The sequence below is a fragment of the Rhineura floridana genome, chromosome 5 (genome assembly GCF_030035675.1).
Source record: "Rhineura floridana isolate rRhiFlo1 chromosome 5, rRhiFlo1.hap2, whole genome shotgun sequence".
NCBI classification, from domain to species: Eukaryota; Metazoa; Chordata; class Lepidosauria; order Squamata; family Rhineuridae; genus Rhineura; species Rhineura floridana.
In genome coordinates, this window is record NC_084484.1 from 11,616,677 (window position 1) to 11,905,034 (window position 288,358).

Here is a 288,358-nt window from a genome sequence, read left to right on the forward strand (position 1 = left end):
CATTCTGTTTTCGTCATCATCGTCATCGGAGGCGGAGCGGGTCGTCGTTTGTCTTGGGGGCGTGAATGCTGCATTTGCTGCTCTGGGATGTTGTTGCGACTTCTGTCCCTTTTGTTTCATCGTTGTCTGGCCATCATTGTTGCTGTTGCTGCTGCCTCTTTAAGTGCAGCTTTGTTGCCAATATAGTTGCGGCCTTTGAGATTGCAACATCTTGTCTCATTGCTGCCACCTGGATGCAACTAATATGGTTGAATGTGTATTATGTGTGAGTGATTGAGTTGGTGGTGCATGTGAGTTTTTATTTGGAAGTTTTGTAGTTATTTTAATAATTTTTGGTTGTATTATATGTATGTTTATTGTAGTGTGTGATTGATTAAGTGCATGTGTGTGTGAATTTTAGTGTGTATTGGTGGGAATGTGCATTGTGTGGGTGAATGTGACTTGGTGTGTGTGTATATGTGAGTTTTATTTGTTTTAATATGTGCCTGGGAGAGAGTACTATACATCGACTGGGGAGACTTTCAGGGGCCCCAATCAGCGTAGTGACGGGTAATGGGAGGTACGGTGTTGTGAGGAGAACGTGCCAGGTAAGGGGAACTCGTCCCAGACAAGTAGTGTCTGTGACTTGTTCCGGTTCTCCTCACATCCCCAAGACTGCTGGTTGTTCCATCAGTCAGCCTTCGGATCTCCATGTGCTGTTGTTAAACGCCAGGTCGGTTCACCATAAGATCTCCCTTGTTCATGATTTAATTGTGGAGGAGACTGCCGACCTGGCGTGTATAACTGAGACCTGGGTGGGTGATATGGGAGGAGTTGCTCTTTCCCAGCTCTGCCCACCTGCGTATACGGTTCAGCATCATGGTAGAACCGAAGGACGGGGAGGTGGGGTTGCTGTGGTCTATAGGAGTTCTTTCTCACTCACCAAGCACCCTGTCCAGGTGACGACTGGTCTGGAGTGTCTTCACCTTGTGCTGGGCCAGAGAGACAGACTGGGAATCTTGTTGGTGTACCGCCTGCCCTGCTGCCAAACAAATTCCCTAACTGAGCTGACAGAGGTAGTCTCGGAGGTATTGTTGCAGTCCCCTAGACTATTGGTACTGGGAGACTTCAACGTCCATGCTGAGACTGCTTTATCTGGGGCGGCTCAGGACTTCATGGCCTCCATGACAACCATGGGGCTGTCTCAGGTTGTTACTGGCCCAACGCATGTGTCGGGACATACTCTTGATTTGATCTTCGCCACTGGGCATGGAGATGGTGATCTGGTGGTTGGGGGTTTTTCATCTACCCCATTGTCATGGACAGATCACCGCTTGCTGAAGTTTAGGCTCACAGCGACCCTTTCCCTCTGCAATGGTGGGGGACCTATTAAATTGGTCCGCCCCCGGAGACTAATGGATCCTGAGGGTTTCCAAAGGGCTCTGGGGGATTTTCTGACTGAGAAGACTGGCGCTCCTGTCGAAGCCCTGGTTGAACTGTGGAATACGGAGATGACCCGGGCGGTTGACACGATCGCTCCCATGCGCCCCCTCCTATGTAGAGCTCATACAGCTCCATGGTATACCTCGGAGCTGAGAGTGATGAAGCAAGAGAGGAGGAGGCTTGAGTGCAGATGGAGGTGAACTCCCGATGAATGCAATTATGCCTTGGTAAGTGCCTGTTCTGAGCAGTATATAGTAGCGGTGAGGGCAGCAAAAAAGAGATATTTTGCTGCCACAATTAAGGCATCTCTCTCCCGCCCAGCAGAGCTCTTTAAAATTGTACGAGGGCTTTTACATTCTGGCCCTCGGGATATTATAGATTCATCTGTAGCCCGCTGTGATGAGTTCGCGAGGCACTTCCAGGATAAGATCGCATGCATTCGCCGGGACTTAGACTCCAATATTATGGCAGTGGGATCTAATGAAGCATCCAGAACATGGTCTTGTCCTTATTTATTGGATGAGTTTCAGTCTGTGCAGCTTGAGGATGTTGACAAGATCCTTGGACTGGTGCGGGCGACCACATCTGTGCTGGACCCTTGCCCCTCTTGGCTGGTGAAAGCTGGCAGGACTGGAACCGCCGGCTGGGCCAAGGAGATAATAAACGCCTCTTTGAGAGAGGGAGTGGTCCCTGACTGCCTAAAAGAGGCGGTAGTGAGACCGCTCCTGAAGAAACCCTCTTTGGACCCAGATAACCTGAACAACTATAGACCTGTGGTGAATGTTCCGTTCTTGGGCAAGGTGCTGGAACGGGTGGTTGCCGGCCAGCTCCAGGGGCTCTTGGATGACACTGATTATCTTGATCCATTTCAATCCGGTTTTAGGCCCGGTTTTGGCACTGAAACAACCTTGGTCGCCCTGTATGATGACCTTTGTCGGGAGAGGGACGGGGGGAGTGTGACTCTGTTGATTCTCCTTGATCTCTCACCTGCTTTTGATACCATCGACCATGGTATCCTTCTGGGAAGACTCACGGAGTTGGGAGTTGGGGGTACTGCTTGGCAGTGGCTCCGCTCCTACTTGGTGGGTCGCCACCAGAAGGTAATGCTTGGGGAACATTGCTCGATACCCTGGACCCTCCATTGTGGAGTCCCGCAGGGATCGGTACTGTCCCCCATGCTTTTTAACATCTACATGAAGCCGCTGGGTGCGGTCATCAGGAGTTTTGGGGTGCGTTGTCATCAGTACGCTGATGACACAGCTCTATTTCTCCTTTTCATCTTCTTCAGGTGAGGCTGTTAATGTGCTAAACCGTTGCCTGGCCGCGATAATGGACTGGATGGGAGCTAACAGACTGAAGATCAATCCAGACAAGACTGAGACGCTGTTGGTGAGTGCCTTCTCTGCCCAGATGGTGGATGTTCATCCTGTTCTTGATGGGGTTACACTCCCCTTGAAAGAACAGGTTCGTAGCTTGGGAGTTCTTTTCGATCCTTCCTTGTCTCTTGAGGCCCAGGTGGCCTCGGTGGCACGGAATGCTTTTTACCATCTGCGATTGGTAGCCCAGCTACGTCCCTATCTGGACAGTGACGACCTTGCCTCAGTTGTTCATGCTCTGGTAACTTCTAGATTGGACTACTGGAATGCGCTCTACGTTGGGCTGCCCTTGAAGACTGTTCGGAAACTACAGCTAGTCCAGAATGCAGCGGCCAGATTGCTGACGCGGACCAGAAGGTCCGCTCATATAACACCTGTTCTGGCCCGTCTGCACTGGCTTCCTATTTGTTTCCGGGCTAGATTCAAAGTGCTGGTTTTGACCTATAAAGCCCTACATGGCATGGGACCGCAATACCTGGTGGAACGCCTCTCCCAATATGAACCTACCCGTACACTGCGCTCAACATCTAAGGCCCTCCTCCGAGTGCCATCCCATCGAGAAACTCGGAGGGTGGTGACTAGAACTAGGGCCTTTTCAGTGGTGGCCCCCGAACTGTGGAACAGTCTTAGCGATGAGGTGCGCCTGGCGCCGACGCTACTGTCTTTTTGGCGCCAGGTGAAAACCTTTTTATACTCCCAGGCATTTTAAAGTATTTCACTATTATCTTGTATTTTGGACGTTGTTTGGTTCTTTTATTGTTTGTTTGTTTTTGGTTCTTGATTTATTGTATTTATTGTACTTATACACTGTGCTTATTTTATCTTTTATGTACACCGCCCAGAGAGCCTTCGGGGTTAGGGCGGTATATAAATTAAATTAAATAAATAAATAAAATAAATAAATCTTGAGTTACAAGCATGTATGCAGAGGGTTTATTTGGGAGGGTGGAGGGGTCAGAGGAAAGTGGCATATAGAAAAGTACAGACAATAACAATGGTAACTCACACACAAAAAGTTATTGATAACACAGAGGTCCTGGCATTGTTAAGAATATTAACACATACTATGTAAATCCTTTGGCTTGGTTCAAATCAACAAGTGATAGCAATGAAAATCTTGATGTATTTTAATTCAGCAGTTTCACATTGCAGTTTCTCTTTGACGTTCCTTTGCTCCACGATGGCTGCTCTAAAGTCACAGAGAACATTGGGAAGGTTGAAATGTTTCTCTACTGACTTTTAAATGTTTTGATGTAAGATTTTATTCTTTCACAAAGAAAGTGGCCTGTTTGTCCTATGTAGAATGCTGGTGCTGGCAAATGCAGGCATATATCACACTGGAAGATGGGCATAAATCTGACATCTGATGAAGCGTACTGTGATCCACAAAAGCACATGCCATTTTAAAAAATTATTTAAGATAGCACAGGATTCTTTTTTGTTGTAACATCCAATGTGCTTTACCCAATCTGTACAGGCACATTGCTATACATATTCTCACAATTTGACTGGCATCTTCTTGTTATAAATTAATATTATTACTGGGTTGCTCTCTCTCAGTATCATTCTATCACTCCAGAAAGGAAAACACATCTCTCTCTCTGTCTCTTTTTTTTTCTCCTTCAAATTGCTAAACAACACTCTGTGTTGTGAGTGATACTACTATGCTCACAACTCCTATCTTCATACCTATCCCATTCTGTGATTTTTCCCAGGTTTCCCAGGTTTTTCCCAGAACAAGGCAAAAGTTTCCTCTGTTCCTTGCACTGTACAAATCCAGTGTGAGATCACTTACCACTTTTTTAGTAGTAAACATCAGCAAGTGTGTTCCCACCCAGCAATGTACCACTATATCATGTCCTTCTTGCTTCTAATGTGTTTGATTTAGTTCTCTGAACTCTCTTTCGCCAGCATAGAAACACATATTCACCTTGATTGTTAAAAGGGTGTATAGCTGTATAGCTGTCTTGCATACCCAGTGAAACTGCTGCCCTCCGTCAAGTATGTTTGCACTGGATAGTGCGTCAGTGCTCAACTATAAACGGGGAATATTTTTCTACCTGTCTCATAATACTAGGACACAGATCACCTAATGAACTTAATTTGCAGTAAACTAGAACTAACAAAAGGAAGTACTTTTCACACCACATATGATTAGTTTATGGGTTAATTTACTCCACAAGATGTGATGGTGATCACTAGATTTGATGGGTTTTTTTTAAAGGATTATACAAATCCACAGAGGATAAACCCATTGTTACCAAGCCTACATGTGTCCCTGATCACACGTTACAAGCAAACACACATCTAAACATATGCCATTACAAAGGCATGATTTTTCAAGACCTTGGGCCTTGCACTTCAGTCACACGGTGAATCAATTAATCACCGAGTCCCAATTTGAGTAAAAGCAGAGGTTTCATTTCTTACCAAAATAAAATGCACTTATAGAAAATAAAAATGGCCAGAATTCATGCATTGTCACATCACTCTGCCAGGACCAACTGCTTGCACTCACTTATTTCTGTGGATAGAGATAGTGATGGACCAACGCAGGAATATTACTATGGCTGTATAATGGGGTGGTGTGGGGTGGTGGGTGGTGAGCATTTGACAGGCATGAGCGGCCACTCACCTGTCAATCACCTGATGCAACCATGATATTAGTTGCCCCACTTCAAAGGAAAAAAATGGGGAAGCACTGGAAGTGCCCTTCTGATTCTTTCCTTTCTTCCTTTGCAGACTGGCTTGAACTAAGCTGGGCTGCAAAAGAAGAGCCTTGCCAAAAGCAGGGTTTGTACTTGCTCACTGCAATTTCTGCTTTCAGTTGGCATTGGCTGCAACCATACTCAGTGGAGGTTGCTGTCAGCAATGATCAGCTGATTGGCACTGACAGCAAGCCCCACTTTGGGTAGGGTTTGACTAAACTAGCAAGCCCTGTTTGCCAAGGAGCAATGAAGAGCACATTTTAAGGCTCCCAATATGACATCAGGTGTGAGGGCAGGTGGGCGTGGCTTCAGCACTATTGTTGTTGTCATTTTATTGTTATTATTATATTTTTAGTCACTCTATACAAAAGAAAAAGCCTCAAAGCAACTGAACACATAAAATGCCACACTTAAAAGTTAAAACCAGAAAATGTAACGCAATGAACAATACAAAAATACTGATGGTGCTTGTGATGTTCCTATATATTAGTGTATATATGGTAAGTGCTGGTTGTTTAGAGTATACATGGTAAGTAGTGAAAGAGGAGGGGGAGTGAATGGGCAATAGAATGCTTGATGATTGGCTGAATGTTTAAAATGGCTGACAGTATAAATGAAAGGATGACAGGTAAATCTGGGGGAATGTGAGATGGTGAATTGTGGAATCTGGGGGGAGAAGAGAAAGAGGTGGATGTTGATAGGTGGATGTGGTGTGAATTTGAGAGAGTTGTTTGCCAGGAGAGAGTGAAGAAGGAGGGAGGTGGAGTTCAGATTAGTATTGAGTAAAACCATATGCTTATGTGCCTTAAGAAGAAATCTTGTTAATCTTGTTAGCTTTGTTATCTTTAATAAATACTTAATTTGGTTTACCAAAGGCCTGATCCTTGGCTGGGGTTTCACAGACCAGAAGGGAGGGTAAGGTAATGACCAAGGCTGAAGGGGAACTGTAACAAATGGTGGCAGCGGTGAAGAGAATTACAATACCAGTATTCAGAGTCTCTGGGAATACTAGTATTGGGACGTTACTGGTGGTTGCCTAGCAGGGGGAATCTGTTGAGATCTGTGCTAGAGCGGGGAGAGAAATCATAAGAGAGAGCGGTCCGGACTGGTGGAGTCCCTGGTGGTGCCTAGAGACAGGCAGTAACCACAAGCAGGTAGGAACCTGACAGGGAGAGCCAGGGAAGGACGCACCACAGTGCTCTACTCAGCAGCATGAAAGGACTACTCAGGGTGAGTAGACAATCTCATCACCATGGTTTGAATGTTAGAAATACTTTTTCTAGTGCTGAAAGTTCCATGCCTAGGGCAGAATCCCATTTTGATGTGCTCTGTTTGTGGAAATCAGCACCAGAACAATTCAGGAAGGGCTGGAAACCCTTAAAGGCACTGCTACTGAAATCCCAAGTTCTTGCTGGTCTTGGACCACTCATAGAAAAGAATAGCCCAGCCACTAGGCTGTCCTTCCCTGTAAGCTGTGGCTGGAAACCCTCCCCCCCCACACACACATTTTGTTTCTCTGTCAGGAGGGAGCCTTCAGACCTGATGTATCATGTAGTAGAATGAGACATACAATCCTGAGGTGGTCGAGTGGACTGAGCCATTTCAGAATGAGCAGGGAGGGGGGATTTCAAATGTTCCTTCTCTTGAAAACATACCCACAACAACAACAAAACAAAATAGCATACTGTTGTGCTAGTTTTCTACTTGCAAGGTGTTTTGTTTCATTTTAGGAAACGTACCTTTAGTGTGGCAGCACCTACCCTGTGGAATTCCATCCCTTTGAATATTAGGCAGGCGCCATCTCTGCTATCTCTTCAGCGCCTTTTGAAGACTTTCCTCTTTCAACAGCCTTTTAGGTTGAGACCTCTCCCAGTCTGCGTCTGTGTTAGAATTGCTTAATTTTTTAAAATAATATTTTAACCCTTTTTTAAAGTTTTTTAAAAAAATGTTTTTAACACTGTTTTGTTTTAATGTATTTTAAGATCTGTCTTTATGATGTTTTAAAGTGTTTTTAGCGCTTTGTTTGCCGCCCTGGGCTCCTGCTGGGAGGAAGGGCAGGATACAAATTAAATAATAAATAAATAAATACATTTTAGGTAGGACAGAGTTCATGAATCCCACACGTGCAGTTTGAAGTGGTGCCTGTTAATTTGGTGGTCTAATTTGGGTTTGAATTTGCATATTAGTGATAAAGACCACAGATTCAAGATTGTAACAGAAATTACTCAATCAATGTATTTATGTACAATTCTTCATTCAAAATATATTCTTGTTATCTTTATATAGATAATGATACTATGAACTTTGAATCAAAACATAGCAACAGAAAGCAGTGTAAGACAGCAATATAGTACATAGCAAAAATATGGATTAAGGACTTTTAAGACAAGCATTTTTTTCCAAGAAAAGCATTATAACAGCATGGGCAAAGCAATCGGTCAGTCATTTGAATTGCTGTTTCCTACTCTAACTGAAGACTTGATCTCCTCTCCCCCCTCCAGTTTACCTAATTATCAGGGTTTCCTAGCATACACAGCATTTTGGGATAAATGCATAGTTACTCAGCTAGAGCTGGGACAAAACATGTGAACAACAGCTGGACAGGCAACATCCAGAAAAGAAGGGGAAATGTTATTTGTTGTTAATAATAATCATTTTTATTGTCTGCACCTCACCTAGATTCCTGCATTGAGCAGGGGGTTGGACTTGATGGCCTTATAGGCCCCTTCCAACTCTATGATTCTATGATATGTATATTTTGTATTCAGTTAAAAATACAAAATATACATAAAAACATAATACATATACGTAACATACAATAATATACAATATACATATACATAATATACAAAATATACACAAAAACCAAACAGAAATTTAACAGTGCCAAACATACTTAAAAACCATACAATCTTTAAAAACATCAGAACACAGGGTTAGAAATTTAGCCAAATACTTGAATAAAAAGATGGGTCTTCAGCAGCTGTCTAAGAAAGAGGGGTGATCTTATCTCAAAGGGAAGGGCATTACATAGTCTAGGGGCCATGACAGAGAAGGCTCTGTTGCAAGTATTTGCCAATTGGGTATCAGATATAGTAGGTACTTGCAACAAGCCCTCTTCCCTGGCTCTTGTGTGATAGACATGAGTAAGGAGGGGAAGGCGGACAGACAGATACCTAGGTCCAAAACCGTTTTAGGGCTTTAAAGGTTAAAAACAGCACCTTGAATTGTACTTGGAAGCAAACTGGGAGCCAGCATAACTTTTTAAGCACAGGTACAATGTGCTCAAAGCAGCTGTTTCTAGTTAACATCCTGGCAGCCACATTTTGAACCAGCTGAAGCTTCTGACTAGTCTTCAAAGGCAGTCCCATGCAGACTGCATTACAGTAAACCAAACATGAGGTGACTAGGACATGGGTGAGGGTGGTCAGATCTGAGCATTCAAGGATAAGGCCACAGCTGGTGCAACAGCTAAAGCTAAGCAACCCCCCCCCCCGGCCATTGCCACCACCTGACAGCAGCAAGGAAGCAAGGAAGGATCCAGGAGGATTCCCAGACTGGGGAGCCTCTCCTTCATGGGGAGTGCAACCCCATCCAGAGTGGGCCAACAATCCCAATCCTGGCTAGTGTTTCTGCTCACCAACAACACCTCTGTCTTGTCTGGATTTAATTTCAGCTTGTTCATCGCTCCATTACAGCCTGGAGCCCCCAATCCAGCACTTGCACTGCATCCTTGGGATCTGCTGTGACCGATAGCTTCACCTCATTGTGGTGCCTTCGCAGATAAGGCTGGTATCATCACAGTGCAGGCAACCCAGCCCACATCCTCAGACAACCGTTCCCAATGGTTTCATGAAGATATTATATAGCATGGAGTCCAAAATGCAGCCTTGCAAAAGGCCAAAGACCAAACAGTCAAATTACAGTCCCCCAGCACCACCCTCTGGACATGACCCTCAAGGTAGGACCGGAACCAGCAAAGACAGTTCCTCCCAGCCCCAATCCGATAAGGCGACTAGAACAGAATATTTGCATCTTTTACCCCAATTTAATTACTTATCTAGGCAAACACACATAAAATGTAGGCTATGGGTGTCCATAATCAAACTTGGGGAGAGTACATCTGGGACCCCTGATTTCTCAGCATGTTGTTGTTATTAAATATTTATATATGTAAAATATAATAACATTTAACAATATAATATATAAATATTTAATATTTATATTATTAATAATTGAGGTCATGGATACTCAGACACATTCCAGCATTTCTAATTATCTTATGATTTCATAATTTTTAGCATCTTATAAATAATTTCTTTAACCTTACCACCCCATGATGCCAAGGTTTCACATGACTGTCGGTGTGATTCAGCAAAAGTTCAAAGCAGCTTGTCCAAAACAACAGAGTTGTACTTTTCCATCCTTGTCATCCAGTTGGGCCAACATAGATGCTTTGCTGTTTCCTGAACCTGATGGTTCTTCAGGCCTGGGAGGGCCCAGAGTAACAGTGCTATCCACTCTACTCTTCACCTCATTGTGGTACCTTTGCAGATAAGGCCTTTTTAGAGGCTGCTCCAAACAGATCCAGGCCGATTTAGGGATAGTAAGTACAACATGCTGTGCAGCTCTGAGGGAGCAAATGGGTAGGGGCCTCCACAGTCTATGTGGTTATGGGACTTGAGGATGCTCATCGTCAGACTGAAGCCTGTGATTCCTTCAAACACATCTACTACGTGTCATCCATTTATTGACTTGTGATGGAATAGGCATGCTCCAGAGCTTGGTTTTTTATTTGTACTACTATCATTTGAAGATCATCTAGCAGTTTTCCCCAACCTTTGGGTCCTCAGATGTTACTGGACTACAACTCCCATCAACCAGCATGCCCAATGGTCAGGAATGATGGGAATTGTAGTCCAGCAACATCTGGGGAACCAAGGTTGGGAAAGGCTGATCTATAGTTTGTACTGGTGTCATTTCTTGCAAGAAGCCTCATTGATCTACACTTTTTACATAAAAGACTGGTTCAGGGCCAGCTCAGATTGAATGGAAAGCTAAGCTTAAATGAACCCTTTTTTGTCTTTAGTGTTTTGCTTTTAAATACATAAACGGCCCTGCTACCTCCTATCCCCTTTTGTTAGTCTTTCAAACGTCACGCTATTGCCGCTGGTACAGGGCATCACTCTCTTCCCTTGTTCCTTCCCATGAAACATGCCCCAAAGGCAGTAATACTAGCTCTGTACACTAGAGGGAGCCATAACCTAATTGCAATATGCCTGTTTCCCCCTTCATCGAGAAGAGAAGGCATGATGGAAACGTGCAAGAAGTGTGTAAGGACAACAGCAAAGCAACAGGCGCATCTTACTATGGCTCACAGTTTCATCTGACCAGATGTTATTTGTGTAAACTTTGCCTGACTGGCTGGGTGCATGGAGGGAGACTCCCACCGCGAAGCCAACGATATGATTATGATAATCAGGTATACTTTCTCCGCCAATCGAGTCCCGAGTTTCAGTCTTATTTCCCGATGCTGTCCAGTTTGATGTTTTCCAACCTGCAGCTGTTATATACATGCTGGACATAATATACTTCTCTGTGTATGCGTCAACCCCCCTCTCCCAGCCCCCGCTTTTTACACAGCATTGGCTTGATCACTGTGAGCAGCAGAACCGTTCTGCATGGCTAACTCTCCATTTCAAGGCTACAAAACAGGTTTTCGATTGGGGGCGCGGGGGGGGGGGCCCAACGGGGATTGAATGCACAGAGTCCGAAGACGGCTCCCTTTCAGTTCAGTGGTATTTAGGAACGCCGTAGCTTCAGAAAAGGCTAAAGGTTATCCTAAAAGACACCTGCCCTCTCCTCTCCTTCTCAAACCCGACACTTCACATAATTTCCAGGGGCTTTTGCAATTGCCCTCACGATCTGGTTTTCTTTTTCTCTCATCTTAAATGATTCATGTCCGTCACTTACACGGCTGTCATTCACAATTTATAAATGGCAGTCTGACTTTAGCATTTGTGAATCGAGATCAATGCTTTACGCAATCAAGACCTTCACCTTTACCTAGTTCAAACGCATCCTTAGAGGGGGTTGGGTTATTATCGCTTTCTTGTTTTTTTTTTTTAATTTTTAAAGCCCTCCTAAAGCTTGAAACAGGTCTCCACCATCAGCTTCAGGAGAGGAGAGGAGAGGAGAGGAGAGGAGGGGAGGGGAGGGGAAGGGAGAAGGGAGGGGAGGGGAGGAGAAAGGACTGGACTGGTGCAATAAGGCGGAGGGGGCAACTGCGGAACAGCAGAACGGATGGAAAGGTGCCGATTCTGCATACACCTCCACCGAAACAGAGCGGGACTTAAGTTTGGAGTGAACATGCATAGGATCGGGCTGCGTCTGTCGCTCTTCCCGCCGATTTAAGGCTTTGATTGATTCAGTCTCTGCTGCCTCATTAGTTTCTCCAGACGTCGTAAAGGAGGCTAAGCGAGGCGTTCTCCTTTCGAGCCTGAGGGAAAGGGGCCATGATGCTCCTGTCTGCTTGACGTGGTCAGAAGCAACTGGGACAAGAATATACCGTGCAACCGATGTCCTTTGCTTATATCGTATTCTGAGTCCTCCCGCCAAGGCACGGTGAGACAGAGAGGCACTGAGGTGGGGATACCCAGAGGCAGGGCTTGATCCCAGAAAAAGCCTTCTTTCCATGCCAGGGCTTAGCCGTAGAAATTTTGGATAATGAACAGAGCGCCCTTGGCCATGTCTAGAATGCCTTTCCTCCGCAACCAGTCTTCACATGTGTTGAACTAAGATTTCCAGAGCAAGCGAGAATATGACATCTAGGTTGCCTTGAACGCCGATGCCTATTATTATTACAATGCCATATTCATTTATTAAATTCATATCCCACCCTTTCCCCCCAAAAGAGCCTCATGTTTGCATCTCCAGTACCCCAAAGAGACTAAATAACAGTTAAGGGCAAGGAGGCAGGGCTCGGCTGGGCGCTGAGCATTCACCTTCGGATAAACAGAAGTTCTGGTTTCTCAGCCTTAACTGAGCAAAGTCTAAGACTGCAATCCAGTCTACTCAGAAGTAAGCTCCGCTGGGTTCAATGGGACATGCTCCTAGGTGTGTACTGGATCGCAGCCTAAAGCAGCGTTCGATCACCACATGCCCTGCAGATGCCTATATCAACCCCGCAGGATTTCATACTTCCGGCTCCCCTCCCCAACAATGTGGACCAGAAACTTGCAAGTATGTTTTCATTACTTTCATAGAATACCGAATACCTGCATGCCTCAGGAACCACCCCATGTTCATGCACCCTTGTCCCCACCCCTGCGTCACTTTTTTGAAATATTTTTAGTCGTAACCTCAGAAAGGTCAGAGCAAATTTACCGGGAAACTCCCGAGCCTTCATTCTGCGATCATTTAGTAGTGACAAAAGGCACTTTGGATGTGCTTATTACCGCTACTTTATGTTGGGGCTGAATCAGATTATGTCCACCTTGTTGCCCTTTTCGATACACTTGCACCGAAACCCAGGAGTTACTAGTGAAAGTATGTATTCAATATCCCTTACAAAGGGTTGGTGCTTCCCGTACACATGCTCTCCAGTCCTAAATACTTTCACACGGAAGTAAGTTCCAAGGGTTTTGAATGATGCCCATTCCCAAATTAAGTGAGAGTGTTTAGGATCAAGCTCTTCACACAATACCTGCCCATCGCATTCACGTTTCTTCCCCGCCCCGCCCCACCCCACCCAGGATCTTCAGCGAGGATCATTTCTTTCCTCTAGGCTAGGTACGGAAGAAGCGATAGCGCCTTCGAAAATACGCGTTTGGTCTTCAAACTTCCCCACCCCTTAGTTTGCAATAACAATGATAATCAGGCCCTCCTTTATGCTTCCCTTGAAAAATTCTAATTTAAGAGACTGAGAGAGAATTATCGCAAACCGGTTGTGGCAAACGGGCAACAGGTCTTTTCTTTTCTTTCTTTCGGCTATTGTTTTTTACTTAATCAGCTTTTGCTTGGAAATGGTAAATCAGGATTAAATGGGTAAATAATACTGTCTGGCATTTTGATGCTAATAACTTCGCGTGTCCCTGCGAAAAAAAGTTGCAGACGTGAGGCGAGGACCCATCCGACAATAAATACCAGCCTAGAAGCGCCGGAAGGAAGCAAGACTCAATTGCTAAGGAGACGCCGCAGTACCACGAGCCGAAAAAGAGACGCTGCTACACGTTGGAAGCAACAAGCCAGTTTTTTCTCCCGCGGTTGGTTCTCCAATCTGAACTGATCTAATCAATGACACTAAAGCATTGGGGATTCTAACTCCGCCCCACGGCCGCCTGGCGCCCGATCCTCATTGGAGGCCGGCCTTGGAGGCCGGTCCCGTGTCCTCAGCCGCGATTGGCTGGCAGGGAATCAGTATCTATGTTTAAGCAGCGGCGTGAGGTGAATAGTCAGTCGGTAAGAGGCATCGCGAGTGAGAAAGGCGGAGGGAGGCTCAGACGAGGCTGTAGCTGAAGCCCGGTGAATGCTGCAGAAAGGGAGGAGGGGGAGGCGCTGCTGATCCTCTTCCTCCTCCTATACGGCTCTTGCTCCATCCAACTGTTGAATCTGCCTTCGGTTTTCCAGTCGTTACCTGCGGACACGAACCGAAATGGATTTGCTTGCTGAGAGATCCTGTGGGCTGACAGTGACCCGTCCGTGAGAAACAGGGCGAGAATATTAATTAAAAAAAGGGAAACGACTAAACCTTTCAACAGATTGCAGGATTCACTCTTGGCACGTTGAGCTCCGGACTTAAATACACACAAATTAACAAGAGAGTGTAACCGCTACATACGATCGTCCAACCAGGGCCGAAACTTATTAGAGCTGTGATGATTTAGATGTGTGTATTAGGCGCGCGCGTGTTGTGTTTATTCCCACTCCGTCTGAACTCTGGATGTTTCACACGTAATGCTCAGGAAAGGGGGGCACAAAAATACTCCGGCCAAACCGCGCTTGGGGATTCCAGGCTGCTCCCCCCCCCATCCCGGATCATCAACCTCCTGGAACAATCGGGAAAGACGATCCGAGGCCAACTCCCCTCTCTCTGTTCTCCCCCACCCTCTTTGCGTGGATTTTTTTTAAAGAGTGTTTTGAAAACAACCATCACCTTCGTGCCTCCCCCACTCGATGCTCCTGATATTTTAAAACCACATATTCCAATCTGGACTCCACCGAGCTGCAACTCGCGTCTGTACAGGGAACAACAGGCGCTAGTGACTGTGTGCTTTTGATGATGATGATGATTTTTTTGCTCAGCCAGCTCTGACTCACCCAGACGGCTTGAAACACCTGCAATTGTGGCTGTGGCTTCCATTGACGATGGCCCCGGTAAAGACTGTACTCTGAATCCCAATCGGTCATCAATATATAAAGGGAGGGATTTTTCCTCCTCCAGAGCCTCCGACAAGCAAGAAGCTCCCCGCCAACCTAGACTGCCTCTTTTAAAAAAATAAATAAATAAATCCCCATTTTGCTGCCACTGTACACTATACGTATAAAAGCTTGCAAAATGCACCGAGGAACCGTATTGGCTGCAGCCTCATAATCCCCCCCACCCGTTTTGGGAAGCAAATAAAATATTTTTTTTTAAAGCCTGGGCTAAGCTGTGAGCTCTCCCTGAAGAGGACAAAAGTGGCATTTGCGGTGGGGAGGCGAAAAAGGCGCGAGGAAGAAAAGAGGAGCGATTGACGGCGATGTCTTGTGAATGCAAAGGCTGTTTTCCCTTTTAGAGGGAGAGACTCTGTGCGTGTGTGTCTCTCTCGGTCTCTCTGCCCCCCCCACCCCGCTCGCTTTTTTTTTTTTAATCTATGCGCCCAGCCATGAGTTGCCTGTTGATTTCCTCTTGACGGGCAAGACAGAGAGAGGGAGCCGAGCAAACTGAAATTAAACTGCAGCAAGCCAAAAGTGCAAAGCTCTCCCAGACACGCACAGAGGCAGCAGCGAGAGGCGGGCGGGCGAGCGAGCGATGTGGTCGTGGTGGTGGCGGCGCCGGCGCCAGCAGCAGCAGCGGTGGAGGCGGCGGCTCCTGATCTCCCTTGCAGAACGTGCTTTTGACCGGGCTGGCTTTTTAAAATTTTGATTTCCCCCTCCCGCCTCGTTTTGCCAAGAGATCCGCTGCAGATCCGGCGGAGGATCGGCTCTGAAGGGCTCTTAATTCTCTTTTTTCTGCCTCCTAAAGAAAATTAAAAAAAAAAAACAGGAGGCGAATCTGGCGCGTAGGAACTACAAATCCGGAGGGACTCTTCATATTTTGGCTTTTGGACACAGCAGCTTCCCTCCCCCATGATTAATATTATTTTTGGCGTCGTAGGGGGCGGCAAAACATGTCTGTGCGTGTCTGTGTGTGAGAAGCGGAGCGACTTCCCGGTGGTAGGCAGCGAGATGCGGCTCTCCGCAGCAGCCGGGCGGGCGAGATTAGATCTCTAAATGCAGCAAAAGGCTCGCTGAAAAAAACCCCAACAAGCCTGCGGAGCCGTCAGACGTCGCTTTCCACCTCCTTCCTCTCTCTCTCTCTCGCCGCCTCCCCCCCCCCCGCCTTTCAGCCGGCAAGACCTGACTGTGTCCCCGTCCCCACCTCCGCTCCTTCTTGCTCCAGCAAGCCTTAGCTTTTACAAGTCGCCTTGGATCAAGAAGCCACTTGCTTTAAAGACACGCACATTCGCTCTCTTAACGCCCCCCCCCCCAATGTTTTGGTAGGATTCATCGCCGTCTTTTCTTTTTTTTTAGTCAGTATATTTGTGGATTTTTTTTTCGGTCTAGAAAAGAAGCTGGCTTTTTGTTGCTCATCCCATTCCCCCCTCCTCTCTGAAGTTGGACAGAGCAAGGGGAAACTGCGGCAGGAAGGAGGAGAACGGGGCGAATAAAAGAGAGAAGAGCCCCTCTTGAGGGTCGACTGGCTGCCTTTTTCCTCCCCGCGCCGGCTGCCTCCATGGTGGGGCCGGGGCTTTGCGGATCTGGTAGAGCAACAGGTTCTGGAACTTGAAAAGGGGGAGGGGGAGGGAAAGAAAGGAGAAAGGAGTGGAAGGCCGGGAGGAGAGGCGGAAGCCGAGGGGGCTCGACTCCGGGCAGAAGGGAGCGAAGGTGGAGAAGGAAGTCAGCCTCGCTGGGTGGGCTTCAGAGCCGTCCGTTGGGGATGTACCTTTCCGCCTGGTGTTTCTTCCTCTGCTGGGCTCCTGCCCTGACGCTGAAGAACCTGAACTATTCGGTGCCCGAGGAGCAAGGGGCCGGCACGGTGATCGGCAACATCGGCCGCGATGCCCGGCTGCAGTCCGGGGCTAGCGGCGGGTTGCCGTCTCTGGAGCGCGCCCGCGGCGGCTCCAGCAAGTCCACCTTCCGCGTCTTGGAGAACTCGGCGCCCCACTTGCTGGACGTGGACGGCGAGAGCGGCTTGCTCTACACCAAGCAGCGCATCGACCGCGAGGCGCTGTGCCGCCGGAGCGCCAAGTGCCAGCTCTCGCTGGAGGTCTTCGCCAACGACCAGGAGATCTGCATGATCAAGGTGGAGATCCAGGACCTCAACGACAACGCGCCCGCCTTCCCCTCCGACCAGGTGGACTTGGACATCTCCGAGAACGCCGCGCCGGGCACCCGCTTTCCCCTCGCCAGCGCGCACGATCCGGACGCCAGCGAGAATGGGCTGCGCACTTACTTGCTGACCCGCGACGACTACGGCCTTTTCTCCCTCGACGTCAAAGCCCGCGGCGACGGCACCAAGTTCCCGGAGCTGGTGGTGCAGAAGCCTCTCGACCGCGAAGAGCAGAGCCACCACACGCTCGTCCTCACGGCGCTCGACGGCGGCGACCCGCCTCGCTCGGGCACCGTCCAGCTCAACGTGCGCCTCATCGACTCCAACGACAACAGCCCCGTCTTCGAGGCCGCTTCCTACGTCGTGGAGCTGCCGGAGAACGCCCCCCTGGGCACCGCGGTCATCGACCTCAACGCCACCGATGCCGACGAGGGCACCAACGGGGAGGTGCTCTACTCCTTCAGCGGCTACACGCCGGAGCGGGTGCGTGAGCTCTTCAGCATCGACCCTCAGACAGGCCTGATCCGGGTCAAGGGGAACCTGGACTACGAGGAGGGGGGCCTCATCGAAATCGATGTGCAGGCCCGGGACCTGGGGCCCAACCCCATCCCTGCCCACTGCAAAGTCACCGTGCGCCTCCTGGATCGCAATGACAATGCTCCCATGATTGGCTTTGTCTCTGTTCGTCAAGGGGCTCTGAGTGAGGCAGCTCCTCCAGGCACTGTAATTGCCCTGGTGAGGGTGACTGACCGAGACTCTGGTAAGAACGGGCAGCTACAGTGCCGGGTGCAAGGGGATGGCAGTGGCGGGGAAGGAGCTGTGCCGCCCTTTACTTTGGAGGAGAACTATGATAATTTGTACACTGTGGTGACAGATCGACCCTTGGACAGAGAGGTGCAGGATGAGTACAATGTCACCATCCTGGCTAGAGATGGTGGCAACCCCCCACTCAACTCCACTAAATCCTTCTCTGTCAGGATCCTTGATGAGAATGACAACCCGCCCCGCTTCAGCAAGAGCCTCTATGTGCTGCAGGTGCCCGAGAACAACATCCCAGGGGAATACCTGGGCTCTGTATTGGCCAAGGATCCAGACTTGGGCCAGAACGGCACTGTGTCCTATTCCATTTTGCCTGGACACGTGGGAGATGTCTCCATTTACACCTACGTCTCCGTCAACCCCACCAATGGTGCTATCTATGCCTTGCGCAGCTTCAACTACGAGCAGACCAAACATTTTGAATTCCACGTGCTGGCCAAAGACTCTGGCACCCCCCACCGTGAGAGCAATGCCACGGTCCGTGTCACAGTTCTTGATGTGAATGACAATGCTCCCTTGATAGTCTTGCCAGCCCTTATCAATGACACTGCTGAACTCCAGGTCCCACGTAATGCCGGCGTGGGGTATCCTGTAGGCACTGTCCGTGCCTTGGATAGTGATTTTGGGGAAAGTGGACGCCTCACGTATGAGATTGTGGAAGGCAATGAGGAACACCTCTTCGAGATGGACCCGACAAGTGGGGAGATACGCACGCTGCATCCTTATTGGGAAGAGCTGAGCCCCGTGGCTGAACTCGTGGTTAAGGTCAGTGACCACGGAAAGCCCAGTCTTTCAGCAGTGGCTAAGCTGATAGTCCGGGCCTTGGCTGGCCCTCTGCCTGAAGCAGGTGAGCCCCAGGTGAATGGCGAACAACACCGAAGACCACACTGGGACCTCTCCCTTCCCTTGATTGTCACCCTGAGTACCGTTTCCATAATCCTGCTGGCTGCCATGATCACGATTGCCGTGAAGTGCAAGCGCGAGAACAAGGAGATCCGCACCTATAACTGTCGTATTGCTGAATATAGCCACCCCCAGCTGGGTGGAGGGGGTGGTGGTGGAGGGGGGGGAGGAGGCAGCAGTGGGAGCAAGGGCAAGAAAAAGAAGATTAGCAAGAATGATATCATGCTTGTGCCCAGTGAAGGGGAGGACAGCCGGGGTCCCCTCAATGTTATGAACGTGGTGAGCAGTCCCTCCTTGGCCACATCGCCCATGTATTTTGACTACCAGACACGGCTGCCCCTGAGCTCGCCCAGGTCAGAGGTGATGTACCTGAAACCTGCCTCCAACAACCTGACTGTGCCACAGGGACATGTGGGGTGCCACACCAGCTTCACAGGGCAAGGGACTAACGTCAGTGAGGCTCCCCCGAGCCGGATGTCCATAATTCAGGTAGGAGACTTTTAGAAATAACATGAAACTCCCTCACTGCTAAGTTTTATTTTGTGTCTGCAGTGAAACCTGCTGAGAGGTATCTCTCCAGGCATCCCCAAACATGAGTTGGTTCAGGGTTCAAAGCCTGCCCACATTTGGGGCCAATTCTTGGTTTAATTTATTGGTCACAGGCTCATTAGATCAGTAAAATAAAACTCTTAAATACCACCAAAGCATGACAGTACTGTGAAACTGGTGCATGTTGAGACACAGAGCCATTAGGTCGATTGAGTATCTCAGCATTGAAAACTGACCAGCAGAGGTGCTTTATCTGAGGTTTCACTGTAATGTTTCTTGGGGAAGCTGGGGGAGGCCCATCCCTTGCTGCTAAGTGGAAACGGTCGATGTTGCTCACCTTCATACAAATCATATCTACGTACGTGGGGTTTAAGCTGAGGAAATTTGCAGATGCAGTGTATGTAGCTCTCCATTTGTATATGTCAGAATGAATTGTTTGCAAAATGCATGCCTTCAATGTTTAGAATGGCCTATAAAGTACATGTAGAGAGATGCATTCATAACATTTATTTTTATATAAGAGTAGTATGTGCCCCTGCCCCTTTCTCTTTGTGACCAACAAGAGTGAGCAATTAATGATGAAATGAATCTGTGGTGAGATTTGCAGTATTGCTATAATCCCACCAAAATCCCACAGAAAGGGTTTTAACACATGCCTTAGCCTTCCATTGGCTTACAATGTGCTTATCTTGGACTGGATTGAGCCATATATGTTTAGCTCTACTTCAGGGTATTCAAATGTATACATAAACAAATAAATTAAAAGAAGAGAATGCACATTATGCTATGAGTTAGCAATGCCATATTTTTTCTTACCCTGAACCAACATTTTTATTTATTTTTTGTAGTATATTTTAATATCGTAGTAAAGGACTTCAGGTTGGTTCTGCAGGCATGCATGGTCATCATTTGATGATTGCAGATGACTTGCATGTGTGAATGGACCATCAGAATTTGAACAGATAACATTTTAATATTGCACACTATCTCAGATACAATGCTTTTCACTGGAGTCAGTTCAGCCATTCAGCTACCAGGTAGCAAGGATTACAGTGTCTAGCTGTAGAAAAGTCTTGGGAGGTACATGCCTGGGTAAGTCTGCCCTTTAACAGTTTAAATTTTTATACTGAAAATACATGTGGACCACATTGTGCCTTTCCTTGCAACTGATGGTAGATGTTTGTAGAATGGTCATGATCCAGCCAAAACTAAGTACTTTTTAAAGTCTTGTAGAGACTTAAGCATATGCTCAACTCTCCAGTTGAAACAAATTGAATATAAACATGGTCAACATTGGCTGGATTGTGTCCTGTACACCACAGATCTCTTTACTTGCAGTTGAAGGTGAAATGTTTTACATTGGTTTTTCAGTTTATTTCAAGGAAATAATCTTCTTAAGGGAGGGGAATCATTGGTCTGAAATAAAGAAGCTGTTGATGTTACCTCCCAGGGTTTGTGTATTTCAAAGTTGTGTCCCTGCTTTTTATAGGGCAGATGTAGGGCTTAAAAGATTGTATCTTATCCGCCTGGTCTCCAACCCACAATAAAAGACAGAGCAGAAGGGTTATGCGTGTTAATTTCACTGAAACCAGTGGATTTAACTGGGGTGTGTCTCAGGCTGTTAAGAGTTGATCTACCCTTAATACAGCATGAGGAGACTGCATTCTAGATTGTATTACTTCAGAATGCAGGTGGAGATCACAGTTTTTGAATGGTGCTTTATGTTTAAAACAACCTTTCTGCAGGGTAATAAACTAGTATGTACATCAGAATTAGCATTCAGCTCTTTTTCATGTGCTGGTTTACTACTTGCAGGGACCATAAAAACATGATTCACCCTCTCCTGAAATTTGAAGTGGTGTAGTTAAGAGTTGTACCCCTTCATTCATTTTGCACTCTGTGCAGATTGTATTAAAGTCTTATAGAATAGGCCTTGACCTATGCTTGTTTGCTTCTTTTTACGAACGAAAAGAAGTTGAGGAATAATGTTCATCTATACCAAAACAATCCAGTGCAGGCTTTGCATAATGGCTGTTAAGCACACTACCAATGTCATGTATTTTGTCCTGTGTTTCTTCTAATATGCTGTACTGAGTCACAGGGGAATGATCTGAATGTATCAAAAGTGACAGAGACCCATTTTATGTTACAAGCTTAATGGGGAAAGTTGCTCTTGTTCTTGATGCACTGAAAAAAAATCATAATGGATTTGAGATTTTCATCTCTGCATGGTTCCATGTACATCCAGGTTACTGTTTCTTCCTATCTTTCTGACCATCAGTGCATACCTATGCACACATACTTGGGAATAAGATCCATTGACAGAGGGATTTATTTTTGAATAAATATGATGAAAGTGGGCTGCAGAATCCCAACATTCTGTCCTGTAAGTAACATTCTGTGACACTGTAGCATGATCAAGAAGCAGAACACAAAATCTGGTTTTTCAGATTGGAGCAGGCTTAACTTCCACGTCAGTGGTGTTGCTGAACGGCTGATGTCCCATTCCTTTCTCCTGTGTAGGTGAATGGCTGTTGTTCATTCCTATGGAGAAAGGTAACGTGTGGCTCTTGGGAACAACGTTGAGGTGAAAGCAGAACCTGCCCACTACTTCGGCCTTCACCAAAAGAAATCTCGTGGGTCTCCAGCACCCCCTGCAAGATAATAACTTTCCATTGGCACTCACCTTGTCTGTCATTATGGTGGGCAAATACAGAATTGCTCAACTGAGGACAAAGGCTGAGGTAGGGTGTGGACATGGAAACTGATATCTGGCAAGCCTTAGGCCCAACATTGCAATTATTGATACAGTAGAGTTATGTCTTTTAATAACTGCACACCCCTTTACAAGGTCACTGTGAATTGTTCTTCAACCCACTATTGAGTTGTGTTGCAGAAACAATTTCATTTTATGCTTATGAATGTGTGTTGCTATCAATTAGGTGAGCTGAGCGATACTCAAAATCTGAAATTGATTTTAACAAAAAGTGACACTTGGAAGAAGAATATTAGGTTAGGGGAGAATGGAAGGTAATTTGATTTATAATTCATGCATTTAAAATTGATATTTTTTTCTAGTGACATTTGTTTAAGTCATGTTTTTCTTAAAAATGTAAAATGGAGTAGTCACAATACCAAACGATCCAAAACCATCCTATCCAAAAACCTTTATATAGTGTAATAACTACTTAGAAATTATATTTTGCTAAACAATGTAATATCTTTATAGAACAAATAATACATGTATTGATGATGCTGAATCATTAAACATTTTAATGTAGTGTAAAATCCCAATTGGTAAAAATACAACTTGTTTTACTTTCTACAGTGTATACTGTATAATATCATTTTTTGTCCTGAAAGTTATATAAAACTGAAAGAGGAATTTCCTCCCTTGAAAAGGTGTTCTGTGGTTTCTGTAAAAACTTCAAGATGGAAAGTAACTGCAAAGTATGTAACATAGCATGGTACAGGTGATTATGGAGCAAGAGAATTCAGTCAACAGACTGAATTCTTCCTCTTTTCCTGTTGCAAAATCAGGGTCACCAAAGTTTAAGCTGTAGTGACTCTAGCATTACACGTTCTAGAAAAAGTTAGGATATTGCCATCAGGTGGTAGATGACTAATTTTTGAAGTTTGAGGTTCATTGGGTGCAAATTGAGTAGCTACTAACAATCTGTCTAGCTAGTAATGGAAACCTCAGTCCTGGAGTTAAGGACAGAATCACAGACTTTAGCATTAGAAGGGATCTTAAGAGGCCATCTATTTCAGCCTCTTGTTCAGTGCAGGAGTCTTGCAGTTCTAGTACCCCTGGCGGTTGGCCATCCAGCCTCTACTTAAATACCTCCTGCAAAGCTTGGCATGTTGTTGTTGTTTTTTCTGGTAGAGGGTGGACAGAAATTTGGCTTCCCTCCATTTTTGACAGAAATGCTGTGATAGGGAAAGGCTCACCTATTGAATATTTTCCCCTCATACAGCTGTTAATGGTGCAGAAACAGTGCTGGATAAATGCTAGCAACCCCAGTGAAGGTAGTCAAAAGGAGTTGGATGCAGTGTCAGTCAAATAAAAAATACTTCTGTAGAATTGGGTATGACTCTTGACCACATCATCTCAGCAAGCCTGTATGCCTTAAGATGTCGTTTATAGAGTAAAAATAATAATTTACTATTTCCAGGTTCTTTTCCTCAAGCAATGAGGCTTTTAAAAAGCACGAGGCTGCATTATTAGGTGGCTCTGTACCTTTTCTAAGACCTGAGCTATCCATGCATCAGAATCATGTGGTACAGCTTTTCCTGGACTATACCACTTAAGATGGTAGGCAGAGTAATTTCATATTGGAAAGCTTTCCCATGGTGAAAAAGAAAAATCTTCCAGCACAAGGAAAACCGGTTAATGTGCTGGCTTTCTTTGTGCAGAATGTTTTTTTTTATTTTCACCATTGCAGAGTATCCGAGAGTTAGGGTGTTCTCAGTGCATCTGATGTAGATATCCTGAAGTCAAGTTTTAGTATGTACCACAACACTGACAACAGCTAACATGCTTCAAGTGTCTTTTGGGTGTGTTTTAAAGAATCCCCAAGCCCCGGGCTCACCCCCACCTCCATACATATGTAACTGAACTCTTTAAATGGTTTATAGTCTTGAGACCAAAATATTTTTTTAAAATTTTCAGCAACTAGTACAAGTGATTTCATGTTTTTGCATAATTACAGAACATACAGCACTTTATAATACTATACATCTGCGGGAGTGATTACGCTATAAGTAATAAAGCATGGCAAGTGCAGCAGTGAGGAGTTCTGATCCATTCCCTTCACTTTTAGAATGAACTCCCACAGAAATTTAAATGCTAGCAAGCGTGTGATAGGCTTATTAGCTTGTGTACCTTCCCTGGTTAGGGAACTTGCCTGATGTACTAAGAGGCAATGATCCATGGTAGCCAGTTTATGTATTCAGGCAATCAAGGGAAACTGCATGGTTGAAAAGGTAGAATTTTGACTCACCCTTACTTATGTAAAAGTATGTAAATATGTAAAATATTATTATTGTGCAGTTACTCTGGGATGTGAAGGCTGGTAAGAGCTCCTTATGGAGAGTGGCTGCACGTATGCTACTTGCCAAGTTCAAGGTTCTTATATTAATCTACAAAGAAATCCCTTTAGGACTTCAGTCCAGGATACCTTAAGGACTGCTCAATCACTGAAGTTTTGTGGGTGGGGAGTCGCTGTCAGTGATCTACTGTGGCTCAGATATATGGCTTCTATCCACCAGAAGCTGTGCATTCAGTATTGTGGGCCCAATTCTCTCCCAAGTGAGATCAGACAAGCCCCTCCCTGTTGAACGTTTGGTGCTTCATGAATATTTTTTACATTTTATTTCAGAAGGCATTTAGGTAAGTTTTTCTGATTATGTGGTGAATTTTGACTGATTTTTTTATTCCTATGGTAATCCCTTTTGTAACTTCTTTGTACACTGCTTAGAGACTATGGTGTCAAGCAGTATACAAAATATTGCAAAGAATAATGATAAACAGAGTTGACTGTAGGATGCTGTTGAGTATATCTCCAGTGTACTCCTTGTATACTGAACTGATTAGCACAGAAACTAATTTTGATGGGTGGCTAGCATAAACAGTAGATTTATAGCCTAATCCTGTGTATATTTACTCAATGTGATATACATGCATGGAAGTGATTAAGGTTGTAGCTCTAGTAATTCCCATCTATAAAATGGTTTTCAGTCCTTTGTCCTGCATGAGAAGCTATCTCTGGTCTTTGTCTCTGTCTGACTGGGTTCAGACATAATGCTAAAATATGGTTTAGCATTATATGCACAAATTTCACACTCATGCACTAATCTCCTCCTCTTTCCACTCTTCCCTTCTGGCAAAGCTATAAGGAGGAAAGTTTCAATTTTCTACAAACTGTGGTTTGTTATGCCCAACCCCAGAACTATGGTTACTCTCAACTGTGGTTTAAGGAAAGAAGCCAGCATCATAAACTATTGTTTGAGGTTGGCTTGTTTCACTAAACCAGGGGTGGGGGAAACCTTTCTCAGCCTAAGGTCTGTATTTCCCTCTGAGCAATAAATCAAGAAGCAAAATCTTCCATTCTCATGGCTATGCTTAGGGTGGGTGGGTCATGAGCCAGATGCTTGTTCATGTCACAATTAGCCATAGTTTAGTGTTATGCCTGAAGGCAGCCTATCTCACTGTGTTAAATAGATAAAAACTGACATTTTGGGATTTAAGCCAATATATTTGGAGTTAGTGATGCTCATTATGGACCTAATATTCATCTCATTGCTGCATCTTAAAAGGCCCAACATAACAACTGAACAAGAACACTGACTGAGGGTTGCCATCTTTTCCCTGATCCCCTGTATTTAACAAAAGCCCAGTATGGAAAATCAAGCAAGTCCTGGTTTGAAGATTAAGAATGGGAAAAGCATCACCCGCTAAATGTCTATGTTAAGCAGTTTAAAAGCACAAGAACAGGGTGACTAGAAAAGAGAGCACCTGACCCTAGAGAAAGCCTGTACAACTTGTGGCCCACCAAGCCAGAGGTATGCATGGCATGCCTCCATGGCCTTGATAAACCTAAGAGACTATAAAAACAGACCATACATAGTGCACGATTAGTGGATTACATTTGGCTTAGTGGGTCATAACTTTTGCAACCTGATGTAATTAACTGAGTTATGTCAATTCTATACAAATTATGGCCTACCAACTCATACACTCAATTGCTTGCTCACTCACTCACTTTTGTAATTCCAGGGAAGCAGGAAAACCAGGAGTTTTATTATATGCCTAGAGGACTGTATTTAGTGTAGTACATTGTTTCCTAGTCTAATGCCCTCTAGATGGTTTGGACTGCAACTCCAGTCAGCTGGGGGAACCCTGGTCTAGGGGTAAAGTAACTGAAGCTTTTGCCACTACTTGAATTCCATGTAAGGAAAAGCTTCACCTGCTTTATTTCTGCGAAAGCATGAGAATAGGTCCAGAAAATAAAATAGGAAAACCTGGTGTAGTGGTAACCCTATTTATTCTATATCAGAATGCAAACCTGAAGTGCCGGGAGAGTTTTAGTTTAGGGGAAGCATAAATGGTAGAGGTGTATAGTGGAGCTGAGTGGAGTTGAGAGAGGTAGACTTTTATCCCTCATAACACTTGAACTCAATTGCCCAGTGAAATTGACTGATGCTAGATTCAGGACAGAGAAAAGAAAACTTACATAAGGCACAGTTATCTTATGGAATTCCTGTCCACAAGATGCAGTGATGGCCAGTGCATTAAAGGTTTAGATAAATGCATGGAGGAATGATCTATTTGTGTTTATTCGGTGTGGTAGCTAGATGGAGCCTCTATATTCAGAGGCAACATACCTCTGAATGCCAGGCACTGGAGACAAACAACAGGGGAAGGCTCTTAGAAGCTACTTTTGGAAACAGAATGCTGGTTTGCATGGAATAGTTAATCTGTATATGCTGAGGTTCTGGACAGGTCTTAGGTTCTTATACAGACTCAGGTAACGCAAAGGGATTTGTTCTGCTTATTTCAACTATAAGCACTTCTGTATGTAAAATCAGAAGAAGAACCTTGTGTGTTTAACTGCAGTCATTTCATGCTAACAGTAAAAGAAGACAAAAGGCTTATTTTTGGTGGGTGGGTGTTTTACTTCTGGTAAGCAAGCTGGCCTTGCCTCTCTCTCCCTTTTCAAAAAAGATGAAAGAGTTGATGGATAAAGGGAAGGCAGCAGATACAGGTTCTTGTGACACGACAACAGCAGCGTGGAAAACTATCTACACATGCAAGTTGCGTTGATCATAGAGAATGTTTGTGATTGTACCTGTGATGCAGTACAGAGAGATTTGTAAATATCGCAATAGCGAAGGCAGAATAAGAGAAGCAGAGCTACCGCTTCTTATTGAGCAGCAGCAACCAAAAAGGCCATTTTGCAAGAAACTCTCAAGCTGAGAATCGCCACGGTTTGCTGTGGTAGGCAGTCCTGTAACATTTTAAGACAAAGTACAGATCGTTCGTAATACTTCCAGGCCCCTGATGTTTACGATGTGCTGAGAGATTACTGTCAAATCCCAATGCAACTTCATCACCAGGTGTCTCTAGTAGCATCTGAGAAGAGATTTCGGAGGCAGGAAGAGAAAAACGCCGTAAGCTGTATTCATGCTATTCATCTATATATGCTATTGTTGGATTGCTTGCTTGTTAGAAACTTCAGTGTGTCTGTTTTGAGAAACCTTCGTAGAATGTGAGGACTCTGCAAGAGCAAGAGTGTACAATATTTTAAGATGCTGTGTTTATTAAACACTGAAAAATCTGGTACTAAAAAGAGCCATGTACTTCTTAATTTTGTTCTTTTATTCATATGTGTGGCAATTTTCAATTAGCAGGCGTTGGGGGAATTTTATTAATCCACTGGGTTCTTGATCCCCACTTTTGAAAAATAACAGGTGAGGCTGTGTTTCCTAGACCTCATCCAGCATGTTCTGAAGCAAGATTTCTCAGAAGGGAGGCTCACATAGTTCAATATGTTTTAGTACAGGGATTGTACTATGCTGGCTTGGGCTGATGGCATTTGGAGTCCCAACAACAGTTGGAGGACCACAGACTCCCCATCCCTGCTTAGTAAGTGTGCCTAGGAGGGTTTTAGGGGTACTGTGGAATAGTACGGTCAATTGTGTTGTAAATCGTGTGAAGATAGTTATCTTCATGGGACCCAATAAAAATATAGAAGGCACTAAATCTCATGATGGCAAAATTTCACCCAGATAAGATAGTCAGACATTCTCAGAAGCCAATTACGTAAAGAACATTCAAAACGACCTTATATATTTGTAATTGAATATATACGCATCTCTTTGTCATTGACTATAACAACAATACTTCGCATTGGCAGAGCACATCGAAGTATTCATGGAATTTCACTTACATTATACCTCTGTTCTGGCGTTCATTTCCTTTGCCTGATGACAGCCATGTGAGGACAGCAGGGGCTTGCTGGGAAGCTCTACCTCTTCTGGTGAACAACAGCCCCCATTTTAAAAGAATTGAAGGGCTTTCTTCTGAAGTAGGGAGCATCCTCACTTGTGGAGGTTCCCACCACAATTCTGAATCCTGATTATTATGAAACTTTCCACAGTTCTTCATTATGTCTAAAATAAGGGAACTGTGATTTGTTCTAACCAAAGTCAGTTAACAAACCAGGATCTAATATTATGCTTGTGATTTGTTTAAGCTAACTTGGAAAGGGCAAACTATAGTTCCCTGAGTTTGGATTGCAATGTGGAGCTGTGGTTTGCTCTTCAAGTGAAAGCAGAAGATTCTTACCACAGTTCATTCCCAATCACCTTAAGTGTGGTTTGTGTGATTGTCTAAACAAGGCCAGGGGTTTGCAGATAGGCTACTCAGTGATTTTATGTCAAAGGCAAGATTTGAACTTGAGCTTTCCTGACTTCTAGCTAACTCTCTTAGTCACTGTGCTATATTACTACAGTAGGGCCCCATTCATACGGCGGGTTACGTTCCAGTCCCCCGCCTAAAAGCGAAACCCACTGAAAAGCAGAACTCCATCAATAAAATGGCGCCCGATGCCCGAAAAATACTGTAAAAGCAGAACAAGCACTGTATGAGTGGGGCCTTACTCTAATTGAAAACTGCCGTATTAGCAGAAAGCTGAAAGGCAGGTCACCGAAAAGCGGGGCCCTACTGTACTCAGAAATAGTACTGAGAAACCTCACATCTGAAAGAGATGTCTTACAAAGAACACTCCTGCTATATCAGTATATTCTAAGTGGGCAACTATATATTATATCAAATGTGTTTTCATGTTAATGTATTGCTTAAAAAAGCCATCACACATGGACATGTAGCATATAGGCATATAGACAGTGGCATACAGGAAGCTGCTGCTTTCGCTGGGAGGGAAGCTTTGCTGCTTCTTTCCAGTGGAAATAGCACCTTCCAGGGAGTGACTTGTGATGGAACTAAGGCATGACGGGGTTATAGAATAGTAGAGTTGGAAAGGGCCTATAAGGCCATCGAGTCCAACCCCCTACTCAATGTGGGAATCCAGCTTAAAGCACAGCCGACAGGTGGTTTTCCAGCTGCCTCTTGAATTCTTCCAGAGAGCCCACCACTTCCCTAGGTAATTGGTTCCTTTGTTGTACCACTCTAAAAGTTAGGAAGGTTTTCCTGATGTTCAGTTGAAATCTAGATTCCTGCAACTTGAGCCCATTATCTGTGTCCTGCACTCTGGGTTGATCAAGAAGTGATCCTGGCCTTCCTCTGTGTGGCAAACTTTCAGATGCATGAAGAGTGCTACCATATATCTCCTCAGTCTTCTCTTCTCAAGGCTAAACATGCCCATCTCTTTCAGTCTCTCTTCATAGGGCTATGTTTCCAGGCCCCTGATCATCCTTGTTGCCTGCTCTGAACCTGTTCCAGTTTGTCTGAATCCTTCTTAAAGTGAGGTGTCCAGAACTGGACACTGTACTCAAGATGGGATCTAACCAGTGCCGAATGGAGGGGAACTAATACTTAATGCAATTTGGAAAGTATGCTTCTGTTAATGTAGAGTAAAATAGCATTTGCCTTTTGTGCATTCACACCACACTGCTGGCTCATATTCAGCTTGTGATCAACAGCAATTCCAAGATCCTTCTCGCATGTAGTATTGATGAGCCAAATGTCCCCCATTTTATAACTGTGCATTTGGTTTCTTTTTTCCTAGATGCAGAACTTTGCACTTGTCCCTGTTAAATTCCATTCTGTTGTTTTCTGCCTAGAAAACAGCCTATCAAGATCCCTTTCAATTACCTGTTTCTCCCAGTTTTATATCCTCTTCAGATTTGATAAGCATTCCCTGCATCTCCTCATCCAAGTCATTAATAAAAATGTTGAAGAGCCCTGAGTCCAGGACCGACCCATGTGGTACCCCACTCATTACCTCCCCCCCTTTGAGAAGGAACCATTGATAATCACTCCTTGAGTATGATTCTGTAGCCAACCATGGATTCACCTGATAGTTGTTCCATCCAGCCCACATTTAGCTAGCTTGCTAATAAGAATGTCATGGGGCACTTTATCAAAAGTTTTGTTGAAGTCGAGATATATTTTGTCCACAGCATTCCCACAGATTACCAGGGGGGTTATCCAATCAAAAAATAAGATACGATTAGTCTGGCAGGATTTGTTCTTGACAAATTCATGTTGGCTTCTAGTAATCACTGCATTGCTTTCAAGGTGCTTTCTGATTAACTGCTTTATAATCTGCCCCAGAATTTTCGCAGGGATTGATATCAGGCTGACAGATCTGTAGTTCACAGGTTCCTCCTTTTTGAAGATAGGGAAATTAGCCCTCCTCTAGCCATCTGGCACTTCACCCATCCGCTACAATTTCATAAAGATAAGAGACAGTGGTTCTGAGAGTTCTTCAGCCATTTCGTTCAATACTCTAGGATGCAGTTCATTGGACCCTGCAGATTTCAACTCATTCACAATGATTGGGTATTTCTTGACCATTTGTCTATCAATCCTGCCCCTTCAGCTGGTACTTCACATTTCCCAGGAGTGTCATAGACCCTCTTTTGGTGGAAGACTGAGCCAAAGTAGGAATTGAGCACTTCTGCCTTTCTTTGTCATCTGTTATCATTTTGCCATCCTCATTGTGTAGCTGAACCACCATCCTTTTCTCTGTCTTTTAGTATGGATGTACCTGAAGACAGTTTGTTTTGTCGCTTTTAGCATCAGTAACCTCAGCTCATTCTCAGCTTTAGCCTTCCTGACACCATCTCTGCAATTCTGTGCTACCTGTCTGTACTCTTCCTTTGTTGACTGACTTTCCTTCCACTTTCTGTATGTGTCCTTTTTTGTTTTCAGGTCATCTCTAAGGTTTTTTTTGAAGCCACATTGGCTTCTTCTGCTGTCTTCTGCCTTTTTTCCTTGTTGGAATTATTTGCAGTTGTGCCTTTCGAATTTCCTTTGTTAGAAACTCCCACCTATCTTCGACTCATTTTCTCAGTAGGGTTGCTTGCTATGGAAGCTTACCTTCCATTGTTCTGAGTTTATTAAAATCGGCTTTCCTGAGGTCCAGGGTACATGTATGGCTGTGCTCAGCTTTTGCTTCGTTTAAAATCAAAGAAGTCAAGTGTAGTCTGATCACTTTCTCCCAGAGTTCCCGTAACTGCCACTTCATCCACCAAGTCATCTCTATTAGTTAGAATCAAGTCAAAGATAGCTGATCCTCTAGTTGCTTCTCCCACTTTCTGTATGAGAAAGTTATCTCCAACACTAGTCTTTGGCAGAATTTTCTCCCAACAGATATCAGAGTAATTAAAGTCGCCCATTACTACATGTCTCCTCAAAACATTGGCACATTGCTTTTCAAAAGTTTCATTCTAATCTTCTCCTTGATTAGGTGGTCAGTAGTAGACTCCAACCACAGTGTTCCTTTTATCCCTTACCCCATTTATATTAATCCAGATGCTCTTGATGGAGCTACCCAGCTCATCCTCCTGTATTTCTGTGCAGGGATATGTATTTTTAACATATAACATACCTATCAAGTCATATTTACCTTCCTGTATTAAGAGTTCAAGTTTGTCCTGTTTGTTTCCCATGCTCTGGCTCTTAGTATACTTACATTGAAGACCATGTGATTTACAACCTGGCTTCCTTCTTACATTTTGTATACTGTTACTGGCCCCATTAGAGCCATTCTCTCAGTGGCTTTTACTGTGCACAAATCTTCATCAGTCGTTACTGCTAAGTTTACATCTCCTTCCCCCTTAGGATTCAGTTTAAAGCTCTCCTGATGAAGTTTTCCATGCTGTGGCCAAACACATTCTTCCCAGTTCTAAGGAATAAGTATCTTTCTGTAGTCCCAATCCTGCAAGAAGCTCTCCATGGTCATTGCTTAACCCTCCCTCAAGCAAAATATATACATTAAATGTCATCTTGCATTTAACTTTACAACTTGTTTTGCCGTAAATCAAGCCTGCACAACTGTGAACCACCAAGCTAAACACCACTGAGCCAAGCCCAACTGCTTCCCCTGTTTTTTTTTTAAATGTTGGCAAGCAGGCAACAAAACCAGGAGGTTTATCAGGCAGTGGTGGGATGGCATATACTGTACAGGGCCTTGCAAAAGTACGCAGATCCCTGACCAATACTCTCATATTACTGAATTACAAACGGTACATTGTATTTTTGTTCTGTATGATATTTTATTTTGAAACACTGAAACTCGAAATCATTTATTGTAAGGTGACATTGGTTTTATGTTGGGAAATGTTTGTAAGAAACATAAAAAACTGAAACATGTTGCTTGCATAACTATTCAACCCCTGTGCTGTGGAAGCTCCCAGTTTACACAGATGAAAGAAATTGCCCTGTCAAGGACGTAATTACCTTACCATTGGCCTCCACCTGGGAACCACTAAAGTTGCTGTCACATTGTCAGGATAAAAAACCCACTGTTGAAGGATCATTGGTCAGACTGTGGATCTGAAGGAAAATGATAACCAAAGAGCATTCTACAGAACTGAGAGATAATGTAACACAAATGCGTAGATTAGGAAAAGGGCACAAAATAATATCCAAGTGTTTGGATATCCCAGTGAGCACATTTGGATCAATAATTAGGAAGTGGAAGCTGCATCACCCCACCCATACACTGCCAAGAAAAGGCCGTCCCTCAAAACTCGACGCTCGAACCAGAAGGAGACTTGTGAGAGAAGCCACAGAGAGGCCAACAATTTATTTATTTTATTTATTTGTTTCATTTTTAAACCGCCCATAGCGAGTAGCTCTCTGGGCGGTGAACAAAACAGGATTAAAATACAATATACAATACAATCAATAACGAACAACAGCAAATTAAACAAAAACATTAAATGGAACATATTGACATTAAAATTGAACATTAAAATGCCTGGGAGTATAGCCAGGTCTTAACCTGGCGCCTAAAAGAAAGTACCGTAGGCGCCAGGCGTATCTCCTCAGGTAGGCTGTTCCACAGTTCGGGGGCCACCACAGAAAAGGCCCTAGATCTAATAACAATCCTCCGGGCATCCTGGTGAGTTGGTACCCGGAGGAGGGCCTTGGATACTGAACGAAGTGAACGGGTAGGTTCATAGCAGGAGAGGCATCCCACAAGGTATTGCGGTCCCACACGTAATCACTTTGGAGGAGCTACAGAGTTCAGTGCTGGAGTGAAGTAATGGTGCACCAGTTCACCATATCAAGAGCTCTGCATAACACTGGCCTGTATGGGAGGGTGGCAAGAAAGAAGCCGTTACTCTAAAAGTATAATCTGAAAGCACATCTGGAGTTTGCCAATTAGCATGAGAGTGCCCCAGCTGCAATGTGGGAAAAGGTCAGATGAGACCAAGATAGAGTTTTTTGGCCAAAACTCAAAGCACTGTGTGTGGTGCAACCCTAAGAGTGCCCTTGCCTCAGGACACACCATCCCTACAGTGAAGTATGGTGGTGGCGGCATCATGCTGTGGGAATGCTTCTCATCAGCAGGGACTGGGCATTTTGTTAAAATAGAAGGAAGAATGGATGGAGTGAAATGCTGCAAGAGAACCTGCTTCGGTCCACTAAAAAACTGAAGCTTGGGAGGAAATTTACTTTTCAGTAGGATAATGATCCCAAGCACAAGGCCAAAGCAACATTGGAGTGTCTCAAGAACCAAAAAGTGAACGTTCTACAGTGGCCCAGTCAAAGTCCTGATCCTCATTCCCATGGTTTATAGTTCTTAGCTGCCTTACCAGTCCATACAGGTTCCCCTGTCCCTATTCCTATATGAGGGTTTTTCCCTCCTCACCTAAACTCAGCAATTTCCCCTCAGTAGTTAGACCATCACAGCAGCTCAACCAGCTGCTAGGGAAGGCTTCGTTTCTATCACGTTTTGCCAGCGGTTGTTATGATACTGATAGTTATGCTACAAGGTAAGCCAAGAAGGGACATATTGCTTTTGTGAGAATTATGTGTAAGATTAATGGTGCATTTGAAATGCAAGCCCCCCTAATTGTATCACCAGTGTCCCGATTGGCTTTCTGCAGATAAAGAGCAGCTCTGTGTGTTGAAGACATTGCCCATTAAAAGTATTTTCAAAGACCTACAGCCTGTTTGAGAGATATTCAAGCACAATAATGTGTGGGTGACCAGTTACGTGTGAAGAAGATGAGTATGGTAGCCTTAGAAAGGATATGAGTGCGTGCATTCCTACTCTATCTAGGTACAAATGTGAAGTGCGCATTTCCATCTGTATTATACAGAATCTGTGGGGAAAACGCATAAGACAGTGCACATCCAGGTGTAGTGAGCATCTCATTCCTGCTAGTTTGCAGCCACAGTTGTACGTGTAAGTTGGTTTCCCCACGTACAGCACCAGAGTGCAGACCTACACCTCTGGGAGCCAGATATTTGGATCTGCCTCGTCTTGTGTTTCATTAACATCGGGCTCATTTTTGTGGACGCATCTGTTCCATGTGCACTGCCCTTGCCCCCAATTGTTTGATCTTAGTGTAATTAGCTGATAGACGCTGAGAGCCATCCCCTTTAACGTCCACTCACCTGTAGTCAATGGAGGTGGTAAAAAAATACGACCAAAAACAGTAAAAAAACCTCTCCAAGTGAATTAGATGCATTATCTCACATTAGTCATTGGCCCCATTTGGAAACCGCTATATTCCTGGCTGCTAGCCAACTAAATACATTGATTAGAATTCTCTGGACTGCGATCAACATTCCCTCTTTTTGTCACACTTTGAATTGTCACACTCAGATGGTATCAGAAAGAGAAGACAGGAAACTAATTGGTGGGGGAGAGGCGATGCATTGCCTCCCTCTCTATCCTTAGATCCAGCTTGAGGAAAGGGCAAATGAAATGGATTTCTATTCCCTTTCCCACTCCCCTATCCCAAAAGCTTTCAGGATGCCAGTAGGGGAATACAGAAAGGTTGGTTTAGGAGAATAGAAGTAATATAATAAGTAATAAGGAGTCTTCAAAGTCATCAGTATTCCAAGACTTTGTGGCAAATTGGTGATGTGCAACAAATTTCATTTCATGATGCTGAAGAACTCACAAGTGTTGATAAAAGTCCCACCTACACAGCAGAAATTAGGCATCTGCGTTTTCTAAAAATTATTTTCATTTTACTCTTTGAGTGATGGACATACAGAATTAGTTTCAGACGATGTTTCAGACAGTCTGTTGAGATTCATATGTCAGCCTTCCATTTGCCCATTCTAGTCCTACTGACACTATGATTACTGGTATTTGCAGGCCCTGCCCTGGAACACATCCAGGCAGTTTTATTGTACTGAAATGGCTCTTCCAGTTCATTGAGCATCTAGTATAATACGACTGAATATGATTGGCGCGTTTACATATATTTATTCAGAAAAAAAATCCGGCAGTTAAACTGCATAATTATGGGAAAACGAATCATAACAATAAAAGACCATTTACGTTAACAAGCTTTGTGATCAAAGGATAAATACAGGTTGGATAAATGAGACTGTAGATGTAACTAATCTACATAAATAAGCTTTGGTCTGATTAGAAGAATGGAATAAATTAAAATAATTTAGATGCTTCTTTAAAAAATCATTTTCAGTATTTTTTTAAATAACGAGTTATTTCTATTGTTTGATGCATTTCTATTAAAAATAACTGCTTCCAGTGATAACATGCAGCAATGCACATTAAAAAAAAACTAGCAAGAGAACAGAATAAACAAGTGAAAAGTTTCAGGTTTTAAAGTTTTCGCTTCAGTTGCCGTATAGTGGATTGTTTCCACGTTCAGTAATCCTGCAATAACAATAACTTTTAACTATTTCAGTCTTGTTCAGTGGCATCACTAGGGTTGGTGTCACCCGGTGCGGTAACTCATGGTGTCACCCCCCATGAACCTCCTCCCGTACCAGACCTAGGGTGCCTAGGAGCGGGGCGGCTCTGGGTTAAGGTTGCCATATTCCAGTTCCACAAATCCAGGCAGGCTAATTTGGATATTATGCAAATTATTTGCATATTAATATTTGGATTGTCCAGTTGTTTTGTTTTTGTGCCTAGGAATTACCACCAAAAACTGGGAAAAGATGTGAGAAATCTTTTTTTAAAAAAACTTAACATTTTCAGCCTTAAATGCCTAGACTCTCGTTTCCAACACTATGGAATGTTGATTGATTGATTAAGAGGATTTATATCCTGCCCTTTTGCTGTTAAAAACAGAGCTCAGCACAGCTTACAAATATAATAAAAACAATAAAAATGCACAATGAATATAAAAACATAATAAAAACACAAAATAGCAACAAACATAAAGTAAGTCAGGGCAGCAGTACAGTTAACCATTACATATATGATATATTTCAGAGATGTGGTGGGTGGAGAAAAACAAGAAGCCAAAATGTTAGGAAAAGGAGTCTTTCACGCCATATGCTCAGTTCTAAATACTGTTGCAGCAAGTTTTACAAGTTCCTCCAGTATTTCATTGGTGCAGGCACTCAGACATTCAAAGTATCTGTATGTTTCTTAGGTTTTATAAAAGCAGAGCTTTGCTTAACTCAAAATTTCTTCTCCCTTTGATCAACCACATCTACACAGGTTCCACCTCCATACTCAAAATGAAACTGGACCTGGAAGTGTGCAACAACCCCACACATACCTTGCTAATTAGATTACCAATGCCAGGATGTCTGTCTTATCGACTACTCTCCTGTTCCCCCCCCCCACCGGACATCATGAAAGACCCAGTCCTGGGCTCAGAAAGAAAATAAATATCTGGTTCTCTTCAAAGTACTCATAAGCCTCTTGTTTTAATTAAAACAATAATTATAAGTTCTTGCTCTTATCACTAATGGGAGTTAATTATCTTGCATATGCTGCTGTTGCTTCTATGGCTGTAACAGAGTGAGGTTAAAGATAAGTGAAATGCAAATAGGAAAAAAACAACACAAAAGGCAGTAATACTTTCCTAAATGTAATATCATACCAACCACAACAAGATTCCTATGAGTAAGGCAGAAAACTAAGCATCTCACAAGAAGTCAGGATTCCAAACCAAAAATATGATAAATGAAGAAATATTTATATAAGCATGACTATCAAATATATTTATTATTTACACAAACTGTTAATATATTTATAGTGCAATCCTAGGTTTATTTATTCAGAAGCAAGTCCCAGTGTATTCAGTGGAACTTACTCAAACAGGGACAGAACTGCAACCTCAAGTGATAAGCAACTTCATTCACACAACCCAAAATTCTGAATCATGCCACTTTATGCTGTTTTGCAACTGTTTATACTTGTTTTTATGGTTATTGGATTTTAAATGACTTTATTTCTTGTTGTGAGCTGCCTTGGTTTCCAACCCTACCTCACAGGGTTGTTGGAAAGACTACACACACACACAAACACACACACTGCAGATGTACAAATACATACAGCCCATATAATAGTTTATTGTCAAACCTGTTGGTCATTGCAGAAAAATCAGTATTAGTTTTTAAAAAATCAGTATTAGTTTCCTGCAGAATAAAACCTGTAATACCTAAGTAAGCCCTGCCTACTTGCTTTAAAATAGGACTACCGGGGGGGGGGGGGGAGGACAGAAAGAGAACACAAACACAATTCTTTTTTACATTCACTCCAAAGTCCCATTGATTTTCAGCACATTCATAACCATGTCTACTCAAAAGTAAATCCTATTGAATTCAATGGGATTTACTCTGGACATATGGGATTAGTAATGCTTTTACCCCCACAAAAGCAAGTATTGGGAAGGTTTTCAAAACACTGCCCAGGATCTGACTCCTACACACAAGAGGGGAAAAAACTGAAATGTATATACTTACCCAATTTATGAGATTTTCAGATAAACTGGGGGGGAACCACCATTTTCTGGCCTTGCAATGAGGTTTACCAGACACTGCCACAGGTCAACCAAACGCTTCACTGATTGGCTGCAATCCTGAATGGGTGGGGTTAAAGCTACGAAGTGCTATACAGTAGTTTAAAAAAAGATTTAACGAGGGGTGGGCCTGACGTTTTTATGTATATCTCGAGAACTGGACCACCTAGAAACTTAATTTTTTTTTAATTAAAGCTGAGAATCCGGGCCAGCTAAGGGGCTAAATGGGCACTGGGTGGCATGCAAAGAATCTGGGTAAAACCCGGCTAACTGGGCAATATGGCAACCCTACTCTGGGTGACACCCACCTCTCATGGTGTCACTCTGGTGCAGTCCACACTCCCCGCACCCGGCTAGTGACGCTGCTGGTCTTGTTTTTGTATGATCAGTTATTAATTTGAGGCTGAAAGAGGATGATGTCAGTTTCTGCAATGGTTCATATTATCGGAAAAAGCAAGGGCATAAGAAAGAAAATGTTCATAATGGACTTCTGGGTGGAACCAACTATACAATTTCGTACCCCACCCCTTGACAAGGAAGTGGGGCTCTTTCACCAGCAGAAGAGGTGGGGTGCATAAAATGAAAGAGCACCCTTGAATCATCCTCTTAGGAGGCTCATGCAACTAAGCCAAGCCATATTCTGAAGATAATATCGCATGAGGCTTCTATTGAAATTTGGTATTTGCTTCTTTCAACTGAGGTCAATAGCCAGGTTATTTCAGTGTAAGAAGGGTAAATAAGACTCATTTGATCTTTGTACAGCTTCCCCAGAACTTCTCTGTGCTTCCTCCACCCTGATGGACTCACTCATCACAGCTTGCCACCTTTCAGAACTGGCTATGGTTTCATAGGAAGACTGTCAGGCCCCTTACTGTCAGGATCCCACCTCAGGCGCCACCTGCTAGGATCCTGCCTGTGGTCATCGCCTTGTCACGGTTCCACCTCAGGGTCCTGCTCTCAAAACAGTTCTCTCACCGGCTCTAGCAAAGATCTCAAGATCCCACTGCTAGGCAGCACCACCAGACACTCACTGTAAACAATATTGCCTTGAGACTGTGCCTTAGTCTCCTTCTGGCTTATTGCTACTTTGTGTCTGGGTGCACTTACAGGCCTCAACCCCCCCGTATCTTTGTGCCTCTAAAGCAGCCTTTCCTAACCAGTGTGCCTCCAGATGTTGTTGGACCACAACTCCCATCAACCTCAGCCAGCATTGCCAACGGTCAGGAAAGATGGGAGTTGTGGTCCAACAACATCTGGAGACACACTGGTTGGGAAAGGCTGCTCTAAAGATTACAGCCCTGGGTTGCTCTGGATACCTGATGATGTTACACTATCTCTTCACCACTGCCACCATTGATACTGTTTCCCAACCTTGGTATATGCCCTGCCCACCCTTCTGGTCTGTGTAAACCCAGCCAAGGATCAGGCATTTTGGTAAACCAAGAAATATTTATTTATATACACAGGGAATAACAAGATTACTTAAAGGTATACTCAACAAGCATGTGGTTTCATAAGATGCGTTACTCTTTATCTTTCTAGTCGTCAATAACCTGCCTCACTACCCGCCTAATCCAATCCACCCAGCAACCCTCTCAAAGCCTCACAAAAACCCAACCAACCGAACTAACCAAACCTCCTCTCAACTGTCATCCTCTTATTTATACCTTCAGACACTCAAGCGTTCAGCCAATCATAATACAACACTCATCAACATTCCAACCCATGTACTCCCCCCATCACTCAGTCTTCTTACCACATACGCTCTAATAAACCAGCACTTACCATATTTACAGTATTATATATACATACAGGGACATCACAAAGACCACTGTGACCTAAGAATGACTTGAATAGAGGTGACAGGCAGCCACCCTGATATATATATATTATATTCCACCTTCCTTTAAAGAATTTGGGCTACTGTGAATGGAGCCAGCTTCAGGATCTCTCCTCGGTCGTATTTCTTGCTTTATGGTAGAAATCACATGTGTGTAAACACATTTGGCTGTCTCCACACACACATACACCACCCTGGTCATGACTAGTTTGTCTTAAATAGTCTAGGATTCCAAGATGATCAATGCAGGGTAGCAACTCTGAATTCATCAGCCTCTGCAACAGCTGGGATACTTCTCATTGTGCAAACAAACTGTGTGAAAAACCTTGAACTTAAAAATAAAATAGCTGCACAATTTTTGATTGATTTTAATTAAAGAAAAACATTAAAGGGAACATTTAAAAGATAACTTCTTGTTTACTGTCTTTATCAGAGGAGAACAGCCTTTGTAGTTTGAAAGCTGCTGCATTAAAAATCAATTGCAAGTCTTCAAAGCTGTAAAGTCCTTCTTGCTTTGTATACATCAACAACCACCACCAAAAATGTTGTAGACACACTTGACAGTTGGATTTAAAAACAAAAGTTTAATAATAGCATCGTCAAAATTTTGAAGGATTTCAATGTATTTTTAATAATAGCTAAAGGATCTTCTGCCATTAAGTGGCATGAGCCTCCCAATATGTAGTGTTGTTTTTTTTAATAAGTAATTTGTAACAAAATGGGTTTCTTTCACTGTTTTGATGATAGCTTAGCTTCCATCTCTTTTGGTTTTGGTTTTTACTTTGTTTTATTTTAGCATGTCAGTAAATGACATTACTGAACATATTTTCACTGAGGTCTTTGCAGATTGCTGAGCTGTCATTTCTGAAGAGAACCACTGACTCTGCTTTCCAGCACAACAGGGATGGACATCCTGTGGGCATTTGGATATTGTTGGGCTCCAAGTTCCATCTGCACCAGCCAGCATGGCCAGTGGTCAAGATTATTGAAGTTGTTGTAGCGCAACAGCATCTGGAGGGCCCCAGGACCCCCATCACTGGAGTAGAAACATGAATGAGAACATACACAGTTGAACCAGAATGTTATGTAAGTGCCGGCAGTGACACATTTTTAAAAACAGGCCCTTACAATGTGGGATCCAAATGCAGCCCAGCAGCTACGTGTTGCGAACTGCCAGGTGCTTGACATCCCCCTGCCCCTTTTTTTGTAGTCCTAGGACGGCACTGGTACTTGGGCGGGTACTGTAATCAGGTAGAGGTACTGGAGCAGGTAATGGGCTGTTGGTGGGTTGTTGTTGCTGTTATTACTATTATTTGGATTTGTTACGTACCCTTTGCCATAAGATTCCAGGCAGGTTACAACAACATAAACATTCAACATTAACATCAGTTAAAAGAATAAATAGCTGTTGTGGCCAGTGCCAGACTCAAAAGGACCAGAAATTATTCAGGCCATTTTTAAATGAAGAATCTACTATGGAAGAACAGTACAGTTTGCTACTATACAATGTATAAAATGCTCCCAGGCATTTTAAGCGTTTATGTTATAATTTAATTTTTTTTTCTTTTTTTCTTTTGTTGCTGCTTGTGTTTATTGTTTGTTGTCTGATTTTATTGTTGATATTTTGTATTTTAACCTTTTTGTACACCGCCCAGAGAGCCACTCGCTATGGGCGGTCTATAAATGAAACAAATAAAATAAATAATAATAAATATACCAATCCTGAAACATTGGAATGCATGTGTCATGGCTTGGGTTGTTGTGCTAAGGTGATGGCCAGCATGCCCGTTCCTTCGCATTTTGTTTGTCATTGCAAAATATGGTAGGAAGCAAATACTAGGGTTTTCGAGTGAGGCCATCTGACTCGCAAGGTACTTTTGTCAGATTACTGTGGGATGGGTGGTTGAGTGTAGTCACTCTCCTTCCAGTCTCCACTACTTAGTTGTAGACTTGTAGAGGAAGGAGCACCCAGCCAGCTTTTTCTGTTTTTCGGCATGAACCAGGCACTGAGTAGCTAAACTGTAAATCAGGTCTCACCACTCAAGATGCAAATGCAGAATGGAGACGATCTATGGGTCACCAACCTTTCTGGGTCAGTGGGCACATCTAGAGTTTTGAGAAAGTGCCTTGGGCAAAATGGCTGCCATAGGGGGTGTGACATAGCACAAAATGGCTGTCACATCTAAAAAGAGCAGAAAAAGAGAGAGGACCACAAAATGATGCAGAAATGCCCCCTCCCCATCGTTCAAAAAAAAAAAAAAAGATCTACATCAGTCACTGCCACTTTTGTTCATAGTGAAAAGTTCTTTGGTCGCTCCTCTGTTGAGTATGGAAGGGAGGGTGGGTGTCCAATCCTGTCATCCAGTGAAATGTGGGCATGTTTAAGGCGGTGTGCTCAATATAGGAGATTACAAACAGGAACTGAGCAGGAAAAGCAAACAGGCGGTCATATCTTGTTGATTTTTGAGAGATTATTGACTGGGACCATTCACAGGCACCATAGGAGCTATGGGTGGGCACACTGGTTCCTAAGGGCACCGTCCTGGCAACCTCTGAGTATGTCAAGTGGCAAAGGGGGGGAGGAGGTGACAGCAAAGCTGTGACAAAGTGATTGAAAATTAGTTTGAATGTGGCAAAGTGTGTGAGAAGGGGGACAAAAAACTGTTCTCTGTGGGCAGTCCCTCAGCTGTGTATCCGCTCTTACTTTTGCTGCCTGTCTGGGCAAAAACAGGGAAAATGAGTCTCTTGCATCCTGACACAACAAAGGGCTGGTTGGTCATGTTATGTAAGTTTCTTTTGTGTATACTTCAGTCAAAAAGTTGGCCATCCTTGCTTTAAATCACAATAGAAATGCAATTGGGAATATAACCCTTTCATGAAGTATTCCAGGCAGCCTATCAATTTTAACATCTTCTACGAAGTATGAATATTGCAGGATAGATCCAGCTCCTCCAGGTCCTTGTTTATTGGCTTATATTTGCTGTGTACAATAGCCACTCAAGTTTAATGGCACCTCTGCTGCAACAGATGCCCCTTTTTATTGTACTCAGTTGCACCCATTCCCAATACAACATTAGTGCACCTTTTAACTATGAACCTACCTCCTGTATTCTGTTGAGTTAATCCTCATGCCTGCCAGCTTGATAGCGTAGCTGTTTTGCATACACTTGTGTGTAATTTGAGATGCAGATATGAAGATCATTTAAAAAAACACACACACACAATCCTGCTTTGATGGCCAGGCACAAGATTATCTTGCCACAGCTGTAAAAAAACCAAAAACCCTGTTCTCTATGTTATTTCCAGATCTCTTTGTCTTTTTTGCTGGATCAGATTACAGTAAGAATACAATTGAATTTAGAGTATCCAGGAAATAATGGATTTAAACGTCTTTTATTTTTATTTATTTTTAAATTGCATAAAAATCTCTTAGAAATTATTTCAATATCTAGGCCATACTTCAAACGAAACAAATGTGTGTGTGTGCATTTTGAAGGTAGGGAGAGAAGTAGTGTGCTTCAAAGGGAGACAGAGATCCACTTCAGCATGAATGGGAAAAGAATCTTACTGAACAATGCTCATCTAATGGCATTTTCTGGAGACATTATGTGACCTGTAAAGAATTGTTAAACAGCCTTAGAAAAGATGTTGCCATTTTCTAGCCACTTATGCAACACATACTAAACACATCTGATTCTGGGGCAAATCCTGCCTCTGACATTATGCAGGGTGGGGAGAGGAAAGGTGTTTTTTTTAACAAAAATTAAAAAACCTACACACTTATGTAAACTGTGCATCTCATAACATGTGTTCTGAATTGATAACTATTTAAATACATACGAGGAACCACTCAATTTAATGATAGAAGATACACAGTATCTCAATAATCTTTATACATTCTTATGAGATAGATCAGTACTATTATTTCTATATTGCAAATAAAGGTCAGAGGCTGAGAAAATAGTGGTTTTCCAAAGGCCCCATAACGAGTACATATCAGGGAGGAGATTTGAATGAGGGGTTTTCTAGCTTATTCTCTTATCCGTTTCACTATGCATCCATGACAAATAATCTCTTGTCAAACTGTTATAGTGACTGTAGATCAGGTATATCTTGAACTTTCTGCTAGATGTTATTCACTTATCATGCATGCAACATTTTTTAATTTTAAAGGCTTTGCAATCTTGATTTTGTTTTGCCCTCATTTGGCCCATTATTGTACAGGCCGGAAATGATCCTGAGTCTGCATGCAGACCTGTGTTCCATTTGGTGTTGCTCACAGCCATTTGAGCAGAGATACTCAGTGTGGCGTAGTGGTTAGAGTGTCAGACTACGACCTGGGAGACTAGGGTTTGAATCCCCACACAGCCATGAAGCTCCCTGGGTGACCTTGGGCCAGTCACTGCCTCTCAGCCTCAGAGGAAGGCAATGGTTAAACCCCCTCTGAATACCGCTTACCATGAAAGCCCTATTCATAGGGTTGCCATAAGTTGGAATCGATTTGAATGCAGTCCATTTCTATTTCACCCACCTTTTGCAAGTGCAAAAGTCTCCAATGCTCACAACATCCTTGTCTTCCCGAAAGCAGAGATCAGAAGTGTCCCTAGGTGTCTCAGATCTAAATTCAGTGCCCCTGCTGGTGTAATGGAGACTTCTGGCTTTGTTCATGTTCCTGATTGTTCTGTTATGATTGTTCTGTTATGATCCAGTTGATTGTAGGCTACATTCATCTGTTATTGTGGCTGGTTCCTTAAAACTGATTTAGAACAGGTTTACACATATGATGAATATGTGAATGTGTCCAGCACAGGTGTATCATCAAATATACCTTCTTCACATATGAGCTGTATACCTGCATTGACCAAAATTCTTTCTTCTTGAGTTCGGCAATGAAACATTTTTTTTGTGAGAGGCCTACTCACAGCCTTTAAGGAGCATGCTCAAAAGGGTCAGCTCCCTTTTCCCCACTTTGTTGCTTCTTGGCTGCTACAGCAGTTGCATTCTGAGAACTTTCTCTTAAATTTCTCTTTGGAAAACAAGGCCTTATTTCTTTCGTTTTATCCCCCCCTCTCAGATGTTGCATTTTATTTCACAACTTTAATGTTTCCTCCCATCACTGAAACACAATGTTTTTCAATGGTGGTGGTTCATATATTTGTCAGTGTCAATCAATCAAGTGAATGCATGTGTTTGTGAACCGGGCCTCTGAATTCATTGTCTGTCACCACCATACACATCTGTGCCCATACATCCAGCTGGCAGTAATCATGTAATGTAAAACCAAGTATTGTATTGTAGTGGTATGTGTGAACTAGCCTTACGTTGTGCTGAGGGTTCAAACTAAACAACCTTGTCCAACCTTAACAGTTCTGTGAATAAATATAAAAGAGCCAAAAGTCTATTGAATAGATTTGTTTTGCCATTCATTCAGAGATCACCTTTATGTACACAATTTCTTCATTGACAGTAATTTTAATGTCTTGAAATAAAGATTTTATGAAAAAAGCAAGCTAATTTTCTACTAGTTTCTAATAGAGTGCCTGAAGTTCAGCCACCAGCAATGTAATTTATTTTAGCTCTGTTAAAGCGGTGTGTGTGTGGGACTTCTCATCATCCCGACATTTTGAATTGTAGCAAGGTGTGCCTGACAATTAGTGACTATTCTACTCAGCTTTTGACTTACTCAATAAGGCAGCTATTTATTCTAGCATAAAGGTAAAATGAGAGACCACCACATTTGTTTAAACAAATGTAAACTGCAGGAATTTTTGGCTGGTACTGACAACAGTTCATGGCTTGGAGGTTGCTTTGTCTTGCTGATATTAATAAATTGAACCTTTATACTGAAGAATTGGAGAATAGGGGAAGATAGAAAACATTTTTCCTGTTTTGTTCTAAAGTACATTTCAAGCAATGGGTTTTCTGTAGTGTTTTTTTTCCTAATCAAGATGACTCCCAAAGTAATTTGGGTTAATTAAAATGCATGCCCAGTTTCCCATCTCAAACCCATTTTTAACCACCTGTGGCTATTTCTATTTTAAAAAGAAGCACACATATATAATGGTTATGACTCTCAGCAGTCGACATGCAAAATTTGCAATTACAATGCCTCCCTTGGGCAGATGTGTGAAATGGCAGATTAATTCATGGCAAGCCCAGCCAATTGGTTGGGCTTTTAGAGGGATGGTTGCAGTTTAGCAAAGCTTATTAAATATGTGAGTACTGTGGGGAAGGGTATCCCATCATCAGTGGTTTCTCTTTAAAAAACCACTGTATAGCCTGCAACAAAAGCCCTTCCTATGTGAAACCTCCCCTAGATGGTTATTTGATGGTAACTCTATCCTCATGGAACAAGAGAAGGCTGAAGCCCAAGATTCCAACGGAAAGAAATGTGAACAATTCTCAGCCCCCTTATGTTGGCAGATATTGGAATTCAAGGGTGTCAGTAGGGCTAAACTACTTTACGGTTGACAACAAAATCTAGTGAGACAGCTGTGCTAATCTGTTGCAGTGAAAACAACAAAGAGTCTTGTGGTTCCTTCAAGACTAACAAGTTTATTATGGCACAAGCCTTTGTAGACTAGAGCCCACTTCATCATATGCATTAAATGTTACTCTCATTTGGCAGGTACACATGGGTGTAGAGGGAAAAATGGTAGTGAGGTCAAATGGCAATGAAATGCAGAGTGCAGTCTGTGACAATTCAGTTGACGCTATATGCAAAATGACACTTCTCGACTGCAGTAATAACACAAGAATCCTGAGTTAACTAACTCTGTAATAGCTTGGCACGACCAAGTGTGTTCTTTCAGCATGTGAGTGGTGGGTCATGTGAACCCTTTATCATATTTGGCATGCAATAATTAGAATTTGACACATTGTGACCACCTGCACATTTGACTAATTATTATTACATACCCATAGGAAAGAGTGAGAGGAAAGTTGCAATCCAGTACACACGTACCTGGGAGTAAATCCCACTGAACCCAATAGAGCTTACTTTTGAGTAGACATGTATTGGATTGCAACCTTATAGATTATTTAAGTCCATACAGAATGTGTGAGAGGGTCACACATCCTTTATGTGTGACAAGCTCCCCCCTTCCCCTGTTGGCCATTATCTCCAACTGCATCTGCTTTCAGCCAGGAGGTGAGGAATCTCTACATGTGTACTTTGGTTTATTTGGAAAGATTTATAAACCACTTTAAAACACTCTCTAAGTGGTGTACATAATAAAATTGCAGACGAGATACAGTTTAAATGTACAAGACTATTAAGCAAACATACATAAAATGATTATCACTACAACGTAGATGAAATAAATAAAACTTTAAGATTGATTCCTCACAAATATGGAGTGAACATTATGTGGCACTTGTAAAAGTGCAAATTCTGCAGATTGAAGAGGTGGAGCAGTCACATATGGGGCATGACGCTCCCTCAAGTAAACTGTGATGAAGCTGTTACTGATGGAAATGTATAGAGCTCCTCCATGCAAAGATCCTGACTAGGCCAGCATGTATTATGTGCATGTATTAACAAGTGAAATACAAAACTAGTGCAATGGTAGAACATCTGCCTTGCGTGCAGAAGGTCCCACGTTCAATCCCTGACATCTTCAGATAGGACTGGGAGAGACCACAGCCTGAAACTGTGGAGAGCTGCTGCCAGTCACCCTAGATGGCACTGAACTAGATGGACCTAGATGACTCAGTATAAGGCAGCTTTCTATGTTCCTATGAAGCTTCTTACCAATCAGTAAAATGGTGAGAACAAGTCTTGCCTTATTACTGGTACGCCATCTTTTAAGATTGAATCATTTGATGTGAAGACAGAGTTCAATCAGCAATTTGTTCTATTCTCAGCATTTCTTGGATTCATCAGATTCTCCCCCATGCAGATTTTTTGATGGGAAATAGTCTAGTACTATAACCACTATTCCACACTAGCACTCTGCATTACTCTGTAAAGTGCCATGTTCATTGATGGAACTATATAAATCAACAACAAAAAAGTAGCTCCCCAATAAGTATGCCAACCATGCCCTATATATATATATATGAATGACTCACCTTTTTGCTATTGCATGCATGGTGATGTACAATAAAATTATAAAAGAATAAATCAACCTTCGATTCAATCCTGTATTCTTATCTCTGTTACAGTTTCTTGATTCTGTTTGCTATTGGAGAGGAAAGGAAGAAACGGGGCTGCACTACCCAAAGTTGACATGCAACATGCATGATTCCTTATCATAGGACCATAATGTCACGACTGTGTTCTCTAGGACTGAAAAATGTAAATTAATGAAAGTAACTTCATCTGGTTTTTTATCCTCAGATTAGCGGGTTACAAGTTACCAGAATTTCCAGAATGGCTCCAATTTGTTAGCAATCTACCATTTCCATTTACGGTTTGCAGACCTTTTCAAACTACCACACAATACACATGTTCAGTTTGCTGCAGTTCTTTAGTTTACATCTTCTTTTCAAGACTTTAAATTAAATTACCATACAAAACTGCATCTTGATGCAACTGTGCAATCATATACAGATTTCTTTTTGATTTAGACAATATGGATTGCTGGTAGCCTGTTTAAAAAAAAGCCCTGAAAAACTGGAAATTATGGCATGTGCACCATGTGTTAGATAGTTTGGTAGACAGTGCTGGGAAGGAGTCAGTGGTCGTGGTGCACGTTGGCACCAACGACATGGGGAAATGCAGCCGTGAGGTCCTGGAAGCAAAATTTAGGTTGCTAGGTAGGATGCTGAAAGCCAGGACCTCCAAGGTGGCTTTCTCTGAAATGCTACCGGTTCCACGCGCAGGACCAGCCAGACAGGCCCAGCTTCGCAGTCTCAATGCGTGGATGAGACGATGGTGTCGGGTGGAAGGGTTTGGATTTGTTAGGCACTGGGGAACATTTTGGGACAAGCCGGGCCTGTACAAAAGGGACGGGCTCCACTTGAACCAGAATGGAACCAGACTGCTGGCACTTAAAATTAAAAAGGTGGCAGAGCAGCTTTTAAACTGACTGGGGGGGAAACCCGACAGGAGCTGAGAAAGGTCCGGTTCGGAATAAACCTCCCCCCTGGGATAAAAACCAAAGAAATGATGACATTTTAAAAGGGGTAGGCCTAGAAGTAGGCATTGTGAGAGCAGGGGCACAGGATATAAATTCAGAAGAGCAAAATTACCACAGGCCTAACCACAAGTGCCAAAGACACTTGAAGAGATACACTGCTTACAAGTGCCTGTACGCTAATGCTAGGAGCCTGCGAACCAAGATGGGAGAACTGGAGTGCTTGGTCTTAGAGGAGAGCATTGATATAGTGAGCATAACGGAGACCTGGTGGAATGGAGAAAACCAGTGGGATACGGGTATCCCTGGATATAAATTATATCGGAAGGACAGGGAAGGACGTATTGGTGGCGGAGTCGCTCTATACGTGAAAGAAGGCATTGAATCCAGCAAGCTCGAAACCCCAAAAGAGGCAGACTCCTCCACAGAATCGTTGTGGGTGGTGATACCATGCCCCAGGAGGGACTTAATACTGGGAACAATCTATCGTCCCCCTGATCAAAATGCTCAGGGAGACCTTGAGATGAGATATGAAATTGAGGAAGCATCCAAACTAGGAAATGTGGTAGTAATGGGTGACTTCAACTACCCGGACATAGACTGGCTGCATATGTGTTCCAGTCATGACAAAGAAGCAAAGTTTCTAGATATTCTAAATGACTATTCCCTAGACCAGTTGGTCATGGAACCGACCAGAGGGACGGCAACCGTGGACTTAATCCTCAGTGGGGACCGGGACCTGGTGCAAGATGTAAGTGCTGTTGAACCGATTGGGAGCAGTGACCACAGTGCTATTAAATTAAACATACATGTAACTGGCCAATTGCCAAGAAAATCCAACATGGTCACATTTGACTTCAAAAGAGGAAACTTCACAAAAATGAGGGGATTGGTAAAAAGAAAGCTGAAAAACAAAGTCCAGAGGGTCACATCACTCGAAAATGCTTGGAAGTTGTTTAAAAACACTATATTAGAAGCTCAACTGGAGTGCATACCGCAGATCAGAAAAGGTACCGCCAGGGCCAAGAAGATGCCAGCATGGTTAACGAGCAAAGTCAAGGAAGCTCTTAGAGGCAAAAAGTCTTCCTTCAAAAAATGGAAGTCTTGTCCAAATGAAGAAAATAAAAAGAACACAAACTCTGGCAAAAGAAATGCAAGAAGACAATAAGGGATGCTAAAAAAGAATTTGAGGAGCACATTGCTAAGAACATAAAAACCAACAACAAAAAATTCTATAAATACATTCGAAGCAGGAACATAAGAACATAAGAAGAGCCTGCTGGATCAGGCCAGTGGCCCATCTAGTCCAGCATCCTGTTCTCACAGTGGCCAACCAGGTGCCTGGGGGAAGCCCGCAAGCAGGACCCGAGTGCAAGAACACTCTCCCCTCCTGAGGCTTCCGGCAACTGGTTTTCAGAAGCATGCTGCCTCTGACTAGGGTGGCAGAGCACAGCCATCATGACTAGTAGCCATTGATAGCCCTGTCCTCCATGAATTTGTCTAATCTTCTTTTAAAGCCATCCAAGCTGGTGGCCATTACTGCATCTTGTGGGAGCAAATTCCATAGTTTAACTATGCGCTGAGTAAAGAAGTACTTCCTTTTGTCTGTCCTGAATCTTCCAACATTCAGCTTCTTTGAATGTCCACGAGTTCTAGTATTATGAGAGAGGGAGAAGAACTTTTCTCTATCCACTCTCTCAATGCCATGCATAATTTTATACACTTCTATCATGTCTCCTCTGACCCGCCTTTTCTCTAAACTAAAAAGCCCCAAATGCTGCAACCTTTCCTCGTAAGGGAGTCGCTCCATCCCCTTGATCATTCTGGTTGCCCTCTTCTGAACCTTTTCCAACTCTATAATATCCTTTTTGAGATGAGGCGACCAGAACTGTACACAGTATTCCAAATGCGGCCGCACCATAGATTTATACAACGGCATTATGATATCGGCTGTTTTATTTTCAATACCTTTCCTAATTATCACTAGCATGGAATTTGCCTTTTTCACAGCTGCCGCACACTGGGTCGACATTTTCATCATGCTGTCCACTACAACCCCGAGGTCTCTCTCCTGGTCGGTCACCGCCAGTTCAGACCCCATGAGCGTATATGTGAAATTAAGATTTTTTGCTCTAATATGCATAATTTTACACTTGTTTATATTGAATTGCATTTGCCATTTTTCTGCCCATTCACTCAGTTTGGAGAGGTCTTTTTGGAGCTCTTCGCAATCCCTTTTTGTTTTAACAACCCTGAACAATTTAGTGTCGTCAGCAAACTTGGCCACTTCACTGCTCACTCCTAATTCTAGGTCATTAATGAACAAGTTGAAAAGTACAGGTCCCAATACCGATCCTTGAGGGACTCCACTTTCTACAGCCCTCCATTGGGAGAATTGTCCGTTTATTCCTACTCTCTGCTTTCTGCTTCTTAACCAATTTCTTATCCACAAGAGGACCTCTCCTCTTATTCCATGACTGCTAAGCTTCCTCAGAAGCCTTTGGTGAGGTACCTTGTCAAACGCTTTTTGAAAGTCTAAGTACACTATGTCCACTGGATCACCTCTATCTATATGCTTGTTGACACTCTCAAAGAATTCTAATAGGTTACTGAGACAGGACTTTCCCTTGCAGAAGCAATGCTGGCTCTGCTTCAGCAAGGCTTGTTCTTCTATGTGCTTGGTTAATCTAGCTTTAATAATACTTTCTACCAGTTTTCCAGGGACAGAAGTTAAGCTAACTGGCCTGTAATTTCCGGGATCCCCTCTGGATCCCTTTTTGAAGATTGGTGTTACATTTGCCACTTTCCAGTCCTCAGGCACGGAGGAGGACCTGAGGGACAAGTTACATATTTTAGTTAGCAGATCAGCAATTTCACCTTTGAGTTCTTTGAGAACTCTCGGGTGGATGCCATCCGGGCCCGGTGATTTGTCAGTTTTTATATTGTCCATTAAGCTTAGAACTTCCTCTCTCGTTACCACTATTTGTCTTAGTTCCTCAGAATCCCTTCCTGCAAATGTTAGTTCAGGTTCAGGGATCTGCCCTATATCTTCCACTGTGAAGACAGATGCAAAGAATTCATTTAGCTTCTCTGCAATCTCCTTATCGTTCTTTAGTACACCTTTGACTCCCTTATCATCCAAGGGTCCAATTGTTTCCCTAGATGGTCTCCTGCTTTGAATGTATTTATAGAATTTTTTGTTGTTGGTTTTTATGTTCTTAGCAATGTGCCCCTCAAATTCTTTTTTAGCATCCCTTATTGTCTTCTTGCATTTCTTTTGCCAGAGTTTGTGTTCTTTTTTAGAGACCATCTAGGGAGACAATTGGACCCTTGGATGATAAGGGAGTCAAAGGTGTACTAAAGGAGATTGCAGAGAAGCTAAATGAATTTTATTACATGGTGGCTGCTTTGGGGGGTGCAGAGCTCTTTGGTTAGGCTTCTGACTTCCTGCTAGGCCCAGGAATATATTAGGTTGAGGTAGTTAATTCTATTATTATTATATTACATGTGGCCTTTGTAGGGCCGGGCGAGCCTTTTGGGCCTTTTGGTCTTCAGATTTGGATACTAATGGTGTGCAGAGATGACAGGGTTTGCTAGAAAACGTCTACATCACCATAACTTAGATGACAGTGATCCTTTTCCATGTGTCAGTTACACATTCCTTGTTAACTCTGAGACAGAAGTTGCATTTATTTGAATTTGGTCTCATAACAACAAAGCATATGGCATTTGTTATATTCAAAGAGGAATATGTAAACTTCTGCAGGGAATTGAAGGTCGAGCAGATGATAATGTGGCTTGATGGGTGGATAGGAATAAAGAGGAAAGACAGGCTACTTATTAGGCTCTTATCCTCATTTCTAGGATTTTAGATCTCACTAAAATGGGGTGGCCTTGACAGGATCTTAGACTATTGTGACACGGAAGCTGCCTTTTAAGATTCAGGCAGACTCTTCATTCTTTCTTGATGATTTTACAACTACATTTCTGATATCATTTACCTGAAGTCATATATAGCATGCAACTTTTACATTGGCATATCTCTTTTGATATGTAGGATATCAGTTACTTGAAATCAATATAGCATGCCAATTTTGCAATTTGAACACCTATTCTGATTGGTGCTTTGGAAACCTGCTAGGAAAAAGCTGCAGTGGGTCCGACTATTGGTGACAGCAGCATATCCTCAGTCTCTGTGCTTTGGGGTAACTGGGTTAGCTGCAACAAAGTAGTAGTTCGTAAGGTGTACTTACTCATTAATGATTTTCTTCCCTTTGCAGAAGGATATGTGCAACAGTGAGATAAGAGGCAAGAGGCCTTCAAAGGGGTAAGAAGAAGGCACCAGCATAAGCTGCTCAGGTTAGACTCAAGTTAGACTCAAGGTACTACAAACTTTGTTTGCAGGCTACCCGGTTTAAGGGGAGGTTTGTCTGTGTTATGGTGTTTTCCCCTGTTGGTTTCACAATCCCATACTCAAATTCCCAGCTGGCCTTCATGGCCTCCAACTCCCGGCTGGCCTTCATGGCCCACAATCTTCAATCTGTTTTAGTTATGGCGGTAATTGCCAGGGACGGAGTGTAACCTTTCTGGAATTCTTCCCTATAGTGATGGCTGTTTATGGGCCGAGAGGCTGAGAAACTCTACGGTCCATTTTTGGTGTGATAACATGGCCACGGTCCATGCTATTAACTCCCTTACATCTAGGAATGCCAGGGTTATGAGCCTTGTCCGGGCTTTTGTTCTCCAGTGCCTGTGTTTCAATATGCTTTTTCGGGCACGGCATGTTCCTGGCATTGACAATAGTTAGACAGCCACAAAAACGCCCTCCCCCGGCACCTGGCTCCTCGGATGAGGAGACGGCGCCGCCATGGGCTGCCATCTGACGCGCCTGGAGGCTTTGGAACAGCTGACTCACTCGCTATCACTGATCAGCTCCAATCAGCAGGAAAGGTCAAGGAAGCAAGTTATAAGACTCTTCTCAGTGGCTAACACACTCCTCTTTCATGCTGATTGGCTTATATGATGCTGGAGATAGGGACCCTGCTGGGAAAGGACTTCCCTGGACTGGTAACCCATGGGCCTCGAAAAGTCCACCCCCAGCCTGGCGACCCAGTGGCCAGAGCAGGCCTGGCAGACTCACCTGTTCCCACCAGCGGCGCAGCCAAACCAGCAGCGGGGCAGTCCACCACAGCTGTTGATGTCACTCCAGTCTGGGGTGTCGCCACCTCTCCTCCAGTCCCTATCGCCGCTATTGGCACAGGGGGAGCCACTGGCCCATCACTCACCATCTGGGTAGAGTCAGGGCGGGTCTCAAGAGCGTCAAGCCTCGCTAAACTCAAAGCAAGAGCCGGGGTTGGTGTCACCCTCCCCCGCTGTCATTCTTAGCAAAGGCAGGTGGTTTTCAGGATTATGCAGGGGACTTTAGGGTCCGCCGCATGTTGGCAGGGTGGGTCGACATTTTAATAGCCTTGAGTGGCCAGTGGGACGAACTTTGGTCCTCCAACTATGAAGCCTTACTGTTTCAGGCAGTGGCCGTCACACTGTTTTTTGGTGCCTTTCGAATTGGAGAAGTGGTAGCTGGCTCCAAGCCAGACCTATCTCGTCGTGCCCTTCAGTTGGCAGATATTACCATGGAAGGGGATTGTGCTTGCATAAATCTGAGAAGGTCTAAGACGGACCAGAAGTGTAAGGGACGACGTGTCAGGTTGGCCCCATCCACAGTGCCTACCCTCTGCCCAGTGCGGGCTTTACAAGCAATTTTGGCAGATAGGGGACCGAGGGATGGATATTTATTTACCCATGCAAGTGAGGTTCCCCTCACAATATACCAGTTTTGGGCATTAACAAAGCAAGCATTGCATAAGCTGGGGTTTGACCCCTCACAGTTTGGAACCCATTCATTCAGAATTGGAGCTGCTTCCACGGCAGCAGGTCTTGGTTTTCCCCAAACAAGAGTACAGGCAGTTGGACGTTGGTCCTCTGGTGCCTTTAAGGGCTACATTCGCCCCTTTTAGAGGGCTTGGGAATGGGGAAGCCTAATAAGTTTTATTTGTTTCGGCAGGTTGCTGGACGGGGAGGGAGCAGACACGCATCCTCATATGCGGCCACAGCATGATCTTCTGGGCAGCCCGGAGGGCAGCGAGGTCGAGCATGGGCTCGCAGCTGGGCCTCAGTCGTTGGGCTACAGTGCAGTGGCTTGGCCGGTGAGGAATGCATTGGGATGTAGCAGCATGTAGTGTGGACGGCCCCGCACGTGGTGGTCATTCACCTGGGTGGTAATGACCTTGGTTCGCTGCAGGGCAAGGCCCTCAGGGTACTACTTGTGGGGGACAAGAGAAGGTTGGGTGACATTGACCTGAAGTTCAACGGGGTGAGTTTACCCCTAAAGGACCAGGTCCGCAGCCTTGGGGTTGTGCTTGATTCCAGGCTGTCCATGGAGGCTCAGATTTCGGCAGTGAGCCGGGCAGCCTGGTACCAACTACACCTCATACGAAGGCTGCAACCCTACCTCTCTGTTCATCAGCTCCCACTGGTGGGACACGCCCTGGTCACCTCTCGTTTGGACTACTGTAATGCGCTCTACGTGGGGTTACCCTTGAAAACGGTCCGGAAATTACAACTGATACAAAATGCGGCGGCTCGACTACTTACGAATAGTCGCCACCAAGATCACATCACACCAGTGTTGTTCGACCTACACTGGCTTCCAGTTGTTTTCCGAGCCCAATTCAAGGTGTTGGTATTGACCTTTAAATCCCTATACGGTTTCGGCCCAGTTTATCTCACGGAGCGCCTTCAACGCCACCAATTATGCCGCCCGACAAGATCGGCCACACAGGGCCTTCTCTCAATCCCGCCAACAAAAACAGCCAGATTGGCGGGTACAAGAGAGAGGGCGTTCTCAGTGGCGGCCCCCACTCTTTGGAACTCCCTCCCACAAGATCTCTGGCACGCCTCTTCCCTAAATGTGTTTCGGAAAGCCTTAAAGACCTGGCTTTTTCAGCAGGCCTTCGGGGTATCCGGGGAGGGTTAATCGATATAATTGTAATGCCTCCTACCCAGTTTTAATATTGTTGTTGCAGATCTATTGTTTTCATTGTATTACTGTATTTTATTAATTGTATTTTAATAATTTTGTAAGTCGCCTAGAGTGGCCATTGGCCAGATAGGCGACGAAGAAATTAAATTTGTTATTATGATTATTATGATTATTATTCAGACATGTAAGGACATGCAGGTGATAAGGCAAAGGTGGCCTTCGGTACATCTGCTATGGCCAGACTTGCTCCCACATAGGGTGTGGCGTGGGGTATGGAATCCATGGGCGCTCGATAGAGCACGGAAGAAGGTCAACCGGCATATTCGGTTGGCTCTTCTTGGGCACGGGGATTTAGCCATTCCGCATCCCCATATTCAGCATTCAGAGGTTGAACTATACAGGGCCGATGGCGTTCACCTGTCTGATGCAGGTAACGACTTCTTCCTGAAAGACCTGCAGAGGTGTCTGCGAGAGATTCTTCTCGGCAGTGGGGTAAAGGGGGACTAAATAGAGATTTGTCCCCCTTTTTGTGGTGGGAAGGTGCAGAAAGGGAAATAGGTAAGGACAGCTAGGTGGGCCCCTTAGGCACCTTTGGAGGTGATTGGCGGTTTCGGAGGCCTGTCTGTCAGAGCTTTCCAGCTTGAGGGCAGGATATGGGCTGCCTTTGGGGCCAACTTATCTCATCTACCCAAGGGTTATCCGGCCCCGGGTGGGGATGACGTAGGAAGGCCCCCCTACTCACCTACTAGGTGTGGCCTGGGTAAAGGTAAGCACATGGGCTTGCCCTTCCTCCGGCAGGGGCTGATTGCCTGAGAGCTGTGTGGCAAGATACTTGCTTATAGACAGTTCCCGCACCTAGGTTTTCCTTCTGCAGGTCACTTTAAATTCGGTTTTTGTTTAATGTAATTTAATAAAGTGGCCCTTGTTCAACCCAAGCAGACGTCTCTGTGTTTTATTTCGCCCCTCGACTGCGACGTGCATTGCTGCTGTTACCTACCATTTTTATTCTCCCAGATTGCCTCTGTGACCCCAATGTAGCATCATTCCAGAACAAAGCTACACTGGAGCTCCAGGGGTATTGTGGGTGATTTAAAATGTGTCAGCCAGTCACCAGAGCTCAAGTGCTGAGCACCCAACACCAAGAGAACCACTGAGTCCAGGTGATCCAGCTGATATTTTGAGTCGGGGCCTTCTGAGGACATGGGCCATTGGCAGCTGCCTGATGGCACCACTCTCTGTTGTTGGCCCTTCCAGGCTCTATGAGAGGGCATGATTGATATGGTTAATTCATAATCAGATCAAGCCCATGTACTGTGCAACATTGAAAAGCAAAACCAATAGCAGCAACATTGTTTACAATAACACATTACAAAATAATAAATTTAAGTTATATTTGACTTTTAATGATTTAGCCCTTTTGTATAATGTTTGGATATATCATAGTGGGATAGATGGATTTAATTATGTATGTATATGTATATATGTGAGAGAGCCAGTGTGGTGTAGTGGTTAAGGTGTTGGACTACAACCTGGGAGAGCAGGGTTCGAATCCCCACATAGCCATGAAGCTTACTAGGTGACCTTGGGCCAGTCACCGCCTCTCAGCCTCGTGAAAACCCTATTCATAGGGTCGCCATAAGTCGGAATCGACTTGAAGGCAGTACATTTACATTATGTATATGTGTGTAGGTTTCAGTAAGCAAATATAGATATAAACTTTTGGAGTTTGCTAAGTATTGCTTTATTTGCATATGAATAAGCCATGAATAGCATCCACATGTGAAAGAAATCTTCAGAATTTGTTTGCTTTGTGGAAGGACTAGAGGTTTATTTCATTTTCTTTTGGGAAACATTTTTTTCTGTGGGCTAGTTCATATAAGAGTCCTAAATGAGCCTCCATATGGCCTAAAGGGCCATAGTAACTGTAGCAGCTATTGTTTCTGAGCTCCTTTCAGCCCTTTCTGAACACCGCATACCTGCCTGCCCACTTTCTTGCTCTGCAGCAATGCCAGTAGCCATTTCTTGCAGGAAAGGACAGCTGTAGTAATTTCTTTGTTTGTCTCTGCTTCTCCAAGAAGCAGCAAGAAACTAAAGATAGCTAGCTAGTGTTGTGTAATCTAATGACATTGGGTTGCATCCAATGCTATGGAAACCTAGGTCCTCACTGTGGGAGACTGTGTAGAACTAGGATTGGCCTCCACAGTCACTTATGGCCCCACCGTTAAAAACATTATTTTGGAAGACTATCTTACTCAGTCACAAGTGATCGCCAATAATCCAGTGCTATCATTCCACAACATGCTTCTGGTTGTGCAATGGAATTTCCCTGTCCTTTCCCTTGCAACCCCTCCCTGCACCCTCAAAACCTTCTCCAGAAGAGTGGGTGACTTTCTGGAACACATGTTTTGGGGTGGGGAGAAGAGAGGAAGGGGAAATCCTGGCATACAATTGGAATATTTTTTTGTGCAGGATTGGGTATAACCCTTAGCTATAAATCATCTCCAGCTGAAATTTGCCTTTGCCTTGAGCTCACTCCGCAGGCAAAAGGAAACCATTCTGTGTCAGCTCTGGGTTGTTTTAAGTCAGGGGTGAGGCACCAGTGTTGTTAGATGCAAACTACGTAATCTCTGACCACTGGCCATGCTGGCTGGGGCTGATGGGATTTGGAGTCCAACAACATCTGCAGGGCCACAGGATTACAAGATAATATATACTAAGTGCTTTGAAAAATGCTAGGTAATACTACATTTCTGGAGAAAATGCTTAGAAATGAACATTCCTGTGATGCCATTCACATAATTTTATTGACCATTCTGAAAGGGAAAATAGTTTGTGCGTCTTCCCCTCTCTCATCCTCAAAAAAAAAGAAAGAAAAGAAAATTCCCCCAACATTTCCAGTTTTTCCATATCCGGCATGGAAAAAGAAACTTTTATACAGATCCATGTTTGCTTCTGCCCTTCATACTCTCTTGGTGACCTTTCTGTTGTTTCAGCAGAAACAGCAGAAGGGAGTATAGAATTACCACAACTATTTTTCCCCTAGAATGAAAATGGTGCACCTCCAGGGAGCAACATGAGTGTCAAACCTCAAAGAAAAGATCCATGAAAATGATATAGAACTGATGAAGAAGCCACAGAGTCAGAGCAAGCTCTGGATAATGCTTGTGTTTTACATTCCAGAGGCTCTTTAAAGTAGAGATTTCAAACATTTTCCAAAACATTGATTCTGCTATTTCAGAATCAGTATTAGTAAAATCACAAAGTTATTATTATTTATTATTTATGCGATTTATTTATCGCCCATCTGGCTGGAGACCCAGCCACTCTGAGCGATGTACAAAGTAAAGGTATATAAACATCACATCAAAAACAAGCAATAAAACTAAAACAACCAGGTAAAAGCTACTACAGTAAGGTTCAATAAGGCTTCTAGCCCGTATAGTCCAAAAGGTGCGTCATTTGCGAAACCGAAAGCGGCACCTCCTCTCACTCTCAGCATCCAGCGTCCAGTATAGTAAACAGCGAGGGGGCGGCACAAACAGGCCCCACGAAGACGCGACCAACAGGAAAGTTCTCCCCAAGATTATTTGATTGTTGAGGGATCAGATGCAAAGCGGATATGGAACTTGCACCTTCAAAGGATGTTCAGCGGATGGACATTGTAGAGAATTTTGGCAGGGACAGCTTGTCATGCAGGGATGGAACGGTTCCACTGCCAAAACGTCCTTTTATCCACAGTTCTTAAAGGTATGGGAACCTCATCCTTCTTTGCATCAAATCACCGTTTTTGTTGTTGTTGTTGTTGAATAATGCAGATATAGGTAGGTGCAGTCTTTCCCTTCCCAGACAGTTTTGCTAATCTTGTCCTAACCATTTTGTGTTTTCAAAATTCCTCAGATTCTATGCTCAAGTCTTTAAACATTTCCTTAAAAATACACTTTGGACAAAATTAAGTTGCAACTGCCTCTGGGAAAACAAAACTTGTTAGGTGTGTTAAAATGGGAATTAAGGTGAATAAACAGGACCTCATAGTTGTGGTATTTTGCATTTATTTATTTATTTAATAGATAGCCCACCCTTTATCCCCAAAGGAGGTGTATTACATGCATCCTGGCCCTCAGCTCACAGGGATGTGGCAGGACTTTGGCCAGGCTATGGCTTCATGTCGTGGAGTAGAAGTGGTCACTCATCCCCAGGACCTTGTGTTCTTTTACATTACCACATAGGCACTGTCAGATGTATTAACAGATCTGCACATGTTTCCATATACACATGCATATTCAGAAAAAACATAACTTTGGGGATCTTTACTCTGGAGACAGTTGTGTGCCACAGTGGTTATTTCACTATGTTACTACCAATTTAGAAATGCCAGTATTGACTTGCCTATTTGGGGAAATTAGCAGAAACCAACAAATGTCAAGATAAATAAATGCAGAAAACATGTTTATTTTCACAAAGGGGGAGACAATTAGTAAAATAACCTTGTGGCTTTAAGCACCAGTAAAATGGAAATGGATTGCCTTGAAGTCGATTCCAACTTATCTGCCCGCTGGGGGGCAACTGGGCTCCTTGGGACTATGCAGCTTGCCCACGGCTGCACAGGTAGCAGGGCACTATAAAATGGTACAATGGTTAGTTGTTACAAGTTAATACACAGGCTACAATAGATAAGGTGGCAACAGGCATAACAAAAACAACAGACGTTTCCTATTCCACAGGTTCTGGATAGTCACAAGTTCTCTGGTCAATCAGAACACTGATCCAGGTGATCATTGTATCCCATGTGGGAAGAGGAGCAGATTCTTTCGCAGGGCATGCAAAGTGAGAGCCTATCCAATTGGGAGTGGATGGTGCTGCTGAAGGGACACCTTTTGTTTCTGCCATTTCTGCCTTTTGTTTCATCAATCGCCAAACAGAGGAATTTACTCACATTAGATGTAGCATGGCTCTGGGGACTAATTAGACTTTTACAGTACATGACAACTGAGACTGCTGTATGCTCCCATGCCTAGCTCCTGGAGAAGGTTATCCAGCTTTAATCAGGATTACTTTGTAGTGGCATTGCCCAAGCTGTACAGAGCAGAGCCAAAACAGTGAAATATTCCTGAGGCACATGCAGAGTTCCAGCCTAACTGAGCTTCTCAACAATGTGTAGGAAGGAGATATGCTTTTAATGCCAGCCAATTCTGTCCTTCATAACCACTCCCCCGAGAAAAGTTTTCCACCAGCTGAACTGACTTCCAGTTTTGGAGCCTACTGTATAGGGAAACATTAAAAGCAAGCTAGGTAGGGGTAGATTTTCAGGGGATAATTGGGACATAGGAAAAACTAGAACTTCTGACCTCCCTCTTATATTCTTCCTGCAAATGCCCTTGCTCTCTTATTAACATTTTGCAATCCTTTGTAATGTGTATTTCTGTGCTAAAACAGCCGTGCCTAACTGAGGACCCAAGCCGAACACAGCTTACCAGCCAGGTATTGTAGCCTGCTAGATGTCTGACACCCAAGCAGACAGCAAGAACCACGGGTTTATCCTGCTGTGTCAGCATACATAGCCAGAGGGCTGTGTTGGGCTTTGTTGGTCAAACGTTCTGCAGATTTGCTTGATATACGAGGACTATAGTGGCTGAGTTTGAGGTTAATATATTAATATAATTCACCAACCTTATAATTGTCTTGTTAGACTGTGTCTTTTTATAAACCAGATATTACCAAGACCTGTGAAGTTAGTTTGATTGCAGCACTATTCAACTATCCAGCACTTTCAAAATTGCAAATTATGGTACTTAATCCTATTTCTTACTTGAGCATATATTTATAATAATGGTTTCTTGCATATTCTGCCAGTCCAGTTACAAAGTGCCTAACATTCAACTTCATCAGGGTCTGTATTAAACAAAACAGTTACTGTAACAGTTAGTGTTACTTAAATGTGTAAGCTACTACAATTCCTAATTATTTTCTGGAACCAAGTTGTACTAAAAACGTATTTCCAAGTTCCAGTTACAGTGTGATGTAGAAAAAATGCTGAAGTTATGGTGCCTTTGGGGTGTTTGTTCCAATACATTCCTTCATTCTGTTTCTTTTTGTATTTTCTTGGCACTACTACAGGTGTGGAATTACACTTCTCTCCCTTACACACACACACACACTTTACAGAGCTTGGAAAAGTTACTTTTTTGAACTACAACTCCCATCAGCCCCAGCCAGCATGGCCACTAGACTGGGCTGATGGGAGTTATAGTTCAAAAAAGTAACTTTTCCAAGCTCTCTGACACACAAGCAGGACGTCTTTTAAAATTAAATAGTGGCTTAGGGAAAGCAGGCAGCATGTTGTAATTTATCTGTTGTGCTGTAGTGCACTCTTGTTTGAAGTTCACGTAATGGGAAAAATGATTAGGCAGCTGTTCTTTCTGTTCATAGGATCAAATTCTTGCAGTATTTATATAACATCAAGACAGATGCACCCTCTGTAACCTTTTAATCCTATTTCACAGCTTTTTTTTTTTACAAATAGTGGATAGTTCAAAACATGGGAAGCCAATTATATTAGCAGGGTAACTTCATTAATAGGATGCTGATCTTTCTTATTGACAAGCCCAGCACTCTTAATACTATCCACTATATTAAACTGACATGGGGAAACTAGAATGACAAAATCTATCTGTGGCTTAATTGACAGGGAAGCACAGTCAAAAGTTTTTTTTCCTAATGTGGTTATTATTGGCAGTGTTGCTTCAGTAAATAATACATACCTGTGGTGAATGATGTGAATATATTTCATACAGCAATGCAGGTGGTTTAGAGCGAAATAGATTTTGTTACGGTTTCCTGTACTTCTATCTTAATTTTGATATAAGTGAAGCCGAGCTTTGTCATTTCATCTTCACAAATCCTTTTTAAAACATCCGTCTGAGCTGCACCACTAGTAAGCATTTGACATGTTGTGAATTATTTCAAAAATCTTCAGCTTTTTCTTTCCCTTTTTTAAAAATGAATAGCAGCCATACTGAGTAATGTAATAATGTGCCATGAATTTCATTAAGTTTATTTATTGACTCGGCTGGGTGATGGCTGAAGGAAAAGCTATTGTGTTCTCTCCTGACTAGAAATATTTATACATTGTGATAGTTGGCACTTCTTTACGGGAACCTCATCTACCTTCTCAGAAGAGTAGTTTATCTTAAGAAGCCCTGTTGAGATACCATAAGATCCATCTTCTCCTCAATTAATCAGTCAGCACATTTTTAAATCACTAAAATCTTAGTGAGCATCAAAGAATGGTTGTTTCAAAATACAATGCAAGGGTCCCCTCAGGAAATTACCTCTGGAAGTTACTTTTCTATTAGTAGACACATATTCAGGTAAGGAAGGAAGGACGGGGGCCATATTTTCCATGATAGGATGGATTTATTGTTTGAACCATATGGTATAACAGTTGAATTCAGAAAAATACAAAATACAAAAATCCTCCCAGAACCGTCTTAAGGTAGTGGTGGCTACTCACTGGTGGGGGAAATTTTATGTGCTGAGGGTCTTTTTGATTTGTTAGTTTTTATATTTCAGGGATCAGCTGGATATTCATAATAGAATGATGGGTCCTGACTAAGTCTCACATTCACCCCAAGGTGTTGGTGACATGATTGTGAGCTTTGGCAGGTGTTCACTTGAAGACTGTGCTCTGTGAAGGTGTCTCAGACACTGACGATGCATGGTTTGCTTGGCATATCTATCATGCCTTTTCTGTGGGTTCCTGTGGTACAGTCCAGACACAGGATACCATCTCAGTGATAATTAGATGTGTAAATGAACCAGTGCAAAATTTGTTAAAGTCTGAAGGATGTTGGCTACTATGCTTGGCCAAGGCTTTTCATGTATTTTGACCACTTTTTCAGACAGGAACCCCCCCCCCAAAAAAAAAACACATGAAGGATCATTATGTGGCTTTGGGGTGAGTTTTGAAATGAGGTGTCATCAATATGTTATATTAGTATATCAGAACTTATAATGGGATATATATGAGTGCACTCTCAGAACTGCTTCTCCACAGCACAGTCAGCACAGTAGGCCTGCAGAATTTGTGATCCATCAAGCCACATGCAGTTCAGTAGCCACATATTGTGGACTGCACAATACTTGATCACCTTTCTGATTTACAGTCTCCGTCAGGCAGGGTGCAAAACAAAGGGGGTTATTAAGCAACTGGTAGGCCAGCATACATGGCCAGTGGGCGGCATTTGGCAGGCCTGTGGCACAGGGCCTGCCTAGGGCTTACGCAGTTAGTGAAACATTATGTACATATATAGTTCCTCAGCTTGAACCTGTCAGACTGTAACTGGGTTAGCTAGATATAGGTTCAACCTCCTGACTAGACGCTTAGTTATGGTGCAATCCAAACCTTGGCCAGGCAGCAGTGAGGTAAATGTAGCAGTGGGGCCACCACTACATTCACAGCTCATGCTGGCTGAGGTGGGGCAGGCAAATTACTGTACCAGCTTGGAGCTGATGCAGCAATCAGGTCTGGATCGGGCCCAATGTCATATGATGGCAGAGGCTCTGGATCCACCAGATTCTGAGCTGGCTCTGATTCTGGAATGCCCTTTCTGTGGGCTGCCACTGGTGGGGATCCTGCTGGCCCATCCACATGTGAGGTAAGCAGAGCAGGAAAACAGTGATGCTGGTATCACTCCATGGTGGGTGGAGGCTGGCAGGGGGTAGTAGGGCTGGGCAGAGGGATATCTCAGACCAATTCACACATATCCTTCCCCAGCCCACTGCAAAGTGAATTTGGATTGCTGTGGTAAATAAGCCAAAATACATTTTTAAATGTTTGGTATTTTTTCTTATCTTCTACTTCCCAGAATAAAGAATTGCATTTAGGGGGAAAAACAGATAAGATAGCCTTCTCTAGACAATAGCACTCTGCATATTCTCAGAGACACTATGACCTTATATGGATTTATTTGACAAGCTTCTATCCATCAGAGTTGAGAGCCTCATGTTCAGAAGCACAGTCATTCAATTTTGTAAAATAGAATGCTGTTCATTCTTAAAGGAGAGTACATGCTCGAAGTCATGTTGATTAAAGGTCCACCCACATCACCCATCCTGGGGAAAAATGTTCTTTTTCTGATCTGAAATATACAGTTTCTATGAAAACCATGGACACTGTATCTTTCTACATTTGGCTGAAGGCAGTTCTCTTGCCTTGCCCAGCTATTGCCATCATGTGAAATTACTGTGGCATTGAAGGAGAAATACTTGGAATTAAGGTTTCCAGGGGAAGAACTGGAATATACATGAATAAGATATTAAGTGGTAGCCTGATGAAGAGTAGAGATGTTCTGTTTCATTTTTTTCTAGTGATGTTTAATTAAAAAGCAGTTAAAGTCAGCACAGACATTTTGCTTTATTACAATTCCAGGTATGAACATTTACATGCAGTAAGGCCAGCGCTGAATCATACGGTTTGAAAATATGATACTTGGTCTTGTAATTCGGGGGGGGGGGAGTATGAATATTCCAGCAGCCTTATATTCATAAATCTGATTAGTGTTTAAGTCTTTGTTAGATTTTGGAATAAATTGTCTTCTAATAAGACATTTCTTTCTGGGCATGAATTGAATATCAAAATTCTTCTGACATGTTTTGTAGGCATGTTGTTCTCAGCTTTTGGCTTCTATGGGAAGGCTCAGGATATGCAGTAACTACTGTCTGCAACTTGTGTGCAGTACTTACTTTTACATATATGATCAGAAGTACAGAAATGTTTATGGATCCAGTTATGTCATGGTGACAAGGGTATGTCACTCAGACACAATCTGATTTTTCATTTACAACCAGTTTCCTGGATCGGTGGTTACAAAGAAAGCCTTGTAAAATAAGATGGCCGTTTCTGCCACAGGTTTCATATCGGGAGGGAACTGGGATGAAGATTTGGTTAAAGATTATTAGTAGAATTAATATTAGAATTTATTGCCTGCCCTTTACCCAGAGGTCCCAGAGCAGGTTACAACATTTTAAAACACATAATTAAAACAATTAAAAACAACCTAAACAACATCACAGAAAATAGGATGGGACCTAAAAATATACAACTCAGGTGCCGAGGGCCAGGGTAAAGAGGTGCGTCTTCAGCATTAGCTGAAAGTTGTACAGTGAAGTTGCCCAGATGCACCTCAGTGAGGGGGGAGGGACACAGCTTATTTATTCAAGCTAGGAAGTGATCATTTTCACATTTCACCAATGTTAAAGTGCAGGGCCATGTCTATAGGGCACTGTGCAGTCAAAAAACAACACTACCCTTCTAAAGTGTCAGTAATTCATTAAGGTGATTATAATTACAAAAATGAACAGTAATAGAAATGAAAGAGAAGGGTAAGATTGGAACAAAGCTAAAATTAGAACAAATAATTTTGAAAAGCAGGTATATCATGTAGTACAAAACTATCAGGAACAAAACAGACCTCATAATTCCATTATGTTTCTGCTGTACAGCATTTGGCATCTATAGAATTACAGAATATTTGGTGTTTGTTTTAAGTAAGATGTTGGCAGATAAGTCCAAAATAGACAATGATAAAAGGGGGAGGATGAAATGGGAAGGTAAAATGTTGTGAGAGCTGAGAACGAAGTCAGATTATCAGATCACAACTTGCTGGTTTGGCGGAATATTCCAGTAGTCAAAGCAATCCAGAAAAACATCCCAAATGTCCTTAAATTTATAATAAAAACGATTATCCTTCTAACACAAAGAGTATATTGAGACCTTCCCACCTCATTCTTGAGATCAGGAAAGAATAAAGACAGTGTACAATAATGATTGTTCTTTTGAGGTGAGAACAACCCTTTCCAGAAAAACTCCATAAAATAAGAAGCAGAACATGATGAGGCACTGGAACCTACGTTGAGAAAGCCAGTGTGTTCTCTTTCAACTGTTTGAAACAGCAAAACAAAGCACTTTGGAGCAGTGCACATAGGAAGGATGGATGGAGCACTGAGTAAACATTTTCAAGGAGCTTAGCTTGCCTACTGCATGCTAATTGCAGAATTTGGACTATTTTAGTGCAAAAATAGTAGGGATCTGTGCCTCAAATATGTCACTATTCAACCATAACTTTTAGTTTTTACAGTGGTTTGTGATTCTATATAGGCTACATCTCCTCAGCTGTCTGTGATTTGTTAGTAATTATTTGTTCAGTCAAAGGTAGGCACCCAACCATTTTGTTTTTGTGCTAAATATAGTTTGAAGACAAAATGTCAAATTGTTGAGTTACAGGCCATTAACAATTGCTTTAAATACAGTATTTCACAGTAGTAACTCCCTAGTTAAAATTGCCATTAAATTGCCCTTCTGGGTCATATTTGTATGCAGTTTGGAGTTTGACTTAATTTGTTTTTGGCTTAAAATGACTTTCCTTTGGTTAAAATCAATGTAAGATCCCATACATTGGAGCTGGAATTCATGGCCACCTTACACTGATTCAATTAACAAAAAAAAATTCAGTTTAACATGTGGTGTTATTGTTAAGGGATTTCCATGTTCACTCCAGCTCCAAAATGCCAGGAAATTGCTGCTCTCCAGGGCTACACCCTTAACAGATGTGTTATTTAGTAAATATGGATATGATAGAATATCATATGTTGTCATTCATTCTAGCTATAACACAACCTTTCAGCTGGCAGAGTGGTGGATCTAAGTTCCAGACTTATCTGTTCACTGGAACAGACACATGAAGCTACCATTCCATATTACAAGTTCCCAACTGGCAACTATTGCCATCCACATAGAATGAGAGAATTGGAATTGTGCATTTGTTTGCAGTATTTTCAAAATTATCATCTGCAAAATTGGTTTCTACTCTAGTTGTTTTCTGTCTTTGTGCATTAATATTAAATTCTTTAAAAAATTAGGGAACGGTTAGGGCAAAAAAGAGACACACACGAAGTCTTGGCCTACATGGTGATCAAACCTGCAACATTGGCATTAGCACCCCCCCACTAACTGAGCTATGAATTGGGTCTGTTTCCTCTCAGTGACCTCATACCACCACCACTCTAAACAGGCAGCTCCTGTAGTTGAAGCTGTTGCTAGGCAACACAGGTTCCTGCTGAGCATGTGCTACAACATACCTCATCATGACCCATAGGCTAAAATAGGCTGCAAAATTGCATTTTTAATAATAATAATAATAAAAAACCCTACAAACATCTTACACTATTACTAGGGCAAAGCTCATAGCAGGTATTTCCACTGACCTAACAAAAAAAGTTCCAAAAAGGGACAGTACAAATGGAGAAGTTAGCTGACAAAGTCTAGAGCTAGCAAACCTGTTGGGACGGAGGGGGGAAGTGAACAGAATACATGTCAAAGTGCTGGAGTCACTTGTCTAAACTTCTACAAAATAAGCCATTTCTTTCTTTCTTAAAATGGCCATGGACCACCATCTAACCTACCTCTCCTCACTGCCAACTTTCAAATAAATCTGTTCTCAGTGTAATAGCTACTGCCCTCCTCCCCTCCCAATATCTGGTTAAAATGGCAGAATGTGATTCATCTGCCTCTCCCTTAACACAGGGCCACTCCTATAGCCCTATCATATTATACAGCCACAAGAGTGGCTGTATACTATAGGCACCGTGGATTTTTCACATCCCGCAATGTTAAATTGAAAATATCCCACATGCCATTCTGATGCCTCCCATAAGCTCATTTCAAAACAAAACCTTACAAAACATATAGTTCTGTACTCAGAAATGCTTGCTTAACAACCCTCTAAATTTTCATGGCAATTCACAAAACAGAGAGAATAGAGAGTTCAAAATCTAAAAAGAGAGAAGAAAAACCCAGAGCCCTTTTGGACTTTTTTTTGGTCAGAGTTCTCATAATCTGTTGAAATTTATTAAAAATCAGCCATGTTCACAGAGTACCTGTAATCCTATTACTGACCTTGCCCCATACTCTGACCTTCATCTTCTACAGTTTAAAAGTAAAAAAAATGCCTGGCTGTTTTTAATTAATTAAATTTTGCATTGAACTGAATGATAGTGTCGGGCATGCTCAGTAAGAACCAACTGTCAGTGTTCTAAAAACCAGACTCACAGCTGCTTGGCTTGGCTAATCAGGGCCACACCCACACCAGACCTTTATTTCACTTGAGACAGTCATGGCTTCCCCCAAAGAATCCTGGGAAGTGTAGTTTGTGAAAGGTGCTGAAAGGAGACTCCTATTCCACTGACAGAGCTCCAGTGGCCAGACTGGTTTAACAGTCAGCCACTCTGATTGAAGGTCTGTGAAGGGAACAGGGCGTCCCTTAGCAACTCCCAGCATCCTTCACTAACTACACTTCCCAGGATTCTTTGAAAGAAGCCATGACTGTCCAAAGACAAATAAAGGCCCGGTGTGGATGTGGCCAGGGACAGCTTTGGTTTGAATTTGGGTGGGAGGCTACATGTGCCTGCTGTAGAAGGTGGGGGAAACGCTGAAAAGCAATGATACTGTTCACAATGTTTTCCTTTTGGAAAGGAACTTCCCCTCTGCCCAGTACCCACCCACCCAATCTCCTCCCCTCCCCCTACTTTCCCTGGCCCTCCCCCAGGTCAGTGTTGGACTACGACCTGGGAGGCCAGGGTTTGAATCCCCACACAACCATGAAGCTGACCGGGTGACCCTGGGCCAGTAACTGCCTCTTAGCCTCATAGGAAGGCAATGGTAAAACCACCTCTGAATACCGTTTACCACAAAAACCCTATTGATAGGGTCACCATAAGTCGGGATCGACTTGAAGGCAGTCCACTTGCATTTTCAAACATGATTGCATAGAAATAAATCCCATTGAACTCAAAAAGTATGCAACTGATCAAATCCCTCTTGCCCCTCCCCTCCTCTTTCCTTTGCCTCTCCCTCCCCATTCCCTCCCCATCCCCTCCTTCACCCACCTCCCCCTACCCTTCCTCCTCCCCATGGTCAGTTGTACATATCTTAAGCATGATTGCACAGGAGTAAATCCCATTGAACTCAATATACATGCAAATGATCAAACATGTCCTTCTCCCCCCCTCCTGCCTGCTCCCATCCCCCCCTCCTGCCTGCTCCCATCCCCCTTCTCCCCTCTGACCTTTCTCCCCTCCCTCCTTCTCCTCCTCCTCCTCCTCCTCCTCTCCCCATCCCCTGTGGTCAGTTTCACCTATCCTAAGCATGATTGCAGGGGAGCAAATCCCACTGAACTTAATAAGCATGCAAATGATCAATCTTGCACAAACTTGCATAGGATCCTATTTCTTACCTCCCGGATTAAAAAGCAGAGAAATTCACTAATAAGCAAAAAACCTTGCGGTTTAAGAATGTACCTATAGCCCACAGTTATTTCTATCAATCTTTAAAAAGCAGGGAAATTGGGCAGCTATAGTGAATGCACCAGGGGAGCAGGAGACCTGAACTCCTCTCTGAGATATTGGACTGCCCTACAAAGTTGTCAAAATGCAAACACAATTCATCTAACTGAGCTAGTTATAAGTTGCCTGCTTGAGCAGAGTTTTGGGCTTCAGAACATATGGAGAGTTCAATACAGAGGAGAGATTTTGAAAGAGAACATCTTTAGACTCCCATGTTTCCAAGAAGACCAAGACTGAGGATAAAGCCTCACATTTTTATGGGAATTGAAGACTAGTAAAATCTAGCTTTAGAAACATTTAGATTTAGATTTGGATTTAGAAAGGAAAGAGGCACCAGAGGTCATATTGCAAACATACGTTGAATAATGGAACGGACCAAGGAATTTCAGAAGAAAATCACCCTGTGCTTTATAGATTACAGCAAAACCTTTGACTGTGTAGATCATGAAAAACTATGGAATGCTTTAAAAGAAATGGGGGTGCCACAGCATCTGATTGTCCTGATGCGCAACCTATACTCTGCACAAGAGGCTACTGTAAGGACAGAATATGGAGAAACAGATTGGTTCCCCATCGGAAAGGGTGTGAGACAGGTATATTTTATCACCCTATTTATTTAATCTATATGCAGAACATATCATACGGAAAGCAGGATTGGACCAAGAAGAAGGAGGTGTGAAAATTGGAGGGAGAAATATCAATAAGATATGCAGATGATACCATACTACTAGCAGAAACCAGTAATGATTTGAAACAAATGCTGATGAAAGTTAAAGAGGAAAGCACAAAAGCAGGACTACAGCTGAACGTCAAAAAGACTAAAGTAATGACAACAGAAGATTTATGTAACTTTGCAGGTGACAATGAGGACATTGAACTTGTCAAGGATTATCAATATCTTGGCACAATCATTAACCAAAATGGAGACAATAGTCAAGAAATCAGAAGAAGGCTAGGACTGGGGAGGGCAGCTATGAGAGAACTAGAAAAGGTCCTCAAATACAAATATGTATCACTGAACACTAAAGTCAGGATCATTCAGACCAGGGTATTCCCGATCTCTATATATGGATGTGAAAGTTGGACACTGAAAAAAGTGGGTAAGAGAAAACTCAACTCATTTGAAATGTGGTGTTAGAGGAGAGCTATGCACATACCATGGACTGTGAAAAAGACAAATAATGGGGTGTTAGAACAAATTAAACCAGAACTGTCACTAGAAGCTAAAATGATGAAATTGAGGTTATCCTACTTTGGACACATAATGAGAAGACCTGATTCACTAGAAAATACAATAATGCTGGGGAAAACAGAAGGGAGTAGAAAAAGAGGAAGGCCAAAGAAGAGATGGATTGATTCCATAAAGGAAGCCACAGACCTGAACTTGCAGGATCTGAACGGGGTGGTTCATGACAGATGCTCTTGGAGGTCTCTGATCCATAGGGTCGCCATAAGTCGTAATCAACATGAAGGCACATAACAACAACAACAACTAAATCTAGCTTCTTAATGGAGATGTCTTGTTGTTTGGCCTGATCATAAGATTTTGTATCATCAATCCTTGTGGCCAGTCAGAAATTTACTGAGAGGCTAATTTGTCACAGAGAGGGAGAGAGAGAGAGTATCCCAATCAGGAGACCACATTCCCCCTCCTAAATCTAGGCCAAATCCTAGCTAGGGTGGGATTCAATACATCTGACATAGTTTGAATGTGTGCCATATGTGCTTTTTAGGGCACTTCCAAATTAAGTTATTCATGTGGTAGTACCAGTCAACATTTGGTAAGTTCATGTATGAAGGTAGTGCAGTCATTTTTCACACAACTGTTCGATGTAGAACATTTCCTCTTATTCTGTCAAATAGTTGTATGGAAATTTGAGACAAGCTGGAAAGTGAGGAGCCTTGCTCAAATTGTGTGATTTCTACCCCTCCTCCCATTTCTTCAGTTGCAAAGGATGAAGCTAAGGTTTCATTTGTAAACTGCTTATAGGTTTTATTTAAGAACTTTAAGTTAAGCACTGTACAGATTTTGTTAAGTAAGTAATTTTTGTGATTAAACAGATAGGAAGTCACAATGAATAGTGGACAGGGCCACTCCTAGGACAAATAGTGCCTTGGGTAAAACAATGCCTTTGGCCCACTAGCCCCCACCCTGTGGTAACTTTGCAGGGCTACCCAGATAGTTTATGGGGCATGGTGCATATGTGATATTGGGTATCGCTACATGTGGGTATAAAGCTGAGGGCCACCTGCCAGAATTATTGCATGCATGGACTATATCTGAGGATTCTTGCCTGCACCTCCTCCTTGCCCTGAGATCAAGTAGAATGATAAGATGTGCTTCATTTTTCTTTTTTTACATTGGGATAAGGTGTTGGACCATGACCTGGGAGACCAGGGTTTGAATCCCCACATAGCCATGAAGCTCACTGGGTGACCTTGGGCCAGTCACTGCCTCTCAGTCTCATGAAAACCCTATTCATAGGGTTGCCATAAGTCGGAATCGACTTGAAGACAGTACATTTACATTTTTAAGGGAATAGGGATTGGGTTGTGCTTCTCCGGAATACCTCTTCCAAATTTCTCACAGAATTTATTTCTTTGCTTCTTGGAGCTCACAGGTCTTCTGGTTGTGGCCTGCTGCTGGCCTTCTCCACTATTCACTCAGGAAGGATTCCTCCCTTAAGGCCTGATCTCACACTACTCCAGTGCCTTTCCCCCTGTGGTAACTGCCACAGAAAATTACTCTCCAGTGGCACCTTGCCTGGAAATCTTAGGTGGCGGTCACTCACTTGCTCACTCTCTTACTACTTAAACTTTTTTTCCCAGCAGGCCTGGAGGTCTTTCTGTGACAAGCACAGGGCTGTTTGCTGTGCCACAGAATCCCTCCTTAAAGCCTTCCTTGTTGATTACCTCCTTACAACAAACTGCAACTGAGTCTACTTGGCCTGGGCTAATCATAAGCCTGCCTGACTAATCTTATCTATATTGCTGCCCAGACATAAAGAAAGGTATCCAGTTGATCTCTTAGAGTTTATGGCTTAATTTTATTATTATTTACCAGGGGCTGCCACCCCTCCTCACTTTGCTCCACTCATTTATCCCGTCACCTTACCCTAGGAACACCATACATCCATGAACACAGACTCAGCAAACCAGTATGGTTATCTCATATTAGATCTGTAACAACAGCGTAACAGATAAAACAATTGTAAGTACCTTCAGCCTGCCTCACACAGGGATGCTCATCATTTGATGACTAACATTGTGATTTGTATTTGTGAATGGCTCATCACAGATGTAATACCATCGCTAGAACTTTAACCTCAAACACCATGCTGTTCAACAGTTCACACATTTGGCTGTCACAGTAATTAAGCATACAATAATTAAGTATAGATAAATTGTGCACATGTATGTCTGAAATGTCGTTAAAATGGCTAAATATATTGAGAACACTAAGTGGTGCTTATAGACACCACCATGGAGTCTGCTTCATAGAACAAATGGGGCATTACCCCACCAACTTCCGCCTTGATTCCTCCAAGCTCACCCGCCTTCTTACTTACAACCAATCCAGGGGGTGGCCCTGGCTGTCAGCTTCCTCCTCCCTAATCCCAGTGTTGCCACTGCAGAACTCAGAAGGGTGGAGGATGGGGATAAAACTAGAATTAGTTGGCCTTGTCTGTCATTGGCTCTGGGTCTACCTACTGTTGGCTTCCTGCCCCTGCCCCACCAGTCCCAATGGACACCGGGTACCACCCACAGAAAGTTATCCTCGACAAGTCCCGGTGAAATTAATGGGACGTCACAGGAGAATGCCCTGGTGGAATACCCTAAAATATTAACTATTCATAAACTAAAAACCAAAAACTAAGTACGTGTGACATAAAGGTTGTAGGAGGAGCAGGTTCACCACCTCAACCCCAGCACTCCTACCCTTTCTCCGTTGTCACCCGTTCTCCCAATGTCCTTGTACACACCATCTATGCCTGTTGCACCCCAAAACGTTTTGAAAGGAGCTTGTAAGCGTATTTGACTGAATGTACTCAGAAGCCTCTCTCAGTCAAGAACGCTGCATTATCAGAGTTCCCAACTGTGAGAAGGCTTCTAAATGTGTTCATTTCCCCTACTCTCTTCATGCTCACACACATTATTTTGATTGCATGAAGAAGTCTCTTTATTTCACTTGTTTTGTGACAGGGCAGCTGTCTTCATTTTTATTAACTGTAATGTGAATATTTTCAGTTTTCCCTTATAGTGGAAAATAGAAAAAAGTATTCTTTAAAATAATTTTTACAGAATTACATTATATTTGCAAGTATATTTTTGCTGTCAAAAGATGACAATTTTCATTCTCTGCCCCCAACTTCATGGCTGCTGAAGCATTTTAAATAGAACCACTTGTTCATATTGCCGTGTGCCTTAAATGAAAACACATCCAGAAAATCCAGTTACTTTAAAATCTGCCTACACAGTGATACACATTCCCTAACAAAATGTTAATACTAAATGTCTGATCATAGGCTGTTTTTTTGTGTGTTTTTGCCACTGCTGGAAACAACAAGCAGTAAGGGAGTGAATCAGTGTAGCTAGCGTTCGGTGGAAAATGAGTGGCTTTCACAAATGAAGACTTGAGGATTGATATAAAGTATATTATTCATTCCATTTTTAGTCCAAGAATTATTTTAAGTTGTTTGAGTAGAATGTCTGTACTCTTTAGTGACTAATCCATAATACAGCATCTCACTTTATAAAAAAACACCCGACATCCAAATATAATAGCTCTTCATTACAATGGATCTATGAAAATGGCACCCAGTGGTCTGCCGATAGCAAGAAGCACTTGTCATTTTTTTTTAAAAAAAATACACAAATGGACTTTTATGAGTGGTGCTTATATTATTTATTTATTTACTCCATTTGTATACTGTCCCATCTCTCTGGGCAGTTTACAACATAAAAAATCAATATAAATTCTACATAATAAAAAACAATAGTTCACATTTTAAGTAAACATAACTAACCAATAAATCTCTAAACAATATACATAACATGAGAACAAAATATTCTACATATATATGTAGATTCATGCAAATTTATCATGGGAGCTACAATATTTATATTGCAAATCGCTTAGCGGCTTCTGGAGGCTTACATTCATGCCTCTTGTCTCAGAAATATATATATATATAGAGAGAGAGACGGACGGACGGACAAACAGACAGAGAGTTGTTTTATCACAAGCCATTAGCTCATATAGCCCACTCCTGCAAGTTCTAGAGTTGCCACCAAATGTTGCTAAAGGTGACATTTAAAGGCAACTTCAGAGGTTCTGCTCAGTCTGGAACATCTGACGAATTCTGAAGCAAACAAAGAGTTTCAATGAGACTAGTGGAATTCCTTGGAAAGGTTCACCCATACCTATCAGTTTAACTTCTGTCCGGAAGATAGGCCAGTTGCCTGTTTTGCATGGGGTTGGACTCCCTCTAAATGAGCAGGTATGTGACTTGTGAGTACTCTTGGATAGTTCTTTGTCATTAGAGGCCTGAGTAACCTTGGTGGCTAGGAGTGCCTTTTACCAGGTTTGTCTGGTATCAGGGCCGGCTCCATGCATGCCGGGGCCCTTAGGCACCAGCCTGCCCTGGGCCCCTCAGCTCCCCTTCCACGATCCGCAGCAGGAGTGCGGATCACAGGACAGGAGCATCCGAGCCGCCCACCATCCCACCGTTTCACCTACCTTTCTCTGCTGTTTTTTGTTGCTGCGCGCTCATTGCTGCCATCAACCAAGATGGCGTCAGAGACTTCAGCCCCTTATAGATTGATGGCAATCAGCCCCTCTTGATTGATGGCAACCCTGTGTGAACTGCAAAAAAACAGCAGAGAGAAAGGTAGGTGAAGCGGGGGGATGGCGGGCGGCTCGGAAGCTCCTCCTGTCCTGCGATCCACGGCTCCTGCCATGGACCACAGAAGGGGAGCAGAGGTCCCCCTCAGGGGCCTCTGTAGCTCCAGGGGCCCTCGGGCCAGTGCCCCACCTGGCCGCCCTTTAGAACTGGCCCTGTCTGGTATGCCAGTGAGAACTGTGTCTGGATCAGAATAACTTGGCCACTGTAGCCCCTGCATTGGTAACCTCGAGACTGGATTACTGCAATGCACTCTATATGGGGCTGTCATTGGGGCTGGACCAGAAGCTCCAGTTGGTGCTAAATGCAGTGGAATCAGCAGACTGCTGATGTGGACAGATAGCCGACAGCATGTGACACCTCGGCAAAAACATCTGCATTTGGCTGCCCAGGGACCAGTCTTTAAGGCTCTTACATTGATTTAGAAAGCCCTGAACAACTTGTGTCCAAGATACCTTAAGAAGTACCTAACCCTTACATCCCAGCCCAATCACTGAGATTATCCAGAAGAGCACTGTTAGTTGTTCCCCATGTTAGAGGCCTGATTGGCCTCGACTAGAACTTGGGCATTTAGTGTTGCCACTCCCATACTATGGAACACTCTTCCAGCAGAGATTAGGTAGGCATCTTCACTGTTGACTTTCAGCCATTTCTTGAATACTTTTTTTGTGGTGACAGGCCTGTACAACTGTTTAAACTAACCAGGATAGAAGATACGAAGGCCGTCTCTACCATAAGGCAGAGTGAGGAAACCACCTCAGACAGAAAATTCAGGAACATGGGAGGCAGTGGTGAAGTGTTGAAGGGCAGACTTGTGTGTACCACATGGCTTGCTCTGCACAAGCTTATTGCCCTCAGGTGAAGTGGTGGGTGCCTTTCCATCCACAATGTTGGAGGGAAGATTCAACTGAGTCTAGTTAGCTTCTATATATGGAATGGGGTTGAGGAATGGATGGACATCTTACCCATTGTCTCAGGAGGGGAACTGTTTTTGGCCAGCCCTGGGAAAGGCAGCAGAAGGCCCAGTGCACATCCTCTGAAGTAAAAACCTGATCAGCAAGACTGTGGAAGCAACTCTTGACATAACTGTTAATAAGAAAATGAATAATACCTTTTAATTGGGAGGGTACAGGTCCAACCATTCAGAGTGAGCCTTGACATAGTATCACCAGGGCCACCTCTTCCAGTGCTAACTTGAGCCCCTGCCCGGGGCTGCTACTGCCCTGTCAGCATTAGGCGTCACATTTTCAGGAATCTTAAGATGATGGCTGCCTGCTACAGATTAGAGTTGACCTCCATCCAAAAGTGTTCCTCCCCAAGTATACATGTCTGGGAAAGGGTCTGATGAATGGCAGTGTCAGCGAGCAGCAGCACTGATGGTCCCCCTGATGGCCTGGCAGCTCAGGGTGGGGCACCAATGGTGGAGTGAAGATGTTTGGCAGTGCATCCTTCTGAGCCCTGTGGTTGTCAGCAAGTGCCTGGCCATGCCAACCTCTGATGCCAGCCCTCCAACCGTTGATGTTTCTTTGGCTAATCTTAGTTTCTGATTAGAGTTCCCCTTACAAATCCCTAGTTCTTTGGCTTGCTGATTCCCTTTCTCTAATTTCAAACTATTATCACAATAGCCTTGAAGTTCACAGGTCTTCTCTGATCAGCTTGAATTTGTCATCATGTATTACATTTGCAGATGGTTTTTAGAGATGGGATTGACTCATGCAAATGTACCCATGTCTCTAAAATATAATAAGAGAAATGACACTTAGATCATACTTGTGAAAGGAACTTAGCCATATTGACAAGCTGTGGCTTAACCCACAGATTTCATGGTTTCAGCTTCTTCATTTGTCAGCTTCATTTCTCCAAATGTCATCTTTATATCTCCAGAATGCTTGTTGGAGTCCTGAAGCGTTCCGGGGAAAGAAGATGGCCACTGTGACTGCAGCTGCCTAGCCCATCCCTTCTGTTCAGCCCTGGGATTTGCCTCACTGTTCTGGTTGCTGATAAGAGACCTTTCAGGTCCCAGGACATGCATACTAACACAAGGAAAATACTGTAAATACATGTACAGTAACCATCAAGGGTAACAGAACTGGCTGGGTTTGAGCAAAGCAATCTCCTGCCTGGTGTTCAGCTTTATGGGACATGGTAATTAGGCAAGGATTTGATGCCACTACCATTTCTTAAAATGGGTTAAGAAATAAGGGTTCTAGGGGCAGATTCTGGCATCATCCCCGCAGAGTTTGGGAGGACTGCTTGGAAGGATGCATCAATGGGTTGTTAATGAGGTCACTTACCGGGGGGGGGGTCAACATTTTTGCTCGCCGTGGTGATTGTGCTTACTGACCTCTGATGTGATGAGCTCCAGTCTTCCATCCAACCTTGGAATTGCAGAAAGAGGCAGGAATTATCCCCACAGTTGTGTAACTATCTCTGTCCCCTACCTGCCTCCAAGATTATGAAGAAGGCTGGAATTATTTGGCTCCTGTGCTCCCAAGGTGCTGAGAGTGCCTTGGCAGTACAGGGCCAAACAGAAAAGCTCTATAGCCCTTTCCAGCTCCAAACTTGGAGAAGGAGCAGGGGCTTGCCCTTGAACTCACACAAAGGGGTAGGATCCTGGCAACTTAATTAGGTACCAAAGCTGGTTAAAAATTGTGGCCATTGACCGGAATGAGCAGGTGCTCCTAAATTACTTTCAGATATACTGCAAATGCTCAGAAAAAATAATGTGAATGATCTGTACTAGAATTGGCAGGATTCGCTGTTCCCCAGCAATGGTCCTTACTATTAGTGGGGTGTGGGGAAGGTCATTTCACTGGGGAAAAAGGTAATGCAGCTTCCAGTACAGGTCTGCATAACTTGTACATTGGGTCACATGATGCACACCAGAGATATGTTATGGTCTGTTTGACAACTTCCTTGTTTTTGTCGACACCATCATATATTTACAAGTAGGGCCAGCAACAAAATGTTGCAGTGTGGACTGCTCCTGTTCAGAGTTCCAGCCAGCCAGAAATCCCCTTTTAAGGGACACTGTATTCCACCCACCCACCCAGTTTTCCATCCCACCCATCCCCAACAGACTACTTAGCATTCTGTAGCTACTGAACTTCATTTGTCCTCTTTCCGCCAGGTTTTCTTTTTCTTTTTTTGTACTTCAGCAAATTGGGAATTGTAACAGCATACAAGGATGACATCACAGTGGGTGAGAGCTGTGCAGAATTCTGTAGACCTTTCAGGGCTGCTGATTCCAACGCTGTACACTATTTTATTCATGCATATTAAGTATTCAGAACAAAGAGTGCCCTGAATGCTGGACAGGACAAATTCCCGTTCTGTCTAGGTCAGTCCTGCACATCTTGTAGACTGCTATGTCTCACACGTCAAGCACCATAGCCCTAGATAATGTTGCATTGCTCATAGTTGCTGCAGAATATAGAGGTGTGATGGAGAACACAGTAGAAGACTTCTCACCTAGTCAGCTGCAAGGACCAGCAATGTGTATATACATTTGCTGAAATTTTGTGGAAGAATTTTGTCCAAAGAGCTCTAGTAGAAGATTATACAAGAGAGATTGAGTTTTAGCTTTTGGCTGGTTTACGCAGGTGCTGTAAATACCTCCTGCTCTGCAATAAGTTACCTTGTATTCATTCAGCTAGTTATAGTAGGGATTTTACCAAACTTAGGGTATGATCAATCCAGTGTTAAAGAATTTCTAAACCCTATTGGTTTCAATGAGAGAGTTAAACACATGCTTGATAGTGTAGCCCTAGACATAACTATCCAGAAGTAAATCCAATAGAGTTCTTCATCATCATCATCATCATTGTGGTGGTGGTGATGGTACCCACCCTTCACTAGCAGCTCTCACGGTGGGTTACAAGAGTTTAAAATTCAATATTAAAAACAAAACAAATTGCATTCATAGGAATAGGGTGGGTCCTAAAAGCACACATCTCAGGTATCAAAGATTAGGGTAAAGAGGTGCATCTTCAGCATTTGCTGAAAACTGTACAGTGAAGATGCCACAGAAAATGCCCTCTCCCAGGCCACTATCCCCCAAACTTGTGAGGGTTGTGGAACTACCAAGAAGGCCCGCTCTGCTGATCGTAACACTTGAGAGGGTCTGTAGGGAAGGAGGTGTTGTCTCAGATATTTGGAGCCTAAATTGTTCAGGGTTTTAACCACTAGCATGAGCACCTTAAATTGGGCCCAGAAATGAACAGGCAACCATTGCAACTGTTTTAGAACAAGGATTGTATGAGTTCTAAAAGCAACCCCTGGCTGCTACATTTTGGACCAGTTGAAGTTTCCGAGTCATCTTCAAGGGCAACCCCACATAGAGCACATTGCAGTAATCCAGTCTGGAAGTTACCAGAGCATGGAGTACCATGGCTGAATCATCTCTGTCCAAAAGGGGCTGTAGCTGGGGAACCAGCTGGAGCTGGAAATAGACACTCCTAGCCACCAAGGCCACCTGGACCTCAAGTGAGAAAGTTGGATCCAGAAGTATCCCCAAGCTGCAATCCACCACTCGACAGCAGCAGGTCTTATCTATCTCCCAGGAGCACTAATTGAAGCCAGGCTTGCCTCTGGGGATGCTGCACTGAAGCATAGACTGGATTGTGCTGCAGATGTAAGGTTACTTCCTCAGCCGGTGATGGCTGCTAGGAACCAAAGGAGGGCAGATGTAACCCCCCCATTCCTCTCCCACTCACCTGCAGATAGCAACCTACTCAGCGTTCCTCTGATATGACTTGCTTCTGAACAGATGTGCACAGGGTTGCACATTGTAAGAGTTCTGTTGCAATCAGTGACACTCCAAAGTGCTTAATGTTGTCTGAATCACATTTATAATATTTTTGTTCTGGGGATCAGCTGATTTATGAATTTTTAGTACATTTTATGTGTTTGATAATATGTAAATACATTTGCACATTATAAATATTTTAGGTGCTTTTGAACTCTTAATATAGGTGAATATCCAACGATGCATGAGAGAATTTGAGATATAATTTTTGAAGCTATGCTTCAAAATATTTTCCTTTTTTGCTCTCCTTTTTAGTTAATATGTGAGAACTAATTAGCCTCAGAAATATTCAAGTGTTCTCAAAGGTCCCCAGTTAAAATGGACCCCCAGTGATTATTTAACTAAAGCTGTAGAATATGATGATCCCACCGAAATTAAGCATTCTTTAAAAGGCCCACTGGTTTCAGCGGGAGCAATTTATTTATTTTATTATTTATTTATTAGAGTTATATCCCGCCCTTTCTCCCAGTAGGAGCCCAGGGTGGCATACATTTATCATTCCCTGTGAAACAGAACTTAGCTTTGGCTGGATTGGGCCCTTAAATGGATGAAAGCTTAACCACTTTTTTTAAAGAATACTCAACAGTGAAACTCTGTTATTTATTTGCAGTGTTTGCATGAGCCCCCAAAGCTTAGAAGCACTTATTAAAGTGAATCAGAGTTTACTGGAGACTTGAAATCAAACACATCCATCATACTTGTACTTGTTTCCTCTGATTTTGTTTTGTTTTGTTGGTTCGTTTGTTAAAAGAACACAAGCTGTCAATATAAATAGCCTGAAATGGTTATTTGTGACTTAGAAGGAATGTTGCAGTTTGTGCAAGAAGTTATTAAATACACAAGGGTGCTAGGAGATTATGCTATTGAGAATAGCAGTAACTGCTGTTGCCCTTTGGACATACTCAGAAAGGTCACTTTTAGTGAGGTTCATTCAAACAATCGGCTCACGTGGGAAACTGACAAGAGACAGACTAATAAACAAGAGATTGAGACAGAAGCCTCCAAAAGTGCATCCAAATGTGGCCACCCTTCCATGGGCCCCTTTTGACAAGTGCTAGTGTGGTTGTGATTTGGTGGTGAAAGATAGTGGAAGTGGGTAATAATAGTGGTGGGTATTCCAGTGACTAGGTGTGTGAAGGTAGAAGCTGAAGCTTTGGTGTGGGTGGCCGTTTTAGTGATGGGTTCTTGGCAGCTGGTGGTAGTGGTGGAAAAGGGCCCCCCTGTGTTTTGCTGATGGGCTTGGGAAAGATGGTGCAGGCAGGAAATGGGAGATGGTATTTTTTTTATATTGTTAGATACAATGCTTTAATTCCTCAATTAAATCTAGCACTTTTACCTTCAGAAGAAGTAGCTGCTCCTCTATGTTGTCTCCTTTCTCCAAAGCTTTTTTGATGCGGTGAACTCACTAGACAAATTTAGTCATAACTTTCCCTAAAAAAGGTAAGGAAATAGAGTTGAAAGATGCATAGGGACGACTCTAAGAAAGGAAGGAATCTGTAGAACTCTGCTTTAAAAGTAGACTCTCTGATTCAACCCGGGTAGGTAATGACCCAGAATGGATCGTGAGTACACTTTATAATCTAAATGTGCTGATCTCTTTATGACATGGTCCAAGAGCTGCAGAGCTGCCTCTGTCCTTTAAACAATTTTATTTTAATTGCTACCGCATGCTTTGAATTGCAGTAGAGCAATCCCCCTGAAAGTGACAAGACTTGCTGATGATCCATCACTCTCAAAGAGAATTGTATGAAAAAAATATGGCTGCTCCCATGTAAAAACTGCAGCCCCGCACAATAGCTGCTCCAGACTGTTGGTGGCTGGATGACCTATATTTGAGCTTTTTTTTTTTAAGGTCAGAGGCAGCACTGAAGCCCTTGGACTACCTTGTAAGTACTTACATTATTATTTTTATTTCCATGTAGATTTTTAAGGATTTCCCCCTTTTAAATCCATGCAAAAATGGGAGGAGAAGGACGTAGTCCTGTTCCTGTGTAGAACTGGAACGAATCAAACTTTGGTGAGCCTATATCCACATCCTAGGGTAGTTACACAAGTTTAGTTGTATGCTGTTGTGCTTCTAAAGGTGGACATAGAACTAAAGTAGCAGCATAGGAAGAAAAAGTGGTGAGGGAAGCACAGGGTATCTTTTTTAATTCTTCACTGGAATCATTTTCACTTTTCCAGTGTCATCAATTTTCTCAATTAATTTCTGTGTTCTCTCCACTAAGCAACTATCACTCACTCCTGGGGAGCATCCCCCTGCCTGAAGTATAGAATGCTTTCTCCCTGCATGTTCCCTGATGCTTTCTCTAACTTTTCTCTCCAGTGTTTCTTCCAAATTCAATAAAGTAACCATATACCTATCTAGATTTTTAAGAAAATAGCACCTCAAGCCAGAGTTCTTACTTCTGTCGTTTTTGATGTGATGTCGTTTGGGTGGGTGGGGGGTTTTGAGGTAAAAAGGAGAACTAGGATTTGAGAAAGGATAACAAAGATAGTTAATTATAGGAATGTAAATTTTAAACCATGTTCTTCATGGCCTACCAACCAAAAAGGAAGACATTTTAAATTTACCACCCAGCCCAAAAGCATTGCCACCTTTCAGCGTAACCTACAAAGTATACATACTTTTTCCTTTAAGTATCCTTATCTTGTGGTTAATCCTCTGATTATATGAGTATATTCTCTGAGCATTTCTAGACTCAGCACTGCCATTTAAGTACCAGTACCTCTGACTAGATTGTGGCATCTTTTGTGTAATTTCTATAGAATATGTCTGTTTGGATTGTCTGTCTCAACTGGCCAGATGCTACTGGTACAGGGGATGACATTTGCCTGGACGCAGCTTTTGTGGCTGGTCTGGGTCTGTTCTGCTAATGCTGGTGTGGAACAATGCTGCCATTGTCCACGCTGCAGCCTGGACTCACTTCTCTCCTACCTAAAGAGGATTGCCAACCTATCATAGAAGGGTTCCACTCCTGAGTGCTTGTTGTAGCTGGTAATTTCTTTGAACTTTTTATTCAAGGCATTCATTTCTTTTCTTGCACTGGGTAGCATTGTAGTGGTGGCAGCCCTGCTGGCACGCCTCCTCAGAGAGCCAGGAAAAAATGGTTTAATTCAAGAGCCAGAAGTCCCTCCTGTATGTGTGAAAAGACTATGAACACTGGAGGCTCCTCATCCAATCAGACTTTTATCCTTACTCTCTAGGATGCCACCTGTTGAGAATTAAGAGGTGCCATGAATTGGGAAACTTGTGGTTCTTCCTCAGCCAGGGAGGGACGTCTGTGTTAAAAGGTGCTTGAGGACCATACTGGATGGTATCGGCTACTGACCAAACTGTCCTTTAGCATGTGTGTCAGAAATTTGAGAACTTGGGATGCAAGATTTCAGAACCCTGATTATGGGTTTGGCAAGCTCACCTCTAAAAGCACATACAGAATGCAAATTGAAACAAGGTCAGGAATTATTGTTTCTGGGTTTGTGAAAACAGAACTGAGACTTCAGGGCACCATGTGGATTGTAAATCAGGTGTTTGCACAAGAGGTGCTAATTACCCTGTAGCTGTGAGTAGCAAATTGCAGGCAACAGTCTTTTCTTATGGGCAGTACTGAGTGTTGATTGAAAGCTCACTGAGCTTTTTCCCCCCTCCAAGGATCATATTCTGTATTTTAGAGGGTTTGAACTGTTTAATTTTTTTGCCAGTTTAACCTATGTGATGCTTGTTTTTATTTCCTTTTTTCAACAATTGCTATGTATCCCTATATATATAAAAATCACAGATAAATGACTGCTACAATTTAATAAGGTGAATTAGAGTTTCATAGGATACAGTTCATTTAACTTTGATGCTTTCCTGTTCATCTCATTTTAGGAGTAAGTAAGGAGTACTGGATTGCAGTTGCTTTAAATCTTTCTCTTGACAGCAGCTGCATAGCGAAGCTGTCTGCCTTGTGAGGGAGGGGTTGTTGAGGGAAGAGTGGGAAGCAGAATGGGGAAAGGAGCTGATTGTCAAGCACAGGAGTGAGTTGTTCTTTGGGCAAACATTAGCAAGAGCTGCTTAGTCTTGGGAACGGTTTCATTCTCAGGCCACACGGCTCTGTGGTTTGGCAAGTGTCAGTGGTGGCACTGGCAAACAAACCACATCGGGTTCACATGTAATGAAAAGCTATAGTTAAAATAAGGCAAGGCTCAGAAGCCAACAACAAACCATGACTTATGATCATAGTTTACTGGGAACAAACAGATCATGTTGAAGCTGTGGAGCTGTGTTTACACCATCAAACAAACCATGATAAAGCTAAACAAACCATAATGTAGCATTATGTGCAAACCAGACCAGGTGCTTAGTTCAAACAAAAAGTTGATGAGGTAATAAAACTGTTCCTGGAATGTAACACATCTATTTTTGACTTCAGATGGAGAAGTCACATGATTAATTGCTTTCCCATGGGGAGAAAAAAATCCCTGCAGATATAAAGCTAGCATAATGGTGAGAAGACTACATTAGAGTTCTTTCCTATAACATTTCATTTACAATTAGCATTTTTTAAAAACAAAAACAAAACATATTCATTGGATCTGCCACCATAAGTCTGAAGTGATACAGTCCATGCACAGTTTTACAATTATCTATTCTTTGCATGAGTTAGGCCTAAAGCCAGCTTACCTTCCTAGGTGATATCACCACGTTTCCAGATGGCACTTCAAAAACAGGAATGTAAAATCAGCTATTCCCTTATAACCAATAGATCACTCCTTCCTAATGAACTCAACTGTTGAGTGCAGACAGGATTGTAGGGTCTCTGAGAAGCAAGTGGTAGATAGCTGCATGCTCAGAGACATCCACAAGTTTGCTGAAGTACAAAAATCCCTAAAGGAGGCAACTCCCAAAAGAGTAGCTCAGGGAGGACTGAGCATGCTCAGCAGATACAGAATTAGAGTGACCACTTATACATCACCAAAGAGACGGTGGACATATTTGCATAACAGTTGTATATGTTTAGCTTGTACATTTAGATGCAACTTTAGAAAAAGTACTATAATTTAAATAGAAATACTAAACATCTCACCGTAGTGGGGAATATTGTGACTTACTGATCTGTGTGTCTGCCCCTACAGTCTTTTCTAATGATTCTATCTTTAAACTGGACTTGGACCAGATATATTTTCAAAGTAAAGTAGGACACATTGCCACCATACACAGAATGTTAAGCAAGTTTTGTTTGCGGTGGGGGAGGATGAGGATGGAAAACCAGTTGAAATGGAATGAGCATCCTGGGAGAGGTGTGGCTCGCTGGACCCCTGAATGGGACTACTCATGCTGTAATATTTTGTTGCACTTACTCCTTTCTAAACCTGTTGCTAAGCCCAGGTGTGTCTGTGTATTTTAGTTTCTATTAATCGTTAGTATCAGTAACATACAAGTTGGATAAGGTAAGTTATTTTTACATATAGAAGCTTTCCCCTACTTATACTGAATACCTTAAAAATAACTTAAGGGATAAGCTAAGGAATTTATCTTTTACGCATCTTGCTATTTATCTTTCTGGAGGGTTTTTTTTTCCCAGGACTACTTCTCTATCTGTCTGTCTGTCTATCTATTTATTACATTTATGTACTGCCCCATAGCCGAAGCTCTCTGGGTGGTTTACAGCAATTAAAAACATTAAAAACAAATATACAAATTTTAAAACACAAAAACAATTTTTTAAAATTTAAAAACAATTTTAAAACACATGCTAAAATGCCTGGGAGAAGAGGAGTCTTGACCTGGCGCCGGAAAGGTAACAGTGTTGATGCCAGGCGCACCTCATCAAGACAAAATTCCATAATTTGGGGGCCACCACTGAGAAGGCCCTCTCCCCTGTTGCCAGACTCCCAGCTTCCCTCCGAGTAGGCACCTGGGGGAGGGCCTTAGATGTTAAGTGTAGTGTACGGGTGGGTTCATGTCGGGAGAGGTGTTCCATCAGGTATTGTGGTCCTAAGCCGTGTAAGGCTTTATAGGTCAAAACCAGCAGCTTGAATCGAGCTTGGAAACATACAGGCAGCCAATGCAAGCGGGCCAGAATCAGTTCTATGTGTTCGAACCGTCTGGTCCCTGTTACCAATCTGGCCGCTGCATTTTGCACAAGCTGCAATTTCCGAACCATCTTCAAAGGCAGCCCCACTTAGAGCATTGCAGTAACCTAACTTGGAGGTTACCAGAGCATGGACCATTGAAGCCAGGTTATCCCTGTCCAGATAGGGGCATAGCTGGGCCACCAACCAAAGTTGGTAGAAGGTACTGTGTGCCACCGAGGCTACCTGAGCCTCAAGTGACAGAGATAGATCTAGGAGAACCCCCAAGCTATGAGCCTGCTCCTTCAGGGGGAGTGCAACCCCATCCAGGACATCAACCATCCAGTCAGAAGAACCACCCACTAGCAGCATCTCAGTCTTGTCTGGATTGAGTCTCAGTTTATTAGCCCTCATCCAGTCCATTGTTGCAGCCAGGCATTGGTTCAGCATATTGACAGCCTCACCTGAAGAAGATGAAAAGGAGAAATAGAGCTGCGTGTCATCAGCATACTATTCATCTATCTATTTACTTAATTTATTAGCTGCCTGGCAACTAACATTCTCTGGGTGGCATAGTGCATATAATAAAAACAATTAAAAACCATAAAATACAAAATAGAATTCTAAAAACAGCATTAAGACAATCAATATAAGACAGAGAAAAAACTAAAGGCTATGTTAAACATCAAAATTCACATCCTTCCAGAGAGTAAAATGAGGTAAAAGAGTCAGATTTTTTTTAAAAAAACAGTAAGAGTAAAAAGGCTACCACCCACCCTGGAAACAATATCAAAAAGGCACCAGGTGAGCCTTTCTGAGGAGGGTTTCAGCTGAAAAATCTGTGGATTCTTTCTCTTAAACACTCAGAAAATAGTAGGGTGGTCACTTTTACATCACACACACAAAAAGGGAGTTTTGCATAAAATGTGCATATGCTAATTTATATGTATGGATTCAGACTTAGAAATACTTACATTTTATTTCTATTTAAATGCTAGCATCTAAGCTCATGGGAAAGCCTGAGACCAGGTGTCATGTGTACGGGCTCAGTCTATTGTCCATATGTTAACTGCTGCTCTCCCTTCTGGTGGTTTTTTAACTTTAAACTAGATCTGATCTGAACTGGGGAGCTCTTCAAACAGAGAAACCTTTCAAACAGAAAACTGCCCTTTGACAGCACTTCAGATGGAGGACTGTCCTCTGTAAACTAGCAAATATGACCACCTTAGAAAATAGCTCACAGTGAAAGGAAGACTGGGGAGGAGATGCCCTTATACTTTTAACATAATATTTTAAGTATAGCATAAGTGGTTTGGAGGACAAAAAATGAGTTCAGACCACTCCCACTTTGTTTTCAGGGCAGGGAATGTCTATTCAAAGCACTTCCACTACCCTTAAAATGTGATATCTGCCTTCCCCCTAATTTATGCCAGCCTAGACTCCGCATTTGATCCCGCTTTGCAGGGGACACAATAGCATGTTGTGGGTAAGCCACATCGAATGCCTAAAGGTTGCGGGCCAGGGTTATGGGATTCATATGCTGATTGCCCTTCTCCCTGGAAAATGACACTTACTTATTGCATTAATCCCATATTCTCTCTGTTGTCACTGATAAGTGTGTGTGTGTGTGTGTGTGTGTGTGTGTGTGTGCGCGGCAAAAAAGGTAAACACGGTTTTGGGCTGCATAAACAGAGCTATAGTTTCCAGGTCGAGGGAAGTAATAGTCCCACTATATTCTGCATTAGTCAGGCCTCATCTGGAATACTGCGTTCAGTTCTGGGCACCTCATTTTAAGAAAGATATAGACAAGTTAGAGCGGGTTCAGAAGAGGGCAACGAGGATGATAGCCGGTATGGAGAACAAGTCTTATGAGGAAAGGTTGAAGGAACTTGGCATGTTCAGTCTGGTGAAGAGAAGGCGGAGGGGCGACATGATTGCACTCTTTAAGTACCTGAAGGGCTGTCACATAGAGGAGGGTACAGATTTCTTCTCTGCTGCCACAGAGGGTAGGACTAGGTCTAATGGTTTTAAGTTGCAGGAGCGTAGATTCAGATTGGACATTAGAAGGAACTTCTTGACAGTAAGGGCAGTTCGGCAATGGAACTGACTGCCTAGGGAGGTGGTGGGATCCCCTTCGCTGGATGTCTTCAAGCAGAGGCTGGACAGCTATCTGCGGGAGATGCCCTAGCTGTGGATTTCCTGCTGTGAGCAGGGGTTGGACTCGATGGCCTACAAGGCCCCTTCCAACTCTAGGATTCTAGGCTTCTATCTGTCAACTGAACCCATTGTGTGAGCTTACTAACATGCACCTGACAAGAGCCTTTGTAAACAAACAGCTCCTCGTAGTACAATTGTTGCTGGATTGTCCTACTTCAGACTGTTGTAGAATAAAGTTGTGGGACTGCATGACTGAATCTTTCCTTATTGGATAGACTGGTGTCTGAAATCTATCGTATCAGGGTGACTAGCCTAAAACCTTGCCTTTAACACCAGCTTTTCTCTGTTTATAATGTTTTTAAAAGTCCAGTATTGTTTTGTTGCATTGTCAAGAGAGCTTCTGAGAATGCTGCATCTGTGATAGGTGATATGTAATAGTAAACTCTTGTGAGCGAAATGTGGTCATCTGAACTTCCCTTAATACAAACCTTAAGATGAACTTAGTATTTAGCTAATTACAAAACATATTTTTCATGTTACTTATGTAAATCTTCCTTGTTTGTTTTAGCAGGTAATTTGTGGACCAGGATCACTTAATTGTTCTGAGTAGATAATTATATATCAGCATTTTGCAATTTAATTAAAATGTACAAATCTGAAGATTAAGGGGGGAAATTATTTTTGAATTATTAATCATTCCTCCTCTAGGAAATCTTGTTGCTCTGCAGGAGATTTGTCCAGTGTACAACTAGATGTATTTTTTTCCTTCTCTTTCACAGACAGACAATTTTCCCGCAGAGCCCAATTACTTGGGCAGCAGGCAGCAGTTTGTTCAAAGGTAAGGCCTATTAAATAACTTTCTCGGCTTCCCCATTTGCATTCTTGTCAAAATTGCTTTGCCAGAGAGTACAATTCAAATTGGGTGGGAGAAATAAATACAAGTTTAACATATCCCCCCTTTTTTTCTCTTGCTCTCTTTCTTTCTATGCACAAATATCAGTAGCTCCACCTTCAAGGACCCTGAGCGAGCCAGCTTGAGAGACAGCGGGCACGGGGACAGTGACCAAGCTGACAGTGACCAAGACACTAACAAAGGCTCCTGTTGTGACATGTCGGTTAGGGAGGCACTGAAGATGAAAACAACTTCAACTAAAAGCCAGCCGCTTGAACAAGGTGAGTGAAGCGGCCACTGTTTGCAAAGTCTGCAGCTTAAGTAATGATTAGAAACCTGTTACTACGGCTCTGGCAGTATGTCACGCTAGGCAAGCCCATTGATAATGCTACCAGAAGAAACACTAAATCTTCCAGCCAACCTGCAGCAAAAGCATGGTCTCTCTCTCTCTCTCTCTCTCTCTCTCTCTATGTATTACAGTATACACATGTATAAATGTAATGATGTATGTATGTGTATATAAACATACATATTCATTAGAAACATAAACTGGAACACACAGTTATCCTGTTCAGTCCCAACAACCCAAGTAATAGTAGCATTTTTAAAACACAAATATAGTAGTTGTCTGTTATCCAGAGAACTTAATGACTAGTTCCACAAATGGAAATGAGACTTTGGGACTTTTCATTGATACAGCATTGGTCTGATATTGAAAGACAAAAAAAAGACAGGAAAAATCTCACTGGGGATGCCCAAAGCATAAAGTAGCTCTTTGGAATCTGGGTTTATTTTTATGTTCTTGGGAATTTCTACAAATGTATAGCCTACTACCATTCTGCTTTCATGTGTCCAGACAAGTCAAGCTGGATTCACACAGCTAGAGTAATGGTTTGATTCTCACAAGTGCCTTTCCCCATTTCATGGGTGGAATGTTGCTTGCCTAAATGCTTCAATGCAATAACAGACTCATGATTAGAAAGTTCATAGGATAGAGGCATTATGTGGTAGTTGCATTTGTTGTGTGAAACAAAAATGGCCACAGCGTGATTACACTTTTTTATTTTTAGTTGTTATGATGTGAAGATGGCAGAATAAACACTTGAAATCAAAAACTACCCCAATGAAAGATCACTTCATTTTCGTTGTGTTTCCAGGATACCTTTCTTTATCAAATGTAAAGCATAGATAAGCAGCCCCAAGCAAAATAACTTTAAACTAAGGCCTATTGAAATTAACAAGTAATGAGTTTAAGATCAGGCTTATTATGACACAGGGCTGGGTCCACCAAGTCCTACTGCTGTGCAGTTTCTAATTATTTTAGGGGATCTAACTGGAGCCCTCCTTTGCTGGATGTTTTAAATTTTGCATCTTCAAAGAATACTTTTCTCATTAATTTGTCTGCTAAAGAACCCTGAGCATCTGCTACAGTATTCCTGCATGGTGTCCTTCAGATGTTGTTGGACTACAATTCCATCAGCCCAGCCAGCATGGCCAGTGGTCAGGAATGGTAGGAGTTGTAGTCCAGCAATCTGGAGGGCACCCACTTTGGCAGCCTCTGTTATAGAGGATTCTATGTTATATTCTGTGGTGTATACACAGGTCATGCTAGGCACTACTCATGCCTTTTGGAACTCACTGTTGCCTGTGTAAATTAAGCTTGCAGATGACATCATATCCTGTATGTGCAGAGGAAGGTCAGCATCAGAGGACAAGCTATCTTTCAAGGAAGCTTGTCCATCAGCATCAGTCTCATTAGGAACTCCCTAGCTGGTTTTCAAACAATCCCCAGAGTACCCCAGAACACAATTTGAAAACCAGTCTCATTGAAATATGTGGAGGCTATGCAGATGCAGTCCTTGGAAGGTTGCACCAATGATCTGGCCACTAGTTAGTGAATCATTCCATTTACAACCTACAAAAGAGTTCCTGATGGGTGCCTGTGACACTACTGAAGTGATTTACAGCAGAGCAGTGACTGTTCTCAACTGGCTTATATTTATAGCAAGGGGGGAAAAAAAACTCTGTTCCTCCCGAGTCTGTCTGATTTGGTTTATGTTCCTTTTTGCTAATAGTAAGTGATGTTTATTTCAAAAGAAACCCACTATTTCCTATCAGTGCCAGCTAAACTGAGAACACCAGCTGTATGTGCCTCTGTGTGTTGTTGTACATTTTGCTTGTAGTCTTCCAGGCAGTGAGGAGGAACACAGCTGAATTATTTTGAATTTAGTTTCTCATCTTCATTAGTCATTTCAGCTTGTTGTGTGGAAAATGATTCACAGCACTGAGGATGTTTTAAAAATTGATTAATTAAGTCTTTCTTAATGAGAAGCTATATTTATAATTAAGCAGAAATACATTCTAAGCTTCCTATTAATTGGTGATTAATTAGAACTAGATTTTTGCCCCCAGCACAGTCAGAATTGTACCACATTCATCAGCAAATGCACGCTTGGCTTCATATTCTTGATCAAGTCAAGAATGCAGTAAGAATTTTTTTGCTGTGTAGAATATTTAGAATGCTGCACTGTAATTTATTCTTTATATGTTTGAGGGAGGACCTCATAACCTTGTTTTCCAGGAGAAAAGTGCCAAAAAGGTGATTTCCACCCCCCTTGCATAGTGACTCTCTGTTTACAATTGGACCACTGATCTGTGTAAAGATGCAGTATTAGATTTCTCTTTCTCTTTAAAAATATATTTCAGCATAGACATGCTATTTTCTAATAAGAAAAAAAAGAATAAGATTTCCAATGTGTTCTATAGCCAGAGTTGTACAGCTGTAAAACTATTGTGCCCAGATAGTTTATCTGTTGACATTATGAGGGGCATTTTTTAAAGATTCATTAAATTTCCTGGGGAAAGAGGGTAGAAGGGTTTTACATCTCCTTGTTGCCTTCAGTTTTCACTTACAGTACACTGAAATTCATAGTAGTTTTTAAAAGTCTTGCTTAAACAATACATCCACTGGATTGTGTAGAAAAGTTAAAGAGATTTCTGTATATTTTATCTGTTACATTTGTATCCTACCCTTCCTTGAAGAAACTCAAAGTAAGATGTTAACCTCACAACAACCCTGTTAAGTAGAATAAATGGAGAAATACTGTGACTTGTCCACGGGCCACAAAATATCTTCATAGCTGGATAGGGAGTTGAACCTGGGAATCTTAGCTCCACATCCAACACTCTATCCACTACCTTGCACAGTCTTTCTTATTTTCACTGTCTATAGAAAACATGGGACTTAATCTATCAGGTACATTTTTTGCTCAAGCCCCATTGAAATGAACAGGAGAACACATTGGTGCTCTTCTGCAAGTTCTGTTTATTACAGTGACTGAAAACATCTGCAGTGGATACAAGAGTGAAATTCAAAACATTGCTGAACAGGATATGTCCACCATATGTAGCCTTCCATTCCCTAACAATGGTAAATCATGTCTCCTTTAATTCTTTATGTCACTGATGAACAAGAGATGCTGGCAAAAGTCAGAAATGTTCAAATTTCCAGATAGATTCTTCTGGTCTAGTTAAATTGTATTCATTTTGGAGACTATAATGAACTGATTAGTTTTCAATAGCCTGCTGTTCTCCAGTGTTGCCTGGGGCTGATGGGAGTTGTAGTCCAAAGCATCTGGAGAGTAGGGGAAGGCTGAACTAGGTGGATGCCCAAAATGGGTCCCATTTGGTCCAGAAACAGCCTGGGTCACAGAAGCCTCTGAATCCTGGCACTCACCGGCGACATCCCTGAGGTGATTGGCTTCTGTTCCTACTGAGGAATGCTAGTTCATTTATCCAGATACATAATGTGGACTATCCAAACTATTTCCAAATTAGGCTGGTAGGCAGGAGGTGGGATTTTTCTCATTTTTACACATTGATCAGAGACTAGTGTTGCTTGCGAAAAAGTGGGCAAACATTATGAATTATGGCTGGGATGCTGCAGGCTATGAGCCAAGGAGGCTGGAGGCAGTGCAGTTTCAGGACTTCCATGGGGACTTGAAAGAAAGTGTCTCACAGGCCCACCATGTTTATATAAAAAAACTGGTGGTAGTGGTGGAGGCAGCACATTACACTGCAGGTTGTCATATGCAGCCATGTCCAAAAAATAAAATAAAAAATAGGTTTAGTCAACCATTACTGTTGCTTATATGTGTGATATGGAAAATGTTCATGCGGAGTCTGAATTTGTTGTCAAATTCTGGATGAAGGGTTCTGTTGATCAAAAAACAACTCATTTATTTATTTATTATTTTATTTTTATCTCACCCTTCCTCCTGGCAGGAGCCCAGGCTGGCAACTCATGCAACCAGCTGATATTAATAATAATAATAATTTAATTTATGTGTCGCCTATCTGGCCAATGGCCACTCTAGGTGACGTACAAATCAGTTCTTCCATTCTTGGCATGTAGATTGGACAGATCTACTGTTCTGAATACCTGCAGTGATAGATAGATTATTCCTTGTGGGTGGGTGCATTGTGTGTGTTGTATGTGTTTGGATGGATATCTTGAAAGAATATAAGCCTAAGACTACCTATGATAGGAGAAAATATTTTACAGATGTACTTCAAAGAGTAATGATACTCCTTATTCCACATAATAATAAAAAAGGGAATAGCTTAAAAAATAGAAGAAGGCACTCAGAATAAGAATGAGGGTCTAGTCATATTGGGCTCTTTGTGTGGCTGTGTACCAATAAAGGTTTCCCATAGAATTTTGAGAACAGATTGTTCCTGAATTTTATTTAATTAGGTGGTTATTCCCCCTCTCTTGGCTACATAACTAGAAAATTGGGGAGGTTGCTACATCTTTAATTTTGAAGTACACAAATTTACAAATATAAGTCTGAATAAGTATCTCCGTAGCATATGGGAAAATAAATTAAATACTCGACAGGAATTTTGTAATTCTAAGTCAGTTGGGGGGTGGGGATGAAGAAATAAACCAAGCCTTCACAAAGGTAACAGCCAAACCAGAAAAAGTGACCTGAATGGCCCCTCTCACTCTTACCGAAGATCCTAGAATAGCCTTCCCCAACCTGGTGCCATCCACATATTTTGAACTACAACTCCTATCATCTGTGAACATTGATCTTGCTGCAGTGCTAATGTGAACTGGAGTTCAACAGCTGGAGGGCACCTGGTTGGGGAAGGCTACCCTAGTACAAGGTTAAAGAAAAGAAAAGCGTTCCTGTCCACGGACATGTGGACCCAGATTCTAGTGATGTCGAAATCCTGGGACAGAGATGGGTGGAGCAGTATTCCCTGCTCTGAAGATGTTGTTGGACTACAACTTCCACCATCCTTGATGATTGACCATGCTTGCTGGAGCTGATGGGAGTTGTAGTTCAGCAACATCTGGAATTCCATAGGTTCCTTGTTCCTGACCTAAGAGAAACAGGCAATCCCGTTGTCCCCTACCATCAACTACCATATTCTGCAGCATTGTTTGAAAACAGAGGGCATTTCCCATTCCTCTTTTGAGCATGGATAAGAGCCACTTCACAATATTCTTAGCACATACTGACTTTCGCCATTTATGTGAGAGGTGGCTATGTATCTTTTTATACATCAGAGTCAGCTATGATTGGCCCCACACGGTGCACATGCAGGGGAGAAAATGTGCACATACTTGTATTGTAACATGTGAAGTGGCCCCCAACACACATGCAGAACTGGGTTGGCAAAGTTTATGACTCCCTTTAGCAAAAGACTAATTTCACCACATGGTTTAGGGGTCATTCTCTCACAAAGCACCTCACATATGCAGTTGCCTTGATCAGGACTGGAGATGCTTCAGGCATGTCACTGCTCCCATTAGCTCTAAGGTGTGGATTTGTATTTTGTAGCAAAACCTTTAAGGTTTAGGATAGTGCTTTTTCAGATTACAGCGGATCACAAGAGAAGCAACATTGTTATTGATTGTTTATTGATGCCCAAACCTAGTGGAAATTTATATTGGGAGGAAATAAGATACTTATGCCTGCGTTAATCTTCCAATCGCTCAGCTAAACAAACTCAGTCTCTGTTCTCATCTTACTTGACAAGGCTTGGTTAAAAAAGAAGGAATAATTAAGAGGGAAAGTCAAGAATATCTGCTCTTCAGGAAATGTTGCTTAAAAAGAGAAATCCACAGATAGCAATATTTGCTCCGCGATTCCCTCTTAGATAAAAGTAAATAAAGGAGGGAGAATAAAAAATGAGGGTCCTTTGATAAATCTTGGCAGGGGGCATAAAGGAGACAAGCTTGTGGAAAAGAAAGTGTTATCATTGGGACAGAAAGTCTTGTGCAATAAGCAAGTTCGTCCCCTTTAAGTTGCCTTCATTCTAGCTGTCTGTAGGAAATTTCTACCTACTCTTTCTATAAAAATGTCTAGCTCTATCTCATAAGCTTATTTATGCTCTCTGATTCACTGGCCTTATTAAGCAGCTCCTTCCATATGTTTACTACTCTTTAAGGAAAATTGTTCTGACATTTTGTTTGTGTCTCATTTTTAGACTGTCTGTCCCACCCATCCACCCACCCCATGAAGAAGTTTTGAAAAGAATCCTCATCAAACTTTGTTACTGGAATTGAACCTTCCTTTGTTAATTAGTGTTTCACTAGGATTTGGCATTGTGCTCCGAGTCTCCATCTAAAGGCATAATCATGTGTGATCTAAAATGAGGTGGAAAGACTTCTCCTTCCTCCCATAGTTGCTCCCCAGCACACTGTAGTCCTCTTCATGCATTGTCAAAATATGTGATGATAATTGAGTGAGAGAAAAGCAGGGCCACATATGCTTGCCCTGCCCTCATACACAGCCTGCCAAATGCACATAGGCTGTCCCCATGAGCTAGACCCCTGAGTGCTCAGCGTTCCAGCTCACAGGAACAGCCTGCAGGCAGTTAGCAGGCTGCCCCGCTGCACACATGTTTTCAGCAAATGGAGAGCCTTGAGCAGGAGTTGGCATAGGACATAAGAGCAAGGGAAATATGTGTGGCCCCCAGTGCCCTCCCTCATGTGATTGTTGTTGCGTGTTTGACAGTGCCTGAAGAGGGCTTGTGTCACCACACCTTTGTGGATGTACTGGATCATGTCCAAATAGTTTTAGCTTTTACCTCAGAAGGATACCTCCCCAAAGGATCCTGAGATGTTCTCTGAGGGGGATGCAAGTATCTCTAACAGAAAATTCTCTGCACCATCACCAAACTGTGATTCCCATGTTCCTTTGGAAAACCATGACTGGTAAACTAATATAGACTTCCGGTCAGGCGTTTAATGGCGACGGGGGAGTTTCTGACACCTCCCGTACCCTGTAGGCGAAAATTAACTAAATAGCTGCTATTTGTAGCCACACTTCTATCAGCAGAGTGTCCTGAGCCGACATAAATAGTAAAACCAGTTGAACAGCTGAACAACCCAACTCATATAAAACCAAAATAAGCTTGTTGTGTAGATATGCTCCAAAGTGAAACATTCCGATTACTGTTTGCATCTTCTACTTTCTGTTGTGTAAATTGAAAACATTAATTCCATTTCCCATATTAGTAAAATTGGTATCATATTTATTTTATTTATCTGGATATCCTGGGTATCCAAACACTAGGAGGGAGAGGAACAGGAAAACAATACTAACAAAATAAGAAAAGCTACCCCCTTCCTGCAGAACAAAACAGAACAACAACACTGAAAATCAAAAGGAACCATAAGACCAGCAGCGGAGAGCAGCATGTAGATGCAAACTCTCAGCTGGCTGTTGGCGATTAGGCGGAAGGTGGCCAGCTGCTTCCCTTCAGTCTAGAAGCCAAGGTGTGTTTGTGGGCAAGACTCAGAGGACACAAAAGTGTCCTGTGACAGCTTAAAGAAGCCTATTGGGGAGTTCTGGGTGGGAGGATATGCATGTGTCCTCTGAGGCCTGTTCCCCTCTTGCACACACAATAACTTTACTCTAGTTCAAGCCACTGTAATGGCTTCAGAAACTGAACAGGAGATAGCCAATTCCCCATTTTCATTTATTTACGATATTTGTATGTGCCATGACAGTGTCTTAAAACTTCTTGTGCTCATGAGTTCAATGTGGCAAGCCCTAGTGGGGCACACACCCGAGTCCCTCTGTCTCTTTCTCTCACAAACACAGACACACAGATCTCTGAAGCCATTGCAGGGCCCCTGTGTAGGTCCTATTCTCCTCAAGGTATGTAAGCGATACCAGCTATAGTTCTGCTGATAGCTTGTACTACTAAAATTAGTATGTATACTAATAAGTGCGGCAAAAGAACAATATATGTCACACTCATTTCCTTTAATTGTTTGTCAGAATGCAAACAAGGCATTACCACAAGGGAGAGACATATTTTCTTCTCAAAATGTGTCCAGAATGGACAGGCATCTCCAAATGTAATTCCAAATGTAATTATGTTGGTAGCTAGTATAACAGCAGAACAAATTCTGAGTTATTTTCTATTTTCTGATTTTTTTTTAATTTGCAGCCATAAGGTAGAACTGGTATATTTTCTTTCTCTTTGCACACTCTAAATACTTTTCTAGGTTATAATGTTTAAGGATTTCCATTTTATTCTAGGTCTTCCATGATCCATATTTACTGGAAGCTTGCCCACCCAATTCAAGGCTTCTTCTTCTTCTTCTTCTTCTCCTCCTCCTCCTCTTCCAATACTTTGATTCAGAGAGTGTTAACCTGAACCTGCTGTTTCAATAGATGCTAGGCATTTGCTGTTGTTTATACTTGTACACTGTAAGATATGCACTTTGCTTGTAAACTGTTAATTAGATCATGGCTGACATAGAGTGGGGATATAGTAAGGGTCAGATAAACATATTATAAGTAGGAGAGTAGGCTTTTAAAGTTCCCCAAACTCATTTCCCCACCCCCACGTAGCATAGTTTAAGGCAAACCTATACAACTTATGGTCCACCAAACAGCTACATACTGTGCCCTTGCAAGTGCCAAATGACTTCCATTTTTGTTGTCCCACTCAGGCAAGAAAAGCAGGAGGTTTATTAAGCCCCTAGTGGATCACCAAACCGGGCTTATGGGCTGCATTTGGTCTTGTGGAACAGAAGTCATGGGCTTCTGCTGGGAGGAAGGGCAGGATATAAATCAAATAATAAATAAACAAATAAGTCATACAGGCCTGGTTTAAAACGATAAAGACACTTGTGGCACTTAAACCTCAGTATTGTTTTTTTCTCTGCTAGAAGACTTATAACAGATTAACGTGGCTACCCTTCTAGCATTTCTTACTATTGCAGGCCTGATTTAGGGTATGGAAGTGAACAGCCCTTGGTCATTTATGATTCTTCTATTCTTGCCCTTAGAACTTCAGCAAGAAATGTTTTAAATTTCACATTAGAAAGTCTTGTGACAGCTTCCTTTAACATTTCTTTTCAAGGTGGTACAGTTTGGACCTAAACAGCATCATCACAGGGAAAAAGAGCTTCCAGCTAATGTAAAATTCACAGCATCAACCTCATTATCAAATACAGATGAATATATGAACAGCTTTAAAAGCTGTACATGTAATCAGCCAAACTAAATAAGTAAATTCTTAAAATGCAGTTTAACAGTTGGCTTAAAGTTGAACTAAATAATGTGGGGCATGCTCTGTGGGGTTTCAAAGTGCATGTGAAATTCCATGCTCCCAGAGGCCATTTTGGAGATTTCTCTGTGGGAAGGAATCTCAGTTGCATGCTTGAGTTATTCCTTGACTAATTGAAGAGAATGGAGGCAAACTCAATGTGCATTTCAGTTGCCATATGTGCACCAAATCTACTAGAGTGAGTCAGTTAATGCATAGTATCATAAATCTGAGATTTTAAATTAGGAAATTAAAATTTGGATTGTTAAAAGTTTTGAAGTTTGCAGTTTAGCTTTCAAGATTGTTTCTTCCTTATCTCTGAAAGATACATTGAGTGCAAAAAATCAGTATCTAGTATTTCTGTATTGTCTCTTGCATACCATTATCTACCTTGCATTCCATTTTCTCCCAGGGGCTATAGAATTGCAGCCTGATGGAAAAGTTACGTTGTTAACTCTCTGCTAATGAAATCAATGAGATCTGTACATGCTCATTTTCAATTATGTCAACTGTTTCATATTTATTTATTTTAAAGCATTCTATCCTACTTTTTTAAAAAAAAGTAAATTGAAATTATTATTATTATTAATAAAAACACTCAAGATTTGGTTCAGAATCATGATTATGATTCACATCACAATACCTCCGTAGATTAACAACTGCTAATTCACTGATCAGCATGATAGTGTTGCTAGGAGCATAAGAGCACTAGGAACCTCGTGGAACTGTTATTCTTTGTGATAGTGGGATAGGAAGCTAAGAATCTCTAACAGAGAACTCTCAGTGCTTTCACTAAACAGCAGCTCCCAGGAGTCCTTATGGGTAGGGAGAATCATGACACATAAATGTATATAAAATTGATATAAATTTGTAATTTATATATACCCTGAATCTGGATTGTGAAATTACTAGCCAAAGGTGCTATTCCCTTTTCACTGTATTGTACTAGTACCTGGAAAATGTTATCGCCATAAAAAAAATTACATTCCAAATTTCCTGTGAATACAGAAGTATAACAAATTCTGAAATCCAGGGCTCTGCTATGTTTTTCAAATAACAGGTTTGAATTCCCTAATAACTTCTGACTAAGAGTGTGTGTTTTTTACTTTTTGTTGCCACCAGTAACATATTATTCATGGCTTCATATTAGAAAAAAACAAATAAATTAAAAGTGAGAGTGCTTGAATAACTATCTAGAAACTGGCCTGGTAAATATTGGGAAGGGTGGGCTCATCTTGTAAATCAGAACTCATTCCCTCTTTGATATCATCAGCAGCATGTTATTTGCAATAGGAAGTCCTGGGTTCATATAACCTGAGTCAATTTACCATCCCCAGGTATGTAAAGTGAAATACTTCCTCAAAGTACTTCACCATTTGGTGATTTCCTCCCTAACTGTGAGTGTGGCCTAGTTTGGGAGTCCCACCCTAAAATGACACAACCTGTGAAATGTTGTTCACCATTGCTTCCTCCCATAGGTTTTTCCCCCTGGACAGAACATCTTCTCTCTCATTCTCTCTGTGCCCAAAATGAGAGTAGCTGTCAGACTGCACTCCTTGTTCTGACTCCACCTAAGAAACTTTATGTCCAAGAATACCATCCACTCCAAGTTGGTTTCCCCTAACAAGGTCAGGTAAGAAACTGCCTTGCTGTTGTATGTTAGGACTTGCACGCAATACCCATTCTTCACTTCCATCTAACTCAGGAAACTAGAGGTGAAGAGAGGGGCTGGATTGTTGATACATAGACTATAGGTACAGACTTAGGACCCATTGCCCTGGTTTTCCAAGAGTTTTTGTTTTCATTTTGATTGTAGATTGACTTACTTATGTGTTTTAAGCAACTAACTGAATAATAATAATAATAATAATAATAATAATAATAATAATAATAATAATATCAGGATAAACACATCAGCACCAACTGCAAAAAAACCCTAAATCTCTCTAGCTTTTCCTTAAAATATTTGGGTGGAAAGGAGGCTTAAAAATGAGTAGAAGAGTTGAAAAATTCCTTCAGCTCTTTTAACATATTGTTTTAACCAATTTATGAAAGAAAGATTCACAAAGACCTAAATCCTCCTCTCTCCATATTCAGAGAGGAAGCAGGTGTGTGCATGCGGTCTAGTGCAACCCCTTCTGCCCCTGCTATGCAGCTTCTACATCAGTTGCCGGTAGAGATGTGAAGGCCCTGGAGAAGACCGGGAAAAAATGAAAAAAAAAACCAAACAACCCTGCTCCCCCTCATTTATCTGTCCCCCCCCATGCCTTCACATATCTAGGTGCTAAGAAGTGCAGCCAAGCTGTTCACTTTGGATTGCGGTGTTCTGCACCTCACATTACAGCTACTTTTGCCCAGGCTTCAAGTGTGTTAACTAGTCTCTGCAGGAGCAGAAGTGCTGCACATGCAGACCTGGAAAACAGCACTTTGCATAGTGTTTGAGAGAACCTTAGTTTGAACTAAAAAGCCTAACCATTCTATAGAGTGCCTTCCACAATACTACCATGGCACAGGAAGAGAGGACTGTGTTGGATTCCTATGAGAAGACAAGGGGTGCTTTCACACAGCACTTTATTCCGTTATTCTGACGATTTATTTCCTGTTAATTTGCTCATAAGATTTGAGCTTTCACATGACATAACAGGTAGCTCAGGAATTCTGGTGGAATGTAGTGGAAGTTTAGCGCTAATTTCTGCAATAAATGATACAGTAGGGCCCTGCTTTACGGTGTTCCGCTTTACAGCGCTTCGTTCATGCGGCAGTTTTCAGTTAGGGAAAGGCCCTGCATTACGGCGCTTGTTCCGCTTTTTTTTCCGTTGTGCGGCATTTTGATGTCATTTTCGCGTGACGCTGCCCATTATAGTCTATGGGGCTCTGCTTTATGGCGATTTCTGCTTTACGGCGGGGGCCTGGTCCCTAACCCGCCACATTAGCGGGGCCCTATTGTACCAGAAAAATTCCGATAGCAGGCTGGGAACCCGGAAGATTGCAGGAGTTTTGCGCTAGCTGCCGCTGCTCACGTGACAGCCATCCCAGCATGCAGTGCATTCCCGCCCTTACCAACAGCCCTCCCAGCATGCAGCCTTCGTGCGCTGCTGCGCTGCCACCGCCGCGCCTCCCCGCCGATCCCAGCTGCTCCTGAGAGAGCAGCCTTCGCGTGCTGCTGCTTGTGCTCAACCAGAGCCTCTGCTGCTGCGCTGCCGCGCCTCTCAGCTGATCGCAATCACGATCACGCCTCTTTCAACCCCCCACGCACCAAAAGAACAGGCCTCAAACCAAAGGTAGGTGAAGACCTGCTCATCCAGTGTTGCGTGAGGCCGAATGAAGGGGGGGGGAGAAAAACTCTGCTCTGTGTGTGAACGACTGTTGCGCAAAATGCCGGTATAACAGGTACTGCAATGTGAAAGGGATTTTTGAAATCCAGAATGAAGCGCTACCTTTTTAATCCATTAAACTAGCGCTGTTAGCCCCATGTATGAAAGCAGCCTAAGGAAGGCCATAGCTCCGTGATAGAGTACATTTTTGCATGCAGTGGTTCCCAGATTCCTCTCTGGCATTTCTAGTTTAAAAAACATGAACTTCAGTTGGCAGGATTGGGAAAGTCTTTGGGAGCTGTTACCTGTCAGAATAGAAAGCACTGGGCTGGAATAAGCCCATAATTTCATTCAGTATAAAACAGGTTTCCCTACTTGTAAGTCATTTTACAATGTGCTCTCTGCTTTCAGCCGGAGTTAAAGTATTTCAAAGAAGAACATGTTCATTTTAGAAGTCAAATGATAGTCAAATGTAATAAATCTTAGAAAATATCCTACTTGGAGAAAATATTGATCAGATTTATTTAGTTAGTTTAAAAAATGACATATAACCTTCTGTCCAAATCTACATTGTATGTAGAGGTTGTCAACCGATCAGCAGAAACAACAACAAATGGCCTGACACGGTTTTGTTTTGTTTTTCACTTTGCCAGAATCCCAAAGGGTAAGGCTATTTTTTTCTCTTCTGCAGCCTCCACTTTTTTTTTAACCAACACATCTCAAGTGAAAAAAAGCAGATTTTGCACTTATTTCTGCCCCTTGTCCTGAATCCCATCCAGTGGACAAGCCAAGAACCACTGAATGCCAGCCAAGGTCCCACCCAGAAGTGGCAAAACCAGAACAAAAATGCTGAGTGTGTAGAAAGAGGAACAATGATATATTTCACATTAACTCTCCCATCAAAAACATGTTTCTTCTGAAGTAAGACATACTGATGGAGTTAAGTTTCATACAAGCATGCATAAGACTGCAGCTTTATTTTAATGTCCACTTTTTGATTCAGTTATACTTTGTATGTGTAAAGTGCAGTTTCTTCAATTAGGTGGTCTAGCAATGTGGCTGGGAAAAGAACTATTTGATTAGAGAGGGACCTCCCTCATTCTTTCCCCTTGTGTTCCACCTCTGCTGCCTTGGTCCTCACCCCCCCAAGAGTTAACAAACAGAGAAGTGATGATGTAATATGTGCAGGCCACTCCATCCAAAACATTATTTTAGCCTGAAAACGTTCATAATCAGAAAACTTAAATAACAGCTAGTTTCAGTTATTTTGAATGAAAAAGAATAGCCAGTTGTAAAATTTATTGATGGAAGGGAGAATTTTCATCATTTAAATTGTGTGACCAGTAGAGGGATTTTTAAAAAATTTAGCTTCATGCATGTTTTATTTTCATTTAAAATCTTAAAATAAAAACAACCCCTGAGGTTTTGTTGCTTTTTAAGCATTTCAGTTGTCATAGTGAAGCACTGAATATCAGAATCCAGTGGCTGGTATATAAAAACATCTGATCATGGGGGTATATTTACACTACAGACTTTTGTCAGTTTTATATCACTTTATGTTGTGTTGTGGTTTCATCCTGAGAATGGTAGTGATGACAGTGCTAAGAATTTTCTGTCTGAGATTCCACCCAGAAACTATAGCTCAGCGTTTCCATTGAGCGTTTCCATCCCTTGTTAAGAGGGAATGAGACCAGATTGAATGTATATTGTGTATATGTCTTCGATAAAGTAGAAATTCTGCTATAAATATTAGGGAACTATCACCTATTTCCAAATAAAAGGATGAGATTCAGAATGAGTGAAAAGTCAGGGGTGCAAAAGCAGAGGAATGGAGTTGGCATTTTGGCCTTATGCTGGAGAAGGAAATCAGATTTGCCTGTTTGTTACCTTTACAATTGTATTCCAGAGCTCATTACCATTCTAAAGAATGCCGTAACCCATAATTTCAATGGAAGAGATGAAAATCTACCTACTTAACTTGCTTAGCTGTGGAACTCCATTAGAATTAAATTGCAGGCTTATTTGTATGTGTATGTGTGTGTGTGTGTGCGCGCGCCCATGTGTGAGTGTATCCAGTTATGTAAATTACAAAATTAGAACATGCACATAATTAAATGTGACAATGAGCCATGTCCTCCTTTTCTGAAGAAAAAATGCACAGAAAGGGAACATTTAGACTGCATCATCTCCAGGGTTTTTGTCTGTGAGAAAGGCTAGTGGTGTTGCAGAACTGGAAATGGTGTAAGTGGACTGTTGAGTGTTTTGTCACAAGATAGTAGCAGTTTAGCATTTATGTAGATATTTAGATAGAGGAAGACCTGTAGCCATTTTAAGTCACTGCATACAAATACAGATTGGAATCAGGAAAATGTGTGGTGTCCAGATCTGGCCCAATCATGAGACAAACTTAGGTAGTCACCTCAGGTGGCAGATTTTAATGCTCAATAGAGTGAAGGCAGAGAGAGCTGACTAGGGATGGGCAAGAATTCAGTTGAATTTGAATTTAGCATTGGATTTTTCAGTAGTTCACATATTCATCTTCGAGGAGCTGTTTGCTGTGAACCTCAGTGGCTTTCCCTTGACACCATTCCCTTTAACATATTGTTCTTTTATTGATTTTACTCATAGCACAGCAGTACAACCCTCCTCCCACCCCCACCACTTCAATAATCCAATTATAAGTGGGAGGAAGCAAGCTTTGTCTCCCCCACATTGACTCTAGGCTTGCTGAGGAGTCAGGGAGGGGCTCTGAAAGGTGCTTTCCTCCTTTCCTTTCCAAAAGAAAAACAGCCGGTGTCTGCTTGCCTTAGTCACTCATAACAGAGAATGAGGAGACTGCGGCAAAACTGCTTTCCTTTCCTTTATCAATATTTTCTTTCATAATACCGATATTTTCCAGAATATTGATATTTTCTTTCTTTTGATTGATACTTCCTTTCAATATATCAGTATTTTGAAACACAATATCAATATTAATATCCATATTTTTGGAGAGGGGAAAAATCCAACTGATAAAAGCAGTGGATAGTGGACAAAGAACAAACTTGAATTGATACGGCATGTTAGATTAAAGGAATGCTTTCAAAGTGGCACCAGCTAACTGATCCCTTTCCTAGAGCTGACCTATCTGGGCACAATCCACTGGGAATTTTTTAATGCAATTTACATTCATGTTAGTACTGGGAGAACTTCCCAGAAGATCATGTTTTGTGTTAATTAATGAAGGGTGTGGGTGTCATTTTTGATTTTCCACCACAGCCGCCTATTGTCTTGAGCTGCCTCCAGAAATATTTAAAGTATGTACCAACAGAGTGTGTATGCTTCTCATCTTTCTTTCTAATATCATCAGTAGAATATTTATCAGTCGTCTTCTTTACTTCATCAGGTAAAGCAGGATCGTAGATCTAGATCCATCTAAAGCCCCAAATAGCTAATGTGGATAAGAGTACTTTTTATTAGCTTCCCCTGGTGTGAAGGCAATGCTTGCAGCCAAATTCCACAATTTTAGGTTTACACAAATTATCTGCAAACTTGAGGCTATGCTTTATAAAAAAAAATCTTCTGATTTTGGGTCATGAGTATTTGGTGAAACGTATACAGAATGCTGGGACAGAAGTGGTGGCGTGCTATCTCTAAAAGTGGTGAGGAATGCTGAGGAGAGAGAATTTTTCTTCTGTGGTCTCCTTGGATGCGTTTACATCTTCTAGTGACTAGCAGCTTTAGGGAAATTAACTAGTGGTCTGTTTGATAGACAGCATCAACGTATCTAGTTTGCTATCAGTGTAATGAATGTGAGACTGCTGATTTTAGAATAAGCTATTTCTCATTGCCTCATGCATGACATTTTTCCTTTTGGGATTGTGGTACACCTCTATGTACCATCAGGTGTGAGAATTATGTGTTTATTTTACGATGTGCCTTTGGCAAGTACTTGGGTGCCATATGGCCCAAAACATTTGGGATGGCGTGAACAGGAAAAAAAATATATTCTGGACTGGGTAGCTTGATGTTCAGAGTAGCAGTATAACCAAATAGAAAAGCTAATCCAGCATGCATGTTCAAAGGCAGTACGTCCTGTTGGGGACAAACAACATAAGAAACCCATCACTTCTATCTCTTTCATTCTCTGATTGTGAGTGCCCAGCATGATCGGGTTGTCCACTGTGGGGAAACAAGATCCTGAACTAGATGGACCTTGGGCCTGATCCAGTTGAACTTTTATTGTGTTCTTATAATTGGTTTCCATCAACTGATGATATTTTTTCCTCCAACCTCAGCTGACACTCTCCCATAAACCTCCTTGACCTGCATGCTGTCAGAACCCACTGTTCGTAAAAGCAGCAAGGATTTTTTTAAAAAATGTCAGCATTAATGTTATTTCTTCTGGAAATATGCCATAAGCAACGTGTATTTTAGTGGATTCCTCCCCTTTCCTGAAGGTGCATGCCCTTTTTAATGTGGAGGTTCTGCTGTGAATTTCTTCCAAAGAGGCTGCTTGTGACTACACGGTGTTAGGGGCAAATGCCACATAATTTCCCATGAGTGGTGTGCCAAATTACATTTCTTTCCATCTGCTCTGCTGTGCAATTCAGAAATGGAGGGCAGTCATCTCTATTGTAACAAAGCTGTGCTGTGACATCAAAACATCTTTCTTTAAATAATGTAAACATAACATATCGATTTAGGAATACATTTTACTAATGTGCATCCCAGTGAAACCAGTGGAGCTACTCACCTGAGTGAGAGAAACGGAAAACTTTGAGGAGTTATTGTTTTGTGAAGTGGTTGAGTGGTGAGCTGGAAAAGTCTTGGTTCAAATATTCTAATCTTGTGTTGTTGTTTGTTTATATAGCACCATCAATGCACATGGCACTGTACAGAAAAAAAAAATGAATACAAACATGTCCCTACCACAAAGGTGTGCAATCTAACTAAAAATAAACGAGGAACATAAAGGGAAGGGAAGGGACTAAAACAGGTAAGGAACAAGACAGACACTTTAAGTACACATACTCTGGACTCACAAAATGATAAGGGTAAAACCTAAACAAGATCTAAATTCATGGCTGAATCTCAGCCATGAACTTGATGGGTGACCTTAGACAAAGTGGTATCTCTCCGCTATAGTAATCGGGAAGCTGCCTAGCATGGCCAAATTCCACATTTAGTAGATTCAACCCACATTAGCATTTTTTCTCTGACACTGTTGCTTCTTGCTTGCTCATGATTGGTATGATGCATGCCCCAGCCTGTAGTTACCATGCTGATTCTGCTCTTTTACCATGTTCTTTTGCATCCTTGTTTTATTAAGGGTTTTTTTTTCCCTATTGTGATGTACATATGCAACTATTTTCCATGTGAAACTAGTCAGCACTATTATTCCTCTTACTGGTGGGAGTGACTTCAAACCTGCAAAGCCAGTTTGGCAACCTTTACCCACCTATCTCTTTCCCCACAATACACACACATTTTATCCTTTAACCTTGGGCACGTGCGGCAGCTCTTTTGGGAAGAAAGTTGTATCTACCACTTTACCATTTTTAAACTGCTAATTATCAGTAGTGGACATGCACAGCCTTGTTTAATGTCAAAGCCCTTTTTCCATTCACCTTTCGTGGAGGAGGGGTGGGTGGAGCAAAAACTTATTTTTAAGTGCTGATGTGCAATGAATACCGATGGATGTAAGCAGCTTAATCTCACAGTCCTTTTCCCATTCATCTTTCATGGTGCTGGTGAGGGATGGATGGATCCACTAAAGTCTGGACTATCTAGTCCCATTTCTGGGTGGATTTTTAATGGATAATCCTTTAAAAAAATCTTTCTGGAAACATGTTTTAAAAACTGCAGTACCCAGTATTTAAATGGGGGCAGACATTTCACCACCAGCCCCATACAATTACCCCTGAGAGTGACTGAATCATCAAAACCCAACACTCCTTAGGGAATTTGTCTGTGTGTATTCAAAGCATCCAGCAGCAAAGAGCCCCACATGTCAGCTGCTTAGGCTCTGGCCAGCCAGAAATCCTCTGTTAGAAATTTTAAAGGGTTTTTTTTGCAGACAGGGGGGTTGCGGAGGTAGTGCACGCTCCTCAGAACACCTAATAATGGAATCCGTTGGACTGCAGATTCTGAAGTGGGCCTTTGATCCAATCCAGGACATGATCTACCCAGATCAGAGCAGGTGAATCTACTTTGGAATCCAAGCGGGTCAATTCCTCCTCCATATTAAATGGTGGAATGTAGCATAGCAACATGATATTTAAAAAGGAAGATACACTGTTGTGTACAGTGAGGGGCAATTGTATTTATTTATTTATTTATTATTTGATCTATATCCCGCCCTTCCTCCCAGTAGCAACCCAGGGCGGCAAATAAAAGCACCAAAAACACTTTAAAACATCATAAAAACAGACTTTAAAATACATTAAAATGAAACATATTTAAAAACATTTGTTAGAAAAAGCTCTAAAAACATATTTAAAAAGAAGAAGAAGAAAATGTTTAAAAACATACTATAAAGCAATTCCAATGCAGACGCAGACTGGGATAAGGTCTCAACGTAAAAGGCTTGTTGAAAGAGGAAAGTCTTCACTAGGCACCAGAAAGGTAACAGAGATGATGTCTGTCTAATATTTAGGGGGAGGGAATTCCAAAGGGTAGGTGACACTACACTAAAGGTCCATTTCATATGTTGTGCAGAATGGACCTCCTGATAAGATGGTGTCTGCAGCAGGCCCTTACCTGCAGAGTGCAGTGACTGACTGGGTATATTAGGGATAAGACGGTCTTTCATCTAACCTGGTCCCAAGCTGTATAGGGCTTTGTATACCAAAACTAGAACCTTGAACTTGGCCCAGTAGCTAATAGGTAGCCAGTGCAATTCTTTCAGAAGTGGGGTGACATATTAGCAATACCCTGCCCCAGTGAGCAGTCTTGCAGCCGCATTTTGCACCAGCTGCAGCTTTCAGACCAACCTCAAGGGTAGCCCCACATAGAGTTCATTACAGTAATCCAATCTGGAAGTTACCAGTGCATGGACAACAGTGGTCAGAAACGGCCGCAGCTGTCTTACCAGCCGAAGCTGGTAAAAGGCACTCCTAGGCACTGAGGTCACCTGGGTCTCTAGCGACAAAGATGAATCAAGGGACACCCCCAACCTACGGACCTGCTCTTTCAGAGGGAGTACAACGCCATCCAAAGCAGGCAACTGACCAATTTTCCAAACTTGGGAATCACCAACCCACAGCATCTCTGTCTTGCTAGGATTCAGACTCAGTTTTCTGGCCCTCATCCAGCCCACCACCAAGTCCAGGCAGCGGTCCAGAGTTTGCACAGCTTCTTCCAAATCAGATGTTACAGAGAAATAGAGCAGGGCATTGTCAGCGTACTGCTGGCACCTCTCCCCAGTTTTCCTGATGACCTCTCCCAAGGGCTTCATATAGAAGTTAAACAGCATGAAGGACAAGATAGTACCCTGTGGCACCCCACAGCACAACTGCCAGGGGGCCAAAAGACAATCAGCCAATGCTATTCTCTGAAAACAACCCTGGAGATAGGATTGGAACCACTGTAAAATAGTGCCTCCAATACCCATCTCACCAAGTCGACCCAGAAGGATACTGTGGTCAATGGTATCAAGTGCTGCTGAGAGGTCAATTAAAAATAACAGGGTAAATTAAAATATGTTTGCCTGGTGCCTAAACAAAGACAATGATGGAACCAGGCATGCCTCCCTGGGGAAAGTGCCTCCATTTTGCTAGGATACAGACTCAGTTTATTGGCCCTCATCCAGCCCACCACCGAGTCCAGGCAGTGGTCCAGAGCTTGCACAGCCCCTCCCAATTCAGATGTTATGGAGAAACAGAGCTGGCTATCATCAGCATACTGCTGACACCTCGCCCCAAAGCTCCTGATGACTGCTCCCAAGGGCTTCATATAGATGTTAAACAGCATGGGGGACAAGATGGTATCCTGTGGTACTCCACAGCACAACTGCCAGGGGGCCGAAAGAGAATCACCCAATGATATTATCTGAAAATGACCTTGGAGATAGGATTGGAACCCATGTAAAACAGTGCCTCCAATACCCATCTCACCAAGTTGGCCCAGAAGGATACTATGGTCAATGGTATCAAAAGCCATCAAGAGATCAAGTAAGAATAACAGGGTCGCACTCCCCCTGTCCTTCTCCCGATAAATGTCATCCATCAGGGCAACCAAGGCCGATTCAGTCCCATAACCAGGCCTGAACCCAGACTGGGATGGGTCAAGATAATCTGTTTCATCCAAGAGTACTTGCAGTGGCTGCACCACAACCCTCTCAATCATCTTCCCTAAGAGGGGGGTATTTGCGACCGGTCAGTAATTGTCACAAACCAGTGGATGCAGGGTGGGCTTTTTCAGGAGTGGCTGGATTAATGTCTCTTTCAGGGGAGCTGGAACCACTTCCTTCCCTCCACTTAGTCAAACCCCATCGGTAAGCTTTAATAAACCAAGAAGGGCAAGGGTGGACACGTTGCTGGCCACATCATCACAAGCACCATGGCCATGTCATCAGACCACATCAACTGAAATCAACTTCCCAAGACGTTGCAGCAGACATTGCACTGGATGCCATACTGGGGACTACAGTAGATGTGAATGGGGCAGCAAGATTGCTACGGAGGCGAACAACTTTACACTCAAAGTGCCTTGCAAACAATTCACATTGGGCCTCCAAAAGGTCTAAAACTCCATTTCCTGGAGTTGATGTCAGCAGATCCCTGACAATATGGAAAAACTCCACTGGACGGCTACTTGAGCATTCAATGGTTGCAGAGAAGTGGGCCTTCTTAGCCACCCTCCCCACTGCACAGTAGGCACGGTTATGATGTTTTACGTGTGCCCGATTAGCCTTACAGCACATATTTCTAGCTGTCATCCAGCCTGTTTCATTGCCCTTAGCTCACTGGTGTTTCATTGCCCTTAGCTCACCAGACTCCACGATACCGGAGAAGGCGATGACAGACAACCATGTCAAGAGCCCAACACGCCTCGCTGTTCCACAGCATGACAAGGGCTTCAACAGGGTCACCTGCTCTATCTACTGGGAACTCCCCCAGGGCATTCAGGAATCTTGTAGATTCCATTAGTCTCCGAAGGTGGACCATCTTAATCTGTCCACCACCCCTGCAGGGGAGGATCTGAGCCATATGTCTGAACTTCACCAGGAAGTAGTTTAACCATGACAATGGGGTGACATCCACCCCCCTATCTCCAGACCACCCCTTCCTCCATCTGGAGCAAAAAATCAAGTCAAGGATGTACCCTGTCCTATGCGTCGGGCCGGTGACAACTTGAGACAGCCGCATGATTGTCATGGAGGCCATGAAGTCCCAAACCAGAACACTAGAGGTAGCCTTAGCATGGACATTGAAATCACCCAGGGCTCTTCCAATGCCACAGCTGAGATGGCCTCTGCCAGCTCAGGTAGAGAAGCTGTCGGGCAATAGGGTGGATGGTACACCAGCAGCAACCCTAGTGTACTGTCTCCTTGGCCTGACACCAGGTTCAGGCCTCACAGTCAGCTCCAAGACAGAGTGGTTTCCTGGTGACAAGGATGGAAGTTCAGTAGACCACAGCAACTCCTCCCCTCCCCTGTCCCTGCAACCTGTACTGGTGTTGCACTGAGTATCCAGGTGGACAAAGCTGGATCAGATCAACTCCTCCCAGCTCACCCACCCTGGTCTCAGTAATGCACACCATGATCATATACAAAAGCAATGGCATTTTTATGTTTCATGATCTGAGTCTGGCACACATTTGCTTAAGATAAAGTCCTATTGTACTTGCAATTAACCTTTAGGCTGAAAGTCTGTTACTGTTTATTGGTGTAAATAAAATAATAATAATAATAATAATAATAATAATAATAATAATAAAATTTTATTTATTGGTTGCCTATCTGTCCAGGTTAGTGGACACTCTAGGCGACTTACAATAGCAAAAAGCTATACATAATATACATATACAAAAACAAACCACAGTCCTAAACAATTTAAAACCAATTTCCAATTAAAACATCATAAAATTAATCCTCCTTAATCCCATAGGCCTGCCTGAATAGCCAGGTTTTTAAGGCTCGACGAAAACCTATCAGGGAGGGAGCATGTCGGAGATCATATGGAAGGGAATTCCAGAGGGTGGGGGCCACAACCGAAAATGCCCTCTCTCTGGTCCGGACCAGCCTAGCTGTTTTAGCCGGTGGGACCGAGAGAAGGTCTTGAGAGGCTGATCTTGTCAGGCGGCATAATTGGTGATTCTGGAGGCGCTCCTTCAGATAAACTGGGCCAAAACCGTATAGGGTTTTAAAGGTCAACACCAACACCTTGAATTGGGCCCGGTAGACAACTGGCAGCCAGTAAAGTCCTCCTGATACTAGTTTTGCTTTTCTAATTACATTTTTATTATTTGTTTGTCAAAATCAGACACAAAGAGTACATTTACAGTACAATCCTATCCAAAAATCAAACAGAAAATCAAATGTATCTCTTCTGACTACAGTTGGTGCCCTGTGCCCTTACCTGGGAGTATTCAGCCTAATGGAAAGAATGATTTTTTAAAAAAAGAAGTGTAGTTTTGGCTCAGTTTGATTAATTGCTCGGATAAAAATCTGAGTATAAAATATTTTGTAAGCACAAAAAAGTTAAGTGTCAGACCGCTGCACGCATTGTAGCCCCACCCAGCACATCCTTGCATGTGTAGAACTTTGTTGTTTCTGCATAAACCTCACCATTCATCATGCTACCAAATTAGAAATGAGTTTCCAGTTGTGATCATTTTTTTGTGATAATAAAGAATAAACACTGGTGGAGAAGGACAACAGATCAGAGAACGAATTTAAAGGGTGTTTTGTTTCTTTTAAAATATCCTACTAGAATGATTGAATTTAAGTTAATTACACCTCAATCTATTAAACTTAGGGGGACCTATTATCAAGTAATGTGTTTGGGATTAGGTTGAGTTTGTTAATTATGTGGACATTGATAGGATTAAACTGGTTTGTACTCAAGTTTAATTTATTTGCAGATTGCAGGCAATCTAGACATTGTAAGAGACATGGAGCTATTGCTGTTCCATGTCTTTTTTTGCATGTTTCTGTAGCGCTTCATAAAAAATCTGCCAAACCGCTATGACCTGAGATGACAGTGGGAGAAAAGAAATGAGTGTGCCAATGATATGAAATGGATTGCCTTCAAATCAATTCCAACTTATGGCAACCCTATGTATAGGGTTTTCATGGTAAGCGGTATTCAGACGTGGCTTACCATTGCCTTCATCTGGTCAATGATATAATACCCCTCTAATTCTCTTAAAAACTATTGAGATTGGCCTATTTTTGCAACAAAATGTTTCTCAAACCCAAAGACTTAAAAAAAAAAAACTTGAGCAACTCACTTTCAGTTATATTACTTCAGGGCACTCCATGCTCAACTAAAGTTCAAAGGCAGTGTATGCAATATGACTAATCTGAGCTGCCCAGCGGTAGTGAAACCCATCCAGGCTGATTATGCAGCACCATCCATAAGTGTGCCAAGAGAAAAAAGGGGGGAGTTTCTGTATTTGCTCGAGGCACTATAGAAAGAGAAATGAGGACATGCAATGTGGCTTTCAACTCAGCTATATATTTACCAGGAGATCTAGCACTAATGTATTTGTTCATTGAAGGTCACTACACCATCAAGAACATAATAATACTTTGCATTTATAAAGCGTATTCCAAGTGTTTGAAGTGGTTCACATACATTCTGTCAGCAAACCTCTACAATAAGCAGATCAGTATTACTAATCCGTATAGAGCAGTTGTTAGACTGTGACTGAGAGAATAGTGACTTCCCTAAAGCTATGTACTCAGTGTGCGGCATTAATGTTTTGAGCTAGGGGCTCAACTCTTCAGGCAAATCTTGAATTTTGTGGTAATTCTCTAGGAACTGTAGTTCTGTAAGGGGAGCTAGTGGCAACAGAAATTTCAGCATTGTCACCAAACTACAGTTTCAGTGAAACTGTTATAAACCAACATAAATGTTAAACATGTCATTTAGGAATTAAGCTAAACCAAAATGCTCTCTGAAAGGTACGTACATAGGCCTGGTCTACACATCCAGCAGAACAAAGTTGGAAATGAGAAGCTATGAGTTCTAAAGTTGTGGAATGGATAGTACCATTCCATACTGAGATGGCGGCAGAGGCTTCAGCCCCTTAGGGAAACCTCAGCCGCCATCTTGATTGATGGCAACTCTGCATGTGCAGAGAGAAAAGTAGGTGAAGTGGGGGGATGGCGGACGACTCGAAAGCTCCTGCTGTCCTACAATCTGTGGCTGTTACCGTGGATCACAGAAGGGGAGCGGAGGGGCCCCTCAGGGACCCCTGTAGCTCTGGGGCCCTCGGGCCAATGCCCCACCTGGTCGCCCTTTAGAACTGGCCCTGGTGCCAAGATTTTGTTTGAATCTCCATCTGTAACTTCAGGAAGAAGACCAGTCTCTTCTGAGTTGCTGTCTGATTTGCCTCATGTTTTGGGTCTAAATCAGCTGAATTAAAAATTTAACTATTTCTATTCACTATTATGGAGAATCAAAACATTGCTATAACTTTAGTGGATGAAATTTGCAGGTAGAGGAGCCCCTCAGCACGGATTAAGCTTCTCAAATTTCAGGCAGATACATTTGGGGTTTTGTTTTGTTTTTTCAGGGCACTTTCAAATAGTTATTTTTTTTAAAAAAAGGAGTAGTCTATAACTTAAAATCTAGCAGAAGTGGGGGAGGATTTTAGGAATGGTCACTCTTCTGAGGTGCCAGAACAATAGCTGCATGGTTCTCCTTCTAGGGCAGCCTTTACATTTTTGGGTGAGTAAGATAAGAATCTCTTAAACTCCCATAGTGTTTTATGATTATGAGTCACTGTTTTGAAAATTACTGACATCAGAAATCTGCCAAATTGCTGGCAAATATGTCCATCTATATTTTTGGTGCTAGGAGTCTTTAAAGTTGGAGGCAAGAGACAGGGGGGGAGAGAGAGAGAGAGAGAGAGAAGTAAAGATTAACTTTATTCCCTGTCGAGTTGAGTACTGGAGTGAGTGCCAATTCAAATAAGTGCCCTAGGTGGAGCTGCACACTAGGGATGGAATCCTCTCCATTTTTACGTTTTATTTTTAAGTGCGACCTCCTGGTGGTCATTAATGATCCAATTCTTATATCTTTTCATTTTTCTGATCTCAGACGATTATATATATATATATATATATATATATATATATATATATATATTAGGTAATTAACGGAATCCTTGTAGGGATCCAGAGCAAGCTTGAGTGAAGTTCTGTTTGTTGCTTTCAAAACTGTCTTATCTATCTATCTATCTATCTATCTATCTATCTATCTATCTATCTATCTATCTATCTATCTATCTATCTATCTATCTATCTATCTATCTATCTATCTATCTATTGCTTTGCAGAGAATTACCAATTTTATAATCACTATTTATTCACAAGCCTCCATTGTTATCTACCTTTGTTCTGAACTCTGTAACAATTGCCTGTTTACATTCTTTTTCAAGTGCACTGCAGAGCAGACAGATTAAGGCAGATAATCAAGTTGGTGTCCCCCACCTCCCGCTGCTTATAATCAACACCTCGTTCCTCCCTGTTGCTTTCTGTCTGTCAGCTACAATCAACACTTCGTTGACATCCGTGAAAGGGAACACACATTTGAAGAGCTCACATAGAAAGTAGATCAATACAAGTATCACACTATTGAACATTTCAAATTGTATTTTTTTTTGAAAAAAAGAATTTGGAAAACCTGCCCTCTCTTCCTCCACTATGCAGTCCCTCCTGCCCCTCCCCCTTTCCCCTCCTTCCCTCCCCTCTTTCTCCTCTTCTCCTTCCTTCCTTCCTCATCTCCAATCCTTTTCCTCCTCCTCCCCTCCCCTCTCTCCCTTTCCCCTCCTCCCCTCCCCTCACTCCCTTTCCCCTCTTCCTCCCCATTCCAGCCTTCTCTCCCCCCCATTCTCCTCCTCCCCCATGATCAGTTTCACCTATCCTAAGCATGATTGCACAGGAGTGAATCCCACTGAACTCAGTAAGCATGAGTTTTCAAGTGGGATAGTGTGGCTTAGTGAGAAGCATTAGGTGAGTCACTTGTTTTACAGTCTAAATGACATTAAAGGGTTATTAAGAGGATGGGATGGTGTAAGCTCACACACTTATATTCCTTGGACGAAGGCAAGGTAGATAATGTGGCCAATAGGCTCTTATTACTTCCCCTCTACTGATACATCACAGTTACTCGGTTTTGTTGGCATTGCTTTATGTGCGAAATGTGAATTAAGAAAAATGCCTAACATGAGGATTTTCAGCCTTTTCTGTTTTACTAGGCCTAATTAATAGTGATAGAACACACACAAAAAATAAGATAATGTGCCTTAAAGGGTTATAAAAGATGCTAGGGAAAAAAATGACTGTAAATGCAGAAAAGTGTAGATAATGAAAGATGTGATTGAATTGGGCTTCAGTGTGTTTCAGTAATTAAGAGTATATCATATTGGTGGGGACTGTAATTTTCCAGTTTTACTATATTTACATTCTATCCTTGAAAATAATAGAGCCAATAGAAGATATGCAAAACTAGATTTAAGCAATTTTAAATATCCTGCAAAGTGATACCCTTTTGAATTATTAAAAATAAATATGAAATTTGATTATATAAATTTGATTTCTCCATTTCTACTCATTTTACTCCTAAATAAAATTAAAATGTTTTAGAGTCATTAAAATAATTTAAAGACATGAGAATTTTTATCAGCATCCTTCGGTCAGTCCAAGGAGACCAACATTATAGGGATGCACAGAACTTTATTACGTATTTTTTTTATTAAGAAATTTCTGTACTGCCCTTCACCAGAAATAGTCACATGGCAGTTTACAAAAAAAAAAGATAATGAAAAAATATATAAAAACATAACACAAGTGAAATAAAAACATCAAATAATTCTCAGAGTACATATACAGTATAATTAAAAACTTCATAAAATTACTTAACACACTAGTCACTAAAAGCCCAGTGAAAAAGGTGAGTCTTCACCCGGCATCTGAAAGAATAAAAAGTTGGAATGAGACGCATTTTAAGAACCTTTGCCAATTGTGTGTATTAGATTCATGTCTGATCATTCCAATATAAAAGAAAGTTGCACTTGCTATTTAGGCCCAAGTTGAAGAGACCGAGGTGTTGATTTATGTGGGTTGAAACCTGATTAATGCTGCATAGGGTGAAGGAGGTGTTGGCAATCAAAACTTGGAATATGACTTCACCACACTAGATATCTAAATTCTAAATGAAGCCAAGATACAGATATTTTCCGCCCCCTTGCAGATAAATAATCATTCTACAATACAAAAGTGTGCATATTCACTTGCTGGCTTCTTCTGCTTCTTCTTCTTCTTCTTCTTCTTCTTCCTGCTGCTGCTGCTGCTACTACTACTACAACATCGTAAGATATGTAAATACCTACGGTTAAGTATCCAGACCACAAAAATAATAACTTTTGAATCACACAAACTTCAGCTGAATCAAGGAAATGTGAAGTTGCTTAAAGTGATGGATTGTGCCCCACATTATGGAATACTATACCTTTCTAATTATTTTGGCTATCTTGACAGCAAAGTTCTTTTGCTTTACCTCATTTTCTTTGCCATTCCACTTTCTTCATATTGATAGGCCCAGTTTGGAATATACTTTTTCCTCAAGTATGGTGAGAAGCCCTTCCCTCCCGGCCCACTGGACTGACTTATTTATTTATTTATTTATTAGTTGTTGTTGTTGTTGTTGTTGTTATGTGCCTTCAAGTCGATTACGACTTATGGCGACCCTATGAATCAGCGACCTCCAAGAGCATCTGTCATGAACCACCCTGCTCAGATCTTATAAGTTCAGGTCTGTGGCTTCCTTTATGGAATTAATCCATCTCTTGTTTGATCTTCCTCTTTTTCTACTCCCTGCTGTTTTCCCCAGCATTATTGTCTTTTCTAGTTTATCATGTCTTCTCATTATGTGTCCAAAGTATGATAACCTCAGTTTCATCATTTTAGCTTCTAATGATAGTTCTGGTTTAATTTGTTCTAACACCCAATTATTTGTCTTTTTCACAGTCCATGGTATGAGCAAAGCTCTCCACCAGCAACACATTTCAAATGAGTTGATTTTTCTCTTATCTGCCTTTTTCACTGTCCAACTTTCACATCCATACATAGAGATCGGGAATACCCTGGTCTGAATGATCCTGACTTTGGTGTTCAGCGATACATCTTTGCATTTGAGGATCTTCTCTAGTTCTGTCACAGCTGCCCTACCCAGTCCTAGCCGTCTTCTGATTTCTTGACTATTTATTATTTACATTGGCATTAACTTATTTTTTTGAAATGCTTGAAAAATTATTTTTGTTTAAAAAATAAATTACATATAATGAAAGATACTTGCGTCATACAATAATTGTAATATTTTTAAAATTATTTGATTTTATGATGAGAATACTATAAAGGCCACTTCTTGCAGATGGGTCTTTAAATGACTATTAATCTTGCCAAATAGGTTGAGGAATCAGTAGGCATTTAATAAGCATACAGTCTGAGTCTTATTAAATCCAAACAATTAAGCATTGAAGACTCTTGAAGCCATCTACACTGCCCAGTTATATTCATCATCACACAGCACGTATCATTATTTGAACTACAGACTCATAGAGTGCATCACAGCAACATTATCATTAATAGAAGCTTTCTGATCAGTGGGACCCATAGATGCAGTATGCAGAATACACTTCTGGTAAGCCAGTAGGGCATCCCAAGAAAGAACATGAGGCATAAGTTCTCATCTTCTAAATAACCTTATAACCAAATGTTGAGCCCTCTGGGTATCCATGAAAAAGCTCATGACATGGAGATATTAGGGACAGCTTTGCAGTGTTTATTTTCTGGTTTGTCCAATACAGAAAAAAAATGGCACAGCTGTTAGCAGTAGGATAGTTTCATAATGAGAGAACAATTTAGAGGGTATTTTCCCCCAGGTTGGTGAAACATGTGAATGTTCAGTCAATATATATATTATTTCACTATTACAACAGTGTAGAAACGTCATAAGGCTGAACATTACCTCAAGATTTGTCATTATAACAAACATAATCCATTTTTCAGTAAAGTTGTTTCCTGTGTGTCATTGAAAGTTCTATTAAATTAAGTTAATATAAGTATAAATACTATAATTTTTAAAAAACTGTTCAAGAACAGTGGAACTCCACCCAGTTCAGAGGAATACACATTTTTTGTTACAGATAACAAACTCATTTCTTCTTTATTCCTTAAATCAGGTATTCCCTTCAGGTATTAAGTTAGAAGGGATAGAGTAACATTCCTTGATTAACCTTAGAATCGGTTTCCAATAAGTATCTACTATTGGATATTTTCTGGAAACAATAAACGTTTTGATAAATTCATCAGATATATTTTTGTTCTGCTCATTTGATTGCACAGTTTGCAACCCAAAAGTATATTCCTTTGTGAGAAAGTAAGCCTGACTGAACTCAGTAGGACATATTTCTTAATAAATGTGTTCAGGATTGCAGTCTTTATCTTTAAAAATTAAACTACACAGGCAATTGTTCTCGGAAAAGTCATAATTATGCTGTATTGGAATGCCATGATGTAATCTCCCAACTTTTTTTTTTAAAAAATGAGATGTATCCAGGGTGAGCTGAGCATTTCTTTGCAGTAATGGGAGGGGGGGGCTGGATATCAAGGTTATGCACACATTCAGCCAAAGTATGGAGGACCAACGAGATAAACCCCATCCTAACACATAAATTGCACAGCCATGATAGAACTATGAAAATGCTTCAGTTCATTTCTTTTTCTTTTCCAGTTTTACTCTATAGCGTTATGACAAAAGCCCTAAGTTGGTGTTCCCCTCAAGCAATTAGCAGTTGTGGAGGGTGAAAGCAGGGTTCTGCCTGCAAGTTCCATCCCCTCTTCTCCTAGTTGTCCTCACATGGAGAGTGAGAGAAGAGCTGCCTGTGCATTGAAGGGACACATCTGTAGAAGGGAGCTGCTATATGTACTTAGGCTCTCCCTGAAATTTGAAATCATGAGGGAAATTTGAAATCATGAGGGAACTTGGCATGTTCAGTCTGGTGAAGAGAAGGCTGAGGGGTGACATGATTGCACTCTTTAAGTACCTGAAGGGCTGTCACATAGAGGAGGGTACAGATTTGTTCTCTGCTGCCCCAGAGGGTGGGACTAGGTCGAATGGTTTTAAGTTGCAGGAGCGTAGATTCAGATTGGACATTAGAAGGAACTTCTTGACAGTAAGAGCAGTTCGGCAATGGAACCGACTGCCTAGGGAGGTGGTGGGATCCCCTTCGCTGGATGTCTTCAAGCAGAGGCTGGACAGCTATCTGCGGAAGATGCTCTAGCTGTGGATTTCCTGCTGTGAGCAGGGGGTTGGACTCGATGGCCTACAAGACCCCTTCCAACTCTATGATTCTATGATTGCACAGGGTTTTATGTCGGTGGGGAGGAGCCTAAACAGATATCTCAGGTTCCTCTCTGTAGATGCCCCCCCTCCACTGAATGGTTGGCAGGGGCATGCGTAAGAGGGCAGAGAGTGCAGCCCTGCTCTCACCCTCTACGTGTCAAGGGAAACCCCCAAATAAAGCACCCTGAAGTAACAGTAAGTGGGTAGGTTCACAATACCAATTAGTATTGCTATTGAGGTAAAAGAGTAAGGCATAAGCTTTTTTTAAAAAATAATTGATTTATTTTATTTATTATTTTATTTCATCCTTTTATTTCTCCTTCCATCCAGCAGGAGCCCAAGGTGGCAAACAGAACACTAAAAACACTTTAAAACATCATTTAAAAGACCTTAAAATACATTAAAACAAAACGTTAAAAACATTAAAAAAAACTTTTTAAAGCATCTTTTAAAAAAAGGGTTAAAAACATATTAAAAGACATTAAATGCAATTCTAACACAGACGCAGACTGGGATAGGTCTCAACTCAAAAGGCTTGTTGGAAGAGGAAAGTCTTCAAAAGGCGCGGAAAAGATAGCAGAGATGGCGCCTGCCTAATATTTAAGGGGAGGGAATTCCACAGGGTAGGTGCCACCACACTAAAGGTCCGTTTCCTATACTGTACAGAATGAACCTCCTGATAAGATAGTATATGCAGGAGGCCCTCACCTGTAGAGCGCAGTGATCGGCTGGGTATATAAGGGATAAGATGGTCTTTCAGGTATCCTGGTCCTGAGCTGTATAGGGCTTTATACACCAAAACTAAAACCTTGAACTTGGCTTGGTAGAAAATGGGCAGTCAGTGCAGTTCTTTTAGCAGCGGGGTGACATGTTGGCCAAACCCTGCCCCAGTGAGCAGTCTCGCCGCTGCATTTTGCACTAGCTGCAGCTTCCAGACCAAATTCAAGGGCAGCCCCACATAGAGCACATTACAGAAATCCAGCCTAGAGGTTACCAGTGCGTGGACAGCAGTGGTCAGGCTATCCCGGTCCAGAAATGGCTGCAGCTGTCTTACCAGCCGAAGCTGGTAAAAGGCACTCCTAGCCACAGAGGTCACCTGGGCCTCTAGCAACAAAGATGGATCCAGGAGCACCCCCAGACTATGGACCTGCTCTTTCAGAGGGAGTACGACCCCATCCAAAGCAGGCAACTGACCAATTATCTGAACTCGGGAATCACCAACCCACAGTGCCTCCATCTTGCTAGGATTCAGACTCAGTTTATTGGCCCTCATCCAGCCCACCACTGAGTGCAGGCAGCGGTCCAGAGCTTGCACGGCCTCCCCCGATTCAGATGTTACAGAGAAATAGAGCTGGGTTTGTCAGCATACTGCTGACACCTCGCCCCAAATCTCCTCATGACTGCACCCAAGAACTTCACATAGATGTTAAACAACATGGGGGACAAGATGGTACCCTGCGGCACCCACAGCACAACTGCCAGGGGGCCGAAAGACAGTCACCTAATGCTATTCTCTGTGAGCCACCTTGGAGATAGGATTGGAACCACTGTAAAACAGTTCCTCCAGTACCCACTGAGTCAGCCCAGAAGGATACCATGGTCAGTGGTATCAAAAGCCGCTGAGAGATCAAGTAAAATAAAAGGGTCGCACTCCCCCTGTGCTTCTCCCAATAAAGGAGCAACCAAGGCCGATTGAGTCCAATAACCAGGCCTGAACCCAGACTGGCATGGGTCAAGATAATCATCCAGGAGTACTTGCAGTTGCTGCACCACAACCCTCTCAATCACCTTCCCTAAAAAGGGGGTATTTGCAACCGGTCATAAACCAATGGGTCCAAGGTGGGCTTTTTCAGAAGTGGTAGGATCACCGCCTCTTTCAAGGTGCCTGGAACCATTCCCTCCCGCAATGATGTGTTGACCGCACTCTGGATCCACTCGGCCAAACCCCCTCAGCAAGCTTTAATAAGCCAAGAAGGGCAAGGGTTGAGAGGACACGTTGCTGGCTGCATCATCGCAAGCACCTTGTCTACATCATCAGGCCACATCAACTGAAACCATTCCCAAGAAGTTGCAGCAGACTTTGCACTGGACACCTCATTGGGGACTACAGTAGATGTGGAGGGGGCATCAAGACTGCTACGGAGGCAAGCAACTTTACCCTCAAAGTGCCTAGCAAACAATTCACAGTGGGCCTCCGAAGGGTCTAAAACTCCATTTCCTGGAATTGATGTCAACAGACTCCTGACAATATGGAAAAGCTCCACCAGACTGCTACTTGAGCATGCGATGGAGGCAGACAAGTGGGCCTTCTTCGCCGCCCTAACCGCCACACAGTAGGCACGGTTATGATGTTTGCCTCCTGCCCTATCAGCCTCACAGCACATCTTTCGCCACTTGTGTTCTAGCCGTCGTCCAGCCTGTTTCATTGCCCTTAGCTCACTGGTGTATCAAGGTGCAGACCGCGCTCCACAATGCCGGAGAGGGCACCTGGGGGCAACTGTGTCAAGAGCCCGACAAGCCTCACTGTTCCACAGTGTGACAAGAGCTTCAATAGGGTCACCTGCTCTATCTACTGGGAACTTCCCCAGGGCATTGAGGAATCCAGTGGATTTCATTAGGCTCCAGAGGCGGACCATCTTAATCTATCCACCACCCCTGCAGGGAAGGATCGGAGCCATAAGTCTGAACTTCACCAGGAAGTGATCTGACCATGACAATGAGGTGACATCCACCCCCCTATCTCCACACCACCCGTTCCTCCATCTGGAGGAAAAATCAAGTCAAGGGTGTGTACTGCCCTATGCGTCGGGCCAATGACAACTTGAGATAACCCCATGGTCATCATGGAGGCCATGAAGTCCCGAGCCGGAACACTAGAGGCAGCCTCAGTATGGACATTGAAGTCACCCAGCACTATCATTCTGGGCTCCTCCAACACCACAGCCAAGACTGCCTCCACCATCTCAGTCAGAGAAGCTGCTGGGCAGCAGGATGGACAGTACACCAGCAGCAACCCTAGTTTACTGTCTCCTCAGCCTGACACCAGGTTCAGGCCATCACAGCCAGCTCCAAGACAGAGTGGTTTCCTGGTGACAGAGATGGAAGTTCTGTAGACAACAGCAACTCCTCCTCCCCCTGTCCCTGTATCCTGTGCTTGTGTTGCACTGAGTTTCCAGGTAGGCAAAGCTGGGTTAGATCAATTCCTCCCAGCTCACCCACCCAGGTCTCAGTAATGCACACTAAATCGGCACCTTCATCCACAATCAAATCATGGATGAGAGTGGTCTTATTGTGTACCAATCTGGCGTTAAACAACAACACACACAGGCCAGTGGGCACAACAGATGAGCAATGCGGAACCCATCCATGAGAGGAGCAGCAGCAAGGAACAAGGCACAGATAGATAATGAAAAACCTAACAACCTAGCTTGGGCTATGTTCAGAATTATTTGGGGCAGTAAAAGATTGATACTTAGTTTCTAACAAGCGAAGTACTGGGGCTTAGGCCCATGTGACAATAACAGCAATTGTCAGGGGCCCCTGCTACTTAATTCTGTAGCTGTGTTATTACATTATTCTTTTGTGACAAGGGAGCCACAACTCCTTTGTTGAACCATCAAGTAACATGAAAAGTCCTGGCCATGCAGGAGGAGTCCACCCTTGCAGCTCTGTCCCTGAGGCGAGCACCAATCCCATTTCCCTGAAGCAGCTGAAGTGCAGGCTTCTCCCAAGTTATGTTGTCCTGGTAGTACAGGAAGCACTATGGCAGCTATCACACTATTGGAATAATGTTGGGAGCAGGCCTCAGTATTTGGGACAGGCTGTAGGAAATCTGTGTTGTCAATGGTCAGAATTATATTCTAATAGTGTTAGCTGCCATAGCCAACAGATATTTGCAGCCCATAGCCAGAAAATGAAGAGGCAAGACAAGATGAAGTGTGGGTAAAACAAGGGCCAAGTTTATTTAAATAAAGCCAACTAAGTGCTTGATTGCATAATAAATGATCTGCAGAGAAAAATGTGGGACCTAACTCTTACCCAATTGGGCAAGGACACCCTGCCATGGAGAAAGAGGTTGTCCAAGCCCAATCCCCTTGTCCGGACCCCATCCCCGCAGGGTGGATAGGGAGGCCTTTCTGCTCCACCCTCCCCCTCAGGACCACACAACTCTGAGTGGGTGTTACAGGTTAGCCCCAAAGGTGAGCCTTATCCTGCCAACAGGCCGCACAACCCAGAAGACAGGCCTCAGAACCCACTGATCACCTTAAAGGGTGCCTAAGGGTGCTCACGAAACTCTACCCTATCAAATGTCTGCACATATCCACCACAGAAGAGGCAAGCCTCAGCTTAGTCCCTCTTACCACACCTGCAACAAATAATTTCATGCAGGGCACTCTGCAGATAAGTCAGAAAGAGATCCTTACCCGCTGTCAGACATATGAACACCGTCTGGCCGGTAAAGATCAGCCCTTCCACACTTCACCCCCAGGTGATGTATTACCTCACCCTGCCAATCGGGAAGATCAAGCCAGAGTTCCCTATTTACCTTCTTACTAGCCTTGTTCAGGCTCCTGGGGTTGATCTTACCTCTCCAAATCCTCCAGGGGAGGTATTGGACCAAACATTCACGGTCCCCGGGCACCTTCTACTTATGGCCTTGAAGTCCAGGCCAGCCTGAATGATAAGGGCTTTCTCCCTTCAACATTCTCAGGTAGTTGCCTCTCAAATGGATAACCAAAACCTGTGAAGGGTGCTGCACCAATGAAGCATTGAAAGCATTGGCAGGAGGCATTCCCACAGCATCCCACGTCTACCCAGCCACTGGACTGAAGTGCAATGACTGAGCCCCAACTGGGTTCCATGCCTGGTCTGCAACATCCTCCTCTTGAGTACCTTGGCTCTCTCCAGCACCCTCCAACCTGTTAAAACAGAAGCAACAATTAACAATATGCTCATTAGTGCAACGGTCAACATGGGCCCTTGATTGGCCTGACTGAAGCATGAAAAGCACCCGAGCGCCAGCCCAACACCGCATGCAACACTGTGCTCCCAAATCCTAAGGTAGCTACTGCAGCAGCTGCCCCAATCCTGAAAGATTGGATGCCCAACAGCTTGGGATCCAGACCCAAACATGACAAGGCCAGTCTGGTGTTGGGCCAAAACTGGAACTTATTCAAAGGATGACCATCCTGGTGACAAAACAGGAAGCCACTCTTCTGGCTGTATAATTTCATTTTATTTAAATGAATGTTTCATAGTTTCTTCTGATTACAATGTCAGGATCTTTCAAACTGGAAATAATTGATAACTACTCAAAGTACCAATGGTTAATGGAGTCATCAGTTGTGGCCCTATCATGAGATAGCTCAGGCTACCTAAGGTGACAGATTAGGTGTACCATTTCAAATTAGCAGAGTGAGAGGCAGACAGATTTGAGTGCTGGGGCACAATCTACCAGGAAGGTGAAAGACCCACGGAAATGAATGGTGTATATGAGCATGGTCGCATGGTCTCTGACCTTCATTTGGTTTGTTGGGCATCAGCAGGTTGTACCAGCCACCTGCCCCAGGCTGAAGGACTTGGCTACCTCAGTTATATTGGCATTCCTCCATAGCAATGTGCTGAATGTTCAAAATCAGGCAGTTGGGAAAACATCTGTTTTTGCCTAAATAAGCTGTTACTTTACATATATATATCTAGAGAGAGAGAGAGAGATGTAGATATTTTAATACCTGTTTTAAGCTGAACTAAGCTAGTACTTAAAATAGCTCTCTGACATACAGAATAATGGATATGAAAGCAAGTGTAATAAAAATTGTCAGCATGATGCAACGTAAGCACTGATTCAGCAATAGCCTCACTCATTTTAAACATTTTATGTAGTCAGAAAGATCTGCATCTGTAAGAATTAAAATATACAATTTGCTCTCAGGATTCCCCATCCTCTAGCCCCAACTACATACAGTATATGTACAGTTAAAGCCTGTTTAGCTTTTTGAACACCAGCCTTGGACAAAAAACGGGTAGAGATAACCCTAGGGTCACCAGGTCTCCAATTTTCACCTGGAGACTCTGGATTTTTGGGGTGCACCCCAGGGCTCTGGGTGAGTCACCTTCATCTCCTGACTCTCAGCTTTCATTTTTTTAAAAAAATAAGTTTCTAGGTGGTCTGGTTCATGAGATATATCCCCAAATGTCAGCCCCCCCCCGCAACTTCTATTTAATGAGGTTGTAGCTGGCTGCTCTAATCCTGCCCTTTCAGATTTGTAGCCAGCAAGTGAAGTCACGGTTGTGATTGACAAGGCAGTAGGTAGACCCCTTTGCAAATCAGAAAACTTATTTTTTTCTGATTATCTAAAAATCTCATAAATGGAGTCTTTTTCTCTCTCATGTGCAGGAGTCAAACAAATGTAAATTTTCCTCGGCTGTTGAAGATGGCAGTGTTTTGAAAACCTTCCCAATATGAAGCTTTTATTCGGTTCTTGCTTTACTGGGAGTAAAACTGCAATGCTAATTCCACATACCCAGAGTAAACCCCACTGAATTCAATATGACTTACTTTTGAGCAGACATGGTTGGGATTGTGCTGTAAATTGATGGGACTTTTGAGTGAACATAGCAAAGAACTGTGTTTGTGTTGTAAATCTTTCTCTCCCCCTCCAATCCTATTTTTAAAGCAATTAGAAAGGACTTCCCAAGGTATTGCTGTTTTATTATGTAGGAAACTAATACTGATTTTATTTTTTTAAAAAAAATGTTCCGCAATAACCAACTAGTTTTGACAATAAACTATTATATGGGGTTTATGTATTTTTACATCTCCAGTGTATGTGTGTGTATATGGAGTCTTTCCAACAACCCTGTGAGGTAGGGTTGCAGATTGGAAACCAAGACAGCTCACAATAAGAAATAAATCCCTTTAAAATCCAATAACCATAAAAACAAGTATAAACAGTTGCAAAACACCTTAAAGTGGCATGATTCTGAATTTTGGGTTGGGTGAATGAAGTTGCTTATCACTTGAGGTTGCAGTTCTGTGCATGCTTCCCTTTTTGAGCAAGCCCCATTGAATACATTGGGACTTGCTTCTGAGTAAACAAACATAAGACTGCACTATAAATATATTTACAGGTTGTGTAAATAATAAACATATTTGATAGTCATGCTTATATAAATATTTCTTCATACTGTGTAAATATCTATTTCACACGATGTTTGTACATGATTATTTCCTCTACATTTTAAGTGTGCCCTTCTTCCTTTGGGTGTTCATGGTTCTCCTCTGTTGTTTTCATCCTGAGGGGCAGATTAGGCTGAGAGATGGTCAGGTAAAAAAATGAGGTACCAGTATTCACATCTTGAAAAAAGTGCTGTGGGTTCCAGCACAAATTGTCATGGGCGCCAAAAAAGAAGTGGCGGTACCCCCATAGTGGTGAATACTATCACACACACAAAAATACCACCTTTTTCCTTGATATCCCAATTGAGGGGCTCCTTGGGCAGGCCTGCACAACAGCATCCAGAGAGTCTGGTAATCATGGTTTCCAGCTGTTGCACATTGTCATGGTAGCTCTCAGGCCTAGAGGAAGCCATAACCCAGAACTCAACATGTACCCTCCCCAAGGTCCCTTAAACTTGGCAGTTTAAGGTGAGGTGACAAATGGGTAGGGTTGTATTGAGTACTGCAATGAGCCCCAAACAGCGAATTTGGGTTCAGTTCTAATTGGATTGAGAAAGGATGCCAGGGATCTTGTTCTGACAACACTACTTAGGATACCACTCCATTAGGAGGGCCGATCTTAATTCTATGGTGAAGGAAAGATGTGACAGAAAAGAAGAGGGTGCTTGATATTTATGAACTTTTCAGATTCATAGGTACTCATTCTCAGATATTTTCAGTTAACAGTGGTGCAAAAATAAATAATTTTACTTATTTAGTGTATTCATACCCTGTATAACTGAGGTTCTCCAGATAACTTAGAATACATTTTGAATACAACAAAATTGACAAGGGTTCCTAAAGAGGGGCAAAGGTAGAAATAAGTTTTCGTCCACAGGAATAGCCAGTGTCAAGTCCTCCTGATTAGGGATGGAGGAGAAATTTGATTCAGTTTGTATTTAAACCCAAATCTCTCAAATTTGCACTTTCTGAAACAATTTAAGAAACAAAACACAGCCGTCCTTCAAAATTCTCACATCCAGATTTTGTGAGGCAGTTCTCCCACCATGCAGTGTTTACAAAAATGCATATAGGAGGAGAAAGTGTGCATTAAAATGAAAGTATTAGTAAAAATAAAATACAAAAAATGCAGTATGGTAGTATAAGTTGCTTGCAAAAATGTGTATGTTAGTCAAAGCTGCATACAAAAATGTATTTATTAGGAGAAATTCATACTAAAATGCTAGAGAATTTCATTTCAAAACCCTTTCATGAGGATTTTATGAAAAGACATTTGCAAATTGCTGGACAAGTGTGGAGAGCTGAATTTAAGATTAGAAAAATGAGAAACTGAGAGAACCAAAACTGGCAGATCTTTCCATCACTTTTGTCCATTGTGGGACAAGTGATTTGAATTCTGGGACCATCTTTCTGGAAGATGGACTTCTAGCAAGTGATAGGTTGCACCTCACAAGGACTGGGAAGAAAAGACATTTTTCCATAGCCACAGCATGGAGAACTTCATCAGAAAGGCTTTACACTGAATCCTAAGGGGGAGGGAAGTAAACTTGAAGGTAACAACTGAGAAATGCACAGTAGCAGGAACTGAGAGAACATCTCTAATGGGGCCCATTAATAGTCTTCATAGAAATGTAGGAAGGAAGCCAAACCATAAATCACATGGTCTTCATTGTCTGTATATTAATGCCTAGGGTATGGGAAACAAACAGGATGAACTTGAACTCTTAATACAGGAGGGTAAATCTGACTGGATAGGTATAACTGAAACTTGGTGGGATGACTCCCATAACTGGAATAGAACAACTGAAGGAAGCAAAAGCTGAGAGTAGCCATACATGTACCCTGGACTTCAGGAAACCTGATTTTAATAAATTCAGAAAAATGATAAGGTTCCATTGCAAATGAACTTAATCCAAAAAGGAGTCCAAGATGGATGGGAGTTTCTAAAAAGGAAATTCTAAAGGCACAATTGCAAACAATTCCAACAAGGAAAAAAGGCAGAGGATAGCATAAGAAGCCAATGTGGCTTCACAAAAAAGCTTAGAGATGACCTGAAAACAAGACAAAACAAAAAACAGGAACTGGAAGGAAGGCAAGGAGTATAGACAGGTAGCACAGAATTGCAGGCTGGGAATGAACTGAGGTTAGCGAGGGATGCTAAAAGCAACACAACACCTTTCTTCAGGTACATCCATAGTAAAAGGGAGAGAAAATAAATGGTGGTACAGCTACTCTATGAGGATGGCAAACGGATAACAGATGACAAAGAAAAGGCAGAACCCCTACTTTCAATCCCTACTTTGGCTCAGTCTTGCCCCCCAAAAGGGTCTATGACCCTCCTGGCAAACATACAGTTGAAGAAGCAGGTTTGGGGCTTGAGACTGAATACCTAGTCACTGAATGAGTTCAAATCTCCTGGGCCCAATGAACTGCATCCTAGAGTAATGAAAGAATTGGCTGAAGAACTCCCAGAAACACTGTTTATTATCTTTGTGAAATCATTGAGGATGGGTGAAGTGCCAGATGTCTGAAGGAAGGTTAATATTGTCCCTATCTTCAAAAACGGCAAAAAGGAGGAACCTGGGAACTACAGACCAGTCAGTCTGACATCAGTCCCTGGTAAAATCCTGGAGCAGATTATAAAGCAGTCAGTCTGTAAGCACCTTGAAAGCAATGCAATGTTTACTAGAAGCCAACATGGATTTGTCAAGAACAAATCCTCTCAGACTGATCTCATCTCATTTTTTGATTGGGTAACCTCGCTGGTAGACCATGGGAATGTTGTGGACATAATATATCTTGATCTCAGCAAAGCTTTTGACAAAGTGCCTCATAATATTCTGATTAGCAAGCTTAGCTAAATGTGGGCTGGATGGAACAACAATCAGGTGAATCCAGAGTTGTCTACAGAAACATACTCGAAGAGTGCTTATCAATGGTTCCTTCTCAAAGAGTGGAGGGGCAATGAGCTGGGTACCATAGGGCTCGCTCCCGGGCCCAGTACTCTTCAACATTTTTATTAATGAATTGGATGAGGAGGTGCAGGGAATGCTTATTAAATTTGCAGATGATACAAAATTCAGAGGGATAGCTAATACCTTGGAAGACAGAAAATTCAAAGGGATCTTGATAGACTGGAGCATTGGGCTGAAAACAACAGAATGAAATTTAACGGATAAGTACAAAGTTCTACACCTAGGAAAAAGAAACCAAGTGCACAGTTATAAGATGGGGGATACTTGGCTCAGCAATACTACATGCAAGAAGGATCCTGGGATTGTTGTTGATCACAAGCTGAATATGAGCCAACAGTGTGATGTGGCTGCTAAAAAAGGCAAATGCTATTTTAAGCTGTATTAACAGAAGTATACTTTTCAAATTGTGTTAAATTTTGGTTCCCCTCTTTAGCACTAGTTAGACCTCATATTGAGTACTGCATCCATTTCTGGACACCTCACTTACAGAAGGATGCAGACAAACTAGAACACATTCAGAGGAGGGCAACGAGGATGATTAGGGGTCTAGAAGCAAACCCCTATGAGGAGAGACTGAAAGAACTGGGCATGTTTAGCCTTGAGAAGACTGAGGGGAGATATGATAGCACTCTTCAAGTACATGAAAGGTTGTCACACAGAGGAAGGCCAGGATCTTTTCTCGATCGTCCCAGAGTGCAGGACATGGAATAATGGGCTCAAGTTGCAGGAAGCCAGATTTCAACTGAACATCAGGAAAAACTTCCTCACTGTTAGAGCATTACGACATGGAACCAATTACCTAGTGAGGTGAGGGGCTCTCTAATACTGGAGGCATTCAAGAGGCAGCTGGACAGCCATCTGTCGGGAATGCTTTGATTTGGATTCCTGCATTGAACAGGGGGTTGGACTTCAAGGCCTTATAGGCCCCTTCCAACTCTACAGTTCTATAATTCTATGGTGGGGATATAAAATGTTGGTTTGCTTTAAAGCTCTGTTGTGCTAAAAGCAGTAGGAAGAAGTGAGACTTTTTAAAAGCAAAATGAATGTGAGTTTCTCTGGGAACAATATTGTTGTTTAGCCCAGCATATTAAATAGAACTATTATGAAATATAAAATCTTTAGTTAAAAAATTCTTTATGCAAACCATTGTCTAAATTGTTGCTGTTAAAAAAGAATTATTTCACAACAAAATACTCTGATTTATAGGTACACAATAAAATGTTAACTTTTTGTAAAAAATCTCTCTCTCTCTCTCTCTCTCTCTCTCTCTCTCTCTCTCTCTCTCATTATTCAGTGTTCATGACACTGAGTTCCTAACATCCACAGAACTCAGGCTATTCCACCACAGAATAAGTACAGCAATATATTATGTCTGTTCAAATTCCCTACCAATTCCAAAGAAGGAGTCGTTTGGTTTTAACTGCTCTTTAAAACAAAATCCTCTAGATTCTTCATAACAGATTCTTCACAATAAACTCTCATTTAAAAAAAAAGTCAGGCAGAGCAATCATAGGCTGCTTTCACACATGGGTCTTAATGTGTCAGTTTTGTGGATTAAAATGGTAGCACTTCTGCCCCAGTTTCTAAAATTCTTTTCACACTGCAGTACCTGTTGCATTAAGGAATCATGGCTTTTTCGACCAATACACTGGCATTTTGCACAAATGTCTTTCACACTCCTGCAATGAGTTGTTTTTGTCCCTCACCCATAATACACATGCACAGTGTCATTCCCCCATAATTCACTGCATGAATTAGTGTCTGGACACAGGGGTTTGTACAGGAAATGGAGGAAGGGAAAGCTGCTACCCATGCCTACGCCGGTACAATTTTTGTCAAGTAAAAAAAAAATGACACACTTCTAAAGGGCAGGAACACGTTGCATGCTGGGGTGCCTGTCATGTGAGCCGCTGATTTTCCAGGTTCCCAAGCTTGCAAACAAATTATTTCTGGAATCATTTATTATGGAAATGAATGCTAAACTTCCACTACATTCCACTAGATTTCCAGAACTAGCTTTTACATCATGTGAAAGATCAAATAAAATTTGCAAATTACCAGGTAAGAAATCATCAGAATAACAGAATAAAGTGCAATGTGAAAGCAGCCATAATCTTCAATAAGCTGCACAGAACGGTTTAGGATGTGGAGGAGGTTTCCCTTCACCTGGCTCTGCTCAACTCTGCTGGGCTCCTGCAGCAGGGGACTCTGCTGCTGTGGAGGTCCCTACTGTACCTACTGGATGGGCAGGCGAAAGCTACCGCTGGCACTATCTCCACTGGTCATGGAGAGTATAAGCCCCTGAAATGGGGCATTTCCAGGGTGGGGATGGGGCACAATGGCTAGCCAACGATCCACTGGATCCTAAGCTGGTCCAGCTAACAGTGCTGGCCTGGCCTCTTCTGTGCCAGCCTGGAACTGGTGCAGCATAAATTGGCAGTTTTTCAGTCTCCCCACCTTGTGTCCTGATTAGTGTGAGTGACAGGGCTTTGGATATGGTACTGGCTTGGCTGCTCCATTCAGCCCCACTGGTCAATGGCTGGGAGTTACAATTACAGACTAAATGACAGCCAAACTGCAATGATTTTTCTTCAAAAAAATTAACTAAAAGGTGGCATCAAAGGCTTTGATTGAAAGTTGAGAAATGGCAGGGGAGATTAGGCTTCATAATCCTTTCTTTTCGTGCTCTTTTCCACTCAAAATACCTCCTCCTCAGCTGTTTTCCCACACATGAGGAAAAAGATGTTGAGTCCTTGTATCTTTTCCTTGTGTGAAGAAAAACAACTTGGAGTGAGACATTTTCAGGAGACGAACTGTGAGAGGGGGAAAGGATTCTGTGATTCATATTGCTGCCATTCCATTACAGAAAATGACATCTCCCAAAACTAATTTTCAATTAGGGGAAAAATGTGAGATTATTCAAAGGTCTTCCACATATCAGCTACTTTGGCCCAAATATTAACATATATGAATGACAAAAACTGACTGGACTCTTTCTCCCTTAGTAGAGGTGGGAGAAAAGAAAACTCCATCTTGAAGATTGGCAGTATGTACATCTGTTTAAATTCCTCTCCAGTTGATTGATTCAACAAGCTGTTAATTGCCCACTTGGTTAGTTTTAAATGAGTCTTAATTTTTTTGGATTTGTGATGTAGATTTGCAAGAATTAGGAATTAAGTAGGTCTAATTGGCTGCCTTTTCTTTTGTAGACCATTCGGGGTGATGATAGTAACATTTAACTGAAGTTTATTCAATAGTTCCTTTCATCCCTGATTCTTGAGCTGCTTTTCATTTAATGGGAAAGAATAGGTTTGTTCATGTTGCATTTATTTTTGTCTTTCAGCTCTTTATTTTGAGGAGCACATATTCCTACTCCTTGAGAGTTTTCATGTACTTGCCCCTTTGCCTAATGCCTAAAATCAGAGGAACTTGAGGTCAAGGTTGCTAGGAAGTCACATCTTCTGACCAGAAATCCCCCCGATCTATGATTTATGGAAACTAGTGGTAGTTATTCAGTGTTGTTACTTGCAACAGTGGCTGGTGGCTCCATGCCAGTGGGGCAGTAGAAGCCACTTTAAGTTTTAGTCCAAACTTTCAAGGAGCTGTCCATGTGCTTCAGCACGACTGAAGTTCCTCCTTGTTCAGAATAGTTTCTGAAAATGTTCTGAATTAGAATTTGGGGGGAGAGTGTAAAAAATGAGAGAGAACAGAATGGACTAGAATTTTTAAAAAGGAATGTGTTAAAAAGATGAAATAGGAACATAGGAAGCTGCCTTATATGGAGTCAGACCATTAGTCCATCTTGCTGAGTATTGCCTACACTGACTGGCAGCGACTCTCCACAGTTTCAGGCAAGGCTGTCTTCCAATCCTACCTGGAGATGCTGGGAACTCAACTTGGGACTTTCTGCATGCAAAATAGATGCTCTACTCCTGAGCTACGGCCTATTCCCAAATATGAGATATATATACACACACCAAACCTCCAAATAATGATTTTTCAGTATGTCTTAACATATTTTTAAAGATGCTTTGTTTTAATATATTTTAAAATTTTAGAGTGTTTTTAGTGTTTTTGTTTGCTGACCTGGGAGGAAGGGCAGGATATAAATTTAATAAATAAATAAATAAACCCACCTCCTGTATACACACTGGCAAGAACTCCTGGCTCTCTGGCATCTGAAACCATGAGATTTGCAAACCCCATATGACTCGATGGAACTAAGGTGGTATTGCACTAAACCTTGAAAGAATCCAGCTTCTAGGACCTATTCCACATAGTATATTCACGTTAAATCACACTGTATTATGTATTTTACTGTTTTATTGTCATAATAATTTTAGAAGGATAATGAAAGTTAAATTGGTGAGTGTGTAAAACAGGGATTGGGAACTTCCAGCTTCTGGGCCAATCAGGACCCCCAAGGGGTCCAATTTGGCCTGTGAGCTCATTTCACCATGCCCATCCACTGATGTCCATAGTGACACCAGCAGATGGGCAGGAGGACAGGGTTACAATCAACTAATCAAGGCAGCAGTATCTCCTATCACCCACTGAGTCCTTTAAAGAAGCTCTCATGTGCAATCTCCTTCAAAGAGGCTTTTGCAAAGGCTTTAAGACAGCACCTATTCTCCCATTTACTCAAACAGGAGCACAGGAATTATCTTATCCAGGTCTACCCTTAAATCTCTACAATTGGGGAGTTAAACGGGGAGGATAGGAGACTTGCAAAAGCCTCTTCCAAGTGTCCCCCCTCCCCCTTTAAATCTCGATCATGGAGAATTAAAAGGTAAGCATGGGGAGACTTGGAAAATGCTTTTACCAGTCTCCCCCTCCCCCTTTAACTCCCCAATCATGGGGATATAAGAGAAGTGCAAGAGATTGTGAAAGGTGGGCACCCTGCCCTCCTGGCAATCATGTGTCTTCATAATGTTGCTATATGATTGACAGTTGGCCAGTCCCACGCACCTATCAACTTTGGCCTATGAGGCAGAACCTGATAAGAATCTGGCCCGTGGAACCAATAAGGTTCCTTATGTAAAAGGTCCTCAATTATCCTCATAATACATAATGGTCTGATCCCTCCACTTTTCTAACCTTTCTGCTCCATTTGTTCTTTAATAATTTGGACTCCTAATGTACACAGTGGAAAAATATAGATTGAAACTTAGGTGCCAGATAAGCAAAACAACATAAATGATAATCCACATCTTATTTTGTATGGTACTAAACAAGCATATTGTAAAACAAATTTTTACAGGTCTATTCTCACTGTGGTGGAACCTGAGGAGCTGGATTATATTAGTTGCATTGTCTCCAAGAAATGAATTTTACACCTATAGATGAGTGATATTTTGCTGTCTGCATTGGATTATGTTATGCACTAAACAACATATTTATTCAACTGTGAATATTTGCACTGGTTCCAGATGCGGATTTGCTAAAAAGAAGGTTGGCATGGTTTTTGTGAGAAAATTGGTGGGAAGGGGTCTTTTCTCCATACAAGTCTTTATTGTTTTATATAAATATGACATATGTCATCAGTAATCACCCTCCAAAAAGAGTTAAGACAAAAAGAGAAGTATATATTAGAACCTAATAGACTTTCTATTCTCACAAATAGTATTCAAGACTGAAGTGAACCAGAATGATTTAGGGTGCTTTCACACTGCACTTTATTCCGATATTCTGACAATTTATTTCCTGTTAATTTGCGCATAAAATTTGAGCTTTCACACGACATAATGGGTAGCTCCGGAATTCTGGTGGAATGTAGTGCAAGTATAGTGCTAATTTCTGCAATAAATGATACCAGAAAAATTCCAATAGCAGGCTGGGGACCTGGAAGATTGCGGGAGTTTTGCGCTAGCTGCCGCTGCTCACGTGACAGCCATCCCAGCATGCAGTGCATTCCCGCCCTTACCAACAGCCCTCCCAGCATGCAGCCTTCGCATGCTGCTGCGCTGCCACCGCCGCGCCTCCCAGTCGATCCCAGCTGCTCCTGAGAGCAGCCTGTGCTGCTGCTGCTTGTGCTCAACCAGAGCCTCTGCTGCTGCGCTGCCGCACCTCTCAGCTGATCGCGATCACGATCACGCCTCTTTCAACCCCCCATGCACCGAAAGAACAGGCCTCAAACCAAAGGTAGGTGAAGACCTGCTCATCCAGTGTTGCGTGAAGCCGAATGAAGGGGGGGGGAGAAAAACTCTGCTCTGTGTGTGAACGACTGTTGCGCAAAATGCCGGTATAACAGGTACTGTAGTGTGAAAGGGATTTTTGAAATCCGGAACGAAGCGCTACCTTTTTAATCCGTTAAACTAGCGCTGTTAGCCCCATGTGTGAAAGCAGCCTTAGTTGCCATGATCAGAACCCATCTGTCCATTTCCTACAGCATATACCATCTGAACTAATTGGCCACATAAACTGGTTGCTGTGGCTAAAGTACAATGATATTTGCAGCTGATAGGGGTACAAGAACCATAGCCTTCAAAGGTGGACTTTAATTCATCATTTTGTCAAATGCTGTCTGATGTCATCCTTTTTATCTGATAGTATCTATAAGTAACATCAGCATGGCTCTCACATATACATGGGACAGCGATATGTCTGATATGAAGGTGTGGGACAGATAAGTGATGTGGTCTGTGACTACAATGTATTAATTTCATTATATCCCATTTTTTTAAGTGTAGGGGCTTATTTACAGTTACGACTCTAGGGAAAGTGTGATCTCCCAGCTCACCCAGCTCTTTTAACTCAGATTATTTAGTAAAGAGGATGTAAGAGGAACTTACTAGTCATCCTCGCCTTCATATATCTAAATAGTGTAAATTTAATTTATGTGCTGTCTCTTATGTGCCTTGATGTAATTTTAACTGATCATTATTTGCTTACACTGGATGTCTCCTTCAAGAATCACAATATCTTTCATTTTCCTTTGGTCTTACATTCTTCTGGATGTAGGAGAAGAGATAGCACCACCAGAGAATCCATCTGTTCTTGAGGGCTTGAATATTCCCCTCTCCCCTTCACAGTAGCACATGGGAGAGGAGTATTCTGAAGTTCCAGTTCATCAGCTGAACAACAGATATCTGACTCAAATGTCTATGTTCTCTCTCTTATCTGCACAGGTTTAGCATGCATAGCCATACTGTTCCTTATAAGAAATGTAGGAAATGAGCTCCAAACGTTTTACGTTTTCCTTAACCATGTTCTACCTCTCATTGGATAAATAAAAGAACCAGGATATTTTGAGAAAGAGGAATTTTCAGAAGGTAATATATATGGGATATATTGTTAGGAATTCTGGATCTAGCATAGTGAGCTACCTGGAACTTTGGGTACTCAGGCCTCAAAAGTCTTTGGGAACAGGAATGCAACATTGTCCCCTGTGTTTGTCAAGCAATATGAAACTTGTGGTTTGGCCACGTTTCCCTTGAGTTGTCAAAGAGTACATTTTTGTCTGTTAATTTTCAGGTCTATCCTCAGACCCTGCACCAGAAACTGCATTCAGGGACCATGAGCTAGATGGCAAACACTGTGTCTGGATTTTAGTATTAATGTCACACAGCCCTGACTTGTCTGTGACAGACTGGCACTCTCCACACCAAGTGTGCTCTTAGGTCATGAATCTGTGCTAGGGTTCCCAGTTTATGGCCTAGAGTGGCCATTGGCCAGATAGGCGACACATAAATTAAATTATTATTATTATTATTATTATTATTATTATTATTATTAGAACCACTGTTCTACAATTTATTGTAATGCACTGCAGAGAACCTCTACTTTTAATGATTCACCTTTAATTTCATTTACTATTTCAAGCAGACATTTAATAGCATGGTTCAGGGAAAAAGTGCACACACTTCAGCCTAGTTCTCACTAAGCTGGTAAACATGTGTCTGAGCTATACTTCAGGCTGAATGCTCATCCATACAAAAGGAATCCCTCCACGTAGAGGATTAGGTGTTTCTAGAATAAAGGCTGTTGCCTTGCCTTCTCACTGACATAATAATTTTCTGTGTACAAAGTATGGTTGTGTGTACGCAGAAGTAGTTAATCCTGTCAGTTTTAAGTGATAGCACACCAAAGACTCCTGAGTAAGCTTAGCAGTCATGGAGTAAGAGGTCCACTTGTGAATCAGTAACTGGTTAAGACAGAAGAAGCAGAGAGTAGGAATAAATGGACAGTTCTCTCAATGGAGCGATATAGACAGTAGAATTCCCAAGGAATCGGTCCTGGGATCTGTGCTTGTAAACTTGTTCATAAATGATCTAGAGTTGGAGTTGAGCAGTAAGGTACCCATGTTTACTAATTATACCCAATTATTCAGGGTGGTTAAAACAGGATGGTAGGCCTTTCTATCATAGATCATTTCTTAGCATCAACATAGCTGGCATGATAAGAGTATGCTTTGGCTATTTGATCTGCTGTTTCTACCTATAGAATCAGAATGGAAGGAGCTAGCTTTTCCAACTAGATTTCAGTGAGAACAATTTGTTTTTTGTAATTAGAGTTTAGCACACAGTGTCTGTTTATTTCAGTCTTCTTTACATGGGTGTAAATACAGCTCAGGGTTTCTTTGACAACTGTTTAGCTCACAGCACAGATTTAAAGTATTACAGGATAATGAGAGACTTATTAGATTAACTTTTGCCATGACATTTTAGTGTCCTAGATAATTATTTTTTGTAGAAAAAAGCTGAATGGGTTAGTGTTTTTGCACATGTATTGCTGTATAATAACTTACGTGCTGTTGATATCTGTTAAAACATGCATTACATTTACACCAATGTTTGTGTCATTTTTGAGTGCCAATAATGTCATTCCTATGAGTTACTCTGGTTTCTGAATCAAAAGAACATGAAGTTTCTCAAGCACCTGATATTTTATTTTAAACAAGACTGCTTTTGTCACCATTCTCCTGACCCCCATCCCCAATCATGCTTAGTAAGTCTTTGATCAAATTTGTTAACCTGACAACTTTTCTGAAGAATTGTTACATTTCCATTGCATGCTCTTATATACTTCTTACATACTTTTATCTTGTTGTACAACTCTTCACATCTTCCTTGATTTGCCCTACTAATTACATACTGCCTTTGCATTACTAGTTTATATAGTCATCTGCTTCTGGCCTAACCTTTCATTATGATTTGTTGTGACTTTACTCTGATTGTATAATCGGCTTTCTTACTTATTGTTATTATTAGCAGTAGTATTATATGTTATTTATATAGCTCTATGCATATACATGTTGCTTTACAAGTTTAAATAAATAAAATTCTTATTAGAAGCTTACAGTCTAAAATGGGCTGTGAGCTTTCTGCTAGTGAATCTCCTGAAATAAAGCAGCATGGGTTAAGGGAGACTGAGTGACTCTCTCCAAGATTAACAGGGACAAGAACATTGGGCTAGTCATTGCCTCTCAACCTACCCTGCCTCACATTTTGTCCTGTTGTGAAGATAAAAGAGGGAGCAGAAGAACCATGTCTGCCACCTTGAGCTCCTTAAAGGAAAGGCAGGATATAAATCTAATCAATATCATCCAGGCAGGAGGCAACTGGTGTATTGATAACTGTACAAGAATGGCGGTAGCTGGTGAACCAGGCAGCCATAGCTGGACAAAGATAATCTGTGCCACTGATAACACGTCAGCCTCCAGGAGTACCCCCAGACTACATATCTGCTCCGGCAGAGTGCAGCCCCACCTAGAACAGGCAGCCTTCCTATTTCCTAGACCCAGGAGCCATCATTCCACAGAACCTCATCAACTTCACCCCTTTTTTTGCCCTCATCCATCCCACCACTGCCTCCAGGCTCTGGTCCAGCACCTACAGATTTTCACCTAGTCTAGATGGAAAAGAGAAATAGCAGTGAATGTCATCCACATATTGATGACACCTCATCCGTCTCCTGGTGACCATTCCCAATAGCTTCATACAGGCGTTGAAGAGCATGGGGGACAGAATGGAACCTTGTGGAGCCTCATAGCATAACTGTCATGGCGCTGAATGAGCTGTTTATTTTTTTGATGTGTGATTTTTATAGTGTATTTTTAATGTGCTTTAGTCACTAGTTTGATGAATGTTCATTTTTATTAACCATTTAATGTTATGAATCACTTTATTAATCACAGAGCAATATTCTGTTGTAAAGGTGGGATATAAATATTCTTAATAAACAAATACATAAAATAATGCAGCTGTTAAGAGTCAATGACTCAGCAGCAAAGAGCAGAGAGTGGCTCCCCTCAGTCCCACAAGCAGCTATAGCAGCAAGTCTAATCTGTAAGGACTAGGGATGGGCAAGAAATTCGATTCAGTTTGCATTTCAAGCTGAATCTTATTAAAATCGCACTTTTCGAAACAATATGAGAACAGAAATACAGCCATCCTTTGAATTTTGCACTTCTTTCAATTTTGTGATGCAGTTTGCCAACTAAACAATGTTTTACACAAACACACATTAGCGGCAAGTGTGCATAAAAATGAATATATGAGTGAAAATAACATTACAAAAATGCATTATATGAGGCACTGCTTGCCAAAATGTGTATATTAGTACAAAATGTGTACATTAGTGCCTGCAAAAATGTGTTTATTAGGAGAAGGCACTAAAATGCTAGAGAATTTTCATGAGGATTTTTTTTAAAAAAAATCACAAATTGCTGTAGAAATGTGGAGAACTGAACTGAAAATTGGAAAAATGAGAAACAGAAAGAATTGAAATTGACAGATCTTTCTATCCCTAGCAAGGAGTCACAGAAACACAGGGGCAGGATAATTTACAAAAGTTACAAAACAAGCCCCTCTCTCCTCAGTCTTATCCTCCTTATCCAGGAGCTGTCAGCATCTTTCCCTCAACAATTAGAGGATCTGTTGCTTATGCCTCATTTCACACACTTTGTTATCTTGACCACAGGCTGTCAGAGAAACATTTTAGTCCTGTAACACCAGTAATTGGTATGTGCTGATATTGGGATGATCTTCTGGACTGAGGTCACACTTAGAGGGCCTTGGCCAGGTGCTGTCCTTTGTAGATCTAAGGAGATTAGGCATCTCAGGCTTTGGTGCACATTTTTGGGTAGTTTTGTTTTGCATAATAAAAATTGTGATGAAGTTTAACTTTGCATGTCACTCCTTTCTTTGTAGCAGTGTGTTCTTTTCTAAGCTAAACATTCATTTCTCATTCACACCTTTCTCAGAGCTTGGAAGATTACTTTTAAAAAGTAATAAATTACAGTTACAATTACTTGGCCCAAAAAAGTAGTAATTACCGTTACAATTACAATTGCTCTGAAAGTAACTGATTACTTTACTTTTTCTCAAAAGTAGTCACTACAATTACATTTCAGTTACTTTTTTTAAAAAACTCCTACAAGGTGCTGGCCTTGGCTGCTGCACATCTAAGAAGCCTAAAACAATATTAAAAATAAACACACACACACAGGGGGTAGTAGAATAAAAAAATTTATCCATAAGATTAACATAATGGCATAACAGAATCTCACATCCCCCCAAGCAATGAAGATACCCCAACTCTTGAAATCAAATTTTACACTTGAAATGCTTTTATAATATGTTTCTGTTATGTCTCAAAAGAACAAGATGCTCAAAGAGCATGTCAGACAAGGAATGTCTTTTTACAGTCATTACGTTGCCACCAGTACTGAACAGGCGTTCTACTGCGGCGCTTGAAGGCATGCCTGTGTTGTGCTGCAAAAAACACTGCAGCACACGTGGAAAGCCATGGAGTGATGACACTTCCCTGCTGGGAGACCTCAGGTACCTCACCAGTTCCTCCTCAGCAGTGTCCACTGCTGACTTCTTGCCCTGGGGCAGAAAGTTAAAGAAGTCATCTTCTAAGTCATCTCCTTCCTAGTCTTTATCTGAAGACTGATCACTGTCCTCATTAAGTACACCCATCTTTATTTCGGCTTTCAGCAAGGCTTCCATTGTGTATCTAAGAAAGAGAGGGGATATGTTAACATATATATGTTAGGAAACCATCATCTGCTCTTCATTTCCTGATGCTTGTCATGTCCCCTGGTTCAGGGTCCAGCCTGAGCCTGTGGATGATGACATGGAAGGTAGGAAGGTGACCAAGTCACCACACTCATGGGGCAGCACAGCAGACCCTTAAGGATTACCTGCAGCAACCCAAGGTTGTGATGAGGAGCCCCAGGAAGAAAAGGACCAGCCCCTGCCTACCACCTTAAGCCCTCTGATGCCTCCCTTGAGACAACATTTCCCTTGGAGTAATCCACCCAAAGGGCTTCCCTAATGTTCTTACTTGTTGGTATGGGTGGTGGCCTGACACGATTCCAGCCAATCTAGTTTGAAGCGAGGGTGTAGGCAGGCTGCCAGAAGAAGCCTCTTGTCCTCCCAGATAGCTGCAAACTGCTTTCTTAGGGCTTCGCGCACACCTCTCAGCAGCTGAAAACAGTATGTGTACCTCTCAGGTTTGTTTTCCAGTCATTCTAACTTGCGGTCCAGATTGCAGAGCGTTGGTAGCAAATACCCCATGAACATGCAGTTCTCCCATTGCAGGATATCTAGGGACTGGGCTAGTGGCTCCATAATCTCTGTGCATTCCTGTACCACTTCAATCTCAGCAGCTGTGATCCTGGACAAGGAGCAGCGGTCCATTATGGCATGCATTTTTAGTGGCACAGTTGACAGGAGCTCATGTAGTTGCTTCAACGCATCAAAGGTGGAATTCCACCTGGTCTTATTCGGTGCCTTCAGATACACACCACATTGCGCATGGATATACTCAGCAATCTGGGCTGACTGGTTCTGCTTGGACCACAACTTGCTGCACTTTCCCATCAAGGAACGAAACTGTTTCTTGAAAGGACCAAGAAGACTACTTTTGGAGGAGTCAGAAAGCATGGCCTCTATGTCTTGTGTTGCCACAAATAACGAGTTACTTCCAAGCTCTGACCTTTCTATTCATTTTAAACTGAGCGTTTTAAAGACTGACATACATTTGGAGACAATATTGTAAAAATGTAAAGGCAGTTTATAAAGAAAAGTTGTAGAGTTTATACTTAGATGTTTGACTGAAGGCACTACAGGTCTCTTTTAAGAGAAGAACGTAACATGAGTACTTGACATAGAAAGAACATGTTTCATTAAAAATGTAACTTAGTAAAATGTGCAACAATGTAACTTCAACCATCATTCAAGGTCCCTGTAAGAAAAGGTAGCACAGGGTTTTGACAGTGTGTAGCTCACTATATAAGGAAAGATTTCTATATAAAAACTAATGTATACACGAAGTAAGAACAGAATGACCTATTTTTGCACTAGTGCAAGGGTGTATTCATCTAATCCAGCCTTTCCCAACCAGTGTGCCTCCAGATGTTGTTGGACCACAATTCCCATCTTTCCTGACCATTGGCAATGCTGGCTGAGGCTGATGGGAGTTGTGGTCCAACAACATCTGGAAGCACACTGGTTGGGAAAGGCTGATCTAATCCTTCTACTTTTTTGTTTTTGAAGAAGGATCACAAGAATGGGTGTAAGCATGTGTGAATATGCATGTCCTTATACATGTGATAGAAAACACAGGCAGGTGCTCTTCTGTCCATTGTCTGTATGATATTTATTTATTTATTGCATTTATATACTGCCGCATAGCCGAAGCTCTCTGGACAGTGTATAACAATTAAAAACATTAAAAACCAATATACAAAATGTTTAAAAACACATTTTAAAAAAGCAATTTATACCACCTGAACAGTCCATAGTACCCCAGAGAAATGGTTTTGCTCTGAAGAATTCCTGACTAGCATGCCTGGAAACTAAGCCAGTCCCTGTGTTCACTAAGCCCTTCAGTTTTCTTCCCATGGTAAAAGGCACAATGTGTGCATACTTGATGAAAAGGGTATAATGCATGAATCAACAGCATGCATGAAGCCCTGTGTCACACATCCCATTATTTGAATGACGGAGGAGGCACTTGAACTAGCAGTTCTTTCTTATGCAAAAAGAAAAAAGAAATCAGTGTTGGCTGGTCCATTAGGGCAGATGGGGCACGTTTTGTTAATACAATAAAGACCTCTGTTTTGTTAATCACAATTACATTCATATATATATATTAGGTGATTAATGGAATCCTTATAGGGGTCCAGAAGCTTGAGTGAAGTTCTGTTTGTTGCTTTCAAAACTGTCTTGTGTGTGTGTGTGTGTGTGTATGCATTTCTGAACATATTTGGTCCAAAACCACACATTTTAATGCATTTTGGTACACACACACACACATTTGAGCAGGGAACTTTTTTAAAATTCAGAGACGTCATATTTGAAGGATAGTCCAGATCAGGTCAATTCGCATTGGAATTCACATAAACTGAATTCCTCAAACATTCCTATCAATGGCCTGGCAGTCGTATATTAAATTGCTTTTTGTTTCTGTTTAATATATCATGTTTGCTGTTTCTTCATTTTTGCCATACTGTTAGCTTTTTTTAAATGGCAGTTATACTGCTGTGTACTTTCTGGCAGTTTCAGTTCCAATCCTCCTGCTTGTGAATTTTCTGGGGAGTTGTTTTGGCTGCCAGATTTGGGGTTTATCATTCAGTTGACTTTAACACTCTCTGGTATTTCCTCTTCACTTCTAAACTTAGGGATTCTGTGTTGAAAGCAAATGAGGACAGTTTGGAACAAAAAGATGGGTTTGTAACTTCAGTGATTTTAAGAGAGCACAGAAACGCTATGTCCCCCCCAAGTAAAATTTTTACATTACAGAAGAAACTTCCATATTAAATATGCACATATTTATGACTACTATTAAAGGGTACTTTCACTAAAAACTACAAATGCAATCTTTTATTATAAAAGCAGCTTCCAACATAAAGGTGTTCTTTTAAAAATAATTCAAATGCTTCTGCTTATCAGATTCAAAAACATGGTTTGATATGAGAGATGTTTCACATTGAAATTATTTTTAACCTACTTGGAGGGAAACAGACATCATTCAGGAGAACAAAAAGAGAGATGAATAATCTTATCTCCAACTTTTTAATATGTAATTCTCCCTTTATTATATTATATTATATTATATTATATTATATTATATTATATTATATTATATTATATTATATTATATTATATTATATTAAAGGATTTTAAAAGATTTCTATTCATGTGCAATGAAACATGTATGTGTGTGATACATAGGCAGTTCTCAGTTTTGTTTCAGCTCCATTTTTTTCTGTCTTCAAATGGCAAATTTCCATGGAGAATCCACCTACCTATTCATTCACATTTTTTTCCAGTTTTGTTTGTGGCTGATGTTCCTTCAAATACTAACCATTGCTCGTTTCAGGGCGTTTCAGAGGGGTTTGCATGTAGTTACACAGCATTATGGATTTTATAGTCTTCATGCTGCACGAGCTGTTTGCTGTTCTTGTGCATGTGCATGTGGATTTTGCACCTGAGGATAAAATTCACATTGTTTGGAATAATTAATCTTTTGGGAGAAAGAAAATAATTTGGTGAGAATGCCCAATGTTTTTTTTCATGTAAGCATAACTAGCATTTAAATTAATAGATGGCATGTCTGAGTTTTGGGAATAGTTGCTGATATGGAGGTTAGAAGCCTTGAAACTACAGTGTATAAAATTTAATTCCAGTTTGTAAAAGTTCAACAGCATATCATCATCATCAGTTGTACAAATTAGTCCTGTTGCTACAGTCTTTTGACTTTTTTTGAACAGAAGAAGAATAGGATAGAAGAGCAGGTTTTTAAATTGAACACTGGGTATATTTGCATTAGAGATGTAAACCAGATTTAAAATAACTCCCTGTTCTCAGGGAAATCTGTAATTTGTAGTTTTGTGAAGGAAGGGCTAGGGGGTTAGGAGAAATTTTTCAGCATTTCAGCAAACTCCTATTCCCAAGATATTTTGAGGGAAGTCATTACAATTAGAGTTATGTTTGCATTGTAGATAGTGCCACTATTTGATGACCTTGTTTGAATGAGCAAGTAATAATGGCTAATTTATACAAAACCTGCATAAAATCGATACCGTCCAGTGTGGAAACCACTTATTATACCCTCAAATGACTTGCAAGTGGCAACCCAGCAAGGGTTGCCATTATTATTAAGAGGAAGGGCCATGGCTCAGTGGTACATCGGTCTTGCAAGCAGAAGGTCCCAGGTTCAATCCCAAGAATCTCCCAAGCTGAGCTGGGAGAGACTCCTGCCTAAAACCCTGGAGAGCTACTGCCAGTTAGCATAGACAGTAGTGAGCTAGATGGACCAGTGACTGGGTATAAGGCAGCTTCCTATGCCCCTAAGTTATACATGCAAGACCCCTTTTAGAACCGATGCTATACTTTAGCACTTGGGCGCAGTGCCAGAACCTGAGCATTCTACTGTATTGTAAAGTAAGAAGCCCTAAGACAGGAATGGAGAACCTTTTTCAGCCCAAGGACCACATTCCCTTCTGGACAGCCTTTCGGAGGTCCCTTGTCAGCGGTGGGACCACAGGCAAAAGTGGGCAGAGCAACACATGTGCATTTCATCTTTGTACACATACTCACACACTCCAACCAGACAAGCAAGAAGAAGCATGATCAGAATCTAAAGTCGCATTCCAGCCATGCAAAATCACTCAAGGAGGTGGATTGCAGTGAATGAGGGGTGTGGCTGGGGAGGTGGTATTCCCTGGGAAGAACCTGGAACTAGATACAGAGGTCAGAAGCAGGACCAGCCCCAGGCATGCCGGGGCCCTTGGGTACCAGCCTGCCCTGGGTCCCTCCACTCCCCTTCCGCGATCCGTGGAACTTAAGCATCTGTGGACCGCAAGACAGGAGCTTCCGCGCTGCCTGCCATCCCCCCGCTATCCCCACACTTCACCTACCTTTCCGTTGCTTTTTGTGGCGCGTGCAGGTTTGCCATCAATCAAGATGGTGGCTGAGGTTTCCCTAAGGGGATGAAGCCTCTGCCGCCATCTTAGTTGATGGCAGCAACACTCGCATGTAGCACGCATGCGTGCCATCAACCAAGATGGCTGAGGCTTCATCCCCTTAGGGAAACCTCAGCTGCCATCTTGGTTGATGGCAAATCTGCGCACCGCAAAAAACAATGGAAAGGTAGGTAAAGCGGGGGGATGGTGGTCCACGGATGCTTCTGCAAATCTTGGAAGGAGAGCTGAGGGCCCTCTGTAGCTCCAGGGGCCCTCGAGCCAGTGCCCCACCTGGCCATCCTTTAGAATCGGCCCTGGTCAGAAGGGCCACATTTGGTCCCTGGGCCTAAGGTTCCAAATCCCTGCCCTAAGAGCATGCTGTCTACAAATGAAATTTGCCACTAAATTTCTCCTAAAGTGAAATATCAGAGTGAATGTGGAGGCTAATGTTTGGGGTAAAACGTGAAGAATTTCATGGAAGCAAACAAGGTTCCTTAAAACTACTGTTCTGGGATGGGGGGGAAAGGGATGGTTCAGCACATCCTGTTACTGATTATTGTAATTTAGTGTCATATTTCAAACTGCTGTTCCTTCTTGTTTACCCTCTATGCTAATGCTCTTAAGAAACAATTAATTAGTCTATTCTGTTGTTTCCCTTTATGTGAACTTGTTTTTTCTTACTTAACCTCATTTCCATTTGCTGTTAAGAATCTTTACTCATCCTTATAAATGATCCTTTTAAAATTCAAAGGAAAACAAATATGTCACATTTCAGTTTGCCTGTTTGAATGGAGCAATTGTACATAGCTAGAATTTCAGAGCAAAGTAGCTGTCTTTCTACATGACACCTTACACATTGAATGCTAAATCTGATTGACCAGAATTATTTTTTTAAAAAAATAGGATTATTTCTCAAAGAAGCATTTGTACTTACTGTAAGATTTGTATCTGATGTTAAATCAGTTCCCTTATGACAGAAATTAAGATAGCCAAAACGTTTATTACATTAAAGTGTAAAAGAGATATCACCAGTGTTATAGTCATGCAAAGTTACTCCATTTTACAAATTTCCTTCATTGGTGTGAACTGGCAGTATCAGGAAGATTAAGGTTGTCACCATAAATGGAAGAGTAAAAGATCCGAACTGGAGAGGGAAGATAAAGGCCTCATCCACACCAGACATTTATTCTACTTTAAACAGTCATGGCTAAAGAATCCTGGGAAGTGTAGTTTGTGAAGGGTGCTGCCAGGAGACTCCTGTTCCCCTGACAGAGCTCCAGTGGCCAGAGTGGTTTAACAGTCAGCACCTCTTCCCAGAGAATTCTGGGATTTGGAGCTCTGTGAGGGGAATAGAGATCTCCTAACAACTCTCAGCACCCTTCACAAATTACACTTCCCGGGATTCTTTGGGGGAAGCCATGACTGTTTAAAGTGGAATAAATGTCTGGTGTGGATGCAGCCTAGAAAGAGTGATTGAACTGAAGGAAACATAACAGAAGGGGGGGGTTTAATTTCTGTAGTATAGAGGAAATAATTTCCACATCTGGAGGTCACCACACTGGCTATCCCTGAGCTAGGTGCTCATCCAGGTTTTATTGAAGAACATAAAGCTGGTCAAATTCCATGTACACTGAGATCTTTTACAGTCTGTACTTTTTGTCCAGTTGTTTTAAATTCAATGTTCTGGTGTTTTCACCCCAAGTACATTTTTCAGTTCCGCTGCCCTAATATCCTTCTATAGTTTGAGAAATTACTATTTTCTTACACTTCTAAAAGTTTTAGTAGCATTACAGAAAACCTAAGAAAGCAAATGTATGTATATGGCCTGTGGTATGAAGAATATCGAAGTCTAGCAGGGATAAATACGTATTGTCTTTACTAAAGTTTTACAGTCCCTGCTTGTTTGAAATTGACTCATATCAGTGTGTTAAATTTCAGATAAGCGTGTAGTTTGCATTTTATTCTTCTCTTAAAAACACAACTTGTCTTTAGCAGACATCTAAATGAGTTCATTTGGCAGACATTTTCAGGTGTTTCCATATGTTGTGTGCATGCATTGTAAGATGAGGAAAGAAACATACGGAAATGAAAGAAACATCTGCAGGGTAGCTGCATCAATGTTTTGAGGTGTCTGTTATTAAGTACACAACCTATTTTACGCTAGAATTCTGCATAATTATGTTCCGGAGGAGGAACAGACAACAGATGTTGAAGAAAGATCAAAATTCTTAAAAGAGCCTGTTTAAATAAATAAATACAAATGAAAAATAAGGCACAGTTGCTCTCAGTGAGAGATATTTTGGCAAGCCAGTCAGACAGCAATATATTTCTCAAATACATTGCCCATATCAGTAAGATTAATGTCAAATAGTGTATTTCTTCTCACATCTGATCAGTAGAACAATTATACAGCTCCAATAATCCCCAAGTCAGTCTTTCAGAAAATAGCTGAATATTTCCTCCAGCAATTTCATAAAACAGATTAAATTAATATGATATCAGGTCAGAAATGCTGCAAGTGGAGTTTTTTTCCCTCTGTTACAAATTAATTGTTTTACTCAGCACAAAAAGTAGAATACAATCAATAAAGGAGTGTTAGTTGTCAAGGTCTTTGTTGAATAAACGTCATTACTGTAGATTTACACACTATATCCAGCAAAACACCTAAGGCATTGCAGAAAAAGCCTATCATTTATTTGAAAGCCTTTAACTGTTTTATGACTAAGGACTGGTTCTCACACCCACCTATCCAAGGATCCTTCTCATATGTATTCCACCATATGTATGGCAATATGTTACTGGCCCATCCATTCATAAATAGTTAACCATTAAGCTTGATAGACCTTCCCCCCTTGTTTAGGAAGCAAACTGGGCTTATGTGGGGTGTCATAACTAGGGATGGGTGATAATTTCAATTCAGTTCACATTTCAAGCAGAATTTATCAAATTTGCACTTTCCAAAACAATATGAGAACTGAAACACAGCCATCCTTCGAAATTCACATTTATCAGAATTTTGGGATGCCGTTCTCCAACTAAACAATATTTACAAAAATGCATATATTAGGGGAAAGTGTGCATAAAAATGAATGTATGAGTAAAATAACAGGCAAAAAGGCATGATGTTTTTGCAAAAATGTGTACCTTTGTCAAAACTACCTACAAAAATGTGTTTATTCAGAAAAATTTGTGCTAAAATGGTGAATTTTCATGAGGATTTTTTTTGAAAAAAGCAGATTGAGGCAGAAATGTAGAGAACTGCATTTAACATTGGAAAAATGAGAAACTGGAAGAACGTACATTGACAGATCTTTCCATCCCTAGTCATAACATCAGTTTATTGTCAAAGTGCAGGGCACCATTTAAAGAGGAACCTTGACTATATGAGTATGGGAATCAGCTTATATTTCACCCCACATGCAGTGTACAAATACTGATGCAGTAAAATATACATGGTGTTCAGGGCAGTGGTCTCACAGACACTCTGTTTGGGTATGTGAGCTGGCCCAATGGCAAAAGAAATGTGAGTTGATAACTTGGAAGTATTTTGACAGTCATGGATCAAAGAGGGGATACATTATTCAATAATACTCTATGTGGACATTCCGGGGAAAAAACCCAATGCTTATTGACTGTATATTGACAAATTTGAGCATTTTCAGGAATAAAATAGAAACACATGTTAAAGGCAGGTGGTATTGGTACACTTCAGAATATAAGTGGAGAATTACAAAAAAGAAAAAGAAAAAAGGAATGTTAGGAAGATGTGGTGTCTCTGATGTTTTAATTTTGAAGATGCAGAGGGTTTATGAGAGGTTTTCCAGCATGAGAAAGATTTTAAAAATCTGATCCCTAATTTGTATTGTATGTGGTACAATCTCAAGAAAGCCTGTACCTATATGATTTTTCTAAGTATGTACCTGTAGATTGGCTCTAAGATCCATGTGAATATAATGCAGGGAAGCAAAAACAGATGATGGGGGTTATCTCGTTCATCAATATCCAACACCTGAACATATGTAGAAAGACTTAGCACATACCGCTTTCACTCCGTGGTCCAATAAAATACATGCAAAAATTGCAGAAAGCACACAAGGAAAATGCTTCTCTAGCCCTTGTTTCATAGGTAAGAGTAAATATGATTATAAATAACAATGCTGCATAGTTTATACATGGCACATGTCAAATTTTCAAAGTGTTTCACAAACATCTCAGTAATCTTTACACTGTGCCTCTAAAACAGGCCAGCATTATAAGTTCTCACAAAGGGGGGGGGGCACACAGAGACAGATATCTGATATACTCTTTGTATTGGAAGTCAGCAGAGTTACACAGTAGTTGCAACAAATCAGTCTGTTAAGGCCACTGGTAAAGGTGAGAAAGAAAGTTAAAGGTTTATTTACTTGTAGCATACACAGACATGGGGGTGGGAGCTCAAGGTGGCACCATGAGGGAGAACAAAGGAGATATGCAATCTGAGAAGGAGGAGGAGGAGGCTAAAAAACAAACAGATAAACAAAGTTAGAAGACAGTCATTGAGAGGAACACAAGGATTACTTTCTCTGTCTATCACTGGTTCAGGTAACTAACTGCAAGTGTGTTGTCTCCTGTTCCAACACCTTTCAAGTACACTACAGCTGTCAAGGGATAAGTGGAACTCCTTAGTTACCTTCTAGAAAATAAATTGGAGAGGCCCAGATCTTCCATCTGAACCTTTTTTCTGTAATCTGGCAGCAAATTTATTTATTAAACTTATATTCTCCAAAGAACTCAGGAAAACAATCCTGGTTATCTATCTCCTCCCTCAAGTTTATCCTTACAGCAACACTGTGAGAAAGGTTAGGCCAAGGGTGGGGAACCTCAGGCCCGGGGGCCAAATGCAGCCCTCCAGCCCTCTTTGTCTGGCCCTTCGAACTCTCCCTAGGCTACACCCCTCATCAGTCCCACTTTGCCTCCCCAAGTGGTTTTACCTGACTAGAATGTGTCCTTGAACTCTGATAATGCCTTTTGTTTGAATAGATAAGAGTATGTGTGTGCATGTGCATGTGTAAATTAATCTTTTGATAATTTACATTTTACATGTTTTGTTCCACCCACTTTTGCTTCTGGCTCCACCCACCACTGGCGTGTGGCCCTTAGAAGGGTGTCCAGAAGGGAATGCAACCCTTGGGCTGAAAAACGTTCCCCCTCCTAGGTTAGACAGAGACATAGCGACTGGTCCAAGGTGAGCTTCATGCTGAGTGAAAGGTAATCTCCCCAGTCTTAGTCCAACACTCAAACCACTACATCACATGGGAAATTGTGGTGGCTTCCTTAAAGGGCAACATGCTGTCTTTTATTAAGCTTATTAATTATCAATTATTTATTCTTGTTATTTTACCACCATTTGCATAGTCTTGTCCTAGTGGACTTATTGTTTACCGCTGTCATGATGGTAGTTACATTCCGTGATGAGCAGTGCATCCGTCACCAGGATATCCTTACTCAGAGTACTCATCATGTTACATGAAGCCTTTTGTGTTTTTTAGCATGAAGAGCCTCACTAATATCTACCTAGGAATTCATTATGGAATTCTGCTGCTGCTGTATCTTTCTGTAGTACATACCAAACTAAATGGCTGTTTAAGGCACAAGCAAAGACCATTTGGGGAGTGGGGTTTAGAATGTAAATGAACCCTTTCCCCGGCAAATGATTTTTCCTATTTGTTAACTAAAAATATTTTATTTTTCAAGCATTCCCGACTTTGCTTTCCTTTGCTATCCTCACCCTACACACCATCACACGTAGACTTCAGTCTGTTGATCTGCTTCTGCCAGGTGAGCAAACCCTTCATCTGCTAGCTGTCTTACTCTTGTGATCCAAATTGTACATGTGAAATTGTAAGCCTTCCTGCCAGGAGGGGGGTGCTTTCTCTCTATTTATTTTTTTAAAATATCGCAACTGAGAATTTGATAAAAGTGTATGTTTACTGCAAGGATTTTCAAAGATCTTGTTGAATAAGAATTCCACAAGTTAACTAGAAGCACATTTTGTATTGCAATTGAGTTCAATTTGGGCTGAATTGTACCTGAAATTCCAGCTGTTAGGACCTTTTATCCTTGCATGCACAACGTATGTGATGCAAAGAATGTAGACATTTTACTTACTTCCGTTGCATGCCCAGAGAGCAACTTGCTTTGTAAGCCTTATCACATCCCTTAAAACAACTCGTTTGTGTTAGGCCAGCAGTGACCACATCCTGTCCTTACTTCAATTTTGTCTGCTCATTTGTTGATAGTTCATGTATTGCCTTTGGTCTGGACAATGCAACACGCATTGACCAAAGACCAATGCAGCATGTTTCTGATACTGGCAAGTGTGCCTTTCTGTACCAAATATGGGCAGTGGAGAATCCTTCCAGTCTATGCTGGGAAGCATACTTGTCTACTTGGAGTGGGGAACCTTCCTCAGCCTCAGGGCAGAATTCTCTTCTGGGTGTATTTCAGAGAGCCCACATGCCAATAGTGGACTTGGCAACAAATGTGAATTTTACCTTTGTACACTAGGCTAGTACACACACTCGCACACTCCCTCTATCCTCCATCCAGACAAGCATTATCAGAGCTCAAAGCAGAGCTCTTAATGGGTGCGGCCTTCACGGATGGGCTATGGTCTAGGGAGAATCACAAGGACAAGATAGTGAGGCCTAGAGGGCTACATTTTGCCTCAGGGCCTGAGGTTCCCTAACCCTTGTGCTGTCAGTTTGTGCAGCCTGTTGCCCTTTACAATGATATTATGTCCGGGGCAGCGGTTGTGATTCTGCCCCTCCCCAAGGCTAGCACAGGTTTTGATTTGTTTTCTTTGGGGGGGGGGCTGCAGTAAGCAAATGGAAGTTTTGCACATATGCCTATTTTTCTGTATGTTGAACAGATTGTCAGTGGCACATTAAGTGAGTTTCACTATGTCCAGTTGGGCTTAATCCCTGGTAGGTGAGCATAAGATCGCAGCCTCAGCAATCAATAATTGACTAGAGTATTGATTTCTCATTTTTAACTCCTTTCACTTCTTTAATTCTTCCCTTTACAACTATGGCTGCGCTCCAGGGGCTTGATGGAAGCCTGAAGGCTCTCAGTTGTGTCATTAGGAATACAGGAGATAGGAATCCAGCCAACAAGCTACTAAGCCACTTAAGTGTACCTCCAATACATTGGAGGCTCTGGACCTCAATATCTCAAGGACTGGCTGTCCCTGTATGAACTGTCCTGGACTCTGCACTCATCATCAGAGGCCCTTCTTTATGTACCCCTCTTCCTAGGGATGCGTACCTGGCACCTTCTTTATCCATCTTTAGGCGCCAGGCAAATGCCTTTCTTTTCACTCAGGCCTTTGACCCTTGAGGTGTGCTGTCTTAGTTTCTTTCATTTGAGTTTAACTTTTTATATTTTATTTTATTTTAATATTTGTTTTTAAATCTGTTTTTAGAGACAGAGACTATTGAGTATGAGACGACCAACAAATAAAATTGTGGTGGTGGTGGTGGTTTTACCACAGCTAAAACAAGTCCCACTGGAATTTTGACACCCCATGCGGTTGCTTTGTTTGCTTCCATGGTTGGACCAGCCCTGCTAAATAGTTGGCTATTGCACAGTTAGGTAAACACTCAAAGGGAAGCACACAAAATAGAAACAAACAAGGAATCCAATGGGTGCAAGAGACAGATCCATGACTTTAAAGTTTACAGGTTTTTGCTGCAGCTCAAAAAGCCCTATGCTCAAAACATATTGGGATTAAAATCTAAATCTAAGTTTTTGTATTATTAAGGCTGCTTTCACACTGCACTTTATTCTGTTATTCTGACAATTTCTTACCTGGTAATTTGTGCATTATATTTGCTCTTTCACAGAACGTACAAGCTAGTTCTGGAATTCTAGTGGAATATAGTACAAGTTTAGTGCTAATTTTTGTGACAAATAATACCGGAAACAATCTGTTTGCAAGCTTGGGAACCTGGAAAACCGCAAGAGTTTTTCACTAGGTGCAGCCACTCACATGACAGGCATCCCAGCATGCAGTGTGTTCCTGCCCTTTAGGCAAACACTTTCTTTTTTTGTCTGACAAAAATTGTACCAGTATTCCAGTGGGGGCACATGTAGCGTGGCGAAGGGATGAAATCCTAGACCTCCTACACAGTGGGGAACTACAGTGCACATGTGTATAACAGGTGAGGGACAAAAACAAGACGTTGTTCATTGCAGCAGTGTAAAAGACAGTTGCAAAATTTGCTGTATGTCAGCTGAAAAAGATACTGTTCCTTAACGCAACAGGTAGTGCAGTGTGAAAGGAATTTAAAAATCAGGACAGAAGCACTACCTTTTTAATCCATTAAACTAATTCAATAAGCTCCATATGTGAAAGCAGCCTCAGTGAGTCTCCTGCATTCATTTGATCCTTCATTTCCCTACTGAGGCGGGTGCTCTTTTCTAAACATGGCGATGTTAAGGAATCCTTGCATTGTGATAAATCATAAGCAAATACCGGTTGTTCAAGGGGTTAGCACATTTCATATGAGAAGGCTGCAGCCAACTACCAACCTCTGTACGAATCTTTGTTGATGGATCTGTCTGTGGAATCAGAACAAAACCTTCCAATGATTCATTTTTTGTCACAGATAAGTTGTAAAACTGTGACAGTGAATTGATGGGGGTTTAGGTTTTGTGCTCCTTTTTTAAGCGAAGATCCAGAGCAGGTTCTTCTGTTTTATACCCTGATGCCAAACTGTCAACATAAATGATGTTCAGATTTTAATACCTGAGAGCCATACTGAAGAATTCCTTTTTAGCTTTTTAAATAAAGAAATAGATTAAATAACACACAACATAGCTTATTACTGCCTAGTGTAAATTTTTTAAAAGGCAGTTTTTGCTAGTGTGGCTAGCATACTTTATCTAGTTATTACCTGCTTTGCTGTGCTATATATGACAGCTAGAGAGATTTCTCCTACAGCACAGACAGCATAGGTGGTCATCCTTTCCCCTTTAAATGGATTTCAGTCTATGAAGATTTCTCTGTTGACCATGAGCAGATTTAAAACATCTTTAACACACCTCTCTGTGTTAGGACTGATCCAAAGCAAAGAAATTTGTTAGTTTCACCCATCTCAAAATTTGTTTTCTGGATTCACTTTTTTATTGGAAAGATAAACTGTCATGTCAGCATAATGTTACATGGTGGCAGCTTCTGATGTTGCTACATCAAGAGTAATAATAAACCTTAGCACTTTAGAGCAAGGTGAGCAACTTTTCTTCTGTTGAAAACCATTTGTCAGTGGCCACATGTAGGGCTGGAGTCAAAAGTGGGCTCACTTAGAGCCAAAAGTGGGTGGGGGCAGAGATTTTTCTTTCTTTCTTTCTTTCTTTCTTTCTTTCTTTCTTTCTTTCTTTCTTTCTTTCTTTCTTTCTTTCTATCAGTTGCTCTCCATTTTGCTGTCATTACTGCCCACATATAATTAGATTACATGAAATGGGCCAAGAGATGTAGGCGGCCTTAGGGCTGCCGGATGCCCACCTGTGCTTTGAATGTCAAAGGATTGTCTACACATTTCACAAATAAGCAAAAAAGACCCTTGCGTTTTAAGAACGTACCTGTAACCAACAGATATTTCTATCAAACTTTAAAAAGCAGGGAAATTGGGCAGCTATAGTGAATGCACCAGGGGAGCAGGACATCTGACCTCCTCTCTGAGATATTGTACTGCCCTACAAATTGGTCAAAATGCAAACACCATTTGGGTTGGTCTTTCACAGTCCAATCCACTTCCCATGTCGCTTGGAAGAATTTGGAAACATGTGCCTCTCAGCATATGGTAATAGAAATATCTGTTGGCTACAGGTACATTCTTAAACCCCAAGAGTTTTTGCCTATTAGTGCCTATCTGCTTTTTAATCCGGGAGGTAAGAAATGGGATCCTGTGCAAGTTTGCTGAGAATGGTTTGATCATTTGCATGTTTATTGAGTTCAGTGGGATTTACTGCCCTGCAATCATGCTTAGGATAGGTAAAACTGACCACAGGGGATGGGGAGGGGAGGAGGGGAGCAGGCAGGAGGGGGAGTAGAGGGCAGAATTGATCATTTGCATGTTTATTGAGTTCAGTGGGATTTACTCCCATGCAATCATGCTTAGGATAGGTAATACTGACAATGGGGAGAGAGGCCTGGAGTGGGCAGGGGAGGAGGAAAAAGGAAGAGGGGAGGCGAGGGGAGGAACAAGGGAGGAGGAAAGGAGAGGAGATGGGAAGGAGGCAAAACGCAGGTCTGATCATTTGCATGCTTATTGAGTTCAGTGGCATTTACTCCTGTGCAATCATGTCTAGGATAGGTAAAACTGACCATGAGAGAGGGAGAGGGGGAGAGTAGAGGGGAGGAGGAAGGGGGAATAGGGGAGCAGAAGGAGGGAGAGGGGGAAGGGGAAGGAGGGGATTGGAAGGGGAGGGGGAAAGGGGAAGGAAGGGGGAGGGAAGGGGCAACAGGGAGGTGATGGGAGGGAGGAGGAGGAGGGGAGAGCAGGTCTTGTTATTTGCATGTTTATTGAGTTCAGTGGGATTTACTCCCCTGAAATCATGCTTAGGATAGGTGAAACCATTGGGGAGGGGGACAGGGAGGGGGAGGGTAGAGGGGAGGGGAAGGATGGGATGGGGAGGGGAAGGGAGCATTGAAGGAAGGAGGAGGGAAGGGGCAAGAGGGAGGGGATAGTAGGGCAGGTTTGATCATTTGCATGCTTTTTGAGTTCAGTGGGATTTACTCCTGTGCAATCTTGCTTAGGATAGTTGAAGCTTAGCTGGGGGAGGGGCAGGAAGGGGAGGAGGAGGGCAGGAAGAGGAGATGGATGGAGGAAGGGGGAGGGGATTGGATGGGTGGGCACTGGGCAGAGGGGAAACCCCTTTCCTTTCCAAAAGGTAAACATTGTGAACAATACCATTCTTTTTCAGGGTTTCCCCCACCTTTTTATTCTACAGCAGGCATATGTAGCCTCCCACCCAAATTTAAACCAAAGCTATCGTTGGCCAGATCCACACCAGACCTTTATTTCACTTTAGACAGTCATGGCTTTTCCCAAAGAATCTTGGGAAATGTAGTTAGGGAAGGGTGCTGAGAGTTGCTAGAAGATGCCCTTTTCCCCTGAGAGAGCTTCAATCAGAATGGCTGACTGTTAAACCACTCTGGCCACTGAAGCTCTGTCAGGGGAATAAGAGTCTCAACATCTTTCACAAACTACACTTCCTGGGATTCTTTGGGAGAAGTCATGGCTGTCTCAAGCAGAATAAAGGTGTGGTGTGGTTGTGGCCCACTGATTAGCCAAGCCCAGCAGCCATGAGTCTGGCTTTTAGAACACTGGCAGTTGGTTCTTATTGAGTATGCCTCACCTTCTCATTAAGTTCAAGCCAAAATTTCTTAAATTAATTAAAAATCAGCCAGGCATTTTTTTTTTAACTTTTAAACTGCAAAAGATGAAGATCAGAGTATGGGCAAAGTCAGTAATAGGCTTACATGTAGTCTGTGATCATGGCTTGTTTTTAATTAATTTCAACAAATTATGAGAACTCTTGACAGAAAAAAGTCCAAAAGTGGTCTGGTTTCTCTCTCTCTCTCTTTTTACAGAGAAACTCTCGATTCTGTCTGACTGTTTTGTGTATCACCGTGAAAATTTAGAGGTTTGTTAAGCAAGTATTTCTGAGTTCAGGACTATAAATTTTGTAAGTTTGTGTTTTGAAATGAGCTTATGGGAAGCATCAGAGTGGCATGGTGGGTATTTTCAATTTAACATTGCGGAATGCGAAAAATCCATGCTGACTATAGTGCAAAGCCACTTGTGGCTGTATAATTATAGTAGTCCTTACAACTCTTTAAGGTAGAACATTAATATTATCTCCATATTTCACTGCGCGGGCTGAAACTGAGTTTCTTTAACTGCATTTCAGTTTACTGAGTTTATGGCAGAAGGAAGATTATAGAACCAGGGGCTTTCTAGTTCAAACCACTGTCTCTTAGCCACTGTGCCTCATATTACCGGTGTGATAGGGATAAAGAGAAGTGAAAGTGTTGCCCATCTCTCCGAATTTGCATTAAACTTAAATTAAAATATTGGAGATTTGCTGTCACCACTTGAGGAAGACTTGTCTTGAAATTTTGCAATGTCTGTAACAAAATGAAAAGTAGAGTGCCTTTAAGCACTGAAGAGCACCTCTCTTCATGGAATAACTGCAACCCACCCACACGCATCTGGAATTAGGGGAAATGACTTGCATTGTAAAGGGGTGCAGCTTCCAAGTGGGCTCCAGGCCTGGAAGCACTTGTTTTAGAAAAGAAGCAATGCTTGCCCTTCTTTACAAGTTTCCAGCCTCTCCTGTTGAAGGAATATCGGTGGGTGGCAAGACTGTTTCAAATAATGTTTTCTCCCAAAATATCCTCTCTGCAGCATCAAATATCTCTAAAATTGACCCCCCCTCCCCTTCAGTAAATCAAACACATGCATCAGTTTTCATGTTTACATTTCAAAGGCCTCCACTGAGACAATTACAAGTATCTCTCAGGGTTACTTCCCTAAAACAACGGATGAGATGGTAAAGTTGAGTCTGGACTGCCTCCGAAGGCAGGTGGTGGCCCACTTGACAGAATGTTCTTTCATGAGAAAAAAAAATCCCTACACATAAAAACCTGACTTGTCAGGGAGAAAACATAGAGCAGAAGCCATAAATTGTTATCTCTATACCCACAGATCACTAATGACTCCATGCAAATATAAGTAAGAAAAGATGAGTAAAAAAAACCGTATCTTTTATTTATTGGGATGTGTATCCCCAAGACCTAAGATGGGCAGCAGCATTTCCTTACATTATTTGTCCCTGCATTAGCTCCTTTGCAAGACACCGCACAATCATTTGCATGTTATAGGCAGGAACCTGAGTCTGTGAAATCCCACTACCCAAGCCCACCAGTGAAAATGGCACTTGAGGTGGCCCAGCAGTCCTCTTTGCCTCAAACCTCACCTATTTCTTTGTCATCTGTACTTTAAAGAGACACAGAATGGGAGCCAAATTACTTCACTGCCATTTTTCTCCTCATGTGACTGAACTAATGACAGATGAGCTTCCCCCAGCTTGATCCATAATTGACTCAAGCCCTTTGCAGGTGTTACCCGCCATGCAATCATAATGAAATGGAAGGAGGTTATGTGTAGTATGATAGCGAAATGGAATCTCCATATTCAGAAATAGTATATCTCTGACTACCAGCAGTTGAGGAGAAATAATGGAGAATAGTCATCTAACTGGCCGCTGTCAGAGACTGAATAATGATCCAGATGGATTTTAGTAGGAGCAGCTGGTAGAAGCAGCAGCAGGGTAGACCTGGCCTTGCAGCGGTATCACTGCCATGTACACTGAGAGGGTAAGAGGGGCAGGGCAGAATGGCTGTGAGGTCTTGGATCTTAGTCTAATCTAGCATGGGTATTACAACCAGGTTTCTTTTGAGCCCTTTTCAGGCATTCTTCCCTCAAATGATTACCATTGCATGAGTGGGAAGAACTAAGTCACTCTCACTGGCCTCACTTCCTTCATTGTGTCCATGTCATCGCCAATGTCCACATGTTGGGAAGGTCTGAAGCGGGAAGCCTGTTCTACACACACAGGCTCCCCACATTCAAGTGTTGAGGATTATCTGATGAACTAAATGCTATATTATCAAAACTAGCTTGATTAGGACTAGGGACAGTATTAGGGATTGGTTCCATTGACTGGTGCCATTTTGAAAGCATTCTGTCAACCTAACAGGACGGTATTGATTCAGTTTTGTTCTTTGTCCACTATCTGCTGTTTTTACCCATCCGTTTTTTCCCCTCACAAAAAATACTGATATTAATATCAATATATTGAAAGGAAATGTTGATAAAATTATAGTTCTTGATATTGTAGAGGTGGATTTTTTAAATGGAAAATTCAGCACCAGGTCTGAATTGGACAGAATTCTAGCACATCCCTAGATGATATATAATAACTTAATAAAATGGTTTTTCTTATTTCATTTACTGGGATCCACATTATTTAAATGTAATCATCTGGTGAGGGGAGATTGTAGAATTAGTTTTGTTACTCTTTTACTTTTTTGTCTTTCTCTGCCACTTCTTTTTTTTTTAAAAAAATGTCCCTATTTAAATAGGCATTAGCTTGTAATATGATCTTGGAAAAAAGCAAATTAGGAAAGCCTGAGGGGGTGGAGAGAAGACAGAGACTAGGAATATAGCCAGAACATTTTGACATGAACCTGGCATTTCAATAGCACCTATTTGCAGTAAATTGCCAGCTCAGCATCACAGCTTGCTGCTAGTGGAGACAGTGCCTTTTTGTTTCTGCTGTGCTCCTTTCTAACTCTGAGCCAAGAACTCACATGGTACACCTTTCTCTGGAGTATACCACTTTGGACAGCAGGTGGAACATCACATGATAGAATGCTCCTTCAACTCTCCCTCCCTCTCTCTCTCTCCCCTCCACCCCATCCTGCATGCATCTCTAGGCTAGAATTCTTCTCCCTTATGTGTGGAGCATTTTTTTTTATGAAGGGTTGTTCAAGCATGAGAACCTGCACCTGCAGTCTGAAATGGCAAAACCCAAATACAGGTTTCCCACCTCAGTGAGAGTTAAGTTAGAGTTTCAAATCCATTTCAGCAGAGTACACTTTTACCAAGTAGCAGTAACAAGCTGAAGCAATTCATATTGTTTTACTGTGTGATGAGAGAAACAAGAGCCTTTTGACATCAGCCAAGAAAAAAGAAATTAAAAAGCCAATTTGTTCTATTGTTCACCTTGACCCTGCTATATTCCTCAACCTCTGCTAATCCGAGACAAAGTCAGGTATCTCTCTAGTACTCTTCACTTGCTCTCACTCTGCCTCAGGACCAGCACCAGAGGGAAGCCAGTTTGGGCCCTGGTCAAGGGTCTCTGGGGCCCCTCCTTAGGATGGAAAGGTAGCGCTCCCATTCCATGTCAGCTCCTGACCCTGCCAAGGATTGCGGAGAGTGAGCTCCCAGGCACCCCCCCCAATACAGTCAGTGCGGGCTTCAGTAAGCCTGCACGCATGCCCCACCTGCTTCTCCCATCCCTGTGAATGACATGAGTGCTGCGCGCGCATAACTGCCATCAACCAAGATGGCGGTGGAGGCTTCCCTAAGGGGCTGATGCCCCCGCTGCCATCATAGTTGATTTCACACATGCATGTGCAGTATGCACACCATTTACAGGGATGGGAGAATTAGGTAGGATGCACGGGTGGGCTTATTAGCCCCTTGTTGCCTATATGGGAGGGTTGGAATACAATGCTGCAGGCCCAGGGCAGGCTGGTGCCAAAGGACCCAGACATGCCTGGCGCCAGCCCTGGTCTTCTCCCCCCCGAGTGTCATCATGCAAGAGGCAGAACATGTTACTGTTCCTACAGCCCCTCACGTGTTGGGGGGGTAAATGTCTGCAGCAGACAGATGTTCCAAGGTTATACATTGTGCAGGGAACCTACTCAAGCACAGCAGGCTCCTCTGCAGACATTCAGCCAGTTCTTAGAATGAACTAGTTCAGCTGAACAAAGTTGAAAGAAATAGTTCAAAAATCACTGAACTAAACCTGAAAGTAGTTCACATTATTGCTGGGTGAAATAAATGTGAATTAAGCTCAATTTGGAGTACAACTTTGAATGATTTCTAATTCATCTTCACATTCATCCCTACCCACCCACCCTTACAGGAAGATCTTTGCTTTTAAAAAATGTAAATCAATCAGACATTTATAACAAACATTAGAAAGCAAAATGTAATGTAATGTTCTAGGGCTTATTAGGCAGATATGAAGGCTCTGCTGTTGCTAAATCCACATAGTCACTTAATCACTGTTGCTAAGCAATCAGAAGGAAGCCTTATGAGGCATTTCTTGTATCTTCCCTGCTGAAGAGATTTGCTCTCTTTCAACAGGAGCAGCTTGCAGGAAGCTGTACAGGTACAGGAACAAAGCAAATGATGCCTTGTGACACATAATGTGAAGACATGATTCCCTAGAAAAGACAATAATGCTGGGGAAAACAGAAGGGAGTAGAAAAAGAGGAAGACCAAACAAAAGATGGATTGATTCCATATTTTTAATTTTTTTTTTTAAGTGTTTTTAAATTTGTATATTTGTATATTTGTTTTTAATATTTTTGATTGTTGCAAACCGCCCAGAGAGCTTCAGCTATGGGGCGGTATACAAATGTAATAATAATAATAATAATAATAATAATAAAAGGAAGACCTGAACTTACAAGATCTGAACAGGGTGATTCATGACAGATGCTCTTGGAGGTCACTGATTCATAGGTTCGCCATAAGTTGTAATCAACTTGAAGGCACATAACAACAAACCTTTAACTATTGTGTGACTGACACATATTAATGAGGGTTAGTCTTTTTCTAGTATGGAAATAAAATTATGGGAAAGCTCACCTATTGACATTCTGTCTGTCAGACATCTCATTACTTGTGTGTGGTCCCTGATTTACTTTTGGATCCTATACTTCAGCATAGCCACTCGTAACATTCTGAACATTGAACAAAAATGGCAGAGGAATAGCTCTGTGCAAGTAATATTTAAAGTACTGTAGTGGACTGACAAAGTGGAAATATTTTAAATAGAGATGTAACCCCACCCACAACCCACGAACTGCTGCAATTGTTAAAAGTGTTTTAGCATCCCTCAAAATTCCTTAGATGTTTTGCCAAAGCACAAATACATGTGCTCAGCTTAAACCCACTGATGATGCACCTTGTTGGTTACATGGTGGTTTGTTTCTTGCCCAATAGTGGTAAAAGAGAATTCACATACTGGGAATTGCTGTTGTTCCCAGACTACTGCCTGTGAAGGCAGACCAAACCATGTGTGTTTTCCCCCTGTCAATTATTACTCGCTGGAATTGGGTTGACTGTCAAAGTGCGTTTGCAGCAGCCCGCAGGTGCAGGGTAGACAGAAAAGTGTAGAGAATCTTCTTACTCTTACTCAATTCTCAAACCCCTTTCTGAAGTGAAGGGTCAAATCTGTAAAGAGGTTTGGAGCTGGCATGTTAAAAGGTAGGAGCAGGGCATTTCAGGCTGGGGGTTGCTAACCCTGCTTAGATATGGATATCTTTGAAGAGGATCCTTAGTCAAGCTTTACCAAGAGCACTATCCTAACCACATCTACTCAGAAGTAAGTACTATTGAGTTCTATGGGGCTTAGTCTCTTAGTAAGTGTGTTTAGAAATGCAGCCTTCAGGGTCATCCATCTTTACTCCTGAGTGCTCCCATCTAACATCTCCACAACACTAGGCTCCTTTCTTCCTACAATGGCCTTCTGGTGACTGGCCTGGCCTGAGGATACTTAAACCCTTCTTGCCAGAAGCAAATAAGACAGATTAAATGTTCCCTACCCAGGCTCCATCTTTTAGTTAAGATTTCTATCTTAATTTCCAATCAGAGAAATGTTTTTGTTAATATATCATGCTTAATGACATCACTCGGGCCCACCCTGTGACATCACTCAGGCCCGCCCCTGACATCTCAGGATTTGGGATGCTTCTGACCTGGCAACCCCAGTCTGTATAGTTAGATCTGTGATGGCCCATTCACTTAAACATACCATTTAGGCATGGTTCACATATGCATGTTTATCAAGTGATGGCTTGCATGTATGAATGGGCCATTAAAGATATAACCCCACAATTGGAGCTTTCAGGATCATAAAACACTTTTCAGTAGAGTCACTTCACCTGCTCAGCAGCCAGTTACCAACCACAGAGTAATTATTGTAGAACAATCAAGTGATGTACAGGCATACTAGACACAGGTCTTCTTACACCTTGTACCAGTGAACCGGGTGTGGGGATGGGGAGTTCAGCCTGTTTCTTTCCTATTATAATATTTTAATAAGTGCTTTCTTCTTTATAATTCTTATGATAATATTCTGAAAGCAACCAAGATGAATACACTTCTTAGTGCTATGTTTTCTCATTTGGTGCTTGTAAGAAATAAGCTCCTTTGTGTTGTGTTGGCTTTCTTTCCCATTGACTTGAGGTCAGCTAAAACACCCCCATGCTTGTGGTTAGAAGGAATGTGCTTATCAGTGTGTTCCACTGAACTCACAGGTATTTTATGAGAATGAGCGAAACAAATGACAGAAACTCTCTCAGAAAAGCAGTCTGGGCCTTTTTAAAGACATGATATGATTTAAAGCAAATCAGGGTAGGTCATTTATTCATTGTTTGAGTCTGTGTTTGCCTGCTTGTATACTGCTGCAGATTGCAAGTGATTTGAGCTTCTGGTTTTTGTTTTTCTTCCCCCCACAAATGACCTTTGAATGAATTTTCTTTTAACTTAGCAAAAAAGTTCAGTTATTGTCTATTTTAGAAGTAGAATAATCACTTGGTTTGAAGTCTGATCTCTCCTGGCGTTGTTCCCATTAGCAAGGTCTTAGCAGAAGGATGCTACTTGCAATAAAACAAATCCTTGAGACTACTTACAATGTACATTAAAAAGTATCTCAAGAATAATATGATCATGATCTCCCCTTCCTTTATTATAGGCCAATAATTGATTAATATCTTAGTCACCTCCCATGAGCTGCTATGGAGAAACAGGGAGTGCTTCCCATCCTCTTAAGCAATGACAGAGAACCTGCGGAGTGGGGGCCACATGCAGTCCCCAACTTAATTACATGCAGCCCTCCAGACAATCTTATGCTCCATCCCCTCTGGGAATTGCTGTCTCTTCTGCATGATGTGCAGCAGGGATGGGCAAGGATTGTAATGAAATCATTATTGGCATCGGACTCCCTGATCATTTGCAGGTCTGCTATCATTGTGGGCCAGTTTTGAAACCTGTGAACTTCTGCTGTTTCCCCTGACACCAGATTTTTACCATATTGAATATAAGTTGAACTGATTGGTCTGCTTTTCTTGCTAACTGAAACTGACTAGGAGAAGGGAAGGAGACTGATCAGCCTGCTTTGCTTGCTAGTTCTCTCCCTCCTTGTGTCCTGTGTGTGAGTCTGTGTGCACATGTGTGTGAGCTGCATTCAGCAGGGGGGGCAGTGAACAGTTGGCTGCAATGAATGGCTGCATTGCAGGCGGAGAAGGTGCACACTCGTCAGCATACAGGCCAGGCAGGACCAGCAATGGTGGGAGGGGGAGGGGAGGGAGAAGCAGGCTGAGTGGGTGAGTGCTGGGAGGATGAAGGGACAGACAGGCAGACAGGCAGAAGGAGAGGGCAGGAGAGTAGTGTGATGGTTGAGTGGATGGACTAACAGGCATACAGGACTGTGGGGGATGGGGAGCACTGAAAGATGCTTTCCTACTTTCCTTTCCAAAAGGAAACAGCCAGTATGTGCTTGCTGATTTGTAAACTGACCAGCCTCAGTCACAGAGAAGGAGGAGGCAAAGCTGCCTTCCTTTCAAAATATCAATATTTCCTTTCAAAATATTAATATTGATACTTTTGGGGAGAAAAAAATCCGACCAGCAAAAGCAGTGGATAGTGGACAAAGAAGAAACTCAGACCGATACTGCCTGTTAGGTTGATGGAATGCTTTCGAAGTGGCACTGGCCAACAGATCCCATCCCCAGTGTGTAGGTGTTAGAGAGATAGAATAATAGCCTGTGTAGATTGGGGTAGCCAATGTGGTGCCCTCCAGATATTGTGGGCTACAACTCCCATCATCCCTTACCATTGGCCATGGTGGCTGGAGCTGATGAGAGTTTTAGTCCACAGCATCTGGAGGGCATCATGTTGATTACTCCTGGCTCAAATGATCAGCTTCTGCCTTAAGCTATTTGAGTGGTAGACTTATATGTATGGGAGACATATTAATCAAACCATCAATCTGAGGATAACGAGGGTATTTCAGTCCCAAAGATGGATTCATGACTGAGATATTTAAGAGGTTAAAAAAAAAAGTCTTGACTACCCATGTCATAAAGTCAGCCAGGATTTTATTCCTTAGCTTCTTGCCAATTCCTAGCCAATTTCAGAACATATGATCAGACTAGATAGAGCAAGTTCTCTGTCAGGGATTAAAGATGTCATACGATCCAACTTGTTTTTAACATGACACTTTTTTGAGTAAGAAGGATATCAGTAAGAACAATCTCAGAGATTTCAAATTGGTACCATAGAATTTTATTCATAATATTATCATAATATTCCTTTCATTGGGAATACAGACTAGGAGCAATCTCTCCCAAATGGAACTTTTTAATGAGACATAAGGCTGACGGAAAAACCTGATTAAAGAACTGTCTTAGCCAAGATTGCTTTCTGCCATTAATAAAGTTGCTTTAGATCATGACAGTGATCTTGTTCACTTAGATTCCTGTCCATCTTGCTTAATTTAACTTAATTGGCAACCTTAGATCCCTCTGTGGTGCTGTTTCCATGAATATGATGAATGAGCTCAAGAACAGAGTGTCATGAAGCAAGCTGATTTTAACCCTTCCCTTGAAACTCATGTCTTCTGGGACTCCCAAATCCTATTTGTATGCACCAATTCCTGAATAATAAGTGGAAAGAGACTGGCTATATCTGCGTTTGCTGTGTCTTTGGAGATTGCTAACAAGAATGCCAATTCAGTTTGCCTACCTCTAGGAAAAGAACAAAGGAAAGGAAAGGCAAAATAGGAACAAGATTTTAATGTGGTAAATAGCAGCAAACCAGAGAGAGACTAACATTCCCTGCTACTCACAACTGAGCCCAATAGATGGATTTGCCTTGACTTCCCATTCAAGATATGGCTTTGTTAGAAGAGAAATGTCTCTATAAGTCATAATCATCCATGCAAGTCCTGAGTTATAGTTACTTCCATTTATTTATCTGTGACATTAAATACACAAAGACAGCACCCTTCACTATCTACATTTCCAGGATTCTTTGGCAGAAACCATGACTGTCTAAAGTGAAATAAAGGTTGGGTGTGGATGTGGCCAGCAACAGTTTTGGTTTAAATTTGGGTGAAACCCAAAGGTGGGGAAAACCCTGGAAAAGAATGATACTGTTCACAATGTTTTCCTTTTGGAAAGGAAAGGGGCTTCCCCTTTGCCCAGTGCCTGCTCACCCACCCAATCCCCTCCCCCTCCCCTTCCTGCCCCTCCCCCTTCCCTTCCTGCCCCTCCCCCAGGTCAGTTTCTCCTATCCTAAGCATGATTGCACAAGAGTAAATCCCACTGAACTCAAAAAGCATGCAAATGGTCAAACCTGCCCTCCCCTCCTCCTCCCTCCCATCACCTCTCTTTTGCCCCTTCCCTCCCCCTTCCTTCATCCCTCACCCTCACCCTCTTTCTGCTCCCCTCTTACCCCCTTCTTCCTTCCCTCTACTCTCCCCTCTCCCTCCTCCTCTCCCATGGTCAGTTTTACCAATCCTAGCCATGATTGCACAGGAGTAAATCCCACTGAACTCAATTAGCATGCATATGATCAGGCCTGCCTTTCTTCTCCTTCCCCTCTCCTCTCCCTTCCTCTTTCCTTCTTCTTCCCCTACCCAGTCCAGGCCTCCCTTCTCCTCCCCCATTGTCAGTTTTACCTATCCTAAGCATGACTGCACAGGCATAAATCCCACTAAACTCAATAAACATGCAAATGATCAAACCTGGCCTTCTCCTCTCCACTCCCCACCCCCTGTGGTCAGTTTCACCTTTCCTAAGCATGACTGCAGGGGAGTAAATCCCACTGAACTCAATAAGCATGCAAATAATCAATCTATTCTCAGCAAACTTGCACAGGATCCCGTTTCTTACCTCCTGGATTAAAATGTAGAGAAATTCACTGATAAGCAAAAAAACCTTGCAGTTTAAGAACGTTCCTACAGCCAACAGATATTTCTACCAAAATTTAAAAAGCAAGGAAATTGGGCAGCTATAGTTAATGTACCAGGGGAGCAGGAGACCTGACCTCCTCTCTGAGATATTGTACTGCCCTACAGATGCAAACATAATGTGGGTTGGTCTTTCACAGTCCAATCCACTTCCTGTGTAGCTTGGAGAATTTGGTAACATTGCCTCTGAGCATATGTTGAGTGGTGGCAACACCTGCAATCAGCCCAAATAACAGAAACAAGACATGTGCTATGCTGATGTTGTTTTAGCAGGCGGAAGCAACAATATTAAAGCAGTTGATATAGTTCACATAGTCACTTTAAATATCTTTGATTTACTTTGCAATTTTAGTGACGTTTCCTATAGTGAATCATTTTTTTCCTTCTGTTTCTGTGAATATGTGAAGTATTGCAACACTAAAAAAAAGCTCCAGAAACAATTGTGGAATAATGGCACTGATTGTTCTGCAGATTAGTTTCTAATGGACATTGGACAGTTTGCACAAGATAAAACAGTGGGAGGTGAAATATATTCTAGCAAAATTGTTGGTGTGCTCTATGTTTTTAATTGATCATGCCCACTTTGCCTTAAATGAAATGGTTTAAACATAGCAGGCTGAAAATATGCATCCTCTTTTTTCCAACTGCTAGAGTCATTGCTGAAGTAGCAACATATTGGAATCAGCCTGATTCTACATTAAAGTGCAGTTTCAGATTCAACTTTTAATGCACCCGAATAGAAATAGAACATAACCTCCAATGTGAAACACAAAAGGCTGTCTTCACCATCGTATGACATCGACCGATAAAAATAAAGTTGATACAGATTTCTAGGATGAATAATGAGGGAAATAATTTTTTTTAGATTAGAATCTCTGTAGAAACATTAATAACACAGGAAAGAAGCAAAGTGAGAAGAACACCAACAAACATATAAAAATATAATTCTCTATCTTTGGAGATGGCAGGTGTTGCCACCACTCACCATATGCTCAGAGGCACATGTTACCAAATTCTTCCAAGCTACACAGGAAGTGGATTGGACTGTAAAAGACCAACCCAAATTGTGTTTGCATTTTGACAAATGTGTAAGGTAGTACATTATCTCAGAGAGGAGTTCAGGTTTCCTGCTCCCCTGGTGCATTCACTATAGCTGTCCAGTTTCCCTGCTTTTTAAAGTTAAATAGAAATATCTGTTGGCTATAGGTACGTTCTTAAACCACAAAGATTTTTGCTTATTAGTGAATATAAACAAAACAAGATATTACAACATCAATGCAAGTGCCACCTCTCTGGCTCTTTTCCTTTCTTCCTCACAACTTCTAGTATTACATGACATGTGATATGATACCATTGCCTTATACATTACCCATCATTCTGGTGGCAGCAGGGCCAGCATAATGCCATCATATAATGCATTCTGTCATCCTATGAGGAAAGGGAGGAAAGATAGACAATGGTGACAGTCTGTGTCTCTTGTCACATCTAGTTTCTTCTGAAGCTTAATATCATTTCACAAGCAACAATGATTGAAGGACATTTCCAGGTGTTGAGGCTGGGCTTCAGGATATAAGTAGGTCCTTATCTCACTCCTTAACTAAGAGAAGCAATTATGTAAGCCACTTGTCTTGATGTAAATGTTTGGCTACTACTTTCAGACCTCAAGTGCAACCTCTCACATTTCTTTCCATTGTTCATGGTCCCAGGCAGTTTGGGGCCAAGATCTTTTACTGTCTGAGACAAAATTCAAGATGGCACCGTCCCTCCGTCTCATTCCATACAGAAAAGCCAACCAGATTGGCAGTTGAATCTTACTTAAATGCCAGTGTCATGACAGTTTCCTCCAGGTCCAGGATGGCGGTTGGTCTGGACTTCTCCCTCTTTCTTCTCCAGTCCCTTCTCCCCCTTTTGTCTCCAGTCCTTAAGTATTATTTTGGAATTCTTTTTAATGGGAATGGGTAGATTTTCCCTGTTTCATTCCTTTAACGTTCAGTGGGATCACTGTGCTGTACATTCTCCTGAATTCTAGTTTCACCAGGAGAATTTCTGAAATTAATTATGGAATTGAAGCATGTTAATGGCAGCTAAATGATGTGCATGTGCGTTGATGCACATTAATAAGATGCCTTACAAAAAGAATTTTCATAAAATCATATGAAGAGTGATTTTTGTCCATAAGCAAGAGGGCAATTCTAGCTGATGAGGCATCACAGTCCTAGTGACAAAGCATCAAAGTAACAAGTGAGTTAAGCAGCAGAGTGAGTTCGGCAGCAAAGCAAGGAAGCCAGGGCAGATTATCCTGCTTCACCCCTCTTTGACTTAACAAATCCCAAGTAAAGTAACTCAATAGACAACCAAAAATAGACATGCCAGTGAAATGCCAGCAAAGTTGTAAGGATTTTCTAGTATATATTGCACAGAATGTCACATGTATGAGTATTGTCTGCTGGACAGAAGCCGTGTGTGTGTGCTTGATGTAGTAAGCCCCTGACCATCAAGAAATGAGTCCATTCCTTTGAGGCCAAGGTGGCTGATGTTGAGAAGCTGACAGAGGTAGAGAGGGGGGCATCACTCAGAGGATGATGATAATCTCTTAAGAGGGACCCATTCTTTGGAAAATGAGCAGTTATGATCTTATGCTAAGCATTTTCCTCCGGGGGTCTGGGAGATCGTAGTAGTAGGTTATGTGATCTTTATGGGCATATTGGGTATGTAGTGGGTGTGTAGACCGCATGGTGACTTGCTAGGCTGGTGTAAAGTTTGTGGGTGTTTCTTGTCATCTAGATAGCCCAGTAGATGGTGGAGAAATGTAGTTGTGAGGTCCTGAAAGCAACATTTAGGCGGCCAGGTATGAGTTTGAAAGCCAGGATGTCCAAGGTGTTTTTTTCCTGAAACTACTGGTTCCATGCACTGTGCCAGCTAGACAGGCACAGCTGTGCATTCTCAACATGTGAATGAGAGGAGGTTTCTAGATTTGTTAGGAACTGGGGAATGTTTTGGGCAAGATGGAGCTTTACAAAAGGGATGTGCTTCACTTGAATCAGGATGGAATGAGACTTTTGGAGCTTAAAATAAAGAAAATGGTGGAGCAGCTTTTAAACTGATTGGGGGAGGGGAGGACGAGATGGAGAACGACATCAAGGTGGTGGCCAGAGGAAGAAGTGCTGTAGTAACGAATAGCTTCAGTTACCCTCACAAAGACTGGGTACATGCATATTCCAATCACGACAAAGAGGTACATTTTTAGATCCATTAAATTACTGCGTCCTAGAACAGTTGGTCATGGAACTGACCAGAGGAGCAGCAGCCCTGGACTTAATCTTAAGTGGTGCCCAGGGCCAGAAATGTAAATGTTATTGAACCAATTGGGAACAGTGACCATGGAGTTATCAAGTTCTGCATATATGCAAGTAGAAAATTGCCAAGGATGTCCAACACACATATTTGGCTTCAAAAGAGGAAACTGGAAGTCTTATCAAATGAGAAGACCAAAAAGGAACACGAACTTTGGACAAAAAATGCATGACCAAAAGAGATGAAAAAGAATGAATTTGAAGAATACATTGCTAAAAACTTAAAGACCAACAACACAACAGAATGTTTCAATTCATTAGTAGTAGGAGAGTCAAAGGTGTGCCAAAGAAGAAAAAGGAAAATGCAAATGCAAGGAAGCTAAATGAATGTTTTGCATCTGTCTTTACAGTGGAATGTGTAGGACGATCCTTGTGCCTGACCTAATTTCTCAGGAAGGGGGTCTGAGGAACTGAGGCAAATGGTGAAAAGAAATGAAGTTTTAGGCCTTACTAACAAGGAAAGATGGCAGGCGGTGGCCTGGGTGAGCTATGGAGTGACAGGTTGTCACACCTTCAACAGGCCTTAGCATCCCTATCACACCACCTGGACCCTAAGAAGCTTGACGACCCATCATGGGGGTGGAGGAGATGAGGAAGCTTGATGACCCATCTTGGGGAGGGGAGAGGAGGAAGCTTTGTGACCTCTCAGTGGGGAGGAGGAAGCTTGGTGACTCTTTGGGGAAAGAAGAAGAGGAAGCTTGGCACCCCTAGGAGGAGAGGAGGTCGCTTGGTGACCTGTGTGGGGTGAAGAGGAGGAGGCTTGGTGATCCCCGAGAAAGGGGGAGGAGAATGAGGTTTAGTGACCTGGGGGGGTGCCTTGCCAACCTGGGGAAGGGGCAGGCATGCAAATCATACTGGGGTAGAGCCCCTAGTAACACCAGTTTTGAAAAAAGGATTCAGGAGGATCTCAAATATTACAGGTCAGTTAGCTTAACATCTGTTCCTGGAAAACTGGTGGAAATCCTTGGAAAAAATAGAATTACTATGGAAGAATGAGTCTAGCTGAAGCAGAAGCAGTATGGCTTCTACAATGGTAATCCCCGTCTCACTAATATTTTACAGTTCTTTGAGATTGCTCTAATAGAGGATTAGACAAATTCATGGAGGGTAAGCCTATCAGTGCTACTGGGATGGCTGTGTTCTCCATTGTCAGAAGCAATATGCTTCTGTATACCAGTTGCTGGGAAATACAAGTGGGCACAGTGGTGCTTAATGGTAAACAAGGATCATGTTTTTTGTATGATGATTTCCTTTCAATATGAAAATAACCTACTTCTTTTCCAAGAGATGACGAGCCAGATGCTAGCATGCTCAGAAGACGTCAGGCCAGTTAGATCAGCATTATTACGGCATCTTATTACTGTTAAATATACTGTGCATACCACTGTAAACTAATCACATTCAGCCGTTCAATATTGCTGATGGGAGAGGAGAAAATCAGAGACAGGTGGACTTTAAAAATGTAAATGTACTGCCTTCAAGTCGATTCCGACTTAAGGTGACCCTGTGAATAGGGTTTTCGTGGTAAGCGGTATTCTGAGGTGGTTTACCATTTCCTTTCTCTGAGGCTGAGAGGCAGTGACTGGTCCAAGTGAGCTTCATGGCTGTGAGGGGATTCGAACCCTGGTCTCCCAGGTCATAGTCCAACACCTTAACCACTACACCACACTGGCCCTCACAGGTGACTTTAGACAGCAACAACTACTGAGTGTTTTACACACAGTTTTATGAGCAGGAGCAGTTTATGCACAACAAGAACTTGGCATTTCAATACCAGTTCGCTTAAAGGCCACTCTTAATGCACCCCACTGTCGGCACTCACAGTGAGGTGGATTACTAGTTAGTGGACTGCTGGGAAGCAATTTCTTACAAATTGATGATGATGATGATGATGATGATGATGATGATGAACATATAGTATATGACTTGATTACTTTTGTGAGCCTTCTTTAGTAAGAATTAATTATTTCTTACTTACAAGCTCTGTACAGGGATTAACCAGGCATCTTGCTGGTCCTCTTGCTGTTTTCTCCTGGTCCATTGTATTCATGATTGAGCCACTGCACGGTTGGCATGTACAGGGCCGGTTCTAAAGGGCAGCCAGGTTGGGCACTGGCCTGATGGCCCCTGGAGCTACAGGGGCCCCCTCAGCCGTACCTCCGCTCCCCTTCTGTGATCCGCGGCTCCCCCATGTCCCCCCACATCTCCCTACTTACCTGTCTGCTGTCTTTTACCGTTGCCCTTAACAAAGATGGCAGCCGCAGTTTCCTTAAGGTACTGAAGCCCCTGCTGGCATCTTAGTTGATGGCAGAGATGTGCATGTGTAGCACACTTGCGTGCCATCAACAAAGATGGTGGAGGAGGCTTCATCCCCTTAGGGAAACCGTGGCTGCCATCTTGGTTAATGGCAATAGTAAAAGACAGGAGACAGGTAGGTGGGGGAGCTGTGTGCACGCATGCGCACACACATAAATGCAAACATGCACATGCACACGTGCCAGGGGCCAGGGCAAGCTCATGCCCAAGGGCCCCGACATTCCTGGAGCTGGCCCTGGGCATGTAAAAGTCCTGCTTTGTGGCAAGGTATTAAGAGCATTTTTGGGGCTGTGATCCTAGCCTTGTTGCTTGACTGATCGGCTCTGGCACTTCAGGTTTCAATGGGAGGGCCAGAGATATTTCAGAGCTTTGGAATGGGGTGGGGAGAATAAAAACACTGTTTGAAATGCCTGTTCTTGAATATACTCAAGGCTCAACTCTCCCTCCCCTCTCCCCAGCAGCAGTAGTGCAGTGGCAGATTCAGACGTTCAGGGGCCCTTAATGTTAGTCATAGCCTTCCCGCTTTTTTGCTGTGAGGCTGAGAATGAGATTCATGTTAATGCCTTCTCCCACAACAACAGACATCCCTAGGAGCCAATAAGCATAAAAGAGGAGCATGTTAGCTACTGAGAAGAGTCTCCTCAGTGGCTGACTCACCTCCTTTCACTCTGATTGGCTACAATCAACAGGAAAGGACAAGGAAGCATGTTAGAAGACTCTTCTCAGTGGCTAACACCCTCCCCTTTCATGCTAATTGGCTTGTAGGAAGCTAGAGATATAGGGACCCTGCTCCCAAAAAAGTAAGGTGTATAAGACCCTCTGAGACCCTACATCCCTGCCCAGCATTATAGCTTAAGAGCATTTTTCTTTGCCATTATGGGTAGTATTCAGCTAAGACATACTCAGAGTAAGCCCATTGATATTAATGGACCTAAGGCATTATGTCTATTAACTCATGGGTCTAATCTGAGTAAGACTAGCATTGAATACCACCCTATTTTTTTAATACTTAATAATAATCAGTGTTACCAACTCTGGTCAAAAGGTCCTTCTGCAATAAAGGGTTTTATGCCTAAGAATATATATGCTTAGGCCCCTGCAGTTGTTATAATAGTCAGTCAGTTTACAGAACCAATGAGAAGACCTGAGAGACAGGTGCTCCTGAGAAATGGGGCCTGAAACATAAACTGCTGTCTCTGCCCTTGCTAAGTGATACCCCTGGGGACCAGAGCTTCAGTCCTGCTATCAATTTTGCATAGGGAAATCCTCCCATCCATTCCAGTGGGATTTATATCTTCCTTTCTTTGTTTGGTTTGGTTTAAAAATGTGTAACAGAGCAATACAAACTATCAGAAGCCAGCATAATTTATGCTGGGGCAAGTTAGGCCAGTGTAGTTTACTCCTATTCCAAATTCTGTTAGGGAGTGGAACTATTGCTGGCTGAGCTGGCCTGAGCCTGGCAGAGGGAAAATAAGCCTTTCAAATAGAGTTTGACATCCACCACCCTTTTTGCTAGTGTAACTTCCACTGGGTTGCTACATCACGCGACTGAGCTGAAGGGCATTTGGAACAGGGGTAAGTCTCCTCCTGCCCCATCCTGCGTCCGCCACTCCCCCTTTTTAGGAGGTGGGGGGCTTACCCTGGCCTTAGTTTAGCTGGTCCCAGCTGAGCTGGGATGAAGGACCTATGCTGGTGTAACCCTGGCAAAATTGGGATGAGGGACTACAGACAGTATAGCCTTAGTTGAGCTCAGGCTCAGCTGGATATCTGTCTATTCCAAACTCTACTCATATCAGCAGATCTTGGGTTTAGATTGCTCCTTAAACTTCCCTTCCCTACGGTCCAAGGATTTAACAATTCAAATAAAAACAAAAAAGCACAAGACAAATACAGTTGCAGGGGTGGGGTGGGGAATTCCTGAGACTTCCCCACCGGCCAATAAGCAAATGCAATACATACTAGGATAAAACTAGGTAAAACAGCATTTTAACACAGAGAAAAACCGAGCAGAAGAGATGCTACATTTTTTTGAAGTATTCCGGTACAGATATATGCTCCCCCATCTCCCTCCCTCCAGCTCTGATTATGTACAACTAGATGCTTGCAACAGCTAGTAGACTGGATGTGGATGAATAAAAGCATGCACATTTCCATCTACCTAAAAAGATACATCTAGCCACCAATTATTTCAGTGGGATTTGGATGAACATCATGAACCATATTCCCAAGATGAACATATCTACATTCAGTGCATGCTTAGAAGCTTACTTCCAGACATATATCAGGGTGAAAACATTTTTTCTAAGAATTGTATCACAATTAACCCTTAGCATTCAAAATCTGTTATTCCCTTTTCTGCTAGAGTGCTGATAAAGATTCTTGTATTTTATTTCTCAACCATCCCTGACTAAATTCATTTCCCTCCTCTTAGTCCTTTATAATCCAGTGCTTTATCCCCTTTCTCCTTTATTATTCATCCAATTTGAAATTTCTCTTTATCTTTCACCACCCACAGTGTATTCTACTGCTTGGCAATACATATTCCAGGACAAACTGGCAGTGTTATTCTCAGTAGTCTGTCCAGACGGTCGGTGAGGCTCCAAAACAGTTCTCAGAGGTGTGCAGGTTTACTGAGCTGATGTTGTTGGTTGCAGATTGGAGCTCCCAGCTGCTGCTGAATTGACTTGAACATGATGCAGTCCAGGAGGTTAGGGTATCTGCATGCAATCAGGGTAATAGATCATAAGGAACATTTTTGTAACATATTCAATAGTTTGCTTTGCAGGATTGCTATTGTGTTTACCCATGGGTGTCGCTTTTAACATATTAGCTGTTAAATATGTGGTGTCAGCCCATCACTGGGGGAAGGCAGGGAATGCTATTTTTAATACAGATTGCAACACTATATTATACTCAGTGCTCAATAAACTTCACAGTTCCCTACAAACTTTTATATTTTTCATTTCCTGCATTCCATATTAAACCAGCCATGCCCTTGAAACTGCTGAGGGGCTAAAGTGCAATACTGGAAAATGAAAGCACCCCGTATAAGCAATTGTAAAGTCAATTAAAAGAAACCAAAAACTTACTATGATGGTTGGCAGGATGAAATTGTTTCTTAATAAACTCTATTCTGGGGTATCAAGTATCTTTCGTGTTTCCTCCTTAACTTGTCCAAACCACTTAACTCTTCTCTCTCATCAGGAGAGATCTCAATAGTGGAAAGTTATTGGAGAGACTATAAATGAACCGTGGAACTATTTGGAAAGCCCAATGAGGTTAATAAGGATTGAAGACCATTATCTGATGGCTTCCCTTCTTGAAAGTCTTGAACAAGGTTAGAAAGATCACCAATACCAAAACATATCCCACAAATGCTGAATGTAAGGTTCAATTCACATACTGCATTTTAAATATTTATTTATTTATTTATTCGTAGAAATTTCTATACTTCTCAACATATAAAATACCAGAGCGGTGTACATTTTAAGACTTGAAAACATATATAAAAATACATAAAAACAATAAAACATCTTCAGTATTACGAACAACGTGGCTGAATCACATCACAGCGAAAGCCTGCATGATTAAGAATGTTTTCAGCAAGCACCTAAAGCATAGCGCCCTAGACACTTGCCAGATGTCCAAATAAAGAGAATTCTATGAAACAGTGGCGGCAATGCTTTTAGTTCTCTATACTTAAGATCTGCTTACATGTGCACCTAAAGAAAAAGTAAGGTAGGCATGGAAAAATGAATGTCACCCAGGTACACTCATCAGAGAACTGAAACTGGTTGCAGTTGCCTGCTGTTTGCCAAATCCAGGCTTTCTGGCATGTCATGTATGGAAACATCTGCACTGAACCTTTCTAATGGGCAGTATGACCTATAATGCAAATGCTGATGCCCCTTCTCTCTTATCAACATTTTAAAAACTGTTGGCTAAGGCTGGTGGAGGTCAAAAGGATCCCATTATACTACCATTTTTTCTACTAGTAAGGCATATTAACATCCATCCTTCCTACCATAATGGGGAGGGACATGTCCCCATTGGCTCGGAAATAGTTACCCTGCAGTACTATGTAACTGATAGTGTTACAGGGCATCACCCTGGATATGCATCAAGACGCACATCCAAATTAACTACCATCTAGTTACACTATATTGCTGATAGCAGGATATGTGTTAATACCCATTTCAGTGTGCATGCACATATGCATTGCAATACTCCAGAAATACAGAAGTACAGAAATATTGAAGGAGTGATTGGCTGCCTTTCAAACCCTTTGGAAAGACATTCTAACCTAAAAAAATGGTGAAAAATTTGGCACAGTTCTATATCACAGAATAGTAGACTTGGAAGGGGCCTAAAAGGCCATCAAGTCCAACCCCCTGATCAACGCAGGAATCCAAATCAAAGCATTCCCGACAGATGGCTGTCCAGCTGCCTCTTGAATGTCTCCAGTGTCAAAGAACCCACTACCTCTCTAGGTAATTGGTTCCATTGTCGTATGGCTCTAACAGTTAGGAAGTTTTTCCTAATGTTCAGTTGAAATCTGGCTTCCTGCAACTTGAGCCCATTATTCTGTGGCCTGCACTCTGGGACGATCGAGAAGAGATCCTGGCCCTCCTTTGTGTGACAACCTTTCATGTACTTGAAGAGTGCTGTCATATCTCCTCTCATTCTTCTCTTGTCCACGCTAAACATGGCTCCTCATAGGGCTTTGTTTCCAGTCCCTGATCATCCTTGTTGCCCTCCTCTGAACCTGTTCCAGTTTCTCTGCATCCTTCTTGAAGTGCGGAGACCAGAACTGGACACATTACTCAAGATGAGGCCTAACCAGTGCTGAATAGAGGGGAACTAATACTTCACGTGATTTGGAAACTATACTTCTATTAATTCAGCCTGATATAGCATTTGCCTTTTTTGCAGCCACATTGTACTGTTGGCTCATATTCAGCTTGTGATCAGTGATAATTCTAAGATCCTTCTCACATGTCGTATTGCTGAGCCAAGTATCCCCCATCTTATAACTGCATTTGGTTTCTTTTTCCTAGGTGTAGAACTTTATCCCTGTTGAATTTCATTCTGTTGTTTTCATCCCAATGCTCCAGCCTATCAAGGTCCTTCTGAATTTTGTTTCTGTCTTCCACGGTATTAGCTATGCCCCACAATTTTGTATCATCTGCAAATCTGATAAGCATGCTCTGTACCTCCTCATCCAAGTCGTTAATAAAATTGTTGAAGAGCACTGGGGCCAGGACCGAGCCTTGTGGTACCCCACTCATTACTTCTGCCCAGTTTGAGAAGGAACCATTGATAAGCACTCTTTGAGTACTGGAGCCAACTATGGATCCACCTGCTGGTTGTTCCATCCAGCCCACATTTAGCTAGCCTGCTAATCAGAATATCATGGGCACTTTGACAAAAGCTTTGCTGAAGTCGAGATATATTATGTCCACAGCATTCCCACTGTGTTTTGAAACAAGATAAGATTAGTTTGGCAGGATATGTTCTTCATAAATCCATGTTGGCTCCCTCCTACTAATAACTGCATTGTTTTCAAGGCGCTTACAGATTGACTGCTTTATAATCTGCTCCAGAGTTTTTTCAGGGATTGATGCTAGGCTGACTGGTCTGTAGTTCCCTGGTCCCTCCTTTTTGCCCTTTTTGAAGATAGGGGCAACATTAGCTCTCCTCCAGTCATCCGGCACTTCACCAGTCCTCCAAGATTTCACAATGATAATCGACAGTGGTTCTGAGAGTTCTTCAGCCAGTTCCTTCAATACTCTAGGATGCAGTTTATCGGGCCTTGCCGATTTGAACTCGTTCAAAGTGATTAGGTATTCCTTGACCTTTTGTCTATCAGTCTGAAGCTCCAATCCTGACCCTTCTACTTCATGTTTCCTGGGAGGGTCATAGACCCTTTTTGGGGAGAAGACTGAGCCAAAGTAGGAATTGAGCACATCTACCTTTTCTTTGTCATCTGTTGTCATTTTGCCATCCTCACTTCTCACATCCTCATTTCTTTTCTCTGTCTTTTACTATGGACGTACCTGAAGAAAGCTTTTTGTTGCTTTTAGCATCTCTTGCTAACCTCAGCTCATTCTCAGCTTTAACTGTTCTGACTCCATCCCTGCAATTCCGTGATACCTGCCTGTACTCTTCCTTTGTGGCCTGGCCTTCTTTCCACTTCCTGTATGTGTCCTTTTTTGTTTTCAGGTCATCTCTAAGCTTTTTGTGAAGCCACATTGGCTTCTTCTGCTGTTTCCCCCCCTTTTTCCTTGTTGGAATTGCTTGCCATTGCGCTTTAGAATTTCCTTTTTTAGAAACTCCCACCCATCTTGGGCTCCTTTTCTCATTAGGGTGGCTTGCCATGGAACTGTACTTACAATTGTTCTGAGTTTATTAAAATCAGCTTTCCTGAAGTCTAGGGTGCATGTATGGCTACTCTCAGCTTTTGCTTCTGTTAAAATCAAGAATTCAAATATGGTGTGGTCACTTTCCCCCAGAGTTCATCCACCAAATCATCACTATTGGTTAGAATCAAGTCCAGGATAGCTGATCCTCTGGTTGCTTCCTCCACTTTCTGTAGGAGAAAGTTATCTCCAACACATGTCAGAAATTTCTTGGAGGGGCCGTGTTTGGCAGAATTTGTCTCCCAACAGATATCGGGATAATTGAAGTCCCCCATTACTACTACATCATATCTCCTCGAAACACTGGCAATTTGCTTTTCAAAAGTTACATTCTCATCTTCTCCTTGATTGGGTGGTCGGTGGTAGACTCCAAGCACCACATTCCTTTTATTACTTGCCCCATTAATTTTAATCCAGATACTCTCGATGGAGCTACCAAGCTCATCTTCCTGTATTTCTGTGCAGGGATATATATTTTTAACATATAGTGTGACTCCACCTCCCTTTTTATTCCTTCTGTTCTTTTTGAACAAGTTCTATCCTTCAATTGCTGTATTCCAGTCATGGGAGTCATCCCACCAAGTTTCAGTTATACCTATCAAGTCTTAATAACCCTCCTGTATTAAGAGTTCAAGTTCGCCCTACTTGTTTCCCATGCTCTGCTCTTTAGTATATAGGCATCAAAGACCATGTGATTTATGGCTTGGGCTTGGCTTCCTTACTACATTTTTCTGAGGACTGTTACTGGGCCCTATTAGAGCCGATCTCTCTGTTCCTGTTACTGTGCACAAGCCTTCATCAGTCATTACCACCACGTTTATGTCTCCCTCCCCCATAGGATTCATTTTAAAGCCCTCCTGATGAACTTCTCCATGCTGTGGTCAAACACATTCTTCCCAGTCTTTGTGAGATGCAACCCATCACTTGCAAGGAGTCCATCTTCCAGGAAGCATAGCCCGTGGTCCCAGAATCCAAATCTCTCACGTCGGCACCACCTTCGTAGCCATTCATTCACACGGAGTATTTTTCTTTCCCTTTCTTCTCCTCTTCTAAGTACTGGAAGGATGGATGAAAAAACTATCTGGGCTCCTAAATCTTTGAATTTCTTCCCCAGAGCTTCAAAGTCTGATGTGATTTCTTCATAGCTCCATTTGGCAGCATAATTTGTTCCTACATGGATGAGGAGAAAGGGATACCTGTCGGTGGGCTTGATGAGTGATGGTAACCCTTCCATCACATCTCTAATCTGTCCTCCTGGTAGACAGCATACCTGGCGAGTCCAAGGATCTTCTCGGCATACTTGGGTTTTTCATCCCATGGAGTAGGCAGTCTCCCACTACTAATACTCTTCTCTTCTTGTTGTGAGGAGAGGCTTCATTGCTCCTGCTTAATATACTATAGTGCACAGTATCACACTTATGTTTTCCATCTCTAAGCACAGCACCTATTATTTTTATTTTTTATTAGATTTGTTAGTCACTTGTTTCCAAGGTTTAACAGCATAAAAGCATAAGTAAAAATACAGTTTAATATTGACCAATCCAGATAAAAAGCACGTGTATTTCTTAAAAAATACACAAAACACCACACCCTCATAATGGCAACAGAAAGCCAGTTATGTTCACCATAAGCAAGAAATTATTATGTGTTAGGTCATATGGTGTATTCCTAGATATTATGGGGCAGAGGTGGGGTGGGTGAGAGAGAAAATCAAAGAAAGGATCTTCTTTGTAATATTATTTGTACTATTATTTCCCATATATACCCTTTTGATTAGTATTTAACAAGCTACATACAATGAAATAAAATAATTAAATTGTATTTCTGTTAAAAGTCTCTTTTTCAATTGATATCTTAAGTTCAAGAAACAACAGAAATCAGTGTCTTAATATCACAAGTGCCAGAAGTACTCTTTCATTTAGTTACTTAGTTCAATTTTTGATCTTTTGATTTTCTTGAAAATTAACCTAATGTATCACCATTTGTTCAGCATGTACTTTGAATGTTTGAATTGTTTAATTGCATTGTTCTTCAGTGTTGTTTTAGCATCATATCATACTGGAGTGATACTCAAAATACTGCTGGCTGTCTTGACCCAAGTTATTTGATTCCCTGAAATGTGGAGCTGTCATGATGACCTTGTTCACACATAATGCTTAGCCAAACCAGGACTATGATGAAAGACCAACTGTTTTGCTGCACAGTTAAAAAAATTGTGATCACCTTGCTCCTTCTTTGGCTTGTGGTTTGTTTTCCCCAAACAAACTGATTGCTAACTGAAAAATAAATCTTGATTACGATTCATTATTTGTTTGGTGTGAGACAAACTATGAGTACAGGTTGGCACATAACACTAGCCAAACTATGCCTTAGCCCCCCGTAGCATGGCAGGAGTAGGGGAGGAGTGAAGAAGTTGCATAGTTTGGCTTAACATTATGTGTAAACTAAGCTAATACATGTGCCATTAGATTGTGTGCAACGTAATGTCTGATCATGATGCTCTGTGTCAATAAGCCTCTCACAGTTGCTGTCTGCATGGTAGTATTAAATATGGGGATGCATGCTTGCATGTGTTCAGTCCCTGGCATTCCTAGAGTGAAATAAAGTTTCAGCAATTAAGACTGGGAAAGGCCTTTGCCTCTGAGTAGACAGTACTGAACTTGATAGACCAATGGTCTGACTCAATACAAAACAGCTTCACGTGTTAAATAGATGGTTGGTGGCTGTGTTCAGCTTGATGTACCACAAGTTGTGAGACCTATATTAAATGGAGTGCAGTCACTCATAGACCCACCATCACAGAATATTCCTACTTACTCTGATAATTTGCTTAGAAACAGAAAATACTCAATAGTTGTACTAAAGTATGTATCTTTATTGTTGTACTGAAGAATTAAACGAGAGAATGTGAAAAACTGTTTTGACTGTTACACTGACAATGAAAGTAAGAGTGCATGGATGCACAAGAGAGAGAGAGTACAAGGTGTCATTTTAGAACGTGAGTTATTGCTACAAGAAGGAAGAATTTTACAGCTTATAGACTTGAGCGAGAAAGTGAATAGTAATAAGCTTTGTAAAATGAAAGACCTTGAGCAGATTTAGCTTCTGCTGTTATAATTCATGTGGAATGTCAGCTTTTCAACCATTTTCATGCTTTTGCAGAAAGGGGTCATTTATGTGAAGGATATGTGTGAATTTGCTGATATGAATTAATGGTAATTGCCAATGCTGTTGTTTTATCTGAAAGCAAATGATATAACTAAGTTTAGATCATGAGCTTCCTAATTTGATTAGTTTATATCTTGTTCATTCAGTTATCTTTTGCTCGCCCAGGAAGTGGAGAAACATGGACTGCCCCCATGAATCCCTTCAAGTTTGGCATTCTGTTGCCAAGTGATATTCTAAGAGTTTCTTCTGGTCACCTAAAGACATTTGTATATAGCTTTGCAAGGGGCTGTTCTTCTCTTTCTCCTGCCATATAATTTGATTTGAAGAGGAATTATGTGAGTTAAGGAAGGAGAACTAGCAATCAAGAGGGATAAAATTAGAACAAATGAGGAATAGAGTTGCACCCGAGGGGCAAAATCAGATGCAGACACAGCAGTTTGAGTTGAACAAAGGGCCACTTTATTAAAACTATAACAAAAACCCAATTTAAAGCGACCTGTAGAGGGAAAAAACCTAGGTGCGGGAACTATCTATAAGCAAGTAGCTTGCCATACAGCTCTCGGGCGACCAGCCCCTGGTGGGGCAAGCCCTTTTGCTTACCCCTTACCCCGGCCACACCCTGTAGGTGAGTAGGGGGGCCTTCCCACATCACCACCCCTGGGGCCGTACAACTCCAGGTGGATGAGGTAAGTTGGCCCCAGAAGCAGCCCATTTCCTGCCCTTGGGCCGTAATGCCCTGACAGACAGGCCTCCGGAACCACCAATCACCTCCAAAGGTGCCTAAGGGCGCCACCAAGCTGTCCTTACCAACTTCCCTTCCCACACTTTGCCACCACAAAAGGGGGACAAATCTCTATTTAGTCCCCTTTACTCTACTGCCGAGAAGCACCTCTCGCAGAAACCGCTAAAGTTCCTCTAGAAAGATGTCATTCCCTGCATCTGCCAGGTGCACTCCATCGGCCCTATAAAGTTCAACCCTAGAATGCTGGATGTGGGGGTGATGTAGAGCCCACCCCCATGTACCAGAAGAGCCAACTGAATCGGTCAGTTGACCTTCTTACATGCCCTATCTATCCCCTTTGGGGAGCCCAAACAATGCCAGACCCTGTGTGGGAGAATGTCTGACCCATCTGATGCACCATAAGCTAACGTTGCCTCACAAACTGCATGACCTCACATGCCCTTAAGTAAACCAAGGTCATTCCACCCAAGTGAACGACCATAACATGAGGAACCAGCCACACTAAACCTTGCTGGAACAACATGGGTAGGAGCCTATCCCAGCACATCCCTTGCTGGCCAAACCACTGCACTGTGGCCCATTGTCTGAAGTCCAGCTAAGAACCAATGCTTGACTTCACAGCTTTATGGCCTGCCCAGAAAACCATGCTATGGCCACAGATTAGGATGTGCATCTGCCCTGTCCCCATCCAGCAACCTGCCAGAGACAAACAATTATAAACAGGCTTCTGGACCTCCAGGCCCACCAAAGGGGTGGATATAGCTCTTATAGGCCCCAGATTTGCACCTTCCAATGGCCTGAAACCTTGCCTGAGAAAACCAAAGACCTGCTGCCATGGAAGCAGCTCCAGTCCTAAAACAGTGGGTCCCAAACCCTGAGGGATCCACTCTCAGGGCCTGAAGCGCCAGCTTAGTGAACACTCAAAACTGAAACTTCATAAGGGGAGACTCCCCTTTGTGAATAAACAAATAACCTGGCCCTGATCCTCTGGCCTCCAGAAAATGTTGCAAAGTCCTCACAGGGCAGATGTCCAGTCTCGGGGAAGGGGATAAAACCACAGTCCAACCCCTGACCCTCTGATCGGTCTTGGACCATCTTAACTTGATGTTAGCACAACCCCCATCCATCCTGACATCTGACAGCAGGAGGACATGCAGAGAGGAGTCCAGCTTGGACCAGGCAACCACCTCACCTATCCGAAAGGCTCCAAAAAACAACATGAGGGCCACTGCGTGGAACAGCCGGACCTCGTAGTTCGATGAACATACTTCTGCCCATTGGCCCAATAGGCCCATCAAAAGGTGTGCCAATAAAGGGGGGCAGGGATCAGGGGTAGCGGAGCATTCTATAGCCCACCCAGCCAGCATACAGTGGACTCTAAAGTCCTCCAAATGATCCTGAAAGCCCCCAGCCTTGGCCATAAAGGAAAGTCCTGCCAGCTTACCTTGCAGCGTCCTGACTGACAGGCCCTTCCTCCTGCACTTCACCAGGAACTCCAGCAGGTGACTCACCGGAATAGGCCACTCTGGTGCATAGCCCCTGCCGGCCCAGAACTCCTGAATCGCCCTACCTGCTCTATGATAGCTGTCGAGCATGCTGGGGGCAATGGATAGGCTTATGGCCCTCTCTCACTCCTGTCCAACCTCCCAAATCGCGGGGGGCACAGCTTCCTGCTGAGCCCTGGCCAGTGGCACCAGCTGACGAAAACGCTCCATCTGGTTCCATGACAGAGCATCAGCAACACTATTGTCAATGCCCGGAACATACCATGCCTGAAAAAGAACATTAAAATGTAGGCATTGGAGAACAAAAGCCCGGACGAGGCCCATAACCCTGGTGTTCCTGGATGTAAGGGAATTGATAACATGGACTGTAGCCATGTTATCACACCAAAAATGGACTGTAGAGTTCCGTAGCCTTTCAGCCCACAAATAGACTGCCACCACTATTGGGGAAAATTCCAGAGAGGTCAGATCCTTGATCAGCCCCTCCTGAATCCAGGTCTGCGGCCAACGCACATTACACCAGGAAGACCCAAAAACTACCCAAAATCCAAAAAAAACTGATGTGTCAGATTGGACTTGTAACTCCACCTCCAGGAGCCGGTCCTGCCTCCAAAAGAATGCTCCATTGAAATCCTGTAGGAAAGAGGACCACACCACCAGGTCGGCAAAACAATGCAGTTGTGAACCTGAACCTATGGCGGGGCCGTAAAAGCCCCACCATGGCATCATAAACTCATCGCAAAAATGCCCGACGTGGTGCAACCACTCTGCATGCAAAGTTCAGGTGTCCAGCCAACTCCTGGAGGGTGGAAAGAAATACTTTCTTGGCCTCTGAAACCTCCCTAATCTTAAGCTGGAGGAGTTCAAGCTTCTCCCTAACCAGCCTTCAACACTGGGCCACCGAATCGAGTTCAATACCCAGAAATGTCAGAACGGGGGCTGGACCCTCCATCTTTTCAGTGGCTAAGGGAACACCCAGTTCCCCCGCCAGGTCACCAAACTGTGACATCAGATGTTGGCATTCACTTATGCCTGCCCTAACTGCAAACAGGAAGTCATCCAAACAGTGTACTACTGCATTCAAATCTGCTCGCCTCCTGACCGCCCACTCCAAAAAGGAGCTGAAGCTGTCAAACACTGCGCAAGAAATCAAGCAGCCCATAGACAATGCTCTACCCATATAGAATTTGCCCGAGACGGCAAAGCCCAGCAGCTCAAAGTCTGCAGGGTGGACGGGCAGGAGGCGGAAAACGGACTTGATATCACACTTGCCCATAAGTGCCCCTCCACCACAAGCCTGCACTGCAGCATCCAGGGAGGTGTAGCAGACTGTACATAAACTATCTGCTATAAAATCATTAACTGACTGCCCTCGCAGGTAGGACAAGTGGTGAATTAGTCTAAATTCCCCCACTGCCTTCTTGGGAACAATACCAAGAAGGGACACCCTAAGTTTTGGGATGGGGGGATGATTGGAACAGGTCCCTAACTCCCCCCCCCCAAACAGCCTGCCCCTGGGGCAGGTCGTGCACGAGTGTGCTGCTCCACAGATGCAACACTCATGCCTGAAACGACATGGGTTTTGAGCACAAAAACCCCAGGAACTAAATTCCCAGCACAGCAGCTGTTGGTGAACCCTGCCCCGCATTAAAGCGGGGAAGGGTAGCAGCCGACTGCCTTCTCAATTAATGTCCACTGTCACACTTGTCCCCAGTCATGGCTTGGGCCACTGCCATGAACTGCAGTCACAATTCTGGCTCTTTCTTGGCCCATGGCAGTGTCCTATCACACACGGCCCACATACAAAAGGCCTCCTAATAGGACAGCCAGGCCAGGCCAGGCCAGGCCAGGCCAGAAAACTCGACATAAGCTCTCTATATTATGTCTAAGTATTTTACCAGAGGCAACCCCTTCTGTGGCTGCCTCTCCATTACCAGTTGGCCTACGTCCAATCAACCTTCCTATGCCTGGGCCTCTCAGGCTCCCTCTCATCATCCTTTTCCCTATATTTCTTGGGGTGCTCTCGGTAGAGTAGGGAAAACAAATCCACATACTCCCCCTGCCAAATTTTTTCTTTGGTCGCCAGAAGCAGGTGGAAACCCAGGCTGACAGCTGTGTCCCCAAAATGAATGGCACCTGCAGCAACTGACCCCAACGGATCCTTCACTGTTTCCTGAACTGTGGCTGCAGACAGCTGTTCGCCGGCCGGGGCTGCAGGCAGTTCCGTCCCAATAGCAGATGCAGCCAGTGCAGTCACCTGTCCCCCCATGTGCTGCCAGACTTGGCTGCAAGCTGCCTGAAGTGGAGGCTGGAGACCTCCTGGCGTCGCCACCATGCTCTGCCTGGTGTTGGATGTGCTACTTGCTTCCACCCTGGAAGGAGTAGAGAACAGCCCCCCTGGCCCTGGGGCCCATGGCCACCATGGAGACCACCCCCAACATGGCCACCCACTTGCCTGAGCAGGCCCTGTCAACTCACCTGCTCCCACCAGTGGCCCTGTCACACCAGCCGCCTGACCCTCCCTCGCTGATGATGGTGTTGAGCTGGCCTCAGGTGCATCCTCTAGCTGTTCTGTTCCAGCCAACTCCATCCTCCCAGTTGCAAGCTGGGCCGAGCCAAGACTGGTCTCCAGGGCATCTAGCCGGGCTAAAATTAAGGCAACAACATTCTGCTTAGCACTTTGCTACTGACCCTCACCACCACTGCCCCGCACCCTAGCCCTAGTGCGCTTAGACCCGGCTGCCACCCCTGCAGAAGTCCCAGGTCTGGCTCTTGACTCCATGGCAGTTGGGGGGTGCGTGGTGCCCTGACTAGATGCCTCCAGGTGTGCCAAAATAGCCACCCATGGTGGCACCTCTTCTTCATCTGAAGAACCATCCACCAGGGGGGCATTTGGGTGGTGGCCCATGAGCCCTCCCCTTCTCTTTTGCCCCCCCTTCCCTTTTGTGGGCAGCATTGGTTTTTATTTTGATTCTATTATATCTTATTATAATTTTGTTGGTTTGTTTATTTATACCATTTATTTATTTATTTATTTGTTTGTTTGTTTTTATTATAAAGAAACTGCCCAGGCCCTGTGTGTGCACCTGTCCCCCTCCCCCAACTACAGGGGGGTAGCCACCAAAAACCGCTGACTGGACCGGCCTCTATAACGAGGCCCACTCTCCACCACTCCGCAGTGCCAGCGAATGGTGCCGCCACATGGCCGCCCTAACACCTAGCGGCTTCTGTGGCTCAAACCCCTCCTATACTGTTACCCTCCCCCAGCTGTCGTGAGGGGGAGGGCAGAACCAGGCCTACTCGGCCCACGGACACAGCCTTCTCCTGGCTGCCGCTAGTCCTAACGTGCCCCAAAATGGCGCTGACCACGTGGCAAAAACAAAATGGCCACCACTACTCTTTGTCCTGCACCACTTGTCCTCCTCGCTTAGCCGTCACGCGCCAAGAGGAGGTTAGAAAGGGCGGCATGGGCTTAAATAAGCCCCTGGCCCTCCACGCCATGCATCGCACACGCATATGCATGCAACACACGACGCTGTCCATCTCAAAGATGGCAGCCGCGGCATCACCCCCTAGCCACAACTACGCTCCGCCCATCCAGGCTGCACGCAGGCGAGCAGAGCGGGATTTCTAGATGCAACATTTCTTAGAGGAAACAGTTCTAAGTTTGATTAAGAAACTGTGAGCAGCTTCCACTGTCAAACCAAGGAAAATAACATTTCTTCTTTTAAAATTCCAGAGGGGTACTCACATCAGTCTGTTCCAGTGAAAAGATCAAAAAGTCCTGTGACACAGCTCAAAGACTAGATTTGCTACCAAAACACTGAAATTTGTAATGAATTTGAAGTTTGTCCTCAGGTAAAACATCTGAGAGAAATTTGGGGGGAAAAGCCAAAAAGATTGAATAAGACCAGCCAAATGTCTCGGTCCAAATGGTTCCACATATCCCTGATATCCAGCAAGTGGGGTTCAAGACACATTTAAACATTCCCTCTCAGGCATACCATTCTGAGGAATCTTAAGGGAAGTAAAAAATGTGTGGCTAAATGTAGTGACCTTCCTCAGGAAGATTTCCTATGTGCCATTTCAAGACCAACAAATTTATTGTGTTTTGGGGGGAAAGAGTCTGTTTTTCCAGAAACAAAAAATATTTTCTTTTTAAAGATATTTAAAAGGCAATGGACTGAAGAACAGAGAAGAAAGATTGTGATAAAACAAATCCCTTACCATGAATTTCTGTTTACGGGAGTGTCCTGGAGGGCATTCTCCACCTTGGGATGGCAGTTCCTTCTGGCCAGGATTAAGCAGGGACCATATCAACCTTCTGTTGCCTCTTCCAGGTGAGGGGCTATCCCACCCTCTGGACCAGCTGGCATAGCCCCTCAAACCCCACACCATAAGAAATTGACTCTAGTTCATGGTATCTGCACATGGTCTGGAGCCCTCAATGTCCAAACACTTTGAAAATTTAACTTTTGAATACGGGAGAAATGGAAAATGGGTGAAGACAGAGAAAACTGTTGAACCAACACCACAGGTGGGTTTTTTTAAACAGCAGAAAGGAGCAACTGGTTCTGGTAGCAGTTTAAATATAACCCAGGAGGCCCTGGCTACCCACCCCATATGTGTGGTGCAGGCAGAAGCCATAACTAGCTCCTCACTTGGCATGCAACAGGGGAAGATGAGGAGGATGGAATGCCCTCCAGGAGACTGCTATAAACAGCAATTCATCTCCTGAAGGTCATTCCCCACATTGGGAACTTTCAGAGCAGAAACCAACAGGGTGAGCTTCCTCTGCAGCCAGCCAGTGCTACAGAACCCTCTGCAGAACTTTCCTACAAAAGGTGGCATCAGCCAAAAAAAGAACACATGGTCACTCTACAAATTTCCAACACCAGAAGATTCTCTTTGCAAGTAGCTGAAGTCCACACACCCCCACAGCAAATAGGCAGCGATCCCCCTTGCCCTGTGGCTTCTTTTCCCACTCCCACATAGTTCTGAACTATGTCGTCCTTGAGCCACAGATAAATTGAGGTTTCAGACACCTTCCTCTCCAGGGTCAGACCACTGAAGGCCACAAGCAACACTTCTGACTTCTTGAAAGCTAAGATCCTATCCAAACAGAAACACAGTGCTCTACAAACATCCAGGGTATGATACCTATATTCCTGAGAACAAGACAGGAAGGGGGCAGCCTCACCTCTTTATGCCAGACCCCTCCATTATTACCAAAACCCATCTTCTCTGAATGAAAAGTGCCAAGCTGAGGCTGTGAAGACAGCATTTCCAGCCTGAAGCCCCATCTGCCACACACTCACATACACAAACCTGTTTTAATGGTAAGAAACTTCAAGGAGCAGGTGGCCAAAGGCTCAAACAGGACCCCCATTAGTGCAGTGAGGACCTATTTCAAACACCAGATAGTGAACCTATGAGTCGGAAGGGGAGTTCTCTTGGCCATGTCCTTGAGAAGCTACGTGTAAAGAGGATGGGCCGCCAGAATAGTCTGCTACTCAAGGCCACCACCTAACATTTAACGGTGTTTGAACTTAAGCGCCTTTCTGCCCCTGCTTGCAGGGCACCTAGAACTTAAGCCCCTTCCTGTCACTGCTGGCAGGGCACCTAGGGCATCCTTAACCTCCCTGGAGGAAGGATCTGCCGTAGACAGAGAGCACCAGCTTAGGAAAAAAACTCCCACCTGTTAACAGTAGACACAATTAGTGGACATCCTTTTGAAGGAGAGGAATGTGTCCAGCACTGCCCCAGAAAATCCATCTGGGCAAGCCAGATCCTTTCAGCCACAGGGCTGTCAGGCAGAAGAGATCCAACTTAGGGTGCAGCACTGGACCATGGAACAACAGGTTGTTTTGAGCTAGGAGCTTCCATGGATCCTGATTTGAGAGACTGAGCAGATCCAGGAACCTTGGCCAGAATGGCACAATAGAAACATGTCTGCTCCCGAACACTGGATCTTCCTCACTAAATGCTGGACCCTCCCCTGGAAAAGACAGCAGAAGATTGATGTGGATCCTATCCTAGCCAGAGGGTGGAGCCATCCTGAGGTGGGTAGGCCTTGCAGAAGATGACACATTTGTCCCACTCAAAACAACATTATTGGTTTTATATTATTGTGTATTCAAAATCCAAAAGAGGTATATTATTACAATTAAGCCTGTTTTAACACAGAAAGACAGATGCCAGAGGTCTTTCTATAAGCAGTTGCAATAGAATCATATGCATGGCATCAGATTTACTAATACTTGCATCCCTGAGCCCTAGGCTCTTTCTGAAGCTAAGGGGAGGGAATGTTTTTATGTTCTAACATTTTCCCTGGGTAGCAGCAAATTGGCTGCCTTGCGTTTGTCTTGAGCTGAACTGCAGAGTCACTTGGGGGGGGAGAGAAATAATTTTTAAACTGCAACTGCGTAGCTAAATTACACACCTGAAAGTCAAGAGATGGAAGATGTGATGCTAATACATACCGACAGTGTTAGGCAGGCAGAAAAAGAAACTTCAGATGCAAGAGTTCCCCTTCTGTCAAGAACAATATTTTATTTCTACAATACAACATAGGCTTTGTCCTAGGGCAGGATGAATGAAGTATTTATTTATTTATTTATTTATTTATTTATTTATTAGATTTATAACCCACCCTTTCTCCCAGTAGAAGCCCAGGACGGCATTTTTGATGGCCAAAGCTGTATCTGAAGTTTCATGGATCTCAGAGTATGAGTTAGGAGCAGTTAATGGAAGTAGCAACTAAACTATTTCTCACCCAGGGTTGGCACTTAAGTTATAGGAACAGTGCATCCATGGCTATGCCCCATGCTACGTAACTAATGTAAGGAGGGGGACATTTAGAGGTTCAGAGACACAATACTGCTTCGCATGCCAGTATAGACCCCAACAATACCAAAATGGTGTGGAATTGACTCACCGAAAATGGCAGCCACAGCCCCCCAAAAGCTATGCTACCAATGCAGTGTGTGTGTGTGGATATTCTTTTCTTAAAAGGTTATAATAGGAAGCCCTTGTTATTTTCTTCATCTTTTATTCACTGGGGTCCATACTTCAAGTTCCTTGAGGTGTCTGTTTATTTTTTTCTTCTCCCCAAACCATTCTAGTCTTTTTCTACTTACTATGTACTAGGGATGTATACTAGAATTTTCCATAAATTCGCTTATTCTCAATCGCTGAGGATCGGATTTTAATGTAGCAAATTTCTGTGGCTATTTTTGAAAACAGATTTTTTTTAAAAAAAAACACCTCTAAAACATTGATTGTAAGAATCATTTCTTGATATTTCCTTTTAAAATATTAATATTTCCTTCAAAATATCATTATTTCCTTTAAAAAACATAGATGTTAATATCAATATTATTTCTGAGTGGAAGAAAACCACAGATTTGTAAAAGCAGCGGCTAGTAGATACACAACGAACTCGAATTGATGCCAGCCTGTTAGATCGACGGAATGCTTTCAAACCAGCACCAGCAAACGGATCCCATCCCTACCATATTCCTCAACCTGATAATGGAGAGCAATGTGACTGCCATTATCTATAGGGACAGTGCTGATAAACTGTGGGAGGGAGGGAGTATCTAAGCTCTGTGCCTGGCTAACAAATCAGCACTGAACAGCTTATAGGGTGAGGGAGAGCAGCCTGATTTGGTCCAGGTACTCTCTTCTATGACTTCAGTGGAGAAGAAAACTAGTAAGAATTGAGCAGCATAGACATTTTTTGTTGTTGTTACGTTTGAAGACGCAAGGCATTAGACATTCTGGTCAGCAGTGCTAGATACCCTGAAGCAGAAGGGAAAATGCAGGTGTGTTGAACGTTTTCAGACTTGCTGGTTTAAAATGGAAAAGCAGCTTGCTTGTTCAGCAAGTTGGACTACAGAAAGCACTTTAAAAATGCCTCCAGTTGTGTGATTGCTTCCCTATACTCTCTTGCATGTGGTTATCTAGGACTGAGGCACCACAAGACATCTTCATATTTCATTTAGCATCTTTCTGAAGTCTTTTTCTTATTGACAGGCAATTGTGGGGAATGTCTTTCATTACCTTGCAAGCTGATGGTTTTGGGGATTTTTATTACAATAACAATATTTTCACACAAAGCTCCTAGACAAGAGAGCACCACATTCCAGGCTCTGGAGCGATCTGCTAACCTAGATGCAAGACAGGCAGAAAGCCAAGACAGACTTGTACAGTATTTTGGACTTTTGGACAAAACATGGATTTTCCATTAAATCAAGACAGGAGCCATCTAACCTCATCCAGGAAATCTCTCACCTGGGTGTAATAATGCTTTCAGTGAAGCATAATTCAATGAATCTGGAAAGTCATAATTCATGGTGCCATCTGGTCAAACACTAATGAAACTGCTGGGAATGTTGGTCTAATACATCATTATCCCTATTGAGGACAACTGGTTCTCAAACTTTTTGGATGAAAAAGATACTGCCAGTTTGCAATATTTATTATAGGATAACATATGAATCACTGTGTCTTTTCTTCTTCTTTTTTCAACTACTTCAGTGGAAAGAAGTATAAAGCCCTAGTCCTAAGTTTGAGAATGTGGAGTTCATCACTAGCTTCTGAATATCATAACTTACCCAATAAGCACTGCTTCTAATAGGGAACTCAGGGGTGACTGCAACCATGATTGAAGTTACTGAGAAACAAGAGCATGCTTAGTGGAACTCCAAAGTTTGCAGAAATAATGAAAGAAAAAAACGTGGTTTGGTGGGAGGAAAGGCGGCAGCCTCTCCTCTAAAAGACACGTCAAATGGGGACTTAGTAGGCATAGAACAAGGATTGGGAACCTTTTTCAGGCTGAGGGCCACATTTTCTTTTAGGCAACCTTCCAAGGGGCACGTTCCAGTGGTGGATGGGGCCAGAGGCAAAAGCCGGCAAAGCAATGACTGTGAACTTTGCCTCTGTACAGGAGGCTAATTTTTATACCCCCTCTCACCCCCTCTCTATATCCTCTCTCCAGACAAGCAAGAGACATCGTCACAGTTCAAGGACACATTCAGCCAGGCAAAACACTCAGGTGCACAGCAGAGCTAATGAGGGGTGTGGCCGAGGGAGAGTTCTGAGGGCCAGATAGAGAGGTTTGGAGGGCTGCATTTGGACCCTGGGCCTTATGTTTCCCATCCTTGGCACAGAATGCAGAACAGAGGTGGGGAACTCTTTTCAGCCCAAGGGTCACATTCCCTCGTAGGTAACCTTCCAAGGGCCACATGTCAGTAGTGGGCAGAGCCTGGGGCAAAAAGGGGGTGGAACAATAGGTGTGACTCTTACAGTGCAGTAGCTGCATTCCAGTCGTGCATATGTCAAAGGTGCACATGGGTGCATATGCACCCTCTACCTCTATTTCCAGGCAAGCAATATTATTATTATTATTATTTGTTAGATTTTTATACCGCCCCACTCTCTGGGCGGTGTACAACAAAGAATACAAATATATACAGTTAAATTCCATAATACGATACAACAGAAACATATAAAAGAATAAGAAATCTAAAATCAGTTACAGCAGACTTAAAACAAATTTAAAGTTAGATTAAAATGCCATAGAAAAGAGGAAGGTTTTAACTTGGCGCCGAAAAGATAGCAATGTCGGCGCCAAGCGCACCTCATCGGGAAGACTATTCCACAGTTCGGGGGCCACCACTGAGAAGGCCCTAGTTCTTATTACCACCCTCCGAGCCTCTCTGTGAGTCGGAACTCGGAGGAGGGCCTTCAATGTAGAATGCAGTGTATGGGCAGGTTCGTATCGGGAGAGGCGATCCAGCAGGTATTGTGGTCCTGCGCATTATTATAGTGCAAGGACACATTCCACCTGGACAAAAACACTCGATGCACGGTAGGGCTGATGAGAGGTGTAGCATGGGAAGAGTGGTATGGCCTAGAGTAGATGCATAACCTGGGAAGAGTCCTTAGGGCCAGACTGGGAGGCTGCAGGGCTACATTTGGTTCCCAGGCCTGAAGTTGCCTATCCCTGAAGTAGAGTGACAACTGGAAAAGAAAAATGGATGTTGGAGCTGGGGCCAGGGAGGAATGGAATGCCCTGCTTGAGGGAAAGGTTGCCTAGGCCCCTGAACAGGAAAAGTCCTTTTAAGAAGGAGGATAAAGTGCAACATTATGTTGTATGACCTACTTTCATTTTAATAAAATTATGCTTTCCAGTTTTATAGTGACTGTGGAATGGGGCCACAGAACTAGTGGTAATGATTATATTGTATTATAAAGCATAGAACATTGCTTCTGACACAAAAATAACAAACTTTCCTATAAATTTGAAGATTTTTTATATTGAAATTTCTATATGCTATGGCTGTGGAATAAAAAAGAAACAAAAATTGCATGATTGAGATCAACTTGGTAAGATTTAGAAACTAGAGAGAGTATGAATGGTGCTTCAAGAAGCCAAGCTACTTCTTTACTCTGCATCCTAAAGGAACAACAACAGCTCTCTCATAGCTGCTTTTCTGTGTCCCGTTGTCTCTAAAAGGTAAAGGTGTCCCCGCACTTGTAGTGCGAGTCATTTCTGACTCTTAGGGTGACGTCTTGTGACGTTTACTAGACAGACAGTTTATATGGGGTGGGCTTGCCAGTTCCTTCCCCGGCCTTTCTTTACCCCCCAGCATATGCCAGGTACTCATTTTACTGACCATGGATGGATGGAAGGCTGAGTGGACCTCGACCCCTTTTACCGGAGATTCGACTTCCTCCTTCCGTTGGAATCGAACTCCGGCCGTGAGCAGAGCTTCGGCTGCGTTACCGCCGCTTACCACTCTGCGTTGTCTCTATAACACCTGAAACATTATTTGTAGAGATCCATCAATATAAATGGCACTTAACGTGAGCATTATAACTAAAAACACAAAGCAACATCCCAGCCTCAATACGTTTGCCATTTAACGAAGCCTTCAACAATCAAAAAACAGGAATAAAACCTTGAACTTACTCCCCACACGCACACATTTGAAAAAGAAAGAAATGTATTAGAAATGGACAGTTGTTGGCCCACGAAGGCACACAGAGCTTATCAGCCAGGTATCTCTTTCAACGTTTGCTTTTGCTGCTTGCCCAATACTGCAAAAGCAAGGACAATGGGAGTCAAGTTATTAGCTTGATGGGACACAACTTGTATAGGCCCAACATATGTGAATTTTGAAAATACCCCAAATGTTTCCATTTATCATGATATATGGTTTGAGTACCCTGATAAGAGACTTTGTTTCTGAACAGAATTTAAAGTTTTTTATTTTGTGCTTCTGATAACCAACCATAGAATCAGCAGGATACTACTCTTTCCACCCCTCCTCACTTTTGATTCCATGCACTAAATGTAAATGTACTGCCTTCAAGTCGATTCCGACTTACGGTGACCCTGTGAATAGGATTTTCATGAGACTGAGAGGCAGTGACTGGCCCAGGGTCACCCAGTGAGCTTCATGGCTGTTTGGGGATTTGAACCCTGGTCTCCCAGGTCATGGTCCAACACCTTAACCACTATACCACACACTCTGTCTATTTCATGCATTAAGGTCAGGATTTTGTCTGGTCTATCAGATCCATTTGACAGTAAAAAAAAAAAGAAATTAAGGAAAAGAAAAGCAGGTTTATTGTAACCCTTAGTGATACAGCCATAGGAATATATCCCATAGCTTGCATTATAGGAGTATCAATGTTTATTGCTCCAGTACACCAGCTGCTTTCCTGGAACCCAATGTATTAAAATTCTTCTTGTTTTCATAGTTTTGTCACAGCAGACATTTTTAAATCTATTAGTGTCAACATAATGAAAGAGCCATATGGTTCAAGATTTGGCTGGAAAAACTGGCTATATTTGGGATATGGAGCCTAGATCCCATTTATCATTTATCTGAAGTGTCATGGTTGTATCCACCTCCAGAGTTCCACTGCTTTTACTTCTAGTACTGACTTTGTCTTCCACCTGCATAGTTAGGGTGGATCATGCGGTTGCATCACTATCCTGTTATGGGTGTTTTCCCCACTAGGGTGTGTGCCACTTGTATAAGTACTTCATTCACATGGTCCACCTTAACCAGGGCCTCTTGCTTACAGCAGCATGAGAGCCATTTCCCTATGGTGCAAACAAAGCCACACATCTGGGGAGGGCTGTCACAATGTAGATGGGGATAATCATTAAGATTTCCCCCACAAAATAAAAAAAGATTCCCTCAGGTTGAGTAGGTTCACCAACAGAGACTATTTACATTTCCTGGGAGCAGCATGAGTGATGCTGTTCTTTTCAGTGGGACTGTGTGAGCATCTCTTAACAGAGAGATGCCTCCAGGGTTGTTTTGGGTTTTTAAGGCATTGGGTGGCAGAATATTAATAGGCTCTGTAATTCTAACCATTCTCCCTCTAATGCCCTTCCCCATTGTGTTACTCTTTAAGGTGCCACATGACTCTTTTATTCATTTTGTATCTGATCTCCAGATGGAAATTACTCAGTTCACTCCAAGGTACACAAACCCTGCCACTCAGGTAAAAAAAAAAAAACGTGAAGTCAGACTTGTTTTCTATTGCCTGATTAACAAGGCCACTATGGTATACAATTTTGTGTCCCTTAAGTTCTCCATAGCATTTTCATATCATTTGTGTTTGTCTTTCCCTCATTCCCTAAAGTGTGTAGCTACTGTGTGGTGTGCTTATGGATCCACTATTACCAATCGGTACCATCCACAAACATTAGGCCCCCACAGATCAGAATATAACACTGACACATTCAAAATAATTTCAACTACTGCTTGCAGATTTTTGGATACTCCCTAAACTAAAAAAAAAAAAAAAATCCCTGCAAATAGAAAATCAGCACAGCAATCAGAGGGTTGAGCTAGAAACTTTGCCTTGGAGGTACTAGTTTCTCTGTGTAGTGAGCTTTCTTATGCAGGAGAGCATTCAGAAACATAGTTCCCCACGTATAGTCTGCAGTGGTGTACTCCATTTGACTGCCTCTACATTTCACTATTATGTCCTACCTCATTGTGCTGTATGTGTAGACTCAGCATAAGTGCATCCCACTTTTGAATCATGTGAAGCAAGGATAGGCAAATGAGTCTATTTTTGATCTATGCTATTTTTTTTGCATATGTTGCAAAGTACATCCATTTAATCCCATTTCCACATTAGTCTCTGGGTTTTTTTTTTATCGACCCAAACATTTGCATTTCAATACACACATTTTTTCCTCCCAGCATATGCATTTCTATAAGCATTTCCTCCAAAATACACATTTTAAACATATTTTTATACATTTTTGATCCAAGTACTTTGTGAGAAAATTTTGGAAGTATGAAAGGTGGTGAATAAGTAAGTTCTGATCTGTACATTAGTCCATGAGGTGCCTGTCAGGTAGGTTCATATTGGAATTTGCAAAACTGAAAGTCCTCAAGCATCCCCAGTACAAAGGTCAGCTTGCAATCTGTCTTTCGTCACAGCCATAATTACTAATAGCCTGGCCCTAGACTCCTCTGTGGTTGCTTGCTGCTTTTCCTCCTCACCAACACCTGCCTGCTATCTTGAGCCAGCCACTGTATTTCCCCTTACCTGCTTTGTTCACCTGAGTCTCCATCCCTGGCATTACCATGATACCTGAAATCTTTAGGCTGCAAGCAGGAGGCAGGTGCCGGCAGGCAGTGAGATGGCTGCTGCAGAGTTGCTGCAGCTTCTCACCTGAGATCATTTGGTTGCAAGCAACAGTGGAAGGCTGAGATGGCAAGGTGTGGCAGTGAATGGTGTCACTTCTGTGCTCTTTATTGCTTGCTGTACTCATTGCTGGGACAGGAAAGCCACAAATATCAACAGGCACAGCCCTTCACAGTCTCCTTGTGGAACGTTTGAGCTTGGGCACTAAACTAAAAAAGGTGGCAGTGGGCAGAGGCATTTCTCAGTGTTTCCAGTCAATTGTAAGCTGCTCTTCTCCATGGGAACCACTTCATGATCGACCATATTGACTGTCAATGCTGTGTCTGTTTCATGCTTCTTATACCCTGAGCAGTAAAACTCTGCGGTGTTGTTAATTTCTGCTCATATAGATTTTATTTTATTGCATTTATTCAAAATAAATGTACCCTCTATGCTTGAGGTTCTGTCATTGCTAGCTTTTTCTATATGTAATTGCTGTTTCTTTTTTACATTTTTTTTAAATTAACCTTTGCTGATTCTTCTGATTAATACAAATGATGTGAGTGACAACAGTGTGTTTAGTCATTAGCATACACAGTTGTGTAGTATGCAAGCTGAGATTTGGGTTGCTTAATAGTGCTGCATGTTGCTGTTGTTGGGAATGGGACATACACACTAAATATGAATTGTAGACATTGTAATCCTCACACAAACACCATGCCATTACTGGGGTTACAGGTACATAAACCGTTTCATGTTATCCATATCTCTTTTGCATACTTGCCCAAACCAATGTCATATTTCACATCTGAAACCCTGAAGAGCCATGGCCCGTTCTAGTAGACAGCAGTAGGTCAGAAGGACTGAAAGACTAGTTTAAAGCAACACAAAGCTGGTCTTGATATGCTGTCAAAGTGCATTCTATTTATCTGTTTGTCATTATTAAACTATCTTGGATGTTTCCTGGGGCCATGTGGATAAATAAATCCCAACCACAAATAGTTATGTCAGTTCTGATTGTAATCACAAAATTCATTTTCTGGTTGACGGAGACATTGTGATAAAAAATTCTCTTGCTAAAATAAGTGTCTAGTTTGTATTTTGAGTAAGAAGGCAAAGGCTTGAACTTAGATATATTGGAGATTTTATTTACTTTTTTAAGAGCAGTTGCTGTGGCTGCTTACTATGTTAGTCACACATTTTCAGGCATTAGTACTTTTTAAAGACAGGAATTTGTGTCTTTGGCATGCATATACATTTAACTGTACCAGAAACACATTATGTAGAACCAGTGAATGGGCAGAGGTAAGCTGTAACTACCCTTTTATGGGAATGCAAATGCGTGACAACATCTACCCCATCTTCCCTAAATGTTATCTATGTTCTTGGTAGGGCTAATGGCAGCTAGGGGGAGCAATTTTGATCAAGGGAATGGGTTAACTCCCCCAGCAAGCTTCCCTGCTTAGATTAGCAGCCCCTCTTTCCATGCTGCTTTTCCATGAAATTGTTCCAGTATCTGATCATGGATTTCCCATGTCACATGTAGTTTGGCCCTTCTACTGAACATGCCAGTGTGTTGATATAATAGGAGTGTAATGTAATGTTAATTTTCTCTGTAGAATAGATCCTGTGCTGTTCTGCAAGTGAAATGTTGCATTCATTGTTTCATTTTTTTTATCCTTTGTTGTCTGTTTGCATTTCTTTTATCAAACTCAGTGTTCCTTTTATTTCTCAATTGTAGAAGAGTTCCATTTCTGGAGGAAGCATTTTCACCTCTAATAGCTTCATTGACTCTGCTTGTTAACCACGCTGGCATCCTTGTGGTCCTGGCGGTATTTTTTCCTGATCTTTGCTATACATTCTATCTGATAATTTATTATTGTAGTTTTGAGCAACCCCTAGACATTGAGAGATGTAACCCTCTTGACTTTGCCTTTCAACTTTCTTTTTACCTCATTTTTGGGAATTTTCTTATTTTAAAGTCAAATGTGACTGTGTTGGGCTTTCTTGGCTGTTTTAATATAGGTAGAATTTGATAGCACTGTGGTCACTGTTCCCAATCAATTCAACAACACTTTAATCTCTCACTAGGTTGTGGGTGTTACTTCACATAAAGGGACACTGCCCCTCTGGTCTGTTCCATGACCAGCTATTCTAGGGCACAAGTATTTAGGGTATCTAGATATTTTATCTTTGTCATGATCAGAGGTCTACTACTGCACGTCCTCATTTGGTTGCCTCCTTGATTTCATTCTCCATTGCAAGATCACCCTGGACATTTTGGTGAAGGGGGTGGCACAATAGTATGTCCCCAGTATTAAATTACTGTTGGGCCCAGTATCACCACCCACAGTGGTTCTGTGGAGAAATATGCCCCCTTAGGAATTTCCCGGCTTGTTGGAAGCCTTCCTCTTCCAAGACCCTATTTTTCCATCACAGCTCGGGAGCTATCTCCTTCAGAATGGGATGCAGGTATCATGTCCCCAAAGGCCTTGCCCGCCTCCTCTCTGCCTCTTTCAGCATTTTTACATCACCCATCTGGGCCTCAAGTGAACAAGCTCATTCTCTGAGAGCCAGGAGCTCATTGGACCAAACACACAATATGACACTCTTTCCAATAAACTGGATAGCCCCCACCATGGCTGCTGGCTATCTACCTGCACATCTCTTAGTGTTGTTTATTGAGTTAGTTTACTGGAGAGCTTGGGATTTGTTAGGTCACTAAAGGGAAAGGCAGAATAGTCTGCCCTGGCTTCCTCACCCTGCTGCCAAACTGTCTCAGCTGCTTAACTAGCTTGTTGCCTTGGTTTGATGCTTTATTACTGGGGCTGAGAGACTATGTCAGGTGCGTCTCCCTTCTTCTTCATGGAGTGGGCTTCCTCGCTAGGTTGTTCTAAATTTATATCTCAACTAGCTTTCCCTAAGTGCTGATGCAGCCAGTTAGAACTGGGAGTGTGCATTAGAAAAAACACAAGGAGGTGTGGCTCAACTATTGAGCTCCCCCAATTCCCATGGGTTGAAATTTGAAAGGATGATGGGTTTAGGTCCATTTAGCTTCATAGGAATGGGGAGTAGACTATGGGGCATTGATACCAGATGAATTGAGGATTAATGGGAGGGAATGAGGAGTTGTAGCCTCTCTGGGTCTTGTAACTTGTTTTATACTGAGCTAAAATATGAAAATTTGGCTTGGATAAAGATCTACTCTTTGTATTTTGCTGCCCTTAATACCTTAAACCAGGTATACACTGCTGGATCTGAAGATTTTTAAAGTGTGAGTTACCCTACAGTTTTAAATTGTAATTTACACTATAGGTTTGAAAAACTGAACTACTTGTTAACTGGTTTTAATTGAACTGAAAGCTGAAACTTTCAACTGAGTCCTAGTCTTACTCTTTGGTTTATCTGCTGCCCTTTTTACCCTAAAAAACTAAAGCCCACCTTTTTTAATTTAAGCTGACTCTCCCACTACCTAGGTCTGCGTTTTGTGGAACTATACCGCCTCTCCAAAAATGCAATTTAATCTAGGTTTCTGGTTTACTGTGCTCCTCAAGACTAGGGTCGAGGTAGCTTCCCTGCTAGGATAGAACTGAAAAATGATGTTTCTAGAGGCTCATCGCTCTTAGGATGTAGCTGCTAAGTGATACTCTTTTACAGGATTTAGCTCCTAGCACACCCTTACTGTGCTTTTATTATAGTTTAAGCTGATGCTTAATTAATTAATTAAACGAGTGGTACACTTACCCTCTAGTCACTCGGCTGCTTATCTCACTTTTTACCTGGGCTTGATAGTTTATAACTGAGGCTGAGACATTTCATCAGCTGAGGCGCCACTCAGGCTTGTGGAGCCAATTTCAGTACTCTGGTGACATACACACCATACAATTAAAGCATATTCCCCCCAATTAATCCTGGCAACTGTAGTTTACCCCTCACAGAGCTACAATTCCCAGGATTCTTGTGGGGGTGCTTTAACTGTATGGGGTGTATGCAGCCTCAGTAATTGTTTATTGTGCTCACTTTGCGAAGGAATCTTGTCATTCTCAGCTCGGCCAATTCACCCCCCCCCCCAAATTCCCCTAGTCATCGAAGGGAATTTGTGACTGGACTTTACTCATATACAGTTCAAGATTTTAAATATCTCACATTTTCCACAGATTCTCCCCCTGCCCCCATATAAGTTATTCATTCACAAGTCTGATTAAGCATTAGTAAATCCAGTGATGAAGTCAAACTTTTTGTGACCAATATAGTGAAGAGAAAATGTGTATAAATGTGCCCTGAAATGAACCACTTTCCTCAGTATGTTCATTGTAGTCTGTAACAGAATTGTGTCTTTCATGTTGTTGGTATCTTCTAGCAAGTGGGGATAGCAGGCTAAGGTGGGGGAAGAACCCAGACAAGCATGTGCCTACTTCGATTAGTCCTTTGCTTGTGTAAAATCTCCTGAAATATTTATTAAATATGTTTTATCAAAAACTATGGTGGGAGGAGATGGTTCTGATGAAAATGATGGCATGTTTGAATAGTAAGAGGAGTGAAATGAAATTAAACTCTGTTTTGAAATTTGGGGGGAAAGTCTTACATTTTAATATGTGTAAAACTTTGAAAATCAAAAACTTGAATTCACATTTCAGAAACCAAGATTTTTGTTGTTGAAAATCAGGTTTTGAGATAAAGATTTGGATATCATTCTATACATCTTTTCAGTAAAACTCCCCCCCCCCTTTGATACCCAAATTTCAAACTATAAAATTACTAAATGCACGTAAACAGTTTGGGTCTATATTTCAGAGAGTTCAGGTTTGGACACATATGGCCTGGATGAAGGATTTCAGTTGTGAACATTTAAAATTTAGCGGGGTGTAGTGGGGGGGGGAGAGAGAGAGAATGGCATGGTGTTTTCTGCTCTATAACTCACAGGTCCAATTTTCCTCCAGAACAGCAAGGGAGAGGCCAAAGACCCATTGTTGGGATCTGTGGACAGGCCCGCTGTAAGGAAGGGAATTTTTCAGGTAACAAACATGTTTTCTTTTTCTTGCATGAATGTGTTAAATATAACTTTAATGCTAGAACTGCAGACTATGCCCATGTTCACATCAGAGCCCTAAACAGGGCTTCAATGTTGCGAGAAGCCTCTCTGTGACATAGAAGCAGTTCTGACCACTGCTACAGCCACCCACAGAGAGCCCCTGCCAGCTCTGTCTCAATGCTGATCATTTGCTTGCTCTGCCTCCATTGATGCTCAATTTTTTATTTTAATTTTTGCGACAGCAGAGAGGAACAAAGAGACGTCCTTGTTTCTCTCTTTTTTCAAGCAGCCTGACACTGCAGTAGGGTAATGCTAGACAGGGCTAGGAGTGGCTATAGCTATTTTCAGAACCAAAAGCCATCACCTGGAGGCTTCTGACCACATGGAGGCTCATTCACAGGGTCATGTTTGAACGGCACTTGGATTTCACAGGAACAGTTTGTGTACAAGGGTTCTTTCATGCGATAGGATATAAAGAACAGCTTTGACCCTTTTAAATATATTTCACATTTTTGGAATTAATCTCAGATGTGATGGAGTAGGGTTAGCCCATCGGCCTTTGAAATAATTCATGCCAAATTCATGGTGAAATATCTTCCCTTTGTTGTTATATGCCTTCAAGTCGATTACAACTTATGGCGACCCTATGAATCAGTGACCTCCAACAGAACCACCTGTTCAGATCTTGTAAGTTCAGGTCTGTGGCTTCCTTTATGGAATCAATCCATCTCTTCTTTGGCCTTCCTATTTTTTTACTCCCTTCTGTTTTTCCCAGCATTATTGTCTTTTCTAGTGAATCAGGTCTTCTAATGATGTGTCCAACATATGATAACCTCAGTTTCATCATTTTAGCTTCTAATGATAGTTCTGGTTTAACTTGTTCTGTGACCCAATTATTGGTATTTTTCGCAGTCCACGGTATGCGCAAAGCTCTCCTCCAACACCACATTTCAAATGAGTTGATTTTTCTCTTATTTGCTTTTTTCACTGTCCAACTTTCACATCCATACATAGAGATCGGGAATGGTCTGAATGATCCTGACTTGAGTGTTCAGTGATACACCTTTGCATTTGAATCTTCCCTTAACTCTCTCCAGAAAGATGAGCACTTATAGTGCCCTAAATGAACATTACATGTAAATGCATACAACTAGCCCATAATTGTTCGGTGGGGAGGGGTGCGGTTACAAAACAACTACATATTGAGAGAGTGAATTGGAGCATTATGTGAATCATAAGTCCTTTCCATATAAACTACTCCCCCAACCTTCCAGATGTATGTTTCCGCTTGCAGGCATGCATCTGGAACGGGGGTTGAGGAGGACAGGGTATTGAAGGGGGGAGATGAAGCAAAAAAGTAGTGGCCAGTGAAAAGGTCTCTCTCCCCTTCTTCAGTCCTCTCAAAGCTGCTTCTTTGTAACAAAAGCAAATTACTGGATTTTTGGCATGTAACATTTAGTTAAGCCATAATGGTAGCAACCCTTGGATAGTTAGAGCTACCTAGAGACAACCTTCTCATTGAGTAAGGTGAGGTAGAAAATTGGTGTCATTGAGGGCTGGAATGTAGAGGACAGGATTGATGGGTGCAATCCAGTCGGAGGACAATCAATTCTTATGCCATTTGTGGAGGGGATTTTCCTTCTAATTTGTGCCCAAGATTAATTCATGTAACTGGGATTTGGTGCATCAGGCACCAAGATGTCTTGGGCCAGCCCTGACAGGGATCAAAAGCTATGTAGTGCATAGCTGCACTAGCCTTCTCACACATTAAAAAAAATCATTCTGGATTTATTGCCAATCAGTTTTCTAATCTAACCCTCCTAATTGCTTTGCCTAGCTGAAAAACGAAAGCATCTAGACCAATATAAATATGTAGATTCCAGAGAGCTCTGTTTAACAACATGGAGCTTGAACATAGATAGAACTCTATTTGTTTATCTCTGCTTATTTATGTCAAGATCAATTGTAATTAAAGGTGAATTCGGCATCTGAAGAAGTACTTCAGCTGATGGTTCTCATCAGAAGAATTCCATATCCCTTAGGCTTAGGACATATCAAAGAAACTATTATTCTACCTTCCTCATCTCTCCCTGACTATAGATAGGTTGTGATAAAGAGTTGTTTTTTCAGCAAGATATTTGCCTATCATCTTTTCTTTCTAAAAAACAACAACTTTTTTGATAGCAATTTTATAAGGTCTTCCTTCTGACACTATTGCAGCAGCAACTAAAGCTGTCAAAACTATAAACCATAATATCATCTGGATGGACAGGGAATCAATCCCATATGGTTTCTTCTAAACATGTTATGTAAACTATGGGAATGGGCATCATCTTATTTAGAGACAAAAAAAAAAAGCAAAGCCTCTACCTAACTCATGAAGAGGCTTACTCATTTTACAATTTTCTTAAATTCACAGTCACAAATTAAGGAAGACCAGTACCAGTTTAAAAATGCTTAGAGCATTTTCCACATGCCTCAGAAAGATAACATTTGGTACACATATTGCTGAAGACACACTACAGTCAGGTATGGGGAACCTTTGGCCCTCCAGATGTTGCTTGAACTACAGCTGCAATCAGCCCCAGCAAGCATGGCCAGTGGCCTGGGAAGATACTCGTTACAGTTCAGCGACATCGGGAGGGCCAAAGGTTCCCCACACCTGCCTTAAATACAAGAAAAGTCTTAAAGGGGGTATACCTCTCCCTCAGAATATTTGTATCCCAAAATATTTACCTCCATACCATTAAACTAGTTCTAGTACTACATGTCCAAAAGCAGTGAATGTTTACATCTAACAGTCAAAATGGAAGACATGAATTTGACTTCATAATAGTTGGGAAGAACTGTATCAAAGAGCAAGTAAAGCCACACTTAGGATAGAATATTGCCCTGTGCAAATTCCATTGCCGCTTAATGCACTTGCATCAACCTGGGGAAATTTCCATTACCAGCCAGGAATTTGTATCTGTTCACATAATCCAAGCTGAATTGATTAGTATACAGTTAAGCAGTCTTCAGGCATTACAGAGCAAAGAATCAACATGGGTCCAGTGGGGCCTTGAAATCAGGCCCGGCACGAGCGGGTGGCCAGGTTGGGCACTGACCAAGGGCCCATGAACTCGCAAGGGCCTCTCACCACCAGCAGCACTGGACCTGGTCACCTATGCCTGCCACCCATCTTCGTTGCTGTGGAGGCCTGCCAGTGCTGCCTGGCATGACTCAAGCTATTGAGTGATGCAAGGCAAAAGGTATGGTCACTCGCTCACTCACTCCAGAAAGTAGCAGCAGCAGTGCCTCTTTCTTCTCCTGCAGGAGTTGCCAGCAGGCGAGGTGGGAAAGGATGGGTGTGAAGCAGGGAGGTTTTCGCTTGAACATCTGAGGAGAAGGAAGAGACTCATCTGTTGCTGCCGCTGCTGCCTCACATGACACGAGTGAGCGTCCACCCCCTTCACCGCACCTCACTCACTCCAGGTGTGCCAGGCAGCAGCAGTGCCTCCTCCTTCGGTGTGCAACAAAAGCCTCCCTCCTTCTCGCCTCTCTTTTCCCACTTCAGAGACCTACCACATGCTGGCAACTCCTGCAGCAGCCCAGTGAGCCCTGCAAGAGTGGCTGCGGTGACAGCCCCCACCAGGGAGGGGCATACAGTGAAGAAGTTCCCTAGAGGGGCCTGAGAGAGATTGGGACGGAAGGGGGGAGTGGCATGGGGGGAAGCAAAAGAGAGAGGCGTTGGGGGGAACAAGGAGCAGGAGGGTTGGGGTAGTAGGAGGGGTTGGAGAGAGAAGGAAAGTGTGGGTTTGAGGCAGGAAGGGCTGGTAATGGAGAAAGAAAAATGGCATTGGAGAGGAGGGATTGGGGTGCGGGAAAATGGAGGGCTTGTGGCAGGAGGGATGAGGGATTGGTGAGACAGAGATAGAGAAATCAAAATGGGACCTGAGAAGAAAGAGATGTATATGGGGTGGAAGGAGGGTGGAGAGTGAGTGAGTAAGTAAGAAAAATGGGGGCATGGGGCAGGACGCAGGGGATGAAGGAAAAAGGAGGCGTAGGGAGCAGGAGTGGCTGGTGAATGTGTGTATGAGAAAGAAAGAACAGGTGCTTGGGGTGTGAGGGTGTAAAGAGAAAGGATGAGGTTATCGGGTAAGGTGAAAAATGAGGGGGTAAGAAAGGGAAATGAGGTACAAGATGAATGGAGGGCTATGGTAGGGAAAGGAGTGCATAAGGTGGTAAGGCGGCGGCAGCTGCCATGAGGAAACACCTGGGTGTCCTGGGGACACAGGGCCATTGTGCGCAATGGCCCCCAGAAACCTGGAGCCATCCCTGCTTGAAATCACACAGCTCTTCACACAATGAGGGTAAACTTCTGCATCAGGGAGCCTTTTGTAGCCATGGAGCTTCCTGCACAACTGAGAACCCTATTCAAGGATGCTAATCCCAGGGACAGTGTGAGCCAGTGTTGCTGATTTACATGCCCCAGAACATGTTTGTAAATGACTTGCGTCTTTAGTTTCCAGAGTAAATAGAAGAACTAGTTCCTAGAGACAGGGGAAAATATCTAAAGAGAATTTGTCAATGCACTCATGCATGTTTGAAATACCTGCATGCCATACTGCATTATCTGGCAATAAATACAAATCAGGCAGCCAGAAATGTAGCAAAGGGAAGCAAAGAATCAATCTTCCCAAGTTTTCAGAACATGCAGGGTCTTGTCAATTTTCAAAAAGTGACTATAGAGGGCAAAGGGCATATTACAAATTTGTAGAGCTCGGAGCAATGATATATGGGCGCTCAGCAGAGGGGGATGGCATAACAACATATATTGTACGTAATTTGAATTAGCTGTTACAAGGAAAAGAAGGAGAAGAGGCATGGAGTGGTGTCTAATTTGGCCCTATGAAATAAGCTAAAAAGAATATTCCCAAATCTGTTCAAAATATGTGTAGTTTATTTTAATGGATGAGCAAGGGCTGCATTATGAATTTATTTGCTTCAAGCAAGCTGCAAGCTACTTTAGGTCTGTCCAAGGGATTTTTGACTGTTTGAGCAGTAGATCACTTTAAGGATAGAGAATTTAGTTTAGCCTGCATTTTGAAGCAAACCAACCTAATTTGCATCCACTGGATCAGAAAGCAATTATCCATTAGATTGTGCATGTCTTCAAATTTTATGATACAGTTCTCTGCTCAAAAATGTAACAAAATGTGTATCAAAATCCATTTGTAAATGAATACATTGTGATAAAATATGTGTTTTAATACATATTTCTATCTAAATACGGATGTTCATATGGGATTTTACATTAAAATATTACAGATTAATGCAGAAAGAGAATGGAACAGATTTATGAACACATGCAAGACTGACAGAACCCAGAAACAGGCGGACTCGTCCATCCCTATCCCTCGTGTTGTATCACAAATTTCTGAAAGTCCTCTCAGATTCAGAATGATTTACCATGAAGGGTGCTGTTTGAGTAACACAACTCCAAAGGCACATTGCCACATAAGCCTAGTTACTTGCTCATTTGGGTTCTAGTCATTTGCTTTGGCTTGACCAAAATACACCTCCTATCTGCAGGCCTCAAAATTGGAGAGGGGAACATTCTGGCAATTTTGGGGATAGGAATGCACAATTTTGGAGGGTAATATTCACTGGAGTTTCTGGCTCTGATTGGCTGGTAGCCATTATTTTGATTCTCTCAGAATGTTCCATTCTGCAGGGCATGGGAAGGTAGGTAGCTTCCAGTGGGAGTCCGGCCTTATTTTTTTATGTGTTTTTTTTTAAAAAAAAACCCTTATAAACGAAAATGAATCCCACTGTCAGATAAGTGACCTCTTGACATGGCTGTCACAAGTCAGACATGAATGGTGAGTTCAGACAGGGAGGCATTTTTGGAGACTAGCTTTTACATTGTAGAAGTGGCTGCTATAATATTTGAATAGAAAGATCATACATAAGAAGCAACCAACATGGTTACTTCCCATGCCAGTGTTGCACTGTCCCCCCAAAAGGCAATTCTGATGTGGGTAGATATGTGGAGACCCGGGGGGGGGACAGAAAAATTCAAGGGCGTAGACGGGAGGAAAAAAATTCTTTTTCAATTTTCCCATTTTTTTTCTGGGCCTTCACATCTCTAGGTGAGGGGCAGGCTGCATCATTGTCACAAAAGAATGTTAGCAACCATGCTACATGTTAGTGACATCTCCCCATTGTTCTAATTTAATTTCTGTGGTTCAAATGGAGTTAAATTTAGCTTTATATCCTTAGTAGTAGTAGTAGTTTGCTTTGAACCTAGAGGAAAGCGGGGGCAGAGGCTATAAATAACAAATATACTTGGAAAGATAAATAAAATTGTCACAAAGCACATTCATCATGTGGACAAAGCACTACTGTTTTGTTGGATTCAGTTACACCTTAAAAACAATACATTAAGCAGAACTCCTATTCATCCAGAAAGTAATAGAAATTGCAACATATACATTACAAACATTTCAATAATAATAATAATTTGCATTGTACTAATGTCACTCTTGTTTGCCATTTTATTTCCCATCATTCTTCTCTGTGTAGCTAATCTGCCCATTCTGGTGGCACATGTATTTCAGTTTTCAACAGCTGTAAGTTTAGTTTTTTCTCATTCTGTAACCCTTTCATTTTTGAATGTTTAGTGTGCTTGGAGAACACTGCCGATTTGTATGCAATTAGCACAACTGTACATTATGCCGGGTACAGCCTGCTTTTTTGCAACCCTAAATCCTACCACAGCCGCCTTGTTTCTCTGCTCTTCTTTTTGCTATGACTTGCCAACCATGGTTAATTCCAGGTAACTTGTTTCCTTTTCTTTCACCGGCTTCTAATTTCTCTGGTCTATTTTCGGATTTGTTCTCCCTAACGTGCTCAAAGCGCATCTGATTGTTTACCCCTGAGTCTCCAGAGACTGACAGAAGCCTCGAGGCTGCTGCTGTTTATTGTACACACTTGGACTGTTAAGGCAAGGGTTTATTTTCAACCGGAGAAGCAAGTAGGCCTGAGTTGTTATAAAGACCAATGGTGCATATCCCCTTACCAGTGTATTTTGCTGCACAATGTGAGGTGAGGGCCCATTTTATATATTTATTTTTACCTTTCAAATTGATTCCACTTTCTCATAAATACTAATTTAGCTGTGGGCGGTGAGAGTTCGTTCTTTGTTGATAGTTTTTTGCTGCTGGTACAAAAGTACCTCTTCGATTTTCTTCCCCTCTCTGCTATCTGCAGCAAGTCAAAATTGCAGGCTAATGGTGAGGTGAGCGGCTTATAATATATGATAATCAATACTTCAAATCTGCTTTCTGTGATGTGACATAAAAAAAGGAAAGCAAGGAAGGAGGGGGTGGGGAAGAAAGCTGCTGTGTGTCCCCCCCCCCCAGCACAGTCTTGTAAAAACTCAAAGAGTGCTACTGGGTTTTCCCTTCAAGGTCAGTGTGTGCTTATTTCCTCTCCAAACCACTCTCTCCTCTTCATATTTAATTCAGTTGGTGCTAGGAATCCCAGGTAGCTAAAATGGACATTTAGTCAATAAGGCAAGCATACATACAAACCAGGATAATTTTTTACACGTTCAGAGGAAAGTAGAAGAGTGAGGAGATGTGACATAGGTCACTTCCAGCAGCGAAACCGATGATGATGAGGCAAGGTGAGATGATTCCCTCAAGAAATTTTGGGCACCATTCAGGGTGGCTGAGCAGGAGACAGAGTTGACCTAGGTGACCTTGCACACAGGGACACTGAGGGCTGATATCACTGTTCCCTGCTGCCTGTGGTTGCACTGAAAAGCCCTTCCCTGCACAAGCAATCTATTCCATGTGGGGGGCAGAGGGGGCAGTGATGCTGAAAGACCTTTACCAAATGCCTTAGTCCAAGTGTGTGGGGATTTGTATCCCAGCATCAGATAGCTTGGGAACAGTTTACACTGGCTTGCCTTTGCTTACTTTGTTGTTATCCATATTTGGTAATCTGCTGGTCTATTGTATCTTTATTTTAATTGTAAGCTCTCTTGGGAATAGTGTAGGGATAGTGTATACATTTAGCAAGTAAATAAACAGTTCTTATTGAACTTACCAGGAGCTACACAAGCATACTGTACTTCTCCTGCCTTGAGTCTAGAAGAGATGGGCTATACATGTAGCTAACTAAAAAGAAAGAAAGAATAAAGAATAAATACATGAAGTTTGCAGTAGAATAATGCACCTTGTTTTAAGAGAGTGTGATTGGAGAGATGCCTTGTTCCCAGACACCCAAATGTCTTGGACCAACCCTTATCACTCAGAGATTTTCACTTCTGCACAGTGAACAAGCATGCTCTTTCTGGAGGGGAAGGTGAAAATAAAGAAGATTCCTTGAGCCAAGTTCAAAATAAATGTTTTCTGCCACCTTCCACCTTCATTCTATTTGTGGTGTGGTTTGTGTGGTTGTCTGCTTTCCTTTGTATATTTTAAAGGGAGACTATCTTCAAAGTTACTTGGAAAATGGTCAAACTCCAATACCAGTAGACTGACTGGCAGAATACAAGTGTGTGTGGAACTGGACATGGCTAGAAGAGCTCTGATGTGGTTTGTGATGTGACACTGGGGTGCGTGTGAGTCTGTTGTTCACAACAAAAAAGTCAATGATCCTACTGGATGTGTCATAGTCCTTGGATATGGTGTAAGTATTTTTTTGACACTGTTTAGGGAGCTTCTTTGTGCCAGAAAGCAGCACAGAAACATTAAGATAAAGTTGAGTAAAGTAACTCTATATCCCAGCCACATCCACAGATGTGGCTGCCTCTGTGTTAGTCCAGTATTCCATGCTAAAAGCCCCAAATAAGAGCAGACTGTGAATATTGAACAAAAGTGTTTAAATGCCATGAATTTTCATGCTATATACCAAGGGATCATGGTGGTTATTTTTAAATTGTTTAGCAAGGCATCAATGAACAATAAACACATGCAGTACTCTCTGCATTTTTCTCATAAACATTTCTCCCGCCTACTGATATGGTTAATCTGGTCTGAACTATACTATTTTCAGACTTTAGGTAAAGGTTCATGTGACTGAATAATTCCACACTTTTTTAAAAATAAAAAAAATAAGTATGCTTTGTTGTGGTGAGGGTGGAATAAGACTAGAATCTTTCTCCCAGAGTTTCCACTGGCTGTATGATGATGAGAACTAGACCTCTGTAATAATAACAATAATAAAATTTTATTTGTGAGTCGCCTATCTGGCCGAATTAACGGCCACTCTAGGCGATGTACAATAACAGGGTAAAATACAATATAAAACCATAACAACAACGTTCAATAATTAAGCTAACCACCACTCTTATATGTAATCAGCAGCATTAAACAAACAAACAAACAAAAAAACTAACCCACCCCAGAAACCCCATAGGCCTGCCTGAACAGCCAGGTTTTCAATGTCCGGCGGAAACTTGACAGGGAGGGGGCATGGCGAAGATCGAATGGGAGGGAATTCCAGAGGGTGGGAGCCACGATCGAAAATGCCCTCTCTCTGGTCCACACCAGCCTAGCTGTTTTAACTGGTGGGACCGAGAGAAGGTCTTGTGTGGCTGATCTTGTTAGGCGGCATAATTGGTGATGCTGGAGGCGCTCCTTCAGATAAACTGGGCCGAAATCGTATAGGGCTTTAAAGGTTAACACCAGCACCTTGAATTGGGCCCGGTAAACAACTGGTAACCAGTGAAGATCTACTAATACTGGAGTGATGTGATCATAGCGACGGCTGTTCTTTATCAAATGTGCCACCGCATTCTGTATCAGTTGTAGTTTCCGGACCGTTTTCAAGGGCAGCCCCACGTAGAGCGCATTACAGTAGTCACTGTATCACTCATGGGAGAAGATGGACAGGAAGGTAGGGTTGCAGCCTCCGTATCAGATGGAGTTGATACCAAGCTGCCCGGCTCACTGCTGACACTTGAGCCTCCATAGACAGCTGTGAGTCAAGAATGACCCCGAGGCTGTGGACCTGGTCCTTCAGGGGCAATTTTATCCCATTAAACACCAGGTCTATATCTCCCAACCTTCTCTTATCTCCCACGAGCAACACCTCGGTCTTGTCAGGGTTCAGTTTCAGCCTATTCCGTCCCATCCATCCACTTACGGCCTCCAGGCACTTGGACACGGTATCTACAGCCAACTCTGGTGATGATTTAAACGAGAGATAGAGCTGAGTATCATCCGCATATTGGTGACACTGCAGCCCAAACCTCCTGATGATGGCCCCTAGCGGCTTTACATAGATGTTGAATAGCATGGGGGAGAGGATAGAACCCTGTGGCACTCCACAATTGAGAGGCCAAGGGTCTGAAACCTCATCCCCCAATGCCACCCGTTGGTGCCTGTCTGAGAGATAGGAGCGGAACCACCGTAACACAGTGCCCCCTATTCCTAATCCCTCCAGGCGATCTAAAAGGATACCGTGGTCAACGGTATCAAAAGCTCATGTATAGCTCATGTTCCAAAGGAAGTCAACATGCTGCACAAGTTTAACAAATGACCGATACACAGTACAGCTGTTTGGACAGGAGCAAAAAGTAATCAGGGCCTGGCTGTGGCATAGGACTAGGTTTAGACGTTTGCCTATTTCTCTGGAGCTACACTGCTGCGTGGTGCCTGGCTTGGGGTGAGCCACCATAAGGCACAAAGAGGCTGCATATCTACTGTCATGTGGACCATACATTTTCACATATTTTGGACTTGACTTATGGCACACTTGTTGAAAAGATTGGCCATGCTCCATGTTATATAATAGAAACATCATGCATATTCCCAGTCTGATTGTTGTTTCCATATCATAATATAGGTGCACAAGGTTTTCTCTCAGATTTTCTTGTAGACACACATTTGCTTTCAGTTTAGAGAACACCACTGCTATACCTCTGTTATTGTTATGACATAAAGTATCTAAACTTTCTATGTGCTGCTGTACATGTATTAAGAGATAAGACTGTCCCTGCCCACAGGCTCACAATCTAATAAACATAATACAAAAGGGGGGAGGAGAGGGAATGAACCACATTCACACCATGCATTTGTTCCACTTTAAACAGTCATGGCTTCCCCCAAAGAATCCTGGGAAGTATAGCCTGTGAAAGGTGCAGATTCTGACTTACGGCGACCCTATGAATAGGGTTTTCATGGAAAGCGGTATTCAGAGGGGGTTTACCATTGCCTTCCTCTGAGGCTGAGAGGCAGTGACTGGCCCAAGGTCACCCAGTGAGCTTCATGGCTGTGTAGGGATTCGAACCCTGGTCTCCCAGGTTGTAGTCCAACACCTTAACCACTACACCACACTGGCTCTTAGGAGACCCCTATTCCGCTCATAGAGCTATAATTTGCAGAGTTCCCTAGAAGGAAGGACTGACTGTTAAACTACTCTGACAATTTGTCTCTTTGCGGAGAATAATAGTCTCCTCTCTGCAACTTTCACAAACTACCCTTCCCCTTGGGGTAAGCCGTGACTGTTTAAAGGTGAATAATAGTGGAATAAATGTATGGTGTGAATGTGGTCCTGGAGAGGAAAGAGGGAAGTAAGAATTTGGAGCAGTTGGATCTTTGCTGATGGGGCCAGATTGGCCTCCTCTTCGCCATGATATTGTTCCTGTGGCAGGGGGTGCAAGGGCAGAAGCCATACTGTGCCTCCTTTCAGCTCAACAATCTTGTAGATTATATTTAGCAAATGTACAAATGGGTGTCTCATGCTATCCTTCGAAATTAGCACTTCTCCAAATTTTGCAATGCCTTTCTCCAGCCAAAATATGTGCACAAATATTTGTATGTAACTGAAAAATAATGTTTTAAAAATTCATTATTGTAGGGGGAAATTTTATTCAGCCTTTTTTTAAAAAAAAAAGTTGTACAAACTAATGGAGAAATAGAGCAAGCTGATTAGAAAAATGAGAGTAAAATTGACAGATGCATCCATCCCTTTCCTCCCAAGACTCGCTTGTCGCATACCTAAACCAGATTTAAAGCCTAGAAAGTTTTTAGTACGAATGTTCAGATTTTTGTGTTTTATTTACACAGTTGTAGAGTACCCAGAACAATCCATATGGAGTATTTTCATTTATATCTATTTAATGTTTTACAATTCTTAAATAATATATGGAGGCTACCATTTATTTCCACAAATAGCGTGCAAAGTATTAAAGCCCCACACATCCAGTTTGTTCAGATATGCTCTGGACATGATCCAGCCAAAGTTAAGCACTTTCCTACTTCAACAAGACTTCAACAGGAGAGATTTAAGTACATTTGTTTGTAAAAGTCCCCATTAAAATGAGTGGGATTTACATGGGCTTAACTCGGGCGCTATTGTGTCCAATATACATCCTTTTTTTTCTTTGATTGACTTTACAGAATGCTCTGGGAACACAAACTATTAACAAAATGAACTTTCTTATTGTATTTTTTACTTTTATTTAATACTTATTTCTTAGAGAGCCACTTATTGGCTTCTTTGACTTAGCTATGACCAACAAACTGTACCCAGGAAGGACCTATGGAGATGAAAGTATGGGATTAATGCAGATAGAGAATGGCCCAGTTCTCAGTGGCTCACTCTCAGTACTGTGGGACAAAGTTAATACCAACAGTCATGTGAGATGAACCAAAACCTGTCCATCCTCTCAGCCACTGAGATCACCAGGGACAGGTTTAGCACGTATGCCAGTTGTATCCCTTTGTCCTGTTACTTTTTTCTCATGTTATTGAATCCCTATCATTCAGATATCTGGAGAAATCCAAAGCACTTCACTTTGGGAGTAAAACTGTCTCAATGATCCTGTTACTGGATTGCCCACCAAGAGGGACCCCCTGGCATGTCTGTTGCATAGAGCATCCAGGCACACATTGCACACATTGGCATACCACAGACCCTCCCTCTAAATGCACATATACATACGCACTGCCCATTGTAACTACAGTCATTTTGCTAATTCTTATGAGAATATGATGCCCAGGAAGAAAAGCCACTCCATTAACTATTCTTGCCATGATTTTGAGAAAAGGAAGCAGTCTGACTGGAAATATTGTCAGCTCTAAGAAAATGTAAATGTATGACACTTCCAAATAGTATGTATTGTGAAAATCAATTTCCCCATTTTTTTCATCAAAACAAAACAAAATACAGATAAAACCAATTACACGATCCATACTCGTGTCTAATAAAGCAGCAGTAATGTCTCTTTTGACGAGCTTGTACTTAATGCACAGTGGCAGAAAATTCCATTCGTGTTCTTTGCTAGAAAAGGAAGCTTTCTGAGATACCCCTCTTTTTACTACCTGACTGCCATACAACATAACAATTACAAACAACAGAGGTGTCAAAGGTGAAAGCTCAGCTTGCTTAGTTTTTATGAAGTGTTTGTATTTATGTGGAGTCAGTTATTATTCAGTTATTCGATCTTGTGTTAAAATAATTCTGATAGTGCTTTTTGAGTTTCTTAACTACTGTTCAGTCTTTCTCAAATGATTTTAGCAGAAGAGAGACAAACAGATTTCTGCAGCAGATTAGTTTACAGATGAAGCTCCGTTCCGCTGAGAGTATCTCCCTAATGACCCTTTTCTGCTTCCTTTGGGCTATACAGCCACTGGTGTACCTAGAGAATAGTTCTAAATAAATAGATTGTCTCAACGTGTTGGTTTATGCAATGTTCCTGAAATGTTATAATTGTGATTCTTTTGTAATGAAGAGAGCCAGTGATCAAGTGAGCAAGCTGTGATCTGATTGAGGCAGCTGATTAATGACCTTAACACGTTGCTTTTTTCTTGTTTATTTTGCAGAACAAGAGGAGTGCATTAATTGCACAGATGAATGCCGAGTTCTTGGTCATTCTGACAGATGTTGGATGCCCCAGTTCCCCCCTGCCAACCAGGCTGAAAATGCAGATTATCGAACAAATCTCTTTGTACCCACAGTGGAAGCTAATGTTGAGACTGAGACTTATGAAACTGTGAACCCCACGGGGAAAAAGACTTTTTGTACATTTGGGAAAGACAAGAGAGAGCACACTATTCTCATTGCCAATGTGAAACCTTATCTCAAAGCCAAACGTGCCCTGAGTCCTCTCCTCCAGGAGGTTCCCTCAGCATCAAGCAGCCCAACCAAGACCTGTATTGAGCCTTGCACCTCAACAAAAGGACCGCTGGATAGTTGCGAAGTCAAAACAGGAGCCTTGGCTGAACCCAGCAGCCAGTACATGACACCCAGTGACAGTCAGTATCTATCACCTAGTAAACAGTCCAGAGACGCTGCCTTCATTGCGTCTGATCAGATGGCCAGGGTTTTTGCTGAGGTGCATGCCCGAGTGAGCCGAGACTCTGCTGAGATGGACTCTGTATTGGAGCAGATAGACCGTTCAAACAGGGAACTAGGGAGAGAGTCAGTGGATGCAGAGGAAGTAGTGCGGGAGATTGACAAGCTCTTGCAGGACTGCCGGGGAAATGACCCTGTGGCTGTGAGGAAATGAAACAAAAAACAAAAGACGGCCTGGCATTTATTTGCTTCTTCTGCTGAATTAAAAAAAATAAATCTCCCCTGGTCCTAAAATTTATACAGGGATGAACGAAGACCAATGCTGCTTTAAGGCTTTTAGTGAACATCTGAAGTGCCCACAAGTATGTTATTTTCACTGCTCTTTCTTTTTCCACAGATAACACTGGTTTCGTTTTTACCAAACTTTCATTAGAACAGTGTGATGTATGTTAAAGAAAACGAAGGGAGGAATGAAGGAAGGGAAAAAATGGTGCCACTTTGACAATCTAATAGAAAGGTATAAGGTGGGGGGAAGACAAACGGAACCTGATATTTTAAGACTGTTAGTTGATGTTGACTTCACTGTTTACGTGTAGATCCCATAAAAAGCAGGGTGAAATAGTTCTCTGATAGGTTTCCAGCAGTCATTATAGGCTGCTACTGAAAAATCCCAAAATCAGAAACCAAGAAAGAAAAATTCTTGTTGTCACCCAAGCTACACCAAGCATCAACACTCATTTGTGACAACCATTTCTGTATAAAGTTATCTGTCATAAAAAAAGAAGAAAAAAAAGAAAAAAAGAGAAAGGAACCCGAGAATCCATTCCATAGCATTGATCAGCAAAAATATTCTGGCCATTAGTAACACAGCTCATGTCATATTAAAGTTAAATGTAAAATGATAGCGTCCATGTTTGTCCTGCACATGCATAAACTAACTCACGTGGTAAGAAGAAGGGGAAGCAGCTTTAGTGTCCAGCAAAACTCTAGGCTAGCAGTATGTTTTAAACCTGAGGCATAATATAAGATCACAAATTATAATTACCTTTTGATGGGTAATAATAGAGGAGATAAATTAACATTATTAACACCTTTTGTAATTCATTTGTGGACACTAAAATAGCTCAAGTGAGTGCAAACATTTCAGACATTCACACAAATCCACACACAACCATTTAAATGTGCAAATGTAAGAAGATTCAATGTGTTTACATCAAATGACATATTTTTATTGATTTATTGCAGATTCAGTGCATTTGAGCCAAATTGTTGAGTGTATAAGAGCTATATTGTGTATTTTATTAAATTAATATATAGTTGTGTTGCAAAAAAAATATTTGGGCTTATAATGTAAATGGCAAGTGTTGCCTCAGTAGCTGTCAAACTCTATGAGTTTTGTTCTCTCCTTTTCTTTCTTTCTTTTCTTTCCCCCCACAGAGTGTGGGAAGCAGAGCCTCAGAGCAAAGTCTCTTGTTTAATGTATGGTCTACCAAGTACCGCAGTACATAATCTGTTCAAAATGTGTCTTGAGTGAGTTGACGGAGCTAACTGAACGGCCGATGAATACATCCATCAGTCATGGTTATGTGCAAGTCCTTGTAGAAGCTTCTGTCACAACCCATGTTTAATAACAAAAATTACACTTGAACCAACACCTGGAACCTCCTTGTTCTTTACTGAGCGTACTCACTCACTCACATAGACACAGGCCGTCTGTTTAGATAGCACAGTCATGGTTGAATTCTCAAATTACCCTAATATTTCAAAGTTTCATACTAGTCTTCGGTTCATGGAGCATGAAAATGCTTTGGTGCCCATGTGGTACAAACAATCTTTTGTCTGGTTTCCTGGAAATTGCTGTTACATTGACTAAGGTTTCAGTTTGAGCTCACAGCACTCCCTCTGTCCCTCTTATCATCTTCTGTTGTTATAACTTTTGTTAATGTTATCCACTCTCTGTCCATTGCACACACTTTTCTGTATGCTCTTCTGCATTTGATTCTTATGCAAGCTACAGTATAACATTAACGTTTTCTTTGAATTAAATTTGTAAGTACAACTAAACACCATAACACATTCATATAAACCCTTAGTTCTGCATTTGTGTTTTGAGTAAATTGTGCAACATAACACCAATATTAAATATGAACCACCATTTTCTTTCTTTTTTTTTCAATATGAAAAGCAAACTGGCTTCTGGCTGGCAAATTTCAGACTTCAGAGCCATTCTTTAATTTCAAACTCCACATTTTCAACTCCACTAAAGATGCAACAGAGTAGAACCTAGTAGTTATGTTATATTAATCGTACAATGGTTATCACATTCATAAAAGCAAAATTGGGACTAAAAATAATTCTTTTTGGTATCTGAAAACAGCTAATCCAAAGCTAGCTCTTGATTTCCATCATACAGATGTTTGAATCAGCAGCTCTGATAGTCATGCAAGGCTACATTGTGGGCAGAAAGCCTGGTATGAGCAGGAACTGCCTATTCCCTGACACTTAAGATTGCTTCCTGATGTCCATACTAGCAGCAGCAAACAGCATGATGGGACAGCAGTGCCACCAGACTTCTGGTCGGTCATATCAATGCTGTTTACCAGGAGGAAGTGAAGGAGATGGTGGTGAAATCAGCACAGTGCAAACGTGCTGGCATTTGCACCATGCTGACCTTGCCACCATCTCACCTCTTCCCCCCTACCTCCTGGCAAGCAGCAGTGACGCAACTAACTGGAAGTGAGGTGAGCACCACCATGCCATCTGCTACTGCTTAGCCGTGAAGGTAGCAGGAAGTGAAAGGTACCTTTATTTAGATTATCAATCACCCACAAATTATGGAGTCTGGATGAGCTCTAAGCGACATTCTGAGATCTGGATGTGCTGCTCCTCATGTCCTATGCTATATGCCTTGAACAGCTTTGAATCATTGCCAGAGAGTCCAATACTGATTTAACAAAATGGCTAATTTGAAGCTCTTCTCCATAACCAATTGATACAAATCAGTTTATGTAGCTAAAATGTGTTGTTCTAAAATATAATTTTGCCAGGAAACTCCAAGCTGATAAAGCTCTGACATATGAAATGTCCCTGTTAGAAAGGAGTATCAAGCATGCAGTTTCTGCCAGCAGCACAGTTATTCCACAGAGGCTTAGCTTCTGTATATAAGCAGTGTTAAGTGATGGAGGCAAGTGTTTTTTCTAAATGGTTTCAGCACTAAGTAACCAGTTCACTGTTATGTGTCTGAAGACATAAACACACACAGATACGTAGCCTTCCAAGAAAGGCCTTTGCCAATGCAAAAAAGCAATTTACCTTAAGGCACTCTGTCACTGGTGATTTACTAGCTCTAGCTGTTTAACACATTATCTGTATTTAGTTGTGATTATTTATTTACCAGGCTTAAGTAATGCAATGCTCATGACTCACAGCTGTAATGCTCAGTTTAGGAAATCTTGCTTTTATTTAATCTGGCTGTCAATTACTAGGCACATAGAACTCTGGAATGCTCCTTGGGAATGAAGTGTGATTATACCTGCTGGTCTTTAATGTGAAACAGAAAAGGTGTGAAGCAGCAAGAGTGCATACCTTAGGTTCATTCACACAATCACTCAACCCTTGTTCAGGCTTTTATTGATTGTCCCCATGAAGGGGTCATAGGGCAGGGCAGGCAGACAGCAGGCTTGCAGAATCTACATTGATTTCTACTGGAACTCCAACTGGAGTCAGGTGGAAAATAGTGGCTCAGGAGGGAAAGCATACACCTAGAATTAAGGAAGAAGAAATTGTTTTCAGTATCAGAACAGAGCTCACAGTCATTTTAGACAAAAATCCACTGCTGGTTCCTCCCCGCCCCCAGCTGTATTCATGTCAGCAGCTTAATTTCACTCAGATCTACCAGCAGATCCCTATCTTCCTTCTGCTGACTCCTGCCATAGGGCTCATACTGTGATCATAAAAGCCCTATTTAGGCATTTGTTAATGGTATTCATGAATGGGCTCTGGGGCTGTATATGCTGCTCCCTCCCATTCCACTGCTGACATTCCACTTCATTGAGCGGGTAGGTCTGTAGGAGGATTGTAAGCATATTTGGCTGAACATGGGTTGCAACACTCACTGCAGTCAGGAAACCTGGTCAGTTAAGAAATGGCTGAATAGAATTCATATGACCAAAAATATCAGATAATAACTTGGATGTGTGAATTAGACCCATCACAGTCTGACACCATCGCTGGAATTTTCAGATCACCCCAATGGAATTTAGCAGCAATGCTCTTCAGTGATGTCAGTTCCCACAGTGAGAGGCAAATGCACAATCATCAGACCTTGTGATGTATCTGTTACTCTTATACCAGTTGGGTGTACAGCTGAAGGGTGGAAGGCATGAAAGTTCCATACTTCTTTTTTAATTCTGTATAAAAAGGTAAACTATATAACCCTTTTTTTAACCTGGTACATTTCTCTGAGAATTCCATCTAAGGCTGAACTGAAACAACACCCCTTAACTTTGCCACCCTATCCGCAGCTGCTAGCATTTTGCAATTGAAGGGTACTCTGATTTATTTGTCTTTGTTTAGGGCAGTATTCAACTAAATAGCTGCACGTGTGCAAGGATTACTACTGGTACAATGGGGGCCCTCCTCTGTGTGTGCCCTGTGCCCTCCCCAAATCTCCAGGGGGTTGGGGGGAAACCCAGAACAAATTGGGGAGGAGGGGAGAGAACATTGAAGATGCTCAAAGAGAAATCCTTGTGCTGAAAGAAAATTTTGCTTTGTTGCTACATTGAATACAAACCTTAGTTATTTCATAATTTATAAATTGCTCTGCATTCAAAGAATACCCTAGAGGTGTACAGAAATAAAATATAAAGCACAATACAGCTCATAAACAATATGAAAACATAAAAAAGGTGCAGAAATTATTTGGCTGCTGATTTGGCTTCATAGTGACATCAGTGTGGCAGTGGGGATTCACTACTGCTGCCAGGAGCCTGTTATCAGGAAGTGCTTTCTACATCAAAACATTGTGGCAGTGGGGAGTGTGGCCACTACTGCTGCAAGGAGGCAGTGCACCCTATGTGGTGTCATCATGTGGCAGTTAGGGATGGGCGAGAATTTTGATTCAATCTGCATTTAAAGCCAAATCTATCAAATCTGCACTTTCCGAAATAACATGACAGCTGAAACACAACCATCCTTTCAAATTCACACTTACTTGATTTTTGCCATGCAGTTTGCCAACCAAACAATGTTTAAAATGTATATTTAGAGAAAACTGTGCATAAAAATAAATATGGGAGTAAAGATAATATGCAAAACTGCATTATATGACAAGAAATGGCTTGCAAAATGTTTACAGTAGTCAAAACCGCCTACAAAACTGTGTTTATTAGGAGAAATGCACACTAAAATGCTGGAGAATTCTCATGAGGATTTTTTTTTTAAAAAAATCACTAATTGCAGAAATGTAGAGAACTGAATTTAAGATTGGAAAAATGAGGAACTGGGAGAATAAAACCTGACAAATCTTTCCATCCCTGAGTGAGAAAAAGTGGCTTCCACTGCTGCTAGATGTATACAAACAGGCAGTTGAAAGGATTCTAGGTAGGATTTTCTCTTACAACACAGTGCCCCTTATAAGCCCTTCATTTCAAGCCAAGTTCTCCAAAAGACTTTTGGCTCAGCTTTAATTCTGCCTTCCATCTGCAACTGAAAGTCCAACAGATACAGCACATGGGGCTACACATCCTGGCTCACCTCAAGTGCAAAGGATCTAATGTCGAGAAGCCACGTGAAGAGGACATTGTCCTTCTTTGTATATATGCTGAGTTAATCATTGACCTGTACTGGTCACTCTGTAGTTCTCTAGAGTCTCAGGAACAGTTCTTCCAAAAAACCTGTTATCCCTTAACTGGCGCAGAAAAATTGGGGTAGAGAAGAGTTCTTTTTTTCTGGGCCTTCAAATCTAGCAGTTGAACCTGGTACCAACTACAGGCAAAACATGAGCTCTACCACTGAGCTATGACTCTACCCCTAAGTGTATTCTTACAGCACTATGCAAGCATGAAAGTGGAGGAGGCAGTCACAAACTCCATCACCTTGTCTCTGTAATATGAAATGCTATTCCTTTTGCAAAGTGGCTGCTGTTACAACACACACATACCACTGTCCTAATGCATGAAGGAGCTCCAGGCATATGGATGACCATGCATAAAGTTGACAAGATTAAGAGCAAAATCCAAAGACTATTAAGTATGCAACATAAGGATATAATTCACCATCTTAAACACAGTTAATAGGGAGTAAGTCCCATTGGGTGTATTCAGTGCTAACCCTACTTGGAGAAGACCCATTGAAGTTACTAGACATGATTAATGCAGATTCATTCATTTAAGTGGGTCTGCTCTGAGTGGGATGTACTTGACTACAACCCATAGAGCTTAGCAGGATGATTAGAAATCATATGATGTCATCATATATATGTAATGTCCTAGGTTTAATCCCTGGCATTTCCAGGTAGAAAGGCCGGGAAAGACCTCTGTTTAAAAGGGACAAGAGGCACTGTCAGGCAGAGTAGACATTTCTGAGCTAGATGGACAAATCATCTCATTCAGTCTAGTAAGCTAATATATGGGTTGTGTTCTGTAACTGAAACTTGAGCACACTTCCTCAGAAGTCAGTTAGGCATGCAACAAATATGGGACCTTCCGCTGCTGATTTAAAATGTGCATACTGGCTGTTGCAGGTAGGTGTTCTGAATAGGTGGGAGGTTTGAAAACATTTCCGGAGACGTGAAATAACAAACTGTGATTCAATTGGCAAGCTATTTCACAATCCCTTTGTGGACACACAAGAAGATGATTTCCTTGCTGGATCAGTCCGGCATTCTGTTTCTAACAGTAGCCAGAAAGATACCTCTGAATACTAGCAAGCAGGGCATAAAGGACCCTTTGTTTTTTCCCCACTCTTTGTTAATGTGACATACAATTTAGACTTGCATTATACAGTAACTTTTGCATAGGAATACAGAATGGGACGTACAGCTAAGCAGGTAATACTATACATGTGATGCAAAATGAATTATATCTGCATTGTGAAAACAGCATATCTACTCTTTAGGACAGGTATTCCAAGTGTATGCTGCCACTGTACAGGAAGGTGAGAACTCTGCAGGAACAAAAGGTTGCCCACCCCTAATCCTGTTGAAATAAGAGGGATTTACTCCTGTGCACTTAAAATGTAGTTAAAATGAGGATTTTAGCATAAGTGATATCAGTTGGACTTAGTGTTCTTAACTTTTTCTGGATTGCACCCAATGTTTTGATTTGGTTTTAGTGTAACATTTTGTCTTGGTACGCACATAACAAGCTTTTCAGCAGTCGGAAGAAGAGTCTGGCAATGGTTGGAAGGTTTATTTTAAGAGTGTTGGGACCACCTTAAATGTTGCAGATCTGGATTTTGAAGTCAAGGGCAGGTCCCCTCTAGTTCAAATAAAAGTGAAGAAACTATTTAAGAAACCTCTACTGTGTGCATGATGAGTTATACATGGCATTGTCCTTCCTCTGCTCACTGTGCCAAACTCCTAAGTGGGAGGAGATGGTGTTAATTATAGTACTACAGCATGCAAAGGATAGAAGGGGGGAGGTACTAGTAGGTAAGGTACTATGGAGGTACTACAAAGGTAAAGCATTGAAGACTTGGGGCCTGTTGACATGCTGAAAAAATCTGCATCTGGTGCTTTTTGCAGATCCTTTTAATTTGGACCGTTTACTTTATGTTTTTGCCAACACGCGTGCATTCTACTGCTTTTGCCTTTAAGTCCGGATTAAATGGATGCGACAAAAACCCAAAATTGCTTTTATAATCCGCACCAGCTTCTACTGTGTATTACCTTTTTTTGGCTGTGCAGTTTCTTCACCATTAGATCCTCCCTTTTCTCCGCCCCTTTAACTGTCTCTGGCCGTCATTTTGTTTCCTGTTTTTGACAAAGCAACTTCCAATTGCTCTTACCTTCCTTTCTCCCACATTCTCCCACTTCCCCCAATACATTTCCTCCCCCGCTCCTTTAAACAAAATCACATTTCCCACCCCTTCATTCTCTCTCTTCTGCAGCGACACCAACAACTCCTTGAAGGTAGCAGGGCTGGCGCTCGTAAAATTCCTTCCTTGGAGCTGTGGTTTTGGCGCTGTTGTTTACGTCTAGTGTGTGTGTGTGCGAGAGAGAGAGAGTGTGAGAAAGTGTGTGTGTGGAGGACCTCTTCTGCCTCGTAGCATCCCTCCGCTCTCCCCCAAAGCTGGATCTCTCCCCCCCTCGGGCTGATGCATGCACCCTTTTCGCAGCCACAGCGAGAGGAGGCTGGTGAAGGCGCCGCTGGGGTAATTTATAAGTGCCCAAAAGCGCAGGGGAAAGGGGAGCTGCCTTGGCGTCTCATCCCAGCATCTGCTCCACTCACAGAGAGCGATAATATTAAACGGTCAATGCTTCCTTTAGTAGCTGCTTTTAATGTCTCTCTATAGATAATTGTTTGGGGTTTTTTATGTTTCCCAGAATGCATGCTGAGGCTTGTCCCGGGGTGCCAAAGGCACACCAATCTCGCACAGGGACAGCTTAACAGCCACGGGTGGGAGCAATTCCCTTTCTTTCAGGCGCCTATTCCTTCGTTTAGGGAAACACCGCCACTTCCCTGCCTCTGCAGTTAACATGCTAATGTGTGGGCATGGCAACAAGGAAATGCTGAGAACAATAAATGCACACGCGTGTGAATGCTACAACGTAGCGAGGGCGGAAGTATGTGAACTGTCAAAATCAATCACAATGGAAAATCAACATTTTTAATGTGGATCTTGGGTCCCATGTAAACAAGACCTTTGTTACACAACTCTTTAAGATTGAGAAAGCATGGCTACATTGACTGCTTTATTAGAGCTTGTTTGTTGCTAGTGTTGGCAGTAGACAATTTTATATACACAAGGGTTTGCTGGATATATTAGAAGTCACGTCAACAGGAAATGCTACACATAAAATAAATATAAATTGCCTCCCCCCTCAGCAGAGGAACCCCACACTTACAAGCAGGCTACTGTGCAGAAGAAGCAGGCAGAAGATGTGGATTAAAATGGTTGTATCCTCCCATCTGTTCTTGCATGACTAGCACTGAATATGAGCCAAAACATGCATCCCTCAACCTTTTACATTTTATAGATATACAAAATCATTTTTTTAAAAAATCTCTTCCATCACTAACAATGGGTGGCAGGGGGAGGTAGTATATACCCCACTCAGCTTGCAATGTCAGCCAAATGACCCTGTAGAACAAATAATATACAATGCCCTAAGAAATCAGTGAGAGAGGCAGCATTGTGCTTCCTCTCCCCATTCTTCTGGACCTCATACATGCATGTGTATGTCATCCAGAAGTTTGAAGGGAGGAAGCATGATTATTGTTTGCGAAGTGTAGTGAGGCAGTAGTTGCTATACCAAAGCCTGATACCAGGCATGCTGCCTATGAATAGGTTTTACTAATTCCAGTGAATTTTATGCCCAAGTTAGGGTGCAAAAGCTTGTAGTTGTATGCCCTTAAATACTGGACAGCTAGGTTTAGGTCAGGTACTAGTGATGGGGCAGGGGGAGTTATTTCCTGCATTGTTGTATGTGCATGCATTTAACTGAAAATAACACATCTGACAATAAAAGAAAGCCCTGTATACAAGATACACAGAACACAGAATTATCGATACAAGCAAAAGCCTGTTAGTAACACAGACAGCACAAAATGCGAGGAAACAAAATCTGAATACAATTTGGGCATTAAGTAATTAAGGAATCTGCCATCTAAAGGCAAAGAGAGGTTGGCATTAGATGACTGGATGGGTCCATGTTTAGTTAGGAAATTGAGAATGTTTTTGGCTGCTCCACTGAAAGAGCACTTTTTTACCAAATGTTGCTGTCAACAACAAGGAAGAGGTTATCTCCCTTGGAAAAATACCACTACATGCAAGATATTCAGTTGCTGCTAACTGAACCCAATATTTTATTCAAACCAGCTTTCAAACTCCTTGTTGCCTAATGGAGTAGATGTTGCTGAGGTCAACAAGTAGTTTGATGCTTGGCAATAATATACATCCTCTGGTGGCCGCCTAATTACGTCCAGTGACATCAGGAAGCATTTATCAGTGCATTAATTCAAATGGTGTTTGGGCTATCAAGATCTGTTGATTTTAAGTATCATTGACTGAAACCTGATTAAGGTCTCCACTTTCTCGCCCCCCTCCATTTTAAACAGCCCTTGTCGCCTATAGGGTATAAAGAGTCACAACAAGTGATTAGTGAGCATCACCAATGAACAAACACAAGCAGCGGGCACTGTATGGATCATTTCAGTAACTGTTATTCAACAGATGTGTTTAATATGGCCTGCCTGGAAAACAGGACTATTCATAATAATACTAAAGATGACTAATAGTAGTAGAGTAATGATAAAGCAGTTCCTCTAGTGGTGTTGTCTGTTCTTGCCTTCATTAATATGGAAGACACGTTAAACACCTACCACAGGGACCACAAAGGTAATTAGGAAAAGCTACTGTGACATTGCAGTGCCTGCATCTAGTTACTGGGCTGCCAAAACAGAAAAGAAAAAAGTTGACAGTTCCTGCTTCCTTTATTAGGAATGTGTAACTGTTTTCTATCGACAGGAATGCAGCGGAGGTTTTTCCAGCATGCTGGGCTGGTTTGTATTTTAAGCTGCTGCTGCAGTAAAAGTCCTGCTGTCTGCTCTATACTTGCAAGAATATAGCACCGCAGTAAAAACACTTTGGTGTTGTATGTGGGTGGCAAGAAAGCTCTCCAAAATCTTATTGTAAATAATATTTAATTGCAAAGGGTGACAGGCTATTGGAAGTCAGTGTAAGTGAAAATCTAGAAGTGGTTTTGTTCTGGGGTGGCGGCGTGGCAGGGGGAGGGACCAACCATGAAGTCCGTAATGTCCTATTTGCAGGAAACGTATGTCTTATACTCTCAGATGTTACAGTGTAGCTATACTGAAAGGAAATAGATATATTTCTCCCTTAGTACATTGTTTAAGGGTTGCAGCAACCTATTCAGATAAGATTGATTTGATTGATGTTGCGCCTCCTCAATAGCTGAAGAGAGATTGTGGAACTGATAGCAACAACCTCATAACAACCTCATAACCCCATCTCTTACTCTATCTGGCTGCTTATTTTGAAAGCCAACTATTATTTTTATCTCCCCCTTTTTTGGGGTGGGGAAGCAATAGGCCAGTTTGGGGAAAGGGTTGGTGGGTTGTCCTCAAAGTGAGGGAGATGCAATGGAGTGAACTCCCCAAGAAAATGGATCTCTGTTCATTTTTAGGGCTACACCTCAAAATAATGAAAGTAGTTCCATAATATCCAGAAAGGGAAGATCGGGCAGAAACAACTTTATCATATTACTAGAAACATCTGACAATGGGACACTTCATCTCTAAGAACTGAAATGAGAGGCACAAAGTCTCCCTTACAGTAACAACCAGCACTCTAGAAGAAAGCCATGTATGTAACAAGACTTAGGGAGTAAGGAAGCCCACCATTTACACTGCTGGGGCACCCTTAGGCTTAGGAGCTTAAGCAGTAGGAGCCAGAAACATGCTCATGTAGCAAGATGCCAGTGAATGCAGCATGCAAGCTGTAGTTACTTGCAGAACCAGCAGAAGATAATTATAATTTAGTTATAATTAAATTAAAACATACAATTAATTGCAAAACATTAAACCTCGGTTTCCTGAAAGCCTTTAAAAAGGGACTTTGTGTGTTTTCTTTTAAAAAAGCAAAATATTTTAGTCCTAAAAATGAACATATAACCATTTTGGGGCGGGGGGAGTTCATTCCGTTGTTTCTGTTTCAGTCTGCATTACCACAGTAGCAATAATACTAGCCGTGGCTAAAAGTGAGCCCTGGGTGTGGAAATGTTGAATACATTTATTCTAGACATTAGTATTTAGAATACTTTGTGCTAGATATGTGGTGAGATGACGATGAGCAAGGTTTTCTTTTGCCCAAGAGAGCAAAGGATAGATCATGGAGATACTGTAAATAAAGAAGGGACATCATTCCAAGACACATGGTGGTCCAATGGTAATGATAATCTTGGCAGCCTGGGATATCTGGAGATACTGCCCACATGGTGGAATTTTCCGGAAGTACTGCCCAGGTGGCATAGTCTTAGTGCTTTCAAATGTTTGAGGTACTTCACAGACATTGTCTTCGCGCAAACCTGACTGGAGCCTTCTAAGATAGGTCAGTATTATTATTGCTCCCAATCTGCAAATGAGGGGAGGAGGCAGACACAAGATTTGCAGTGAGTCATCCTGCTTAGCAAGATCGGCCGTGCTGGTCCTATTTTCCATTTCTACCCACTGCAAGGATATTACAGCCAGGCAATTAGGCCACACCATAGATGCCTATTTCAGCTAGGGAAAGGAAAGGAGAGTGACTGTTGTAAAATGACTAGGAGTATGCACAAGTACAGACAGACCATGTGTGCAGTGAATGCATGAGGAGGGAAATGGGATCACCATACCCACCTCCCACACCCAGTGCTCACACATTTGGTTTTAGTGAGAAAGGGAACCAATGTATGTTTAGCTTATATGCATCCCCCATTAATCGGGAAGGTCCCAAGGCAAATCTTGTGTCTGCCATGAACTCATCAGGTGGCCTTAGACAAGCCCCTGCCTCAGCCTCCTCTCCTTATTTGCAAATTGTGGGTGATAACAATGCTGATCTACCCTTTAGGCAGAGCTTGGAAATGTTACTTTTTTTTAAACTACAACTCCCATCAGCCCCAGCCAGCATGGCCACTGGATTGGGCTGATGGGAGTTGTAGTTCAAAAAAGTAACTTTCCCAACCTCTGCCTTTAGGGCTGTGGTAAGGCTTACAAAAATACATTGTTTGTGCAATGCTTGAAACTTTTGAAAGCACTAGGAGCTATTATTTGATCTAAAGGAGTGAAGTGGCTCAAAGCAATTGATTCCGATCAGTTAAAACCTTGATTTAAAGGCTAATTTAGAATGCAGTGAACATGTGGCAATGGGCTGAAGTACCTCGTGTCTAATTATTACTTTAACTCAAGTATTTCACTGGTTTTTGCTCTTTATCTGAGACTGAACTTTGCCATGCTACAAGTAGGAGGAAGTCCATTCATGCACCTGCACATTCTACTATTTTTGCTGTCTGATTGTACACAAACTAAACTATTCTGTGTCTAATTACCTCCTACCCCAGACATGGGGGAGGGCAACCCTATTGTCTCCCTCCTTTGTTTTCAGCTTCATATGCCTGCCCTTCACCAGGCTGCATTCCAGACTCCAGCAAGCTGCTGTCTGTGAGGAGTCCTGCCAGAATTATGCCTTGTTAGACATGAGGAGGTTTCGGTGCCTTGCTGCCATCCACTCTGTCTAAAGAATTCAGAGCTCGGCTGTGTTCATGCTGCTATGTGAAGAACAAAGGAAGTGCAAAACCGGCCTTGCACACCATGCCCCCCCCCATCAGAATTAATTGATTTACTGTTTGCAAAGAAGCAGGAAAAATTATCTGACACCCACTGAAGTTGACCGCATAGATTTTGTGTGTGTGTGTGTGTTCATTCATGGGACAAAGATCCTCTTCTCATCCGCTTCTGGGTCTAAGAGACTAAAACAGCTGAAAGTGTATTTCTTCCGTTGGTTATGTATCCCTACAGGCTGGATTTCACTGACAGTAATGGGGAGATGCCCATCTGTAGTCTGAGCTGTAAAAGGTCAGCATGGTAGCAGTAGCGTGCGCAGAAATGGATCAGGAGCTTAATGAGCCATCTTGATGCCTTTTCAGACATATTTTCATGATGCTTTCAGTAGTGGGGCAAAAAATAATACAACCCTTCCCATATCGCCTTATGCATATGCTAACAAAGCCAGCTTGCTAGCATCTTTCATCGAAAATTAAGATAAACGCTTCCCTCTGTGGTCATTGCAGTCTTTTCATGCATCTTTAAAAGCGGTACCAAAATACAGCTGATGCATTTTATGTTTTTGTTTCAGCGTCAAAATAAGCTATATATTGGTTTGTTTTGATTGATATAGCTCCTGCCTTAAGGATGCAGGACAAAACTAGGATTTAAAAGAGAGAGAGAGAGAATGAGTTAGCCTGAGGGCTGAATCCAGTCCCCAAATTAAGTTTATCTGATCCTCAGGTGGCACTATCAAATTTTACAGCAATTTTATTGATCTACCAGAATAAAGAACAGGCTATAAAATAAACTCAAAATGCAAATGTAAAATATAATGAAAGGCGATAATCTTCTTTAAGCTATATTCTTGTGGAACACTCTCCCCAGGAAGGTACACCTAACACCATTATTATCCATCTGTAGATGCAGGCAAGAGCCAGTGTGGTGTAGTGGTTAAGGTGTTGGACTAGGACCTGGGAGACCAGGGTTCGAATCCCCACATAGTCATGAAGCTCACTGGGTGACCTTGGGCCAGTCGCTGCCCCTCATAGGCTCGTCATAAGTCGGAATCGACTTGAAGGCAGTTCATTTACATTTATTTAGACGCAGGCAAAAACATTTGGTTCTTAGCTTTGGAAGGTCTTTGGAGGGGTTCTCTTGTGTAGCCTTCCTAAGAAGGTTGCTCCACTGCCTTATGTTTTTGTTTTTAACTTTTTAATATATTTTTATTCTTTTACTTTCTTTTTTCTTTTAATTTTTTATTAACTACAAGTCACTTTGAGTGTGCATATGTGTGTAGAAAAGCGACTAATAAAATTTAATTAACAATAATAACAACAACATCTGCCATTGAAAGCTAGAATCTGATTTTAGGCCACAATCCATCACAGCACAGCTATTGATTGCATGGGTTTAGCTTTGTGCTTGATGCACTTAACTCTGTGTTGTTATTATATCAGTGTGTGAAATGCTCTTTATTTTGTGTTCCACCACCTCAGCACACTCCTGTGGCCTTTCTAATCAGATTTCCAGTTATCCATGGAAGTAAAATGCAAAGATAGAATTCCAGCCCATGACTCCAAGCCAACATCCTGTTCACTAGACCTCATTGGCTCTCAAATGTCATCCACCAAAGCTAGCCCCTATTTCAACAGTTCCGAAAGCTGCACATGTTCTGTTAATATGTTACAGCGGCAGCCTCCAGAAATTGTGGGGAAAAAGTTAAACCAGCTCTATACAAAGCAATGCCGTCTACTTTTGGACAGAAATCATGTGATGATACGAAATAATCCCAGCTGGAGAGAATTACTCTTCCAACTTGAAGTCAAGGGGAAGCTGATTGTGGTTAGCTGGAGCTGGAACTAGTTGGCTGACTCCAGTTTGCAAAGAAGCCCAAGACTCAGCTGGAACTAGAAGCCACCAGGCATGAAAACGTAAAGGAGCATTTAGACTGAGTTATTCGTACTGTGAACAGGATCCAGGGTCAGTAGCGTAATCCAAAATTCTTGAAGATTAATGTTTTTGATGAAAGGCATCAGACGAAGGATTTAAGAGAAAGTGGAGAGCACCAGCAATGAAAAAATCTGCAAAGCTAGTAGACGGGATGGGGAAATAGAAAACTTAACTTTTTTTAAATTTATTAAATTTATATCCCTCCCTTCCTCCCAGAAGACCATCTCTTGGTGAATCAGAATGAGTGTCCGAGAATTATTTGTCATACCAAATGGCTGAAGAATTCTGTGTAATGCAAAAACTGGTATACCCTTTCACCAAGAGCTAGGTAATAACTAGAGCAAGCACTCAGTGTGACAATGTACACATAACTAGTATTATAACAGCTATACAACCTGCCAGTGAGTTTCCAGGGCCAGTTTAAAGGGTTGGTTTTAAACTTTAAAGCCCTAAATGGGTTGGGCTCAGCTATCTGACAGATTGTCTTCAGTCACTGAGATCTCAACCAGAGGCCCTATTGGTGTATCTAATTCCTAGGTCTGTGAGAAGAGTAGGGATGGAAAGATCTCTCAATTCTGATTTTTTCAGTTTCTCATTTTTCCCAACTTAAATTCAATTCTCCACATATCTGCAGCAATTAGTAATTTTTTTAAAAAAAACCTATGAAAATTATTTAGCAAATAATAAATACAATTTTACAGGCAGTTTTGACTAATGTACAGATTTTTGCAAGCCATTTCTCATCATATAATGGTCCGCCCCCGGAGACTAATGGATCCGGAAGGTTTCCAAAGGGCTCTGGGGGATTTTCCGACTGAGAAGACTGGTGCTCCTGTCGAGGCCCTGGTCGAACTGTGGAATACAGAGATGACCCGGACGGTTGATACGATCGCTCCCATGCGCCCCCTCCTATGTAGAGCTCATACAGCTCCATGGTATACCTTGGAGCTGAGAGCGATGAAGCAAGAGAGGAGGAGGCTTGAGTGCAGATGGAGGCGAACTCCCGATGAATGCAATTATGCCTTGGTAAGTGCCTGCTCTAAGCGATACATACTAGCAGTGAGGGCATCAAAAAAGAGCTATTTTGCTGCCACCATTAAGTCATCACTTTCCCGCCCAACGGAGCTTTTTAAAATTGTACGAGGGCTTTTACACTCTGGCCCTCGGGACATTATAGATTCCTCTGTAGCCGGCTGTGACGAGTTCGCTGGGCACTTCCAAGATAAGATCGCATGCATTCGCCGGGACTTAGACTCCACTATTATAGCAGTTGGACCTAATGAAGCATCCAGAGCACTGTCTTGTCCTTATTTCTTGGATGAATTTCAGTCTGTGCAGCTTGAGGATGTTGACAAGATCCTTGGAATGGTGCGGGCGACCACATCTGTGCTGGACCCTTGCCCCTCTTGGCTGGTGAAAGCTGGCAGGACCGGAACCGCCGGCTGGGCCAAGGAGGTGATAAACGCCTCTTTGAGAGAGGGAGTGGTCCCTGACTGCCTAAAAGAGGCAGTGGTGAGACCACTCCTGAAGAAAGCCTCCTTGGATCCAGATAATTTGAACAACTATAGACCTGTGGCGAATGTTCCGTTCCTGGGCAAGGTGCTGGAGCGGGTGGTTGCCGGCCACCTCCAGGGGCTCTTGGATGACACTGATTATCTTGATCCATTTCAATCCGGTTTTAGGCCCAGTTTTGGTACCGAAACAGCCTTGGTCGCCCTGTATGTTGACCTTTGTCGGGAGAGGGACGGGGGAGTGTGACCCTGTTGATTCTCCTTGATCTCTCAGCTGCTTTTGATACCATTGACCATGGTATCCTTCTGGGAAGACTCATGGAGTTGGGAGTTGGGGGTACTGCCTGGCAGTGGCTCCGCTCCTACTTGGTGGGTCGTCACCAGAGGGTAGTCCTTGGGGAACATTACTCGACACCCTGGACTCTCCATTGTAGAGTCCCACAGGGATCGGTACTGTCCCCCATGCTCTTTAACATCTACATGAAGCCGCTGGGTGCGGTCATCAGGAGTTTTGGGGTGCGTTGTCATCAGTATGCTAATGACACGCAACTCTATTTCTCCTTTTCATCCTCCTCAGGTGAGGCTGTTAACATACTAAACCGTTGCCTGGCCGCGATAATAGACTGGATGAGAGCGAACAAACTGAAGCTCAATCCAGACAAGACTGAGATGCTGTTGGTGAGTGCTTCCCCTGCCCAGATGGTGGATGTTCATCCTGTTCTCGATGGGGTTACACTCCCCTTGAAGGAACAGGTTCGTAGCTTGGGAGTTCTTTTCGATCCTTCCTTGTCACTGGAGGCCCAGGTGGCCTCGGTGGTACGGAATGCTTTCTACCATCTTCGTTTGGTAGCCCAGCTACGTCCCTATCTGGACGGTGATGACCTCACCTCTGTTGTTCATGCTCTGGTAACTTCTAGATTGGACTACTGCAATGCGCTCTACGTTGGGCTGCCCTTGAAGATAATTCGGAAACTACAGCTAGTCCAGAATGCAGCGGCCAGACTGTTGACGCGGACCAGAAGGTCCGCTCATATAACACCTGTTCTGGCTCGTCTGCACTGGCTCCCTATTTGTTTCCGGGCTAGATTCAAAGTGCTGGTTTTGACCTATAAAGCCTTACACGGCATGGGACCGCAATACCTGGTGGAACGCCTCTCCCAATATGAACCTACCCGTACACTACGCTCTACATCTAAGGCCCTCCTCCGAGTGCCATCTCATCGAGAAGCTCGGAGGGTGGTGACTAGATCTAGGGCCTTTTCAGTGGTGGCCCCCGAATTGTGGAACAGTCTCCCCGATGAGGTGCACCTGGCGCTGACGCTGCTATCCTTTCGGCGTCAGGTGAAAACCTTTTTATTCTCCCAGGCATTTTAAAGTGTATTTTAATCTATTTTTAAAGTGTATTTTAACTGTACTTTTAGTGTTGTATTATGATGCTGTCTGCTTTTTGTTGTTATTTGTTTGTTTTTGGTTTTTGACTTTATTATATTTATTGTAGTTATATATTGTGTTGTTTTTATCTCTTATGTACACCGCCCAGAGAGCCGTCAGGCTTAGGGCGGTATATAAATGAAATAAAATAAATAAATAAATAAATAAATAAATATAATGCATTTTGCATGTTAGTTTTCACATATATTTATGTTTATGCATAATTTCCCCTAACATATGCACTTTTTGTAAACATTTTTTATAAACATTGGTTGGCAAACTGCATCGCAAAATTTGAATAAGTGCAAATTTCAATGGATGGCTGTGTTTCAGTCCTCATGTTGTTTTGGAAAGTGTGAATTTGATAGATTCAAACTGATTCAGAATTCTCATCCATTCGTAGAGGGGAGTGACCTCAAAGGAAATAACCTTTTTTGTGGTGGCACCACATTTTGGAACTCTCTCCATGTAGCACTGCAGGAGGCAGGTACACTTTTTCCAGAAGTCCTTAAAGACTTACTTGTTTTGAATGGTCTTCCCTGGGCAATTTTTGGCCTGCTCACCAGATGCAGGGTAGCATATTATCAAAATGCTAGAATTGTGAGCTTGTTTTATTATTGAGTTTAGTAATTGTTTTTATATATACTTAGTTTTTTTATTGTTGCAAGCCACTGTGAATGATTTTTCTCCAGAAAAGTAGCATTTACATATTTTAAAATAAAAATAAATGAGCCCATTCCAAGGCAGAATGGATTCCTGTGATGGAGATGGAATCCATATGGACCATGGCAACACACATACACAAGCCCACTGACCTATGCTGGTTCTGCACTGAGTACCCGGGGGCAGATCAAGGTCAAATCAAGTCTATGGCTCACCCACTTGGATCTCAGTAATGCATGCCAGGTCAGCACCCTTGCCCATGAATTAGTGAGGTCTTATTATGTACCCACCTGGCATTCAGCGGCAGCATCAAGAAGGTCAAGAGCTACCAAACTTCAGAGAACTAGAGGAAGGGCCCTGTAGAAGTACAGCATTGAGATGTATGTAGCCCCCACATCCTCAGTGATGAGCCACTCCCTCACACTATACCCAGTCCCTGCCAATAATTACTGGTACCAGTGTACTACTTCTTATCACCCCCATACATATTCACTAATAGGCAAAAAACCATGCAGTTTAAGAAAGTACCTATAGCCCACAGATATTTCTATCAAACTTTAAAAAGACCTCCTCTCTGAGATATTGTACTGCCCTTTAAATATCTCTCTGAGATATTGTACTGCCCTTTAAATTTGTCAAAATGCAAACACCATTTGGGTTGGTCTTTCACAGTCCAATCCACTTCCTGTGTAGCTTGGAAGAATTTGGTAACATCATTCATTCATTGGCGATCAGTCGTAGCTGAGTAAGATTGTCTTCCAAGATAAGGTCTTTAACAGTGGGTCCGTAAGTGACTGTGGAGGCCAATTCTGGATCCACACAGACTCCCACAGTGAGGACATCAGTTTCCAGATGGAAGATGGTCGTGATGAGGATTTGTTTGACGTGCCTTCCACTTAGCTCGTTTGTCCCATTCGCCCTGTATTCGTGCTTTTTCAAAGTCCACAGCACCTTTAATAATAGCCAATCTCCATTTGGGGTGTTCATGGGCCAAGACTTCCCAGTTGTCGATGTTCATGTTACATTTTTTTAGATTCACTTTAAGAACATCTTTAAACCTCTTTTGCTGTACACCAATGTTCCGTTTTCCATCCTTAACTTGGGAGTAAAGTAGCTGCTTTGGAAGATGGTGATTAGGCATTCAAACAACATGGCTGGTCCAGCAAAGTTGATGTTGAAGGATCATTGTAGTCTTTGCTTCTTCTAAAATGCTAACATTAGTCAGTCTGTCTTCCCAAGTAATTTGCAGAATTTTCCGGAGGCAGAGTTGGTGGAATCTTTCAAGAAGTTGGGAGTGGCGTTTATATATGGTCCATATTTCATAGGCATACAGTAAGGTCGCTAGTACAATGGCTTTGTAAATTAGCATTTTGGTCTCCCTGCGAATATCCTGATCCTCGAACACTCTACTCTTCATTCAGGAGAATGCGGCACTCGCAGAGCTCAGACAATGTTGAATTTCAGCATCGATGTCAGCTTTTACAGAGAGATGGCTGCCAAGATAGGGAAAGTGATCAACGTTCTCCAATGTCACACTATTGAGCTGGATTGATGGTGCTACAGAGGGACTAGTTTGCACTTGTTGATGAAGCACTTTGATTTTTTTTAATATTAAGTGAGAGCCCAAGCTTTCCATATGCTTCTGCAAAGACATTTAGGATAGTTTGAAGATCTTTCTCTGAATGTGCAGAGACTCCATTATCATCAGCATATTGAAGTTCTATGACAGAGGTTGACATTACCTTACTTTTTGCTTTCAGCTTACTGAGATTAAAAAGCTTTCCATCTGTTCGATATATGATTTCCACACCAGTAGGAAGTTTCCCCTCTATAAGGTGTAGAATCGTAGCAATGAAGGTAGCAAATAAGGTAGGAGCAATGACGTATCCTTGTTTTACACCTGATCCGACTCTGAATGGATCACTCTGAAAGCCATTGTTGTCCAAAATTGTTGCTATGTTGTCACGAAGGAGTCGCAAAATAGTTACAAATTTATCAGGGCATCCAGTTTTCAGAAGGATGGTCCAGAGAGTGGTTCGATTCACAGTGTCAAAGGCCATCTATTGAACGTAAGGGATTTGTATCATAATTTGTTGGTCCATAGATGGCCTTTGTGGCATTAAAAAAGCCGTGTGCATTGTGAACATCTGCAAAGTGCTGGATTTCTTGAGCTTTCTTTATCCACCAGCCGTTCTTAAGTTCTCTAGTTCTTCTTTGGACCTCAGCCTTTGCACTGGCAAGGCTTTCCTTTTCTTGTCAATGATATGTTCAATCTCACTATCATTCTCATCAAACCATCCTGATGTTTCCTAGTTTGGTATCCAATAGTTTGTTCACATGCTGCAATAATGGATGTCTTCAGTTTAATCCAGTGTTGCTCGACATTTTCAGGGAGTTCCGTCGGTAGATGTTTCTTGAGAGTCGTTTGAAAGCAGGCTTGCTTAATAGGATCTTGAAGGGCATGGGTGTTCATTTTACGCCTTGGTTTTCTTCCTTGGAGCCTACATTGAGGAACAACATTAATGGCCATAGTGGATCGAATTAATCAGTGATCTCTCCAGCAGTCATCAGCATTCATCATGGCCCTAGTGAGGAGTACATCACAACGATCTCTGGCACATACCATTATGTAATCCAGGAGATGCCAGTGTTGTGACCGAGGCTGTTTCCATGATGTTTTAAATTTATTTCTTCTAATGAAAGAGTGTGTTTGTAATAACAAGATTATGCTCTGCACATTTAGTCAGAAGTAGAATGCCATTCAGGTTGCTATTCCCAACTCCTTCTTTCCCAATGGTTTCTGGCCATAAATCAAAATTACGACCGACTCTTGCATTGAAATCACCCAAGAGGATAATTTTATTCTCCTTAGGTATCTCTGATAAGATGGTGTCCAGCTGGTTATAAAAACTTTCCTTGATGTCTTCATCAGCATCTAATGTTGGTGCATAAGCACTTACAATAGTTGCCTGCTGGGTTTTGGCAAGTTTTAACCGGAGAGTTGAGAGTTGTTCATTAATGCCAGTAGGAACTTCTGACAAGAGCTTCACAATATTATTTTTAATAGCAAAGCCTCCTCCATGTATTCGTCGTTCTTGTTGAGGCAGTCCATTCCAGAACCTCCTTTTTCTTCCTTCAGTTGTCCTTCTCCTTAAGTTTCTTGAAGTACTGCTATGTCAATATTAAAATGACTCAACTCCCTTGCAATGATGGCAGTCCTGTGTTCAGGACGTTCACTATCTGTATTGTCCAGCAATGTTCGTATATTCCATGTTCCAAAATTCAATTGTCTTTTGCGACCTCTAAGTGGTGACCCCACTGGATGCGGTAATCCAGTCAGGGAGAGAGATGAGGCAGACTATGTTTAGGGCACCTTTTCTAGCCCCCTCCCCATAGGGGTGAGCAGAGTGGATCCTGAATACGACTGCTCAGTCGTGGATATAACTGCTGAACTACTCAACTGCCTTGGTCCTTGAGCCAGGACGACTGAGTCTGTATCCACCGCCCATGTGCAGGTCCATGACTAGGGGCTTCCAGATTTCACAGTCCTGCCCCCGTTGCCATTCGCCAATCACCATGGGACTTTTGGTTTGGTTTGATTTGCTTGAAAGACGCCTGTGCGTGAATTTGTTTTATGTGGAGAGATCGGTGCACAACGATCAATACAAAATCTTGACAAAAAAAGGCTTTGATCCAATGGCATGGATACCATGATGATTAGAAGTCTTTTATCTGCTGCAGCCATCTGCCTTCACAGCCGTTGTAATGTACACATTGTTATCCTCCGCCTGTTCTGCTGTTGAGGACTTTCTTGGATCATTCTTTGTCTGGTTCCTCTCCCTTGACCTTACCGCCATGGGTGACCCTGCTGGGAGTACATTACTCCCGACGGCATTGCTCAGAGGGTTCATTGGAACACATAAGCCCAAACAACACAACAAGGTGACGATCCAGCGAGGAGTTGGTAACATATGCCTCTGAGCATATGGTGAATGGTGGTAATACCTGCCATCTCCAAAGATGGAGAATTGCATTTTTTAATGTTTGTTGGTGTTCTTTTTACTTTGCTTCATTCCTGTGTTACTATTGTTTCTACAGAGAATCTAAACTAGAAAATGTTATTTCTCTCATTATTCATCCTAGAAATCTGTGTCAAATTAATTTTTAATAATTTCAAAGCCTTTTTTGATCAGTGTCATGTGATGGTGAAGACAGCCTTTTGTGTTTCAAATTGGAGGTTATGTTCTATTTCTATTTGGGGCGCATTAACAGTTGAATCTGAAACTGCAGTGTGATGTAAAATCAGACTGATTACAATATGTTGCTACTTCAGCAATGACTCTAGCTGTTGGAAAAGACAAACTTAGCCTGCCCAAGATGCATGTTTTCAGGCTGCTATGTTTAAACCATTTCATTTAAGGCAAGGTGGGCACTGTCAATTAAAAACATAGAGCACACCTAGAAGTTTGCTAGAATATATATCACCTCCCAATGTTTTATCTTGTGCAAACTGAGACACTCCTGATGTCCACTGGAGAATAGTCAGTGCCATTATTCCACAATTCTTTTTGGAGTTTTTTTAGTGTAAATTTTGCAAAGTGTTGCTGTACTTCACATATTCACAGAAATAGAAACAAAAGAAAATGATTTCCTATAGGAAACTTCACTAAAATTGCAAAGGAAATCAGACATATTCAAAGTGACCATCTGAACTATATCAACTGTCTTAATAATGTTGCTTCCTCCCTGCTAAAACAAGATCAGCACAGCACATGTCTTCTTTCTATTATGTGGGCTGATTGCAGGTGTTGCCACCACTCACCATATGCTCAGAGGGACATTTTACCAAATTCTTCCAAGCTACACAGGAAGTGGATTGGACTGTGAAAGACCAACCCAAATTGTGTTTGCATTTTGACAAATTTGTAGGGCAGTCCAATATCTCAAAGAGGAGGCCAGGTCTTCTGCTCTCCTGCTGGATTCACTATAGCCGCCTACTTTCCCTGCTTTTAAAGTTTGATAGAAATATCTGTGGGCTATAGGCACTTTCTTAAACTACAAGGTTTTTTGCCTATTAGTGAATACCTCTGCTTTTTAATCCGGGAGGTAAGAAATGGGATCCTGTGCAAGCTTGCTGAGAATGGAGTGATCATTTACATGCTTATTGAGTTCAGTGGGATTTACTCCCCTGCAGTCGTGCTTAGGATAGGTGAAACTGACCACGGGATGGGGAGGAGGGGAGGAGGAGGAGGTAGGGGAGTAAGGGTGAAGGGGAGGGGGAGGGGAGCAGGAAGGAGGGGGAGGGGAGGAGTTCAGTGTGATTTACTCCCCTGCAATCATGAGGAAGAAGGAAGAGGGGAGGGAAGAAGGAAGGGAGAGGAGAGGAAAGCAGGGGAAAGCCAGGTCTGATCATTTGCATGCTTATTGAGTTCAATGGGATTTACTCCTATATAATCATGGTTAGGATATGTAAAACTGACCATGAGGCAGGAGCAGAGGGAAGGGACAGGAGAGGGAAGGAGAAAGGGAGGGGAGAGGGGAGCGTAAGGAGGGGTATAGGGAAGGAGGGGATTGGAGGGGGAGGGGGAATGGAAGGGGCAGGGGAGGGCAGGTTTGATAATTTGCATGCTTATTGAGTTCAATGGTATTTACTCCCATGCAATCATGCTTAAGATAGGTAAAACTAACCATGGGGAGAAGGAGGGGGAGGGGAGGGGGAAGGAGGAGATTGGAGGGGGAAGGGATTGGAGGGGAAGGAAGGGGCAAGAGGGAGGAGATAGGAAGGAGGAAAAGGGAGTGTGGGTTTGATCAGTTGCATACTTGTTGAGTTCAGTGGGGCTTATTTCTGTGCAATCATGTTTGAAAATGGAAATGGATTGCATTCAAGTTGATTCTGACTTATGGTGACTCTATGAATAGGGTTTTCATGATAAACGGTATTCAGAAGTGGTTTTACCATTGCCTTCCTCTGAGGCTCAGAGGCAGTGACTGGTCCAAGGTCAACCAGTGAGCTTCATGGCTGTGTGGGAATTTGAACCCTGGTCTCCCAGGTCGTAGTCCAACACTGACCTGTGGGAGGGGCAGGTAGGGTAGGAGGAGGGTAGGAAATTGGGTAGGTTGGCACTGGGCAGAGGGAAAACCCCTTTCCTTTCCAAAAGGACAACATTGTGAACCGTATCATTGCTTTTCAGCATTTCCCCCACCTTTTTATTCTACAGCAGGCACATGTAGCCTCCCACCCAAATTTAAACCAAAGTTGTCCCTGGCCATATCCACACCAGGCCTTTATTTCACTTTGGACAGTTATGGCTTCTCTCAAAGAAACCTGGGAAGTGTAGTTAGTGAAGGGTGCTGAGAGTTGCTACGAGACACCCTCACAGAGCTTCAGTCGGAGCAGCTGACTGTTAAACCAGTCTGGCCACTGGAGCTCTCTCAGGGAAATAAGAGTCTCCTCTCAGTACCCTTCACAAACTACACTTCCCAGGATTCTCTGAGGGAAGCCATGACTGTCTGATGTGAAATCAAAGTCTGGTGTGGGTGTGGCCCCTGATTAGTCAAGCCAAGCAGCTGGGAGTCTGGCTTTTAGAACACTGACAGTTGTTCTTACTGAGCATGCCCAACATTATCATTGAGTTCAAGCCAAAATTTCTTAAATTAATTAAAAATCAGCCAGACATTTTTATACTTTTAAACTGCAGAAGATGAAGGTCAGTGTATGGGGCAAAGCCAGTAACAGGATTACAGGTACTCTGTGGCCATGGCTGAGTTTTAATGAATTTCAACAGATTATGAGAACTCTGCGAGAAAAAAGTCCAAAAGGGCTCTGGGTTTCTCTCTCTCTCTCTTTAGACTTTGAACTCTCGATTCTCTCTGACTATTTTATTCATCTCCATGAAAATTTACAGGTTTGTTAAGCAAGCGTTTCTGGGTTCAGAACTGTAGGTTTTGCAAGGTTTTGTTTTCAAGAGAACTTATGGGAAGCATCAGAATGGGAAGAGGGGTATTTACAATTTAACATTGCGGAATGTAAAAAATCCATGCTGGCTATAGTGGCTGTATAAATATAATCAGTCACATTTTAGAGAATGTTTCCATACCTGACCACAATCTTCCCATGCTCACAAATAAACATGAAAACCTATTAATTAAAATAGTAGAGTAGCCGAATGGTCATTTAAACATCAGAGGTTGTGCGCTAAGAATAACAAGAACATTGTATAAAACCATTATGTACAGCAGGAACAGAACAATCTCTGCTGTTAGGTGGACTATGATTTTCCATGGTACTAAAATGGCTATGCAAAGATGAGGTGCATAGTAGTGGCCAATTATAGTCAATAACTGTTTCTTGGGGCTTCGACCCGGTGAAGAAAATGCATTTTAGAGAGAAGGATTTAATAACATGCTTTTCAGAAGTTGTTTCAGTCGGTATTTAGCAGTAGATGACTGTTAATAAGCCTTTATCTTTGGCACCAAGGTAAGTTGCTTATGCTCATCTGGGCTGTGATTTGCCCCCGATTTCTACACTAACCGCCAGACTACAGAAAGCAGGTTACAGCCTTATATGCATTGAAGCTGTCTCAGCCTGTAGAAGCTGGCAAATTGTCCTAATATGTCTGCATGTAGGCCAGCATGCACTATACACAGCAAACCCATAATATCAATCCCACCAAGTGTTGTAAGGCTACTTTACCACTGTCTGTCTGGTGACTTCATTTCATGCTTTGTTTTGTTTTTAGCTCTTGAACCTTCTTCCTAAATCTTCTCAAAAGTAGTGCCCTTCTCCAACACAGGAATATAAACCAAAGAAACCATTAGGCTATGGACTTTTACAAATGTTTCACCAACTGCATCATGTAGAGTAACATCCATCAGTGACAATAATGATTCCTGGATAGAGAGAGCCTCAATATTGCACTAATGGACTTATACAACAGTCCTAAGTGAACTGTCTTTTTTTCCAAAATGACTGCCCTATTCTTGCCCATTAAGCTTATAAAAGCAATTGTCACCAAATTGGTACGTCTTAATAGCTCTAAAAGCCCATTATACTCCTCATTTTAGGTTTACATGGAGCTGAAGAGAATGGGGTCAGAGATGGCACACACCAGTTGGAAAATGGGAGATGCATTTTCATGATACCTTTTGCAGACACAGTGAAATGCCAGGGGCGTGTTAGGTCAGTGTAAACTGAGGAAGGACAGAGAAATTGCGAGGGGGGAGGACAGCAGGCTAGACAGAGGTTGGTGAAGAACATCTGAGATAAACTCTCATCGTGTCTGAAGAGCTTTTCTGGAGGTTTGCCAGCTTGAATGTGGGATCAGGAATGTAAAGTGGAGACAGCTTTGCTGATAAGAGAAGATTATTTCAGTCTGAGGTGATGCTCATATCACCCTTGGGCTTGGATGGCATCCATATCTTGGGCAGCAAAGCAAACATGAATAAGTGAGTAGTCACCAGGGGCAGATGATGGAATATGATATTCCATGTAAAGTGTTCTACAAATTTCTGCAGATATGTTTCATCTGACCTATCCTCTTTATTTAAAAGAGAGGATTAAACCTAACATGTAGGGCACAATCTGTAAACCTTATTCATTAATTTGAAAAAGAAAAATTACAAAAAAATTAGAAAATTTCTCTCAAAATTTGAATAATCACCACATATTCCCATCCTTTTCACAATGAAGTTCATACAGATGGCAATACACACACAAATAGTATAGATATTTGTCATCATTAGAATTAACATGAATATCTAATTTTTAAAATATATTTATAATTAAACAACTGGCAATAACTGCATAATTAATAATGAGGGAGTGAAATGATAATGGGAAGTTATGTGCTAAAATGAGAGGGAAGAAAGTTATTTCCTATGAATATGGATGCAGTTTATTATCTCTGGTAAAAAGGGTTTGATAACAATTACTAAGAGCCCATTTGAATGTTACCTTTCACAGTATGGGATGCAGTTCCTTCCCATACTGATCATGTAATGTTGGAAGCCTTGGATCAGGTTTGAGGAATCTTGTTACCAAGCCAGCCAGCCAGCCAGAATTTGGAGTTTCAGTTCTGGCATGGGAATGATCAATTAACAGTGTGGATAGAATTTGTCAAGAGAAATTAGATTCAAGCCCATTTATCATACCATGTGTCATGCTCTTTATTACGACTATGCACCGGATTGAGCCAAAGCCTGGATGCCAAACTGAATCAGGCCAATTTGGACAGATCTGGACTTTGCCTGGATCCAACTGAGAGAGGCCCAGATTGCCCTGGGTGGGCTGGCCCACCTACAGCACTCTGGGGCTGTCAGAAGACAGGGAGTTGGGCAGAAGTGGAGTGGGTTGGGGGAGAAGGAGAGGCAGAGTCATTCTTATTAGAAAGTAAGCCTCCTTTGTCTCCTTGTGAGTTCCATTTCAAGTAAGCATCCATAGCAGTAGAGGTTGGGCAGGGCAGCATTGCTTACCTAGTTTCCTAATGCTGAGCCTTGTTGCTGGTTATCCAGAGACAAGGGAGTGGGAAGCTTGGCATGGTGTGGGCACAGTGGGAGATGCTTTAGATTGGCTCTCCCACTGTGCCACTGTAACTGGCAGCGACACATGGCGTTGGGAAACCAGGGAAGCAATGTCTCCCATGCTGTGTGTCTCCCATGCTGCTGCTATTCAAAACCCTTGATCAAACATACAGTGGGGCAGGGGGAGAAGATGCAGTGTCTCCTTCCCCACCTCCGCCCTCCCACATGTAGTTGGGACAGGATTGGGGGAAGAAGGAGATGCAGTATCTCTTTCTTCTGATCCACAATGTGATTCAGGACTTGGATCCAGGTTGGACTGGGGTCGTGCACAGCCCTAATATTGATCGTTTTCAAAAAAACCCACCCCAATCCAGGAAAAAGGCTTTTGCTGTTTTTACCTCTCGCTGCCGAGCTTGGAAAAGTTACTTTTTTGAACTACAACTCCCATCAGCCCAATCCAGTGGCCATGCTGGCTGGGGCTGATGGGAGTTGTAGTTCAAAAAAGTAACTTTTCCAAGCTCTGGATGAGGGGCCATGAACACGAACAGGAGTTACTTGAACAGTTCCTCCTCACCCATCTACCGGGGCTCCACTAGCAGACCTCAGTTAGAAATCTGGTAATAATCTGCACTTTGGAAAAGGAAGGAGGGGACTCCTCAGTTAAGTCCTCCTCCCCACCAAACAGCTGAGTGCATGATTACTGCTTTGCTAAGATCGAAATCAGAAATAAGTTTTAAAATTAAAAGCTTAAAATGTGAAATATTTTCTCATACATAAAAGTGACAATAACATGGGCAGTCCTAACTATTGAACGTTTCCTAAATATAAATATGTCTTACAGCAATAATACGTACCATTCATGACATTTATTTATTTGTTTAACATTTTCCTACACCACCTTGTAGGGTTGCCCCTCTCAAAGTAGTTCCCAACATGTTAAAAACAACCAATTACAAATCATATAATAAAACATTGTCTAAAACACAGTAACACATCTAAAACTCATAACAGCAGATGAAAGCATTATCAGCAGACTGAAATAACAGAACTATAAAAGATGACAGCTTTTAGGTACTCTTAGCCACTAACATCACCTGTGTCTCCATCAACACTGCCTGGTCCAAGAGAACTGCCAGGTCGTCGGCCTGGTCTTTCAGGAGGAGTGCAACCCCATCTGGAATTGGCTGCACACCTCCACCCACTCAGAGTACTTCTGCTTTTTCTGTATTAAGTTTCTCCTTGTTTGTCCTCACAACAATTGAGGGTTTCTACACCTCCTCTGGGTTGTTAGCCCAAACCTCTGGATGACTTCTCCTAGAAGTTTCATGTAGATATTCAACAGTAGGGCTGTGCAACTGATCTGGCTGAATGCCCAATCAAATTGGAATGATTTGGGTCAATTTGTGTCTTGCGCAGGACAGGGTAGGGCAGCCCCAGATCGACAACCCAGACTCACCATCTCCAACATATTTCCAAAACTGAAACAAAGAGTTAGGCATCATATAAAGATATTGCCAGGTTGGGTATCTAGTGGGAGGTAGGCAGGGAGGTGGGCTTTCCTTATTATTGACAGCTAGAACCTTCCAATCCACAACTAACATGATGGGGGCAGGGTAGGAGGCAAGCAGGAATTGGCTTTTTCTCATCATTGACAGCTATTACCTGCATAAACATCAGGGTAGGGAGAGGGGATGGGATGGGAGATGGGCTGTGCTTATTGAGTAGGTATGGTTTTGTTTCTCTCCCTTTCCTATGTCTAATCTTAAATTCAGTTCTCCATATTTCTGTAGCAATTTGTGATCTTTTTTAAAAAAAATCCTCATGAAAATTTTTCAGCATTTTAGTGCAAATTTCTCCTAATAAATAATTTATTGCATGCAGGTTTGACCTTGCACCTATCTTTTCCAAGCAATTTATCCTAATATAATGCATTTTTGTATGTGATTTTCACCAAGATATTCATTTTGTGCATTCTTTCCCCTAATATAGGCATTACATTGCTTGGTTGGAGAACTGCATTGCAAAATTCAGAAAAGTGCAACTTTCAAAGGACGGCTGTGTTTCGGTACTCGTATTGTTTCAGAAAGTGCAAATTTGATAAATTTGCCTATAGATGCAAACTGAATCGTATTTCTCCCCTATCCTCATTATTGAGGCAACTCTCTTACTTCCAATCCAAGGCTAGGAAATCTCACCCAATGTCTTTTCAATCATAAATCTTGGGGTGAGAGATGGTGAGGTCTTAAAACCATAAACCCATTTTCCCCTGGCTTCACTCTTTCATTAATTCTTTGAAAGAGAGACAATTTGGAAGAGTTAATGGTGAGAGTTTGTTGGATAGTTTTGTTACATTATTCAACTTGTCTTGTTTTCCTCTAGCCCTTCCTACCCTTATATCTGTGTTTGTTTCCTTCCACCCTTTCCTTTCCCAATCAATCAGTCCAGTCCTTATTTTTAAAATAACAATTGTTTTATTGTCTGTGTCTTATCCTAATTATTTAGGCAGTGATCCCCCTCCCCAATTCTGGCCCTATTTTTGTAGGCATAGCTGTTTTTTTGTGTGTGCTTGAGAGAGTAATTCTTGATTTCTATGAGTGGTGGTTTAATGTCTTGTCTTTTTTTAATACAGTCTTCCTTACCTTACTAGCTAATACCCAGCCACTCACTACCTAGGCTCACATCTTTTCCAATCCTTTCCTAGTGAACCCTTTTCCATTCTTTCTTGCAGTAATAATAAAATGAAATAAAAATAATTGTTTGTGTTTTATATCTTAACAGTCTTAATAGTTCCCTTAGTTACTTAGTTACTCCCCCTCTGTCCCCCTCACCTAAAAAATAAGGGAAAAGTCCAGGTTAGCTTAGAAGACTACAGGCTGTGCTCCAAAGGAGGAGGAAGCAGACAGGAGAGGACGAGAAAGTATGTGAGATGGTACAGACTCGGTCAAAAGGTACAGAAGATTGGACATTGGGATTGGCAAGAAGTTTGGGTGCAGGAAATACTCTAAGTGAAGAGGCTGGGGGGGAAGAAATGAGAGAACTCACAGTTATTTTGGGAAGTGAGCAGAAGGCTCAGCACAGTGGAGGGCATACTTTTAAAAACACTGCCAACCTAAGCATCCTGCTGATGAACCTGGTCCTGAATTCACTTGGGAGATGGGATCCATCCAGACCAACCCTGAGGAAAGGAAATGATCTGGTGTTCTGAAGGGCTTCCTGAAGAGAACCTGTAATAGCATGCCTGAGACAAAGCATCCAAATAAGACTCAAGTTTTAATTCCCTTCCCAGGCGTCTTCATTACTCATCCACCACATCTCCCATGAGATCATGACTGAGGTTTTGTAGCAGCAGGTCTTTCTGCTTTGGTCTAAGAAGAACACCCCAATTAACTGAGGACAGAGATTGGTAGTAGTCTAAGGTGTGGTCCATCAAAAAGATTAAAGTAATGACAACAGAAGATTTATGTAACTTTACAGTTGACAATGAGGACATTGAGCTTGTCAAGGATTCTCAATACCTTGGCACAGTCATTAACCAAAATGGAGACAATAGTCAAGAAATCAGAAGAAGGCTAGGACTCGGGAGGGCAGCTATGAGAGAACTAGAAAAGATCCTCAAATGCAAAGATGTATCACTGAACACCAAAGTCAGGTACATTCAGACCATGGTATTCCCGATCTCTATGTATGGATGTGAACGCTGGACAGTGAAAAAGGCGGATAAGAGAAAAATCAACTCATTTGGAATATGGCATTGGAGGAGAGCTTTGTGCATACCATGGACTGTGAAAAAGACCAATAATTGGGTGTTAGAACAAATTAAACCAGAACTGTCACTAGAAGCTAAAATGATGAAACTGAGATTATCATACTTTGGACACATCATGAGAAGACATGATACACTAGAAAAGACCATAATGTTGGAAAAAACAGAAGGGAGTAGAAAAAGAGGAAGGCCAAAGAAGAGATGGATTGATTCCATAAAGGAAGCCACAGACCTGAACGTACAAGATCTGAACAGGGTGGTTCATGACAGATGCTCTTGGAGGTCACTGATTCATAGGGTCGCCATAAGTCATAATTACCTTGAAGGCACATAACAACAACAAAAGGTGTGGTCACATTGTTGTTGTTTTTTATTATAGCCCAAATGTGCACTGAGCAATACAGAAAAACTGGGGGCTTCTTGGCAGGAAAAGGGAAACCATGCACATTTTAAAACACAATATAAATATTAATCCTAATCAGCAGCCCATGCTGAGGATATCCTTTGGCATAATGTGCCCAAATATGCAATAATTATGTCAAAATGGAAGCTATTATAAATAGTAATTAATACCAGCAGTCTAGAAGCGGTGTGCTCAGCATCCTCTCCTTTGAAGACAACATCAAAAGCAGCAGTAAAATGTGCATCAGATCCAGCAAAGCACATCAGCAGCCCCAGGGTAGCTTTTCCAGTGGTGCTTATATTACCATCCCTAACATGTGTCACAAGCATCATAGGTTTTATTTGTGTTGGAAACTCACTATATTAAAAAAAAAGCCAACAACAATATAATTGCTGATTTACCACTGCTGTTCAATCTAATTTACTTCTTAATGGTCCATTTGCATAGTGGAATTTTCATTTTATTTCATAGAGAATGTTATGGCTCCACCTGCCCTATTTCACATAAGACACCAGCAGCTGGAGACAAAAATGATGAAACAAGGGGAAAGGAAAAAGGTGAGGGGAACCCTAAGAGGGATCTTTTTGCCATAACTGCCTCATGAAGGTAAGGTTTCCTCTCATAAGATAATTGGTGGGGGAATCACAAGTCAGTCACCAAAGAGATTCTTTCCTTTTTGGAGGGGGAGTAGCACAGCTCAACAGAATTAATTTTCAGGTGTGATGCTATCACTTGCCTTTCTTCCAGTAAAACCTCATTCATTCCACGCAATGTGACAGGAAACGCCAAAGATATAAGTTGACATGTTGCACCTTATCAAAATGTAACATCACCCTGGCAGAACTATCTTCTTATTGATTTGGGCCTAGCCCAAATGCTAGTGATCACAGATAATGTTACAAGATATTACTTGCTACCTTGAGGAAAGCAATCAAAATAACACAAAATTGTTAGCTGACTTTTAGATCTAGGGTTTGTGTTGGGAAGGGTTTTTTCTCCTCTTTGTACGGGATGCATAATTTATTATATATTTTAGCTCAGCTTCAAGGCTTCATTCCTGGGGTGGCAGCTGTCATTTTAAAGGTGACTCATTACAGTCATTTTCAGAGTCCCCAACAGATGGATGGGTCTTTATTTCCCTGGGAAAACTGGCAGTTTATGATTTTCAGCAGCTTTTAATCATTTGAACCAAACTTACACACATCTGTCAATTACTCTGTTCAGTAATATTAATAATACTGCAATGGGAAGATGACATAGAACATTTCTACCTTTTAGAACACCTTTTCCTGAAACAAAGATTTTAAAAAATCCACCCAAGTAATGAATGAAGGCACCAGTATTTTTAATAATAGCAGCGAAGTTTGGTTCAGTAGTATCTTTTATAGGTTTCTAGGGTCTCTCCTAAGCAACATTAACACTATAAATCAGTAAAACAGACAATGAATAAAACATGGGAGGAAAAATCCTCATAATTAAAATAGAAGTTAGTGTGTCAACTCCCCCCCCCCAAAAAAAACAAGCTTTGACCACCAGGAAAATGTCACCCCACATAAGAGGTTTTCAATATGTGGTACATCATATGGAACTCAGGTGCCAAACCATGAAAATGGATATAAATTCCTTTTTTAAAAGTAGTGTTGCTCGGAAAAGGCACAGATTATCATCATCAACACAATCTATATAGCAAACCTCAGGTGTTTAAATCATGGCTACAAACCCTGCACAGCTCAATAAACTCAAATATACACCTCAGATAAGCAGGTAACTTAGGAGATTTATTGAGCCTGCATTCCTAAAAATAATTGCCCCATTGAACAGGATGTGACTTACTTCTAAGTAAACATGCATAGGATTGCACTATGAGCCCCTGATAGGTTGTGTTCAGCTTGGTGGGTCATGAATTATTCAGGTCTATGACAGATTATTTCAACTAATCTTCCCAACCTTTCTTAAGGTCGGTCGTTATTACTAAAGCTGTGTTATACTAAATCATCTTAATCCATCTTCATGAGAATTGTCTTCTCTTACAGGCAGATGTTATCAAAGCAGGGGACTTTGCCTTACTATCTGAGATCCTGTAATGTAGGATTCCAGCACTGAATTCAGGACCTTCTGTATGCTCAGACTCCGCCCTAAACAGTGAGTGTACATCTTGCCCCACCCTTTGTCGGATCATTTCTGGCTAAGGGAATGGTAGAGGTTTTGAATGAGTGTGCTTTTTTGTTATTTCCGTTTCATCTTTTGCTATACCTGAATTCCAGTAAATCTCAATAACTAGAAATTGTGGTGGCCTTTTCAGTATTGATTAGAGGTGTGTAGTTGTTTCGTAATGAATGAAAACACAAAATGAATGGGGCCTATTTGTTCCATTTGATATTAATTACAAAGCAGATGCAATAGACATGGATGAGGTCCAAATGGGTATCTACATGTTCATTTCATTCATTTTTATTTCCCTAGCAGCCAGAAGAGGCCAACTTGAAGTTATGGGAGAGTGTGGTGGTGATGAGAAACAGAAAATGAGATTTACAATGTAAACTGTCCTATCTTCAACAGAAAAATGTTGCAGCCAAAGTGGCCAACATTCTAAATCTAAGAGGTCTTCTTTACAGACAGAAACCTCCAATCAAAATGTCAAGGAAGAGGAACTTGTGGAAATAGAAAGGAGAGGAGCAGATGTTTAATCTTTGCCTGAACTAGTTCTTTTCTTTTTGGAGACAGAATTATTTACAAAACATTCCTTCTGTACTTTACCTTTTTTTTGGGGGGGGGACCAGCTCTAACTTCCCAATTATCTTATCTTTGCATAGGTATTTCAAATTCATTTCACACTGTTTTCAATCCCCATTCCTATTGTGGTTATCTAGTCTAATCTAATCAGATTGTAGTTAGGATATGTCTCTCTGAAAGATGGCATGTCCTGAACATGTCTGAACATTACATGCATGCTATTTGCATGGAAGTTGCAGCAGAAGAGCACCTAGGTCTTCCACTGAATGTAATGGGAAACAAAAATGAATGGGAATAATGAAACAAATAAAATGCTTAGGAATGAAACATTAAATGGACGTGATATTAATGAACACATAAAATGAATGATACTTTCAATAACAAAAATGAATGGAAAAACAAAAAGGGGTTTTGTACTTCTGCCTTGATAACACACAAAAAGACTGCCTTCTCACATACGAAGCCATGGTTGGAATGCTCCGACTTGGACGCTAAAATTGATACAGTCTCAAGGGATGTAACTTTGGCTCCTGCTTGTCCAATAATAATGGATTCCTTTCAATTTGAACAGCCCGAGGATGTGGACAAGATCCTTGGAGAGGCGACAGCCACCACATGTCTGCTGGATCTTTGCCCTTCCTGGCTCATTAAAAGTGCCAGAGGGGGACTGGCCGATTGGGTGAGGGGAGTGGTAAATGCCTCTTTACAACAAGGCAGAATTCCAATGTGCCTAAAAGAGGCAGTTGTAAGGCCTTTGTTGAAAAAGCCCTCCCTGGATCCCTCTATAATGGGTAATTATCGGCCAATCTCCAACATTCCATTTCTGGGTAAGGTAATAGAGCGTGTGGTGGCTGCCCAGCTCCAGAGATTCTTGTGTGAAACGGATTATCTTGACCCATTTCAGTCTGGTTTCAGGCCCGGCTATGGGACAGAGACGCCTTTGGTCGCCTTGGTGAATGACCTACGCAGAGAGCTGGACAGGGGGAGTGTGTTCCTGTTGGTTCTACTGGACCTCTCAGCGGCTTTCGATACCATCAACCATGGTATCCTTCTGGGCCGCCTTGCCAGGATGGGACTTGGGGGCACCTTGTTGCAGTGGCTCGGTTCCTTCCTGGAGGGACGAACCCAGAAGGTGGTGCTGGGGGATTCCTGTTTGACTCCTTGGCTGTTGACATATGGGGTCCCTTAGGGCTCAGTTTTGTCCCCCATGTTATTTAACATCTACATGAAACCGCTGGGTGAGGTTGTCAGGGGATTTGGGGTTCGGTGTCATCAGTATGTGGATGACACCCAACTCTATTTCTCCTTTCCACCTAAAGCCAAGGAAGCTGTCCTGGTCCTGAACCGGTGCCTGGCATCAGTGATGGACTGGATGAGGGCGAACAAATTGAAATTAAATCCAGACAAGACAGAGGTGCTCCTGGTTAGTCGAAAGGCAAATCAAGGAATAGGGATTCAGCCTGTGCTGGATGGGGTTACACTCCCCCTGAAGGCACAGGTTCGCAGTTTGGGTGTGCTCCTGGACTCAGCTTTGAACTTGGAGGCCCAGGTCTCTGCAGTGGCCAGGAGTGTTTTTGCCCAGCTAAGACTGGTGCGCCAGCTGCACCTGTTCCCGGAGACACCTGATTTGACTACAGTGATGCATGCCTTAGTTACATCCTGTTTAGATTACTGTAATGCACTCTACGTGGGGCTGCCTTTGAAGACTGTTCGGAAACTTAAACTGGTACAAAGAGCTGCAGCCAGAGTGCTAACTGGAGCTGGTTACAGGGACCATACAACCCCCTTGTTGCGACAGCTCCACTGGCTGCCAGTTTGTTTCCGGTCACAATTCAAAGTGCTGGTTTTGACCTATAAAGCTCTATATGGCCTAGGTCCAGGCTATTTGTCAGACCGTATCTCCCCATATGAGCCTGCCCGGGCATTGAGATCCTCAGGAGAGGCCCTTCTCTCAGTCCCAACACCTTCGCAAGCATAATTGGTGGGGATGCAAGATAGGGGCTTCTCGGTGGCTGCCCCCAGGTTCTGGAACTCTCTTCCTAGGGAAGCATGAATGGCCCCTTCCTTGCTATCCTTCCGTCAGCAGGCAAAGACTTTTTTTATTCCGACAGGCTTTTGGACTAGAAGATGCTTAAGATAGGGCCTCATAAGGTCTGTTGTATTGTTCTATGGTCCTATTCTTAATGTTTTAAATTGTCTTAGTATCTTAAGTGTATGTTTCATGGTTTTAATGTCACGAATAGTTTAATTCTATTTTAATTGTATGGTTTTTTTACCTATGTGTAGTTTTTATTTGTAAGCCGCACTGAGTTCCAGTTTTGGAAAAAGGGTGGGGTAAAAATAAAGATTCATTCATTCAGTGCCAAAGGGAGAAAAACTGCTGGTGTATGGTGTGCTTATGTATGTGTGATTTGGTGTGCAAAAGGAGTACGTAGGGTGAAGCAGCAGTTTCCTCCTCCATTTCTTCCCTCAATCTGTTTTTCTTTTCCTTCCTTCCTTCCTTCCTTCCTTCCTTCCTTCCTTCCTTCCTTCCTTCCTTCCTTCCTTCCTTCCTTCCTTCCTTCCTTCCTTCCTTCCTTTCTTTCAATCGCACTGGGACTTCATTATATCCAAGCTGTGCTTAGCTGTGGAGCCCTCTGCCAGCAGAGCCCAGCGTAGCTGTGGTGTGCTGGGTGGAGGGATACCTCCACCTCATCAGGTTGGGGTTGGGTTGCTCTGCCCATCAGTGACATTTCGATATAGACTTTTGTGAGGCTCCATGCATCTGGGCATAGTGTTTTTACTTCTTGGGCAACCAACTGGACTGGAAAGAGTTCTGGCCAAGACAGAGATGTCAAGAACAAAGGAGAGTGATCTAGGGCATGTCTCCAGCTCCTGGATTAAGGAGTGACAGACAGGGCTAACTGGTTGGCTGGAACAAATACAAGATGGTGTGTCATCAAGCAATTGTCAATTAAAAAAAACCCCACTCGATCCAGGCAAGGATCTGTTCTCAAAGTTTTTTTTAGGATAACAGTGCATGGTTTTGTTCAGCTGTGTAGCCTGAACAAACTCCATACAATTGGGCATGTCCTGCTAATGAATGAGACTTTCAGTTTCCTTTCATAAAGACTTGTGTGCCGGTGATGAGAAGCCTTTCAGCATGTTATTGCTGAAAATGAGTACATAAGGGTGTTTGTGTCATATAAAGTCTGCCTCTGAAGTAATAAGCAATATAGCCCCCAGAGTGACAAAACTTGTGAATGCCCTGGCAAGTTATCTTGGTTCCATACTTGCTGTCATTAAATTAAACACCTATCAACAGAGTCACAATAACCACTGATAATATCAACCGAGCAGTTAGGATATTTATATATGTGCAGTATTGTATCATACTTTTGTTGTTATATGCCTTCAAGTCGATTATGACTTATGGTGACCCTATGAATCTTTTGGATGTGTTCATAGGGTTTTCATGGTAAGAGGTATTCAGAGGTGGTTTACCATTGCCTTCCTCTAATCTTACTGTACAAGCCTGCAAATTCATTGGAAGAAATGATTTGATTTATTTAGTCTGTGTTTCTATATCTCACTCTTCCTTTGATCAGGAGCACAGAGCACCTAACTGCTTGATCAACATACAACAGAACCATTCCATAAGAGAAACATTCTCAGAATCATATAAGTGAACTTGAGATGGTCCCTGGTTCAAATCCTGGTCCATCAGTTTGCTTTGGCTGAGTCACTGGTTTCCATACTGAGTTCCCCATCTGCCATATAGGAACACTGACAGGCTTGTCTATCTGAGCTGCCTGCTATATGGCCCTGAGGGAGAAAGTGGCTGTTCCTCTCAAGGCCTTTGGGCAATCCACCTTAGCAGTCTTACACCTAAGAGTCTGCTAAGGTTTACTTACATGGCCCTGACAATGTGGTTAACATTTCCCCCACTATTTCATCATTTTTAGAGGTCTCTGTCATTCCGGCATGGCATTAGAAAGGTGTCCTATCATCACTCAGTGGCAGGGTGCTTGCTTTGCATGTAGGAGGTCCCAGTTTCACTCCCTAACTTCTCCAGATAACAGATTTCGGAGAACAGAGTTGGGGGGAAAATCCTTGCCCGAGACATTTGGGAGTCACTGCCTGTCAGACAGACAGTACTAGGCTAAGGAGACCAGTGACCTGACTCAGTATTAAAGCATCCTTAACCTCAGTCTCTCTCCCCAAACCTAGAAATCCCTCAGCTTGTCTGTTGCTCATGGTCTGTGGTCAAATATAATTCTGTTAAGAAAAGCAAGAACCAGCTGGCACCATACAGTTAAGTTATAATGAAAACATGAGGTGGCTGCCATTACAGAGCCCTGCACTAATGAGAACAGTAGGAGTCTAGCATTACAATAGTCTAATGAAAACAGGAAATGGCTGGCATTACATTGGTATAATGAAAACAGGAGGAGGCTGGCAATATTCTGAGACAATGAAAAAAAATGAAGATTTCTGGCCCTACTGGATTTAATCTATGTTATATATGACTCCTATGTGCCTGTGATGGAGATGGAAAGCTGGGTCAAAGCATGCTGCTATTTTAATTTTACTCAAACCGTATGTTTTGGTCAGTGAAATGGAAATTTACTATTCAAAAGAGAAAACTTACAATTTGATTGTATCTTACCGTTTCTGATTGACCTTTCTAAAACCAAAGGTGGAGAAACGCTCAGGAATAATGAAATTCAATAAATACAGGAGGCTCTCCATTTTCTAAACCGTTTAATTGAAAAAAAAATGCAAAAAAGGTAAAATAATATTAAAAGTAAGTCAAACTAAATATAAACAAAACACAATTCTTACTTGAAAAGGGACAATAACGTTAGCTACACCAGTGTCAAAACTATTGATTAATCAAATTATAAATAATAATTGCTTTTACATTTCTCAGCTTTTATCTCAGTGGGGTTTAAGAATCCAATGGCTACCGAAGACTCACATGTATTGTATAGACAGCAAAGTGTGTCCCTTTTGGGATGACGTGCCCTGGTCACCTTCAGCCTTTACTATCACAAGCACCAGTTCCATTGGGGGGGATTATTCCAGAGATGTTCTTTTATTTTATTTTGGCTTTTTAAAAAGATTACAGAACAACCATTGTAGAAGTTATTATGAACAAAAAATAAGTAAAAACTGATATGAGGTAGGGATTGAGGAGGAATTCAATTCAGTTTGCATTGAAAGTCGAATTTATCAAATTTGCACTTTTGGAAACAATATGAGAGCTGAAACACAGCCCTCTTTGGAAATTCACACTTGTTCAAATTCTGTGATGCAGTTCTCTAATCAAGCAATGTCTTCAAAAATGTGTATATTAGGGGCATATGGGCACAAAATGAATATATTGGCAAAAATAACATACAACATGTGTACATTGGTCAAAACTGCATGCCAAATGTATTATTCAGAGAAAGTTGCACTAAAATGGTGAAGACTTTTTATGAGAATTTTTTAAAAATAATTCCCAAATTGCTGCAGAAATGTACAGAACTGAATTTAAGATTAGAAAAATGAGAAACTGAGACAACTGAAATGGACAGATCATTCCATCCCTAATATGAGGTTACCTACACTTACATGTCTCATTTAGGAAAAGCTATTGTACAATAAAAACAAGTTAAACCATGAAGATTATATTTGACTATGCGTTATTCCAGCGAGTCCCATTCCGTCCATAACTTTGCATGCATTTGAAGTGGCCATCTCACCTGATCCTCCCTATGCACATACAAAAAATATTTTTTAAATTGTGTTTTTAATTGTTTTTTGTCTTTTAAAATTTGTATATTTTTTTATTGTTTTTAATTGCTGTAAACCACCCAGAGAGCTTCAGCTATGGGGTGGTATATAAATGTAATAAATAAATAAATAAATAAATAATAAAATAGCATGATATCCTATTGCATAGAATGAATCTGGATCTGCAAATCCTTTGATATGACAGGTCTACTTTTCTCCTAAAGCAGTTGTCCATGCCAGGTTACACCAAGTGCCACTGGAAATGCCCCCAAGTATACACCAGCAACTTTCTATTTTAATCATGCTGCAACCCAAAGAAATAAAAAACATCACAGAAATACATAGCAAATCTTCGTTTGAAAAGTTGGCTGCCAGATTATTCAGTGTGGGGAGCCAAAGTGCTACACAGTAGCTGTACAGTAGGGCTCCGCTTCTCGGCGCCCTGCTTTTCGGCGTTCTGCTAATATGGTGCCAGCAGGGCGATCAGCTGGAGGGGGGACTGGACCTCCCCGCTCTCCAGTTGATCTTGCCGAAGGAGGGGAAGATCAGCTGTAGAGCACTAGCGGACCTCCTCCTCTTCTGGGATGATCAGACTCCCACACTCATTTTGATTGCGCTGGAGGAGGGGAAGATCAGCTGTAGTGCGCTGCAGCTGATCTCCTCTTCCTCGGGATGATCAGACTCCCGCACTCCAGCTGATCAGAAGGGAAGATCAGCTGTAGCGCGCTACAGCTGATCTTCTCCCCCTCCAGCACGATCAGCGGGTTAGGTTCCAGACCCTCTCGCACTACAGCTGATCCGCTTTTTCGTGGTTTTTGCTATTCGGTGGGGGTCTGGAACCTAACCTGCTGTATGAGTGTGGCCCTACTGTACTATGATAGCATAACCAGGGATGGAGTCTGGGCCCCAAGCAGTTGTTCAGAGACAGTCCATCCTCCACTCTGGCTGAAGAAGTAGAACATATGGAACAGAAGACCAGGGGAAAATAAATGCTGAGGGTGGAGGAGGCAGAAGTTAAACAACCCCCCCCCAAGTCATTCAGTTAATGAGCTTTCTTTTCAGAACAAAAAGCTCATGGTTTTGCTTTGTGTTTCCTGCTTTTCAAGCTAACCTCTTTAGTTGAGTTTTTTTTAAAAAAAATATATTGCTGCAGGAGAGGGTCTTCTCTGTAGCTCTCAGACAGTAAATATACAACTGTCTTCTGTTTTATTGTGACTTTTAAAGCCATCAGAATCTGATTGATTGTGGTCTCTACTCCATCTGGCTGGCTGCAATGTGCATTGTTCGAGGCTACAGTAAATTAAGAGGTTGCATCAATCCATTTGTACAAGAGCTCTTAGTTCCTCACCATCTCTCCCCCCCTCCACCATTTTTCACCCTTAAGATCAACCCAATCTTTGTGGAGATCTTCCAGAGCAATCCATCGATAAGACCATGAAGGGAATACAACCAAGAGAGAGGGGGGATAATTTAAAAATAAAGAGATAAAAATAAATAGTATGCCAGAGAGTTCCGGCATGAAACTGGAGAACATCCTTTTTCTATGCTGGCTTCCTGCCTGAGCTGCAATGAAAATATTCCAGTCAGGTACAACTGACTGAACCAGCACTGTGATGCAAATAAGCCAGAGATAATCAAATCACACTTTCTAATCGAGTTCTGCTAGGCCGGCACTCTGTATTTCTCTCTAGCTGGCAGTTTCCACATTGTTTTACAATGCTGCAGAATTAGCTTAAAGAATAAATACTTGTGAGTTTATGATTTTTTTTGTGCCCAATATATACTTGAGAAGGAAAAAAAGTGAGTAGAGATAGAAAATTATCATCATATGCTATTTTTACAGTTGTATTTAGTTTCTCACTCCAATTTTCTTTCGCTAGGAAACTTTGGTCTCCGTTTGGTGGAAGGAAGGAGAATGCAATGAGGAGGAAATGTCTCCATTAAGTATATCCTTATAATTTCTTCCAAATGGTTAAAAGCAATTATCTTGTCAAGTATATATTTGTTAGGGTTCATGGGATCTCTTATATATGGCCCTGTAAAATCAGAGGCTGTGCCTGTGTGAGCCTCAAACATGGCCTAATTGTGATATGAGGTGGCACATGCCATGCATCTAAGATTAGACTTTGGCCCTTTGCCACAGATGCTGGCATCAGAGGAACCAACTTGGTTACCCGCCAAACGTCTGATGCAATTTAGATTCACTGATTCTGGCTTTAATCTTTCCTCCACCCCCCCCATCCTACTGACTCTCCAAATAATTATTTTAGTTTTCATTTTCAATGCCTGGGTGACATCTAGGAAGCACAAGAAAGCCAAGAGCTGAAGGAACATTCTCTCTCTCTCTCTCTCTCTCTCTCTCTCTCTCTCTCTCTCTCTCACACACACACACACACACACACACACACATTATATGAATGAATGAATTTATTTAATTTGGTCCAAGACCAGCAATTTTGACACAAATATAAATACAGACATATAAAATACATTTTACCCAAGCCTGATACCAGGTGATAAAATAATTGAAATAAAATTTAAGATGATTGGACCAAGCTCTTTCTGTGAGCCATGGCCGCAACACAGAATTTCGCAACCATATCTGTGATGAATGGATCACGATCTTCAAGTAAAACATGGACTTCATTTTCTTCAAAAGTTCTGATCCTTTTAAGAAGGCAGGGATAGATGAACAGAGTGCGAAGATCAGAATAAAAGTGACAATGTAACATAATGTGCTCCACCCCTTCCACCGCTCTGGAGTCACAGATACAGTGCCTGTCTGCATAGGGCACTTTCTTATACCTCCCATCAAGTACAGCCGAGGGAAGAGCGTTAAATCTGGCCCGGGAAAATGCCTTTCTGTACTTGGGAAGTCTCAAAGTAGTTAGGTAAGTCGCAAGTGCGGGCACCTTTGCGCTGGGCCTAATATAGGGAAATGCTGGCAACTGACTCATATTAAACTGAAGTTCTATGTCCCTAATACGTCACACATTATATAATGTTCCACACCTCTGCATTGCTGTCTGCCTGACCACTTTCTTGCCCTGAACTGCTTTGTTCATGAGGGGAAGGGAATGTGAAATATCTTCTGAAAAAAGGGAAAAGAGTAGAAGGTAACAGTAGGCTTGTGTGAGAATTCTGCCCAATTTGGATTTGGTACCAAAAGTTCCATTAATTCCCTTATTGTTGCACAGTAGTGTAGTGACAAATTCAGAAATTCAAGGTCCCTTCACGCCCTCTCACTGTCATGGCCCCAGGATTCACAGTCTCTTCTGCAACTACAGAATTATGGAACCAGAATAAAACTACTGTGTGCATAGGCTTCTCCACCCCCTCAGTCTCTATGGGGGCTAAACCTTGCCAGAAACATTTTGATTTTAAGAATTCTGAAATGAAGCCAAGTGTGGGACTAGGATTTGAGAGACCAAGGTACTTCACTTCTCACCCTAGGAGTCAATCAGCATTAAACGAGAGGTGTGTGTTAGCTACTGAGAAGACTCAGAGACTCTGGATTTTGGGGGTGTTCTCTGCAGGTGAGTCACCTTAATCTCTACACCCTCAGCTTTCACTTAAAAAAAAAGTTTCTAGGTGGTCTGGTTCAAGAGATATTCACCAAAACATCACCCCCCCACACACAATTTATGTTAAATGAGCTCATAGCTGGCTGCTCTAACCCCACCCTTTCAGTTTTGTAGCCAATAAGTGGAGTCAGGGTTGGATTGAAAAGGCAGTAGCTAGACCCCATTAAAAGGCCAGAAAAGCTATTATTTCCTGCTCATCTGAAAATCTCATAAATTGAGTAAGTATATAGTTTTCAGTCTTTTTCTCTCTTGTGTGCAGGAGTCAAAGAAAGTTAAATTTTCCTGGACTATTGAAGAGGGCAGTGTTTTGAAAACCTTCCCAATATGAAGTTTTAATCCTATACTTGCTTTTCTGGGAGTAAAGCTGCAATGCTAATCCCACATATCCAGAGTAAACCCCACTGAATTCAATAGGATTTATTTTTGAGTAGACATGGTTAGGATTGTGCTGTGAATTATTGGGACTTTTGAGTGAACATAGCAAAGAATTGTGTTTGTGTCTCCCTCCAATCCTATTTTTAAACCAATTAGGCAGGACTTACTTAGGTATCACTGCTTTTATTATGGAGGAAAGTAATACTGATTTTATTTTTTAAAAATGTTCTGCAATGACCAAGTGGTTTTGACAATAAACTATTATATGGGCTGTATTTTACATCTGCCATGTGTGTATGGAGTCTTTCCAACAACCCTGTGAGGTACGGTTGCAGATTGGAAACCAAGGCAGCTCACAACAAGAAATAAACCCCTTTAAAATCCAATAACCATAAAAGCACATATAAACAGTTGCAAAACACCTTAAAGTGGCATGATTTTGAATTTGGGGTTGGGTGAGTGAAATTCTTTATCACTTGAGATTGCAGATCTGTGCATGCTTCCCTATTTGAGTAAGCCCCATTGAATACATTGGGACTTGCTTCTGAGTAAACAAACATAGTATTGCACTATAAATGTCTTTACAGGTTGCATAAGTAATAAACATCTTTGACAGTCATGCTTATATAAATATTTCTTCATACTGTGTCCCAATAAGGATATGATTTCACATGATTATTTCCTTTACATTTTTAGTGTGCCCTTCTTCTTTGGGGTGGTCATGGTTCACTGTCATTGTGTTGAACATATCCCAAATACGTTTCTTCAGTGGGAACATAAGAACATAAGAACATAAGAAGAGCCTGCTGGATCAGGGCAGCGGCCCATCTAGTCCAGCATCCTGTTCTCACAGTGGCCAACCAGGTGCCTGGGGGAAGCCTGCAAGCAGGACCCGAGTGCAAGAACACTCTACCCTCCTGAGGCTTCCAGCAACTGGTTTTCAGAAGCATGCTGCCTCTGACTAGGGTGGCAGAGCACAGCCATCATGGCTAGTAGCCATTGATAGCCCTGTCCTCCATGAATTTGTCTAATCTTCTTTTAAAGCCATCCAAGCTGGTGGCCATTACTGCATCTTGTGGGAGCAAATTCCATAGTTTAACTATGCGCTGAGTAAAGAAGTACTTCCTTTGGTCTGTCCTGAATCTTCCAACATTCAGCTTCTTTGAATGTCCACGAGTTCTAGTATTTTGAGAGAGGGAGAAGAACTTTTCTCTATCCACTTTCTCAATGTCATGCATAATTTTATACACTTCTATCATGTCTCCTCTGACCCGCCTTTTCTCTAAACTAAAAAGCCCCAAATGCTGCAACCTTTCCTCGTAAGGGAGTCGCTCCATCCCCTTGATCATTCTGGTTGCCCTCTTCTGAACCTTTTCCAACTCTATAATATCCTTTTTGAGATGAGGCGACCAGAACTGTACACAGTATTCCAAATGCGGCCGCACCATAGATTTATACAACGGCATTATGAACTGTAAATTATTATCAGTAAAGTACTGTTGTGCTCTTTTAGCATTCCTCAATCCTGTAAACAATAAGTGCGAACTACAGACAAAGTAGAAAACAAATATAGCCAACTATAGCTCAACATTATGCCTATAAATAGTCTAAAAGGTATATTGAGTTCTGTGGGGCTTAGTCCTTTAGTAAGTGTGTACATACAAATATATAGTAGGGCTTGAAGAAAAAGTTCAAGAGTGAATCCAGACCTTCAAAGATCAGCAACATTCTGCAGAGCTACCGCAGGTGAACAACACTGCAGGACTTGAGGAGGCAGCAGAACAGGCAAGGATCGCAAGGGTTGGTAAGAGGTAAGTAGTGGTGAGAAAGGGAAAGAAAAGATAAGACAAAGCCTCCTGGGAATAAAGCTGGGGATGGCACTCACCCACCTGCAAAGTTACAGCCCAACTTTATCAGCAACATTTCTGCACATATCCCCAGGCACTAGGCCTCTCACTAGTCACTGAATTTTTGTATCAGGCAGGTTCAGTCCAGTTGGTGCCAAAGTAGAGGGCATTTGCTGTATTAGACCCAGTTTCTAAAAATCAGGTATTTCCAACCAGCATAACTCAAAAAAGAAAAAAGCTGTTCAGGAAGAATGGAGTGATGGATTTCCTCAGTTCCATTCCATTAATCTTCAGTGGACTGGCAGTTCCCATCTGCATTCTGATTTTCTTTGAGAATTTCTACAATTAATGTCAGAATTTGTGCTTGTGCTATTTCTTCTGTTTGCATGAGTAATCGTGTGTATTAAAACATCTCTTGTTTAGTTAATGGAAAGCACCGCAGTTAAATTTAAGCTTCTTTGTCATCGTTGCAAATCCCCTGTTGAGAAATGCACAGAGGGGGAAACAAATCGCCTGGACAGCAGGTTAATTAATGCCAGAAAAGGCCAGCCTGGTTTCATAGTTTCACCCTGATCCAGATAAGAAGTTCCACATCCAAGGCAGCTATAGCAAGACATACTTACAAGACCATATCAGTGTAATTTTCACAATTGTAAACTCATAAAAATGAATAGTCCCAAGGCAAGAGGGGAAGATATAGTGTGTGAAAAAAACTAAATTTCCAATCAGTTTTTCTCCTTTACTTAATCATGAGATCTTGCCCACAGCTGCATCAATTTATTTAATTCTGCACTTTAATAATCTTCACTTAAACAGATCCTCCAATTACTGTATCAAGAGTTTTCTAGCTAGAAATTCATTCAGGGAGTATGCCAGAAGGAGAGTCAGGTATTTTGTAACCCCCAAATCTGTGAAACATGAATGGAGGGAATTTTGGAAGCATGTTTACCAGAAAATAGTTATTACAGATTTGAGTGTTCCTAATCCCTCATTTTCCTGACATCTTCAATCCACAAAGTTTAGTTTAGTTTAGTGGTAAGAGAAAGCCCTGAGTGGAACCAATCTCAGCGGGGCTTGCATCATCAAAGTTATTACCCACCTTTCATCAGTAGGTCTACAGTAGGGTTATAACAATATACAATACTTTATTAAAAACATTTTAAAACAAATTACAGTTGTAACCACAGAGGGACCTAAAATATACATCTCAAAAGTCAGGGTGACTTCATAGTACAACAAAAGATGCACATTTGGCATCCAATTTTTAAAGTGCTGAATACAAGCCCCACTTGCCAAGGAACAGCCAGGTGCTCATTTGAAGGGCACTGATTGTTCCTTTACAGTGTCTTTACCTGCCTCACATCTGACATCGTATATGACACCAGGTGTGGGGCAGGTAGGTATGGTTTTGAGAAAATGGCGTTGTAGGCCAAATTAGGGCCTCTGCCTGCAGGCTGGAGGTTCCCCACACTGCTGACCTCTGAAATAGGCACAGAAATGAATGCAAAATGCTAAAACAGTTCAGTAAATGTCTATCTTCAAATGGAAGACGCACAAGATATGGCATTACTTGAACAAATCAGAATGTGTGACAAACAGTTGTGTATCACGAAATGGCCTATAGTAGGGGTAGCCAACGCATTGCCTTCCGGATGTGGTTGAACTCCAGCTCCCATCATTCCTAGCCAGCATGACCACATAGCATCCAGATTTTTAAAAAATATGGAAGAATAAACAGTGATGTAAAAAGTTATCTAGAGATATGTAATCTCACTTGTAGCTGTCCAAACTTCTTCTGCCTTATCCAACAGTATTTAAGAGAGGAAAAACTTCAAATAGCATGATTACTCATGAACTGTTAACAGTGAATTGTAATTAAGCCACCACAGGGATACCAGTGGACAGACCTAGAGGCTGTTGGTTCAAGTCCAGCCAGCGAATCTCCATATTTTGATCAAAGATAATAGTTTAGGGTCTCTTGTAGCCTTCTGTTTCAGATGCCATTGAGATCTGTGAGCGTATGCTGCATGTTGAATGCATAGCACTGGTTAACTTGGCAGACCGCCCCTATCTGTAAGCAATATTTTTCCTCTGCCAGCTTTATAGGTAAAATGGCCTATTTTCAGATAACAAATTTAGTCATTGGCATCTTTATTACGTTATTAAACACATCAGTCAATAACACCTGGTGTAATTGCATCTTCCTATGTGACTGGTTTAGTTATTTAAATGATAGACTTTCTTCAAAGTCAAACCATTGTTGCTGAAATGATATTGTTCTAATAGGATTTTATAAAAGGCATAGTGGATCACAACGACTACTAGTCTGGATTGGAGATAAGGAAATGACCTGTCCTCAGTTTACTCTCAAAATTATTTGAAATTGTGTTGTAAAGAAAGAGCTCTTGATTATACCTGATGCCTGTCTTGTGCTACATATCAAAACTAACACCTGACAGTTATAGGAGAATGTGAATGAGTGTAACGGTGCAATTATTTTGGAGAAGATGGAGGAACTCCGTCAAGATTAAAAAAAAAAACTTAATAGGCATATATCCTCCTCTCTTACTTTCAAGGTCTAGGCAAAGATGAAAAGTGATATTGTTGCAAAAGTACATTGAATGTTCTCAAGTGAGTGGAATATTAAAATAGGAGCTGGGAAATCAAAACCTATAAGGGCAGAGGAAACTGTGGAAAGGATTAAAGATGGGCCTGCTGTTCAGACAGGTAATCTGATTCAACCTCAAATATATTAGTTTGAAAATAAGATATAATGCTATTTTCCAGAAAGTATCTGCTGAGGACAGAGTGAATTGATGGTTGCAGCCATGGTAGAACACAAAAATGGCACTGCAGCGGTGTTACAGAATGGGTCGATTCAATTTGGCAACAGACTCTAACCCCCCCCCCCCCAGTTTCATTTGGCAGTGCAACAGAAACTCATCAGTGAGCAAGTTCATCTAACAGCGGTAAAAACAGCCAGGTATGGAGAACCAGCATAACCTTTAGTAGTAGCTGCAGCAGGGATTATGAGGCACTAGGGACAGAAAGATCTGTCAATTTTGGATCTCTCCGTTTCTCATTTTTCCATACTTAAATTAAGATCTCCATATTTCTGCAGCAAGTTGCAATTGTTTTTTTTAAATCCTCATGAAAATTCTTCAGCGTTTTAGTGTTAATTTTTTTTAAAAGACCACACACAGTTTTGCATAGTTTTGACTAATGTGCAGATTTTTCAAGCAATTTCTCCTAATATAATGTATTTTATGTTATTTTCAACAATAATATTCATTTTTATGCACATTTGTCCCAAATATATGCATTTTTGGAAACATTGGTTAGAGAACTGCATCACAAAATTCAAGTATGTGTGAATTTGGAAGGATGGCTATGTTTTTGGTCCTCATATTGTTTTAGAAAGTGTGAATTTGATAGATTTGGCTTTAAATGCAAACTGAATCAAATTTCTCCCCCATCCTAATGAGGCACCAAGCTCAGAAGTACTTTTAAAAATTATATTGGGTTTTATCCAATGGTTGCATAAGCGAAAGGGGCTAACCATTTCCCTTTCTCTCCTCTGCAGTCCTCTTGTGACCTTGAAAAGCCTATTTAGGAGGGGGAGGGCTCCTGAACAGTGTGGGTTGTGGAATCCTTCACAGAGCAGAGATCTTCCGGAGCAAGATTTTGGACTATTCTCTTCCCCCCACACTGCAGTTCTGTGAAACAACATAGACTGTTCAGGAGGGCCCATGAAGAACTTTAGTATGCTTGAAATTTGTTATATAAATTATATAACATAATATAATTATATTAATTATATTATGCTTGATCTGTGATTATGCATTCCCACATGCAGTTAACCACTGGATGCTGTAGTCATCAAGCACCGAACAGCCATGTATGAAGCAATCCTAAGTATCATAGTTAAGTAATTTTGGCTACTGTAAAGCCACCCACATGCACATAATTGTACATACCTAATATTTGATAGTAATTCATTTTATAATTAGACTGCAAACTGTTGGCAGCCTAGAGAAATCTTCCCCTCTTTTTACCAAGGACATTTTAATTTACCACTGTTTTAGCAGTCCTTGGCTCCACTTTTTTGCTAAAGAGTAAAATGCTTTTTTAAAAAAAAAATTAACCCATTTTAGTAAAGAGTTTGGCTGAACCCAGCATTTTTCAATAACGAGCCATTTTTATCCACATTAGAATAATTGATTATACAGCAACACCTAGCTCAAGAAGCTTAGAATCTGATGGTTTACATATGAGTCTCAAACTACTAGACATAAGAGACAAGTACCAGTTCTTTGCTCACTGCATTGCATTCCAGTAACAGACTATAGTTTATGTAGAAACAGGATCACAGAAACAGTAATCAAATGATTTATCTATTATTTAGTTAGTTATTAGATTTATATCCTGCCCTTCCTCCCAGTAGGAGCCCAGGGTGGCAATGATGATAACGATGAAAAATAAATAAAATTTAAAAACCCACTTGGGCACATGCTGTGGGAGCAATGCAAACCCAAGATCCACTGGGATGAGTGGAATTTGGATTAGCCAGATCTCCAGCTGGCTGAAGTCCCTCATCCTTGCTCATCCAGAGATATGCTGGTGTAAATTCTCAGCTGAGGCTGGGGTAAGTGCTGAAAAGTGGGCATTTCTGGGGGAGGGGTGGGAATGGGACAGATTTACCCCTATTGCAAACTCTGTTCATCTCTGTCATGTGACCTAGCAACCCAGTGGATATTACACTGGCAAAAAGAATGCTGAACATCAAAGTCTTTTTCTAAAGGCTTGTTTTCCCTCTGCCTGGCTTGGGCAGCCCCACTCCTGAAAGGAGTTTGGAATATAGGGGTGAATTACACTGGGATCATTTACCCTGCAGTAAATTATGCTGGCTTCCTATAGTTTGGATTGCTGTGCCCGTGACTCCAATCCACCATCAGTGCTTGTTGCAAGTGTTAATACATATGTTGAAAACAGCCACATGAAGATAGTACATAATAATTAACAACAATAACAAATGGATACTTTTTTAAAAAATCATTTGGCATGCACAGCAATAATAATTAATAATAAAGAGTTAGGATGATACATAAAAATAATAAAATCAATCAGACTGATTTAAAAAACTACACACAGTCACAAGCAAAGTCCTCAGATCTAAAACTATATGGAGAAAGGGGATAATACTGCGCTCTACTAAATAGAACAAGCACACTTGAAAAAACAGCAAATGAAAACAGAACGAAAGACAGCTAACAATAATGAATGGAGTGGAAATAAAATGGTGGGTAATCAAAATGGAGTTTAAACATGAATGAAGTACATTGGACGATGATTAGAAAAGGGTGGGTAAGAGTCCCCCGGAACTCTTACTAATGATTGCTACTCCATAGAACCAAACTTGCAAAAGAACAGGAAAAAACAAAGAGAAAGCATATATTTATTTCTGCATCCTTTCACCATCCCTCCTACTCTTAAACTTAGAGACACAAGATTTATTCTTGAAAAGCTGCTCCTTCCCCAGAGCACTGGTCTTGGAGAATGCTGATAAAATCATTTCCTCTGAGTACTAGCGAAACCTGTCAGTCACCAAAGGAGCATCCCCTTCCTTAATATCCTGATCTTTTGGAAGGTACTTGCCTGCACCATTTTTCGGAGGGTTTTTTTTACATCTGATTCACCGAGGTGCCACAAGGCACTGGGGGGATTCTGCTTTGACTTAGGTTGCCTTGTACAGATCCTGTTCACCTCGGAGATGTGAAGAATCTCTCATAGGCTTCCTCCTAGGATTCATCCAAACCCACTGCACATCTCTAATTCCTCCACAGGACAGCTGACGCAGCATCATTCCTAGTAAATCAAAACTCCACTTGCGTCTCTGAAATAATTTGGTTATGTTCCCACTATTCTTTTCTATGATTCCATTGGAGACTCAAAAGTAAAAGGTGGCAAGGTACTGGCATTAATCCTGCAGCTATTTGGATCCAGAATTGATCAGTGTTGCCACATGGGTTGTCTTGGTTTGCAGTATCGGTCATCCTGCTTTAAGCAGCATTACAGTGGAGATTGCTTGGAGAGGTTATGTGCAGATATTCAGGTCACTTATAACAGCCTCGGGGAAAAACAGACACAGCCTGGGGAAAAGTTTGAATCCAGATGTAAGAATAACTGGAAATTGAAATAATAAAAAATTGGAAATATTCAGCTATTTGGTGCTAATAATCACACAGAGGTGAATAAGTAGGTAAAGTCATTGTTACATCACCTATCATGCTGTGTTGAATATGTGCTGTGTTGAATCTATAGAGATGATGCAGAATATTTTAGGCAGGGATGTAACTTTAAAGTTGACAATGAGGACATTGAACTTGTCAAGGATTATCAATACCTCGGCACAGTCATTAACCAAAATGGAGACAATAGTCAAGAAATCAGAAGAAGGCTAGGATTCGGAAGGGCAGCTATGAGAGAACTAGAAAAGGTCCTCAAATGCAAAGATGTATCACTGAACACCAAAGTCAGGTACATTCAGACCATGGTATTCCCAATCTCTATGTATGGATGTGAAAGTTGGACAGTGAAAAAAGCAGATAAGAGAAAAATCAACTCATTTGAAATGTGGTGCTGGAGGAGAGCTTTGTGCATACCATGGACCGCAAAAAAGGCAAATAATTGGGTGTTAGAACAAATTAAACCAGAAATGAAACCCCACTTACCTGCGCAGCATGGATAAGCGGGGCATAGTTGCGAGGAGGGAGCGATGCTGCCGCGGCCATCTTCGTTAAGGGCAACGTCGTGTGTCGCAGCGTTATGTGTGCGTGACGTGCGGCAGGGAGGGGAGGGGCCATGGGCCTATTTAAGGCCAGGCCACCCCTCCTACCTCCTCTTTCAACGAGTGATGAGAGGACGATGAGGGACATAGCAGAGAAAGCTGCAGGACAGTCGGCGTTGGTTGGGCCTATTAGGCCTAATTGGTTACCCCCAGAGGGGGGTTTGGGAGCCCCAACAGCTGTGGGTGGTAGCGTTGCAGCGTGGCTGCGACTGGGGCAGGCCTCGTAAAGGGGCCTGACCAGTGGGCCTCGTAGTGGGGCCTAGCAGCGGCACGTCCGATACCCCCCCACCTAGCAGTTGTGGAGGGGTTGATTGAAGCTTTTTATTGAGCAGCGCGACGTTAGTGCTGCTGCTGGTTAAAAGAAAGACACAGGAAGTTTAAAAATAAATGAGACTATACTGGATATACAAACAAAATTAAATATAGTCATGCTAATACACTGGTTAAAGACAGACTCATGGACATAAAGGGAAATTAAAAATAAATCAGAATAAAAGGGATGAACAAAAGAAATTGTATCTAATCCTTCTAGTTTAAGTTCCCTCTGAGCACTCCCCCCCCAACAGGTTCACTTTAGCCCCCCCTGATGATATACACAGGTTGGTTCTTTATTATATTATTACAGGGTGGATGCATGATGTGATGGCAGAGCCCTTTTGTGAGGCTTATGACTTCTTGCTAGGCCCAGACATAGGGGGAGGATTGCCCACCCCCGCAGGTTATCCAGCTTAGCCCTCCCTGATGATATACACAGGTTGGTTCTTTATTATATTATTATAGGGTGGATGCATGATGTGATGGCAGAGCCCTTTCATGAGGCTTATGACTTCTTGCTAGGCCCAGGCATAGGTACAACTTCTTGCTAGGCCCGGGCATGTATGAGGTTTGAAGTACTTAATTATATGATTATTATACTACATACTAGTATATTGGTGGGGCCTAGTGAGCCTTTTTAGCCTTTGGGCCTTTCATAGTTATATGATAATAAGGGCGGAGATAACAGTTTGCTAGAAAATGTCTAAATCGCTCTATCTTAAGTGAGCGGTCCTTTTGCATTCCAAGTGTTAATTTCAGGCTATTTGTTCACTCTGAGACAGAAGAGGCATTTACCTGAATTTAGTTAGGAATGGAAAGTTTAGCAGATGGTAATCATATTGATTTGGGAAATAGGAATAAAGAGGAAAGCCCAATTTGCCTAATAGAGATCCCTCATATTTAGGGTTGCCAGGTCTCCGGTTTTCTGCCGGAGTCTCCGCCAAAAGGGGGCCGTCTCCGGCCTCCGGCAATACTTTCTTTAAAATGGAGAATCTCTGGCTTTTCATTGGCCCCCTCAGCCACACATGCGTGATTGACACATGCATACATTGGGCTGTGGCTGGCCGCTTTCCCGCCCTTTCTCAGTCAGGCAGCCACAGGCAGGGGCTAGAGACGAGGACTGAGCAGCCGCCGCCCCTGCAGGGACCCCTCCAGCAGCAGTCCCTGCCCGCTTCCGCCACCCACAGAAGTACAGGTGAAGGTGATGGGTGGAGGCGAGCGGTGGCAGTGGAGGCCAGGCTGGGCCGGCTCCTTCTTAGCCCCAATCTGGAGCCAGTTCCCCTGGGGCTCAGCAGTCTCTGGCTGGGGGGGGGCATCGCAGCCTCCACATCGCTGCCACCCTGGCTGGCCTCCACTCCTGCTGAGGCTGCCCGGCTGCGTGGGCCCCGTCTCCTAGCAACTGCTGCCGAGACAGGGCCCACGCAGCCGGGCAGCCTCAGCAGGAGCCGTGGAGGGCAGGCCGGGCTGGCTCCTTCTTAGCCCCGGAGCTCCTGCTCCAGAAAGGATGGCCGGTGGCTTCACCCCTCCTCCCTCTGGCTGGGGGGGCCCATCGCGGCCGCTGCCGCCCAGCGGCGCCCACAGCAGGAGGGGTGAAGCCACCGGCCATCCTTTCCTGAGCAGGAGAACCAGTTCCGGGGCTAAGAAGGAGCCGGCCCTGGCCAGCCTCCACTCCTGCTGAGGCTGCCCGGCCGCGTGGGCCCCGTCTCCTAGCAACCGCTGCCGAGACAGGGCCCACGTGGCCGAGCAGCCTCAGCAGGAGCCGTGGAGGGCAGGCTAGGCCGGCTCCTTCTTAGCCCTGGAGCCGGTTCCTCTCGTCCAGAAAGGACGCCCGCTTCACCCCTCATGCTGTGGGCGCCGCTGGGCAGGAGTGGCCGCGATGGAGCTCGGCAGTGGCGGCGGCGGCTGCAGCGTCTCTGGCTGGGGGGACCCATCGCGACCACCCAGCGGCGCCTACAGGAGGAGGGGTGAAGCGGGCGTCCTTTCTGGACGAGAGGCGTCCTCGGGGCTAAGAAGGAGCTGGCCCCGTCCGGTGTCCACTGCTGCTATGGGTGGCAGGCTGGAGAGAGAGAGAGAAAGACAGAGGCTGGAGAGAAAGAGAGACTAACTGTCCATAGATGGGAGTAAAGTAGGTACATCAGGCTAGTTCTAATGACTTGGCCATCTAAAATCTGTTTAGAGATGTTCTGTAAGTATTGCCATAAGCCTTTCCTCTCTCCTAGTTCTAGAGTAATGCTTAGAATATTTTTTTAAACCTGCATTTCCATTCATTTCTGTGCTTTGCAGTGTATTGGAGGAAAGCTATAGGTAACTTCTAAACTAGATTATTGTTGGCCACAGTCTAAACCTTCAAATGCCAATAAAAATGCAGTATAATATAATAATTTGGGATTAAGATGTTGTGTTGAGTACCTGTTGAATGGGGAAGCTGATCCCAAAACTTGGCATTTCTGTAACATCTAAAGCAAGTTGATGGCAATATAGTTGGTGTAAAAAGGTGACTTGCTGTTTTTAAACTTCCTGTAAGTGTATTCATTGGCCTGTTCTGTAAAAGTCTAAATAAAGGTAGCTTTATATACTATTTTCTGTATTCTGCATTTACTGTTAAATAAAAAGCCCTTTATACCTGTTATTCGCCTACCAAAACCAAATGGTCTGACACAAACTAGAATTTTCACTCCCAGCCATAATCATACATTGAAAAGACACCAGAAATCTCATGTTGTGTTTAATTACCCCTCAAAACATTTTAGTTGACCTCTCATACCTAACAGTGGAGTCATTAATCTATAGTATGTATCCTGAATGAGGCTTGGGAAGGGTTTGTGTGAAGGGGTATAGTTTTAAATGTGCAAAAATATTTTAACACTGATCTCCAATAAGGTGGTTTATTTGTTTTTTACCAGTGCCTTTTGAAAGTGTACAAGTTTCTTTATAAGTAGGGCTGCAAACATATTGGAAATCTTAATTTAATCATAGTTCCCAGGAAGCTGCCATTTGTCCATCTAACTCCTGTCTACAGCAGTGTTCTTCAACCTTGGGTCCCCAGATGTTTGTTTATTTATTATTTGATTTATATACCGCCCTTCCTCCTAGCAGGAGCCCGCCAGATGTTGTAGGACTACAACTGTCATCATCCCCAGCCAACTTGCTAATGGGTATGGATGATGGGACTTGTAGTCCAACAACATCTGCAGACTCAAGGCTTCAGACCCAACAAGTAGTTGATGGTAGTTTTCCAGTGTTTCAAATAGGTTCTTAGCTGTACTGAGAGATACTGGAAACTGAACCTGGGCCCTTCTGCATTTAAAATGTGCTCTTGCTGAGCTTACAGCCCTACTCACCACCCCATCAGTTTTTGCATATGGGTAAAAAACTTTCTGAAGCAAGAAGACTCCTTTTTAGGGGAAGCATATGTGTTGGAGTAGGCAGCCAGTCCCTTAATTGTCTCCCTGGGCTCCTGCGGGAGGAACGGCAGGGTATAAATTAAGTAAATAATAGTTCATGGTAAGAAAAGGGGAATGTCTCTAAAGACTGCACTTGTCATCTTCAGTTTTTAGGTACTTGCATTAAATCTCTTAATCTGCTCATCTAGTTGGGTCACCTTTTTTAAGAAGTCAAACTGCATAGTCATGTAAAGAGAACAAGGCTTATACAGTGGTGCTTATTCCCAGTAAGTGGGTGTAGAGTTGCAGGCTGAAGTATTTTTGCTGCATTAAACTTGAAAATACAATTTATTTTATTTATGTGTATTGTATCCCACTCATCATAGACCTCTAAGCAGCAACCAAATCTTAAAATCCATTAAGAGCAATTAAAACATATCCAGCAATGAGAACAGACAAAACAGCAGTAAATGTCACATACTCATAAAAGCCTGAGCAAAGAGGTGTGGTTTTTCCTGGTGCTGAAACGCCAATGTACTCTTGGATGTGGCTTAGTTTCCATTGGACAATAAGCCCCCAGTTCTCTAAGCTGTTTGGATGCACTATTCAAATGTTTTAAATGTACAAAATAGAAAAAGAAATCCAAATAAAACTAAAGGATCAAAATTAGTTTTTAAAATTTGGGGGGATGTTTCACCTAAAAGGTGGCAGAAGGCAGGCCTTCCTAAAGTGGACTTTCCAAAGGCAGGGAACCACCACTACACAAAAAGCTTTCTTCATTTGCTACCTGCTGCACTACAAGCAGCAGAGGGATATGTGAAGAGGGAGGTGGATGGGCAGATGTCTCCAAGAGCATCTAACATGTTCTAGGTTGGATTTGGAGAGGGGGACGGGCAGATAGTCTTATCAGCTTCAACTGGTGTGCATCAAACTTGTATGCCCACACCAGTATTAAGCTGGCAAATTCTAGGGTGTCCTTACAACAGACTGTTAAGATAGATTTGTTCTCATACTGGAAAGAGTGAATGCAGAAACACTGAGGTGATATTTTAGCCAGGAACTTTACTCCTCACACTTAGTCACTATGCTACCTTGTTCATCCCCCTCTTCACCCCTTTTCTGTCTTACTTTGGAAGTAGTCCTTACTTCCTTATTCCTCAGGCCCAATTTGCTACAGTAGGTTTTACTTCATCAGGAATGAGTTGCACACTGTTCAGTAGCGTCGGAATAACAGTTATCAAGCTGACTGATTGATTCCACATAAATACCAACCACCACCACCCATGAGAGTATGCTGCTGTCATTAAAATGACCAACAGGGTCCAGTCACCGGCATAGGTAGTTTTATATTAAAAGAAATTGTTATGTGCCTTCAAGTCAATTATGACTTATGGCGACCCTATGAATTAGTGACCAACAGCATCTGTCATGAACCACCCTATTCAGATCTTCTAAGTTCAGATCTGTGGCTTCCTTTATGGAATCAATCCATCTCTTAGTTTTTCCCAGCATTATTGTCTTTTCTAGTGAATCATGTCTTCTCATGATGTGTCCAAAGTATGATAACCCCAGTTTCATCATTTTAGCTTCTAGTGATAGTTCTGGTTTAATTTGTTCTGACACCCAATTATTTGTCTGTTTTGCCTAGAATGCACTTCCTTGTCCTTAACATGGCTGCAACCATATCTACTCAGAAGTAACTCCTATTGAGTTCTATGGGGCTTAGTTCCTTAATAAACATGCTTACAGTTGCTGCCTTCAGGGGCATCCATCTGTGCTCCCATCTAACATCTCTGCAACACTAAGCTCCTTTCTTCCAATAATGGCCTGGCCTGAGGGCACGTAAACCCTTCTTGCCAGAAGCAAGTAAGCTAGATTAAATGTTCCCTAAAGGCGTTGAACTGTGACCTGGCAGACCAGGGTTCGAATCCCCACACAGCCATGAAGCTCACTGGGTGACCTTGGGCCAGTCACTGCCTCTCAGACTCAGAGGAAGGCAATAGTAAACCACCTCTGTCTGAATACTGCTTACCATGAAGACCCTATCTGGGATCAACTTGAAGGCAGTCCATTTCCATTTTGCATCACCCTAAGCTTGTGAGAAAGAATGACCTTGTCACTTCAGATGGACCTAGGAACACCCTATTTTAGGTAAGATTTCTATTTTAATCTCCAGAGAATTTTTTTTTGAATGGTATGCTCCAAGCAACTGTGGTTGATACAATGTATCATGTTTAATGATGTCACTAGGGCCCACCCCCGTGACATCACCAGGGCCCGCCCCCATTTTCTCAGGTTTTTGGATGGTTCCGACCTGGCAACCCTACTCATATTACAGGATCTTAGACTCTTATTGACATAGGGCTGCCTTTTAAGGTCCAGGCAGACTCTTCCCCCCTTTACTGAGGATTGTGGCACCAACAACGAAACATCATTACCTGAAATTACAGTTTAGTTAGGACTTCTGATATCATTACCTGGAATTACATATAGCGTGCAACTGTTGCATTGGCTCATCTATTTAGATATGTGTTGGAAAACCTGCTATAGTGCAGCCACATATTGGTGACAGCAACACATCCTCAGCATCTGCTGCTCTTGGATTTATGATATCATTTACTAGAAAGGGATATAGGATGTTAATTTTGCATTTTGGACATCATTATGATAGGTGTTTGGAAGCCTACAAGGGGGAGGCCGCTGCAGTCGGCCAAATATGGGTGGCAGCGCCATATCTCCCGTATCTGTGCTTTGGGGAACTGGGTTAGCTGCACTAAAAGTGTGCTTACTCATAAATTATTTCCTTTCTTTCTGTGAAACAGGGAAATATGAGGCCAGTGGCCCTCACAGCAGGGAGGAGAAGCACCCAGCAGTAGCTGCTCAAGGAAAGCGTTCCTCCCTGTTAAGCTCGAGGTACTGGGACCTTGCTTGCAGACTGCCCAGTTCCTGGGGAGGTTTGTTTTGTTATGGGGTTTTCTTTCAGTTTCTGGATCCCATATTGTAGTCTCGGGGCTTGCCTTAAGGGCCTGCACTCTTAAATTTGTCTTGGGCTTAGACGCAATGGCAATCAGTAATAGCTTCCTACCAGTTAGTTAATGCACTGCCTATGGGAAAGTATGACATCTAATCTGTTTTTTCATCTACTGTGGGGATACAAGTGGATTTATAGCTGCTGGGTTTTTGCCTTTTCAGTCAATTCTATGAGGTAGAGCATTACATATAGGCTGCTCTATTCTTGTATGGAGCACTTCAGCTCCTTCCTTGAAGGGGCTGTCGGGACGAGAGGGTAAAAAAAAAAAATTTGGATGCATGTTAACACCTGATGTCACAGATTATGGAATGGCTATGTAACTGGTTCATCTTAGTGGCTGTGTCAATGGACCATCCTGCCCGGTGTTAACCTTCCTGGGCATACCACCTAATTCACCACCAATCATACTCATGCGGTCAGTCAGTAAGGGCTTCATGCCAGTTAGGCCAAGAAAGTGTTTCTTGTCTGCCCTCCAGGTATTAGAGGTCTTTTCCGGTGGTTTATGAGGTCGTAGCAGGGCTTTCACAGCCTTACTACAGGTTCAGGTTTGTGGCTGTATAATAATTTAATGCTTGTTGTGATCAAATATTGATCAAGAAATTAGAGCCAAACTGCAGGTTACATTTTATATTCTTGCCTAAATCATTTGGTCTAGTTTTCCCACACTCCTGGGGAAGAACTAACTAACTTGCTGTAGAATTACGTGACATAGCTCAGGGCTAGAGCCTCTGAACTGCAGGCTGAAGGTCCATAGCATCTCTAGGTAGGGCTGGGAGGTAGAACTGGAAGTCCGTGGATGCATCGGGGCTTTTGTGCTGGCTGCAGGCTTGGACTTATAGGCAGTGAGGCTTGGGAACTCTCCCGTCCATTTTAGGTAGGGTTATGGCCCTTGTCTGTTCGTTTGTTCTCTAGTGCCCAGATTTTAATGTTTTCTTTTGGGGCATGGTAAGGTAGACTCAGGTGGAGTGGTTTAGCTGTGCTGTGCAACTGCACATTGGGAGATTGGGGAGCAGAGTCAAAGATGGCCATAAGCCGGTCTGTTGCCCCAGCATGCTCAACAGCTATCAGAATGCAGGAGGGGTTTTTCCCAGGACTTCTGGGCCAGCAAGGGCTATGCACCAGAGTGGCCTATTCAGTGAGTCACCTGCTGGGATTGCCTAGTGAATGGCTGGAGACTGGGCCTCTCAGTCCAAGCACTTCGAGGTAAAGGCTGATGATTTCCCCACTTATTCCAGGGACTTCAGGGTCCGTCGTATGTTAGCTGGGTGGGCTAGAGAACACCCTGCCACCCTCGATCCCCGTTTCCCTTTCTCATGGGACATTTTATTGAGTATGGTGGGCCAGTGAAAAACAGTATGCTCCTCAAGCTATGAAGCCAGACTATTCCAGGCGGCAGCCCTTATGCTGGTTTTTGGAGCTTTTAGGATAGGTGAGGTGGTGGCCGGATGGAACGGAGATTTGTCTCGATGGGCCCCCCAGCAATCAGATGTCTCCATGGAAGGGAGTTGTACCTGTATAACATTGATGGACCGGCAATGTTGCTGGACAGGGATGGAGCAGCTGCGCACCCTATCCTGGGCTTACAGTTAGGCCTCAGTCAATGGGCTGCAGTGTGGTGGCTTGGCTGGCGAGGAATACTTTGGGACGGGCTCCTACCCACTTTGTCCCAGCTTGGTTCAGTGCGGACATCTCTGCATGTGGTGGTCATTCCCCGAGTTGGGAATGACCTCAGTATTTGAGGCAAGGCCCTCAGGTGGCGGGCATGTGCAGACATGCAGTTTGGGACGCAATGATGGCCTCGGTTACCTAAGGGCATGGTCCTCAGTTTGGCAGGCATGTGCGGACATGCAGTTGGCAAGGCAACGGAAGGGCATGGTGTGGTGCGTCCTTCCCTGGCTCTCCCTGTCAGGTTCCTACCTGCGCGTGGTTACTGCCTGTCTCTAGGCACCACCAGGGACTCCACCAGTCCGGACTGTCCTCTTTTATTGTTTCTCTCCCCGCTCTAGCACAGATCTCAACAGATCCCCCTGCTAGGCAACCACCAGTAACGTCCCAATACTAGTATTCCCAGAGACTCTGAATACTGGTATTGTTATTCTCTTCACCGCTGCCACCATTTGTTACAGTTCCCCTTCAGCCTTGGTCATTACCTTACCCTCCCTTCTGGTCTGTGAAACCCCAGCCAAGGATCAGGCCTTTGGTAAACCAAATTAAGTATTTATTACAGATAACAAAGCTAACAAGATTAACAAGATTTCTTCTTAAGGCACATAAGCATATGGTTTTACTCAATACTAATCCGAACTCCACCTCCCTCCTGGCAAACAACTCTCTCAAACCCCACCAAGCAATCCACTCTTTCTCTTCTCCCCCCCAGATTCCACTCTCACTCTTCCTTTTATACATTCAGCCATTTTAAACACTCAGCCAATCATCTCGCATTCTACTGCCCATTCACTCCCCCTCTTTCACTCCACTTACCATGTATCTTCTAAAACAACAACACTTACCATATATACATTAATATAGGAACATCACACATGGCCCTTAGTTTGGCAGGCATGTGTGGACATGCAGTTCAGGAGGCAACGGAAGGGCATGGCCCTTAGTTTGGCAGGCATGTGCGGACATGCAGTTCAGGAGGCAACAGAAGGGCATGGCCCTCAGTTTGGCAGGCATGTGTGGACATGCAGTTCAGGAGGCAACGATGGCCTCAGTTACTTAAGGGCATGGCCCTCAGTTGCAACGAAAGGGCATGGCCCTCAGTTTGGCAGGCATGTGCGGACATGCAGTTCAGGAGGCAACAGAAGGGCATGGCCCTCAGTTTGGCAGGCATGTGTGGACATGCAGTTCAGGAGGCAACGATGGCCTCAGTTACTTAAGGGCATGGCCCTCAGTTGCAACGAAAGGGCATGGCCCTCAGTTTGGCAGGCATGCATGGCATGCAGTTAATAAGGCAACGTCGGCCTTGGGTACGTCTGCTTTGGTCAGACATACTCCCGCGAAGGGTTTGGCGTGGTGTCTGGAGCCCGATAGGGATAGACCAAGCGTGAAAGAAGGCCAACCAGCAAATTCGGTTGGCTATTCTGGGGCAGGGGGGGTTGGCTATTTCACACCCTGCATTCAGCATTGGATGGGTGAACTGTACAGGGCCGATGGCGTTCACCTGTCTGACGCAGGTAACATCTTTTTGGCAGACCTGCAGAGGTGTCTGCGAGAGGTGCTTCTCGGCAGTGGGTAAAAGGGGACTAAATAGAGATTTGTCCCCGTTTTGTGGCGGGAAGGTGCGGAAAGGGAAATAGGTAAGGACAGCTCGGTGGCCCCCTTAGGCACCATTGGAGGTGATTGGCGGTTCCAGAGGCCTGTCTGTCAGAGCTTTGCGGCTTGAGGGCAGGATATGGGCTGCTTTTGGGGCCAACTTAACTCATCCACCCGAGGGTTGTGCGGCCCCGGGGGGTGGTGACCTGAGAAGGCCCCCCTACTCACCTACTGGGTGTGGCTGGCGGAAGGGGTAAGCAGATGGGGCTTGCCCTTGTCACAAGCAGGGGCTGGTCGCCCGTGAGCTGTATGGCAAGATGCTTGCTTATAGATAGTTCCGCACCTAGGTTTCCCTCTGCAGGTCACTTTAAAAGGTGTTTTTGTATAGTTTAATAAAGTGACCCTTGTTCAACCCAAGCTGATGTGTCCTTGTCTCATTTCGCCCCTTCACTCGCAACTGTCACTAGAAGCTAAAATGATGGAACTGAGGTTATCATACTTTGGACACATCATGAGAAGACATGATTCACTAGAAAAGACAATAATGCTGGGGAAAACAGAAGGGAGTAGAAAAAGAGGAAGGCCAAAGAAGAGATGGATTGATTCCTTAAAGGAAGCCACAGACCTGAACTTACAAGATCTGAGCAGGGTGGTTCATGACAGATGCTCTTGGAGGTCGCTGATTCATAGGGTCGCCGTAAGTCGTAATCGACTTGAAGGCACATAACAACAACAACAACAACAACAAAGTTCTCTCACTTTCTCTTTTTTCACAGTCTTAAATTCAGTTCTCCATATTTCTGTAGCAATATGTTATATTTGTTAAAAATAACAAAACCTCATGAAAAATTCTTCAGTGTTTTAGTGTGAATTTCTCTTATCACATATATATTTTGTATGCACTTTTGATTAATTTTTGCAAGCAATTTAGCCTAATATAATACATTTTTGTATATTATTTTCATGGATATATTCATTTTTAGGCACACTTTCCCCTCATCTACGCATTTTTGTATATGTTGGATGGAGAACTGCATCAGAAAATGTAAAGAAGTGTGAATTCGAAGGATGTCTGGGTTTCGGTTCTCATACTGAATTGAAAGAGTCAGGTTTTAACGTAACCTGAATCGAATTTCTCCCCATCCCTAATATTAGGTGCACTGAAAAGGCCCTGATTTTTGTACTCAGGGGCTTGAGTGTTGTGGAACTTACATCCGCTCCATACTATACTTATTATTTACCAAGGATAGCCCCTATTTTTTGTACCTGGCCCTTGTTTTGCAGATAGGGGAATCTGGGAGGAGGAGGGTTGTCTTTTAAATTGTGTTGCCATGCCGGCATGTATCCTAGAGCAGCCTTTATCAGCCTTTGGGTCCCCATATGTTGTTGGACTACAACGCCCATCAGCCTCAGCCAGCATGGCCAATGGTCAGACATGATGAGAACTGCAGTTCAGCAACATCTGGGGACCCAAAGGTTGGGATAGGCTGTTCTGGGGGACACTTGCTTCCTAGGCATGCTACCTCCCACAACTGCCTATCCAGATACTAAGGGCTCATTCACACAGCAGTTTAATCTGAGATCAAGCCTCTCTGCATAGCTATTAAATTTGCAGCGATCACATGACGTAGGAGACAAAGGGGAGGTGTCCCGCTGCTTTCTCCTTTAAATGCGAAGCAAATCACTTCACTTTAAATCCAAAAAGGGAAGGAAAACCCATCTGTACTTCACATCTCTAAGGGCATGTAGACAGTTAGCTCTGATGCTTTGGTGAGTCCCCGCCCACTCCCTCCTCCCTTTGTTTTTGTTTTTTAACTCTGGAACAAACTGAGCATGCTCGGTTGCCAAGGTAACCAGAGGAAGAGATACTTTGACCTTAAGAGGCCGTGGTCATTAGGAAGCTGCAAGATTAACCCTTTCCCCTCAGTATGAATGGAAAAAGGCGGTTTGAGGGGTCATATAAGGTAAGAAGTGTGAACCTTTAAACCCTATCACGATGAGAAAAGCTTTGTCTTTAATCCGCAATTCAGCTGAAGTCAGCTGCAGTGTGAGCCAGCCCTAAATATTGTGGAGTGTGTTTGAGTTTAGCTATTGTATAAGTACATCCAGAATTACTGAGATATTAAACATTTAAATCAAATTTTCTAAGTTTGAAAAAGGGTGTTGTCATGGTCAGTTTACTTGTGCACCTGCTGTAGAATTGAACAGAGGACTTTTTTTTTCCCAGAGAAAATCAGTGCAGTGGACATCGGTGGACAAAAGCCTTTAGTCAAGTGTAAGAGTAGATGGGGTATGCTGGCTTATATGAAGAGGAGTTGATGGGGGTGTTGAAAGTGAAATCTGCAGCAAAATGTTGCAGTGTATCCTCACCCCTTAAAAGAGTGCACCTGTTCAGGTTTCCCGCGAACAAGCTAACCAACTAGCAATGCCCTCCTTCAGGACTATGAGCTCTAAAGGGTTTAAGCAGACAATTCAACTACCTAGTCACATTTGCTGCTTGCCTTTCCAATTGGCACTCAACATTCTGTGGCTGCTGAGCATGATCAATCCTCATTGGATTGTGTTTTATTTGTTTGTTTTTTCCTCTTAAGATTTTTTAAAATATTTTTATTGTATTCCTGCAAACCTTTGGCTTCCCCCAAGCATGCTGGCACCTCCCTGTTGTTTCTCAGTAGCCATTTTCTAGCACCAGCCTTATTGGCACTCACTTAGTTTGCTGTTAGAGGGAATATCCCTATTTTTCATCTGTGAGATATTGGAAGCTCTTCATGTAAAGAGGTGTCTCCCCTGATGGCCTGAGTTCATGTATGGGAGAAGCCATTTCTAAAGGCATCCTAAGATTTACACATTTAGGGCAGACCTGTACAACTTTGAAAATTTGCCACTAGCTTTTCGGTTGGTGCTCATTTATCCTGTACTGCAGGGAGGGGAAATCTGTTGATCTTCCAATATTGTTGGACTACAACTCCCATCAGCCCTGACCATTGGCCATGCTGGCTGGGGATGATAGGAGTTGGAATCCAATGGTATCTGGAGGGCCACAGGTTCTACATCCCTGCTTTAAATCCTTCGACAAACTTGCCCAACTTTTGGCTCACAACTGAGCCAAACTGAGCTCACTAGTCA

The 288,358-nt window shown here is 42.5% G+C and overlaps 1 protein-coding gene across 5 annotated transcripts; it reads left to right on the plus strand.

Moving 5' to 3' along the window:
• The first annotated feature begins 16,527 nt into the window (after positions 1-16,527).
• PCDH17 (protocadherin 17) lies at positions 16,528-223,435 on the plus strand. Of its 5 annotated transcripts, none has more exons than XM_061629953.1 (5): positions 16,528-19,289; positions 90,354-90,412; positions 90,575-90,747; positions 206,994-207,063; positions 220,904-220,984. In XM_061629953.1, exons 1-4 carry the CDS (start codon positions 16,686-16,688, stop codon positions 207,044-207,046), a joined length of 2,889 nt encoding a protein of 962 aa, XP_061485937.1. In that variant the 5' UTR covers positions 16,528-16,685; the 3' UTR covers positions 207,047-207,063; positions 220,904-220,984. The 5 variants fall into 5 exon arrangements, with proteins under 5 accessions (XP_061485937.1, XP_061485938.1, XP_061485935.1 ...); XM_061629951.1 differs by having other exon boundaries at positions 16,531-19,289; positions 90,578-90,747; positions 206,989-207,063; positions 220,904-223,435; XM_061629950.1 differs by having other exon boundaries at positions 16,532-19,289; positions 206,989-207,063; positions 220,904-223,435.
• Positions 223,436-288,358: the final 64,923 nt, after the last annotated feature.

Coding starts and splice junctions, on each gene's coding strand:
- PCDH17 (XM_061629950.1), top strand. CDS start 16,686: ATGTACCTTTCCGCCTGGTGTTTCTTCCTCTGCTGGGCTCCTGCCCTG. Junction 90,413..90,574: donor AGGCAGCAGTTTGTTCAAAG/GTAAGGCCTATT, acceptor CACAAATATCAG/TAGCTCCACCTTCAAGGACC. Junction 207,064..220,903: donor TAAGGAAGGGAATTTTTCAG/GTAACAAACATG, acceptor TTTATTTTGCAG/AACAAGAGGAGTGCATTAAT.